This window comes from Rattus norvegicus, chromosome 3 (genome assembly GCF_021556685.1).
Source record: "Rattus norvegicus strain SHRSP/BbbUtx chromosome 3, alternate assembly SHRSP_T2T, whole genome shotgun sequence".
NCBI classification, from domain to species: domain Eukaryota; kingdom Metazoa; phylum Chordata; class Mammalia; order Rodentia; family Muridae; genus Rattus; species Rattus norvegicus.
This window is the reverse complement of record NC_141536.1, coordinates 57,150,525-57,376,081: the sequence shown is the minus strand read 5'-3', so window position 1 is coordinate 57,376,081 and position 225,557 is coordinate 57,150,525. Positions and strand designations below refer to the sequence as shown.

Below are 225,557 nucleotides of genomic sequence, written 5' to 3'. Positions count from 1 at the left end.
AGGAAGTAGCCAAAGGAGAATTCTCTAAATTCAATGAAACCAAACGAAATTCTGCAAATCCAGACATGAAATTTGTCATTCTTCTTACCCTTAATAGAGAAAATCTTTTAAATCTGGATACACGTCAACATTTTTCCCCTTGGTGTAGACCTGTCTGCAAAGGTACTGGACAAATTTTGAATTTTAGGGGCAATGCTCCAATTCTCCCTAGCCTCGTTTAACACAACACTGACGTAGTAATTCCTGCAGGAGGCGCTGTGGATTTACAAATGACCAGGAAAAAGCGGGCTGTTAGGTTGGGGTTTGTTTATCTGGATGTCTACATAGTAAATTAGTCATAATTTCCTTTAATAATTGCCCAAATGGGCAGAAGTTGCTGCGGGATAGCGGCAGGAAGTCTCACCTTGCAGTATGACATGGATCTGGCTTGAATCATACAGTTGCAATATGAAGAAGGCTTTTTATCTGAAAGGTTGTGGAGAGATCTTTCTTCCAGATTCTTCCATGAGGCCACTGGATCCAATCAAGTCCCGCTGTTGGAGCAGGCGGTTCTCGATTTCAATCACAAAATTTTGATCCGCACGGGCTATTTCATGCTTCTGACCTAATGACCAAGATGCTGCTGGAGGCCTCTCAGGAAGGCCGCATCTTCCAAACCCTGTGATTAAGACTAAGGAGAAAGCTAAAAAAAAAAAAAGTACTTTTATCTTATGTGGGTTTTCTGAGAAGATAAATTTTACAACAGTTACCATTTCTTGACAAGTGTTAACAGGCCTGCAATGGCGGCCTTTGCAGCAGGGTCAGATCTGAAAGTGCCCTGAGAACTAAGAGCTTTCCTGACTTGAAGTTTCTACCAAGCGGTTCCTAAGGCAGAAAAGGGAGCAGATAATTCTTATCCCCTCCCTCCCTCCCTCCTTCCCTTCCTCCCTCCCTCCCTCCCTCCCTCCCTCCCTCCCTCCCTCCCTTCCTTCCTTTCTTCCTTTCACCACACACTTAGTACCCTACAGTCCCACAGTGTACCTAATACCGTAGAGAGATGCAGACTGAGATGCGAAGGTCTGATTGCAATAGAAGATTTGGCCAAACTGCCCATGAGTCGCCTACTCGCGACTAATGACATGGAAAACCTCTCTGGCCCTTGCCCGGCTGTCAGCGGCTTTCGGGCAAGATCAGATCTCCACTTGGAAGGGACATCAAGGAAGCAGAAGGCTGAGGGAGCATGATAGGCTGAGTCCTGATCAGGTGTCACCAGGCCATCCTTAGATGGCACGGCACCCCGCGTTCTCTAGGACCTTTCCGGGATTCTCACCTGGCAACCAGGGACACAGCACACGGAGAGAAGCTCACAACCGCTCAGCTTTCTGTCCACAAGCGTTAGGAGAAAGGGTCAGCTTAGCTTTTTGCATGGGTCCCCCTGGCGCTGGACTGCGGTGGCCCAAATCCAGCCAAAAGACACTCCCAGGCCCCTTGGTGAGACTGCGGCCCAGAGCAGTTGTTTGGCGCCCCAGAGAGCCTGGCCCTTTGCGGCCCTATCCCTGCTAAAGCTTGCCCGGCCTCCCTCGTGTGTTCCCTGCGCGGGTCGCAGGGCGCACACGCCCGCCGTGGCTCGGAAGGCAAGATAATTTTTCTGCTTGCTAGGGCTCCACAGGTGAAGACCGCGCTTCGGGAAGCCAATACTAATCTCTAGCTCCTGGCGCAAAAGAAGAAAATAACCAACTCTCCTAGCAATCTACAAAAAGAAAGCGGGTTGAGGGAGTCACACCCTATCCCTGCATTTCTTTCATCAATGAATCACCCCCTAAGTGGCAAGGTGCCTGCGAAACAATGCAAAACCCCCAGGGAATTTCCAAAGAAAAAGAAGGCTACCGTCTGGGAAAACCTACAGCTCTAACATTAAGCTTTCCCGGATCCTGGCCAACTGACTCTGGAGGAATGTGTCCCCACGGACATTTTAGAAATCTTAACTCGAGTTCCAAACACCGTACATATTTATACCAATAATATATGGGGAGGCAAGTCTGTATGTATTTACCTCATACATATTTCTATAAACTCCAGCGTCTGGAAAGGGTGGGGGGTAAATAGCACTGAACGGTTAAAATTATGGAGAAGGGATAATAACTGATTACTAATTTGAAAGTAAATAAACAGGTGACTTTTTCAGATCAAATTCCTCCTTGGATCGTTACAATAAATATCTCTGAAGGAAGCGCTCTATTTATGTTGTCATTGATTAATTCTTCACTACCTCATTTGATTTCGATTTAGAACGATTTGATTCTAATTTAATTAGCATGTAATTTGGATGTACATAATTACTGTAATTATGACATTCAGGTAAGGCAGCTTTAGGCTGAAAGGCAATTTCAAATTTTCTAGCAACCTACTTTGTACTGGGAAATGGACAAGGACTTTGCGCCCTGCTATCCAAGTAGTAATTAGCACATCTTTGAAATAGGCAGTGCGGCGGGGTTTGTATTAAAACAGCAAATACAAACCCAGCCGAGTACCCGCTACAAAGGTGGCTGTTGCGTTCCCAGAAGCGCGCTGTATTTCCCTGACTTGAGTTTAGGGAGCTGGGCACCCCGGAGCCTCGTCTCCTTTCTTACAGCGTCGGGAGACTGCATTTCTTTCCTCCTCGGGCGGGCGCGGGGTTGGAAGGTGTCGCTTTTTAAATTAAAATACAATAACTGCTGAAGGGGGAGGGGAGAAAGTCGCTACAAGCCGTCTAAAGCTCGTGGATGGGGGAGGGGTAGTGGACTAGGAAGAGGAGGGAAGGGGGCGGCGGGAGGCAGGGCGATGCACAGAGAAGAGAAAATTGGCCAACGCCCCCAACTGTTATCTCATTTCAGATTTGGGTTTCGAAAAGGCGAGGACAAAAGGGGTGGGTCTGTTCTGGGAGAGGGTGCGCACCCGACGGGAGGGCCTGGAGCGAGGGCCCTGGGGGCTCCTGGTCGCCCTCTGGGGCCTCGCCGAGCTGCCCTACCTCGGCTGCCCAGATGCCCGCTGCGCCCCACTCCGGTAGCGGCCGCCTCCAAGAGCACGGAGGCCCTGCAGAGGTCTGTTGAGCTGCTCGCTGGGTCCAGGCTGGCCATAGCTGTGATACTCTGGCTTTCCCGTCTATCCTAAGGGTTCTGGGAACCTGAGGAGGTCTTGGTGACCTGGTGGCGTGAACTGCGTTCCCGCCCGTCCTGGATAATCCAGGCAGACCCCATGGCCCCGCAGCCCTGCATCCCAGGACGCTGGGTGAAGTGTGTGAGGCAAGCTGTGCAGACCGTGGGATCTCTATCCAGGGTGCACGTCGCTGCCGCTACCGACAACGCTCAGTTTTTTCCTCTGGAAGTGCTGTTAGACCCTGAAATCGCCTAGGAAAGAATGCTAAACGAGACAATGAAAGAAAGCTGGGTCCAGGGCCAAGCCGGGTGTTAGTCTGTTTTGCTTGGATTTTTCAGTAAGTGTGTTCCAGAAACAATCCTCTTCCCTTGGAACCATCGCTAGGCAATGTCCCCTCGAAACGGGGCTTGTCCCCAGCCAAAACACAAAACCTTGCTTTTCTTTGCCTGATTCCCTGGGCTGTCGGAGTTCGCGACAGAAGCAGGTCTCCAAGCGCTAAAAGCCAAGTGCTAGGCCGACAGCGCGGGCTCCTATGCAGGAGCTCTAGATGGCGCCAGAGAGCCGCATTCGCCGTACGCCTCTTGGGGGAATCAAGAGCTACTGTCAAACATAAAAGCAAATCAGAGTTTTCAGTTTTTTTAATGTGTTAAGAATGTTATTCCTTAAGAAAATTTGTAGCTAAATTATTCTCACTTAAAATAAACACTTAGTATACCAATTACACAAATGGGCGGGATTTATGTGAGATTTACTTCATCTGCATTTTTGTAGTGGAAGAGAGCCTTGGTGAATACAGATAATAGATGCAAATAAGATTAGAGTTAAAATAAATAAAGTTTCCATGTGAATAAAAAGAAATTCAATTTTATACGACTGGTGACGATTTGACGGAATGTCCAGACACGCGGTTCAGGTGCACAATCTAATCTCATCCAAATGTTTTCAAACGTCCTTGAGGAAAGGGGGGAAAACCCCATTTTTTTTCTACTCCTTTTTTCTCATCAGGTAGGACCCGGTGGGTCCTCCAAAGTGTGGGGGTAAATTATAACAAGAAAGAAAAATACTGGGGAGGGTGTGGATTGGGACCGACTAGACGCAAGGCCCAGCAAACTTGGTCTTGGTTCATCTACTGCGCGAGAGCTGGAAACAAGAAAGCCCTGGAAACTCGCTGAAACAAAATTGCATTTCCCCTCACCCCGGCGGGGGCGGGACTCCTGGACCCTGATCTCAGCCCTGGCTTCACAAAATCCACTTCCAGGCGGCAGCCCTCATTCCCAGCGTGCACTCTTCATCTACTCTATCCGGGACCCAGTTAGGCCCAAGCCGCGGGAAAGCGGAGGTGGCCCCGGGGAGGCACAGCCCCGCACCTCAACTGGGGACCCAGCTGGTATCCTAGCTCATGGACCTCGCCTCCGGTGCTCGCTCTCTTCCATTTTCGTCTTCAGTCGGTCACCACCTACTGAGGTCAAGGTCTCCCTGGGATGCCTAGAGCTGGGGGGGGGGGGGGGCAGGAGGGGTAGTGGGGCTGGGATGTTTCCCCTGGTGGGTTTCCAATCAGGGCACGGGACCCGGTCCCTCTTGGCTCAGCTTGGAGCCCAAGATGTCTGGCTGGACACTGGGGTCTGGGCTGCCGCCCGCGGTTCACCGGAGCCTCGGTGATGGACGTTGGCTGACCCGCGGGGCAGAGGCAGCGCGCAGAGGCCTTGATCACTGGCCTGCGGAGGGAGCCCCTCCGGGAGCGAGACCTGCACAGCCAGGCCCTTTGATCTGCCTTTATTATCAACAAGAAACAAAGCTGCCTGGGGCCGACGTCCCGGCGCCCTCATTCCTCAGGAACCCCCAGCATGCACTCACCTCCGCACCTCCAGCCTGCAGACCCTAGACGCACGGGACACCTCATGGGCCTCAGAGCCTCTGCCCCAAACCCCCAGAATAAGCATACTCTGCCAGTTTCTCCCCAAGACCAGACCCAAACCAGAAGGCGCCTTGCGGGTGGGGGTGCCGGGCGTCCCAGGCAGGAATGAATGAGCCGGGGAGGTAAAATGACCGAAGAGAAGGAAAACTAGAGTCAGAAGAGCCCGGAGAAAAGAAGAAGCCACTGAACCTCACGTTGCAGATTCCCCGCTGGGAACCTTTCGGCTGTTTCCCCCTCTGCCTTGCTATTTGGCCCTTCAGAGCAGTTTTTGTTGACTGTTAATACCAATAATTTATTCTTTCCAAAGAATCAAAATCTTCATTCAAGTTTTCAAGGCCAGTAATCAAAAAGAGAGGGGGAAATTTATTGATGCTGACTTCCCTTGCAGTTTCTATTGTGTGAGAAGTCTTTTAGAAATATTTTTATTCTGTAAATATGTCGTTTCTTTTCCAAACTAACATTTTTTTTCGAATTGCGAAATTGTCTCATTTACCAATTTTCCTTTCGTCATCCTCTCCCTTCTCCCTCTTTCAAACTGGGGCTGTTAAGTTGGTGGTCAGAAGACAAAGAGAGTGAAAATAATTTTCATTTCAATAATTGCCTTCTGGTCAATTTAACTGTGCCTTATTTTGAAAGAGACTGTCTAAATGAGATTCCTGTCCCAAATGTGTTCCCAGGCCTGATCCCGGCCTTTAATTATTCCTGAGGTTTTTTTCTCCAGAATAAGACGCCGCACTGAGTAATCACAAAGAAGGCAGAGAGCATCCTTGAACCTTTTCAGAAGCAGCCACTGATATTCAAATAACCTGCGAGGGCCATTTGACGGCAAGGGGGACCTAGGCATTTCCAATTCGCCATTTGCATAGATCAGCCGTCTTTGAAAAGGAAAGGAGCAGTTGTCTTCCATAACATTAAAAAGCCTAGTTATCAAATCAAGTGCTTAGTTTGGGGCTTTTAAAACGTTTACATTTTATCTCAGGTTGCCCTTTACCGTTTGACATGCAAATTTGGTGCAGTTAATTTAGACAATTAAAAAGATCTTCAAGGGAGCTTTGTCACAGAGAATATTTGGAGTTTTCCCTGTGGACCAGCTGAGATAAAGTTGGCCAGAACAAATGATGTCTAGGAGATTAATTAGATATTTGATAAGACATGAATCCCTAATAAGGGAATACAAGGCACAGGGGGCTGCTGTGTGCTCTAAGTCAAAATTAATAACATTTAACAAGATTTTCATTTAGGCATGAAATGTCTTTTCCGGGGTATTGACTCCAGCGATTTATTCCCCAGAGATGCCTCCCAACGTAGAGGGCCTTGGAAACTAAAAGATTTTTTTTCTAGAAATATCGCCCCCCCCCGTAGATTGTTTAAAAATCAGTTTTAAAAAAACAAACGCACCAATTTTTTTCTGAGCCCTCCGGGTGATGGGTAGGTACCTCTCCAGTTAAAACTGTCAAAAGACCTGGCTTTTTAAAAAGGCGATCCAAAGATTTAAAATGTCACCTTTTGCAAGCCCTCCCATTAAGTGATACAACTACACATTCTTATAACCCGATTTAATTTATGCTGTTGATATACAAATAAATAATTTTGACTTCTCAAAAATGTCTATGTGTTATGGCTTTTGCAACCCATATAAACTTCATTGCCTACAACTAACATTATGGGAATTTGTTTCCCAACGGAAAAAAAAGTTGATTCCACATTAAAGATTATTGAGGGGGAAACGGGATTTTTTTTTAAAGGAGGAATGTTGTTGAGAGTCCTTTAATAACACCAAAATGAAAATATGATGTCAAGATTCTCTTCATACAGATAAACGCATTTAATTTCTTTAGATGACCTTAACTTACGTGTTTGAGTGAAATGGTAACTCAACATTTTAAATATCTTTTACATATATACTGACTTTCACAAAGTGCATCAGAAAATTAAAAAGAAACTCCCTGAATTCCAGGAATTCACAAAAAAAAAACTATTCGAATGAACATTTACAAGAAAATAAAAGAGAACACAATCCTTTGAACCCTATTTATACAGATGTTATGAAATACAGAGAAACTGTTGCTAAACTTCCAGTTGAATATCTCACCTTGAGCCTTTTTTGATGCTTCCTTTTTTAGAAAAAAAAAGTCTCATTGTAAGTAGACATCAAGCAGGACTTGGAGATTTTATGTATAATATAATCCACACAAAGGGTCTGTTTTTATAGGTCTCGTTTGTTTTCATTCCAAAGTTCTGACAGTCCTTTGCTGAGTGGTAGCTAGTTTTTGTTTTTTGAGAAAAGGACAGAGAAGGATGGAGGGGGGAGTGGGCAGTGGGAAGGGAGGGACATTTCTGTGTATTGCTCTTCTCTGGAGAAGTTTGTTCGATTGGGTGCCTGTGAGTGCGCGCGCGGGAGTGTGCGTTCTTGCGGTTGTGGGTCTCCGGTGTGTGTGTGTGTGTGTGTGTGTGTGTGTGTGTGTGTGTGTGTGTGTGTGTGTGGTTTTGAACCTGTACTTATGTCGGAGGATGGCTCGCTTTTGTTTTTGGACCTCACGATCGATTCTCATCTGGGCGCAATGGGTGGAGGGCAACTCCGGCGCCGCCAGCAAGCCACCGCCCGGGGGTCCGCGCTGCTCCACCTCGCGCCCAGCTTGGGCTCGGGGGCGTCACTGGAGCCCCTGCCCTCCCGTGCGCCCACTCGCTCGCCCTCCGAACCTCTCGCTCGCTCTGGGTGTCTCTACTCGCTCGCTCGCACCTCTCCGCCAACCTCTAGGAGTCGTTGGGACCGGTCGCAGCTTCCTTGCCTCCCGCCGAAGCTGCCGCCGCCGCCGCCGCTGCAGCCGCCGCCGCGGCCGCCGCAGCCGCCCGGGCTGCACTGACGCCGGAATCGTGCAGGATGAGGTCCGGGGACTCGGAGCGGGGCGTCTCCAGGTTGCTGGCGTCCGTGTCACTGTCGCTGCCCTTTTTGCCCCCGCCGCCCCCGTTGTGCGTCTTAATGTGTTTGCTCAGGTGGTCGCTGCGCATGAAACGCTTGTTGCACACCGGGCAGGCGAAGCGCTTCTCGCCCGTGTGAGTCCGCAGGTGCCGCTGCAGCTCGTCCGAGCGCGTGAAGCGCTTGCCGCAGAAGAGCCAGTTGCACACGAAGGGCCGCTCGCCCGTGTGCCAGCGCAGGTGCGCCTTCAGGTGCGACGTCTTGCCGTACACCTTGCCGCAGCCCGGGATGTGACAGCTGTGCAGCCCCTTGCGTCGTAGGCTTGCCCCGGCCGGACCCAGCCGCTCGGCCTCCTGGCAGTTGGGGCAGTCGCAGGTGGCACGGCCGGAGTAGCGACGAGCGGAGCGCGCGGAGCTGCCCCCGGCGGCCGCCGCCGCGGCGCCTGAGATCATAGCGCTGGCGGCCGCCGCGGCCACCGCGGCGCTGGAGTCCGAGTAGGAGGGCAGCACTGGCTTGAAGCCGTCCTGGGCCAGGAGGTGCTGGCTGGTGGAGAGCAGGTGCGAGGCGGCGGCGGCCGAGGAGCCGAGGCCGGTGGAGCTAAAAGCCGAGTGGGTGAGCGAGCTGAAGTCGGGGTTGTAGGTGCCCAGCTGCGAGTGCAGCGAGGCCTGGGGGGCGCCCGAGTGCAGCGAGCTCTGCAGCCCCCCGGCGGGGTTCTGCACCTCCAGCCAGGACCCGGGGCTGCTGTGCACGTCCCACCACGACGACGCCGCGCCGTTGGTCACCTCGCCCGCCGCCAGCGTCGAGTGGAAGCCCGACTTGTACCACGACTCGTACGGGTGCGCCATGCCCACGCGCGGGTACAGGCCGTCGGCCGCCGTCGTATGCACCTTGGAGATGAAGGCCGACTGGCCGCCCGCCTCCTGCGGGGACACGCCGGCCGCCGCGGCCGCCGCCGCTGCCGAGTTGGAGAAAAGGCCGCCGTAGTCGCTGCTGAAGGCGGACGACGTGGGGGACGTGGAGGCTAGGCAGAAGGCGCTGTTGGCGGCTCCCGAGCCACCCGCCAGGCTGCCCGAGCCGCGGCCGCCCGTGGCCACAGCGAAGCCGGAGAGGCTGGAGCCGAGGTTGCAGCTGGACGAGGAGCGCTTCCAGGGGTGGAAGCCGCCTTTGGCAAAGGCGCTGGACTCGGGCAGTGTCGTCAGGGGGCTCGTGTTGCCGATCTTGTTGCAGGTCGCCGCCAGCATGGCCAACGGGGTCGTTCCGAAGCGTGGCTCTTCCTGGAGTGGGTGGGGTGAGGGAGGGAGCGAGGAGGAGGAGGAGGAGGAGGAGGGCAGGAAGAAGTGGGGGAAGACACAAAGTGCACCGGTGAGCAGCCTCGTTCCCTGCTCCAGTCCCGGAGGGCCCTGGCACCCTGGCTCGCGCCTCCTCCCCACGCGCTGACGGGGACGCGCCGCGCCTCGCGCAGGACAGAGGCGATCACAAGCGAGGAGGAAAGTTGTTCTTCGATGAGACTATAGATCAGAGATGCCTCGGTTTTCTCCACCTCGTTCACTGCCACCCTGTCTAGAATCAGACTTGGGTTGACGCCATAAGCCCGCTCTTCTCCCAGAAACCCCCAAGTCTCCCTTCCGGGGTTAGCACGAAGATAAACACAAGAAATAGCGGGCGAGGGCAAGGGAATGGCCAAAACAGCCACCCAGGGCCGAGAGAAACTTAGAACACTCCTTGAATGAGTGGCTACGACTTGTCTATTTTCTTTTATAGTTCAAAAACGTAGTTTTGATATTTACACACACACACACACACACACACACACACACACACACACGATTACAAAAATAATCCAAGTATAAGCGGCCTAGTGATGGCTTTCAAAGTCAAGGGCAAACTGGGAAACCACGCTAATGTAAATGTTTATTAATGTAACTGCATGGCTTTCAAAACAAGACTTTCCAGAAAATACTGTAGTGTAATGTAAAAATCCCCAAACCAAGTGGCAGGAGGTGGGGGGGGGGGCGATGTTAAAACCAAGAAGGGAGGAAAAGAAACATTCGGCTTTGCCTCAAAAACCAATTAAAAGGGAACTTGCTTAAGAAATTCTTTTCTGGTAAAGGCAAAGGTCCCAGGGTCCAATAACTTGAAAACATCAGTTCCGGAAATGTAGAAAATGCTAAAAGGAAACTGGAGCTGTAGTCTAACAGTTTCTTGAGAGCTTCTGACCCAGAGAAGCCATAAGAAAACAAAACCCAAAAACAAAACCCAACAACAACAACAAAAAACAAAACCACAAAAATGAGCAAAGGCTTTGCAGCCCTAGCCTTTTTACTTACCCCAAGTATAGACGTGGCCATAGCAGGTCTTTGGGCTGCGCGGCGAGGCCGGGAGCGGTGTTAAGCCTGGCGGCGGCTGGGAATCACAATTCGGGTCCCGCGCGGCTCCCGCGTCCCGCGCTCGCGCCGAGCGGACTCTGGGCTCCCGCCGGCAAAACTCAGCCTAAGTGCGAGGAGCACCCGCTTTGAAGTGCCGCTGGCTGCGCCTCTCGCCCAATGAGGGCGCAGGCAGAGCAGACGGGAGCTGCCCCGCAGCCAATCAGACGCTCCGAGGGGCCCGAGCTCGGGCTCCTGGCGCGTGCCAGTCAAGTCTGCGGGCGTGGGTGGGAGGGGGGCGGGCTAGGGACAGAAGAAATTACAGTGCAATTAAAAATTTACACACACTCACGTACCAAGCCAGGTTTAAGTACCGTTGAGACCAAGCCGCAAGCACCACCACCACCACCACCACCACCACCACCACCACCACCACCACCACCACCACCACCCCCCCCCCTGGCCACCTCAAGACGTCGCTACTTAGGGCTGACAGTCTTCACTCCCCACTTGTGGGAAAGAAGCAGGAGAGGTGGGGACACCCCGGCCTAGGGCACAAGTGGAAATGGTGTGCGTTCACTTTGTGTGTACACGTTGTTGCTGCGAAGAGCTTCAGCTTGTAGCCATCAGTCTTGCTATGGATTTTATCCTTGTCATGGTCGTTTTCCCGGTTTCCTGTTCCCACCGTGTTCCTTTTTATGCTCAGAGTCCTATTGAGCAGAGGGCGCAAAGGACAGCTGGGCCTCTCCAGGCAGGTCTACACCCACAGACTTGTTGGGAGAGCCCAGAGCATGCTGCACCCCGCCATTTCCCTCCAGCGGTCTAAGTGACTTCCTAATTGTTGCTCTGGCCTCTGACCCAGGGGGTAATACAAGTGCCTATCATGCCAGAAGCTTCTGGTGGTAATTGAGGGCACCCTTTGTAGGCTTCGCCAGCGCCTAGATACCAGGTTAACCCAGTTGTCAAATATCACTAAACAGTGGGACGTGCTGATTATCTGCCAGGTTTTGCTGGGGGCTGGCGTGGGGGTGGGAAGCATCAGCCCATACAACGCTCTGCACGAAGCCGCTTATTTTCACATTGTAACAACTTTGGAAAAGGAGACCCGTTCGAGCGGCGTCCGCCCCCCCACCGCCACCCCCGCTGAAGCTGCAGCTTGCACCGCTGTTTGTTTAACCCGGTGGAGATTTGCATGTCGGATTTCAGGTTGAAGTCGAGTTTTAGAGGATGTTTACAGAATCATTTTTCTTGCTTCAGATCCAAACTATCTCCACTGCAGACTACCAGGGCCTAGAAACTCCGTCTTCAGGGCCAAGGGACTCCAAAGGTAGGCTCATCCTGAGCGGGCACCCTGCTGTCACAGACTGCGGAGGACCTCTCCGGAACCTTCTCCGAAGACTGCGAAAGCCAGGCCACACGTGGGCGCCTCCACGTTCTGCAAGCTGGAAGCATCTTCAAAGCCTCTCTGGACCTTGGTGTAAAAGAGGTGTCCTCACGCATCGCAAGGCGCCTCCGCTGGAGCTTTTCCTGTTTCTGGACTTCGCTTTGTCTTTTCCAGGGTGGCCAGAGGCAGCTTTTGAACTAGAAATACCAGCTCCCTTAGGCAGGTCTGGGTACTAAAACGTGCAAGCACGTTCCCCCTCCAAACCACATCCTGCTCTCTAAAATAATAACTACCAACCGGGTGCAAAAGACAATTTGTCGGGGAAAGACAAGTCAGGAGGACGTGAAAGTGTGTTTCCAGGTTCCTAGATCTCTAGGCCCAAAAGTAAGTCCGCCGCAGCACTTCTCTCTCACCTTAAGGTGGAAGGAAGACCAGGCCTGCATGCACCCGCTCTTCGCGGATGGGGAGAGCTATGTAGCTCCCTTTCGTTGCCTTTCACTAGACTGTTTTTGCTCAGAATGCCTTTAAAAGAAAACTTTAAGGGGACAAAAGACAAGGAGGAAATGATTGCGGAAAAAGAGAAAAGAGAGGGATGACCTGAGCAGCTAAGAAGGAAGCTCTGTGTCCTAGAGCACTGAGATAAAATTCTGAGGGGGGTGGGGGTAAAGAAAGACTCTTAGACTCCGCAGTGGAAGATGGGGGGGGGGGGAGGCAGGCTGCAGGACCAAGCCAGAAAGCCCAGCAGGGGGGACCCGGGAGCTGTTTCCCAACAGGTGACTTCTGCCCTAGAAGGGGAGGCTGGCCCTCGGCTTCCCGTAGGGTCCTCGTGTCGATTTACTAATAGAGGGATTGTTAAGTGGCAGTCAGGCGTTTCCGATTCACCCTGGGCAGCCCCGGGAGGAGAAGTGCAAAGGGTTCCCCACGACTTCTCCTCCCTAACCCACCCTCTTCTTAAGGAAACCTGACCAAGTAATAAATAAGACAATCGGAAAAGCCACTTGGCACTGGTAACATTTTTAAGCCAACCGTTTAAACAGTTCTCACAGACATCTCGGGCTCAGGGCACCCGGATCCTCAATTCCTCCTCCTCCTCCTCCTCCTCCTCCTCCTCCTCCTCCTCCTCCTCCTCCTCCTCCTCCTCCTCCTCCTCCTCCTCCTCCTCCTCCCTCCTCACTCCCCTCTCCCCCTCCCTTTTCAGTCCCCTCCCCCTCCGCTGTTTTCCACGCAGTTCCAGCTGTCAGATTCTGGACGTGGGCTTTCGCATATTCCTAGACACGCATGTCCTCATCACAATAAAAGTTAGGGAAATCTTCCAAAGGAACACAGACAAACAATTCAACAATCCGGGCCCGTTTAACTCTAAGGTGGGGCTCAAAGGAAATCTTTCGGGGGGTGGGGGGGGTGAGTCCAGTTTTCCCCCCTTCCGTCTGACAGATTTTTTTCATCTTCTAAAAAAAATCTAGTTTTTAAACAAAGATCAATGTGTTATGCTAAAGTGTTGAGCTGACTGTTAAAACATTTGGGGAAATAATGACAATGTAACAAAGGCCTGGTTCGGAGTGAATCATCACCCTTTTAAAAGTTAAAGCAATTTTCAGGAGAATAGCTTTCAGCAAACGCTTTACATTATTCAAAAACGGCCAAATAATGCTCTATTATGGCGCCTGAATGCTGCCAGTCAGCCCCTAAGTGCAATTTGTGCAAAGGCCCCGGTGCCTTATCTCCACTTCTTTATAACGAGGTGAATATAAGACAATTTCTTCCAAACCCAGACAGAGAGCACGAAAATTGCTTCCCTTTCTGCAATCAGGGCAATTTAACTGGAGTGCAATTAGCACTATTAAATGTCGATTCTGCATAAACAAATCTGACTGAGCAGAGAAAGTGGGGTGAGAACCTCATATACACTGAAACTGATTTTTTTAAAATTATGTATCCGGGTCCTTTACAATTGATCCGTGACGTTCTCATCTTGGCATATATTTACATCGTAAATACACTATGGTTTAAATCAACATGATTTTTTTTTTTTGCAAAAAAAAAAATTCTATACGAAGCCCAAGAAAGAAGAATGGAGTAGTTAAAGGGAAGAGTTCACTTGCTTTGAACAAATATTGTTTCCTCCCATCTTGCCTTTCCGGAAGGGCTCTGATCTGAGCAACTGCTCAAGTTTGTAGTGTTTTAGAGGCAAAGCTCGGGAAACAATTTCATCTTGAGCACTCATCTCTGTTCCGGAGCGGCTATGCCCCAGATGAGATGCTTTCTGGCTGATGCATGTAGCTGGGTGGTGATCCTAAAAACCAGTTATTTTTCTGAACTCCTCCATACTGTAGTTGAGTAAACCCGAGGTAGCTACCCAGTCTCCTCTCTAGTTAGCCGCGGACCTACAACACTGAAGTGGGGTAAGGTGTAGTTGGAGACTCAAGATATGGTCGGGAAGGGAGGTGTTGGACTGGGAGGAACCGAACGGTTCTCAAAATTGGTGAGGCTGGTTGCAGAGGAAGCCTGGGCCACTAGAACTGGGATGCGGGGGGTGGAGTGCGGGGGGGGGGCGGGGGCGGGGGCGGGGGCGGGCGCCTATTAAAGCATTTGTCTGACCTGTCCTCCCACCTGCCTGTATTTATTTATTTATTTATTTGCTAAGCCACAGAGGCTCCGGTTTTGAATCATTTGTGCAATTAATTATGCTTTTCATTTGCATGATCTACACCAGAGCAGTGATTATCAGGTCAGCGCCGTGTGGGAGTTGGGGGAGAAACATAATAACTTCAGTTTTTAAAATAATGCTGCAAGAAGGCGGATTGCTGCCTGCCTTGAGCAGCGGGCAAGGAAGCCCAATGCAGCCTTTAGCGCCTGTTGAGTCCGGTGAATCCTTTCCGCAGTTGGAGTTTGTCAATGTGACTGAAAATGAAACCCAGCCTTTGATTAGAGGGGAATCTTTTGTAGTTAACATATATTTATGTCTTTAAGAGTCAATCTTGAGTTCAAATAGATCAAGAAAATTAATTGAAAATTGAGGGACTCTCCCATGATTTCTGTGGAGCTTTTATTTAATACTCAATTTTACAAACCCTTACAAATAAAAAAGTCAAGAGGAATCAATAGGCCAATGAGATTTTCATCTCTCCATTTTTTTTTTAAAAAAATGATTCCCTACCTCAAATGTGGCATTACTAATTGGAGGTGTGATGCATTCTAATATCTTGAAGGTCTCCAGGAGAAACTGAAAGTCCCTAGTCTGCCAAGAACAGTCCATACCTTTGCCATACAACCAATTGTCTGCTGCTGGATGTGACTGGACCTTGTAGTCTAAGGTTGCCCTGCTCTGTTTATCTGAGCCAAAAATGCATTAACAATTAAAGGAGACACTGGTATGTCAAAGGAAGGAAGGGAACTGGAGACTGTGATGATTTTAATGACTGCAATTATTGGCAGATTATTCCACAAGCATCATAGGTTTGTTTACTGCATCACTAGGAAACTGGGTTGGGGGTGTGTGTGCTGTTTGGCTTGGAGCTGTACTGTCCTCCCTCACCAGACACTTCGGAGGAGTCTCAGACCTAAGCAAGATGACCAGAGTCAGTATCAGTTTTCTCAGCTCATCAAGAGATGAGCTACCTAAATGATACATTGTCCCAGATAACTGTTGTAACAGTTTCTCAGAGGCATCTCTTAGCTAATAACAAGAAAGGCCAGAGGCCAGAAGGATTCTGGTCATGAACCCCCTTCTGTCCATCAGTTTCTTCAGTTTAACCTCTTCTTAGACAGCTTGAGAGGTTTCCAACTTCCAGCTCTTTCCTCCCTCATCCGAGGCTCAGAGAAGGGAAACACGCCCAACTTTAAGAAGCATAACTCAAAGTTGTCCTGGAAAAAGCTCTCCTGTTCCTTTCTGTAACAATCCCCTTCAAGAGACTCCTTATCAATATTGTTAAGAAAAGAAAAACGAGGAAAGAAAACAGATATGACCGAAAGCACATTGGTTCGTGACTAAATTCTTTTACTGTAAATATAAATGCAGAGTGGGTAAATCCAGAAGGTTTCTGAGATTGACAAAATGTGTTTTGGTTCACGATAATCAATAGATTGCAGGCTGAGCTTTGCTTATCACTGAAATGCTGATTTGGACGTTAACAACTCTCTCTCTCCCTCCGTGTGTGTGTGTGTGTGTGTGTGTGTGTGTGTGTGTGTGTGTGTGTGTGTGTGTGTGTGTGTAGCAATACTCCCTCTTCTGGGCACAGAGGTTGGAGTGACAGGGTGTTCCTTCTGGGTTTTGTACTGAACAGCCTGGGGCTTAAGGTGGACTGAGTTGGCATTGAGACCCTTGTGAGCCTGCGGGCTTCTGCAAATGACAATTAGGAACCTATTACGAGCCATTAGATTGATCAATGTACCTTAAACAATGCGAATGATTTATATGGCTGATTTATAATGGCGAAAAGAAAGAGCTGGGGGGAAGATGGCTCCTTGGCCTTTTTATCCATGGCCCTGCTGTGCAGAGTAGGGGGACCCAGATCTTGCTCATCTCAGCTCAGAGTCACCAGTGACTTAGACAACTTTTCAAGCAGAGATACGGGTTCCTCAGCTTGTCCAGTGGGTGGCGAGATGCATGTTCTTTGCCTGTGTGTCTTCTCCATTCTAAGGAAGAGTGAAGAAGGCCAGCGATGCAGAGGGTCATAGAGATGCCACTCCCCTAGCAGAGGACACCACCAGCAGGGGTCCCAGCTGCCTCCCCTCCTCAGTCTCTCTCCACAAGGATGACTTACATATTTGTTTAACGAGTGTTGGATTGCTGCATGGCCCCCTAATTACTGCAGGAACACACACCATTAGCCCTTGAAATTTCAGACTGGGGAGGAGCAGTGGCCTGGCTCTGGAAAGATGATGCCTTCGGAAGAGGAGGAGGAGGAAGGAGGGAGGGAAATCCTCGTTAGGGCCGACTCCTCCAGCTAATCTACACAGCAAAGACAAAATTACAGCAGAGCTGAAGTGATCAAGGCTGCCCTCCTCTGCCTAGTCCAAAGTCTGTTTGCAGCTAGGTGTCTACTTGCCACAGACACTAACTGGCTCCCTGTGACAAGGAAATTCCTGCTGGTTTCCCCACCAGAGCCTGTAAGGAGAGGACAGAAGATTTCCTTTGTTTAACCTCCTACTTCTGGTGGACCTTCAGCTGGAGAATAGAGGGGGCAGCCAGAGGCCGGAAAGACTCTAAGTTTGAACATCTCACACCTAGGTCTGACTTTGCCCCTGCTGGTTCCTCCCCTTCTCCACCTTCCCCTCCTCACTCTTCCTTTTCCCAGTCTCTCTGGCTCTCTGACTGCCCCCCCCATCCTCTTCCCTCCCCAGGTTCTGTCCCCAACACCCATCCCTAAAGCCAGGGCAGGACCTTAGTTTGGCAAGAAAGATCTTCATCTTGGTTTGTTCACCAGTGTCTAGAACAAATCCTTTCGCTTGTGTCTAAGGATGGACTCAGAGAAAGGGTAAAGAAACAGCATGCATGTGTCTATGTGTTATGGGAGCCTGGATTTGGAAGACCTAAATGGATCAAGTCCTTTTCCAACCCCTGAACTGTACACCACACACACACACACACACACACACACACACACACACACACTCTTCCGGTGGCTCTCTGACCTTATTTCTCCAGATGGCACCCTGCTGAGTTCTCTGAGTAGTTCTTTCAGTCCTCTCCTGCCTGGAATCTCTTCTCAAGGCCCTGCAACTCCAAGAGGCTGAGAAGAGGGAGGAGGGGGCTAACTGTGTGGGCCATGAGATTCCCCATAGTGGCTCAGGCACCCCTATGACATAGCCCAGACAAATCCATGCTTCTGGATTCCAGCCAGTCTGGAGTCCAATCCTGGTAGGCCGGCCTTCTGCTTCACCACCCATTAGTTAGTGTTATATCCTGTGCCCTTAGAGCCTGAGAGAACCTTGAGTCAGTCTCTCTCTCTCTCTCTCTCTCTCTCTCTCTCTCTCTCTCTCTCTCTCCCCACCCCCTCCTTGGAGTACTGAATGTCATGGGGGTAAAGGGAGGCTGCATATGCTTTAAGCACGGGCATCTTGCTTCTTCAGTCTTTTTCCAGGACCGCAGCAAACGATAGATACACTAACTGACTTGCTGACACACTCACCGAGTACATACCAGAGACGTCCATTCTAATCCAGCGGGACATCAGCCAAGCAGGATGGCCTTAAGGCAGGTGACAACATAGAGAGGCAGGCTCAGAGCTCCAGAAACACCCCTGAGATTTCGTTCCGGGACGTTTAGATCTCTCAAAGAAGTCTAGCAGGGTGGCTTGTTGCAGTAAGGGCTGGGCCCCTCCACCTCCTGGCACCCAGTTCAGCATCCTTCACCGGACGGTGTAGAGTATCTCCGTGGCTACAGCACCCCTGCTCCCGCCCAGCGCCCCCTTGCAGGAGCCTGCCACCCGTTGTGTACGCCCTCAATAGGCTGGGTTCCATCTGGGATGCATTGCCCCTTAATTGTCAACCCGTTATTGTGATCAAGTGAATGTTGCTAATTTTTACATTTATTGTTTAGGTAAACAGAGGCTGCATTTCATCTATATGCAGGGCCCCAGCCCTTACATCGTCAAGTAAGTTAAGCCAACGCTGAAAATTTCAAGGTGTGCGTAATTACAGAGCATGCGGAATTTTCGCTCGATCCTAATTCCACATCTTTTCTCCGACCCGAGGGCAGCAGGGGGGAGGGAACCCGAGAATCTCCACCCTCCAAGGAGTCCAGGGCCTGCTCCTTAAGAGCAAAGGGATTTCACTGGCGGCGACAACGCTCGTCTTGCCTTGGACCCACAACCTTGAATGAATCTGGGGACAATCCTCAACTTCCAAGCTGCAGAATCCAGCGCTCAACGTTCCCTTTGCAATGCTTCTGGACCCCTCCCCCAAAATCTGCCGCAGTGAGGAGGGGGTTCTCCACTCCGGGGGCCCTCGGGAGGTGGGGGAGGGGTCTTGGAGGCGGTTTGTTTCAAGCTCTCCACACGCCGCCGACGCACCTCGGTTCTCTTGTTCTGCTCGGGTGCTCAGACGTACCCAGTTCTTTGCCCCTGGTTTGGAGCTGAAGAGAGTATGCTATGCTTGGGCGCGAAGAACCGGGGTTATTCGCGCTTCTTAAGAAGCTATTGTTTTCTAGTTAAAAGGACCTAAACCCCGGGACTGCTAGACTAGGAGTTCGCCTCAAGAAATAGGCGGTCTCCTTCAGCCAAGGCAGGCAAAAGCTTTCTAACTGCCTTTGGGCTCTGGGAGTGGCTTTGGACTGGGTGGCCTCTGGGCTAGCTGGAAATCTTCCAGGAGGCTGAGGAATGGAACTTGAGAGGCTGAGCCTCAAGTCTGGGAAACTAACAAACATTTTCTTAGGCAACTCGCTTGCAGGAATTTTTTTTTTCCTGTCTCAGTTATAACCGGACACGCATTTTGCAGGAGATTGTCTGACTTTATTTAAGCAGAATTCTGAAGTCAACTCCCCACTTGCAAGGTTAGGGCTTAGTGCAACCACTGGATTATTTTACAAGGAGGCTTGAGTTATGGGGGTGGCAGCTAGCTGTTTTTCATTTGGGGAGCTGGACACTTCTCATATAAGGTACCTCTTTTTGCTTTCCTTACAAGTTGAATAGCGCTTGCAACAAGAGAGAAATTAAGCACAAATGCCAGTTCAATCCAGACAGCCTTTCTTTCTGTTACTGTATTCTGAACCTCCCATGTGCCGGCCCAAGCTACTTTCAAGTCTGTGGCTCCTACATCGTATATGTAAATCTTTCACCACACTGACGCCCACCCACGCACCCGCACTGCTTCTCGAAGGGCAGATGGATAGCGTTTTAGACTTGCAAACTTTAACCTAACCTTTTCCTGAGTTGTGGTTATTTTCAGCTAGGACAACGGGGTGGGGGAGTTAAGGTAGTCTGGGTGGACACAAACCCTTTGGAAGTCTCATGATGAGTATGCATTAAGGGCCACCACTTAAAGCTTTGATCATGGCCAGGTGTAGACGTTTGTCAGCTGTCTGTTCTCCGAAATGCCGCTAAGAATGTCAGTTCTGAAGGATTGCGGTAAAGGCTAAATTAAAACTGGCAGAGAAGGTCCGGACAATGCCTCAGTGTTCACCCAGAATTAAGCTAAAAACAAACAAACAAGCAAACAAACAATAAAACACCTTGCCCTGTTTGGAGGTTACCACCCACGGCTAAAACACTGAGATTAAACTGAGGCCAATGGCCACCCCACGACAGATTCCCAGTGAGTCTGAGCGGAGGGTGAACAATATAACTTAGCGGCCAGTGTTGCCTGTTTGGAAGGCATGAAGTCAGTTCTCCATGGGGTCTAGACATGGTTTGCTATTTGGTTTGGTTTGGTTTGGTGGACTTTGTTGTAGATTCTTAGTTTTTGTTTTTGTTTTTGTTTTTGTTTTTTTAAGATCTGCTCCCTCTGTGTATTCTGGTTGTCCTGGAGACCAAGCTGGCCTCTAACTCCACCTCTGAGATCCTCCTGCCTCTGCTTCCCAGAGTGCTGGGACTAAAAGGGGTGCGCCAACATGCCTGGCTTGTTTTAAGTTTTAAAGATTATTTTGGGGGCTGGGGATTTAGCTCAGTGGTAGAGCGCTTGCCTAGCAAGCGCAAGGCCCTGGGTTCAGTCCCCAGCTCCAAAAAAGAAAAAGAAAAAAGAAAAAAGAAAAAAAGAAAAAAGATTATTTTGATTTTATTCTTAATTACGTGTATGTCTGTGGGTAGGCATGTTCCGGAGGAGGCCAGAGAGAGCTATGTGTGGCTGGACCTCTAAGGTGAACCACACAGTGTGGGTGCTGGGAACTGAACCCAGGTCTTCGGCCAGGACAGTGACTGCTCTTAAGTATTGAGCCATCTTTCCAGTCCTTGTTTGTTTCATTTTATTTTGTTTTGAGCTAAGGCTTCACCATGTTTCTCACCCTGGGCTTGAACTCACTTATTTGGCCCAGGCTAGCTTTGTGGTCCTTTTGGAGTAACACACGTACCACGTAGATAGTTACCTTCCACGGTACTGCACGAGATTGGAGGGCTTGTTTCTGGGAACAGCAGTGAACGTTTATTGAGCACTTATCATATCCCACGCACTCTGGCACGTCCTTCACACACAGCGTCTCGTTTACCCCACACTAATCTTAACATTGAGTATTGCTGATCATTTTTTTTTCTTTTCTTTTTTTCGGAGCTGGGGACCGAACCCAGGGCCTTGAGCTTGCTAGGCAAGCGCTCTACCACTGAGCTAAATCCCCAGCCCCATTGCTGATCATTTTTAAAAGTTGACTCTTCTCATGTGTATTAGTGTGTGTACACATGGGTGCAGGTACCTGCATCGACCAGAGGTGCCAGATGTCCTGGAGATGGAATTATGGGTAGTTGTGAGCCACCCGACGTAGGTACTGGGACTAGAAGTGTGTTCTGCTGGAAGAGTCTATGTATTGCTTTTAACCGTTGTGAGCCCAATCTCTCTCTTTAAACCATTACTATATATAGCGTCAACTACATGTTGAAAAGGAGAGAAGATTCTGTCCAGTATCCAGCATCAACAGTTGTCATCTTGGGACCAGGCTGGTTTCTCTGCTATTTCTATCTCTACTTGCTTTGTTTAAAGTCAAATGGCAGATGCCTGTTAAGTATCTATATTACATGTGTATGTGAAAAGATACTTTAGAAACTTTGAATACTGTGCTGTGACATTTGAAGTTTAAACACGTTTGAAACCATCGCTTACAGTGTCAAATATCTGATCAATGTTCAAGTATCCCCTGGACTCATAAATGATGTTTTATAATTGTTTTTGTTAGGGCAAGATATTCTTACATAATAGCTAATTGACTCTTTGGAATTTTCTGGGGTTTTTTTGTTTGTTTATTTTTTGTTTATTTTTTGTTTGTTTTTATTTTTGTTTTGGAGACAGGGGCCCTCTATATAGCTCTAGTTATCTTGGAACTCTTTATGTAGACCAGGCTGGCCTACAGTAAGCAGAGATACAACTACCCCTGCTTTCTAAGTGCTAAGACTAAAAGAATATGCACCCAAGGCTTGCTTTAATTACCATTTAAGTCAATTTTAATCCATATGTCCCTAATCTCTTCCCTCCTTTTTTTTTAACATTGAGTTACTCTTTTTTCTTGTTAGTTTATTTGTTGACATGACTCATTGATCATGAAATTCATTTTTAAAATGAAGAAAACGAAGCTCAGAGAGGTTAGAGAAATTTAGAAATGAATGGAAAAAGAATTTGGTTTTAGCTCCTTCTAAGTATGGTGTCTATGCTGCATTTAAAATCAAGCATAAGATGCCATTGGCTTTCTTACACTCTATGTAAGTGAAACAGTGAAAAAGCAGGACACAGGGGTAACTAGCTCACCCCTCGGGATGCAGAGCATGTATGACTCCCCTCAGTAACCGGACTGACCAGATATCCACAGAATACCAGTCACTTCAAATCCAGCCAGGACTTGAAACCGGGGGAGAAAAACTGAGACCAGACTCCGCATGATTAAATAGTCCCTGCACAGCGCTCTAGCTGTGATGTGAGCAGAGTTTTATGTCCAACAAATATTTAATAAGATAAAAAGATCTCTCAGAGAAACCTACCAAATCCCATTTTCTTCCTCCTCTTCTTCATTCGCTCTGCGATCTCTACTTTCCTTTGCTCTACGAAGCAAGATAAGGAGAAAACACCCCTTTCCAGTAGTTATTTTAAAATACCAGTCAAATTAACAATTTGGTAGTTTGATTTGTGATATCTGCCTTTTGTTACTGTAGTTTTGAAACCACAGGTTACCCTAGCAACTGAATACATTTTTTTCTTTAAAAAATTTTTTTTTAGCTCTCTGGAGGAGAAAAAAAGAAAAAGAAAACTTCTTGCCAGAATTTTCCCCATAATAGCTTCCATTAACTGCAGTGACTTCTATTGGAGAGGCCAGCACTGCTGTCTCCTGCCGTCTCCGGTCACTCACTGATCTAGCAGATGTTTTGTTTGATAAGGCCAATTTGAGCTTTATAAAACATTTATTTTTTTCACCTCCAAGGAGCAAATACCAGAGAGGATGGGATTCGGCAGTGATCACTAGATATCACACAAGGGCCTCAGCCTGCCAGTGGTGATGCTGGCTAAGAAGAGAGACTAAAACAAATCTAAAGGCTTCATTTACTAAAAAGAAAGGGGACAAAAAGAAAAAAAAAAAAAACAGGAGGGATGGTTAAAGAGCATTAGCTCAGTCCCTTGGGACTGAACAAGGGGAAGAAAGCAAGTGGAAGAGACGAGTGTCTACTGTGGAATCAAGTGGGATCCCCGGTGGCTAAGCCAAGACATGGAGACTGAGAAAACAAGAAGGAATGAATGATACAGTATCCGTTTCATTTGTGCAGAGCTGGGTGTCGGCGCTTCAAGCAAAACAGAGAAGAATCAGATGAAAAACAAGCAAGTGTCAGGTGTTCTCACAGACTGAAAGAGTCACTTGTACCTGACCAAGATGCCCCTATGCCCCATTAATGTCACGCCTGCGTGCTCGAGGGTCCAGGTACTGCTCTTTACAAACACAGATCGCGCTGATAAAATGATGAGCGTATCAATCCTTTTCCTGGAGTAAAAGCAGAAAAGTGTTGAGGCCTGGCTCTGTGCTGCAGGCAGGAAAAGTTTCAAGGCCAGAAGCATGTGAATAAAAAGGCATGGAAAGTAGTCTTGGGTGGTTTGTGCCTTCGGGCCCCCTTTTAAGCTGGGTGAGAAGAGAGACTAAAAGAAATCTAAAGGCTTTGTTTACAAAAAAGAAAGGGATGGGAGTAAAGCAAGAGGAGGCGTGGTTAAAGATCGTTAGATCAGTTGGGGGAAGAGGCAAGAATCCACCAGAGTCCACTGGGAATGTCTGGTGGGGAAGACATTCCCAAAGACCACAGCACATCCCAATGAGAGATTCTCCCCGCATAGAAGAATGAGTCTCCAGAGGAAACTCGTAGGAAAGAGAACTGGCTATTGGGAAGGTACTCCCCTCCCCCTCCCTCCAAAAAACACAGCCACCTCAGAAAGCATGAAGAAACCCTGAATGCTATTGGTTGGTTTGAGAGAAGAGCTGAGGAAATCAGAATGAGAGATTCTTCTGAAATGTTTCAGAATTGATAACAAAAGACATCCATGCCTTCATGGCCAGAGCTGGACTCTCCCCCCCCTTCCTTTCATCCTCTGTCCCTCCCTTCCTTCCTTCTTCCTTCCTCTTCCTCCTTCTCCTTTTTGTTTGGTTTTTAGCTGTTCTGGTACTCACTATGCAGACCAGGCTGACCAGGAACTCAGAGGAATGCACCTGCCTCTGCCTCCTGAGTGCTGGGATTAAAGATTTGCAGGGCCACAGCCAGCAACTTATTAATTTTTAAGTAATTTCAAATGTGCAGGGGAGTTATAAGAATCATACAAAGAGGGGTTGGGGATTTAGCTCAGTGGTAGAGCGCTTGCCTAGCAAGCGCAAGGCCCTGGGTTCGGTCCCCAGCTCCGAAAAAAAAGAAAAGGAAAAAAAAATCATACAAAGACGCATTGTTTGTTTTTCTTCACCAGATTCACCAGGGTTGGTTATTTGTGTTTGTTGTTGTTGTTTGAGACAGGGTTTCTCTGTGTAGCACTGCATGCCCTGGTACTCACTTTGTAGAGCTGACCTTGATCTCAGAGATCCACTTACCTCTGTTGGGATTAGAGGCCTGTGCCACCAGCCCAGCTACTCGCTGTATTTTAATACCTTTCATTTGTTTTTCTGTTCCCTCAGAAGGTTCAGATTTACAAAGAGGACAGTGGGTTGGTTTTGAGAGCAACGAAGTTGGACACAGCGGTGGGGATCCAAATAGAAAGCTGGGCTACATCAGGATTCAAGAAAGACACTGCTCACAAACATTCACACTTGAAGTCAAAAACCCTCAACAGCCGAGGACAGGACTTCTGTGGTAAAGACTTCTGGAAGACAAAAAGCTAAGCCCAATGGGAAGACACGGTCTGCGAATGGCAATTCTTTGGTGCCTCTGTCCTTTTCAGTGGGCAAAATGATAGTCTGATCCATGCCAGGCAGGCACTCTGCTACGAAACTATCCCCCAGGCCTGTTGTTCTTAGTTCACGTTTGAGAGACACTGTTGAACGTGCTAGCTCCATGATGTCCATTAGGCCTGGGTGCTGTGACAAAACACCCTGAACAAGACAAATAAATCAAGGCCAGAGGCCACACTCATCAGCAGCCATGAAGAACAGGACAGCAAGTGTTAATGCTCAGCTCACTTCTTCTGGCAAGTCTGGGACCCCGGCCCCCAGAATGGCGTTGCCTACACTTAGGGTGGGCCCTCCCATCTCACGTAATGTAACCTGGATAACACCTCACAGGCATGCCTGGAGTCTTGTCTCCTAGGTGATCCTAGCCTTGTCTCTTAGGTGATGCTAGACTCTGTCAAGCTGACAATAGTAACCTCACATGGTTCTCTTCTAGTTAGTCTTGATATCCAACTTGACACAGCCTGAAAGAAAAGCCTGGATTGGGAAATTGCCTACACCCAATGGTCTGTGGGCGTGCCTGTAGGCGCTCATCTTGATTTATATTTGATGCAGGAGGAACCAGCCCACTTTGGGCAGCACTCTCCCTAGGCAGGAAGTTGTGTCCTTATGAACATATCTGCATACATGTTCCACAGATGACAGTGGCCATTATCTAGGGCATTACTAAGCTTACTAGCCCACTAGTAAGCTAATTTGGGCTTCCTCAGAGTATTCAACTCAGCTCCTATAGTGAGTGTCCCAAGAGACCAACTTTGTGGTCTAGCCTCTAACTTTACATAATCTCGTTTCCTTGAATGATGCTGGTTGATGCAGTCACAAATGTTTGCCCCAGTTTCTGGGGATGGCGTGGGGAGGACATAAACTCCACCTTCCCAGGGAAGTAATGTTAGGTTCAAATTGTAAAGAGAGCACTGGGAGAGTCCTTACTGCTTCATCCACTTTTGGAAGATACAGTCTGTAATGACTTATGTATATGCATTCAAAGGGAAAATTGACATCTGAATTATGCTTTAATGTTTCTGGTAGTTGTTGTCTTGTCTCAAAGTCTGAGATAAAAAAGTATTCTCCATGATTTCTTTACTAGGAATTGTTTTCCACTAATTTTGAGAAGTATATGACTTACCAACTTTATAGGCTTATCTTTTTCAAAACCTACTTTAATAAGGATTCTTTTTTTTTTTCTTTTTTCTTTTTTTCAGAGCTGGGGACCAAACCCAGGGCCTTGCGCTTGCTAGGCAAGTGCTCTACCACTGAGCTAAATCCCCAACCCTTAATAAGGATTCTTAAATACTTTAACCTCCCCTAAAGGCCAGTGACTAGAGGTAGGGAAGGAAGATGGCTAATAGGACAGGGGAGTATGGATCTGTTTAGAAGAAGTGTTTGGGGTGATCCAGTCTTCGCTATCAGCAGTCCAGACCATTAGCAAAACACCAAGCAGAAATCAGCAGCAATGGCTCAATTCAGAAGAAACCATGAGGCTCTGCCCATCAGAATGAGTCTGATGAAGAGGCAAGAGGCAGCTGGAACACCACCAGAAATCCTTTGGTGCGTTTCTCTCTACAAAGTCAAGACAAGTGAGGTCGAAGTCAGGACAAAGGAGAAAACAAGGTGAACCAATGCCAGAGCGTCCTCAGTGAACCCAACATCATCAGCCAAGCCCCATAGAGACCAGCAAGGTGAACACTGTCAGAGCGTTGTGTATTGTCTGTTGGATTTTACTTACGTTCTTTCCAAAGAATCTGAGTCCTCTCAAGCATCCGCTTCAGCAAGACGTCACATGCCTTTTCACCAGGCAGCCTCCAATAAACACCATGTGCCTGTTCTCAGCAAAGCATCCTCTCAGGAGACAGTTTCCAGAAAAATAACACAGGACACAACTGAGTCTCCATAAAACCAGAAATTCCCACCCCACAGCCTTCTTTTAATTCTATTTTATATGCTTTATTTAAATTTACTTATTATCTATGTGAAGGTGTTTGTCTGTATGTAGGTTCGTGTACCACGTGCATGTCTGATGCGTGAGATGGTCAGAAGGGAGCCTTAAATGAGAAGGTCAGAAGGGGGCCTTAAATGAGAAGGTCAGAAGGGGGCCTTAAATGAGAAGGTCAGAAGGGGGCCTTAAATGAGAAGGTCAGAAGGGGGCCTTAAATGAGAAGGTCAGAAGGGGGCCTTAAAACCCCTAGAACGGGACTCACAGCAGTTGTAGACCATGCCGGTGCCGGGCATCAAGCCTGGGTCCTCTGGAAGAGTAGCCAGTGCCATCTTCGCAGCCTCCTAATTTACAGTATTTTACGTAGGTATTATGCTCTCGTACATGTAATATAGCAACATGGCAAATTCTAAAACTTCTTACGGTCAAATACGGCAGCAAGCCTGGAATTCCTGAGGATCCTTCGCTGGGCGACAACACTGTGGTTAAGGGTGTTGTCTGTTGCGTCTCATTAAGGTGTGACGCCAGGGGATGTGGCTCCATGGGAGAACACTTGTGTGCACATGTAAGCCTCTACGTCAATCCTCAGCACTGAAAGAAAAGAGGTGGACTTGGTAGATGACTTCAGAAGATTTTTTTTTTAAATAGAGAGATATTGGGGGCTGGGGATTTAGCTCAGTGGTAGAGCGCTTACCTAGGAAGCGCAAGGCCCCGGGTTCGGTCCCCAGCTCCGGAAAAAAAAAAAAAAAAAAAAAAAAAGAACCAAAAAAAAAAAAAAAATAGAGAGATATTGTATGCTTGTCACCTGAGTGGCAGCTTTGTGTTCACTCTGGCAGAATCGGGATGATGCTAAGTTTGCTGTGACCACAATCTAAGGACGACATGCAAATCTGTGAGATGGTCCGTGGTAAGCAACAACAACAACAACAACAACAACAAACGCCAGGTCTAGCTGGGCCTCATTGTGCATTTTTATTGTTTTAATAATTTGCTTATTTTATGGGCACTGATGTTTGGTCTGCATGTGTGTCTGTGTGAGGGTGTCAGATCTCGGAGTTCCGGTCAGTCGTGAGTTGCCGAGTGGATGCTGGGAATTGAACCTGGGTCCTCTGGAAGAGTAGTCAGTGCTTTCAACCACTAAGCCGTCTCCCCAGCTCATATTGTGCATTTTAAAGGTGTTTTTCTCTCCCATACCTTACATGTTTGGAATATTAGATACTTGCTTGCATCTTTGAAAGAAACCTCAACCTCTTTCTTCGTTATGTTTTCTTTTCTTTTTCTGTTTTTGAAGAGATTGAGAAAATGTCGCAATGTTGATTTAACAAAGGAACATCTCATATTTAAGTTTTCTAATACCTCGGTCCCATTTCTCTGTGTCACCAGGGGTTGATTTCTCAGCTGTAAACTTACTTGAGAAACTGCTTACATTTGGAACTGTTGACAGCATTTAAACTTCTTTCCCTGTGTGATCTTAGACCAAGGACTGCATCCATCAATAACACTCACCCAGAGCTGTCTGAAATCAGTGATGTGGATTTAGGGATCTCAGGCAGTTCACTAGACGGCTTGTTCTAGTATCTTCCAGTATCTCAGGCTTCTTGCAACCTTTTCAAATCCTTTTTAGCAGACCAACAGCAAAATGTTTCTCTTATGACACAAGCAACTGCCAGGCGGTGGTGACGTACACCATTAATTCCAGACCTCAGGAGGCAGAGGCAGGTGAATCTCTGAGTTTGAGGCCAGCCTGGTCTACAGAGTGAGTGCTAGGACAGCCAGAGCTTCACAGAGAAACCCTTTTTCAAAATAAACAAAAACAAACACATAAATAAACAAATAAATAAGTAAACAAATAGACAGGTGACTGGTCTATTTGGATAGCCTATCAATTAAGATGGCAGATAAGATACTGATTACATAGCCAGGGCAGTTTCCAGGGAGAAGCATGCGGGCTCTGTCTCAGTTAATGTATTATTAGCATAAGTGAAGAGCGTTTATCAGAGCTAACCTGTTCTGTGTCTAGAGCCAGCCCAATGGAAGGACCATGCCGAGACACTTGCCAGTTATGATCACTCTAGCTGTGTGTGCTAAAATAGTCAGAAGCCAAGATAATCAGCATCGGTTTGAAATATGGAGAACAGAAGCTTTCTTCACAACTGACCAGGCACCCCCACCCTCTTATTCCCCGCTGCCCTGTGACCATCAAGGATCTAATGTCTCTTCTTGGACTTTACTCAGCAAAGAAAGCATGTTCTTCCTACTTACGGATCTCCAGAGGCTTAATTCAAAGATGGCAACTAATCCCTCCCACTCTAGACTCACTTCTCTAGCTGTATCAGGTGGCAGGAAAGCTTTCTTCTTTATGGCCCCATCACTGGTCAGACATTCTGTAACTGGGTGCTATGGTTAGAGGGTTTGTGTCCCCTCTAAATGCTCCTGTGAGAAGCCTCGTCCCTAGTGCAACAGGGTTGACAGGGTTTCTGGGGGTGTTTAGCTACCTCGGGTTTAGCACTGGTGAATGAATGGGTTGGACGTGCAGAACTGTTCTTCTGATACTTGAGAAAGAGCATCCTGCTGCTGGGCTCAGCCTTCAAGTCATCATCTTTGAAACAGAGACCGTGTCCTTGGATAGACAAGCCTGATGCCTTTGTCTTGGACCTCCCAGCCTGTAACGCTGTAAGCAAGAGCCTTTTTCTCTATCAACCAGCCAAGCTTAGCCATTCTGCTCCTGTAATGCAAACGAGCACCAAGGAACCGATGCCACTCCTTAGCACAAAATAAATGCTTTGGGAAAGGATGATCCAATGACCTCTTCTGGCCTCCACAGGCACTGCTGTCACATATGCACATACATACACACACAATAAGAAAATAAATACAGGAGCTGGAGAGATGGATGGTTCAGTGGTTAAGAGCACTGACTGCTCTTCCAGAGGTCCTGAGTTCAAATCCCAGCAACCACATGGTGGCTCACAACCATCTGTAATGAGATCTGATGCCCTCTTCTGGTGTGTCTGAAGACAGCTACAGTTTACTTATATATAATAAAGAAGTAAATCTTTAAAAAAGAAAAAAAAAAGGAAATACCGACAATGAGATGAAAATAATTTGTCCTAACTGGTAAACAGCCTTCCAGTGAAGCCCAAGGATAAAACGGCCCGTGAGGTGTTTGGAACCTATACGTGCTGGCATGATATCAGATATCTTCAATGATATACTTGCTGTCATTATTATCATCATCAATGTGAGTGCCAAGCCCATGTTTGCTATTGTATCTCCAAGGATGAGTGAAACGCTTGGCCCATGATAGACCAGAAATGCATGATTAGCGGTCAAAGCAAAATTAAGAGAAAAAAAAATCTGAACCTCACACAAGCTCATGAGGATAGAAAAGATCGAATAGTTCTCCAGCAACCTCGTGTTTCTCATGAGAAAGCAGTCCCAGCACAAATACATGACTAACCTACAATGTCAGAATGGCAGTTTTCAGTACAGTGGAAATGACAGAGGCATAGTCATCTTCAAAACCACGAGAGAAACACCAGCACCCCGGAGAGAATGTCATTCTCTTTTTAGTTACCTGGAGGAAAATATGTTGCAACATAATCACATCGCTTCTTGTTAGAATCCCAAGAACAGCACATTTTCTTGCAGTACTCAGATTTTGTTCTATTAACTACTGTTTCCAAATAGGAGGCTAACCAGTGGGGACTCAAATCCTTTTGTCATGCTAACATTTTGGTCCTAATGGTCTCAATTATGAAAACTGGTTCTGTAGATGGAACTACAATTACTTGCAATCATTTCTTTAAAAATTCTCATAATACTGTTACATAATTTTTTTGTGGCCAAGAGCTGTTTATTCTGTTTAAGTATTTCATGGGAAATCTACTTGAACATGTACCTGAGTCAATCAAGTTAACAATGTTCTGACACAAAAAGGGTTACATTTACATATGAATGTTACTTTGATGGCTGCGATGTGTATGATCAGCAGCCCTCAGGAAATTGTCACACAGGGCAGTCAGCCTGGGTTAGATGTAGCTCAGTGGTAGAGTGCTCGCCCAGGATTCACAAAGTCCTGGATTCAATCCCCAGCACCTCAAATAAAACAACATTAAGCAACCAAATTTCCATGTTAGAAATTATTAGACATTTCCCCTGCTTTTTTGGCATATGAAACATTTCTTTTCACTCATAAGTTCATGGGCCATCATTGTGGTTTAAATACGTTGAAATACAAAATGTTCTTATAGATCCATATGTTTGACTCTTGGTTCCCAGCTATTAGCAGTGTTTGGAAGGTCGTAATAGCTTTAGGGGGTAGGACATTACTGAAGGAAATAAATTGTCACAGTCTTTGAGGTTTTATAGTTTGACCCCACTTCTGTCTCCTCTCTGCATTCCTGACAGAAATGTGACCTCAGGTTCCTGCTGCCATGTTCCCCTATTCAATAGACTTACTCCTCTCAGAATAAGACCTTTGCCATTTAAGTTGCTTCTTACTGTGTATTTGGCCACAGGAACCAAACAAGTAACTAAACCAGAAAATTAGTACCAGGAGTGGGGACATCGCTGTGATAAACTTGATCATGTGGTTTGCAGGCCTTTGCACATGCTTTGCAGAAAGAATGTGGACTAGTTTGTAACTTTGAGCTAGAAAAGCCTGAGAATTCTCTAGGCCTGACTTAATGGTTTGTTTTGGGTGGGGGTTTGGAAAGCCAGGGTACTTAGAGAAACAAGGACAGCGTTATCTCAGCTATGTTTCAGAAGTCATGAGGACTCTGTTGGGGACTAGCCTAGGAGCCATGCACATTACATTGTCAAAGAATCTGGCTACATTTTGCCACTGTCTGGAAGACTTGAGTGAAGCAGAATTTAAAAAAAAATAATGAACCAATATGTTCAGGAAAAGAAATCTCACAACAGGATAGCATTTAAACTGTGTTAAAGTCGTTGCCCAATGCTCTTGGTCTAGGTCTACAGTGAGAAAGCCCAGCAAGGAAAACAAAGATATAGTAGAAATCTCCAGTTTGAAGAAGAAAGAAATGGATTTAAATTTTCAGACAAGTTGAGTGTGAAAGCAGCTGCATTTGTTAAAGGGATTATTAGCCTCACCCAAGAGAAACCAAGCCTGCCTGGAGAAGTCTTTCTTCAGGGCTTCCCTTGTTCCAGAGGGAGCTCAGGTTGTGTCTTGTCCTGGTAGCCAAACTTCGTAATGTGCAAGAGTCTCCCAAATGACACTGGTTTCGAAGGAACATGGAGAGCAGCTAGGGTGTGGCACCCTGAGAGGCTGGATGGAACACTTGGTGCCCGTACAGCCTCAGTTGACGTCAAAGCTCCAGAACTGAAGAGATTGTGGGTGGAAGTTAGGCTTGGTACCATTTGGTAGAGTCACAGTCCAGGAAGGGAAACCAAAAGAGGCCATTAGTGAAGGTGCAGCCTAGTTGCAACCGGAGTTCCCAGCGTTTTCCAGATGCCAGTATAATGGGATGACCACCAAGAGCAGCAGCAGGTGTGGAGGGGAGACAGCCTGAGTCCATGAAATGCTATGTGTCTTGCAGAGAAGCCCTGAGAAGCCTGTGAGTCGCAGAAGTCCTCTGACACTGCACTTTTTACACTGTTGCCTTTTGGTTTAGCTTAATGTGACTATGCCCTCTTAGAATAAGAGTACATAACATGTTTTGTTTTACAGAAACCAATAGTTAACAGACTTTTAATTTTAGAAGGGCAATTTTAGAGAGGCACTGAATATCAAAAGAGACTTTGGATTATTTTGTTCATTTGTTTTTATTTTCTTTCTTTTTTTAAAAAAAGATTTATTTATTTATTACATATAAGTACTCTTTAGCTGTCTTCAGACACACCAGAAGAGGGCATCAGATCTCATTACAGATGGTTATGAGCCACCATGTGGTTGCTGGGATTTGAACTCAGGACCTCTAGAAGAGCAGTCAGTGCTCTTAACCCCTGAGCCATCTCTCCAGCCTTGTTTTTGTTTTCAAGACAGAGTTTCTCTGTGTCACCCTGGCTTTCCTGAAACTTATTCTGTATACCAACGTTGACCCTGAACTCAAAGATTTGCTTGTCTCTGCCTCCCCAGTGTTGGGATTAAAGGTGTATGCTACCACCGCAGACTTTGGATTTTTAGAAGAGACTGAAGTGTTTGGATTTTTAAAGACAGAGACTTTTAAGATTTGGAATTTATTTTATATTGTGATATTGATATTAACATGATATCTTGGGTTCAACAAGAAAGAAAGGTTCTAATTGAGTAGTGATGTGTTTGTGTATCAAGCTAACAATAGGCCAATTACGCTGGCTGGTTTTCATGACACCTAGAGTCCTTTTTGAAGAATCTCAGATAAGAAAATGCCCCCATCAAGACTGGACTATGGGAAAGTCTACGGTGCATTCCTTAATTGATGATTGATCACTGTGGGCACTGCCACTCCTGGGCTGGTGGTCCTCGATGCTCTTAGAGAGCTGACTGAGTAAGCTATGAGGATCAGCCAGTCAGCAGCATTCCTCTGTGGCCTCTAGGTTCCTGCCTGAACTTCCCTTCATGATAGACTGTGATTCAGAAACATAAGCTAAAATAAACCCTTTCCTCACCAAATTGCCGTTGGTCTGTATTTTATCACAGCAATAGAAACCCTTACTTACTGAGGTAGTTTGAATATACTTGGCGTAGGGTGTGGCACCACTAGGAGGTGTGGCCTTGAAGTAGATATGTCACTGTGGGCAGGGGCATTAAGACCCTTGTCCTTGCTGCCTGGAAGTCAGTCTTCTGTCTGCCTTCAGATGAAGATGTAGAACTCTCAGCTCCTCCAGTTCCACATCTGCCTGGATTCTGCCATGCTCCTGCCTTGATGATAATGGACTGTAACTCTCTGAACTGTAAGCCAGCCCCAATTCAATGCTGTTCTTTATAAGAGTTGCCTTGGTCTGTTCATAGCCGTAAAACCCTAACTAAGACACTAAGCTAGTATCTAATGTGGTCGATCTCAGCTCAGTTTCCTTGCATCTGTAACTAACCTATAATCAATTTCCAATAGCCCTGTGTTATATGTACAGCCTCATATTGATACCTGCTTTTCTATTGACATTCTAGTTTACTTTAAAATTTCTCTTGGATTTCCCCACCATTTTTCAGAGAGCATTGTAGGATTCTGTATTGTATGGCTTCAAAGTCTTTCATACCCCTCCTACAAACCAGTCCCAAAAATCACCTGTCAGGTTTAGCCCCAGCAAAGGCTTTTTACTCTCGGTATCAGTTTTCTCTATTAGTTACTGTTACATTGTGTGACCAAAATGCCTGACCCAGACGACTTAAGGGAGGAGGGTTCATTAGTCACTTTCCTACTGGTGTGAAGAAACATCATGGCCAAGGTAGCTTACAGAAGGAAGGGTTCATTTGAACTCTCAGGTTCAGAAGGTGAGAGTCATCACTGTCTCAGTAGGGAAGCTAGGCAGCAGGCAGGCATCATGACTTGAACAGAAAGCAGAGAGCTCACATCTTAAAAACCAAGATCAGAAAGCAGAGAGCAAACTGGGAATGGTGAGAGTCTTTCTCTCAAAGCCCACCCGCCCTGGTGACACACTTCCTCCAGCCTTCACCTCCTAAATATTCCAAACAGTGTCACCAACCAAGTATTTAAACACCCACAACTATGAGGATGTTGCATCCAAACCACCACAGGAGGGTTTGTTTTGGTTTATGTTTTCTGAGGGCTTCAGTTTGGCAAGGAAGAAAGGACATGGAAAAGAGCTCAGTTCATGGTGTGGGAGCATGTGTCTGTGTCTGTTCACACCATGGCAGATTAGCAAGCACGGAGCACAATAGCAAACAGGGTTTGGGTGTAATTTCAAAATTCCAACTCTCTTGACCTACTTCTGCCAACTTGGCTGTTCCTTCCAAAGGTTCTACCACCTCTCCAAATGGTACCACAAAGCAGAAATCAATGCTGAAAACACAGACATCTCAGATTCAAACTATAAAAAGACACCAAAGGGGTGGAGAGATGGCTCAGTGGTTAAGAGCACTGATTGCTCTTCAAGGGGTCCTGAGTTCAAATCCCAGCAACCACATGGTGGCTCACAACCATCTGTAATGAGATCTGATGCCCTCTTCTGGTGTATCTGAAGACAGCTACAGTGTACTTATATAATAAATAAATAAATCTTAAAAAAAAAAGACACCAAAGACTGTATACCAATCATTATCACAGAGAATAACAGAACATTAAAAGAAGTTCAAAGAAGAGTCCAAACTGCTGAAGCAAACGGGTTGTGGAGGCTCATTTTTGTAATCCCTGTACTTGGGAGACCGAGACAGGAGGACTACTATCTGTTCAAGGCAAGACTGACCTGTATCGTGAGTTCCCAGTTAGCCCAAGCTACAGAATAAGACCTTGTCTCAAAATGAATGACTAAGCAATGAAACAAATGATAAAGCAAACAATGCTGAGTGAGACTGGACGTGGCGTGATTAGTGAGGGTTAGCATTGCTGTGATAAAAGCATGGCCCAGAGCATCCTGGGGTAAATGTCTTATTGGCTTATGCTTTCACATCACTGTTCATCCCCAAAGGAAGTCAGGACAGGAGCTCAAGCCAGGCAGAAACCTGGATGCAGGAGCTGATGGAGAGGCCGTGGAGGGATGCTGCTTAGTGGCTTGCTCTCTATGGCTTGCTCTCTATGGCTTGCTCTCTATGCCTTGCTCAGCCAGCTTTCTTATAGAATCCAGGACTACTGCCCGGGGTTGGCCCCACTCACCATGGGCTGGGCCCTCTTTGTCAATTACTAAGAAAAATGCCTTACATGCAGATCTTATGAAGACATTTTCTCAACTGAGGATCCTTCCTCTCTAGGTGTGTCAAGCTGACACAAAACCAGCCAGAATATGGTGGTATTCCTAGGTCCCAAAATTTGGGAGGCCAAGGCAAGACATTAGAGAGGTCAAGTTCATCCTAGGCTACATGTGGAGGTTAGGGACAGCCTACAATACATAGTAATACTCTCTCAAAACAAAAGAAAAAAACCCAAAGGATACTCTAGAAAGATTCTAAAGATGAAAACTGGTCGATATTTGACATTTTTGTCACAGAATGGTAGTTGTCACAGAATGGCATTATTGCCAACACATTTATTATAATGCTACTGAGAAGATTATATTATATTATATTATTTTATATTATATCTCTATGTAGCATTACCTAATCAAAAATGATGACCCATGTCTAGCTAGATAACCCCAAATGACTACACAAACCACCACTGAGAATGCACCCTGGAATTGTCACCAAGTCAAATTCTTCCTGGTAGGGGTTGGGGATTTAGCTCAGTGGTAGAGCGCTTGCCTAGGAAGCGCAAGGCCCTGGGTTCGGTCCCCAGCTCTGAAAAAAAGAACCAAAAAAAAAAAAAAATTCTTCCTGGTAATCAGCTGTAACATTTTTCAATTCTGTGTATGAATCTAAAGTTTCCCAAATTTGATATTATGGCTGGTAGTGCAGATTTCAGACAGTACGGGTGACCTTTGCTCTCAATCACTGTACTTCATCATATAGCAGAAACAAAACTAGGTCAAAAGTTTTTACTTCGCAGGTATTATTTTTTTTTTTTTTTTGGTTCTTTTTTTCGGAGCTGGGGATCGAACCCAGGGCCTTGCGCTTCCTAGGTAAGCGCTCTACCACTGAGCTAAATCCCCAGCCCCGCAGGTATTATTTTAATTCGTAACTACACGTATCACTGTTGAATTTCATGGCATGGTACGTAGAACATGATTCTATAATTTTGTAGGAAGGGAAAAAGTTATAAAAGGAAACAAGAATTGTGGCTAGGGAGATAGTAAAGTACCTGTGAACTCAGCTTAGTCTGTCAGTAAGCTTGTTAGTTTGCCAAACAAGCACCTGAAACCAAGAACCAAAGGCAAAAAGGCAGCCATGGTGCCGTGTGCTGTGATCCCAGTGCTGAGGAGAGGAAACCGGCAGAGAGATCTCTGGGCTGATCATCGAGCCAGACTAACCTGCCCTGTGAGAGACCCTGACTCAACAAAACAAAACAAAACAAAACAAAACAAAACAAAAACAACAAAAATAAACAAAAAACCACCAACAACAAGAAACAAACAAACAAACAAAACAGCAAAAAACCCCAAACCCAAGGTGGACAGTACCAGGAATGACAGGCGAGGCTCGCCTCTGTCTACACATATTAGCACATGTACACACACACACACACACAGAGAGAGAGAGAGAGAGAGAGAGAGAGAAGAATCAAGCAAACACTAGTCCTCCTACCAGTTATTACACTGGACGCTTGAAAAGCAAGTGAAAATATTTGGAATAAAAATTGTTTTAAGTGTAGAATTTTGTTCCATTCAGAATGTTCAATAAAGATGGGGAACAAAGCACAGTCATCTCCAGAAGTTCAATAACTCAGAAGGTTTAACACCCATAAATTCCAGACGAATTAAGATCTTTAATATAGCACACACTTGTTCTCAGCAGGGGTGGGATAAGCAAGACCAGATCCCCTCACGGCCCCTTTTGAAACAACTGAGAAAAGGTCACGAAATAGATTAAACAATTGTTCCTCCCCTTCTATGTGCATGTGTGCCTGTATGTGCATGTGTGTGAAGATTATGGGAGTGTGGGAGCCAGAAAAGGAAGTTGAGTGTCCTGCTCTATTTTTCTGTGTCTTATTTGCTTGAGACAGGATCTTTCATTGAACCCAGAATTTGTCACTTTTCTGCTGAGCTGGCTGCTGGCCTAGTGAGTCCCAGTGATCCTCCTGTCTCCACCCCACTGCCAGAAAGCTGGGTATACAGGCCTAGTGTAGCCACAGCTGGTTTTTGCCGGGGTTCTAAGGATCTGCACTCAGGTCCTCCGTCCTGCAGAGTACGTACTTTGGACCCGCCAAGCCATTCCTCTAGCTCTAAACAATGGTTCTTAAGACTCCGGACAGGAAACTATGAATGACAGCCATCTCTGAATGAAGAGAACTCAGACTGTTCAATGACTGTGCTGGCTTAGTGCTTGGAGGTTTCCAGGCTGGGGCTGCAGCACAGAGGGAATCCAAGAAGAGACCACCAAAAATTAGAGCTGGGAGGGATGAAAACTGCTGGAGTTTATAGAATAAAGTGTGTGTGTGTGTGTGTGTGTGTGTGTGTGTGTGTGTCCGGTCTCTAGGTGTCCAGGGCCTCTCTCAAGCATTCAGTGGTGTACTAGCAGCAGACGTGGGTGAAAACTACCCGTAGGATTCACCTAAGTACAAGGCATCCGCAGGGCTAGAAATAGTGCCAATTCCTGCTGGCTAGATTGGAAAAACCTTGTCATTCATGAGGCACTGGGTAGACTATGGAAGGTCTTGTCTTAGTGGTAGAATAAAATTAGCCCTAGATATAAGTCTTTGGCCCCCAACTAATGAGGTTAAAAGCAAGACCTGAAAAGATCAAACCTTTTCTCCAGGGACTTAGCTGTGTCTCAGAGCAGAGCTCAGGAATATTTATAGGAACATAAAAAATATCCAGCCTCCAAGAAGGTCAAGTTCACAGTACCTGGCATCTAATTAAAAAAAAAATTGTAGGAGCGCTTGAAGGGCTGGTCCTGCAGATCCAAAACCGATGTACACACACACACACACACACACACACACACACACACACACACACACACACACATCAACAACCTGATATCCCAGAGGAGTCCCAGTGAGGATCCAGTATGGATAGTGTAGCAGAAGCCAGAGGCCTTGAATCAGACCAATGACTCATTGCAATGAACATTTGCAAGTAAATTTGTTTGGACTAAAGGGTGTGCTGTGTGACACACTGCTGTTTCCACAAAGATTTTTTTTCTTAATTTTTTATTTTCTGTTTTGTTTTCTGTGAGGGGGGCAGGTTGCAAGGGTAGGGCAGACATGAAGGGACAGGGAGATGAGTGGGATTGGGGTGCATGATGTGAAATTCACAAAGAATCAATACTTTTTTTTCCTTAAAAAAGGATACTCTTTAAGTTGAGGTATGTCCCCAGGTGTGCAGTGTGCTCTGAGTGTCCAGTATTCATTAGCCGTACCATATGACGTTCTTGAGTTTCATGATAGCAACTGCTTTGAGTCCCTTGAGCTCCTTCTTAATATTTAGCAACTCCTCCTTAATATTCCTGTAAGTAACTCCAATAAAGTTCACTGGTTGAGCAGAGCAACAAAACAAACAAAAAATCTGTAAGGCATATGAGAAAGTATGAAGTTTATAAGGAGAAAAATCACCTGAAACTTAATAAGCTGGACATAAGCTAATAGGAACAGTTGACACTAGAGGATTAGTAATAACCAAGGAGCATTTGCAAGTGCCTGAAGACACTGTGGTACAACCTGAGGGTAGCCCCTAAACCATGTAGGTAGAATCTATGGACCAAGTAAACATTCCACAGTGAATGCAATAGCTTCCCTCAACAAAGTATTTTGTAGCATAAATTCTCAATAATGAGATAATAAACAATGATGATGATGATGATGACGACGACGACGACGATAGGCTCCGGACAGGAGCTCAAAATGAAATTTGAAAATAGAATCATGGGAGACATGAAACTGATACAAGAAGATAAAAGCTGAACTTCTGAGTGGGACAACGGGAGTGACTAGGATGCAGAAACGCACTGACTAGGACAGACCACAAGTTAGACACTTTGGGAACATCGCCCCACCATCAAAACAGCAGACACAATTAAACTGGGGTGAGGGGGGAGCAGGTTATGAGTGTGCCATAAGACGACTGCAAAAGGCTGAGTACACATGTCACTGGAGACCTGAGAAAAAGGCTGGTGGTGAGCCCAAACTGGTTACATTAAGCTAGATAAGAGCTACAATGTTTCCAAGTTTGATAAAGGGGATGGCAACAGATCTGAGAAACGACAGTGAAAGCTGGGAGCAAGGAACAGGAAGAAAACTGTTATCAAAGCAGCGCCACCATCAGATGGTTTCAAATGAGTGATAAAGAAAACTTTTTATGTAGTGCTGGAAATCAAACCCAGAGATTTACACAGGACAGTCCTGAGGTTGGTTAGTCAACAGGCTACATCCCCAGCCCAAGAGAGAGTGTCAAGAGCCACCTTACCTAATCAGTACAAAGGACCAAAGAGAACAGAATATTTCTTGTCCAAGCCAATGTGAGTGAAGCCAAACAAAACACCACAAGACAACAAGAAGACAAAATCAAAACAGGGTGAACCAATGTCTCTAAGGTGCTTAAAAGGAAACGTAAAGGTCAGCTTGGGGCTGAGGGCATTTCAGCTGTACCTGCTCAGAGTGCTTGTTTCACATCCATGGAGGCCGCCCTGGGTTTAATCCCCAACACCGGACAGAAGAGGAATGTAATACATTAGACATACAGGGCTGATGAGATGGCTGAGGTCCTGGAACCCTGACTAGGCCAACGAGGCAATGAACAGAGCTCAGACAGTGAAGAAATGACAGACCTCTGAGCACAGGAAAGCCGAGATTGGGTGTTCTGGGCTCTCTGACAGAGAAGCTGCAACCCCGCTGAAGCTCAGTGTGTTTATGCTATAGCGCTGCACCAGGGGGTGGGGTTATTGCACACAGCTGAACAAGGAGGCAGGGGGGAAAGCTACCACCAGCATTTTCTTCACACACTATTAACATTCTCACCCAGACCAGAGGGAGGCTTTTCAGAGTCCTAAGCCTCAAGTAGGAACGGCTTGGCTGTTCCCATGGGTCTGAGGCACAGGGGTCCTCGACATGGATGTGCTCATATTAACAACACATGCGCACACTCAGGGCTTCCTCTGCTGCCCACAATGGTGGATGACTGGCACCCCCGAATTCTAGAGGGAGAGGCAGGAGGACTGCTACAAGTTTGAGGCCAGTCTGGTTTCTATAATGGTCTGCATAGTCTTAGCCAGGGTTATGTAATGAGACCCTGTCTCAGATACACAAGCCCATAAATACCAGCACCCCCTGCCACACACACACACACACACACACACACACACACACACACACACACACACACACCACCAACACAGGAAAGCATATCCTCTGTAGTGATGTGGGTCGTTGTGTGGCTCTCTCTGACTCACACCTCTACTGAGTTCTGATGCCGTGATAAGGGGGAATTTGCAGGTAGTGCTGTGTATCAGATCTGAGACTGGAATAGGAATTTAGGAAGACAGGAAGCTGGCTTTCCTCCAGCTAAGAGGCATGATGACTAGAATAAGAAGGCAAAACTGAACCTTGCCCCTTCAGTACCTTTGGCAATAATCCCAGAGACAAGGTGTTGAAGCTAGAAAGGCAACTTGACATTTTTAATGACTCATTGGGAAAGAAAAGATTATTTTTCCAATAATCCAGCTTGCTGTGTGTGGTTTATGTACTTGTATGTGTGAGCACATGTGTATTCAACTGGATAGGTGTGGAGGCCAGAGGTCTCCACTGAGTGCCTTTCCTTAGTCAAAAAAAATTTTTTTTTGAGACAAAGTCTCTCCCTGAATCCTGCCATAGGTGTCAAGGGGTTAAGGGGTGCCTCTTTCCTTTGCCTGTGTCACTGCATGGCAGATAAATGTTGGGGTCAGCTCTCCCACACTCACACCCTCAGAGCAGCTCACCTGTGCCCCCTCCACCAGGGCCAGCTCTACTGTGCTGCTCAGGTAAGGTGCAGGGGACACTCTCCAGAGTGCTCCAGCTGGGAAGGAGCAGGGTCAGCTCTCCTGTTCTCGTGACCCCAAGGCCAGGTCCCCCACCTGCCATAGGTGGTGAGGGGCAAGGAGGAAAAGGGTATATTTGTAAAGACGTATATTTGTAGTGACGTATAATTTTAAACATCTTTATCTTGATAGATTTGATAAGTGTATACTGGTGAAGCCACCAACATAATTGATGACACAAACATAGCTGTGACTTATATAAGCTTTTCCCCACCTTGTTTATTTATTTAGAGACTAAGTAACACAGACTCTCCTGAGGTGCAGTACTGTTAACTATAGGCACTCTGCTATATTAGGTCCCCAGTATTGTCACACTTGCAAATAGTGTACTTTGGCAAACACCTTCACATCTCCTCTTTCTTCTTGTCCCTGTCACTCTACTCTTTGTTCTCATGAGTTTGCCACTCGGAGTTCTTCATAGACCCCTAATAATGAAGCACTTGACCTTCTCTGACTTATTTCACCAGCACAATGACATCTATGTTTGTCTCGCCATCACTGATGGCAGGATTTCTTCTTAGACAGCTGAGTGACATTCTGTTTCGTATAGTACACTTTCTTCTCTTGATTGACATTTAGATTGTTTCTGCATCTTGGCTTGTCCGGATAATGCTTGAGGCACACACACCATTTGGAGATATTTATTTTATTTCTTTTGACATTAATCCCCAACCACGTGGTTGTCTAGCTTTGGTTTTTGGAGCATCCATGCTGTTTTCAATAGTGGCTGCGAAAATTTACAATCCCCCTAACCTTTTGTGGGGGTTCCCTCCCTACACATGTTACCGACCTTTGCTACTTTGAAAATGTTTTTAAAATTGTTTATTGTATTTTATGCACATTGGTGCTTTGTGTGCATGTGTTATGTCTGTGTGAGGGTGTCAGGTCTTGGAGTTACAGACAGGTGTGACCTGACATGTGGTTGCTGGGAATTGAACCTGGGTCCTCTGGAAGAACAGTCAGTGCACTTAACTACTGAGCCATCTCTCCAGCCTTATTTTTAAAATTTTTATAATGGCCATTCTCATGGATGTGAAGCAGCATCTCATTGGTTTGCATAGCTCTGATAATTAACTATTAATCACTTTTCCATAAGCCTGTTGGCTGTATATCTATCTCTATCTATAGATATACATTTATATAGAAATAGATATAGGTATAGGAATAGGTATGATATCGAAATAAATATAGGGTGATGTCTCTTTGGCTAAGGTCCACTTTAAAATTTATCTTTTATTTAATTTTATATTTTTGCTATGGAGTTGCAAGAGTTTCTAATATTTTAGTATTAGTCTCTTGTCACATAGATGGCTTACAAATGGTATAGATTGTGTTTCCATTTTTTAGAAGACCTCCTCTGCTATTCCAAACCTTCTAGCTTGCCAAACCTTAGCCGTTCATGTTTGCTTTGGTTGTCTGTGCTTTGCGTGTCATAGTCAACATATTGCCTCCAAGACAAGTATCAAGAAGACTCCTCTGGAGATTGTTCCAGGAATGTTACGTGTTGAGAAGTCCATTTATTATTACTCACTATGATCACATGTATTCAATATAGCAACAGCCAGGGCAGCGAGGCAAGAGATTAATAAAAGGCATTCAAATCAGAAAGAAAGATTATCTCTGCAGATGCTACAATTTTATATAAAACGCAAAACCTCAAAGACTACACACACACACACACACGCACACCTATTAGAATAAATGAGTTCAGTAAAGTTGCAAGAGACAAACTCAATCAATCAAATGACTTGCACCTGTGTGTGCTAGTGCACAGCTGCGCTAACCCCAGCACAGAGACTGCTGAGGTAGGGCTGTGGGTTGAAGGCCAATCTTGGCTACATACCAAGTTTCATGCTATTCTGGGCTACGTAGCAAGACTTTACTTTCTAAGAAGCAGTTTCCTTTCTGCGGAACAACAAACAATTCAAAGGGAAGTTAAAGAAACACTCCCATTGACAGTACCAGTAGAAATAAAACACTTAGAAATGAACCAAGGGGGTGAAACTTAAACACCGAGAACTGTAGAACCCGCGTGAGGTAACTTAAGGAAGACACAAATGAATGGAAAGACAACTTTTGGGGGAAGACCTAATTTTGCTACAACGTCTATGTTACCTGAGGTAATTTACAAATTTAACGAAGCCCATCGAAACACTGATATTTCTAGAAATAGAAAAGAACCTCCAAGGTCATATCTATGCACCTCCAAGGTCATATCGATTCACCGACGACTCCTAACGACCCAAGTGTCCCAGGAAAGAGAAGTGAACATGGAGGCATCACACTCTAAAGATGCAGTAATCAAGGCAGTGTGACACTGGCATGGGGACAGACACAGAGTTACGGGACAGACCAGTGGCTTGGAAATACCCTCCTGCATAAATTCCTTGACCTTTAACGAGAAAGACAGGGTTCCCTTAGGAGGCAAAAAGGATGGTTATGTCAATAGTGTTTTTAAAGCTACATATTTGGGTGAAAAAAAAAAGCCAAAATTTTCATAACAAATATTGACTCAAACTTAAAGACTTAAATATTGAACTCCAAGAAACCAGAACCCATGAGTCAAGGTGATCCCAGCAGAACCATGAGACAAGGTGGCCCCAGCAGAACCATGAGACAAGGTGGCCCGCACCACAGCAGGACGGCGAACTCTCCTCCTGCGATGAGGGCTGGCAATGGCTTCTGGGTGAGATGAAGAACAGCTAGTTTTGGTCTTGCCTTGGCTGGTGACTGGGCCTTCACCATGTGTTTAACTCAGGTCTGCGTTGGGCAGAGCTGAAGTGGAGCTGGATGCTAGTGTTTTAGCTAAGGAATTATGGTCCGGGAATTCTGCGGAGGAGAGACATGTCTTGCCCCAAGAGGGTGGAGGATTTAAAGGCACTCATTAGAGCAGGGTGGCTATGATTAAAGACAGATTTTTCTCCTTCGTTCACACAGTGGCATGCTGCAAAGACGCATTTGTACAGAAAAAAAAAAACCCAAAATCAAATGAGCCAAGCCTGTCTCCTCAGGGATGACGGTGTCATCTTTCTGTGTGTTCGCTCTCCAAAATGATATGCTCTAGTCCTTAAGTTAAGTCCCTTGCAGGAAGAGGAGATTTTCTTGGTCTAGATAAAATTGCCTATCTTCATAACCAGTTGGGAAAAAATGTTTCCTGTATCCTAAACATCTCCAAGAAGAACAGTATACACCAGCTCCAACCTGTTTCCAATTGGGCTTCACTCTACTGGCTGGAGAGAACTAATCCCGTCTCCCATGGGCAACATCAAAGGAAAGATGGCAGGGTTTTCCGGGCTGGAGAATTCGGTCAGCGGTGGCGAGCCTGCGGGGTCTACAAATAGCAGAATTACATTTGTTAGGGTGTTTGATTGGGCTCAAAATAGGATAAGTAGCAGGCTGGGCAATGGACCTATGGTAAACATATTAGACCGTCCACACTCTACAGGTGTTTTACATATAGGATTCTTTTATGTGTAAAACTGGGGAGAAAACAGCTGTTGCACAGCCCTTCTTTTCCCAGCAGGCCTTTCCTTTAAAGAATAATGAATATATATTGCTCCCTCCACATTCTCTATTTCTGCTGTCACAAAGATTGTATCCAGGAGGCACGCGAGTCCAGGAGATCCATTTGATGATGGGTGAGTACCACGAATTAATTTGGCCGGATTTCTGGAAGTTGCACCCAACTATCCTGTCCTCTTTGAAGTGCCACATAAGATGGCAATTTGATGGCTGCTGGCTCTCTCCAGTCTCTTTTGTGGTAGATGAAAGGACCGACGTCATGTAAATCACTACGGTGTTCAGACTTCCTGCATACATTGTTCCCTCAAGGGACAAATTTGTGTTGGCGGGAAGGTGACCCGTGCACCTTCAGTGGAATGAAAAGTGTGGATGGCTCCGAGGACTGCCCCATCGAGCCGGCAAGCCTTCAGACTTGGTGGAACACAGCGAAGGAGAGTCTCTTGATGGGAAGCTAACTGCTCCGGGAGTCAGGTGTGAGTCCATGGGGATTCCGCCACCTTGTGACAAGAGGCATGGGCCCAGATGGTAGACCTAGAATTCAGCTGCTCACCAGAATTGACTTTGCTCACATGACGGCCATGTCTGCTGGAAGTAGGAAGAAAGGGATGCAACATTGAGTTGAGAGCGCTCGTGGACTTCAAAGGGTTGTGAACCGGGCACACTTGCTACTTCCTGGTTCCTTCCGCTTGGTTTATGACTCACCTTAGATCCAAGAGTTCTCAAGACCAAGCTGGAAGCTGCAAGCTTGGCTCATGTCTGATCAGAATTTAGTGGTCTCTTTTGAGTCAGGTACGGCATTTCTTTTGTTGTCATTTTTTTATTTGTTGTTATTAATTGTGTACGCGTGTGTAGATTGGAGTGCAGGCACACACACGCCACAGTGAGAGCATGTGAAGGTCAGAGAACAACTTTGTGATGTCAGCTCTCTCCTTTCACCTTCAAGGAAGTTCTGGGGATTGAGCTCATGTTTACAGAGCAAGCACTTGACCCACCAGGTCCTCTCCCAGTCCCAGATACAGTATTTCTTCTCCTGGGATTTCCTGCTTTGGCTGATAACTGGCTCTCAGTCAATACTGAGTTCCAGACCAGGCAGAGCTTCATAGTAAGACCCTATTGGGAAGGCTTTTAAAGTGTGTGTGTGTGTGTGTGTCTGTGTGTATATGTATACACTCAGATGAAATATCAGAGAATTTTTGCTATAAAGGGACAGTATAAATATACCTAAAATCTGAAGGTGCACTCCAGGTACAATTTTCTTGACTTTTCAGGTCTTTGGAATACTACGTTTCTATAGTTGCTGGTAGTCTATGTAAAGCATTTTCAAAGAACAAACTGCTTGAGCCCACTCTCAGTTGGTGGTTGGTATTTGGAACCAGAAGCAGATGTAATGGTTAACCAATGGTGAGCAGTAATTTTTATATGTCTTATTTTAGCATGAATTTAATTTTAATCTCTCTTCTTTTACAGCAATGATGGGACAGCCAGCATCTTCAATTCTACACACCCATTTTATTGGCTTATACTTTATTCAATTGTAGTCGTTAGTAAAAGCACTGGTTTATTGTCCATAATGCCTCCTTGCCTGCTTGTGACTAGAATTATGGGGTTGTTTTATTCAGAAGTGGTCAGTGAAGTTACTCATCCCGACAGACAAAAATAATTCAAATAAAAGCCGAGTGTGATGGCACAGGCTAGCCCCAGCACACAAAAAACAAAATCTGCATTTGAGGCTAGCCTGAACTATATAACAAGTTCCAGTACAGCCAGGGCTACATAGTAAGACCTTGTCTAAACAAAACAAAACAACAAAACAAAAACAACCTCCCACCAAATGAAAACAAAAAAGAAACAAACAACAAACAAACAATCCATAAAGTATGTCAAATGAGGGAAGTTTGGCCTTCTGCCTCACTTTTAAAAATGAATGCAACTTCCAATTCAGCACCCTTAGGCAAGAAAACTCTTGGCTACCTTTGAAAATGTTTCAGGAAAGAGAAAAAGCACATAGAACCTTGCCCTTCTGTTTCTCAAAGATGGTCAGACTGAAGCCAGTCTCCAACCTGCCACTGGGGAAGCGACATTCTAACAAGCGGAGGCTACGAACATGAATGTGAATTATTGATGAACCATAGCACGGACCCTGGCAGACCACAAAATCTATTTTAAACATTCTCTTCCATACACAGCAGATTCTGCCATGCCACTGTGTGCTCTCAAAGCCACAGATACATCAGGGAAACATGGGTGAAGCCGTTACTGCTCTGCCCGTCTGTTCACAGTATACATCGTTATTCAAGGAATTTACAAAACATAGTGATGGAAAATCACAGTAAGAAAAGAGAGGGAACGTGGGCTCTGTCAGAAACAAGGGTGACATTTTTATTCAAGAGCCCCTTAATGATGGAAAATCACGGTGAAAGGCAGAGACAAAAAACTGGGTTTCCATAAAGGACCAGACACACGCCAGTTGTACAAGTAGAACTACTGTAGCAAACGCATAAAAATAAAGAAAAACAAGATTAACGAGACAAGTTGTACTGGGGCTGTCGTACAAAGCAGCAACAAACCACAGCACATTCTGCAGATTAATTTCAATGAATCTTCTGGAAAAAAGCAGGGAGATTGACCGCATCCATATTGATGATGCCGGTATGGAACTCTCAAACAGCCGAGGCATAAAACGGCATGTGAAACGTTTTTGTCCTTAAACGGGTTGTAGATTGGATCACAGGACCGTCAGAAAAATGAAAGGGACATCTACAAGGACATCATAACAGGGCCACAGCTGTGTGATGAGCAATTACAACATCAGTGCTAAAACCCCCAGCTTGAAAGAGAAACATCAGTGTGGAAATAAAAGGAAATGTAACGGTCGGCAGATGAGGTAGGAGAAAGTGGAGAGTGGGTTTTTATTGAGACTCAGTCGCTTGTGCTGTGTGGGTACCGTCTATCTCTGATAAAATGGACCACGGACAGTTGAAGAAAAATGAGGATTTGTTTCATTCCTGTGTTGCACTCATTCCCCTTCGAACTATCAGCTGAGGCAGCCTGGGAGTCAGCCCTGCTTCCCGTTGCTGGGCGTAGACATTTCTGGAAGCTGTGTAAGTGTCATGGGTTCCTACAGATTTGTAGACATGTCCTTTATGTACCTGTGTATCTCGAAAGTTTCAAATAAATAGTTTAAATGTGTGATAACAGGGTCTGCTTAGTCCAATGTTACAGTGTAAAGTTTTACGACAGTCTTGCTATTAAGGCAAATGCTCCTTTATTTGTTGGTCTTATTGGAGTTCTGGCCGCTAGTTTTATAAGGCTGGGGAGCAACATATCATGTCAAGTTCTACAGTTCTATGTAACACAGAGGAAAAGGACACCCACCCTAAGCTCCTTCTCTCTTCCTACAGCTCTACATGCAGAATTGCAAGGGACTGAGCTATTCACAAGTTGCTGAGGCAAAGCAAAGTCTGCATGGAGGGGCAGAGGCACAGGGCGAGCGAGGGTTGTTTCTAGCCCACAGTTAGAAAGGCAAAGCAAACCTGAGATAAAGACAGCGGGAAGGTAAGGTATCTCTGGAGAAGTTAAACTAAGACAACTTTCAGTGTTGATAAGGTGGTTTGATTAAGAGTGCCTCCCCCTTCTCCCCTCCACCGAGCCATAGACTCCTATGTTTGACTACTCTGTGGGGGACCTGCTCAGCAAGGATTAGGCACTTCCTTGGAGGGTGTGTGTCACTGGGGCAGCTTTGAGGTTTCAGTGTCTGTCTCCAGCTTGTAGAGTCAGACGAGAGCTCTCGGCTGTTCCTTGGCCATGCCTTTTCTCCACCATTGTGGACACGGACCCTCTGAAACACTGAGTCCAATTAAATGTCTTCTTTTCTTAAGTTGCCTCGGTTATGGTGTTTTATCCCAGAAGTGGAAGAGCAACTGATACAGAGGGTTACATAGCAAGACTTTGCCTCAAAATGGGAAAGGAGAGAGAGAGGTGGGGACATTTGTATCGTCTTGGCTAGATTTAATGAGAATTAGATTATAACGAAGAAAATGATCAGTTATGAAAAATTCTAGGGTTTCTTCTTGAGCCATTCACTGGCAGGTGTCATTTCCCTAGGGACACAGGAGTTCTGTGGAGAAGCCAAAACCAGGCAAGGAAACAAAACCCCTATGAACAGCAACACAAGGAACTAAGGCCACCTTTTCTCCTTCTCCTTCTCCTTCTCCTTCTCCTTCTCCTTCTCCTTCTCTTTCTCCTTGTCCTTGTCCTTCTTCTCCTCCTTTCTTCTTCTTCTCCTCCTCTTTCTCTTCCCCTTCCTCCTCCTGCGTCCAAGCATCTTCTAGCACCTCGTGGTTGAAGGGTCTTTCAGCTGTAAGCAGCAGGTACAGTTAACGCCCAGTTAGAGCTTTGACAAAGTTCCTGCCTCCTCCAGTTACAGAAAGTCTCTTCCCAGAGAGCTCTCAACCCCAACAGGCGAGCAGTTCACGTCCGTAAAAGTTGCTAAGCATCTTCCTTCCAGAGTTGTAGGAAAACTGGACATACTTTCACTTATCTGAAAAACAGTCCTTAGCCTCAAAGTTGGACAACATACTAAGAGAAAAACATGGTTTATTACTAGGTAGGGAGGTAGAAAAGCGAGGACTGAGCTGTTTAGCCAGTTGGGTGAAGCTTTTTCTATTAAAACCATTTATTTATTTTTTTTAAAGATTTATTTATTTATTTTATGTGAGTACACTGTCACTGCCTTCAGACACACCAGAAGAGGGCATCGGATCCCATTACAGATGGTTATGAGCCACCATGTGGTTGCTGGGATTTGAACTCAGGACCTCTGGAAGAGCAGTCATTGCTCTTAACCGCTGAGCCATCTCTCCAGCCCCCTAAAACCATTTATTTACTCCTTATTATAAGATACAGAGTTTCTCTGTGTAGCCTGTCTTGGAACTCTGGTCTCTCAGACTCAGCTATCTGCCTGCCTCTGCCTCCTGAGTTCGAGGATTAAAGGTGTGCGCCACCATGCCCGCCTAGCGGACAGTAACTTAAAGCAGTAACCACAGGCAAAGAAATGGGGCCATTTCCCTTGACTGCTGTAGAAATGACCCTGGGTCTGTTTATTCTCCCACAGATTACTTCCTTTGGCCCCTCTTACTCCATAATCCTCTGCACCATTCTTGATTTTTACAGGTGATGCTTTTGTGGGTATTGTCTTCTACCTGTAAAATGTATGTCGTTCCTTACGTTCTACAGCTGAAGTCTGCCGAACTCTCGCTTCTTTAAAACATAAGAACTGAACCACAAGAGAGCTGACAGCCATCCAGTCACTCTACAAAGTGCTTGGAGCACGTCAGCCAGTGACACTAACCTCGAACTGTACCGCCAGTGCTCACCTCTCTCCAGCTTTCCTCAAGCTAGAACTTGCCCTCTCTAGTCTCTTCTGTGCTGTTGCCTCAAATGCACTTTCCAGCTGTAGGGAGCGCGGCTGCATACTTGGGTCACCTGTTCTTCTTATTCCTCTGACCTCACGCGGCACGCAGCAAGATTCTGTCTCCATTCTTACTGCAGAAACTGCTCTCTTAGAGGAAATGGCTTTGGGAAGCTCGGAATAACCCTAAGAGGCCTGGCAATGGTTGTGAATCTTTATGTTGGGATCTTTCTTTCAGCCCTTGGCATCGAGCCCACAACCTTGCACATACTACATGCTAAGCAACTATGTTAGCACAGAGTGATCGTGTTCTACTTCAGTCCTTGGAATATGAACATGTATTTCATATGATTATGTATTTGGAATGTAAATATGGAATATGAATATATATTAGTTTGTTTTTTGTTTGGTTGGTTTGGCTTGGTTTTTTGATACAGGGTTTCTCTGTGTAGCCCTGGCTGTCCTGGAACTCACTCTGTAAACCAGTCTGAACTGGAACTCACAGAGTTCCACCTGGCTCTGCCTCCCAAGTCCTGGGGTTAAAGGCATGCGTCGCACCACCACCATCCAGAGAAACATCTCTTCTAAAAAGCAGTGCTCTCCAGCTTGGCCCTTTGTGCGTATGGTCAGGTCCTTTTCCTCTTCTCTGACATCGTGGTAAAGACAAGGATCATCTCCATGGTGCCATGCTGTTTGGACCTTCTAGCCATCAGAATTGTGAGCCAAAGATGCCTCTTTTACTTTATACAATACCCGGCATTAAATATTGTGTCATAACAACACAAAGTGGACCGAGTCATTATAGGACCTCAATTTACCTTAATGATCTCTTTAAACGCTTCCTCTCTAAATACAGGCACATCCTCAGATACTAGGATTTTAAGACTTCAACATATGAATTTGGACGGAGACACCATTAAGTACATACTAAAGAGCATTGTCTGCAGGGGCATGAAGACATGAAAGGGCATGGTGAGATCACTGTTTATTGTAGCAAAAGTGTAATGTGATCTTTCTGAAACAAAGCAGAATTAGACTGAGCTAAGAGGTTTAAGGTTCTTACCTACCAAGCTAAGATTTTCTCCTAGGGGTTATAGGCCTTGGAAAAATTGAAGTCATGAAATGTCCTAATCGAAGGCATGTTTTTGAATATTCTGCAGTGCTGGGCCTAGAGCGTGTAGAGGGTAAGTGTTTGAGAACACAGGGACTACAATTAGCAAGTTAAAGGTAAATTCAGACTGTAAACAGGTCCATATTCCTAGAATGTTGAGGTAGAGATTGTGCGGAGAGAAGACAGAAGCTAGATGTGAAAAAGTTGATCAAAGACAGTGCTGGAGAAAGCAAAAGGACCACAGGAATGGAGAAAGGCAGCCATTAAGAAACGGAAAGTTCTGGTCATGTGTGATGGTTTGCACCTTTAATCCCAGCACTCCAGAGGCAGAGGCATGGAGATTTCTGTGAGTTCAAGGCTGGCCTGGAATACATAGCAAATTCTAGGCCCACCAGAGTGAAATAGTGAGTCTGGGTCTTAGTCAAAACCAAACAAAACTTATGAAGAAAAATATAGGTACATATACAAGCAGTAGAGAGTTAAAGGAATAACAACTCTCTCTCTCTCTCTCTCTCTCTCTCTCTCTCTCTCTCTCTCTCTCTCTCCTCCTTATTTCCTTCCTTCCTTCCTTCCTTCCTTCCTTCCTTCCTTCCCTTCTTTCTTTACTTCTACTTGAGGGACTAGTGTTGGACTGGAGAAGGGCAGCAAAGCTTTAAGGCAGCTGCTATGAATAGAAAGGAAAGGCGGAAAGAAACCAATTCCTGACCTACCTTGTAGCCCAAGAGGACATAAGGCTCAGGACAGGGTGGAGTAAGCGACAGGACAGTTGACTTTTGTTTGGACAGAGGCTGAGAGGTCAGAGTCCACGGCTGAGGCAGTAGAGGATGAAAGTGTGAACGGGTGTCCGGGCATTTGGAACCAGGCATAGGAAGAAGGAAAGAAGCCAGGAGGCTTCAGCCTAAAATCCTACAGCACTAGGGGTCTATCAAAAGGGGGGATGCACAGATGGCTCGGTGGCTAGAAAAATGAGGTTGCAGGTGACAGATGTCAGAGGAAGGGCTGTCTGAAGTAGTGACAAGTCTTAAAGTCACTGCTAAAGGAGAGGAGACATGTGCCGAGTTACACAGAAGAGATTTATTTGTGTTATGCCCAGAGGAAACATTTCCTAAAAGTTCTGTCAACATGGCTTTATTATTTGGTCCTTTTTAAGTGTGGGGGAATATTGAAAACCTCTGTTTGCTAAGGAAGATGAAAGTGAGAAGATGGGTCCAGGAAAGCAAGTACATCTGGGGACCATTAATTATGTGTAAAAACAAAAACACTCTTAGAACAAGAACAGGACGGGGAGGTGAGTATCTACCTCTCACCATGGTTATAACCAGCTAGGAAAGCGCTCTGTACACAGATCTTCACAATGAGGCGCTTTTATTTGGCTCATACATCCTATAAACCTTGAAATAGGAGAACTTGTATTTAAGTTTTCTTTTATAAATTCCCCTGCCCCTGAAAAAACAGCATGGGTTCTCTTTTATGTTCTGGTCCTCCTCCTGGGTTGTGAGTGTAATACAGTGGACCTGTGATTTCTAGCTCCACACCATCTGAGTATTTACCACTGCCCTCACTTCACACTGAGTATTCACCACTGCTCTCACTTCACACCATCTGAGTATTCACCATTGCCCTCACTTCACACTATCTGAGTATTCACCATTGCCCTCACTTCATACTATCTGAGTATTCACCATTGCCCTCACTTCACACCATCTGAGTATTCACCATTGCCCTCACTTCACACTACCTGAGAATTTACCATTGCCCTCACTTCACACCATCTGAGTATTCACCATTGCCCACACTTCACACCATCTGAGTATTCACCATTGCCCTCACTTCACACCATCTGAGTATTCACTATTGCTCTCACTTCACACCATCTGAGTATTCACCATTGCCCACACTTCACACCATCTGAGTATTCACCATTGCCCTCATTTCACACCATCTGAGTATTCACCATTGCCCACACTTCACACCATCTGAGTATTCACCACTGCCCTCATTTCACACCATCTGAGTATTCACCATTGCCCACACTTCACACCATCTGAGTATTCACCATTGCCCTCACTTCACACTATCTGAGTATTCACCACTGCCCTCACTTCATACTATCTGAGTATTCACCATTGCCCTCACTTCACACCATCTGAGTATTCACTATTGCCCTCACTTCACACCATCTGAGTATTCACCATTGCCCACACTTCACACCATCTGAGTATTCACTATTGCCCTCACTTCACACCATCTGAGTATTCACCATTGCCCTCACTTCACACCATCTGAGTATTCACTATTGCCCTCATTTCACACCATCTGAGTATTCACTATTGCCCTCACTTCACACCATCTGAGTATTCACCATTGCCCTCACTTCACACCATCTGAGTATTCACCATTGCCCACACTTCACACCATCTGAGTATTCACCATTGCCCTCATTTCACACCATCTGAGTATTCACCATTGCCCACACTTCACACCATCTGAGTATTCACCATTGCCCTCACTTCACACCATCTGAGTATTCACCATTGCCCTCACTTCACACTACCTGAGTATTCACCATTGCCCACACTTCACACTATGTGAGTATTCACAATTGCCCTCACTTCACACCATCTGAGCATTCCTCATTTGCTCCAATTTCCCCCTCCAGAAACCAGTTTCTGTCTAGCTGGTTTTCTTTGCTGAAATATGGATTCTCATCTTAAAACAAAGACTGAAAGAAGACAACACACAAACCATACCATACCAAGCACATACATTCACTTTATTGAAGACATCCCACAGAATCCTCAGTTTAAATTGAATAAAGCTGTAAATAAATGTCCATGGTATTACAATGACTCAAGGGGAAAAAACAATCCAGTTATCTGGCGATTGATGAATGGTTGAAAATGAACAGATGTGGAAGGTGCAGGAAAGACTCATTCTCTCTGCCAGGGCTCTTGGGCTGTGACATCAGCCTTCTGCCCCTACTGGGCTTATACCATCAGCACTTTAGGTCCTCAGGACTTTATCAGCAGCTTCCCTGACTCTCCAAATGACAGGAGTTAGACTATGAGACTTTTCAGTTTCCATAATCCTGAGGGCCAATTTTTTTATTGTAAATTTTCTTTATTTACATTTCAAAGGTTATCCCCTTTCTTGGTTTCCGCTCCAGAAACCCACTATCCCATCCCTTGTCCCTCTGCCTTCATGAGCGTGCTTCCCCACCCACCCACCCATTCCCTCCGACCTCTCCGCCCTGGCATTCCCCAACACTGGGACACTGGGCCTTCACAGGAGCAAGGGCCTCTCCTCCCACTGATGCCTGACCAGGCCCATCCTCTTCTACATATGTGGCTGGAGCCATGGGTCACTTCATGTGTACTCTTTGGTGGATGGTTTAGTCCCTGGGAGCTCTGGGGGGGTCTGCTTGGTTGATATTGTTGTTCTTCCAATGGGGTCGCAAATCCCATAGCCACCTCAGTCCTTTCTCTAACTCCTCTACTGGGGACCCCGTTCTCAGTCCAATGGTTGGCTGTAAGCATCCACCTCTGTATTTGTTAGGCTCTGGCAGAGCCTCTCAGGAGACAGTTATATCAAGCTCCTGTCAGCATGCACATCTTGGCATCCCAATTAGTGACTGGGTTTGGTGACTCCATGTGGGATGGATTCCCATGTGTGGCAGTCTTTGGATGGCCTTTTCTTCAGTCTTCAACCTACACTTTGTTTCCATATTTCCTCCTGTGGGTATTTATGTTCCCCTTTTTAAGAAGGACTGAGCATCCACACTCTGATCTTCCTTCTTCTTGAGCTTTTATCTGTGGTCTGTAAATTATACCTGGGGTATTATGAGCTTTTGAGCTAATATCCACTTATCAGGGAGTGCATACCATGTGTGTTCTTTTGTGATTGGGTTACCTCACTCAGGATGATATTTTCAAGTTCCATCCATTTGCCTAAGAATTTCATGAAGTCATTGTTTTTAATAGCTGAGCAGTACCACATTTTCTGTATCCATTCCTCTGTTGAAGGACATCTGAGTTTTTTTCCAGCTTCTGGCTATTATAAATAAGGCTGCTATAAACATAATGGAGCATGTGCCCTTGTTATACATTGGAGCATCTTTTGAGTATATGCCCAGGAGTGGTATAGCTGGGTCGTTAGATAGTACTATGCCCAATTTTCTGAGGAAATGCCAGTTTGAGTTCCAGAGTGGTTGTACCAGCTTGCAATCCCACCAACAATGGAGGAGTGTTCCTCTTTTTCCATATCCTCGCCACCATCTCTTGTCACCTGAGTTTCTGATCTTAGCAATTCTGACTGGTGTGAGGAGGAATCTCAGAGTTGTTTTGATTTGCATTTCCCTGATGGCTAAGATGTTGAGCATTTCTTTAGGTGTTTCTCAGCCATTTGATATTCCTCAGTTGAGAATTCTTTGTTTATCTTGTTACCCCATTTTTAATAGGGTTATTTGGTTCTCTGGAGTCTAACTTCTTGCGTTCTTTGTATATATTAGATATTAGCCTTCTATCAGATGTAGGATTGGTAAAGAACTTTTCCCAATCTATTTGTTGTTGTTTTGTCCTATTGACGGTGTCCTTTCCCTAACAGAAGTTTTGCAATTTTATGAGGTCCTATTTGTTGATTCTTGACCTTAGACCATAAGCCATTGGTGTTCTGTTCAGGGATTTTCCCCCTGTGCCTATGTGTTCAAGGCTCTTCTTCACTTTCTCTTTTATTAGTTTCAGTGTATCTGGTTTTGTTCGGAGGTTCATGATCCATTTGGACTTGAACTTTGTATAAGGTGGTAAGAATGGTTCAATCTCCATTCTTCTACAGGCTGAACTCCAGCTGAACCAGCACCATTTGTTGAAAATGCTGTCTTTTTTCCTTTGTATGGTTTTGGCTCCTTTGTCAAAGATCAAGTGACCATAGGTGTGTGGGTTCATTTCTGGGTCTTCAATTCTATTCCACTGATCTATCTGCTTGTCTCTGTACCAATACCAGGCAGTCTTTTTTTTTTTTTTTAAATCACTATTGCTCTGTAATACTGCTTGGGTTCAGGGATAGTGATTCCCCCGGAAGTCCTTTTATTGTTGAGGATAGTTTTCACTATCCTGGGTTTTTTGTTATTCCAAATGAATTTTCAAATTGCTCTTTCTAAGTCCATGAAGAATTGATTTGGACTTTTGATGGTGATTGCATTGAATCTGTAGATTGCTTTTGACAAGATGACCATTTTTACAATATTAATCCTGCCAATCCATGAGCATCGGAGATCTTTCCATCTTCTGAGATCTTCTTCAATTTCTTTCTTCAGAGACTTGAAGTTTTTGTCATACAGATCTTTCACTTGCTTGGTTGGAGTCACACCAAGGTATTTTATATTATTTGTGACTTGTGAACGGTGTCGTTTCCCTAATTTTTTTTCTCAGCCTGTTTATCCTTTGAGTAGAGGAAGGATACTGATTTGTTTGAGTTAATTTTATACTCAGCCCCTTTGCTGAAGTTGTTTATCAGATTTAGGAGCTCTCTGGTGGAATTTTTGGGGTCACTTAATTGTACTATCATATTATCTGTATATATGTATAGTGATATTTTGACTTTTCCTTTCCAATTTGTGTCCCTTTGACCTGCTTTCATTGTCTAATCGCTCTGGCTAGGATTTCAAGTACTATATTGAATAGGTAGGGAGAGAGTGGGAAACCTTGTCTAGTCCCTCATTTTAGTCGGATTGCTTCAAGTTTCTCTCCATTTAGCTTGATGTTGGCTACTGGTTTGCTGTATATTGCTTTTACTATGCTTGGGTATGGGCCTTGAATTCCTGATCTTTCCAAGGCTTTTATCAGGAAGGGACGTTGAAATGTGTTAAATGCTTTCTCGGCATCTAATGAGATGACCATGTGGCTTTTTCCTTTGAGTTTCTTTATATAGTGGATTATGCTGATGGATTTCTGTATATTGACCCACCCCTGCATCTCTGGGAAGAAGCCTACTTGATTATGATGATCATTTTGATGTGTTCTTGGAATTAGTTTTCAAAAATTTTATTGAGTATTTTTTGCATTGATATTCAAAAGAGAAATTGATCTGACGTTCTCTTTGTTGGGTTTTTGTGTGGTTTAGGTATAAACGTAATTGTGGCTTTGGAGAAAGAATTGGGTAGTGTGCCCCCTGTTTCTATTTTGTGGAATAGTTTGAAGAGTATTGATATTAGGTCTTTGCAGTTCTGATAGAATTCTGTACTAGATTCATCTGGTCCTGGATTTTTTTTTCACTGGGAGACTTTCAATGACTGCTTCTATTTCTTTAGGTTATGGGACTGTTTAGATGGTTTATCTGATCCTGATCTAACTTTGGTATCTGGTATCTGTCTAGAAAATTGTCCATTTCCTCCAGATTTTCCAGTTTTGTTGAGTATAGGCTTTTGTAGTAGGATCTGATAATTTTTTGAATTTCCTCTGATTCACTTGTTATGTCTCCCTTTTCATTTCTGATTTTGTTGATTTGGATACTGTTTCTCTGCCCTCTGGTTAGTCTGGCTAAGGATTTATCTATCTTGTTGATTTTCTCAAAGAACCAGCCCTTGGATTGTTGATTTTTTTTGTATAGTTCTTTTTGTTTCTACTTGGTTGATTTCAGTTCTGAGTTTATTTCCTGTAGTCTACTCCTCTTGGGTGAATTTGCTTCTTTTTGTTCTAGAACTTTCAGGCGTTCTGTCAAGCTGTTAGTGTATGTTCCTTCCAGTTTATTTTTGGAGGCACTCAGAGCTATGAGTTTTCCCTTTAGCACTGCTTTCATTGTATCCCATAAGTTTTGGTATGTTGTGCCTTCATTTTCATTAAATTCCAAAAAGTCATTAATTTCTTTATTTCTTCCTTGACCATGTTATCATTGAATAGAGCATCATTGTTCAGCCTCTATGCGTATATAAGCTTTCTGTTGTTTTGTTGTTATTGAAGACCAGCCTTAGTCCATGGTTATCTGATAGGATGCAAAGGAATATTTCAATCTTTTTGTATCTGTTGAGGCTTGTTTTGTGATTAATTATTTGTTCAATTTTGAAGAAGGTACCATGAAGTGTTGAGAAGAAGGTATATTGGGCTGGAGAGATGGCTCAGCCGTCAAAGGCTAGGCTCACAACCAAAAACATAAGAGAAGAAGGTATATTCTTTCGTTTTAGGATGAAATGTTCTATAAATATCTGTTAAATCCATTTGGTTCATAACTTCCATTAGTTTCACCGTCTCTGTTCACTCTCTATTTCCATGATCTGTCAATGGATGAAAGTGGGGTGTTGAAGTCTCCCACGATTATTGTGTGAGGTACAATGTGTGCTTTGAACTTTCGTTCCTTTTATGAATGTGGGTGCCCTTGCATTTAGAGCATCAATGTTAAGAGTTGAAAGTTCATCTTGGTAGACTTTTCCTTTGACAACTATAAAGTGTCCTTCCTTGTCTTTTTTGATAACTTTTCCTTAAAAGTACATTTTATTCGATATTAGAATGGCTACTCCAGCTTGTTTATTGGGACCATTTGCTTGGATAAATTTTCTTCAGCCTTTAACACTGAGATAATATTTGTTTTTGTCACCGAGGTGTGTTTCCTGTATGCAGTAAAATGCTGCATCCTGTTTACGAATCCAGTCAGTTAGTCTATTTTTTTTTTTTTTTTTTTTTTTTTGGAGCTGGGGACCGAACCCAGGGCCTTGCGCTTCCTAGGTAAGCGCTCTACCACTGAGCTAAATCCCCAGCCCCTAGTCTATGTTTTTTTATTGGGGAATTGAGTACATTGATGTTAAGAGATATTAAGGAAAAGTAATTGTTGCTTCTTTGTTAGTTTTGTTGTTAGAGGTGGAATTAGGTTTATGTGGCTATCTTTTTGGGGGGCTTGTTGAAAGAAGATTACTTTCTTGCTTTTTCTAGGGTGTAGTTTCCCTCCTTGTGTTGGAGTTTTCCATCTATTATCCTTTGTAGGACTGGATTTGTGGAAAGATACTGTGTAAATTTGGTTTTGTTATGGAATATCTTGGTTTCTCCTTCTATGTGAATTGAGAGTTTTGCTGAGTATAGTAGCCTGGGCTGGCATTTGTGTTCTATTAGTGACTGTATGACAACTGCCCATGACCTTCTCTGGCTTCCATAGTCTGTTGAGAAGTCTGGTGTAATTCTGATAGGTCTCCCTTTTTATGTTACTTGACATTTTCCCCTTACTGCTTTTAATATTCTTTCTTTGTTTTGTGGATTTGGTGTTTTGCCTATTATATGATAGGAAGAATTTCTTTTCTGGTCCAGTCTATTTGGAGCTCTGTAGGCTTCTTGTACATTCAAGGGTATCTCTTTCTTTAGGTTAGGGAAGTTTTTTTTTTTACAATTTTGTTGAAGGTATTTACTGAAGATATTTACTGGCCCTTTAAGTTGGGAGTCTTCATTCTCTTCTGTACCTATTATCCTTAGGTTTGATCTTCTCATTGTATTCTGGATCCCTGAATGTTTTGGGTTAGCAGTTTTTTGCATTTTGCCTTTTCTTTGACTATTGTGTCAACGCTTTCTATGGTATCTTCTGCACCTGAGATTCTCTCTTCTATCTCTTGTATTCTGTTGGTGATGCTTGCATCTATGACTCCTGATCTCTTTTGTAGGTTTTCTATCTCCAGGGTTGTCTACCTTTGTGATATCTTTATTGTTTCTATTTCCATTTTTAGATCCTGGATGGTTTTGTTCAATTCCTTTACCTGTTTGGTTGTGTTTTCCTGTAATTCTTTTTTTTTTTTTTTTGGTTCTTTTTTTCAGAGCTGGGGACCAAACCCAGGGCCTTGCGCTTCCTAGGCAAGCGCTCTACCACTGAGCTAAATCCCCAACCCTTCCTGTAATTCTTTAAGGGATGTTTGTGTTTCCTTTTTAAGGGCTTCTACCTGTTTACCAGTATTCTCTGGTATTTCTTTAAGGGAGTTATTTATGTCCTTCTTAAGTCCTCTATCATCATCATGAGATGTGATTTTAAATCCAAATCTTGCTTTTCCAGTGTGTTGGAGTATCCAGGGCTTGCTGTAGTGGCTTGGTGGGTTTTTCATTGAATTCTTAACTCCACAATTCAGCTAGCCTGGTTGACCTATTCAGATAGTCCTGGGACTCCTCCTGTCTGTCTCCTTCTCTCTAGGATTGTAGGTGAGCATGTCTTTTACATGGTTTCTGGCTATCTTACTCAGGTCCCTATGGTTGTACAGCAAGCACTTTCCTGACTGAAGCCCGGGTTAGAGCTTCTACAAAAGCTCTAATTCTACTCACAAGGTCTTTATCCTTCACAATGCTAAAACTTTCCAAAGGTCATACCTTACAATACGGACATGTTGAGGGGTAGGATTAATACCTTTGTATTTGGGCAGACACAAGCATTTAGTCCATAACATAACTCAGTTTCTATGACTGCAGCTACATAAGAGACCCCAAGCAAGAAGAACTACCCATTTAACCACCCCACCACAACAATCCATAGACTTAAGAGAAGTGATAAAGTTGCTATTGTTTTTATGTCTCTAAAAGTTTGGGCTTTTACATAGAGATAAATAATATCATGGAAACTAGATTCACTTCACAGGTCACTGTAATATTGTAACACTGTAACAGGGGTCAGTGTAACATTGTAAACTGTAACACTGTAACAGGGGGCAGTGTAACACTGTAAACTGTAAAAATGTAACAGGGGTCAATGTAACATTGTAAACTGTAACACTGTAACACTTATGTCCTGTGGCATTTGTTTGGGGACTATCAGGAGGTGAGAAAGGTGGTAGGAGACTCTTAACAGGACACAAGGACAGGGTCAGTGGATTAGAGTGCAGTATGCTTTATTATTCGTTCCCTTTTTAAAGTATGAGTTGTGGATATTTTGTTTCTATTCTATCTCTGTATTTATCTTTGCATGTGTAGCAGGTATTTAGACCTTTTAGATCACAGGTCTTGACGCCCTGGCTGCTGTACCACAGAACATGCTAGAAGAGGCTTGTCTGCTCCTGCTCTTATTTTGATAAATCTGGGACTTGAGTTGATGTCCTAGTTGTACTTTCTAGGGTTTGAGAAGGGATGAGTGTATTTTTTCACATGGAGATGTGCAAAGTTCTGTGCCTCTTCTAGCTAGTTTCTAAAGATTAATCAGCCTTTGCTTTCATCCCCAAATACTACTTCTAGTGGGCTATATTTCCTCCTGCTCCTATCAAGAGATCAAACTTACTTCCCTTCCTTGATTCTAGTTGGCTGACCAAAAGAATGTGGACAAAATTATAGTCTAGGTTTTCCAGACTGTGACCTAAGCGATCTGACAGCCTCTACTTTCTCTTGTTCTTGAAACGCTTTTAGTTGCCAGAGTGTGAGATACAGGAGTGGACAATTGGGTGCCTTAATTAATGACCCCAGATGGCAAACACCAAATGTTAGCCAAATAAGTGTAACAATTTTGCATGTATGTTTTAGAGTTCCCTGGGAGCACACTGTGTAGTAATGTAATGTAATGTAATGTAATGTAATGTAATGTAATTGGTGACACTAGAATTTAATCTGGGCCCAGTGCTTTTGTTCTTTCTAGTGCGACAGAACATTCACTAATACTTCAATGGAAAAACGGAAAGTTTAACACAATCTACAATTTTAAAGAATGCTATTCTAAAAATCTTGTATATTATTAAATAGAAATAAATCCTTATTTAACATATACTACTATATAATATATTTGTTAATATGCTTTATTTATATATGTATATATACATATATATGTACACATATATATACACATATATGTAGACATATATGTGTATATATGTGTGTGTATATATATGTGTATATATCTCTCCAAATCTTTACTTTCTCATCTCAAGACTTTCATTTGTCTTATTTTCTTCATTTAACGTGAATTATCCAATAATAGTGTATTGGCTTGTTTATATGTCAATTTGACAGAAACTAAGGTCATCTGTGAAGAAGAAATCTTCATCAATGCCTCCATGGGATTGGTCTGCAGGGCCTTCTCTTGATTGATGATTCATATGGGAGGGCCAAGCTGACTGTGGGCAGTGCCACCCCTTGACTACTGGTCATAGGTTATATAAAAAAGCCAGCTGAGCACGTCCTGAGGAGCAAGGCAGCCTCCACAGCCTCTGCATGAGTTTCTGCCTCCAGGTTCCTGCCTCGACTTCCTTCCACGATGTTTGTGATGTGGAAGTCTAAGCAAAATAAACCCTTTCCTTCCCAAGTTGCTTTAAGTTATGCATAACGTAAAACCCTAACTAAGACAAACAGGAAATTTTTTTCTCTTTTTTTCGGAGCTGGGGACTGAACCTAGGGCCTTGCGCATGCTAGGCAAGCGCTCTACCACTGAGCTAAATCCCCAACCCCAGGAAATATTTTTTGTTGCTTATTTCGGTATCAACTTTTTATTTTTAGTTCTCAGAGAAAATCCTGTTCCTACTGAGATTTTTTGACTGGCTTCAGGCTGTGGAATGAAGCGAAGAAACTATTCATCGCATTTGGCTTTCTTCGAGGTTTCTTCAAGTGCAGCAGGAGACAAATGCACGTGACAGGCACGCTTCTGAACAGTTGACTTTTAAGGAAAGACTATGAATCATGAACATAAAACACAAGCGGCATGAGACACCTCCAAAGCCTCCCACTGAAGAAGAAATCTTTGGTAAAGAATAGTGAATTCTATACTTTCTCAAGATGGCTCATTCCAGTTTTTTTTTTTTTTCTTTTCTTTTTTTCGGAGCTGGGGACCGAACCCAGGGCCTTGCGCCTGCTAGGCAAGCACTCTACCACTGAGCTAAATCCACAACCCCCAAGATGGCTCATTCCAGTTTATTCACAGATTGCTAGGGAGTTATACTTAGTTATCAATGCTATACAAAGATCTCATGGCCTGTCTTAGAAGGATGGTTTCATATAAATGTGAGCAATTGTTTGGAAGCAAATCAGTTCTTTTTATCCACCTTCTCAGAGCCATCCTACTTTGGTTTGCTTCATGGTTGTTTTTTCCAGTTGGTCAGGGCTTTGTTATGCCTTAATAAATTTGTTGGCAGGAGTGGTAGGGACAACAGCGGAGGGAGGATTCTGGTAGGCAAGTTCTTTTAGGACCTTGCTTCTGTCCATGGGCAGAGGACACCCCATACTCTGCCCTTGCTACATGTAGCTGTTTCTCTAAGACTCTCCCCAACCATCTCGGTGAATCCCATCTTCCCTTCATCCCCTACTTCAGGATGCAGTTCTTTTTAGTCCTGTACCACAAGGCCTACTATTTGTTGATACCATAAGACTCATTTACATACTGGTTCCTTTCTCTCTCTCCCCCAGTGAGGTTAAGGAACTATTGAGTAATGAATTGCATGTTATTCAACCTTATCTCTCTTGTCAGAGCAGAATATCTGGCATGGTTAAAGGGAAGATTTCCGATTTCAGAGGAGGCAAAAAATCAAATTAAAGAAGGGCACCTTCATGGGGTACAACAAGAAAACATGATTTTACTTCTTCTTTTAAGAAGCTTTACTGAGCGAGTGGTGTGATGCACACCTTTCATCCCAGCTATCAGGAAACAGAGGTAGGTGGATCCCTGTAAGTTCAAGGTCAGACTGGTGCTATGCAGTGAGTTCCAGAACAGTTAGAGCTATGTAGAGAGACCCTGTCTATCAACCAATCAATCAACCAATCAATTAATCAATCAAGCTTATTGAGTGACTTACAAAGACTTGGAGATATTTATGCTGTTATGATGAACTCTAGGAGGTAGTTAAAAATCTATATTCTTTCAAGTTATCATATACCACAAATGATTTATTTATTTATCATTATTTTTAGACAGGGTCTGTCTACCAATGTAGTCATACTTGCCTGGCCTAAAACTCACTATGCAGGTCAGGCAGGCTTTGAATGCACAGCAATCTGTCTGCCTCTGCCTCCCATGTGCTGGGAGCATTGTGTGCCCACACATTTAGTATGTATGTATTTTTTATTTTTAGAAATTAAATTTAATATTTTTTATTTATTTTATGTATATGTTTGTTTTATCTGTCTGCATGTCTATATTTGCCTTGTGCCCTACGAGGTCAGAAGAGGGCATAGGATCCCCTGGAACTGGAGCTATAAATGTGTGTAAGCCACCATGTGGGTGCTAGGAATCCAATTTTTTTTTTCCTGTGAGACAGTTTCTCTGTTATGTAGCTCTGACTGTCCTGGACCTCTCTATGTAGAGCAGACTGGCCTCAAACTCACAGAGATCCACCTGCATCTGCCTCCTGAGTGCTGGGACTGAAGGTGTGGACTATGCTCTTAGACTACGCTCTTAGTAGTCTTTGACCTTTGTTTCATTTGTGGGGGAGGTTGAACCTAGAGTTTTGCTCATGTTAGACAAGTGCTCTGCTCCTAGATTTATCCACAACTCAAGAAATGGTTTACATTGAGTTTCAAAAAAATATCAAAAGGTCTTAAAATTAAAATTCTTAGGAGCCCTGTATGTGAAATTGTTCCCCAACTATAGGGTTGTGTGTGTGCGCAGCACATGAGTGTGTGTGTGTGTGTGTGTGTGTGTGTGTCTGTGTGTCTGTGTGTCTGTGTGTCTGTGTCTGTGTCTGTGTACAGCATAGTATGGCCCGTTTGTGGAGATCAGAGGACAATTTTTAGCAGTTGGTTCAGACTTTTACGTGTAGGCTCCTGGGATCCAACTCATCTTTGATAGCAAGGGCCTTCACCTGCTGAGTCACCTGGCTGGTGCTCCCCAACCCCTCACCACTTTTTATGCCGTTGATATGTTGACAAAATCATGTTAATCATCTTGTTGGGTATGGATGATTGCTTTCTTGTAGAATCATTAACTTGTCCCTTTAATTCACTTTACTTCTTGTGAACTGGGAGTAAGAACTAATGGTTCATCTAGATTCAATTATAACTTCTTTAACAGGAATATCCCATTGGCACTACAGATTTACATTGCTGTCACAACAGGAGACATGTGGTTTGACTGATAACGCCCCTCAAAGGCTCAGATAGTTGCTGTTTGGTACCTAGTTGGTGGAACTGCTTGGGAAGGATTAGAAGGTGTGGCCTTGTTGGATGAGGTGTGTCACTGGAAGCAAACTTTGAGGTTTCAAAGTTTAAATCATTTTTTCTCTGTCTTGTAGTGGCGTCTCAGGACGTAAGCTCTGAGTTACTGCTCCAGCATCTCCTCCACCTGGCTGTTGCCAGGCTTCCCACCACGATAGTCATGGACTCTAACCCTATGAAACTGTAAACCCCAAATAAACTCTTGATTCTGTAAGCTGCCTTGATCGCGGTGTCTTATCACAGTGTGTTGGTTTGAGTGAGAATGACCCTCACAAGTTCATAGATTTGAATTCTTGGTCATCAGGGAGAGGCACTGTTTGAAAGGACTAACAGATATGGCCTTGTTGGGGGTGGGGGTGGCCTTGTTGGAAGAGGTATACCATTGGGGGTGGATATCTTTCAACATTTAATAATCACACTGACCTAACTGAAATGGCCATGATTAAAGAAAAGAAATCCTAGCCAGACATTCTCTTTGAAGTCGATGTTTATACATAAAATATTTAATTTTTGATTCTGTAGGAACACCCATACACATCTTTCTTTTTTCTTTCTTTTTGTTTGTTTTTTTGTTTTGTTTTGTTGTTTTTGAGACAGGATTTCTCTGAATAGCCCTGGCTGTCCTGGAACTCACTCTGCAGACAAGACTGGTCTCCAATTCAGAGATCCACCTGCCTCCCTTCCGAGTGCTGGGATTGAAGGTGTGCACCACTTCTGCACTACTCTTTGCTTCTTTTTCAATAGGCATTATTTTTTTAAAGAGTGGTTTTAGGTTGCTAGCAAAATGGGGAGGAAGGTACAGAGATTTTTCCATTCCGCACTTTTCCCTATAATACATGGACCCTCATTGCTACTCTCCTCGGTGGAATCGTATGTGTACTTACTACAGCTGATGAACTTGGTTGACACTTCCCTCCAAAGTCCATGCCTTAGAGTTTACTCTGGGGCTGTAAATCCTTGGCTTAGGATAGATGCATAGCAGCTACCTTATAGTGTTTTTCAAGATCGTCTCATTGCTCTAACGCCCTTTGTGCTGTCACCCCTCCCTCTCTCCATCTAACCCTTAGCAGCCACAGTTCCCTCCACCCTTCTTCCTCTGTGCCTTTCCACAATGTTATAGACTTGGACTTACAGAGTGCTTTTGGAATGGCTCTCCTGACTAGTTCCCTGAATGTCATTTCTTCTTGATGGCTCCTTTCTTCTCTTTCTCTCTCTTTCTGAGGCAGGGTCTCATTATTAATCCATGCCTGGCAAGGAACTGGCTGAATAGATCAAGTTGATCATAAATTCATAGGGATCCCTCTGCCTCTGTCTCTGCCTCTTGAGTGCTGGGATTAAAGCACACCTTGATGTTTATTATTCTTGTGTGTTGTGTCTACATATAAATGTGTGTGCACATGTGTGTAATGGGCACAGGACAACTTATGGTTCTCTCTTTTGACCATGTGGATCCTGAGGACCAGGCTCAGGTGGTCCAGCTTATTGGTGTCCTTACTTGCTGAGATATCTTGCCAGCTCTTGGGATTTAATAGGTGGTTTTTTTTTCTGGGGGGGGGGGTTCTGGTCAGCTGTCTCAGCAGTTAAGAGCATGCACTAGCTGCTCTTCCAATGGGCAGGAGTTAAATTTCCAGCACCCACATGCCAGCTCACAACCATCCATAAAACTCTAGCCCCAGGAGGATCTAACACTGTCTTCTGGTCAATGTGTGCAGCAGGCATACATGTGGGACGTAAACATACATACAGGCAAAACACTCAAATGCATACAATAAGTAAATTTTTAAAAGGAGGTGTTTTGGGCTGGAGAGATGGCTCAGCCGTTAAAGGCTAGGCTCACAACCAAATATATAAAAAGGAGGTGTTTTTATATCAACCTCAAAACAACAACAACAACAACAACAAAACCAATCGTTGTCTCCCAAAAAGATTATGTAGTGCTTCCTGAACTCATCTGATCCTGCATCCCTTATTCGACAGAGCTTCTTGGAGAATCACAGTTACACAGAACGTACTCTGTGGAACTGTCGTATAATTTAAGACTGCAGGTGAGAGGAACAGTGTGCCTCCAACATACGTTAGTTCTCAGGAGGCTATAAGTTCTTGTCTGCCTTGGCCACTACAAATATTGCTTGGCTATTAGAAATCCACTGTAAACCAATTTAAACAGAAAATGGAAGTTCTTGGTAGAAAGCGAGGTTATCAGAAAGCCTGGGGTTAAAAAGTAAACAGGCCACTCGATGGATTAGACATTTGGAATTGGACACTTAGAACTTGTGATTGCTTTCTCCTCTCTCTCTCTCAATTTCTCCAGGACCGTCTTATGATTACTTGCTCCTTTTCTGCCTTATTCTTTCTTTCTTTAGAATAGCCTTCTGTCAAAAAAAAAGTGCCTAACATAGTTCTTAGCCCTGGTTTTATGTTCTCCTCTAAGCAACCAATAGATTCTGATTTCCAGAAAGAAAAAGAATCTTGATTTCTTCAGCTTGGATTTGATATCCCAGGTCCAGTATGTTATGGCCAGAAGGTTCATGTGCTACAAACAGTAAGGTTTGAGAGCAATGAACCCTCTAAGGGACCTGGGATAAGTAGGTCTCATGGTAGCGTCAGTCACACTAGGTGACTCTGAGATGGCTCTTTGAAATTAGGGCAGCCTGTGTAAATATGGTGTTGCTTATCTGCAATCCCAACACTCAGGTAGCCCAGCCTGGTCTAAACAGTGAGACTGTATCTTTAAAAGAGAATGGCTGGGAGGTGACTTACTTTGTAAAGCACAAGCTGTGCAAGGATGAGGCTGAGTTTGATCCTGCTGAGGCCATGTGTTCATATCCCAGTGGTGGGAACGTGTAGTCAGGAAGACCAGGGCTTACAGTTAGCCAGCCTTGCCTAATGAGTGAGCCCCAGGTCCCAGTCATTCCAGTGAGATACTCTGTCAAAAAAAAAAATACACACACCTACCTAAACATACACATATATTTCTTTAAAAGGGAAGAGGTTTCCCCCATAAGTTTTGTTTTGTTTCTATATATGGGTCTTGTGTCCAGATGTGTCTGCACCATATGACTGTCTGATGCCCTCAGAGGCCAGAAGGCGGCACTGGATCCTATGGGACCAGAGTTACAGTTTTGAGCTCCCATGTGGGTTCTGGGAATAGAACCTGGGTCCTCTGGAAGAGCTTCCAGCGCTCTTAACCACTGAGCCATTACACCCCCCAAATGGGACATCTTGATTCCAGTACTATATAACCCCATTCCCCTACCCGTGGTTCTACTTTCCATGGCTTTACTATATCATGCCCAGTTGCAACGTTAGAGTACTAAATGGAAAATTCCAGAAGTAAGAACTAATTCCCAAGTTTTCAATCATGTTATTCTGAAGAAAATGATGCAGTTTTGTGCTGGTTCTTCTATTCTGCGTAACTAATTTATCTTGTTGCCTAGCACAGTCATACTCCAAATACCCCTCACCTGTCAGTCATGAAGGATCCACTTTTGACCAGTAAAATGGAATTTGTCTGCTAGAGGCTTCTGAGACAGGCTTCCTTTTTTCCCTAGAGGTCTACTAGATGACAAGCTTTCCTCTCTTCTACTCCCTATATTTAAGTGGCGCCTAGAACTGCAATAGGCTTTTGGTTGTTAGCCAGAGGATGAGGGCAGAGGAAGCCACAGCTACTTAAAGCCATGATGTGTGTGTGTGTGTGTGTGTGTGTGTGTGTATCAAAGTAATTGAAAAGAGTGTTATTTTTGAATCTGTCAGACCTTTGTGCTGTTCCTGTGAGTTAGATCGATGGTGGCTACACAATGTGTACTGGTTACCCCTGCCCTCTATTTTACAAATACATTGTTTGATGACAAGGATACTAGGTTGAGTGTATAGTGCATTAGTAACTGTATAAAGTAAGGACCTGACTACTCTGACAGTTACAATCTTTAAACAATAACAAAACTGAAGACAAAGACCCTCTCTTTAAAATTTATCAAAGGAGCTCCACCGCTTTCCTCAGATTATCTCATGGAGTGACAGAATACCCTTAATGCAACTTTATTATAAACAGTCACTCAACTGCCACTTATAAGTCACCATTCAAAAGGATTCTGACAGAAAGTGAACAGTTTTAGATCTGTGAGATGGCTCAGTGTGGAAAGGTGCTTGTTGCGAAGCCTCATGATTCGAGTTTCATCCCCAAAACCTGCAAAGTAGGAGAGAACTGACTCCAAGCAATTCTTTCAACTCACCAGAACTGTTGTATGCATGAGCTAATCCACACAAGATTTTGCAGTGAGATCAGGGTTTGAAATGTGTCTTCTGTCACTAGTTTAGTTGTGTGACTTCACCTGATACTTTTCTGATAATATTCTGTCATCTGCAAATTGGGGATTAGCAACCAATTCACACCCTTTCCTTTTATCTGCAACTGGTATGTTTGAAAAAAAATTATGTTTTGGACATTCACTGCAACAAATACTTGAAAGTCATTGGAGAAAACATAATAAAGAGGTTTTTTCCCAGTGGAGTTCCTAGTGTAGGTCACTTTATACATATTATTTGATTTAATCCTACCAATAACCTCGTGAGATGGACCGCACGAGTCTCATTTTATAACCTGGAAGAAATCATATTTCCTTTTCGTGGTTTTTTTTTTTTTCCCCCGGAGCTGGGGACCGAACCCAGGGCCTTGTGCTTGCTAGGCAAGCGCTCTACCACTGAGCTAAATCCCCAACCCCCTTTTCGTGGTTCTTAACCACGCAGAGGAAAGGGATGTACGTGTGGCGTCGGGGAGGAAGATGGTGACTCTTTAAATGCTTTATGTATTTCTGTTGCTGTTAGGTGCGTCTTGGATCCGAAGTTTTCCTTGGTCCTTTTTATCTTGAAGAAAGTTAAATGGCCTCTCACTGTTAGCCCAGCTGAAAGAAGTTACTGGAAAGAGGTGGAGGGCAGCGCCGTGCAGGTTCGGAGACAGATCTCGGCGGGATGAGTCTGGGACAAGAGGGTCCGAGATAAATTTGGGAGTCCGGAACCGGAGCAGTGGAGCGGAAGAGAACCTGGTGGCTCGGTTGAAGCCCACGTGTAGAGAGACGCAGAAGCCTGGTGCTGCTAAGCGCCCGCCCCCTTGCAGGCTCCACCCATCCGGGCCCTGGCATCCGGGCCAATGGGCGTGACCCAGGAGGGGCGTGGCCTGAGCACAGGTGCCGCCCCGGCCCGCCCGTTCCGTCGCCTCTGCCGTCGTACGTGCGGCTCGGCGGAGGGCCGGGCCTGCGCTCTCTCCGCCTTCTTCCCCACCTCCGGCTGCCGGCGACACCGGTCTTTGCAGTCTGGGACCCCGTGCGATCTTTAGCCCGGTGCACGGTGAGTCCCTGAAAGAGTCCATGGGCGCCGGGGCCGGTGGCTCCGAGGCTGGCGCGAGGCCGGAGGCCGGCCGCGGGGACAGGCTGAGGGCAGCAGACAGCTTGAGGCATGTGGATGAATGAGGCGCCCTTGGACTAGGCCGCGCGGCCACGAGATTAGCCCTGGCCGCAGTCTGGGGGAAAACCTTGCTTCGGGGCGGGACGCCAGTGCTAGGTCGGGAGGGGAAGGGTGGTGTGCGGGCATCGTGCTCGACTGGGCTACGGGGGCACCCGGTATAGGGCCACAGGACTGGACGGGCTCTCCCCATGCAGCTGTTCATTGGAGGCCCGGAACAGGTGTCAAGACCCTAAAAAGGGAGATCCTTGGCCTCCTGGACAGGGATTACAGGTTGGAATATCACTTCTGAGGCGGGCAGGCGGGGGAGGGGAGCAGCGTGGCTCTAGGAGGTACAACGCAGCCAGAAGGCAGGGACAGTTTTAGTTTCCAGCTTCTAAGACGCCAGGCTGCAGTTCTTCGTTGGTTCCTATTGCAGTGTTTAAAATGAGATCAATTTTGCACAGTGAACCTTGGAGCCAGGACAAGCAAGAAAAGACAAAAAGTTTGGACTTGTCAATCAAAAGGTTGGAAGTATTTGAAATGAGGCTGTATAGTCTACTGGTAGAGCACTTGCTTTTGGCATCATACATGAAAGCGCTAGGTTGGATCTTAAAAAAGGGTGAGACGAATGCCTTCGAAGTATCCAGTGTGGAGTGTGGGTTTCAAAAACTGTTTATAAGGACTGATTAGCCTTACCTATACAGTGTCAAAGCGGAAGAGGTCTGGTGGGTTCGAAGGACCTCTAGGCCTAGTAACCATTAGGGTGGTGAACACTGAGTTGTGGAGAAAGGCAGGTCCCAAGTGGTGGAGGAATGGTTGGTGAGAGGTGACTTGGTTGCTGGTGTTTCTGCAACGGGCTTTCTTTGACTTGTGTCTCTGCTTTCCTTCAACCTTTTGATTGCTTTCCAAATGCTTTCCTCCAAATAATATGACAGGTTAAGGTGGTTGTCAGCGGCCAACATGGAAGTTTGGGACGAAGTTTTATGTTTATCTTTGATTCCTGCTGCCACAGTGTTTCTGAAACTACTCAGAAATGACTAGTATACAAATTTTAGAATTACGCCCCCCCCCATCGCCTTCCCTAAAAAGTATAGGTTTTGCTTTCATTTTAGTTGTGGATTGATATAAACAGTAGGTTTTCTTTTCTCTTACCCAGTAATATACTCTGTAGACAGAAATGTGTTTTGTTTGCAGGGGTAGTTTTAAAAGTTCATTTTGATATTTTAGATGCCCCCGAAAAAGGGAGGAGATGGACTTAAACCGCCTCCGATCATTGGAAGGTTTGGAACCTCACTGAAAATTGGTATTGTTGGATTGCCAAATGTTGGGTAAGTAAAAATGGGGACTTTTCACATTTTTGTTTTATAAACTTTTGTGTCCTGTTGTAGAAATAAAAACTTACAAGGCAATAAGAATTCAAATTGAAGTACAGGGATTTGAATATTGTTAGAAAACTAGGCGTTAACTTACATGTGCGCTAATTACTCGATTTTAGGTTTTTTTGCACACATTGAAATGAGTTATTTACATTGTTTTGCTAAACTCAGAGGAAGAAGCAGTGAGAGTTAAAATATTAATGAGGCAAATGAGCTACATTTGCTTGAAATGTTGGGAGAAGCATAGTATTCGGTTTGCTTGGACTTGCACTTCCTACCCAGACTGTCACCAGAAACCTAGTAGAAGAACAATTTAAGGAAATAGTTTAAAAACCTTTTTATCAAGCTCTTGAGAGAAGAGAGTTGTCTGGCAGGTGAAATTTTATTGGAGAAAGAAGTAACTACTTTGAATAAGCTGTTAGAAGGTAGGTAAAAGGTTTCTGTTTCTGCATATTTAAAAGCCAAAACAGGGAATCCACAGAACAAGCTGGCTAGCCAGTCTAACCAAAGTGGTGAGTTCCACGTTCAGCAGCAGACCCTGCTTCAGGAACTACAGTGGCATGCAGCTGAGGAGGACACTTGACCCCAGCATCAGGCCGTCATAAGCACACACATGCACCTGTGTCTACACACATTTGAACAGGCAAATGGATGCTATGCATGTGTGTGCACAAAAGGTGTTTAAACTTGGGGATCATGAAAACAAAGTACTGAATTTTGTCATGTCTTTAAAATTAAAGTTAACTCTATATACCATATATTTGCACATAAGACAGTGATAGAAGATATATGTGGGATTAATCCTATAATTCTTTACACATATAACTTGAATGTTCAGTGTCTGTTCTTTTCATTTTTAAAACTATCTTAGCCAGCCATGGAGGTTCACAGCTTTATCCTAGCACTTCAGAGGCTAATGCAAGAGTAGTACTGTGAGATTGAGGCTCTAGAGAAGTCTTGTCTCAAAAAAAAAAGAATCTCAGTCAGTCTCTGTCTGTCTCTCTCAGTGATTAGGGTAGTAGACACAGCATGGGTTTATAAAGATCACTAGGGCATTTTGAGATGTACTTTTAGATGTTTGGGTTAGTGGGATATAAGACAACTGTGGTGTTTTGTGTGCTTTCTGGAACTCCTGGTACAAAAATCCTCAGCGAATAGAGCATGATGTATTCAAGTCCCCAGTTCTTGGATTCTTGTAATGTAAATCATGAGCAAATGTGATTGTCCGAGTTTCAGTCTCTTCTAGAGCAGGTTGTATTTTGAAGGGGTTTCTTTCTGTGTTAGAGTCTACTTGTAGAGTAATAAATAAAGGGTGGAAATATAAATATAGCAAAACAAGTAATCAGCCAAGTGCTATAGGGTACTGCCAGTAAAGTGAGGTGCGACCATAACGTCTGCAGGGAGTTTCCGAACCAGTGGAGGCTCTTAGATGTTAGTTAGCATCCATCTCTTTGGAATCACTGTGGTCACACCATCCTCATTCAAATGGAACTGACTGAAAAGGGGCATCTAAAATCCCAAGTATCTTTTTTTTTTTTTTTAATATTTATTTATTACATATAAGTACACTGTCAGTCTCTTCAGACACACCAGAAGAGGGCATCAGATCTCATTACAGATGGTTGTGAGCCACCATGTGGTTGCTGGGAATTGAACTCAGGACCTCTGGAAGAGCAGTCGGGGCTCTTACCGCTGAGCCGTCTCTCCAGCCCCCCCAAGTATCTTTTTTTAATGTAAGTTTTTTGTGGATACAGTATAGAATATAATAATAATTAATACTTTCAACTTCAAAATAGTCCTCTTCAGTTTTATTGAGGTATATTAAACACAATTTAATTTAAAATATTTTGAATTACATTTTTTATGTGCGTTGTCTTTTGTTGATTTTTTTTGTCTGCATTCATGTCTGTGTGAGGGGGTCAGATCCCAGACAGTTCTGAGCTATCATGTGGGTGCTGGGAATTGAACCCTGGTTCTCCAGGAAAGCAGCCAGTGCTCTCAATCACTGAGCTATCTCTCTAGTCTCTTGAATTACATTTTATTTCTTTTGTTTGTGGGTGATGAAACAAATACTGGAGATTAGAAGACAACTTGTAGAAGTTAGTTTTCCCACCATGTGGGTTAAGTTTAGGGGATTGAATTTGGGTCATCAGGCTTGGTGGAAGGTGTTTTATCTGCTTAGCCATCCTGCTTGCTTGCATTCTCTCATTTGACCTCCCTAATTCAGGGCTTCTGTGGAAATTCATTTATTTTAAAGCAATAGTTTACTCAATTTTGGCAGTTGTGTTTGGTTGTAAAATTCATCTTTATAGAATGATCTTTCTATTAAACCGTATCAGGTGGGGTTGACTGTATGAAACACAAATGTTTTAAGCAAGAAAAAAGAGACTTTCTAGAGGAGTTGAAGGAGTGGACAGCTAGCCATCAGCAGAGTGAGAGCCCAGCTCAGGCAGTGTGCATCAGTCCATGTGGACTCGACGACACCAGCTCTTGACCTGGATGATTCTTAGCTGGGTTTACAAGACATAGATCGGACGGAGGTTTGCGGTAGCCTTCTTAAGAATAGTCCACTGGTTGCAGGAAGGGCATTCAGTTTAGAAATTGTTCTAGTTAGGGTTCCTGCCATTCTGACGAACTGCCACAGCCACAAGCAACTTGTGGAGGGGTGGGTTTATTTGGGTTATGTATTCTGAGTTGCAGGCCATTGAAAGAAGCCAGCGTAGGGACTCAACCCAGCTGGGAACCTGGAGGCAGGAGCTGATGCAGAGGCCATGCAGGAGCGCTACTTATCGACTTGCTCAGCATGGCTAGTTCAGCTTGCTTTCTTAAAGAACCAAGAACTGCCTATCCAGGCGTGTCCCCACTCCCAGTGAGCTGGGCCCAACCCTGTCAAACACTAATGAAGAAAATACTCTGCAGTCTTGCATGCAGTTGATTTTTTTTTTTTAAATTTTTAATGACGAAAACAAAATACATCTAAAAGTGAAGCTTCTGGAAAAACCATTTGTTCTTCCCTGTCTTGTAGCACTCCTCAAACTTGACCTTGGCCTCCCACCTGACCTTGCATTTCAGTGCTGGGTCTCTGAACATATCCTCGTTGAGGACAGTTTTGTCCAACAGTCTGTCCACAGAGTACCTGTGGGCATGAGGTGGTTGTAATCATAAACTTTCACAGAGGACCTGATCTTGGATCACTTGGCGATCTTCTTCTTGCCCATGGTGGCTGTCACTTTTCAAGGATAGCGGTCAGTTCCAGCCACCAGGGCGTGTCTGTGAGGGCGGTCTGAGGTGCCATCATCAATGTTCTTCACAATGACAGCTTTGTGTCCAGAGTAGCATCCAGTCACCAGCATCACTTTCCCAGGTTCCATGAACTTGCCCATGTCTACAGCAAGCAGCCGGCACCCAGCAGAAAGGACAGAAGGACACTTCCACTAACCTTTCACCTCGCAGAGAGCCATTTGATCTAATAGAGGCGATTTTTCAATTGAAGTCCTCTCCTCTCTGGTGACTCCAGCTTGTGTCAAGTTGGCATAAAACTAACCAGGATGAAACCATCTGAAGAATCTCTTGATAGTAGAGAGTTAAGTAAGCTTGCTTTTTAGTATGTATTTGTAAAGCTAATTACTAGAAACTAAGCTTTTTTTTTTTTTTTTTTTTTTTAATTTTTGGTTTACTTATTCTCGAGGCAGTGTCTCAGTATGTAGCCCTGGCTATCCTAGACCTCACTCTGTAGCCAGGCTGGCCTCAAACCCACAGAGATTTCCTGTCTCTACCTCTTGAGTGCTGGGATTAAAGGCATGTGCCACATGTGTTATGTGACAGAGTCTCATTCTGTAGCCCATGACATTGTGGAGTTTACTAGGTAGCGCAAGCTGACCTTGAGTTCCCAGGAGTCTTCCTGCTTGGGCTGGGACTACAGGAATAAATCCCTTTGCCCAGAAAGCTAATCTGGTACTTATTGAACAGTCTCTCTCTGAGTGCTGTCCGTATCATCTAATTGCATGAGCTGTTTGGCAGCCCCGAATAGACTTTCAGTTCCAGAAAGGAGGCGATAGTGTTGCTCCTGTTTATTGACATACTCCTGGTGCCTAGACTGGTGTTAGTAAATAGTGAACACCCGATAATTATTTGTGGAAGGTAGTAATTATTTGTGAATAGAATAATCTCTCCTCTTTGATAGCTGTATGTAGGCTTAGTGATAAAGAGACGTGTTTAATGCAGAAGGGTAAGAGTATGGCGATTTGGTTTCTACTTCTCTGTTTCTTACCTCAGTTGATCTTTGTAAATTACCTTTTGTTAGAACAGTGTCTTACTGTGAATGTAAGACTTAGAAGCTCTTGCGGGAAACTACTTAGTGTTTTAGACCGGTCTCAAGGATAGATCTTCTTGTGTGGCATTAGACTGAGTTATGGAGGCTAGAATATTCCATATAACCTTGGTTTAAAGAATTTATTGTATGTTTTGCACACAATAAAATAAAAGTGTGTTTTACAGTCAGAAATGGGTTCTTTAGTTGTAGTGGACCTTCTGTATGATAGTCTTACAGAACTCAGATTCTTCTTGGCTTAGCAGTCCCTAGGATTGTGGCCTTTTCCTATGGCCTAGGCTGCTATGAATCCCAGACAGGTGGTTACCCAAAGTGTCATTTAGCAGCATTTTCCGTTAAACTGCAGTGGTTAGTAGAAAACACACACACACACACACACACACACACACACACACACACACACACACACACACACATATACACACACACACACACACACACGAAAGCCAGAAGTTAATGTAGGGAAAGTGTCTGCCATAGTTGATTTCTATCATTTTTTTTTTAAATGAGACAAAATTCTCCAAAATACCATTGGGTTTGTCTTGTGTTAGCCCTGTTAACTGTTTTTATACCTAGCAAGGCTCCATTGGAGAAAACTTTCTGAAAATTTGGCACTTGGAGATAGCTTTTGAGTGAGGGATGGGGGCTCATGTCTACTGGGACAGCATCTGGCTTGGAGCTGTACCTGTGCCTGCTGCCACAGTCTCTGAGTTCATGTATGTCGGTTCTGTTGTCTGGGAAGCACTGTATCCTTGGTGTCTTCCATTTCCTTGGCTCTTACAAGTTTTCCTCTTCCCTAGCCCTGAAGCGAGGGGAGGGCTTTGATGGAGACATCCCATTTAAGACTAAGGTCTGTCCCTTTGCTCATTGTCCAGCTGTGGTCTCTGCGTTTGTTCCCATCTACTGCAGGAGCAAGCTTCTCAGGTGATGGCTGAGAGAGACATTGATCTGAGTCAGGTCGGGAGTGTGTCTGCTGGGGAGCCTAGGTAGAAAGTGCTTGGATGTAGGTGATTGACAGGGGCACAGGATGGGCTAGAAGGGAGGGCTAGGAAGGTGTACAGGAATGGGCAAAACTGGCTCCACTGTAAGCCTTGGAGGAGTAGCCAAGGAATCAGGGTTGTTTGGGAGGATAGGCCCCTGCGAGCTATCTGCTACAGGGCTGGGGAGGAGGCTGGAAAAACTGTGGTAGAGGACAGGAAAGAGAGTCTCCACCTTAGTTTTTTTTTTTTTTTTCTTTTTTTTTTTTTTTCTGGAGCTGGGGACCGAACCCAGGGCTTTGCGCTTGCCAAGCGCTCTACCACTGAGCTAAATCCCTAACCCCTCCACCTTAGTTTTAAGACAGGGTCCTTCACTGAACCTGGAAACCATATGTAAGTAAGAGACCATTAAGTTAAATAAAAGTTCACATAAAGCATTATGAGATAAGATTCTCCAAAAATGCTATTGAGTTTGTTTTGTGTTCACTTCCCTTAACTGGGTTAAGGAAACTAGCTAGAATGCCTGGTCAGCTAGCTCCATGGATCAAACTGTTACTGCCTCTTCTGCACTGGGGTTGCAGACAAGGGGGAGCACCCACTTTTCTTTTTTATAAAGACTTATTTTATGTATGTGAGTACACTGTCGCTGTCTTCATGCACACCAGAAGAGGGCATCGGATCCCATTACAGATGGTTGGGAGCCACCATGTGGTTGCTGGGAATTGAACTCAGGACCTCTGGAAGAGCAGTCGGTGCTCTTAACCACTGAGTCATCTCTCCAGCCCCTAATACCCTGTTCTTTACATGGGTTCAAGGAGATCTAAACTCAGGTCCTAATGCTAGTATGGCAAGTACTTTAACAAGTGAACTTTGACCCAGCCCCTCACCTGTTTTTCAGAATAAAGAAAGACTTTTAGACGATTTTCTTTCCTGTCTTGGTCTTGTGTCCAGAAGACCCCTTACCCCTTTTCTTTAAAATTCAAGAATGGTATTAAGAGACTAATAATCTGACTTCTAGGTATGATTATTGTTTCTGGGTGTGTTACTGAATTTAGGTTCCTTTACTGAATAGTTACAAAATATATGTAGCTACACTGACCTATATGCACACATACATTGGCAATCATTTTTCTTTTTCTGCTGCATAGGTGCTTTTAACAATTAAGGATTGAAATTCAAAAAAGTAGGGCTGATGAGATAGCTTATCAGGTAAAGGCGCCTGAGTTCAGTACCTGGGACCCACATGGTGGGAGGCACTGTCCCTATCCTCCACACACGTGCAGTGGCTGATGTGTACCCTCACTTATAGGCACACAACGTAAATACATGAAAAATAGAGTTATGGAAAAAACAGTTTGAAAGGACGTTCTCCTTATGTGTGACGTGGGTGTGTGGTATAAATGGTTAATTCAGTGTGCTGTGGGAATTTATGTTAGTATTCATATTTTCTCTTGCCTACTGAAATTTTCATAAAGATTTTAGGTAAAACCTATTCAATTACATTTTTTTTGATGTACTAAGATGTTATTTCCAAAGTGAAATTCGTATGTCTTAAGAAGTCCAACTACCGTTTTCTACTTGTGCTTTTGTTCTAAGATAGTGTCTTCTTTCTAGCACAGGCTGGCCTTAAAATCACTGTGTAGCTCAGGCTAGTTAGTCAATCCCTCCTGAGTTGCAGGATTACAGGAATGTGCCATTAGGCAGCGTTTCTTCAAGTCTCATTATTCCCGAAAGAGTCCTTTGTACAAACCAATCTTTTGTTTAGGTGTATCTATTAGGTGTATGTGTATATGTATGTGTGTGCAGTACAGACACACTTACTGTGCTCATTGAGGACAGAAGACAGAGTGTACTGGCACTGGAGTCAAACAGTGTTGGATGCTGTGAGCTAGCATGTGAGTACTAGGGATCGAACCCAGGTCTTCTGTAACTGCAGCAGGAGCTGTTAACCCTAAGCCGATTCTCCAGGCCTTCAAACTCATTGTTGTTTGAATTTTCTACAATTTGGAGTCTTTCTCTTGTTTTAAGTCTTAATAATAACCTCATGGGATTTAAATGTGTATGTATATATAAAGTTTCATTTCTCAAAAACAAAAACAAAAAACAAACCATGGGTTTTTAACACATCAGTCTTAGGGCAAAACAAAATTCTTTGCTTCCACAAGGCATTGGTTGAATAGATTTAAAAAGATCAAAAATGTCTTAAGTTGCCACTGAAGTCCATAGTAATAATCTTAAACTATTTCCTAGTTCCTTCTTGTTTCCTTGCCCCTCTCCCTCTTTTTTGAAAGTAAATGGATTATACCTTTTTAAATATATGTACCTTTTAAAATTAAGTAGTATGACACCTGCCTTTATAAGATTGAAATTAAAGGACATTTCTATAAAAAAAGCCAGTGATTTCCTCTGATTCATTTTATTCCTAGAGCTTTGAAATTGTTCCTAGCACTGTGTCTCATGAGGCTTGGGTCCCGGAACTCTGACTAGGGGTGACAAGGGAATAAAGAAAAGGACAGGAACACTAAGAAACAGCATACATGTGGACAGGAGAAGCTGGGGTCAGAGGGGTGTGTGTTTTGAGGGAGTCACACCTACTACTTCAGAAACCTGGAACCTCAGCGCAGCGCAGGCAGGGGTCAAAGTCTGTAAGCATTCAACAAGAGGAAGCCGTAGTTGCTAGCTTTTGTCCACAGTGGTCATTCTGCACTTGGACCCCCAAGGAAAGCTTTACCACCCTACAGAGACTGGACAATGCTGGAACAGGCTAGTCAGTTTACCTGTGGACTCAAGGCCTTGATCTGTCTTACCGTGGCTGTGTGGGTGTCGTCAGCACACATTTGTTCAGGGCATCCTCTGCAAGGTTGTCACATGTTGCCACTATAGCCTACAGCAGTCATCATTAGTCCATGATTGTTTAGCTGAGCATGAATCTAGCCCCATGTCTCTAAACCCAACTTTATACCATATATCTGAATATATGTAAAACATGGGCTTCAGTTCTGGGAGATCTTGTGACAGGCCTGACAGCTCTCACGGCTGCCCTCTGCAATGCAATCTAGCAGGCCTTCGGAAGCTACTGATTTGACCAGCAGTGTTGCTAGCAGCAGTAATTTGTCTATTTTGGCACACGTTTCTCTTAGACTCTGAGATGTTTACTCTGAAGGAGACACAAGTTCAGTATTTAAAGACTTTGGTAGCTACTGTTCAGTATCTTGTTAAAACACAGGTCTTGCTGGTAACACTAAGACAAGCTTCGCTGTTACCTTCTTTTCACCCTGTTTCTGTAGGGCTCTAGGAATTCAATAAAAAAGGACTGGTTCCTTAGTTTAAAAGGTTAATCAGATGAGCTGTGGTTAAGATGGTTTTGTCCTTGATGAATATAAGATAATTAGCCCTCATTTGAAGAGACAGTTTTACCTTAAAATTTTGTGGGGCGTAGGGAAAAGTCATCATCTTTAATTCACATAGTAACTCAACTACTGTACTTTCTGAGTATTGTTTGTTATCAAATTTAGTCCACATGCAAACATTTTTACATAATCATGTCTAACCAGAGTTTGGAAGTGCTGGCTTTATAATTACCAACTAATCCTTAACCACTTCCTCAATTCTAAAAATTGTATGACCGTAATTCTCACTGTAAATTCCTTGTGCCCTCTCTCTGGAGCAGGGAAAGTTACTGCAGTGAGGTCTCTACAGTAGTCCAAAGCAAATCAGCAAAATCCTTACAAGTCCCATTTTGTTTCAGACTTAACTCCATGCTTTAAAAACTCTGCACATTTTAAAAACATGACTGGTGTTCTATGGGTTGGCATCATCTTGTAAGTACATAACACGATATGAATCAGATAATTGAAAAATTAATGACTAGTTTCCTCCATATGAATGGTACTTTATCTCGATTTAAATCATATAGCAAAAAACTCACATATTTACTTTTATAATTCATAGTTTGAGGCTTGCCAGTAATCCTTGTGTAGTAACGGTTAGAAGTTAGTATGAGCGCAGGCCTGTTTCTTCAGAGACAAGTAGCAGCTACTCCTCAATTTGGAATGCTTTGGGAACAGTCGTGCTAGCTCTCATAATGTCACCTTAGGGGAGTTATGGTAGGTATGGGTGACATGGTACCAGCATTATGGATAATACCGGCGTTACGGATAATGGTACACTGGGGGAAGAATATGTTTTGTGACATTATATGGAACTCTGGGTATCTTCTATTTCAAAGTTTCTTTGGGAACATTCAAATTCTACATAAACTGAAATAGGGAATATAACCTAATTATGAAATTAAATTATCAAATTTGATATTTTGTGTTAGTAATGTTTCTTCCGCCTTCCCAGATTTGTCCTTATAAATATGGAGCTCTGAAATAAGCATCAGATATGGTTTTGGTATTTTTTTTTTTAGCAATTTCAGAATTGACTGAAAGTGCTTTCCTTTATTTTAGGAAGTCTACCTTCTTCAATGTGTTAACCAATAGTCAGGCCTCAGCAGAAAACTTCCCTTTCTGCACTATTGACCCTAACGAGAGCAGAGTGCCTGTGCCAGACGAGAGGTTTGACTTCCTTTGCCAGTGTCACAAGCCAGCAAGGTAAGAAGTGCAGTCACCATTATTTACTTGCTCCTAGATGGGGAAATACGTGTATTTGATCAGAATCAAGTTCCTTCCAAACTTAATGTAGCATTACTTTGGTGATTATAAAAGCAATGTAGACTAGGAAAGGAAGAAGGATGGATCTTCTTTGTTGATGCGGTTATTTTTTTCTGAGATTGTGAAGTAGAGGGAGAAATTCGCTTGTTATATGATTTTATCATGTAATACTATAAGGCTGTATACATGCGTTCATAGGAAGAGGTATGTAAAGACGATCTCTAATGTATTGACAGTAATTTCTGGGTAGTGGACTTTTTAGATGGTATTTGCTTGAATTGTTTGTTTATTTAACGAAAGGTTTAACTATGTAGCCCAGTCTGACCTTGAACCTGTACTCCTCTTGCCTCAGCCTGGAATTTACAGGCGTGCATCACCACAGCTGTTGAAGGTGATTTTTTTTTTTTTTCTTTTTCTATTTTTTTCAGAGCTGGGGACCGAACCCAGGGCCTTGTGCTTGTTAGGCAAGCGCTCTACCACTGAGCTAAATCCCCAACCCCTGAAGGTGATTTTTACTAATCAGTTGTCCCTTGGTATCCATGAATGGGGAATTGGTTCTTACACTCTAGAGCTGTCCAGAGCTGCTCCCTAAAGTGCTGTAATTATTTCATGCATATTGCCTTTGCACCATCTCCTATATTTTCACATTCTCTAGTTTACTTATGCAGGTAACTTAACTGTTATATAAATAGGTACGCGCTATTGTTTAGGGAATAATGACAAGAAATCAACCTACATGCTCATTACAGGTGTGGCTTCTTTCTTATCATTTCCTTTTGCTCTGTGATTGGTTGAATGTGAGCCTTTATAATTCATAATACCTAATGCTGTTTTTGTTTGGTTTAGTTTTTGAGACAGGGTCTCACTATGCAGCCTTGGCTGGCCTAGAACTCAATGTGTAGATAGACCAGGGAAGTCTCACATTTACAGAGGTCAGCTTGGCTCTGCCTTCTAGAGTGCTAGGATTAAATGTATGCATCCCTCTACCTAGTTCTAACTGTATTCTTAGTTCTACTGTTGTATTTCCATACAAGTAGTATTTTGACCTTAGAAACTTCAGAAGATACACTTCCATTTAATTTCTTTATTTCCATGAGGGCCTTTTATTTTTCTGTAAAGGTAAGCAAGAATATTTTTGAGGAATTCATACTTTTAATTCCTAAAATTTCAACAGATTTGAAATTCAAAAAATTTATTGTCTCTCCATGTCTTTGAAATTTTCAGCAGCATCACATGGCCATACAATACAGTCTAGTGGTGACGAGGGTTTGTACTAGGAGGGAATTCAGTGGAGCCAGCTGGCAGCATGGTGGCTGCTGGACCCATAAGGACTGCCCATTGTCAGAAGCACAGTCTCACAATAGCCAGGGACAAACAAGAGGTCTGCAGATTAGACGGTAACCTGGTGGAATGAAGGGATGATTATAAAGAGGGATTCTGCACACAGTAGGATGGATATACTGAGGATTACAGGAACCAGGATTCTCAGTGTTGGAGAAGAGAAAGAAGGGCAAATACGATAAGGAGACAGCAGCATCGACTCTACAGTGATAGACAGGATTAGAGAGCTAGTGTCCTATGTATGCTCAGAAATAAATACAGGGAGTTAGTCACACTCTAGGAAAACACATATCCCATGCTTCTGTGTACATACTCAGCATACAGTACAGAAGAACACACCTCTCAATATAGATAGTCCTGTTTCATCATTGCATAGGGAGAAGAGGTAGCTTTCACTTCTCACTGTTATCTGCTTTCTCTTCCCATCCTACAATGCACTCTCTTATTTTCTCCCTAATAAGGTTTCATTTTTTCTAATTAAAGATAAAAGGCATACTTAAAACATAACTTTCTAGATAATGATACAAATCATTTTTATTACCTTGTTAGTACTATGTCATATACAATATATTTACTATTTATATATTACTATTTCTTTTTAACTTTTCATTCAGAATTGTATTCATTCACAAAACATTTTTATTCACTATTTGAGGTGCTGATAAATACCTGGTTTCTGTTTTTAACCCTAGCTTCTGCTGAATCCCAATCATAACTAGCTACCTTCTTGATTTTGGTACTTGATATATGCATGCGCCTTAGAACTTTTAGTAATATTCCTGATGGGAGCTTTAATTTCAGAAATAGAGCAGTAGTCTCCTCCCTCGTTTTCCTAGGTAAGGAAGTCTTACTGTGGCTGTGCAGATGGCTCAGTGGGTAAGATACCTGGCACGTAAGCGTGAACACCCAAGCTCAGTCTCCTGAGCCTACATTGAAAACAAGCTGGGCACAGCCGGGCCGTGGTGATGCACAGCTTTCACCCCAGCACAGGGGAGGCAGAAGCAGGTGGATCTCTGAGTTCGAGGCCAGCCTGGTCTACAGAGCAAGTTCCAGGACAGGCAGAGGTGCACAGTCAAATCCTGTGTTGAAAAACAAAACAAAACTGAAGCTGGGCACTATGGGGGTGCATTTGTAATCTCAGCAGTCGATGGCAGAGACATCCACAGAGACAGGTGAATTTCTGGGTCTGACTGGTCACTAGCCTAGCCTAGTTGGCAAGCCCCAGATCATACAAAAAAAAAAAAAAAAACAAAAACAAAAACAAGAAACTCAGTCTCAAGAAACAAGGTAGATGACAGCTGAGGAATAATGCTGGAATGTGACCTCTGGCTTTCAGGGGTTACATGTACATGAGGTATTTACAAACACATGCATACTCAGTTCACATATGTACAGAAAAGGGAGGGACACAGGAAATGGCTCAGTGAGTAAAGTGAGTCACCCAGGTATGAGGGCTGGAGTTTGGATCTCCAGCACTCATGCAAATGTAGAGGGCTGAAGGCAGGGCCTGAGAATCCCTGAGGGAAGCTGGCTGGACAGACTGACCATGTCTATGAGTTCTGTGTTTTTCTTTTGCTTTTTGCTTTTTTTTTTTTTTTAAAGATTTATTTTATTCATGTGAGTACACTGTAGCTGTCTTCAGACACAGCAGAAGAGGGCATCAGATCTCATTACAGATGGTTGTGGGCCACCATGTGGTTGCTGGGAATTGAACTCAGGACCTCTGGAAGAGCAGTCAGTGCTCTTAACCACTGAGCCATCTCTCAGCCCTTGTTTGTTTTTTGAGTCACCTTTCTGAATGAGTAAGGTAGACAATGATTGAGAAAGACTCCCCATATAAACTTTGGACCACTACATGCACTTGAAGACACCTGCAGATGTTCCTGTGCATGTGCACACACACACACACACACACACACACACACCCCCAATGAGATGGCTCAGTAGGTAAAGGGGGCTGCCTTCAAGCCTACTGACCTAAAATCCCAAGGACCCACATAGTGGAAGGAGAGGACTGATTTCTGAAATTTGTCCTCTGACCTCCAGAGTGAGCTATGGCACATGCATCCCCCCCCCCCCAACACAAATAATGAATAATAAAAAGTAAAAATAAAAAGTAAAAGAAAGAAGTCATAGCATATAGAAAGTTTGTTTATTTGGAGGGCTATTAATTTATCAAGTTATTATGCACATTCCAAACCTTGTTTCAAGAAGCAATGGTTAATCTATATGAAATGTTTGGAGAATTCAGTTGGTTGATAGGCAGAGTCTTTATAATAAAATCATCTTTTGTATTTCAGCAAGATTCCTGCTTTCCTTAATGTAGTGGATATTGCTGGCCTTGTGAAAGGAGCTCACAATGGGCAGGGTTTGGGGAATGCCTTTTTATCTCATATTAGTGCCTGTGATGGGATTTTTCATCTAACGCGTAAGTACAATTGTTTGTTTATTCATTAAGATAATAGTTTTTATATTGCACAAATAGAAATGAGTGGTTTCTAGAATATAGCTTTGTTTTGCAAGATGAATCATGAATTAGTTTACTGATTTCTAACTTTAATGTCCTTGTCGTTTCCTCACAAGGTTACTGAATAGCAACTGCATGATATAGTCTGGTTGAAGGGTATCTATCCCTTTTTAGATTAGAGACCTGAGGTGTGTTTCTGTGTGAACTGGCTTCGGGGTTATAAGGCATTTTGACTTTCTTGAAACTGTGCTGTGTTGAGCCCAGAACTGTATGTGCTTGAGTAAGAAGAGCTCTACACAAGGCTTTACATAACATTTCAGTTCAGTAGTGGCATGGGTTCTTACAAGGGATTTTCCTGTTCCTCTGAAGTCGAGACACCTGAATAACTCTTGATGCTTGTCTTCATTCAGGGCTGGGTCAGGCCATGGCACAAAAACCTGGGAGATTTGGGCTAAAATACAATGTTTGATGAATCTTTAAGTCCTGTTAGGTAACTTTTGTTTATGTCAGATGGGTTGCTGAATTAAGCATGTATGATTTAGTCTGGATCGATGGCTCAGAGGTTAAGTGTGCTTCTGTTCTTCCAGAGGACCTGAGATTGGTTCACAGCACTCCTATTAGGTGCCTAAGAACTTCCTGCTATTGAGAGCATCTGGAGCCTTCCTCTGGCTTCCACAGGCACCTTCACACATGTAGCATACATATAAACATGCCATGCACACATTTTAAAAAAAAAACCCATGAGATGGTTTTTATCAGGCAGAAAGTTAGTAAAAAGAATTTGATGGGTCTAGGGATACAGTGTGAATCTGTGTCCTGTGCTGGGGCCATGGGGACAGACAGAGTTTTTGGGTGGGCCAGCCACTGCAGCCAGTCAGTGAGTGAGCTTTAGGTTCAGTGAGAGACCTTGTTTCAAAAACTGCTCCATTGGGTTGGGGATTTAGCTCAGTGGTAGAGCGCTTGTCTAGGAAGCGCAAGGCCCTGGTTTCGGTCCCCAGCTCTGAAAAAAAGAACCAAAAACAAACAAACAAACAAACAAAAAAAACCCTGCTCCATTGAAGGAGCTACCCGATGTCAGCTTCTGCCTTTCACACACATGGCCTTTAGATAGCTCCCTCACATAATATTTACACTTAGCGCAAATGTGCGCACGTATCAGTATACACACAAAACTTACTCATTTAGACTGCCAGTGTAGTTTACCTGCGACCATTATGTTGGGGGTCTGGAGAGATGGTTCAGCAGTTCAGAGCATGCACTGATCTTCAGAGGACCCACATCAGGTTGCTTACAGCCACCTGCAACTCTCGTTCCAGGGGATCTGACACCTCTGATCTCCAGTGACTCCTTTGCACATGTTCAAACCCATACACAGATATGTACATATACACACATAATTTAAAATAAGGTAAATCTTTAAAAAAGACACACGCACAAAGACAAAACAAAATGACTCTTATTAGGGATAAGTGTATAGCTTGGTGGTAGAGAATTTGCTTAGAATGTCTAAAAACTGTGTTTTGTCCCCAGTAATGCCATATACCTCCAAAGGAAAGTGTTTGGTATTTATAAAAAATACTTGAAATTCTTATTCCAAAGAATTATTTAGTAGATTAAACTGCTTTTGAAAATAAAGTAAGTGTCTCTCTGATGCTTAGTGTATGTTACTTTTGTGGAAGATTTTATTGTTGGGAATATTTGTTTGTACAAGTTTGTTTATTTTTAAACCTTTTGAAGCTAATTATCCAAAATGCCTTTATAGATTAGTCATTTACATAAACTAAAGCAGCCTTTTAAAATAAAATAAATTGCCAAAGCCTTCATTTACTTTGAAGCAGAAATCCAAGTGATTCAGAGTAGTGTTTGAAGTAGTTCCGTGAGATAACTGTTTAGGGGCTCACTGAGGTCTGCTCCAGGCCGGAGAAAGTCATTTAAGTGATAGCCTGAAAAGAAGATAACGATCATGTTAGTTTAAATTTGAGGATAAAATAGTTTGAATGAATATAGTGTATGTGCGTGCGTGTGTGTGTGTAATTGTGGGATCTGATCTAGGCCACTGCATGCTGTTTCTATCACTGACTCATACCCTGATACTCTCAGCATAAGTATGTGTTTTAGAATCAATCTGCTTGTTACTATTGGCTCCCACTAATAGTTATAAAACTGTGAAAATATAATCTGCATTTCTGAGCCATGGTTTTCATGAACAATAAGAGCAGCAGTGCTGTACTGTCTATATAGTTACTTTGCAGTTGAAATATGAGATGCCTTATGTTAGCACATACAAACTGTTGTTTAGAATGCTGCTTTTTGTGTGAATATAGGTTTTATTTTATATATTTTTTGAGATACGATCTTACCATGTGTCTCTAACTGGTTTGGAACTTGCTATTATATAGACCAGGTTGGTCTTAAATGGAGATCTTAAATTCTGTGATTAAAAGCATATGCCACTATGCCCATGTGTAAATGTAGATTTTAAATGGCAATATATTGTTTTTTAATATTAAAATTGTGTTAATATATGCATATTTGCTATTTTTAATCACTATTGTGTATGAGCGAAGTTCAGTGTATTAAGTGTATTCCAATTGTTAGATAACCAGTATCACCATCCATTTATAGAGACTTTAAAAATATATTCATGCTAATTATGCTTTCTTCTAGATTTTTTAAAATGCATAATTTGCTTACATTGTATGCCTGTGAGTATGTGGATGCCTGGTTACTATAGAGGTCAGAAGGTAGCATTAGAACCCCTGGAACTCAAGTTATCCATGGTGATAAGCTGCCATGCCAGTGCCTCGAGTCAAACTCAGGTTCTCTGCAGGAGCAACGAGTGCTTTTTCTTGAGGAGCCATTTCTCTAACTCCCAAATTTTATTTTTTATGTATATAGGTGTTTGGCCTTCATATATGTATATGTACCATGTTTTGACCACAGGCATTGCCTGTTGACCACAGAGGTCACAAGAGGGAGGCAGATCTTCTAGACTTGGCGTACAGATGTTTTCGAACCTCCATATGGGTGTTAGGAACCAGCCTTGTCCTCTGCAAGAGCAGTAAATGCTCCTAACCAATGAGCCAGCCACCTCTCCAGCCCCTTTAAGGGACTTCTTAATCTTCCCAGAAGGAAGCTAAGCACCTTTTCCACAGCATTCCACAGTGCTACTTATTCGCTCCCACGACAGAACCACCGCTCTGCTGTCTCCGAATTTGATTACATTGTTTGAGGATTTTTTTTGTCTTTTTTTTTCTGAGATGGGATTTCTTTGTATAGTCCTGGCTGTCTTGGAAGTCAATCTGTAGGTCAGACTGGCCTCCAACTTAGAGATTCTCCTGTCTCTGCGGGACCAAAGGCAGGTACCACCACTGCCTGGCTGACTTTGACTTAAGTATCTCAAGTCAATGGATCATACAGTATTTCTTCCTTTTGAGATTGGCTTATTTCATGCTTCATTGTGGTTTAACTACTACATCATTGGTCATTGATTGCTGAATAGCTTCCTATTTATTTATTATGTATAACTTAAAAATTGCAGATGTTGTTGCTAAAGAATATTCTTATCATGACTGTCTTCTTTGTATATCTCTGGTATTTCTCAAAGTAATAGACTTAGCAGAAAGACTAGTAAGTGAGGGATATATAATACACATTTAGAATTCTGTTAGGTGTATCTAGGCTCCTTTTCTATTCCTATGAGAGTTTAAATTTTCTAATACTATTTTTTTGAAACAGATAAAACAGGTTTAAAATCTGTAATAGTAGGTTATGCAGATATACTTTGATTGTAAATTGAAAGTAAATATTGTTCATATTTACTTTATGATTTTTTTAAACTTTTATATCTAATGATTTTTACTAGCTTACTGGGTTTTTGTTTTTGTGTTTTTTAAAGATAGGCTCTCATGTAGCCCCAGGCTGGCTTTGAACTCACTGTATAACAGTCAAAGATGACCTTGAACTCTGATTCTTTTTTTTAACCTTCTGAATGCTGGAATTATAGACATTTACCACTACTCCTGATTTATTTTGTGCTGGGGATTAAATGTAGAACTTTGTGCATGCTAGGCAAGCAGTCTGGCAGTTGAGCCATCTGTAGGCTCTCCTGCTTCCTAATAGAGCATTTATTGGGAAACTTTAATGGCTAGTTAGTAAATACATTGCTCCATTATATATTGTGTTTATGTGTACTTTAGAGTGTGTGTATGTATGTTATGTGTGTTTGTAATGCTTGAAAGGTACAAATGTCATGCTAGCTTTAGGGTCATAATCTAAGACCTTAGTGTGCTGATCTCTGCTCTAGAGTTTCTTCATGCAATACAGGCTCAGACCACTGAGCCATCTCTCCAGCTCCCACTGCACAAAGCTTTATTTTCATGCAGTCTCATTTGTTTATAGTGTAGGCTGGTTCCCGGGCTCCATGTTCTGCTCAGGAAGTTCTTGCCTCCTCCAGTGTCTTAAAGAGAGTTCCCTATGGATTTCTAGAAGTTTCAGCATTTCAGGTTTTAAAACCAAGGTCTTTGATTCATTGTGAATTGATTGTACAAGTGAAAGAAATCAAGTTTTGCCAGTACTGAACAGGCTGTCTTTATCTCTTTTGTCAAAATTATGTGGGCATAAATTTTTTGTTGTTTCATTTTTGGGTCCTCTAGTGCGATCCATTTGCCTACTCATCCATTTTTTATAGCAGTACCAGGTTGGATTTGTCCTGTGACTGTGGTGTAATTCGAGGCTAGGTGCTGCATTGCCTAAGCAGTGCTTGTGCCTTTGGTTATTCATGGCCTTTTGTGGTTCCATATGAATTCCTGCGTTGTTGTTTTTTCTAAATCTGTGAAATGTGACATCAGAGTATTGATAGAGAAATTAATTTTGGTAGTATAGTCCCCCTTCCCAGGACCCCCAGTATTCTGTCAACCCAGGAACATGGGATGTCTTTCCATCTTCTTTGATTTCCTTTTTCAGTGTCTTCAGCAGATCCCTGAAGCTCATTTGCCTTCTGGCTAATCTAGAGGAGTCGGTGAACTTCAAGGTCCCTGACAGACTCTTTGTAAAAAGTAAAAGTTGAAAGTGATTGAGAAAAAATATCGAAATAAGTTACAAAGATATGATTATAGTTATGATTATTATTTAAGAAAGTGCATAGCCTCACAGGCATGTAAAGGAATGTAAAGACATTTGGTGGGGCTAGAGAGATGGCTCAGCGGTTAAGAGCACTGACTGCTCTTCCAGAGGTCATGAGTTCAATTCCCAGCAACCACATGGTGGCTCACAGCCATCTGTAACGGGATCCGATGCCCTCTTCTGGTGTGTCTGAAGACAGCTACAGTGTACTCACATACATACATTAAAAAAAAAAAGATATTTGGTGAAAGACTGAAAGTGGATGAACAGTTAACATCAGCAGTCAGGCTCAAGATAGGAAGGAAGGAAGGAAGGAAGGAAGGGAGGAAGGGAGGAAGGAAGGAAGGAACAAGTGATGAAGGGAGGAAGGGAGGGAGGGAGGGAGGGAGGGAGGGGTTCCACACACAACTCAGACTTGAGTAGAAAGTTGATGAGAAGTTCCCGGAGTTTGCCACAGAATTTGAGTTTTGAAACATTACTGTTGCCCTCATTTTTCAAAGCTCTAAAAGAGATTGTTTTTGAAATGGGAGAATGAAAGCCATGAGTGTCAAAGACATTTGCTGTGTAGTGTGTTGTAGCTAATTTGAGAGCTATGCGTTATACAAGTTTGAAAGCCAGCAAAGAAAATTCTGTTCCTTTTGTGGGAGAGGAAGATGGCCATGCAATAGAAGTGTAGGTTATTTTATAAGTAGACACTTCCTCTTTTACTGCTTTTGCCTTAGGTGTTGTAATTTGATGTTAGCGTTTAACTTTGTTGGCTTGTCTGTGCAGTTAGGGAGCTGATATGCTCACAGATGACCATTTGCTTCCTGTCCTTCCTTTCAGCAGCAAGCTCCTCCACTCTCTCCCAGTGGTAGGCACCTCAGAGGCTCTGCAGTTACCAGTATGATGCTGGATGTCCCTTGCAAATGTAAAGTTTGCCAGTTTTGGAACATAGAAATGCTTTTAATCTATCAGTAATTATAATACTAAGCTCAAGACTTCATTTTGGCCAGTAATTTATTCTTTTTAATTTTATTTTTAGTGCTTATTTTATAAAGTAAGAGTCTATTTTAGGAAATAGAGCATTTCAGATTTTAGAATAACTGCCAGTTGTACAATGAAACTTTAATTAATTAGTTAATTATTTAGTTAACTAATGACAGGATCTCTCTAATTTTTGTAGCTTTGGCTCCTCTGGAACTCCTTATATAGACCAAACTTCCATCAAACTCAGATACACCTGCTTCTGTCTCCCAAATGCGCCCAGATTAAAGGTGTGCACCACCACTACCTGCCTGTGCCTTGGCTTTGGTTGCTGTCTTTTTCTGAATATGCAGTCTTAGTCCTTAGAAAGCACTCCCTCTTTCCTCTCCATTAGGATTGTGAGTGTTTGCCAAGTACACTTCCCTCTTGGTCTTTCCTCTTAAGCTGGTCAGCCCCGTTCTTACGGACACAGCGAAGATCGGATTGTGTAAAGATGGTTTCTTGGTTTCTGTTCAGATGGTTAGAATTTTTGGCAATGAGAAATAAAGGCCCTTATCCTTTCTCCTGAATTATTAATGGCAGATGCGTCTTCTTCCTGTTTTATATTACTAGTCCCTATATCTGTTTGAATTTCATGTCACAATTGTTTAGTTAGAGCTTTAACAACACAGTTCCGAGAGCTTCTTTAGTTTCTGTGGGCGCTTGGCTAAACAGAGCTGACGGTGGGACTCCAGATTGGAGTTGCCTTTTAAGTTTATTTGGAGTCATAGCCCTCAAGGCACTACTGCTTTATTGAACTGCTAAATGAGAAGGTAAGAATGCCTTCATTCAGTTGCCCCACCCCCTCAGGTTAAGTTAGGTGTTTATATGTTAGTAAATCACCTTTAATTACCATGAACATAAATTTCTGTTTTCAAGAACCCACATTTCCCCCTTCATAAGCTTGTCATTTAGAAGTTTTAAATGAATTACACATTTTTGCCTAGACACAAATTGCCAATATAAAGTTGTCTTTGATTGTATTCTAAAATAATGGAGTTTTCCCCCTTGGGTTCTGTAATTATCTTTTTCAGCAGTATTTATTAAATTGATCTAGTATTAGACTTCAGCAAATAATTTGACCAAACCCCATATGCTTTCTTTGTTTCTGCAGAACAAATTCAATATAATCAATAATTCTGCAGTAGTTCTCTTCTACATATATAAGGAATTCTAATAACCAGCCTCTGTTTACTATGGAAAATTACCGTAGTAGAAACAATTTCTTCTACTTTAAATTGCAATGCTGTATGAAACTGTTTAGTCTACTAGTTATTTGCAGTTTAATTGTTTGGATATTTGAATATTTATTCTGACATAACTTTGAGGTCTCATTTCCTGTCCTCTGCCCAAAATAGCCAACTGTAGAGGTCGCTTTGTGACTCTTGTATTATTAATGAGTTTAAACTAATCAGGAATGTGAGAGCAACTTCTAACATCCAGGAGAATCTCTTGATCTTCAAGCACAAGTTTTGAACCACATTATTCTTAGTTGTCAGAACTCTGTCATTTGTTAAGTTAAAAATGTAAGTATCAGAATAGGTCTGGTTTTGGAAATCAGTGCAGGCTTTGTTACACTTGAGTGAATGGAGTCAACCTCCTGTAGCCTGTTCTGTAAACTTTCCCTGGATGCTTTTAGCTCTCCTTCGTGTGCTGAGTGCAGTTCTCCTACAGCAGTGGTGACACTAACAAGACCAACCACACTGCTTGGCATCACCATTCTGCAGATGTCTGTAATCGCAGATGTCTCTAGTAGCCAGTAATTATAGTGGTTCCTTGATTTAAGTAACTGGTGGAGGACAAATTACCAATGGTGAAATAGATTGAGATTTTAGTTAGTAAGATAAGGTATGAAAGGGAAATATGGTGGGTAAAATAACCTTTAAGTATTAGATTGACTCTAAAAAGAAAAAAATTCAGATGGGCAAAGTAGCTGGGAGGAGAAAGCTGGGATACTGTTAGGAAACATGGTTTAGAGGTTGCTAAAGGTGTGTAATGTTATAATTAAGTAAAAACAAGGAGTGAATAAAGATGAGAAAGAGGAAGACAAGAGGTGACTGAAAAGGCTTTCTAGTAAACAAGATGTGGAAACCATAAGCAACAGTCTTACAACCTAACTGAGCAGCATACAAACAGGAGCAAACCCACCATGAGATGTAAGAGTGGAAATGAAATACAGAAAACAACACTTAGAACTTACAGAGTGCATTGCTGGCATTCCTTCGCCACGTTGGAAAATGTGAAGTACTCAGATCCCTCTGTCTCTAACAGGCTGCAGGTGCTTTTGTTGGGGAAAGGGATCCTTATAGCCTCAATTTTCTTGGGGTTCTGGCATATGGGGGGCTTTGGGAGGAGTGAGGGTTGTAAATCCTTTCTTGATAGTTCCCTGGGCAGCCCTACCCTCTTCTGGCCCTGCTGGTCCCTAATGTGATGAGTAGCACCTCTTTCAAAGTCTGCTGCTCTACCCTGGGCAGCTTCATTAGGTGGTCTTCCAGCTGGGCAATGCTTACGATTGTCTTGTCTGTTTGTTAATTTGTCTTTGTGTGCACACACATATGCAAATGCATGGTCCTATATTTATGAGCCCATGGGTGTGTGCAGTAGGGCATGCATATATCCCCACATTTGTTTTGGGGCTACAGGATGACATTGGATATCTTCTTTGATCATTCTTTATCTTACATGTTGAGGCAGGGTCTCTTACTTGAACTCACAGCTTACCTATTCATGTAGTTTCACTAGTCAGTTTGCTCTGGGAATCCCATCTCTGCCTACAGAATGCTGGGATATAGCTGGGTCACCGTGCCCTCTTGGAATTTATGTGGTTCCTGAGAATCTGAACTCAGGTCCTTAAGATTGTACAAGTACTTTATACCTACTCCATCTCCCCAGTCCCTTTGTTTACTTTAATAGGAAGGTTTTGCCCAGAAACAGTACACAAATATTAGTTAATTAACCTTTTTGGTTTTATGAGATAGTCATCACCCCCAACCCCCACCCCCTTCTCTCTCTAGGGTTTTTCTGTATAATATCTCTGGCTGTTCTGAAACTTGCTATGTAGACTAGGCTGGCCTCAAACTCACTGAAATCCACCTGCCTCTGCTTCCTGACTGCTGGGATTAAAAGCACACTCTACCATACTTGGCTTGAGACAGTATCTTATGTAGCCCAATTTGGCTGTAAATTCATTACATAGTTGAAGCTGGCCTCGAACTTCTAATTCTTTTACTTCTGAGTGCCTTAATTAAGCTTCAGCTCTATGTGACCACGTTTCCTGTCTTGTAAGAATGTATTTTTTAGAAACTTGTATATAATATGCAGCTTGTATTATCATAGAGCATTTGGCAACATATTGATGAACTGGCAATAGGTCAGTACACTATCTCATACAAACAGTTTTATCCCAGAATTAACGCTGGTTTGTCTGATTAAGCCTTTATATTTTAGGTTGAGAATTCTGTATTTCTCTGTTCATGAAATTATTCATTGTTTAAATTACAGTAAATATTCGAAGAAATTATATTGTAAAAATGTTGATTATAAAGTGATAAAAGCTTCTCTTTTATGTTTTATTTTATAGCCACTTGTTGTGTTGTATGTGTGTGTGTGTGTACATTTGAGCAGACTGTTCACCCCTTGTGAACACAGTCGTCTGTGGCAGTACAGAAGTGACTTGTGCTTGTTTTGCAAGATGTTCTTTTGCTTTTGTGATATCAGCTTTGTTTTATACAAATTAAAGTATTACACACTAGAATAATATCAGTTGCAACCACTAAATAGAAAGACCCAAATTTGTTGGCTAAATATTTGTATGAGGCTGTTGACTGCTATTTAACATGATAGTTTCATTTTAAACATTCTCTGATTTTGGTAGCAAGTGAAAACATGGTTTATATTTATATATTATATATTTACATTTATTGTATTTATGTTTTTTAATTTCAAAGTTGGTCTTCACTCAGTATGTATTAGTAACAGATTCTAATGGCACATATGTGAAATATCTTCAGTTGTGCAGTTTGGTTTCTGATGAGTTCACTGCTTTACACAAACAGTCACTGGCACTTTAATGGTATTGATCTAAATCTCAAACTTCCGCTAAAATGTGCTGCAGTTGGGGTTGGGGATTTAGCTCAGTGGTAGAGCGCTTGCCTAGCAAGTGCAAGGCCCTGGGTTCGGTCCCCAACTCCGGAAAAAAAGAAGAAAAAAAATGTGCTGCAGTTATTTTTACTCATTTTTCCCCTGTTTGGAAGAACAGTATAGTATAACTATTCGATTACGATTTAAGATTGATGTTGGAATAATATTTAGACGTCTAGCTAACTTCTTTTATACTTGCACCAACATTACTCTGTACTGCAGTCACACTACGTGGGTAGAGGCTTTACCAATGTCTTTTTTGAATCTGAATTTCCCCCTTGATCTGTTAAATAATTCTGGTTTTAATTCACTTGCATTGTTAATAACCATAGAATATTAACATTATTTAAATTTACAAATATTTTCTTCAGATAATTATTTCAATGAACAGGTTTTAGAAATAATTGAAAATTGCTTAGTTAATTTTGTACTAATTAATTGCTTATACTTTGTAAAAAAAAACCTTAAGAATGTCAGTATTTAGCTTTTATTGTAATGAATTGTGAAAGGTTAATTCAGAATAAGGGCATTTGTTAGTAATAGCTAGCATCGTGTCCCTATGGTGTATTAGACTTTGTAAATTGCAGCACTGGTCCCTATATAGGAACTACACGCCTTCAATGATTGAAAGGAAAAAGTACTTGCAAGTAAGACTGCTTATCCTTTTTAGAAGCAAGCTAAATTCAAATGGAAGCTTTATTATTTACATGAGCAAAATGTAAGATTTGTTTTTGGCTCCTCGGCTGCTATGATGTGAGTGGTCTAATATAGTGGACATTGGTGCAGAATGACTAAGTGAGTCATAGGAACAACATCTGCTCAGAAGGCCCCAGATACAGCTGAGTTATGCTGCGAGATCTCCAATCAGTGCATCTGTCCCTGAGACTTGAGTGGCTACAAGGATAGTTCTCTATTTTGGCGCACTCACTGTATGAAAATAGCATATTAATTTTTTTCCATGGAACTGGAATATTTGTGCTGGTAATATCTAAATAGTAGAGTTACAGTAATGACTGACACTTTCAAGACTGGAAATACAGGGAAATGGTGATATGTAAGTTCACTTCAACTGTTTGTTGTCTAAAACTGGTTGTTTGTGGTAAGAGTTTTACATTGCAGACACATAGGTGTTAATGTCTTACAAAGTACAGGCTTTAGAACAGGGAAATGTAGGTGGAAGCCTGGGTGCAGATGTCTAGGAAGAGCAACAGAGCCAGGTGCCTCCTGAACCTAAATGGAGTAGAGTGAGGGGAGCAGGGACAGAGAAAGTTGTGTTACATTATGTATGTGAACTCATTAGCATGCATTTTGTTTTAAAATTAATTAATTAATTTCACTGCTCAACAACTCATTAAATGGGCAGTGTCCACATGGGATTACTTGAGGAGATGTTACCTTATTGGAAGATCTGAATCTTATTTCATTTTTTTTTTTTTCTTTTTCCTGGAACTTGCTCTATAGACCAGGCTGTCCTTGAACTCAGTCAGATCCACCTGCCTCTGCCTCCTGAGTGCTGGGATTAAAGGTGTGCACCACCTACATCACCTGACTGAAGTCTGAATTTTATAGTTTTCATTATTTCAATATTCTCTAGGCTGCAGTTCTTTGTAATTATTACCAAACTTAGAATATTTTATTCTTTAAAAAATATTTACTTAAGGTTCTTTTGTTGTTGTTAAGATTTGTTTATTTTATATATGAGTAAACTGAAACTGTCTCACCAGAAGAGGGCATCAGATCCCATTACAGATGGTTGTGAGCCACCATGTGGTTGCTGGGAATTGAACTCAGGACTTGTAGAACAGCAGTCAGTGCTCTTAACCACTAAGCCATCTCTCCAGCCCTATATTTTATTCTTTAAAAAGTAATTTTGGTTATTTGATTATTTACTTATTGTTAGAAGTATGTTAAAATAATCAGTTTTTTTTTCTGGAGCCCAGGACCTTGTGCTTGCTAGGCAAGCACTCTACCATTGAGCTAAATCCCCAACCCCTAATAATCAATATTTTTAACTTATGGGAATATTATTCTGAATTTCCTACTATGTGTTATAATTCTAAAATGTATCATTGTTGTTGAACAAATATACTTTGCTGTATACAAAACAATAACCTTTTAAAAAGTTATAAGGACTTTGAGTTTATAACCTGGGATGTAGACAGCCAGAAGGAGATCATTCCTTATAGTGAAAAGGCGTGACTGACTTAATGTGAGGTCATGAACACGGTGCAGAAAGTGGAGGCGCTCTCCTGGGTGGAAATAGCTGGGTAAGGTAAGAGGGCCTCCCCTGTGCTTCTGACGGAGCAGTAAAGCTGGGAGAGGCTGGCCCCAGTGAAGTCCATGAAAACTGCAGCATAGGGTGTTCTGTGTCGCCCTTCTTCTTCAACTCCAGTGGGTAGGGAAGACTCCATAGAAGTGAAGGATGGGAACATCTCTCAAGTGTGTTGTTCACCAAAGAGAAAATGGTACAGTCAGAATCCTTCTGCCTTGTTAAAAAAATACCCAAGGCTTTAGGACATTGATAAAATTCATTGCAGCTGCTGACAGTTGGGGTGGATGGAATATACTCTCTTAGGAATTTGTTTGGTTCACAGCTGTCCAGAGTGATATGAAGAGAGTTGAAAAAGCTACATTCTCAGCCCAGAGTTACCTGGCTAGGGTTGAAACTAGGTCAGAACAATAGTGTAGTTCATCCTCCAACTACTGTTTACGATCAAAGTAGCATGTTCCTAATGAGTTAGGTAGAGGGAAAAGGAGTAGTCACCGTGCAAAGGAAAGATGTCAGTGCACAATTGAGTGGACAGAACTAATAAACCAAATTGCATCCTAAACAAGTCCTCTTTGTGGGAATGTGAAGTTAACAACTGTGCTAATCTCAAATCTAGCCCTTTTACTCCTCTCATTTCCAGTACAGAGGCTCTTCTGAATACTAGCCACTCAGTGCTCTGCCACTGAGTCACATACACACTCTCCAGGTCAGCATCTAACTCAATGAATTCAACCCCTACTAAGCTCCCAGGAACATAAACGACTCAGGGCTTGGAAGTTGGCTCAGTGGGTAAAGTCACTTGCTACCAAAGCCTGATGACCTGAGTCAATCTGCAGAGCCCACCTAAAGTTGCATGGAGTGATCCGGTTTCTACAGGCTGTCCTCTGACTACATTTGTGCAGTGGTGCACATACATGTGCACACACACACACAGCATAAAAAAGAATAAAAATTATAAAAAAGATTTACTCTGTTTAAGGCATATGAAGAGTGTTTCAGTTTGCTCTGTTCCCTACAGGCTGGTTTTTCCAGTAGAAAATTATGAGCCATAAAAGACCAGGGGAAACATATTAAAAATCAACAATTGAAACTATGCTCAAGTACTGTATATATGTTACTATTTCACAAGGGATTTTGAAATAGCTGAGTTTTAAAGAAGTAGATAATGTGCATGACTGGATGGGTAATTTCAGTAGAGATGAAAGACAAAAGGACAGAGCAACTGGAAGGAACACTGGAGCTAGAAACTACAGTGACTGTCCTGGCTGTGGCATCTTGATACAAGATATAGTCAGCAGAGATGAGGGAGCCTCAATTGAGGAAATACCTCCAAAAGATTGAGTATAGGCAAGCCTGTGGGGCATTTTTTCTTAGTTATTGATGGGGGTGGACCCAGCCCATTGTGGTAGTGCCATTCCTGGGCCGGTATTCTTATAGCTGGGTGCTACAAGAAAGCTAAGCATGGGGAACAAGCCAGTAAGCAGCACTCCTCCATGGCCTCTGCATCAGCTCCTGCCTCCAGGTTCCTGACCTGCCTGAGTTCCTGTCCTGACTTCCTTCAGTGATGAACAGTGAGTGATGTAGAAGCAAAAGCCAAATTCTCCCCAGCTTGCTTTTAGTCATGGTGTTTTATAGCAGCAATAGAAACCCTTTAAGGCAGAGTCAATAGCAGATGCTTCAGACTCATTACGTAAGAAACATTGTCTGAGGGGCTGCAGAGATGGCTACGTGGTTAAGAGCACTGACTACTCTTCCAGAGGTCCCGAGTTCAATTCCCAACAACCACATGGTGGCTCACAACCATCTGTAATGAGATCTGATGCCCTCTTCTGGTGTGTCTGAAGACAGCGACAGTATACTTATATAGAATAAATAAATCTTTAAAAAAAAAAAGAAACTGTCTGAAACGAAACATGAAGAGACTGTCAAGAGCAATCAGAAGGTCTAACAACTGACATGTAAAGGAAGGAGCATGCTACGTGTCACTTTATAGTGGGGATGTGTTAGGTGACACCATTGTTGTATAAACAGTATAGTGTGCATACAGAAAACTAGGGGGATAGCCTACTACATAATTAGACTGAATAGTGTAGGAAATTACAACACAGTGTTAAGTTTTGTGTATCCAAACAGTGTTCTATTGCTGTGAACAGACACCATGGCCAAGGCAACTCTTATAAAGGACAACATTTCATTAGGGCTGGCTTACAGTTTCAGAGGTTCAGTCCATTATCAGCAAGGCAGGAGCATGGCAGTTGTCCAGGCAGGCATGGTATAGGAGGGACTGAGAATTCTACATCTTGATCTAAAGGCCACTGTTTCTAGGTAGCTTGGAGGAAGGTCTCCAAGTCTACCCCCATAATGATACACTTCCTCCAACAAGGCCATACCTTCTCATAGTGCCACTCCTTGAGCCAAGCATATTTAAACCACCAAGCACAGACAAATTGTAGTAAAAGTACTAGTTAAAAGGATTGGTCGGCACACACCTATGAACCTAGCTCTTGGGTAACAGGAAGATTATTAGTTCAAGCCAGCCTAGGCTACACAGATTGTGTCTCAAAAACAAGCAGACAGCAAACACTTTATTTTTTTTTTAATTTTTTATTAGATATATTTCTTTACTTACATTTCAAACGTTATTCCCCTTTCTGGTTTTCTGTCCATAAGTCCCCATTCCCTCCCCTCCCCTTCCTCCAGCAAACACTTTATAGTCTGGAAAATTTTAAAGTATAATCTCCTGAGACTTTTATTGTATATAGTCTGTTGTTGACCAAAACATTATTGTGTGACTCAGATCCCCCATGTATGTATGTATGTATGTATGTATGTATGTATGCATATATGTGTGCATGTATGTATGTATGCATGTATATGTATACATTTTTTCCCAGTTGCACCTACGAGCCTTATATATACCAGGCTAGTGGCTAGTGCTGTACCACAGAGTTAATGTCTCTAATGCTTACACTGTATTTTAAATAATGACTAAGGATTTTCCAGAATGAATGAGACACATTCCAAGAAGCTTAGATAATCAAAACAGTATGAATAACATACACAGTAACTCATATACACATGTAGAGTTGAATTGTTGAAAACAAAGTAGAAGGAATTTGGTCTGGGGAGGTAGCTTAGTGATGGGACACATGGCTTGACATGTGTGAGGGCTTGGGTTCAGTAACTGATGCTGGTGGAAAACCAAACAAGAAACAGAGAGAAGGGAGTCTCAAAGGCACCCACAGAAATATTACTTAAGAGAGAATAAAGGTACAAATTTTGCAGGGTGTGACTTCTGTTGTCCCAGAAACTTTGTCAGAAACTGTGAAGGCTAGGAAACAGTGGAGTGACTTCTTTTTTCTGAGAATTTTGTGTCATAATAAAATGTGCTCTGATCTAGACCTGGAGAACTGGCTCAGTAGTTACGAGCACTGGATGATCTTTCAGAGGACTGGGGTTCAGTTTCCATCACCCATGTGTCAGCTAACAGTCGCTTGTAACTCCAAGTCCAGCGGATCTGATGCCCTTTACTTGTTTCCATAGGCGCAGCGCACATGGTGCACGTAGATAAATAAAGGCAAATCACCCATCCACATAAAACACTGTTTTGTTTTGAGATGGTCTTATGAAGAATTGGCTGGCGTGGAACTCACTCTGTGGACCAGGCTGGCTTTGAGCTCGTAGAGATCCACCTGCCTCTGTCTTCTGAGTACTGGGGTTAAAGGCATGTGCTACCAAGTCCCGCAATAATTTTTCATTTGTTTGTTTTTTGCAGTTTTACTAGGTAGTTTTGATTGGCTCGGAGTTTGTCACGTAGACCAGGTTGGTCTCGAACTCACAGAAATCCTGCTTGCCTTTGCTTCCTGGGTACTGGGATTAAAGATGTGTGCTATTCTGCCTGTCCAATTTTTTCTTAAAGTTTTAAATTTAATTAAAAATTCTTTAAAATTAAGTCCAACTTCTATTTATTCCAGTTCCTTCTTGATCCCTCCCAAGTTTATGTGTTCATTTGTGTTCTGTCTGTCTCTGTGATTCTCTCTGTCTGTCTCCCCCCATCCTCCCATCCCCACCATGAAAAAAACTAACTCCCTGTCTCCTAGCTGTCATCAGTTGCCAATAGCTTCTTATCTAGGTGTTGGACTTATGACCAACTTCTCCTCTTCCTCCAATGCTGGGACTTTACCTGGCTTGATTTTGCACAGATCTTGTGCATAATATTCACAATCACTGTGAGTTCATATGTGCAGTTGCTCCGTTGGGTCCTGGAAACACAATTTCATTATAGTCACCTACCCTTTCTGGTTCTTAAAATCTTCCTGCTCACTTTCTACATTGATCTCTGTGCCTTGAGAGGAGGTGATTTGATATTATTTAGGGCTGAGCTCTCCTGCAGTCTTTTGTTCTCATGTTACCAGTGTGTGTCAGTGTATTACATGCTAGCTACTGCTAAAAAAAAAAAAGCTTCACAAATGAGGTTCACTAATCTTTGAGTGTAATGACAAGTCATTAAGAATTGGTTTAATACTATGTCCATTTAGCAGAATAACAGTAATAGGTTCTCTCCAAGGTGTCTGTCTAGCCAGAGCTTTTTGCCCCTGGTTATGATGCCTGACTATGTCTTATGAAATGGGCTTTAAATCATGTCACAAAGTTGTTTGATTACTCTTATAACGTTTGTGCCACTCTTACACAGTGGGCTTATCCTGCCAGATCAGCGGTTATTGTAGCTCACAGGATTCACAGCTGCGCAAGATTTATTATTGATTTTTCTTCTCTGCTAGCATGGACAGCATCTTCTAGCACTGTGAAAGTTGGCCAGTAGGGGTGAAACTTCTGGTCATTATCAGCTTGATTTCTTCAGTGTCTATGACTCGAGTATGTGGTGTCTTCTGCAATAGGCTCTTATCTCACTCTCTCTTCCCATCTCTCCTTCTCTATCTCCATCATTATATGTGTATGTATATGATGCATATGTGTATGATATATGTATATGATGCATATGTGTATGATATATATGTATATGATGTATATGTATGTGTATGATGTATATGATGTATATGTATGTCTTAAGGTTTCTATTGCTGTGAAGAGACACCATGACCAAGGCAGCTCTTACAAAAACAGCATTTAATTGGGGATGGCTTACAGTTTCAGAGGTTCAGTCCATTTTTATTATGTCAGGAAGCATGGCAGTGTCCAGGCAGTCATGGTGCTGGAAAAGAAACTCATCTTGATCTGAAGGCAGCCAGGAGAGAGTATCTCCCACAGGAGGTGGAGCTTGAGCACCAGAAGCCTTCAGAGCCCACATGCACATTGATGCACTTCCTCCAACAAGACCACACCTCCCAATAGTAGTAGCACTTTCTATGGGCCAAGCATATCTAAACCACCACGATGTATATGTTTTATATACATTTATATTTAGACCCCTGTTTGACAAGTAACTAAGCAAAATCTATATACACATATGCATGCTTCTGCAGTTGTAGGTTTCTGACATGACTTTCTCAAAGGTTTGATCATGTCAGTTGTCCCTTTCCATTCCTATGTCCCACCAAGCTTTAGATTTCTGTCATAGTCTGGCCATGTACTGTGGTATATATTGATATATATATATATATATATATATATATATATATATATATATATTAAAGAAATGCAGCATAAGCACATGTACATACAGCAACTTGTACTCTGGTTCTATGGCTGGATTTCTGATTTATATTTAAATCTGAGATGTCTGATGTTTCCAGCAACTGCATGGTCAAATGTAGATACTGTTAATAAAATTAAAAATGAATGTATTTTTAAAAGTTGGACTAGTGTTGTTACATCAAATGTAAAATGGGTTTTTATAACTTAAATATATTCATAACAAACTATTTTATTATGGATTTTAAAAATCTTCATTGAGGGAAATGTTTCCACTAATGTTAATTAGCTAGTAAATGCTATTTTCAGTGTGCTTCAATTATAGTATGTTGCTTGATTATATGTTACAAAGTAAATTTAAGGTTACTCTAGGCAGTTAGATAAAGTACTTTGTGGGTTAACTCACTATTAGGGGCAGATTTCCTACATATTTTTTGAGGGAGGGGAACATATAAGTAAAAAATGAAGATAATACTAAAACATTGTCTATTATCTCTTATTAAATTAGTCTGTTTGTATTTCTGATTCTTATTGTGTAACTAGAAATTAACTGTAAATTTAATTGCCTGTGCAGGATGTTTCAGAAGCATGATGTAGCTAGTATTGTCTAGTAATTGAGAGCAGCCTTTGTTGAGTAACTGATGTCATTTGGAAGCTCCATAGATGCAGGTTAGTAAAATTAATAATACTTCCCCTTAAAAGGTTCAAAAAGAGGAGACTAAGACACATTATAATAAAAGTCATTATAACTCAGAATTAGTAAGTAGATCTTGCAGTAGCTAAGGTGTATGTTGTTGTATAGTGGTTATTGAATATTGCTACCGTCAATAGAGAATCTATATCATGTTTATTCCATTTAGGCCCCTGACTGGCAAATGACTAAGCAAAATATTGATAGGTTCCATGATTGATAAAGAAATGTTTTAGAGTATTCCAAAGTTAATATAGAGTTTCCATCAGTGAGCCTTTAGGGCAGTGAAGATACATTTTTGAATATTCAGTGAATGGACATTGTTTGGAATATTTAATAAACTAGACTCAAAAAAGAACACTATGTCTAACCATTTTAAGAAGTTTCTGTTTATTTAAACTTTGATTTATAATAGTAATAAAATTATTCACACTGACATAATCATAAAATGGGAATTAGAATTTCACAAGTAAGCTATTTTTTAATTTTTTCAATTTTTGTTTCCTTAGTTGTATTATATCCCTAAACATAAAGTAAAACACATATTGTTAAAAGTATACACATGCACGTGTGTATACAAGTTTTTTGCTTTTTATTTTAATGTAAGCATTATCCTTGGTTTAAATTTCTACTTAACATTACTTTGTTCTTTATATATAAATTGATTTTAATGTAAGTTGCATAGCTCAAATCGTCAGCCAGTTTGAAGTAAAACATGCTATGATTGACTCTTCTCCTCTCTCCTGCCACCTCCTGTCCCTTTTCTTCCCTGTTTCTCCCTTTGTCCCCATTGTCTCTTCCTATGTAACCCAGGGTGGTCTTGAACTCAGCAGTCCTCCTGCATCAGCTGCCACAGAATTGTGGTACAGGCTTGCCTCACCTCCCCCAGCCTATTTTTATTGCTGTATTGTTCTTCTGGTAGGAGTTAGCTTTTAAAAACAAAAAGTAGTATGAAGCAAATTTAAGGTTGAAATCATTGTCAGTTTTGTTGTCATTCAGAGTTTTTACTTTTCAGAAGTCAGTAGTTTCTAGATTTTGTGTTTTGGTTATTGTTGTTCTCAGTTTTATAGCATTAGACAGTTTTGCTATTGTCTTGTTTTGTGATCCTTTAAGCCAAGTGCAAAGCTCGTGTGGAAGATAGTGATCAGAATTCACTTACACATTTTACTCTGGAGACTTAGGTTCAATTACAGGTTGACGTTAGTGGCACACTTTGCTTGGAAAATAAATTTCATGATTTGATTGTGTGAGGTGTGTGTATGCATTTGCTTAAGGGAGTAGAATGTTTTATTTTTGTTCATGTTGTGTTTAAGTTTAGATCTCATTGAAACTTAAATCATTGGAACTTGAGAGTGGTGCTAGGTTATTGTGTATCTGTATGAAAGAAGTAGAGTAATACATTTACACGGTCTTGTTTATGAGTTCTTACATCCTTAAAGTTGCTCATTTCTTCAGCAGGAACTGTGGTTCAGCTTGACTGTTAACTAGAGAATAAGCTCTTTCTGCAGAGATAGACTTCTAAGACCCACTGAACATCTGTAATAAATACACCACCGGGCGTGGTGCTGTGTGCCTAATCCCAGCATTTGAGAGACTGTTTTGGGGCCCCTAAGGAGACCGTGTCTCATAAAACAAAACAAAATGAAAAAAAAAAAACCAAATCAAAATTTGGAAATAAATACCTATAATTGGTACTTATAAATGCTGAAAATTAATTAATGAACTTATTACTTTATAGTTGAATTTACAACTTCTAAAGGGTTTAGATAAATAATTAAATACAGCTTATTAGCAAGTGGTTGAATCCAGTATTTTAAAAACAGGAAAGTTAGTATATTTTGGAATTATTTGAGCATTAATGTAACTGGGGAAAGGTAACAAGGTTACTAACATTCCATAAATTATGATTATTTTAGGATATATCTTTTTATAAATCAAAATTAGTTTCCTAGGAGTTGATATTAATTTTTTATTGTTTGTGATGAAGTGTACTTAAAAGACAAATAATTCAAATATTCTTGATTTTACTTGACTGACTGACCATTTCTAAGGTGCACGACCAATTTGTATATGGTTTCTGGCAGAGAATAATAGTGCTCCTCTATTGGACTTAGGCTAACTGTTAAAGAATGCACTTGTTCTAAGTAGTCTAAGAAGTGCTGAGATCCATGTCAATACTCAGAATTCATATTTTTCTTGAACAGAAGGTTGTGATAAAATGGTACATGGTGTGTTTTCATTGCCTGTTGAAAGACTTTCATGCAGTTAAAATAAGCATTTTGATGGTGGTTGAATTAAGAGTTTTTGTCAGTCTCTTCTCATCATGGATGATTAGACTAAAACGTCTGCTTGTCTTGACTTGAGATCACCACAGCTTCAGATAACATGCTTTGTGATTGAAGGTCGAAATATTTTGAATTCTAATAGGCTGCCAGATGAATTGCTTGAAATAGACTGTAAAATTTCAAGGCATCCTTTTCCATCTGCTGTGAAAAGAACCATTGGGAATGGTTGAGCTTGATGATCATAGAATTACTGGATGGTGATTCTAAAACCCTCAAAGGGAAGTTGCTATGGAGATCTTGTTCCAAACTGTGAAATGATTCACCTTTGAAAGGCTGCAGGGTCTGAGAAGCTGAACACATCATTGTTCAGGTGGTCATTGGTTAGGAAATTGCTGGTGCCTGTGTAATCAGCACTCCTGTGGTAGTTAGCGATCTAAAAAGGTTTGTTCTGAGTGATGTGGGACAACAGCAAGTGCATAAGGCGCCTCTCTCAGTCCGGTTTGTTCAGTCTGGTGCTTGTAATACAGTGAACTACGCAGCTCAGAACAAACTGCTTTGTTGAGGAAACCTTTTGAAAACAAGATTTTTGCACCAGTGAGTTTAATGTCAAAATAAAATGGTCTCTTTTGGAAATAAAAATTTTATAGAAATAATGATTCCTTCGTTTGTTTTTTTAATCCCCTGTACATGTTGGTGGTAGGATGCTCTGTATCTCTTAGGGTCCAAGGTTTTACACCATGGTGAGGGTTACCTCTTACCATGCTGTACACTGTGTCAAGAGCCTTCTCAGAGCTGGAGGAGCACCTGAGGAGTGTAGAAAAGGCTACACACCATGGAGAATAAGTACACTAGGACACTGTCCAGTGGATAGGAATAGAATATGATTGCTTTTCCCTAGCAGGTGAGTACAGTAGAATACGATTGCTTTTCCCTAGCAGATGGTTTCTCATATGTATTTGTAACAGTGCTTCAGATTGATTTTTTTTTCTGGTTTTATTAACTTAAATATTCAGAATCAACTTTTACTTCTAGAAACTTCATGAAACAGTTTTTCAAATTTATATGATCACACCGTAAATTGCTATACTCCTGTAAAATTTTCAAAATAAATTAAATTGACTTTGTTTGATAAGTGTCAGAAATGTTAAGCTTAAGTAAACATATATGAAGCTTTCTGAAAGACATTTGTATATCAAGTTTCTCTGTGTGGTGTTTTCTCCAAACACCATTAAAGTGGGATGTCTACAGTGTGCAGTTCTCCATGTCCACTGTCATGGATCAGGATAAACAGGTTTTCCTGTTGCCCAGTGCTTTTCGTATTTTGCTGCTGTTGATCCTTCTACTGTCTCTCATTGCTGTTTATTGTTCTAGAATTTCATGTGAGTCCCATGGCATACAGTGTTTGTGTCTGTGAGTGTCTCACTTCACCAGCAAGCATGCTTGTGAGTTTGTCTGCAGTTTCCCTGTTGATATTCTATTGCAGACAGCCTTTAACACTATTGAGTATCACATCCGTTTGTATGTTAATGACTTGTGATTTTTTCCTAGGCTTTACCATTATAAAAATCTGTGCATAGGCGTTTATGTGAACATGCATTTGTGGTTTTTTTGGTGGGGTTAAGTACATAGAAATAAGGTTGCTAGAAGCGTGTGGGAAATGTGTATTTATCTCCAAAACACTACCTCACTGGTTTTCAAAGTGGCTTTGACAGATTTTCACAGGGCTTGTGAGTTCTAGTCCCTCCATATCTTGTTTAACACTTGCTAATGAACTATACAGACAAGTTTGGGTGAGAAATCATCTGTGTTTCTAATGTAAATTCACTGTCATATTGATCTTCTTTACATAATTTTGAACTTGCCAAGTTTTTTGTTTGTTTATATATAAGTTATAAATTTGCTGGCTCAAGTTATTTTTAATTTTTATAAAACTGATATTTTCATTGGCCATTATTTCATGAAATTTAAACATATACCATTAGAATTTCTGGTAGTCATGGGTAATGAGCAGTCATTATATTTTGGGGTTAATATACAGAGTAGTTAAATTTTTACTTTCATTTTTTGTTGCAAATGTTCCTAATTATAATATAGTATACAGAATAATGAGTTTCATCGTGACAGTATCATACCACCTTTAGATCATTGCACTTTGGTTTGCTAAAATGTTAAAGATTTTATTTTTCATGAGTGTTCTTGAAGGCCTGTCAGTTGTTTGGTTTCCTTGTGGTCTTCATCTGATTTCACACTAGGAGAATATAAGTGCTGTGAATTAATAGGTGATCTTCTGATGGTTTTGCTGGAAGTTGTTCATTCTCTCCTAAATGATAGAAAGATTTTACCAGTGGAGCCATTTTAAAGCCTAGGTTTGTTTGTTTATTTCTTTATGTTTGTTTATTTGTGGCAAAGTTTCTATTTTAAAATCAATTTGAATTGATACAAGATACTTTATATTTTTTTGTTCATTGTTGTTCATTTGTTTCTAGAATATTTATTGTTTCAGCTAGATTGTTGAATTTATTAGTATAAAGTTATTAATTTATCATTTGGTATATTATGACTTACGGTGATGCCCCATTTATTCCTGATATTGGAGCAAGACATACATTTTACCTTTTGTCCTTTCTTGATTAATGTATCTGTGGTCTAATTAATTTATATTTTCGTTTTGATTTTTCAAGGCAGGTTTTCCCTGTGTAGCCCTGGCTGTTCTAGAACTCACTCTGTAGATCAGGTTGGCCTTGAACTCCGAGGTCTGCCTTCTTCTGCCTGCAGAGTGCTGGACTAAGTTCACCAGCACTCCCCGGCTTCACTGCTCTTTTTAAAAGACCCTGTCAACTAGTTTACTTGCTGTGCCTCTTGTCTGATTGCTGACTTTATTTAGCTCTTGTTTACAGAAAGCTCTTGGCGTAAATGTATGTTAGGGCTAAACCACAGCACAACAGGTTTTTCCAGTTCACAATCTTGGGATTCACAATACAATCAAATATCCTACAACAAATGTCATGTTTTGAAGGTGTTCTTAGTACCTATACAGACATGTTATGCCTTTATGTGTATATTCCCAGTCAGTTTACTTTTGCCCCTTCCTCCCCTCCCCAAGTAAACCACTGTCCATTGAACCTGACTGTGCATCTCTGCCAGCAGCTGGGATGCCTCCACTCACGCATTTCTGGTGTAAATTACTTGAACTCTGCTCAGAAACCAGTTTAGTGACTCCTTTACTGAGGAATTCCTGAAGAGCGAGGCTGGCCAGGGGCAGCATGTCTTCAGTCTCCGAGAAGAGACCGTTGCAAATGTCGGCTCTGAGAGCTCAGCAGTGTCCGCATCCACCTCATGGAACAGCACATGGTGGTGGAGCTGCCCTGCAGTCTGCCGCGGGCCACTGCTCTTCCGCTTTGCTTGCAGACTGTTTGTTGGTCTTTGACGTTCTCGGCCTGTTGTTTTCTAGCATTTCTTCTTGCTGTTCTTAAGCAGTTGCTTTGACAAAACCTCAGGGAGCAGCGGCAGCCCCTCCTGCTGATGCTCAGTAGCAGCCGTTATCTCCTAGGAATATTTTCCAGAGCCCATCAGACTGTATTTATCATGCTTATTCTGACAGTATTTATTTTTATTTTGAAATAAAAATGATTTTTTATCTGATTAACAGAGCCGTAGTAGTAGTCTCATGTTTACTGTCTTCTATCTGCTGACCCCAGTCTATGCATGTCTTTTATGCTTAGATTGTATCTTTTAAACAAATTATCTATTTTTTTTTAATGTAGGAGTCAATATACATGCCAGAAGAAGGCATCAGATCCTTTTATAATTGTGAGCCACCATGTGGTTGCTGGGAATTGAACTCAGGACCTCTGGAAGAGCAGTGTCCTTAACCACTGAGCCATCTCTCCCACCCCCAGATTTTGTCTTGTAATAGAATATATCTACTCTCAGTTCTGTCAGGTGATACTTGCCCCCCTCTCCAATCCTGAAGATGAAGCCCCTGGCCTAATGTTGCATGAATGCTTGCAGCCTCAACTCTGGCCTATTGTTCAGTGGACTTATTTACAGGTTTGCTTTGTGAGTGCTTTGCCTTGTTATCTTGCTTTTTCCTTGAGGCTTTCCCCTGTCTGTCTGTCTGTCTGTCTGTCTGTCTGTCTGTCTGTCTGTCTGTCTGTCTGTCTCTGGGACTTTTCTGTTAAATATCTTAACATTAATTTTGCTAATTGGCTGTATTTGTACATCCCATTTTTAGAGGTTCCGCCAGTGATTTCAGTCTGTATCCCTAACTTCTTAGTTTGTGACAGGTGTACTTAATTTCTTTTATAGTTCACATTGTATCACTTCATATAAAATGTAGAACACTTGAATGTTTTCTTAAGGCCATTTTCTGTCTGTATTTTGCAATGTAGCTGTGATAAGTATATGTACCCCAACCCCTACAATGTAAAGCATTGAGCTAAAGCTCACATTACATAAGGCCATTCATACTTCAAAAGGGCGCTTGTTTAGTGGTACTTAATGCATCCATAAGCAACTGTCCGAAATAGAGCATACTGTTTGTGTATTACACGTCTGATGCTTTACCTGGTCTACCACCATTCTCCTAACCCTGAGGACCTTTAGCAGAAGGCTGTTGGCAGTGAATTCTCTGCTGTCATCTGAAAATGTATTCATTTCAGATCATTCATAATCATATTTTAAGGAATAAAATATTTTTGGTTAATGGGTTCTATTTTTCTTTCTGCACTTAAAAATTTACTGTTTTTGTCACCTTAGTCTCTGATGAGATGTCAGCCCTGAATTGATATTTTTGTATTACTGTTTTCATTCTTTTTATTTGTAACATTGTTTTTTTTGGTAGTTGTTACACTTCATTACATAAATTCCTTTCTTGGAATAAATTGGGCCAATTTTTTTCCAGTTTTATTCATCTGTATCAGACAGTATTGCTTCTGCTAACTTGAGTGAACACAGTCGCTCTGTAGTCATCACTGTCTGTTAATGTCAATAGTTTCCTTAAGATACTTTACCCATGATTCCTTTCTCTCTCCTCTGCCTCTCTCTCTCTTATTGTCTAATGGGGATGTGAATATTTTTGCTAATTTTCTACATAATTTATTGAAGATAAATGGAAATTGAAGGGACATTTAAAAAATATGTAAGCTACCAGTATTCAGGTGATCTCCAAATGCAATCTCTTTCATTTTCTTTCCTCTTAATAACAGGCCTGGCCTCCCATAGGCAGTTTTGGACTGTATCTGACCTTTTGAATATTAAGATTCCCGATTTGTTTTTCTCCAGTATGTAATGTTTTCTTGTAGAGGTTAGAAACTAGTCTCAGATCGTCAGTTTCTCACCCTAGGAGGTGGCTTCAGCCTCACTTCAGACATTTACCACTGGTCTGCATTGAGCTGCCTTCCATATCCCTGGTTCTAACAGGAGTCGGAGGTGCTAACCTTAGGGGTTTCCTTCCATATCCCTGCTTCTAACAGCAGTCGGAGGCGCTAACCTTAGGGGTTTCCTTCCATATCCCTGCTTCTGTTTTTGGTTCTTTTTTTTTTTTTTTTTTTTTTCTCGGAGCTGGGGACCGAACCCAGGGCCTTGCGCTTCCTAGGCAAGCGCTCTACCACTGAGCTAAATCCCCAACCCCAATATCCCTGCTTCTAACAGCAGTCGGAGGCACTAACCTTAGGGGATTCCTTCCATACCCCTGGTTCTAACAGCAGTCAGAGGCGCTAACCTTAGGGGATTCCTTCTTTTTTTTTCTGGCTCTTCCCTTTCCCCTTAACTTTTCATTGGCTAAATTTCCTGGCTTTGTTTTGTTCCTTCCCAAGACAGGACTAGTTGGTTGGCTTCCTTGTTGAACAGTACTGCCAACATTGGCCCTGCTCAACGTCATGAAAAGGAGTCTATCATAGACCAGACTCTGAGTGCACACTCAACAAATGAAAAATGGCTTCTCGTTACCACAGAGCTTTTAGTTTACGTCTCTCTAGGATGAAAGAACGACATTGTCTCATCCTTCCTAGTGAACTTAATCCACTATAAATAGTTAAGCCACACGCCTGGTCCTTGAGTAGCCACTGTAGGAAGCTGGGATAATAGAATCTGAACCCGCTTCACTTTCTAAGAAGGGCTGGAGTGACCAGAAGAGGTGTGCTGCGGAGGTAACAGCAAATCAGTACATGTCATTGTCAGAAGCAAACTATGCCTTTACAGTTTGATTTAAAACTTAAGAATTAAAGCCAGGTGTAGTATGACACTCTTTTAATTCTAGCACTCAGGAGGCAAAGTTAGGTAGATCTCTGTGAGTTCAAGGCCAACCTGGTCTACAGTGTGAGTTCCAGAACAATCAGGACTATGAAGAAAGACCTTTCTCAAAAACCCAATAAGAATGAATGAATGAATGAATGAATGAATGAACAAATGAACGGAAAATATCTTTCTTGTCATGGTAGTACCTCATAATACTGGCTTAAAAGACATTATTATAAGAGTTGAAGCAGTATAATTTTGATGAAATTTCATTGTTAGAATTGTAATAAAAATATTTCCTCTTCATTAACTATGTAGTAAAGTTCATTGTTCATGAAAATGGCTGTGAGACATTCTTTTGTGGGACAACCAAACATAAAATAGAGTGGTATTCAAGGCTCCCTGGTCTCAGAATCAGTTGGTTCTGGTTCTGAGCTGTCTGTACCATTAAAGGATGACACAGTGTGAATCTAATTTTTAGTCTTTATTTGGTTAAGTGAAGTAGTTCTGTACTCCAGATAACCTTTCACACACGGCTTCCTGTTTTCATACAGCTATAACACTGATGTGTGTGGTTGCTGTCGTTGGTCATTTAGTTCAGTCAGTCTTTTTATTATTGTATTTCTACCACCACTTAATTGATTTTAGGGATAAAATGTTATTGAGTTCTGTCTCTTTAAATCAGAGTGATCCAGAACCGTCTGTCTCACAGACAGTTTTCTAACACAGAATCTCAAGTGACAGCCTAGCAGTCCTAAAACAAGAAGAGGGCTGGCTGATGGGAGGGCTCTAGGAGCCACGAGCAAGGGCTCTCAGTTATTCTTTTTACACTTCATGTTTTCATTTTTGTTCTGTTATTTTGTGTGTATGTGTGTTTTACAAGCATGCATGTCTGTGCACCATGTGTGCAGTACCCTTGTAGGCCAAAAAAGAGTTTGGATTAAATCCTTGGGACTTGAGTTACAGATGACCGTGAGCACCTCTGGCTATTAGGAATTGAACCTGGGACCTCAGAAAGAGCAGTCGGTGGTGTTTTGTTTATTTGCTTTATTAATTATTTAGAGAGTCTCACATCATGCAATCTGATTGTGCTCACCTCCCAGTCTGCCCATGTCTGCTCCCCCAACCCCTGAGATCTCACACACACCCTCCCCCCCAAAAAGGCAGGCAGGCAGGCCCATTTTATGTTGTTCATGTGCTCACTGGAGCATGGTCACATTCCTAGTGGCTAGCCCCCCAGGGAGGATGACGTTCCACCTGCATCCACTCCAGAAGCCATCAGCTGAGGAGGCTGTGCAGTGGCTGGAGAGGGACTGGGCCAGCTCTCCCTTGTCCATTGAGGGGCAGGGACAGCTCCCATCCCCCTCCCACAGACTCTAACATGGCTTCAGGCACAGCCAGTACTCTCAACCACCAAGCCATCTCAACATTTCTCAACAATTTTTATATCACATCATAATGAATTCTGTCCAGGAAGTTTGGTCCCACACCCTGGTGGGGTTGCAGAGAAGCCTGTTTTTCAGAAAATAAATTATGTGTTTCTAATAATCTTTAGAAGGATATATTGTTGTATGCTTTGAAATATACACAAATGAAAATCTAGCTGTAGCTGACTATTATTATAATGGCTGTTGAGTTTTTTCTGTGCTGACTGTAAGACAAAGATAATGAGTGCATGAGCATACATTTATTAAATAGAAAGCGGTAATTTCATACTTGGTATGAGGCACAGAAAAGGAAAGACCTCATCTGGGAATATAGCTAATATTCCAAGAGAGCAGATTTCTTGTGTTAATCCTCTTTAATTGCTATAGAACTGGTGAGAAATTAGAGAGATCACCATTTGAAGTCATTTTACTTGGTCATGCTACTGCCTCACCTTCCTGGAGTCCCTCTTTCTCCCTAATTTTTAAGACTCTTTTTTTTTTTTTTTTTTTGGTTCTTTTTTTCGGAGCTGGGACCGAACCCAGGGCCTTGCGCTTCCTAGGCAAGCGCTCTACCACTGAGCTAAATCCCCAGCCCCTAAGACTCTTTATTCTTAAGAACTAATGTGTTTTCTAGTGTACTCTTTCTGCTCTGCATTTCCTCAGACAGAACCTTTGTGTCTTGAATGTACCTCGTCCATTCCACCCTTGTCTTTGCTTAGCTGTAGCACCATTTTCTCCTGCAGGGGCCATGTGTTCTGTGAACTGCTTTTCTCTATCCCGCTTTTGCCCTCTCCTTCCTATCTGGGATTTCAGAATCCCCCTTCAGGCAGGTTCATTCATGGAGCTGTGACTTCGTTCCATGTGTACCTATTCTTAACCTCACTGACTAGACTGCTGGCTTCTTGGAAGTGTGCATCGTACTGTTTGCTTTAGTCTCTCCGATGCCTACAGCATGCTTTTTACTGAGCTTCAGTGTCAGACGATGCTTATCAATTGTGTCGCTCATATTTGTTTCTGCTCTAAAGTAAGCTGGTGTGAGTCGTGACATGGTAGAGGCGTTGTACTGCTTTACTTTGCTGCCTAAGAGAACATTGCAAGTCAATTTTAAATAAGTGAAAACGTAATTTTTATACTTTAACCTCTTACATGCATTGTTGGGCTTCCACAGGCAGGGCTTTGTGCTAGTTGCATGCAGATTTATATTTGGCATCTGTACAAACAGGATACAGATACATTTGTACTTACATTGTTAATTTGCATTTGTCATTTGGACTTTGATGTTATTGTTATTTTATTATTATTGTCTCCAGTATTAATACTTTTGTCTAGGGCTGATTCTGAGCTGACAATAATATGGTATCATATTTGGTATAATTAAGCATATTTTATAGGCACAGATTTATATAAAGGAAAGGAAGCCTTATTTGAAAGATGAACTGTGCTATTTAAAATAGGAATCTGAGATCTTTTTCACATTGCAGCTGAGTTAAACAAATAATCTTTCCACCATTATAAGTAGTGCATGTAGTTAAAAATACATTTATACATATTATTTTTAAAAACCTAGTTAACTTTAAAATATGTAAGTTTTCTTGTCGTTTAGGGTTCTGTGAAGCTGATCATCAAGAGGCTTGCAAATCATTGGTGGTTTCTATTTTCAGATTTCCACATCCCGGAGTAATTTGCTTTAATTTCACCCAATTTAACCTATACTTCACACCATCACCATTCAGCTTTAATAGCTATGTTCTATGCATAAGAAAAGCAGATAAATGTCCACAATTAGGCTGCAAATGATTACAACTAGTTAGGGCTTTATGAAGACAAAACTTAAAGGGCTCTGGCGCCCAACAAAGCACAAAGGACTCTGGACATGCGGCCCGAGAAGTCAGGGCTGCTGTGCGTTTGATTTACACTTGGTACTTTACTTGATTTACTGTTCTTCATGTATTGGCAGGTGTACCCTTCTGAGAGTTGTGCATCGTTAAAGAATATTAGTGCTTCGTTGTTAATTTACTCTGCCTTTAAATTTATTTGCTCCCTTGAATTTCAACATAATCAGGTTTAATTAAAAATATATTAAAATTCTAACATTTTAATACATTTATATAATATAATATGTTTATAAATATATAAATAGTTCATTTGAAATGTGCTGGTACTTATATACCTTATCAGCACATTTATGAAATGAAGTCTTTTCTGAAGTCTTTATATATGAGTTAGCTGGCCCTATAGTACATGTGCTAGAATTATGGCTTCTGTAATTCTATATGGAATTGATTTCTAGCCAGGACTTTGTATGTGATGATTTTACATTTGTACACTCAGAGAAGACTCAGAACTTGCTTTGATTCTGTCAGTATCCTGCTTTCCCTCCCTTTCTCTGGCTTATGTTCTAGTTGATGATTAGTGTAAGTATTGTTTTAATGTATTGAGAATTTGTTTGCTGTTGAGATTTTTAAAAAATAAACTAATTCTTTTTAAGTAACAGCATTTTAGAAAATATAATTATTTTGTAATTAAAATGTGTAAAATAGCAAAATGACAAAGTAAAATTTGTAATTTTGGTTAATGTATCTCATTACATCTCATAAAATCTAATATTTCTCTCAGTCTGAGGTGTAAAAATACTTTTCTGAAAATCACTTACAATGAGTATAATAAACATAATATAAAACTAAGATTTTTATATTAAAGTTCAGCTTTAATCATCTTGTTGGATAGATACTCTCTCAAAAATCTTACACTGGTAAGTGTAGCAGCATTAACGTATGTCTTTTTATAACTTGTGCATCTAGAGTTTCAATAAAGTATTCTTCATTTTATAAATGCTGTGTTCACTATTATGTGAGATAGCATAGTTACTTAATATATACTTATTTTAGATACCTTATTTTTTAAGTAATAACCAAATAATGTCATCTTAGTTTGTCTAAAGTAAAATACATGTAATTGGATATTCCTTGTGCTTGTGTTTTTTATACACTGTAACAAACATGTTTTTAAAAGTAGACAGTTGCTAACTTTAGAATAATGCTCAGGAGTTAATCCTTCAGGCACCTTTATTTTTAAAAGCAGTCTATGTGGGAGAGTGCACTGAAATCTAACTTAAATATCCTTATTTTAAAGACACTAGGTAATCTTCCCTCCAGAGTAGATCAGTATGGTCATGGCAAGACCATATAGCCACACAGCATCGGTTGTGTTAAACTAGTTTCAGATGCTATATCATAAAACTTTCAGTCCAATCAGCAACTAAATTTAAATACTGCAAATTGTAGCAGCAAAACAATAATTCTGCTGATTAGCCCCTTTCCATTTCTTGTAAGTGAACTGTTTATGCTGTTGAGTACCTTTTGAAAAAAGAAAAAGCCAAAACAGCCTTGATTAGTCAAGGAGTAATTGGATGACTTGATTTTAGCAAGAGAATGAATTGGTTGATGATAGCCTGTAACTAAGTGTAGTGGTTCTGTTCAGATGAATACATAACATGCAGTCGTCAGATCTTGACAGGTATGACTTAGAGACAGTGCTAGAAATCCAGCAGTGGGGGGATAGGATACACATGGAGGTCAGCTTGTTTGCCATCAAGTCTTGTTGGAAATTTTGAGCTAACTTTTGAAGGAATTCAGAGGAACATTTGTATTCCCCCACTTTGGGGGCAAGTGGAAAAATCTTTTATCTCATTGCTAGAACCCTGTTTTGTGCTGTAAAGATGGACGAGCTAATGTGGGTATTTAACCCTTTCAACAGGGTCAGCAGTGTTACACCCTCTCACTTTTGTTGAAGACCCTGGAGTGAATGAAGATCATGGTTTTTAGTGCAGCCATTGGATAAAGCTTAAAGTCTTTGCTGTATTCATATCTAACTGCTTGAAGTCTTGGTTTTTCCAGAATGTTTGTACCCACTTTTCTTATTTATAGTTCTCTAATTATGTTAAAGGCTGCATATGAAGTAGAATAGAGTACAGTTGTTTTCATTTATAACTCCTCTTCAGTAAACCCAGTTGTACTATTATCCTCCAAAAGTATAATATACTAATTGCCCCTTCTGTGCTTTAATGTGCTGTATGGGCCCGCAAGTGTCAGTTGCATAAAATATGGAGTCATTTTCTTGCTGTGTGAATGAATGAACTAGCAGAGGTAGACCTGTGTAACTAGCTTGAGGGTGATGAATGTCACAAGGTACAGGCCCTTCTAAGTCGCTCTGGTACTGGCTTTGATTTGGCACCACCTGGTGGTGAGTACTTGCTTTGACTTAACTATCAGTGGTAATGACTGGATTTCTGTGAGAGGATCTCACAGAGTAGGCTTCTAGAAATCTCTCAAGTAGTTGGGTACCTATTTGTTGGGCCAATTTGAGTGGGTTGTTTTGGAAGACTATTGGGAATGTAAGCGCCTACTTACACAGTCGGCTTCCAAAGGACATACTTGTGGTTCTTAGTCTCTCTAGTCTTTACTCTCCCTTCCGTGCTTCATTCACCAGTTTATAACTGTGAGTCCTGTATCCAAGACTACAGTTATTTTTGATATATGTTGCCTGGTTTGGGGTATCTACTACGTTCATAGTGCTCTTGTGTTTGGACCTAAGTAAGGTAGATATGGTCATCAGCCTCCAATTCCAGTACCAAGTAAATGGTGTGTTTTTTTCCCCTATTCCCCCTGCTGTATATTAGAAAACTGAATTTAAAGTCAGAATCCATTGATATTTTGAATAAAATACCTGTTTTAAAATTAATGGGGAGCCAATTTTATTACATGTTTGCATTTTCAAGCATTTAAACACCAGCTTCAAATTTCAATGAAAACAATACTTTCTCTCTTCTCACAGCATCAATACATTTAAATATGGCACTAAAAATAATTTGTACTCCCATCAAAACCCGTTGAAGACGCTGAATCTAAATTTTACATTGCATCTGTATAACACTTGTTCTCTAGTTTGAAACCTTGAGGTTGTTTTTCTCTGTCAACTTGTAGTGGATACTGAGTCTTCCTTGCTATTCTTGATTCTAAATTTACTCTTACATGTATGTGCTGATCTGTCTTTCCTACTTGATTGTAAATATCTTGAAGAGTAGGAATTAATTGTTTTCCATTTCCCCCCTTCTATAAAGGTTTTGTTATGCCCAGGAGAAGAGAGGGGGCTGGGCTCTTCTTGGCAGCTGTTGCCCTCATGGCAGCTCTGACGCCGCTCAGCTTCTTTCCCATTGTGCATCCCTGCCTTTGTTTCGGTGAACTTGAGGGTCCATTCATTCTTAAACACTTGGGTAGTTTAGTTTCATGGTTGGAGTGGTTCGGATTGGATCATTTCTCGTGGAAGGTTGTCATGATTGGTTAGACTTCTGTCCGGGACCTGTGCCTCATCTTACCTTGAGCTCTTGGTCACCTTGTGTGCTTTGCTGAGGTCTACAGGTGTGGATGAATGGCTCAGAGTCATGGAAGCTGCCTGGCAGTGGCTGCTCCAGTTTTCTTATCTTGGAGAAGTGCCTTTGAGCTTCTGGTACTCCAGTATCCAATAGGCAATTGTAGAAAAAATGTCTTTTAAGATGTGTATTTTTATGCTGGTACACATACACCATCCCAGGACACAGGAGGTAGACATGAGAATCAAAACAAAACAACAAAACAAAAAAAGTCACCTTCATCCTTAAAACGGATAGCTTGATCTTCCTTATCAACAAGGCCAGCCCTGGAGGAATTCAGACCCAGGAGTTCTCTGGCTCATAAAGGAATCACGGAGATTTCTTTGGAATAAAATACAATAAAATGGTTATTCAGTAAACTGTCCTAAGCATGACTCCAGGGACAAATAGATTATTCTAAATATGGCTTCTGAGAAAATCAGTTTTGTATACTTCCGAAGAGTAATTTTCTAAGTTGAAGATAAAAACAGAGGAAGTAGAAATGGGTTTTTACCACCACCTCTGTGTACAGTGACTAAGGAGGACACAGGAACTGCCTGCCACTGTGAATAGACTGAGCGGCAAATCTGAGTGTTCCATTTTCTAGCGTTGGTGCCATAGTAGCCCACTTTGAAACTCAGCCCTCCCATCCTTCATTTTCTACACTCGAATTCATGTTTCTGATACCACACAGTATCTTTTATAGCCTTAGTCTCACTGAAATGTAACCTCCATGACAGTATTCTCTCTGGCCCTACCCTTTATTTTAATCACTACAATAATATGCCCATTCTATTCCTCTGGCTTGTGACACGCACATTGAATATTGAAGCCCATGGTTCTGTTCCTAGCTGCCTGAGTTTGAAGATTGCATGTTAACTGTCTTTCCATTTTCTACCTGTGCCTTGGGCAGAGCTGATAAATATACAGTTTAGTATAAGGTAAAACAATGAATAAGAGAATTAAAGAATGAACGAATTCTTTGTGCAATTATTCATATTGAGAATAAATAAATAACCCCAAAGAAAAGCTGTGAATGTTAGAAGCTAAAATAGCAAAAGATAAATTTCATGGCATACATTAAAATATTTAACAAATATTGTGAGAAAACCAGTGCTAAGCATACCAAACATAAATTCGTAGATTCAGCGTAGTCTTTGTAATTTCTCTTCACCTCCCAATTACTTACTGGTAGTGCTGGGTTCTAATCTTTTAGATGATAAAGCACCATATATACTTCCACAGCAGTGGTCTTGTGATCTTTCTCTCTTACTCACTTACACTCTGAATGATCCATGCCAGCTTGTATCAAAAGACTGTTTGCTTAGTGGGTAAGAAAGAGGCTATCAAATCCAGGGGGAAATGTGGCCAGTTATCCAGGGGGAAATGTGTAACAGTTAAAATGTCTGATGTTTAGCAGGATGTAACTTAGAAAGAAGACAAGAAGCTGCTCAGAGGTTGGGTGGAGGGAGATACAGGGACAAACCAGCGGGACTCTCAGAACTAAGGAATCTGATCCAAGAGTTTGGGTCAGCTGAGGATTTGTAGATGGTGAAGATTAAGTTACAGAAAGGTGTTTTCTGCAGACAGAAGACAGACAGATAGCTTCAGGAGTTAGGAAGCTAGTGGGTTGGTTATCCCTGAGGTAAGTAGAGCACAGGGGCTCAGCATTGGAAGTAACGCTCAACAAAACACCAAGTTTACTTTGTGTATGTAAATAACTATTAATGTGCTGTAGAACAAGCAGGGAAGCTGGAGAAGCCAATCCTGTTCCCATTAAGGAACTTCTTTTTCTACTTTTTTTGGAAAGAGTTTATGTGTTACAGCAACTAAAAATGTACAACCCTTGAGCAGTTGAATATAATTAAGTACAGGTGTTGACTCTGAATTATAATTCATAAATTTTAAGTGACTTTAAGGATTTCTTAAATAGTATGATTGTATAATTATCTACAGTGTAAGTATAGTACTAGTAACTGTTAGGCAGAATTTTCCGGTGTTCTGTACATCTGAAAAACTGTGTTGTGGATTCTAATGTCTTCCTTTGTGTCAGTTAAGTGGTGTCACTCAAAATCAAAGGCACTCTTTGCTTATGGCTATTCCAGTAGAAGGTTCCATTTTAAACAGTATATATATTCTTATATCTGTTTCTTTTCATCTCATCTTTCTTACCCAATATTTTGATTAATTGATGAAAAGTATATTATTTTTAATTTTAATGAATTCTTAAAGTTAGGAGAAAATAATAAAGATTTTTTAAAGCTTTCTCAGAACTCAACAGACCTGTTTAATTATTCTGTCTTATATTAAATACTTACTTTTCTTAAGATCTGAATTATTTTTAATTACAGCATTCTTGATTGCTTCCTTATAATTAACTGTTTGGTGCAAAAGCTCTATGTGAATCAGTTAATTTGTTAGTGTTAGATTAAACAACTGACTCTCAAAGTCATTGACATGTTCGTTTTGTTTTACTAACAATTAAAATATTTACTTTATTTTATGTGTTTGAATGTTTTGCCTGCATGTGTGTATGTGTGTATGTGTGTGTATGTGTGTATGTGTGTGTATGTGTGTGTGTGTATGTGTGTATGTGTGTGTGTGTGTGTGTGTGTGTGTGTGTGTGTGTGTGTGTGTGTGTGTGTGTGTTGTTTGAGTGCCTGGTACCTTCAGAGGTCAGAGGAGGGCATCAAATCCCCTGGAACTGGCGTTACAGTCAGTCATAAGCCACGTGGGTGCTGGGAACCAATCAAGTCATTTGCAGGAGCAGCCAATGCTCTTAAACACTGAGCCATCTCTCCAGCTCCATTACAAAGATTCTGAGAACTCCTATCAATTCCTGAATATGTAAGTGGAGCGATAATTTTCTTTCTCCTTGCCAACATTTGGTTTTAGATCCTTTCCCTATGCTGGAAGAGAAACAAGGGAAAGAAGAAAGAACTAAGGCAAATACAACTTACTCTGGTTACCCCTAGTTTGAATTCCTGTTCCGTCATAGAAGTTAACCTGAAGTATAGATGGTAGGCATTCATGCAGATGTGTTTTATGCGCACACACTTTCTGCAGAATCTCAAATAATAGGCTTTCTCCTGGAAAATGAAAGAGTTGCGAGATGCTGAGGCTCAAACCCAGGGCTTTTTTTCCAGAGTAGGCAGGCCCTGTCCTGGCCCAGTCATATCTTCAGCCTTAGTTGGTTATTTTTGCCTAAGGACAACCCATCCAACCCAGTTATGCTGCTCCATTCATGCTTTTGTGTTGAGTGATTAGCAGTTTGTTACTTGACTTTATATTTCTGATACAAAATATTTTCCTTTTCAGAGATTATAAATATAGCCAACCAAAGTAATTATAATTTGAGTGACACACTTCTCATTTACTTTAGACTTTGAAGGCTTAAGACTTAAAATTGCATTTAAAAGAGAATTTGTTAATCTTCCTTATTTCTTTGTTTTCTAAAATGAGTTTTGTTCCCTTTTTTTAATAAGAAAAATGGACTACTTATTTATTAATGCGTATGTGTATATATTCACATTTAAGTGTGTACGTGTCTCCAGTGTAGAGGTTAAAGGTTGCTGTCAGGTGACCTTCCTGATCATTCTCCACCTTAGTTTTTGAGGTGCGACCCCTCACTGAACTTGGTGTGTGGTTTTTGGTTAGATTAGTTAGCCAGCAAGACACTGGGTCCATCTCCTCCCATCCCTCCCTGGCTTGCATGTAGCCACAGGCTGGTGCAGCCATGCCCAGCTTCCACCTCAGGTCAGGACTCTGAGCTCAAGCAACAAACACTTGATGTGCTGCGCTCTTTCCAGCCCTGTAAACGAACTCTTTAAACAAATACATTAAAGTGCTTTTATCTCTTTTTGTAACTTAAAGTAGTTGCTTACTTTAATCTATAGTTATGAATTACAAATTTTGAGGCCCAGCTGTGAATTAGATTCTGTTTTCTTGTCAAGGTGGGTCATTTTCATAGATTAAGACTAGAATTTCAGTGGACCTCAAAGCTGGGGTTTAAACTACACTTCTAAAATCAGGACGTTTAGAATAAGCACTAAATAGCTCACCACTCCTATCCCCAACTATCTCTCCTCTTCTATTTAACGAAGCATTTTTGTTGTGTTATTTATGAAAGGGAAATGGTACCCTGCATTTCCCAGTGTTTGTGAATACTTGCCCTCCTGGAATGCATGAGTTTCTGGCTTTGGTCCTAGTACCATCAAACAGGAACAAAAGCTGCTGCTCAGAGGGCTAAGGAGAAAGGATTTCAGGAATGCAAGAGTTTGAGTCCAACTGAGGCAATGGTGAGTGGCAGGACAGAAAGAATGAAGAGTGCAAAGAAGTTGTGAATGGAGGTTCGACATACATGGAAGTTTGAAGACTTGATTAGAAACTTGAAAAGATAAATTTTAAAAATTATATTCTTGTCTTGATTTCCAACGTTGTATTTAGTGAGAAATCTGCTTTAAAAAGCTGAGGCTATAGCTCAATGGTAGATGCTTGCCTGGTATGCTTAAGACTTAAGATGAAAGTTACACTGACAGGCTAGTAATACAGGAGTAGAGCTCTTGCCCAGCATGCAGAGGCCCTGGACTTGATTCCCAGAACTGACCAAAACAGTAGTAAAGCTGTGGCCAGTGAGCTGACTCAGAGGGTAGCATCACTTATTCTTAAGTCTGATAGCGTGAGTTTAATCTCCATAACCCATGTGTGGTAAATGAGAAATGTTCCCTGTATGCTCTGGCATTTGAGTACTTGTTCCAAGGGTAATGCAGTTTGGGGAAGATTAAGAGGCGTACCCTTGTTGAAGGAAGTGTGTCACTAAAGCAAGGCTTTGAGAGCTAAAAGGCCAGATGCCATTTCTGGGTCATTCTCTGCTTTGTGATTGTGGTTTAAGGTGTGAGCTCTGAGCTTGCTGCTCTAGTCATCATGCCTGCCTATTGCCATGCTTCCCCGCTAGGAAGATAATGGACTCTCTCATCTTTCTGGAACAGTAAGCAAATAGCCCCTTCCTTCTGTGGGTTGTCGTGGTCATGGTGCTTCCTCACAGCTATAGGAAATTAACTAATATAGCATGTGATGGTGGAAAGAGAGGACCTGCTTCAGAGATTTATCCCTTACTGCCACATGTGTAGTGTGGCATCTGTGTGCCCTCAGTCATATACAAAGTAACAATAAATGAAAGCATAAAAAACTGGAAGCAGACAGGGACCACAGTACCCTAATGAGCTCATCACTTTATATGCTGACTTAAAAATAAAAGCAGATATGTACTTATGTCTTCTTCTGCTTTTAAGGTGTGGCTTCCTAACTTTCTAGTGGTTTTATTAGGAATGAATCAGAATGTAGACTTTTCAGGACAGTTGCTCATTACCTTGAAGGAACCTGGAATGTGAAGTGAGACAGGACAATGTACAGATGTCTCGAGGCTGATTTAATAGGACTCTATGTTGTGTGGTATTTCTTATCTCTTTTCCCAGAGCAGTGACTCTCAACTTTCCTAGTGCCACAAACCTTTAATACAGTTCCTATGTTATAGTGACCCCAACCATAAAATTATTTTCATTGCTACTCCATAACTGTAATTTTGCTACTGTCATGAATTGTAATGTAAATAGTTTTGGAGGTAGAGGTTTGCCAAAGGGGTTTGACCCACAGGTTGAGAACTGCTGTCCTTGCAAGTGTGCGTTTTGGTTATATACTACCTTTTGGCTTTGTACCTGGTTTAGGCATTTAAATTTATATGTATTGGCGTTACAGTAACATGTATTAAAATTCTTTGGCTTGAAACTTCATGGTGATCTCTCTCCTTTTCTTACTGCCTCCCATATACTCCATTACTGGTTTTGCCCAGCTGAAGTTGTTTTCTGTATCTGTTGCTGTATGTCCTATCTTTATATGTCCCTTAATACCCCGTGGGAGTCTTACAGTGTTTAGAGTGCAGTTCATCTTCCTGGTTAGTCTTTTAACCTGTTCTTCACACATCATTCACTGGCAGAAGAGCCATTGCTGACTTCCTGCTGACTGAGAGTGAAGTTCATGCTTGACCCTGATATCTGTACCTTCCCATCACTACCCCATCATCTGAGAAGCAATGCTTATCTCCAGCATGACTGCTTGTCACTAACCATTGTTCATGTCAACTCTCATTTTTGAAAGTAATTTAGTTTTATTTCATGTGCATTGGTGTTTTGCTTGCACGTATGTCTGTGTGCGGGTGTCAGAGCTCTGGAACTGGAGTTACAGATACGTGTGAGCTGCCATGTGGATGCTGGAAATTGAACCAGGGTCTGTTGGAAGAGCAGTCCGAACCTTAGACTCATATCATTTCTAAAAATATTAGGAACCCATGAGTAGCCATTGTACCTGGCCAGTGCACATCGTTTGAATGACAAAGAGGTTATGGGGGCTTGACTGTCACAGACAGTGCTTTCAGAAAGTTTGGCTCTGAACTGGAGGAAGGAAAGCAGTAACTAGAATGAACTAAATGTCTTGGAATGAGTGACATATTTGATCTATAGAGAATTTTAAATTTACTGAAATGTTTGAGGGAAAGAGTTCTTGAAATGGTAGAAGTTCTAATACAGGAGAGAGACCTAATTGCTTAAGGTCTCGGTAAGTCAGAGGAAGTCTGTGGGAGCAAACATTTAAAGGAAGGGAGGGAGGGAGGGAGGGAGGGAGGGACTAAGAGAAGAAATCACTTCTGTGACACTCAGTGACAAAATATCTTATACAATTGTCTATTTATATAGAAGCCAGTAACTATAGTGATTATTTAACAACATCCCTCCAGTAAATGCATTAGGAAATTTTAAATGGTAGTTTCTTAATTACAACCCTCAATTTTATCCAAGCAGATAATGGAGAGGAACCTGGTATTTGAAATTCTGTTAGAAGCATAGGAACAATGTTAATTTAAGCTTCTTTATCAGTTTTGTCTTACTTAAACTTTCCACAAAGAACAGTTTTTATAAAAACAAGCCACTCTTTTTCTAAAACACAATAAGCAGATTTAATTTTCAAAACAGTATCTTAAGTTTAGTTACAACTTTGATCTTACAGTAATTAGCCAGAACAAGAAAATCATAATGTCTGTATGTTGCGCCCAACTATGTGTATGTGTGTGTGTTGAGAAAGAGAGAGTCTGAAAATATTAAATATAACAAACCTCCATTTTTCAAACCAGGTCTTAATTGGATTCCACCACAAAGATTTCTTACCCAGAAATCCTATTATGTTTCCTTTAATAACATTTTCATTTCAAGCCTCTCTGTTTCCCCCACTTGCTTGCCTTCCATCCCACCCCCATTCTGGTAAATTACCTAGCCATAGATCTCAGGAACCACACTAGGCATTTGTGAAGGTCCGGCTACTGCTTTAGCTTTCATCCAACTTTTCATTCCCTTTTCCTTGAGTAAAGTAGGAAATGCTCTCCTATGCTGAGTGCAGCCCTGTGCTGTCTACACTAGGTGCTCAGATTTTCAGAGGTTGTTGAATCACTGTAGTCATTAGCCTCTGTAGAAAGACAGCTGTACCGGGTACTTTCACTCTTTGTAAAAGGTACCGTTAGTTCTTCTTTTTCTTCCCTACCTCCCTTCTTTTGGACAAGATTTCATGTAATCTAAGTTGACCTTGAGTTTACTGTGTCATTAGACATGACCTTGAACCTCTGATGTTATTGTGTCTATCCCATGAGGACTAAGGTCGCAGGTGTCTCCTGCTATACCTAGTTTCAGAACTCTTAGAGATCAAACCAGGGCTTCCTGTGTGCCAGGAAAAACACTACCAACTCAGGGGCACCTGAGAGGGCTGACTCAGCCTTCTCTGTAGCTGGCTGTGCTGCTTATGTCGATTTCTTGGTTTTTTGTAAAGTAAATCATAGCAAGAAATAGTACTGTGCCTATGGGATGGGGCTTATATGTTTGTTGCTTATTTTGTTCATATGAATCTGACATCATCTAATACACCAACCAGTTCTATGCTTAAAGCACTTAAATATTTAAATACCTATATTTTATGGCTTATTACTGACCAATCCACATTAGGATTAAAAATGACTTTTAAAAATACTAGGCAGTTGCAATTTAGGATTCTTTATAACTTAAAACAAGAATATTCTTGTCTATGTTGTATAAAAATTAACTATATTTGCTGCTTTATCCAATTCAAGCTAACTCAGGATTCCTATACCTCCATTTAGAATAATTGACATTCTATGTTAGAAAATACCTCTTAGGTAGTATAACCAAAAGGATGACTTTTATGAAATTATTTTGTTTATAAGTGTTTATTGTTTTGTACCTGAATCACTGCTTTCTGTGTGTAATATTTTGTAGCATTTATTCATTTTTTGTGATACTGTTCTTTATCTGGTAATTTGAGTAAATCCCAATAGAATTATGTTGCCACATTATGTCTTCAGAAGGGCATGAAGTCAGTACACAAGCCTCAGTAATATCTGGTTGTTTTACCCTTATGTTTCTAGTTGGCAATTTGAAATTATGGCTTCAACTGCACTTTAAATATGTGATAATAGCATGTGTTTCTAATAAGGGCCAGCACCATTTTGTTCAGATAGTGTGAATGGTTGTCACTCATATATGACAAATGCACCTTCATCTGCTTCTTTGATAGCCCCCTAAAAACCATACCCTCAAATCAGGCCGGTGAAATTAGCTGCTGTGTAAATTGTGTGTCTGAGTGGTTCATTATCTAATCACCGTCAGAACCACAGTGATAAAGTAGATTGAAGCAGAGAAGAGGTCTGCCAGATGATTTGAGCCCCTCACCCCCCCCAAATCTGGTTTCCCTTGGAAACCCTAATAGTGCAGTTTAAAACTTCAGGCTTTCGTGCCTGGCATTCAATATCTCTTACATACCAAACTTGAAAGCAACCAGTAGTTCTGAAATAAAATTTTGTTTTTGTATTTTACTTTGTCTGTGTCAGTTTTTTAAATGTTGATGCTCTTGAACTGCTCTGCCTGTGGCTAGCATGTTAAATGTTACCATTGGAGGGAAGTGCTGTGGTCTACTTGAAAAGAGTTAAGAGCAGTTGATTGGCTGTGGCCATTTGCTCACCGTCTAAATGTCCTCCGCTCTCTGTGCACGGTGATTACAGTCACCTTCTGTATCATCTGTTTATTCAATTCGGTTTTAATTCATTTTAGGTGCTTTTGAAGATGATGATATCACACACGTTGAAGGAAGTGTAGATCCCATTCGAGATATAGAAATCATTCATGAAGAGCTTCAGCTGAAAGATGAGGAAATGATTGGGCCCATTATAGATAAACTAGAGAAGGTGGCCGTGAGAGGCGGTGATAAGAAACTAAAGCCCGAATATGTAAGTAGACATTTACAACTTTTAAAGAGATGCTTAAGTGTGGTTTTCTTGGTTTAAAAATAAAGCACAGAAATTATTTATATTACTGAATTTTAGAATAAACATTTATTTCTGAAGTGTTTTTTGTTTTGTTTGTTTTTTGGAGAAGTTTATTGGAGCACACAACCAAGAGTCATGGTTATTAGCAAACTATAGTTAGTAATATTGAGAATTTAGTGGTTAGGAGGTAGATTTTTGAGTTATGGTACTTAAAGAAACATAGTTTTGCAATGAAAAACTTAACTGGGTTTAGAAAAATGATGAATATATGAACTTCTTATGTTTGAATTAATAATTTACACAAAAGCGTAGACTTTCTTAGGGATGGGCAGGATGAGTGTGTGTGTGCATGTACACACACACACAAACATAAACACATTTCTGAGTAGAATACAGATGCACTTATAGTACAGTGAACATGTGGAGGTCAGGGGACAACTTCAAGGGTCATCCTTTCTTTCCATTTTCTTTGAAGCCAGGTCTTTAGCTGTTTGTCACTTTATGTGGCAAGCTAGCTGGCCCATAGACTTCAGGGGCCTCTCTCGCTCTCGCTCTAGCTCTAGCTCTCGCTCTCCCCGCCTTTAAGATTTATTTTATTTATATGAGTACACTGTATCTGTCTTCAGACACACCAGAAGAGGGCATAGAATTCCATTACAGATGGTTGTGAGCCACCATGTGGTTGCTGGGAATTGAACTCAGGACCTCTGGAAGAGCAGTCAGTGCTCTTAACCACTGAGCCATCTCTCTAGCCACAAATGAATACACTCTTAAGTAGAGAGAAATTTTATGTTTTATGGAGAGGAAATAGCCACCATTATCCCCTGCTCAGATGTATTTTAAGTACATTAGTGAGTTACTATTTGTAGCATTGTGATAGATGCTTAAATGCCAGTTTTGAAGTTTTATATGGTTGAGTTGTACTTTTCATTTAAAAAAGAAATGCATGATAACATCTTCTAGTAACTGTTCTTGCTTTATATGTAACTTTGTTATATAAATATTTTTCTATTTTTATGTTAATTTTTATTGGAAATATTGGTTTAGTTTTCAGAAACTGATTATGCCATTTCCCCCTCCCGCACTTATTTTTAGTGTTTATAAAACTGCACTACTTAGAAAGGAACCACAGTAGCCACAGAGCTACAGCCGTGCCACTTTCTGAGTCTGCCTGCTTTCCTGAGTTTCTCAGAAAAGCATATTTCTTCTTGTAAGCAGGCCTTTCCTGATACTCTGGGCTTTTTACTTTCTCTGAACCTCACCTCTTTTTTGCTGTGCAGCTGGCCTCTGTGTTGACTTAACTAAAAGGCATGTCCTCTTTGTTTCTCTTCCATGTTCTCCTCCTCCAGGCAGCTGCTGAGATTTACAGCTGCCTACCTTGGAGTATTCTTTTAAACTCTAGTACAATTGTCCTTGTTAAATGAATTTTGGCTTTTCTTGAGAAGGATGGAAAGAAAGAACTTAGACTTGTCTTCTGAATGTAGGGACACTGTCAACAATTGATAATGAAAATGGTTTGACTTGGGGTGGGAAGGTGTGTGTACTTTTGTACTGTGCTTTGTGTGTTTCACTTCTCTTAATGTTGTGCTTACGTCCTAGTTATACACAATAGAGAATGGAGAGGTGTCTAATGAAGTTACATGAGGGTTAGGATAGAGAAGAAAATGCAAAGTGGGTATAAAAATATTCCTTGGGTTGGGAGGGAGAACTGGTGTGAAGCAATGTCTTCTGGACATGACAAGACAGCTCACAGCAGCTGTGGCAAAAGACCTGCATATGATGAAGCCAGTCAGTGTTCCAGTATGAGGGGCTTGCAAGCCCCCATCCCTAGCTGAAGTGATGTTGACATTTAACAGCTTCCGGGGAAGGAAGAGTCAGGTTTTATTTAATGATCTGTCTCTTCTTATTGCATTGACTGTGATCTGGTGGATGGCCCACACTGATGATACAGATTGGATTTGGTGGGTTATTTTTTTAAAAAGACACAAAATTGCCCACCCCCACAATGACACACCTACTCCAACAAGGCCACACCTCCAAATAGTGCCCCTCCCTGGGCCAAGACAATACAAACCATCACAAGGAGCAACAGTGGGGATCCCCTTTATCATAGCCTTTACATAGTTGTTTCCTCGGTCCCCTCTGTCCTAACAGCACTCTAGCTAAAGTGGTGCCAGTCATTCTAAAGATCCTCTCCACTCTGCTATGGCCTCATGTTAACTAATTCTCAAGGGGAAAAAATAGGAGGCTTGGAAGGATGCATTAGAGACAGTTTGAAATGTGTAGCCCAGGCTGGCTTTGAACTATATGATCCTCTTGCCCTTGGGCTTCCAAGTGCTGGGATTTTTGGTATGACAAAAATATACCTGGCTTAAGCTAGGAGTCATCTTAAATGACTTAAATATAGCTTCTTGATCTTGTCATTGAGTCAGATTGGCACGTAGCCTAGGCTGGCCTCAAACTCTTGAGTAACCAAGGCTGCACTTGAATTCTTGATCCTCCAGTTCCCAAATTTGGGGGTCTCGGGTGTGGCACTGCATCTGGCTTTATGTTCTGCTTGTCATAGAACCAGAGTTCTGCTCATGCTAGGCCATCATGCTGCCATCTGACTTACCTCTTCAGCTCCTGAAGACCTCATTTCTAAGGGAAAGGTGTGAGGAGAAGCAGTTATTGATGCTGAGGAGCCTTCTTTCATCTTTTGTACAGTCTCCAGCCAACAAGGCAGCTCTTTAAAATGAAACCGCTGTCTGCTCCTGTAGCCCAGGCTGGCTTGGAACTCATTACATATCTGGTTTCACACTCATGGTAATTTTCCCACCTGAGCCTTCTGGGTGCTAAAGTTGCAAACGTAAGCCATCATACTTCATTTTTCTTGTTCTTCTCCCCCTCTGTTCTGTGCTAGATAGGCTGCCCTTGAACTCAATGACTTCCTGCCTCCATCTCCCGAGTGCTGGAATTGCCGTATTGCCTTGTCCTACAGTCAGTGTCTTGGTTATCTAGTAAGATAAGTGCTAAAGCAGAAGGTAGGCCCTGCTCTGAGAGTGATATTTACCATGGCAGATTATACCACTAGAGCATCGACCATTAACCAGTCTCAGGCATCTAAGTCAGTGGTGTCGAATAGTTACCACTTGAGTTTTTCATAAACTCAGAGTGAAAGAACTTCTGTGGCCTTTAAACAAGGACTTTCCACAGGGCAGCAGTGGCAGAGCAAGCCTTTATTCCCAGGATTGGGGAGGCAGAGGAAGAAGATGCATGTGAGTTGGAGGCTAGCATGGTCTGCCGAGTGAGCTCCAGGACAGACTGGGCTACATAGAGAAGCCCTGTCTTCAAACAAACAAACAAATGACAATGATTTTCCACTTTCTTACCCAACTCCTGGTAACTTTTGTTTTCCTTTCTGTTTCCAAAGATTTGCCTATGCTAGATGTCTTATAAAATAGAATTATATGGTTTTTTTTTATTCTTTTCTGCTTGGCTTATTACATTAAAAATAATACATTAAGAATGTCAAATACTTAGGTAAACTACTCTTTTACCACTTTTACTTATGTATTCTTTATGTATATGCGTGAGTGTCTGCTTACATGCATAAGTGTTACCTGAGCGCCTGGTATCTATGAAGGCCTGAAGAAAGTCTCAGAACTGCCTGTAACTAGATGTGAGCAGCATAGAGTGGGAACTGAACTCAAGTTCTCTGTCAGAATAGCAGCCACTGCTCTAGACTCTTTATAGCTTTTATAAAGTAAATTTATAGAAAGCAAACCCTAAAGTTAAATAAACATTAGGTACATCAATCAGTTGAAAACTTCACAGCGCATAGGCTGGAGAAGATATAGTTCAGTTGGTAAAATGCTTGTAAGAGGTCCTGAGTTTGATCCCCAGAAGCCACGTGAAAAGCAAGGTGCTCTGGCACACTTATATCCCTGTACCAGAGAGAGCAGCACCCCTCCCACCTTTTGGCCAACCAGCTCAGCTCCAGGCTGAGAGAGACGCCTGAGGAATGACACTGAGTCCATCCTCTGGCCACTGTATGAACACTCATGCAAGCACATACATATGTACCTTCATATATGGGAACATAAACACACAGAGAGAAGAGCGATGAGGACTGGAGAGATGACCCACTTAGTAAGAATGTTTACTGCTCTTTCAGAAGACCTAAGTTCAGTTCTCAACATTCATGTCCAACAGCTCACAACTTATAATGCCACTTGTGGGGACCCAGTGCCCTCTTCCAACTTCTGCGGTACTTATATACCTGGATGTACAGACAGACACACACACCTTTTTTGAAAAAAGGTGTATTAATCAAGAATGTAGACATATTATTATGGTTTATTATTTGAATGTACACAATATATCTAATGTGTACATTGAAATAATATATAAATTCAAAAATATATAATATATATTCAAAAGGTTTTAGAAAATATTTAAAGTGAGAATCATAAAATTCTTAATTTGATGTGATAATATCAATGTGGGACTCAAACTTTGTGTCTTCCTTACTTTTCTATTGTCCTGAGGAGACACCATGGCTAAGGCAACTTGTAAAAGAAAACATTTAATTGGAGACTGGCTTTCAATTTCAGAAAGTCAATCCATGATCATCATGGCAGAATATGGTTGTAGGCAAGCCTGATACAGGAGCTGCAGCTGATAGCTTACATCCGATCCACAACTTCAAGGCAGAGAGACTAATTGGAAATGGTGTGGGTTTTTGAAAGCCCACAAGACCAAACCTAATCCTTCCCAAGATCAATCCACCAACTGGGAACCAAGCATTCAAATACATGAGCTTATGGTGGCCATTCCCATCTACACATTGTGGTAGGTTGAACTACTTCATAGGTCCAGAAGTGATTATTCTAAATACCGATGAGGGCTTTGAACAGCGATGCTTTGAAGCAGCAATGGAAAAAGGCTGAGGGTTGAGCGAGTCTTTCCTTTTTGCTTTTTGCCTGAGAACCTCTTCATAACTGACTACAATTAACCAAATAATCTTCTTAACACTATATTTTGCTTCATTTACAGTCATTGTTAGCAAAGAACTATTGTTAGGTTTTAGAGAATAAAATGACTTCATATTTGGTCGTATAGTATGTGAGCATACAGCTAAAAATTGCTAAAGCTGAAAAACTTCTATGTCATTTACTCCCAGAAATTTTCTTTTACTTTTGAATTGAAGCTTTTATTCGTAAGGAACAGGTTCAGTTTAATACTATTTTAAGAAATGGGGTTTTATTCTTACAATACAAGGCAATAAATGCAATGAAATAAAATATTCAAGAAAGGTTTGTTGTATTGTCACATGCCTTTTCTAGCTGAATTGTAAGCCATTCCAGAACAGCTCCCTTAACCTCTCTTAACCAGAGCAGTCTTAACCTCTCTCTGACACTCTGACACTCGTATACTGCTTGTCACCACAAAGAAGCCTACTTTCCTTCTATTGCTGCAAGGATTTATATCTTGCCTTATATATTATTTTTATTTCTGACTTTTGCTTTCTTACAATTTATGCCTACTTAAAAGTGGCTTGTTTAACTTCAGGTAGTTTGTTGTGTGCTTTCTGTATTTTTTCACAGGGTTTCTGTGTTTACTCTGTATATTTTCTGATCCAGATTTGTGTGAGCACCACTTTGCCTTCACGCCCATCGTGACGGAGCTCTTGCAGGACACCAATGCATAGGGTCAGATGCCCGTTAGAGACTGTCTTGGGAAGGATTACCCTCAACAGAAGTTGGGGACTGAGCACATTACTTTAGAAAAGGACTAAGAGTCAAGTGCTGTGGTAGATAGTGTGTGTGTTCAGTGTGTTGCATAAATGGTATGAGTCTTAGTGCACCCTGTTCTCAGTTTGAGGATAAAAGTTGTGAAGTGCAAAGATGTTTGAGTCCTCCCAAGATAAAGCAGAGATTAGACTGATTTAGGATCAGCGCATTAGACAAAAGTAAATTCATCTAAGAGCTGATACAAAGGTAGATAGATGTGTCACTGGCATACACCAGTCTGGGTAGAGCACTTTAGCACTTTCCTAGGATGTATAGGCATTAAACACAGTGGCTACAGAGCTGGGCTTGGTGGTATATGCAGTTCCAAGAGTTCAAGGCCGTGTAAGAGAACATAGTGCGACCCTGTCTCAAAAATAGCAGGGAAATTAAAAATAAAAACCAGAGGCATGGGTTGGGGATTTGGCTCAGTGGCAGAGCGCTTGCCTAGGAAGCGCAAGGCCCTGGGTTCGGTCCCCAGCTCCGGAAAAGAGAAAAGAACCAAAAAACAAAACAAACAAAACCAGAGGCATGATAGCTTACACCTGTGTTCCCAGTGCATGGGCAACAGGGGCAGAGCAATCACAAGCTGAGGCTAACCTGGTCTACAGCATGGGAACTTGTTATACATAAATGAATGAATGAATGATAGCTGAGAGTTAGATCATGGCTGGGAGATTACTTGGCTTGTAGAATGCCTACTGGGCAAACTTGAGGACTTGAGTTTGGTTCCCCAGCACCAATATAAAAAACTGTGTTGGGGTTGGGGATTTAGCTCAGTGGTAGAGCGCTTGCCTAGGAAGCGCAAGGCCCTGGGTTCGGTCCCCAGCTCCGAAAAAAAGAACCAAAAAAAAAAAAAAAAACAAAAAAACAAAAAACAAAAAAAACTGTGTTTGGTGGCCAAGAGCAATCAAGGAAGATACCCATCATTGATTTCTGACCTCCACACATAGATGTTCACACACACACACACGCGCGCGCGCGCGCACACACACACACACACACACACACACACACACACACACACACACACTCCTGTGAATATGGTCTCCATGGACCCTTAGCAGGACCTAGCTTCTCTATTCATTCTGCTCTGCTGCAGCTGTTTCCCTATGCTCCCCAAACCTGTCACTTGTGCTCACTCTGTAATTCCATGCATTCCTTACCTCTACCAGATGACCTTGCTCCCAACTCCAAAGACCAAGGTAAAAGCCTGCAGGCAAAAATTCTTTCAATTTTCCATCAACCAAACTTGAAGCTGACTTACTCTTCTTATCCGTAGGAAAGTGTACACTTTTTCTGTTGCTTTTAAGTGGCTTTTTAGACAATTCATAAACTAAAATATTCACACTTTAAAAGTATACATTTCAATGGACTTTTAGTATACTCATAAAATTATATTTTGTCCATCAATCCCCCTTCCTTCCCTCTGTCTGTCCCTCCCTCCCTCCCTCTTCCTCCTTCCCTCCCTCCCTCCCTCTTTGTTTCCCTGTACAGATTGTTTAAATTGTATCTAAAATTATTTGGAGCAGAAATGTTTCTGATGTGGATTTTTTTTCATATTCTTCATTATTTGCACAGACCTTCTGCTATATCTTGAGCACAGGATCCAAATTCTAAACACAAACCCATCTGTGTTTCATATACACTGCATACTACCTGAAGACAGTTTAATGCAATTTTGGTATTCCTTCATTTTGACTGCCACTAGTCCCATGAGATTGGATGTGGGATTTTTCACTTGTGGACTCATGTCATTCTGAAAAGCTGGAGATTGTGGAAGTCACCTGGGTTTTGGAGTTGGTTCTTAATGGTTTTGTTTGTTTTGTGCCCCACCCCCACCCCCACCCCCACCCCCATCCCCACACAGGCTTTCTCTGTACAGCTCTTGCTGTCTTGGAATGTTCTCTGTGGACCAGGCTAGCCTGGAATTCAGAGATCTTCTTGCCTTTCTGGGATTAAAGTGTGTGCCACTATGCCTAGTCCAAAGTGTTCTCAGTTTTATGTAATACTTGTCTCTATAGATTCTTTCCAAGTTTTTCATAGAAAATAAAACATTTGCTGCCACAATTTTCTAAATACCCCCTTCAATTACATGTATATTTTAACTTTGTACTTATTGTTACTGTATTGGTGAGGATGTTGGCACCATAGAGTTGCATGTGAAGTCAGGTCTCTCTCCATCCACCTCTAAGTGGTTCTGGAGGTGGACTCCAGCTCTCTAGGCTTCAAACCATCTCCAAGACACAAGTGCCTTTTCTTTACTATCACCAGATCCTTCTGAGGAAGTTACTGGGGCTTACAGTCTTTACTCTTTAACAGTCATAAGTGCCTGTCTGCACCCTACTTCTTAGGAACTTTATGCTTGTGGTCTTCCTCGCCCGGCATGAAACTGGGGCAGTTTTTAAAATATGTGTATTTCTGTTCTATTTGTTACCTTCTTTTCTGTAAACCTGAATAAAAGCAGTGAACGGGAACTATGCCACAGCCTGCAAAGTTGGTTACTGTCTGTGACTTGAATTCAGTCTGACTCAAGTTTTTAAGAGCCTGGAGGAAGGTCTTAAGAGTCTGTCAGCGCTGACCTTTAGCCAGTGAAGTCTAGTTTCCAGGAGCTTTTGGTTCCCTTGGCCAACCTGATTAGCACAGTCTTTGTAGCTCACCTTTATCTACCTTGTTCTTTACCACGCCAGAATGACCCATTAAGGTCTGTTTATGGGTCCTAGGGTTAAGTCACTCACGATGATGACAGTGATCGTGATAATGAGGATGGTGATTTTTTGTTTTTTGGGGGTTTTTTGAGATGAGGATTCTATATAGCCTTTGCTATTCTGTAACTTGCTCTGTAGACTGGGCTGCCCTCGAACTCAAAAAAGTCCCTCAGCCTCTGCCTCCCTAGTGCAGGGAATAAAGTCATGCACCACCGTGCCTGACCGATCTGTGAATCACAACCCTCATAACTGAACATAAGAGAATTGTGAAAAATGTGGGAATATTAGAAAGGTTTCTAAGTCTGTGGCAACCAAAAATTAATTCATGACTAAACATGTAATGAATACAAGGTGTTTCTGACAGATTCATCCATTTGATTTTAAATTGTTCAGCTTGCTGACTGAAGGGTTTTTTGTTTTTGTTTTGTTTTTATTAAATGAAAAGTTTGGTCTTGGAATTAAGACAGAATTTTTAACAATTTCTGAAATGGCCCTAAAGATACTCCTGCTGTCTTATACTTGTATTTTTGTGAAGGGCCTGCTCAGCATTAACAATGGCTCTGAAAACCGCTGAAGTGCTGTCCAGTCAGCAGCATCGGACCCTCAGCCAGGGTCTAATTCCTTATGTAACCACCCGCTCATAGGATGCAAATCGTTCTAGTTTCTAGTAAATGGTAATATATGCATGCAAAAATGGTTTTTAAATAAAAGTTTTATAATTTATTATCAGTAAATATTTGGTTCATTTGCATATTTTGTATACTGTCGGCGCCAGCACCAACACGGTACCGAGAATCGGGAGAAAGCCTGCGGGATGAAAGAAGCACACACACACAGGTTATTCGAAGCACACACACACACACTGGTTATCCGTGTCAAGCCAGAAGAGGAAGAGAGCTTCTGGTTTATTTATTGACCAAACTATATATCCAAAGAACACCACTTAGCAGGTATCTGTCAAGCACAGTGGGGAACCCTGGCTGAGACTTCGGTAACAAAGGACCGACTATGTGGCCTGAATAAATTAGGGAAATAACCAGGAAGGCCAGCCTAATTCTGACTCAGGTGAGAAGTACCTGGCCAGACTGTTCCCAGTTGGGGACAAAAGGCTTCCACATGTAAGGGCAGGGCTCAGCAAGGGTCAAACCTTGTTGGAGACCCAGAAGAGTCTTGTTCAGGCTGACAACATTCTGTGAATGTAAACTTCTTGTGCCACACAGTGACAAAGCAACCAGGCCCAAATCCAGTATGGCTCCCACAGTATACCTCTATGCACAGGGCCATTAAAATTTGCTCAGGTATAAAGAGATTATTAATGGGAGAAGTCTTAGGAACCCTGTTCTGAACGCTTCCTTATTTCTTCTGTAAACTGGGTCCAAATACTTATGAATCACATAGGCAGTTTTGTTGCTGCCTTAGCCAAACCCTGAGAAGAAACCACTTTAAGAATTTATGTTAGTTCTATTGTAATGGAGCAGTGTGGCAGCACGAGCAGCTCCAGACCACATTGGCAGGAGTGGAGGCTACTTACTTATAGCTCTGTGCAGCAGGAAGGAAATAGAGGCCAGGAAGTACATCTGGGCTATAAAACCGTAAGGCCTTCTCCTGATGATCTTTCCTCCAGCTCGGCCCACCTTCTAATAGTTACTCAGTCTCTCAAATAGCAACCGGTAGGCTGGGCACCAGGTGTTTAAGCCGTGAACCTGTGGGAGATGCTTCACATTTAAATCATAGCAGCTCTTCTGATATGAAGACTTGCTCTATGTGGTCACATCCCTATCTCTGGCTAGAATTAATTGTCTAAAGATGGGTGAATTCTAAGTTTGTATCCCTAGCCTTAATCTAGCCTTTGAGCTCCAAATGAATATATTTAATTTCTGGCTGATTCCCCTTTGGTTTTTCAAACATATCACGGTAGTGTATCGAAATTCCAGTGCAAGAGCACTGCTTCAACCCAACCTCCTCCATTGTTCCTTAGTAAAATGTGCCAGCTTAAACCCAGGGTCCTGTGTACCCTAACCAGTCATTGCCACCGAGTTCCTCCTCTGCTTCCCCTGGTCATTCTGGACCCTTTTTTCCATCATAAACAGTACACTTAGGATTTGTTTCCATACTTAAACATCGTATTATTAGATCTAAGCTTAGTGTACTCATAAAACATAAGCTAATACGAAATTCAGATAGGTTTATTCTTTATAACATAGAGAATATGGGGTTTTTTTTCATTTTTTTTTTTTACAGTCCAGCCATTGTCTCCCTCCCAGTCCACCCTCCCACAGTTCCTCAGCCCATTCCTCCTCTACCCTACCCCACACTGTCTCCAAGAGGATGTCCCCCCCACCCCCCGCCCCACGCCGAACCAGGCCTCCCTAATCCCTGAGGCCTCAAGTCTCTGGAGGATTAGGTGCATCTTCTCCCACTGAGGCCAGGCCAGGCATCCTCTGCTGTATATGTGTTGGGGCTTCGGACCAGCTTGTATATGCTGACTGGTTGGTGGCTCTGTGTCTGAGAGATCTTGGGGGGTTGGGTTAATAATGTAGGTGGTCATATATGCAGTCCAGGTCCATGTTCCAAAATTTGTATTTCTTTATAATGTATGAGATTTTGAGTGGGAGAGATGGCTCGGTGGTTGAGAGCAGAGAGCACTGGTTGCTCTTAGAAAGGACTGAGTTCAGTTCTTGACACCTACCGTGGTGACTGAAAACCATCTGTAATTCTGGTTCCAAAGGATCTGATGTCCTCTTCTGACCTCCATAGGCACTATACACACACATAGCATACAGACATACATGCAGGCAAAACACTCATATAAATAAGAAATGTGAAGTGTCAGGGAATAGAGAGATGGTTCAGTGGTTAAGAATGTTTGCTGCTGGGGCTGGGGATTTAGCTCAGTGGTAGAGCGCTTACCTAGGAAGCGCAAGGCCCTGGGTTCGGTCCCCAGCTCCGAAAAAAAGAACCAAAAAAAAAAAAAAAAAAGAATGTTTGCTGCTCTCCCAGAGCACTTGAATTCAGTCGCAGCACAAACATCAGGAGTCTCACAATGGCTGGATCCAGGAGATCGATGCCTTCTTCTGGCCTCTGTGAGCACCTGAACACATATGGCAAACAAACATGAATTAAAATCTTAAAAAGAAATATGAAATCTCAAAATGACTAAAATGCATTAAAGATTAATACAAAGGAATTAGTAATGTTTTTACTATGTGCTTTATTGGTAAAGTACATATTTTTCAGTTAACTAAATTTATTTAAGTGGAAATTTTATTGCTCATTTTTGTATTAGAAAATATATTGTTATCTATTAACATATATGCTTATATATGTAACCATAAAGGAAACATTTACTTAGCCTATTATGCATTTTATCTAACCCACTTTTGCTCCAATTAGAAGTTTTTCAGATAGGCTTTAGGACTTTAATTTCTTACTAACACTAATTTTTCTTTTATATAAGAAAAGAACACACGAAAACATAGCACCTACTGATTGTTTACATGAGATTATCTTCTCTGACTGCAGTCTACTTCTGGTTTATCTTAGCTCCAACTGGCATCTTTTAGGACTCTAACACGTAACTGAAGCTTTTCAGGAAACACTGTTGGTGGACTTCATGTCTGCCGTGGTCCTCTTTAGGTGAAACTGCAGTGCTCCCAGTTTATAGTATGAACGGAAACTTGAAAACGAGCGCCAAAATGCCTGTGTCGGAAGCAAGGATCTACTGACTCTTAAACGAAGAGAAAGCCTGACATTCCTTCACCACTGGTCAGCACTCGCTGAGGCCCTTTGCTTTGTGAAAATGCTTATTGTCACAAAAGTATTTTATACTTTTATATGAGTAAAATTTAATTCCCTTTCTTACTTTGGATTGGCTGTCTTTTGTCTCTTTCCTTTTTAATTGACAAGGAACAGAAGGCAGTGTATGCTGGCCCTCTGTCTTCCTCCTGTCTCCTCCTCCTGTGTAGTCTGTCGCATGTCTCTACATACGCTGTTCCGGCCACTCATCCAGTAACCAGCTGGGCCATTTCACCTGCTGGAGCCATTAAAGAGGACTCTCTCCCCCTAGATTAATCCCCTCCGACATTAGTTTTTTGCACTGACAACTGCAGCAGGCATTCAGGATTTGCAGGTGGCCAGTGTGACGCACATAATTGCCTACAATTTTAGGCAATGAATAAAAATGGTCTACATTACTTGTCAAAGGTTGTATATGCAGTGCCAAGTGAGATCTATGGGAAGCCTTTTAGGGTTTAAAGAACAGTTAATAGCAAGGCTGCACAGGGCTTTTTTAATCATAATGCATTTGTAATATAGCACTTTGATCTTCTCCTTGTAGGAAATGGTATTACATTAGCCACTTTTAAACATTTATGAGTGAAATTCAGTTATAGAAGAGTAAAAGTGATTATTCTTAAGCAGAACATGTTCAATTTCATTAAAAGTTTTCGTCTTGCCCCTTCCTTGTTAAAATCCATGGGAAGCCCTTTCCCTGGGGGGCTTCAAATCAGGATCTAAGGATATGGGGCCTTTTTTTTTTTTAATTTTTCTTGTTGGTAACAGTAATATTTGCAAGGAAGGTATACTAAATATAGAGATAATTTATACAAATGGGCATTTACAAGAGAATAACTGGTCATAGTAATGAAAAAATACTCTCAGGAAATCTTACTACTAATAACTGTAGCAACAAATTTTAAGAAATGAATATTTAAAACAGGTCCATAAATTATCTTTACAAAAACAAAACCAAAAAATGTCCCCAAAACAGAAGGCCCGGATGATTCTCAAATATGCCTCTTGTGGAAGAGCTCAGTTTGACCTTTCAGCCCTGAGAGCCTTTTATTAACACCTGCCTGTAAGGAGACCCTTGCCACACGCAGCTTTTAGATTCAGACCCACAGAACTGATGAGGAAAGGCTTGAAGGGTTCAGTTTGTGTCACTTGCTGTTTGGCGTTTCCATTTCACAGATGATTAATCTTTCTGTGAAGAAAGGCCAGAGAAACAAAGCCGGGCGGCCTCTTCCCGCAGTCCCTCCTTCTGAATGCACACTAGCTTGCTAACTAAAAGGCCTTTAGATTTCCAGCAGAGAGAGATGTTCTGAAAGTGAATGCAGCTGGTTGGAGGTCACCAGTGCAGGGCTCTTGCCGTTGTGTGATGGAGGCTTTGGCAGGTTGGGGTGTTGGGGGGGGGGGCAGTGGCGAAGTGACAGGGAGAAGGGGTTGGCAAAAAAAATTAATTCAGAAGAGAAAAGGTTTGGGTCAGTTCATTTAATATTTTGTAGAGTAAATAATCAGTCATAGGTTTAAATTAGTTGTTTGTATTTCTTTTTAAGGAAAAACCATATTTTAGTCTCTTTTCAGTATACTCCCCATTTCATAATAGCATGTGACATCACTAGATAATGTTGACTCTGAAATTCTATCTTTGATGTGATTGAGTTGTCTTGCAGTTTTTCATATTGTTATGTTAACTGATTTTGCTGACTTTGTGTGCTAAAAATCTAATGCTTCATCAATATTTCATCAGTTTTCATTTGAGATACAAAAGTTGTATTTCTGTTCATTGCAAGAGTTATCTTTATTTCGAGGACTTGAAACTTGTAGCACTTAGTGTCCAGTGCTTACTGCTCATCTTGTATTTACTTCTTCCTTGATTGTGTACAGGACATAATGTGCAAAGTCAAGTCTTGGGTTATAGATCAAAAGAAACCTGTTCGCTTCTATCATGACTGGAATGACAAGGAGGTACGTGTGGACACTGCATCTGTTTCTGCCTTCATTTCTCAGAGAACAAACCGAGCTGCTGTTGTCCTATAGTTAGTGTTACATAGTTACTTTTATTTCTGTCAGCCACTGTAAATTCCTAAGCTTATTTTCCCCCTTTCCCAGCCTCTCACTTTAAATATTTCATAACATCTAATCCTTTATAAACAAAAGATTATAAAAATTAAAATGTTTACGCAAAGAATGTTTATGTTCAAATTATTCAATGTTTTACTGCATCTTTACTAAGCTTTTTAAGGGCTTCTTTCTCTGTCTCCTCTCTAGATTGAAGTGTTGAATAAACACTTACTTTTGACTTCCAAACCAATGGTCTACTTGGTGAACCTTTCAGAAAAAGACTACATAAGAAAGAAAAACAAGTGGTAAGTGTTTCTTCTCGGATATGCCCACATGCAGCATGTAGGTACGTGCATATGTGTGTGTAATGTGTTTGATTTTAATATCTTTTCCTTATAAAATGTTAAGAATTAGAAAGTTTTGTGTCATGTTACATTTAAAAGGTAAGTTTCCTAAATGAATTGCACTAATAGAACATTACAAACTGAATTATATTAGAAAATTTTGAGTTGTATAAATTTGCTTATTAAATTTAAGTTTTTAAGATGTTTTGTTACAAAGTGAGGGTAAATTTATTTGGAACAATGAAGTGTTTTAAACTGAGAGTTTGTAGCCACATTGATACTTCAGATGACCTTAAAACCTTTACTAGGGATTGCAGCTGACATAATTTTTTTTTTTCTAAATTTTAAAACCAAGATTGAATAGTTTGGGGGGGGGGGGGACAAGAAGGGAGGGAGGGAGGGAGGAGAAGAAAGAGAGAAGCAAAACCTAGGTGTGGAAAAGGTCCAAATACTGGCTTGAAACTTCTGAAGTATATCAAGGTAAAAGCTGCATTTGTGTGTTGCCATTCTAATATGTAACATAAACGTGAGAGGACCCGTGTGTCCGTGTGGGCATGGAGACATTTGGCATAGTGTTCACTTTGACTTGCCTCACTAGACCCTCATGTTTTATACCATTGAGTCATAGAAACAAATCAAAACTATACAAAGACAAAGATCTGAGTTCTCCTAAAATATATTGTCGGCTTCTCCCTGAACTTCATTAAGTACTTAGATGCACATGGTTTCAATTTTCCATTAAAAATTCTCATTTCCATATGATATCAAAGAGTGAGAAGGCTTTAAACTGAAAAATAAACATTCATAGACTGGAAGCCAAAACAATAATTAATGTCAGATGGTTAACTCCAATAAATCATTAGAATAAATTCTGTGAAATTACTGCAACTAAAAATGCCCTGTTGATATTACTGTAAGACATTTTGTGTCCCTGATAGGAAGCTGAGTTTAACCTCTTTATTGGCAATGTTCTAGAAAGAATAATTTAGCATAAAAATGTAGTTCAGACTGGTCATTGTCCCCCAAAAGTAATTAACTTTAAAATATAATCAGTTCCATCCTGTTTCAAACTCTAATAAATTTAATGATTAATGTGTCAAAAATTGTTTGCTTTAAGAAAGAATTTTAAAATTTATTATTTGACTTCAGTTAATAAATCTTCTCATGGCAGTATGAGTGGTAGCTTTCCCTGAGGCCGGTAAGACAATACAGACATCAAAGCTTACACGGAAGGGATGAGTCCGCTTCCCTGCCCAAAGGGGCTTCTCACACCTGTATTTCAGTGATTACAGGTAGAACTCCCTGGCTCTAATTGTATAGTAAATACGGTTTCCCAGACCCTAATGGTACACAGACTGCTTAGGAGACGCCAGTCTGTGATTTAGCTGTCGCCAGACACCCCATGTTTTTTGTGAGACCAGTTGTGATGATGATATGGTTATAGCCCATTGAAACTACTCTTGTCTAAATAGCAAATTTTAATTTGTAACAACATAGATGTATGAATGGTTCTATTTATAAAACCAAATTTTTGTAGGTTTTATGTACAGCTAATGATCTGGTCTGACATTGGGATATGTGTGTTGGGGGGAGGTGTCCAGATCTTGTGGAAGTTAGTGTAATTGTAGCTGAAAGATCAAAGACTGGGTAAGTGAGTGATGTTCCAGAAGAGAATTTACCACATAGCCATTTTCTGTACAGTTTCTGCCGCCTGCTGTTCCTATTTTCCCTCGAGCTAGCCATTGACTACCCCCTGTGCATCCCTGCTCGTAAAACAGAATTGAGGAAGTGTTTGTCATGTATTTATGAGTGGGAAACACTGTGTGATAGGGAATGGCATCTACTGGAGCCGGAAAGATTGCCACTTTGCTCCCATTCAGCCACTCTGCTGCAGCTTTAAATCTCTGTTTATGTAACATAGCCTTCATATTAAAGCCCTGAATGAGTTTTTATTATGAAAGAGACACACTAGGTTTTCATCATGTCTAACACTGCAAGCAAATGTAAATAGTTAAAATTCATTTTAATTCCTACATCCACTTGCTTTGTTAGCATCTTGGTTTTTGGTAATATTTGTATCTAAGCCCCATTTGCATCAGTTGCTCCTTTACCTGTCCTGCAAAAACAATTGTTTTAGGGTTAGCATGTAATATTACTGTAGCAAATAGGACTGATGTGGGAAGTGGTAGTAAGTGCGCTCACAAGAGCTGGGCCTGATAGGGAGTAGAGCACTTGCCTAACTTGTACAAGGTCCTGGGTTGTCTCCAGCACCAAGAAGAAGTAATACATACATAGTGCGCACACGCGCGTGTACACACACACACACACACACACACTATTTTCGGTGGTTAGAAAAGATCAAGGAAGGTTTGTGGCTCTGACCCCAAGAGGAAGACTATATTTCAGGTCATATTTCTAGAGTGATAAACATTTTTGGTTTCTGGCTAAAATTCACTTTAAATGGTAGTGTGTTATTTTTTAATTCTAAGTTGTTGGGTTTTTTTTAATAGTATTTTGGTAGATAAGGCTATTGTACATGAACTAGAGGCATACTTACTGTTTTGAAAGGTAAAAGCTAGACTGAGTCTGACCCTCCACTGTGTTAGCAGTGCTGAATTCATTAGTTCATTGATGGATGACTAAGACCTAGGCCCTGAGGAGAAGCTGGTGTGGCAGCTAGGTTGGCTATAGTTGTGTTGTGATTAGATGACAGTAATCAAGATACTGTGTAAGAATCTAGAGAAGCCATTAATGTTATGACAAATGAATGAATAAACTATGTGGGAATTTTTATTGATTTTGGTGGATGCTAATGATTTTTGAACACTTCATTTTCTAAACATGATCAGTTGTTACAAGCAAGATTATACCCAGTGTTAATTTTCATTTTAGATTGCCTAGTGAGTCATGGTGTCAAGCAGGTATGGGACATTCAAACTGTCAAACCACTGCTTAATTGGAGGTTTAAATTTCAATCTTTGTACCTTTGCTGCTCTGTTAGTAATATATGCTGTCCAATTATGGAATCAGTAGAACAAACTAATTTTAGATATTTTTACACCTAACGGCTACCAATTATGTTTCAGTCATGTGTTCCCTTGCCCTTACCATTCTTTAAACTATTGATAAGGACAGTTAGGTCTTGTCTACTTGTGCCACATAGATGTTCATCTAGAAATACAAATAAAATTTAAAACATGCACACTTCTTACATATGTCTTGGTTAATAAATGAGTCATTTTAAATGATGAATTTTTTCAAGATTCATAGACAAATATTTGGGAATCTTTTCAAGTTTTAGAACAATAGACTATGTCAAGGACACAAAATTTTAAATTCACAGAAGCTTTATTAAACCATATACATATGATGTATGATTCATGTTTTGATTTTTAGCTTGTCATGACAATGTTTCTCTGTATAATCCTGGCTGTTTTGGAACTTGCTTATAGACCAAGCTGGCCTCAAACTCAGACATCATCTGCCTCTGCCTCCCTAGTGCTGGGATTGTAAGTATGGCCACCACACCAGTCATTGATTCAGTTTTTGTCTGCCCACCTTCCTGCTTTTGTTAGTTTTTGATGTTTCTTACAAAACCAAAAATAACTCTAGAATGATATATATTGTGTAACTGGTATACGGGAAAATCATGGAATAGTTTAATCTTGTCTTACTTTACCAGATTATTTTAACATAAATTTAGTTGACTCATTTGCAAACGTTAGTGTATGGCGCGTGCCAGGGCATGCTTGTGGTCACCAGAGGACAGCGCAGGTTCCTTCCTTCCACCGTTCGAATCCTGGAATGGAGTTTCGGATATCAAGGCTGGTCGGTGGCAGATGTCTTTCCCCAATGAGCGACCTCACCAGCCTCTGAATCATTTTTTTCACATATGTGCATTTTCATGTAATGATATTTGTGAATTTCTGGTTTTGTTTTATTTGTGGTTATTTTTCTTTGATGAAGCCAAGATTGTCCTTGAACTTGAAGCAATCCTCTTGCCTCCACCTTTCAAGCCGGACTTGTGTTTGGTTTTCCTTAAATGTTTTTTGGTTACTCTTTCAACAATTTCAGCTTCTTATCAAGTGGCAATAGTATACGTGCACACATCATGAGGATGATAATTATTGAAGCGTAACTCTCTGTAGAAAGGCTATTGCTCCACCATAAATGCATATATGAAAGCCTGTTTGCATTTTGTTCAATGTGATTTATTATTTCTATTTGTGGGGTAGCTCACTCATAAAAAAATACCATGGTAGGAGTCAATTGTAATTTCCATGAGCATCATCTCCTCAGGGTGATATCTGAGTGATAGAATTCATCAAATGTATAGGATTAAGGTTTTTCTCTATGAAAAACAAACATTTCATAATTTTTTCTAGCTTCAAGAGAATAAACAGTTTAGGCCCTTTTTAAAAATAGCAAGTATTTTATAGAATTCTCTCAAATAGTTTATTTATGAATTTCCTCGTATACCAGTGGTTTTCAACCTTCCTAGTGCTGTGACCTTTAAATACAGTCCCTCATGTTGTTGTGAGCCCCAACCATGATTTTCATTGCTATTTCATAACTGTAATTTTGCTACTGTTATGAACCATGATGTAAAAATATCTGTGTATTCTGATGGTCTTAGGTGACCCCTGTGAAAGGGTCATTCGACTCCCAAGGGATCGTGATCCACAGGTTGAGAACTACTGTCATACACATACATACAAATGTGATCTAGAACATGAAAGAAATTTGTTTATAATTCAAATTACCAGTGATTCATTTGTAAGTACAGTCCCAGGGGATCCAGCACTCTTCTGGCTTCTGTTGGCATCAGGCATGCACCTGGTACACAGACAGGCATGCCGGCAAAGCCCAATGACATTAAAAAATAGTAACAATAATAAAAAATGGAATCTGATTAGTGGTTGGTAGAAGTGGAGGAGAGTTTTGAAATGCAGAGAATTTAAGACTGTTGGAATTGAGGCACAGCCTGGTGCCTCTAAGAATGGCATCTTAGACAGTGTGCATGTCTTTCTGGGACAACACAAAGGAGAACGCTAATTTGAACTATTTCAGTGTTTTGTCCTTTATGCCCTGTATTTTCAGAATAAGAGAAAATATTACTTTCTCTGACCTTTGCCCTCATGCTACATATTCTCTAGGTATAGAACTCACATTTAGAGTCGTAGTTAAGCAAATTTTGAAGGCTAGCCAAAAATGCTATATACCATTAATAACATATCTAGTAAGAAAAATGGACTCTCAAAAAGTCTGAGAATATGCTTGAGTTCTAAATGAAAGAATAGCTTTTATCAAGAAGTTTGATCTATTAAGAAAAATACTGCTTTGCCGGTGTGGTAGAAGCCTTTAATCCTAGACTAGAGAGGCAGAGGTGGGTCTCTGCATTACAGGCCAGCGGGGGAAGCGAGAGGGAGGCTGTCCAGGGAGAAGTGACAGTTGGAAGTGCTAATATGCTGGGCTCTGCTGCTCAGCATGTTGTCGTTGTTTTGGTTGGTTTTCTCCTTAGGCAAATTATGTAAACCGTCCTATAGAGAGCAGTTCATCTATTGTTCATATAAAGTGTATTCCATATAAACAAAATTCCCCAGACTGAATTGTCGTAGCTCAGGAGTAACCTAGTAACAGGGAAAGGGATTTGTTGTCTGAATTATCTTCTGGGTACTGGAAATGTCCCTTAGTTTTTCTTCTGTTGCCTGAGTAAAGAAGCAGGATGCATCCCATGTCTTCACAGCTCACTCGCTCGGTGGGGCTCCCAAGAATCACAGTCACAGTCACGTGTGTGGTCCTGCAGCTTTGCTGTGTGTGACTTAGATGATTTTATTGTTGCTGCTTAGCTCCCATCAGCATAATTTTAAAAATTGTCATTGCATTAAAATTTATTTATTAAAATAAATTAGGAAGTTGCTCTTTTAAAAGCCCTTAAAAAAATTCTCCCTCCCTCCATCCCTCTTCCCCCCACCCCCTCTCTCTCAGTTTCTCTGCATCTGCATGTGTGTGGTGTGTGCTTACAGTGACAGGACGAAGGATGCCAGCCCTAGGGTGCTGAATGGAGGAGAGGCCCTGAAGGGCCACCTCTTCCCATGCCAGGGTTTGCTGTTTCCTTTCACTTTCGCTTAGCATGTGCAAAGCATGTGCGATAGTACTAAGCTTTATTTATAGTCTCTAAATTTTATGGTGTTTTTAAAATGAAATACTGTAAATTTACAAAAAAGAAAAGTATGCAGATATCCAATGGTTCCTAAATCTTCACATTCTGGTTTGTAGAAATTTCCCCAACTGGAATTCCGTGGAATGTAATACAGGCTCAGCACCCAGCTTAGGAGCCTTTTCTTGCAAGGCTGGAAATAAGACTTGACTTTTCCCCAAGTCCTGTTCTTTCTCTCCTTCTCAGTTCTTCAAAGTAAGGCATTTCTCCTGAGTCTCCATATGCTTTCGCATCTTCCTCTTAAGGTGGGCAGTGGTTGGTTTGGCTGGAATTGGAGAATGTATGTGAAAATAAAATACACATGTAGAATTGGCATATCTTTAGTCAAGACTAGTACTACTACCTAAACTAGTGTGTTCTTTTTTTAAGTTTCCGAGAATGCATCTTTCCATCAGAAACATTAATCTTGTGATATGCACCATAAAAGCTTATTTAGCTTACATTGTAGCAGGCATTTCAGTTTAGGTGAGACAGGCTTTGGTGCCTGTTTTTTTTGTTTTGTTTTTGTTTTTGTTTTTTTTTTTTATTAACTTGAGTATTTCTTATATACATTTCGAGTGTTATTCCCTTTCCCGGTTTCCGGGCAAACATCCTCCTCCCCCCTCCCCTTCCTTATGGGTATTCCCCTCCCAGCTCTCCCCCCATTGCCACCCTCCCCCCAACAGTCTAGTTCACTGGGGGTTCAGTCTTAGCAGGACCCAGGGCTTCCCCTTCCACTGGTGCTCTTACTAGGATATTCATTGCTACCTATGAGGTCAGAGTCCAGGGTCAGTCCATGTATAGTCTTTAGGTAGTGGCTTAGTCCCTGGAAGCTCTGTGGTATCTGTTTTTATTACCAGTTTTTCTACTCAAAAATGTATTCTGAGATAATTGTCATAAAAACTTAGAGCTTACCCTTATTTATAAGGTTGGCATATAAGGTTTGTATAAGTATCCATTCTGTCTTTTAGAAAAATGCTTTATTATAGCAATGAGAAGACTAACTTCGTAAAAAGTGTCATTAAGAATATTTACTGAAGTGGAAAGATGACTCAGTGGTTAAGAGTGCTTAGTACTCTTCCAGAAGGTCAGAGTTGAGTCTCTGATGCAGAAGGCTCAGAACTACCTGTAACTCCCACCCACTCCTTTTCTAAGCAAGTAATTATTGATGCCTTCTGTGTATCTCTCTTTTTTTTAGATAAACTCATTTATTTGACATTAAGTTATACAAAGAAAGATATATGCAACTGCTTAAAAAGAACCACATTTTCATGTTACTAAAACAGCAGTGGCCAAAAATGACGAATTGTAGAATGGACCCCAGGATTTAATGCAAAAAAACACCCTGTACAGAAAAATGTCAGACTTCTAACTTTACAGAATCCAGCACTACACGGGCTTCTTATACTCCTCTGCTTCTTCCAAGTCTTTTTCACTCTCTAATATCTGCTGAAGAGCAGTATATGCAGCCTCAAACTGGCGCTGGCAATCTGGGATCATCGTCTGGGAGGATCTTTGCATGCTTCTTAATGGCATAGTTTTCACCGTCTTCAGCCTTCAGTTTTAAAATCTTGTCTTCTTGCTGCTTTGCTTCTTTTTCATACATCACTTTTTCTTTGACCAATCACTTCACCACTCCAGTCTTGATCTTGATCTGCCTCACACGAGGTTCCGCCATGGTCTCTAAGGAGCCGCAGGAAGGAGAGGTCTTCTGTGATCTTATACCTGTGTAGGTTATAAATAGAAAAGGCCTTGTTTCCATAAGGCTGTTCTCTCATGGAAATAGACATTCAATGAGACATTAGACATGTCAGGAAATTATTACAACATTAAATAAAAGCAAAGCAGACAAGTGACACCATCTTAGCTAACATAGGTAGGAAGGCCTCAGGAAGAAGGGGCACATCAAGGATCTGAGCTAGGACAGAAAATATGTGGGGCAGCATGGGGCAAGTTAATCAGGAGACTGAATAGGAGACAGTAGTCAGTGCAGTCATGGTGAGACTGGATTTTATTACCTTACAGAGCCTCTAGAAACTACTTTAAAAAGAACTTAGGAGTTCTTATTTAAAGATACTGCAATTCAATAAACTTAAATATATGGATTCTAAAATTTAATTCTTTATTTTTTTCCTACATTTAATGTCATTGGTTAGCTTTTCCTATGCCAAACCAAAAGACAAACAGTAGATGATCATTTGTTTAACTTCCTGCTGTGTGACAGGCACTTGAAGTTCAGAAATTGCTAAGATATTAATAAAAAAAACCTGAAGCTTATATAAATAATAATATCATGCACACTTTATAGATATGGCAGTTGGAAAGATAACAGGATATGCCCATATACTCGAGTGTGGGTGTGTGTGTGTGTGTTGTGTGCATGTGTTGTGGTAAAAGAGGTCCAGCTGACTTGAATATTTATGCCTGTTCCATGTGTGATAACTGGAAGCCAGGTGGCTAGTACAGGATGTGTTACGAATTCCCACAAACCTGAGAACTATGTGCTGCTCCTAGGATATGTTTCTGTTGCTGCTGGGTTTGCCTCACCTTGTAGTTTTACTAATTATAGAATACCTCACTGCTAAGGAGCAAGAGGAGTATATTTTAGCATACTTAGGCACGTGCTAGAAAGAAAATTCTGTGGACACTACCAAAAACTAAAAATTGTATAAAATTGCCAAATCTAAAATAATTGGTGTTGTCACAGTACAGACTTCCCCAAACTGTAACAGGCTAGTTTTTATACATTGAGATGAGCATGTTTTCCAACACAGGGAGGAACTAGTGACAGTAATGGGCACAGATAAGAAAGTATGTCTGCACTAGCTGTATTACTTCTACTGCATTGCAGGTTCAATACGCTTCCGTGGTTATTCTTGCAGACTAATGTTTTTGATAAGGAAATGTTTCCTAAATCACTTAAAAACAAATACTTGACCCTTTTTTAAAAAAGCAAATCATTGTCTGTTAAAAACAATTCTTGGGGGCTGGAGAGATGGCTCAGAGGTTAAGAGCACTGTCTGCTCTTCCAGAGGTCCTGAGTTCAATTCCCAGCAACCACATGGTGGCTCACAACCACTTATAATCAGGTCTGGTGCCCTCTTCTGGCCTGCAGGAATACACGCAGGCAGAAAGCTGTATGATGTATACATAATAAATAAATAAATTAAAAAAAAAAAAAAACAATTCTTGGGTCTGGAGAGATAGCTCGGTGGTTAAAAGAGCACTGACTGCTCTTGCAGAGGTCCTGAGTTCAATTCCCAGCAACCACATGGTGACTCACAACCATCTGTAATGGGATCTGATGCCCTCTTCTGGTGTTTCTGAAGACAGCTACAGTGTACTTGTATATAATAAATAAATAAATCTTTAAAAACAATTCTTTACTGCCAGATTGAGCCAAGTTGCAGGACAGGAGAAAACACTACCAACTAGAGTTAAGGCAAATAATTCGTATGACTAATGTTGGACTAGGAGTGGACATCATGCCAGTGTACACTTAGTTACATACCGCTTATGTTTGAGTCCCAATAACTTTATAAAGTAGATACTGTTATCACCCACATTGAAAACCATGTATAGGAAATTACGGAAGATGATCAGAATTACTAGCTACTGGGCAGCATTAGGATTGAAACCTAAGAGGTTTGTCTGCAGAGCCCACTCATGTTCTTCACAGCTGTGTCATCCAGTGTCAGCATCAGGTCATGGTAATGCTGCTAAGGTAAAAAGGGCCAGAAAATATGTCACATGCCAGGCACATTCCTATACTATACATTTTATATCAATAAAGCTTTATTATTGTTAAATAATTTACGTTATACATATATTCAGAGAAGTGGCTTACCAGTTACAAGTACCGCTCTTCTCCAGAGGACCCAAGTGCAGTTCCTAACTCCCATGTCTCGTGGCTTCCAACAACTTATACTCCAGATCCAAGAATTCCAATACCTTCCTCTGGCTCCTGGGGGTCAAGATGCACACACAGAGATACATACACACATAAAGTTTAGGCATAAAAAAAATTTGAGATTAAAAAATTTACCATAACATAATTAGGAAATGCCAACTGAAAATAACATAAAAATATATTTATTTATGGACTTACCTCTAAAACTTTTCCAATTTAACAGCCTTTACAGGGACAATCATGAAGATAGCTTATCTGTTTCTATGTGGAAAACATAGAGGTCCCAGCACCTAACTGACATTGCAGCTCACAAACCATCCCAGTCCCAGGGGATCCAGCTCTCTCTCCTCTGATCTCTGTGGACACCAGACATGACCATGGTGCACAGACATACAAGCAAGCACACTTACACTTAATATAATAAAATAAATAAATCTGAAAAATCAGAACCTCAAATACTGCTTTTTCCAAGCCCTGGGTTGTTTGCTTTCTAGTGCTGAAGTCAAACCCAGGCCTCATGGCTGCTAACAAGTTCTCTACCATCAAACCGCATGCACACGCACACCCCACCTGTGTTTGTAATTACATGGTAATTTACTATATTCAGTACATTTTCAGTAGCAAGGATTTGTTCTTCTATTGTATTTTTTAATTATTTTACTTTTGAGATTATAATTACATCATTTTCCCCTTCTTTTTCCTTCAAACATTCCCGTACATTCTTCCTTGCTCTCTTTCAAATCATGGCATCATCTTCTCATTTCCCATTAATTATCGATACATGCATGCATGTGTGTATGTATATATTCCTAAATACATAAATACAGACCGTTCAGTTTGCATAATGTAACTTCTGTGTGTGTTTTCTGGGCTGAGTTTTTGGTATTGGATAACCAACCATTGCTGTACTACTACTGCCTGGCAAAAACCATTTTTCCCATTCTCGGCCTTAATAAGAGTTTGCTTTTGGGGGCTAGAGAGATGGCTCAGTGGTTAAGAGCACCGACCTGCTCTTCCAGAGGTCCTGAGTTCAATTCCCAGCAACCACATGGTGGCTCACAACCATCCCTCTTCTGGTGTGTCTGAAGACAGCTACAGTGTATTCATATAAATAAAATAAATCTTTTTTTAAAAAAAGAGTTTGCTTTTGAAAACTACTTTAAAAATAGAGATGCAGGCCTCTCTGTCTTTGTGTGTCTCTTTTACAAAATACAAGTGGGTGATTTGTGTATTGCTCTGGGTAAATTACTATTTTAGTTCATAGCAGTATACTGGAAAGAGCATTGTGTGTGTGTGTATATGTACACACTTATATATTACACACACACACACACACACACACACACACACACACACACACACACATGAATGAGGCTTGGGAGAAATAACTACCACTAGTTAGAAGCTTATGTGCCTGACTTAGGGACTTTTCAATATGTCCTTTGCTGTGTTTCATCTTTTTAACAGGCTCATGAGACAAAATACAGCCTGTTAGGGAGAACAACTCAAGGCTTAGAGAGGTAAAGTAAGAAACCTAGTTAAATATTTGAAACATTTCTTTTAGTTTGAACTCAGGAGATAAAGTATAAAATAGTTTTGCATTATAGTACATTTTAATGCAAAAAACATGCAAAGAATTTTCTATGTTGCTTAAATCCTAGTGAAAAATTATACAAAAACTCCTATCTGCCAGAGAACACACGTAATTTTGAAATTTACAAAGAATGACAACGCAGTTTGATTAGCTTCCTTACAGCCCTAGGTGTCTTCACCTGCCAGAGTGCTTCTCTTAAAGATCTGTCGGAATTAAATGAAATACTATGTACAACCTACTGAGGTGAACTATGATAGAATAGGTTCATTTTCAGATTGATTTTATACAGTTCTTGTAATTCTGTGAGAAAAGCACACATGTGTATGAACATGAGTAGATTAGTTACTTAGTACCCGAAACTTGTCATCATGTAGTAAAAATCTCTTAATCCAGGCCTTGCTAACACAGAATACCAAGCTGTACCTTACTGCCCTGTAGATGTTCAGGACTTACACCGAATGGCAGCTTATAGAAAATCTTGCTCTGTCTCGTCTTCGCTGATTAAGATTTGTCTCTATACAGTTCTAACCAAGTGGAGTTTTGAGTCTCCGTAGTGTGTATTTTCTTTTCTAGTCAATAGCTATGTTGTAGTACCATATGACTTTAAGAAAATCACCTAGTACATTAAACAACTAAGTCATGCCGCAAGACACTTCTTAAATAGAGACTGCAAAAGAGAAAGCTGTAAGAATACTTTATTATTTGGGAATGGGTATGTGTGCCCCCCACCCTACAAAATTATATTTTAAGGAGTTATATGGAATAGTTTGTATAACAGTTTCTTATATCATAGAGCTTTAAGCTAATTCAGGCCAGATCTATAACAGAGACAAAAGAACAAACAAGAGAATCCAGTGATAGCAACCATTTGTTTTCTTTTCTATATTCAGAGATAACATGTGGTTGTCCGCATCAAGCTTTTAAAGGCTGTTATAATACAGCTGCAAAACCATATCTGAGTAAATACATACAGCTTTTGAACTAAATATGGTTTAGGAATTAATGTGTTTTTTTAATTATACCAAGCATGATTATTGTATTGCTACGATATTTTATTTCAAATGTTATTAATTAAAATATGTATGGACTGTCAAATATTTGTATTTCCCTGTGACTTATTACTTGGACATTTAGAATATATAGCTTCAAGACCACCCAATTAGATTGGAAGGTTCTGTAAGCTTCATAAGCTTGGGAAAGTGAGACAAAAGGAAAAGCAGGGCAAGTCAGCATTCTCAGCCCTACGCTGAGGTGCTGCGTGTGGCTCGGCTGGGAACACCTGCTTCTTACAGGGTATCACTTAGGGACTTTCTCCCTATGAAATATTTAATAGTTGTGGTTTGCAGTTTTATAGTTTATTTTAGTGACCTATTGACATCAAGGGTTACTGATTGTTGTATTAGTAGTTCCTGACAAACAGAAATTATTTTATATTCTAACCCATTTCTGACAGAAGATATAAAGTTTTGACAAATACGTATGGCACAGCAAGTGTCCAATTCTAAAGAGCAAAATAAATGCAAACCACCATTATGGTGAACACAAACAGCCTGAAAGCAAGTTATCAGCAAGCAAATAATTGTTGAACTGTTATGAATGGAGGAGGATGTGGAAATGGGGCATGATTGGCTGATGTTACATGTGTCCTTGATTACCTTCCTTGTGCTTTTATCCTAATAAGTGACATTCTTTGTATTCCCTAGGATGGCTAGACAGTCTGACACTGAAGAAGAATAAATATTGCATGTGGTACACATTAAGCTGTCATCCAAGACAGCATTTATAAAAAGTAACTGGAGACATTCATAAGAAATTCTGCAGTGCTACAGTTTCCTGGCTCCAGTCATAATTGTCAAAGTTCCTGACACATTCAGGTCTTGAGGAATGATTTAGGTTTACAGTGGCTTGGCGCATGAATAATTATTGTGGATTTGTGTTCTCACAGTGCCTTAGGATGTTAACGTTTCTTCCCAGAATGTTACATTTTCTGACCATTTTTACTTTAGGAAATGTCTCTGTCCTGGTGATAGAGTCCTGTATTCCAGCTTTAGTGAGAGGGCTTTTTGGAAATTTGTGTATTTAAAGACAGAATGAGAGTTTTTGAATGTTTGTGTTTGTTTTTAATCTTAGAAAATATTGCTTGCTTGGGTTTAATTCGAGCAAATGACCTTGAAAATAGTATTTTTATTTTTTTCTCTAGCAACATTGGAAAGCCTTCAAACAATCCAAATAAATACCATTTTTAAACTAACCCCCCAAAGCCTCAAGTCACTACTTGATGTTTCATTTTAAAAAATGTATGCTTTTATTCACATACTCTTGTTGTTTTAATGTAGTTCCTTGAGGCTGGCAATATTTTATTTATACCAGTCACTGTTTTCTCTCACAATAGCCTTTCAGAAGCAGACGTAGCAGTGCCTTAGAGTAACCATACCTAGCAGTAAGTAAGTTAGGACTCTAGTGAGAATATATTTTCATCAAGCAATATATATCTTCGTTTCACCTCTCTGCATGCATAGTTCTCTGAAGGATGCCAATAGAACAAACTTTTAAACATGGATTCCTATAATTTGACACAATTATTCTAAACCATTTAAAATTAAGTAATTAGCATTCTTATTTCATAATCTAATCAAGACTTTAACATTCTATGAGCTGATTACTGTGAAAATATGATTAAGTATAGAATGATTTAGAACCCATTGCAAACAGGGAAATAGCATTACACTTAGTTTTAAGTTTTCACCCCTTGTTTTAGGTAGTGAAAAAGAAGTGAGGCTCACTGTATGTAACAGTTGTGTTCTGTGGTACTTTTTAAATTTATACTATTAATTCGGGGATTTTTGGGCTATTCTTGCTACTTTGAAATCTAAAGCATCTATTCGTGTTGAGGAAACTTTTCTCCAAGTATAACACTTCTTGGCGTTACCTATGGCTTTTAACTCTCTAGGCCACTACAGAGCACAAAATATTTGCCCAACTGGTAAATTGAACTGTAAGTCCCACTGTGGGAAATTGCTTTGCTGTGCGCCAAACAGCAGTTATCTTAGTAATTGTACCCGAATTCTTTGTGGCTAATAGAGTGTGGATTTCTCTTTTAAAAGCAGAAAATTATTTGTCTTAAATGCTTTTAATTGGGAAACACCTAAGTAAAATGAAAGCCAGCAGACTATAATGAGGCATTAAACTGCTTTATTTTTAATTGTTTGTGCAAAAAAATGAAATTCTTTTTCCCTTTTAGTGTAAAACTGTGTATATCCGGCATTTCACATTCTAAACGGGAGCTCCCAACAAGGAGCTTATCAGAGCAAATTGTCTAGTCCACCCCCTTCCTCACTCAAAACCTAATGACCCTTTATCATCATGGTTTAGATTGCTGGACACAGATGTGAGAAAATACAAGTAATCTACAGGTAACTACAGTAGCTGCACTGATGTTCTCGGAGAACTGACTGCTGGGAAGATAAAGAGCTTCCCACAGAGCCTGCGACTTTGCAGCAGCAGAGCACATCATGAGCTCATACATGAAGTTTTATTTGCTGAAGGCTCACAATAAGATGCATTAGAACGTTCAGCAGGGACTCTTCTTAGATGAGCAGAGACATTCTGGAGGGTGATTAGTTGATGCACCAGTGCATAGCATCACTCTAAAAAAGTTCAGCGATATTAATGCTTTCTGTGGACAAGAAGGATTAGGACACAATGCAGCACTCAAGTTGAATTCTTTTCTCGATATTTATATAATCTACTCAGACTTTAATCACTTTCTGTGCACAGAAGCCTGAGCATCTTACTGAAGAGTAGTTTCTTACTGGTTTTTAGTATGAAAGTAGAACGGCAGTTTCAGACGTTAGCATAAATTACCTTCAGAGGACTTGGGTCCGGCCAGGTGCTCTGCTTTTGTGCTTAGATTGTGATCAGTGAGGTAAACTCATTTTCCTATTTGCATGCCATGAAAAGGACGATCGGTCTTTGATAAGGTACTGCACCAGGGCTGAAGTTTTATAGCAGCTGCTTTGTTATTGGATATGATCATAGTTTCATATTGCTTTAAGAAGCCACAATGCAAAGTGTATCTAAGCTTTTGTGCATGAGATGTTTGTTTTTAGTTTAATGAATTTGGTGTGAGTTTACTAGATAGAGGTGAGTCAACAGAATTAGACTGTTTGTACTCTGAGCATGAGTTTCTTTTCAAAAACCATTTTCTCATCTTAGTCTTCTAAGAGCTAAATCTATTTCAGTAAAAATCGTAACTCTTAGGTTAAAGCTGCTCATATTGCATTCATATGTCAAGATGAGTTATATTCTCCAGACCATTTGTCGAAATTACCATGTTAGTAATTGAAAGGTAATCTTACACAACCAGTATTAGTTAAATGGTTTACAGCAACAGAAAAGGTAGAGAGTATTCGGTGCAGCCTTGTGTAATTGTTGTTATGTACCTAGCTACAGGTTACTTCTTAGAGAGAATACTCAAGTGCTTGGAAAGTTATTTGGGCTTGGCTCCTACTTGTTCTTCTTGGGAATATTATGATGTGCTGTCACATCATAGCATTGTCCTTCTGTAAATAGAGTCCCAAAGTTGCTCCATATGCCCGTGAACTTTAAGATTAATTTAGTATTTGGCTTCTAGTATAGAATGACCAGTAAGCAAAGTAAATTTTGTACAGAAAATAGGAGAGACAAATTATCTGTACATGCTGTTGGTCGTTAGAATCCCTGTTGTTCCACTGATGGCAATTAGTGTCACTCCTTCTGCAGGTTTGTGTCACTGGCTTTTAGTTTATCTTTATCTATCCGAAATATTCATGACGTATGGAATAGATTAAAATAGAATACAGAACATGAAGAATTGTCTGAGGCGGTATTATGCATTAATTCTGTTTTTAGTTTGCTATAAGATCTAAAGAAAAAATGATATTTGTTTCCATTTAGCAGCAAATAGGAAACACAGAACTCAAAATTCTACAAAGTGCATTTCTTACCCACTCCGTGTTTAAAAGGAAAGAGACCAGAGGAGCATGTGCGGCATGAGATTGTTTTGCATTTTTGTTTTTACATCACCAGATTAAGTATAATGAAATCCATCTGCAGACTGGAGAGCTGCTCATTGGTTTCCTTTCTTCAAGGACTGTGTGTTCTATGGGGTTTTTTTCCCTCTTCTTCTACAGGTTTTTTTTTTTTTTAATTTCAACAAGATATACATAAAATTAAAAACCTTGTCTGTTATAAAGTTTTGTTTGAGCTTTTTAAACTGAGTGATTAGCAGAAATAATGACCCTGTCAGCCTTAATCACATTAAAATGTGGTTAACATCATTTAATTTTTTCCACTTAATATGCAAAAATTTCCAGTAGATTTGCAGTGAAGGCCATTGAAATTCCATTAGAACAAGAATAAAAATTTCAGGCATCATTTATTCAGAGAAGAAATAAAGGTCTCGATTGAGAACTGCTGAATCTTTCTATTAGAGACACTATGAATCATTACATTGAACTGTACCTTACATTTTGATAGACCTGTATCTGGCTTTTCAATGGAATGGAAACCATGTTTTCTTGCATTTCATAAGGAAAAATCAACTAGAATTGCCTGATTATTTAAAAGGTGTCTAAGAGGTTACCAAACAGTTGATTTTCATGTTACTTCAACTTGCTTAAATTTTAAATAGAAAGTTCTTTGTACTCTAAAATTATTTTTAGGCATAAAACAGACTGCAGAGGCAACTTGGAAAAATGTATGCATTCTATTTTCAAGTTATGTTGGAATATGGCCCCATGACAGCAGCTTGTGGTCCAGAATTTATAGCTGGTCATTTTCAGGCTTCCACTGGTACAGTAAGCTGCATGAGCTGCATGTGTGTTCAGGCTGCACTGAACACAAGGAAAGAAGGCCCTACTGTTTCTAGAATTATTTACCTTTTACTTAATTGTTGTGTTGTGTTTACAGACTAAAAGAAGGAAAGCCTAATTTTACTTTAAGCAACGCTTTCTACTTAAATTTCATTGACATGTTTGGTTTGTCAGGATCCTACATTTTATATTGTGTAGAATGTTTTTACCACTGTTGGAAAAAAAAGTAACTGTTGCCACATATGCACAGTAAGTGGAAATGGCACTCTGGAGCCACGCCTGTTGCCCAGTAAGTAATTAAGTGATGATACAATTGTTTTTATTTTGTTTTGGAACCATTTCCTATCACATAATTACACTCGTGTGTACTTCGTAGTCGGAAACACCACTGAAAAACTCAGGGGAGGTAGTCTCAACCCTGCTCCTTATGGTGTCACTTCATTTGACCTGCCTCTGTGTCTGTGGAAGTCTAAGAATATTGAGTTGTCAGCTTAAGCAATGCCATATCCTCCCACCAAGGCTGCTTCCCAGTGCTTCCTCAGAAGAGGTATTTAGAGTTGCCCCTAAGCCCCCTGACTATCATGGTATCCTGTGTGCTTTCTTTGGAACCGTTATCACAGCAATATGATCTTAGTTGTCTTGTGTCTGTCTCTGAATTGGAGGAGATTGCTTGTTTGTTTTATATTTCCTGTGCTTGTCAGTGAACTCAGTAAGGAATGAATGAATGAAAAATGACTGAAAAACCCATTGTTGTTGTTGTTGTCAGACAAGGTCTTGCTATGTAATCTTGGGTAGCCTAGAATTTACTATGTATATCCCCCGCCCCCGCCCCAAGTACTAGAATTAAAGGCATGTGCCGCCATACTCAGCCAAACGCCCATTGTTTCTTACCTCCTTTATTTTAGCACTTTTTAAAGAGGAATTTTCCTTGCTATTTGAGAATTCCATACAGTGAATTTTGGTCATATTCCTGTCCTTTCCCCAATTCCTCCCCGATCCTCCTTCATCTTCTTGACCACCCAACGCCATATTCTCCACTGACGAAAACTCTCCTTGCCCTCTCCCAGGCGGTAGTCAGATGCCAATAGCTCCTCGGCTAGGGGTGAGCCTCCTGCCCACCTGCCTCCTCCATGCTGGACTTGGTCTGTCTTGAGCGTGTGTAGGTGTTGAGCATGCTGTCACAGTCTCTGCGCTCACATGTGCATCTGCCCTGCATCCTTGAAGTCAGCCCCACCTCTGGCTCTTTATGCCCCATCTTTTGCATAGAGCCTTGAGCCTCGAGGGGAGGAACGTGATGTAGACATATCATCAATGCTCACTTTCAGTCTTCATTAATAAAACATCTAGATGACTTGGAGTTAGTCTGTTCTGTTCAGATATACCTAACGCTTAAAACACAAGTAAAATTCTTTCTCTACAGTAAGTCAGAGAATAAACCTTTTCAGCTTTGAGGACCATGAGGTGTCCATTGTAAAGTTAAAGCAGTAATAGACAACACGTAACCAAGCAGGAATACCATTGTTCCAATAAAATTACATTTATAGATCCTGAAGTTTGAGTGAAGATCATGTAATTACTGGCATAAATTATTGTTTTCTTTAAGAAGTCATTTAATAATGTGTTCAAAACAAAACAAAACATTGCAGTGATTTGCTAGTTCCAAGTTGTACGTAGCCATAGCTTCTCTGTTGTACATGGATGCTATAACCCCGTTCATCTACTGAAATCCCTTTCTGAATCCTCAGTTCCTTCCTTAGATGTTTTCATGAAGCATGTAACCATGATCTTACTTTGCCAGTTTTTTGGAACTTGTTTTAACCTCACCTGCCTTTTACACTATAGTTCCTTTCTTTGTCCTCTTTGAAAATATTATGAATACAGTTGGCCTTCCATGTCTGTATTTTGTACTTATGAATTAGATAAAATCGATTTTTTTTTTCTTTTTTCTTTTTTTTTTTTTTTTTCGGAGCTGGGGACCGAACCCAGGGCCTTGCGCTTGCTAGGCAAGCGCTCTACCACTGAGCTAAATCCCCAACCCCGATAAAATCGATTTTTAAAAATCTATTTTTCAAGCTAGGCAGTGGTAGTGCATTAGTCCCAGCATCAGGAGGAAGGCAGAGCAGGTCGGTGTGTCTCTGTGAGCTGCAGGCTGGAGTGATCTACAGAGCTCGCTCTAGAGTAGCCAAGAGAAGCAAAAACAAAACAAAACAAAAAAAGTTTTTGGAGGGGAGGTGCAGATGTTAAGAGAGAATTTAGGTAGCTCAAACAAATAAATAACTTGAGATTTCATTTATTTACTTTATTTTATTGAGTGTACAGTGGAAGAGGGAAAATGGTCAAGAGGGAGAGAGGGAAGGAAGGGAGGAAGGAAGAAGGGCCATCTTCCCGTGCGGGAGGATCCTCTGCTTGGGAAGGACGGCAGTCAGTCTGTCCAAATAGGCTGCTGTGTAGTCCCAGTGCTTTATCGAAAAGACTTTGGCTCTGGCCTCCTCTCTGATTCCCCCAAGGTAGTCTGGAGCCCTACACGGATAGAAAGGGAAGTGAGCAAGAGAGCAAACTGGAAAAACAAAGCAAAACAAAACAAAACAAAACAAAAAAATCTGGCAAGTTTGGCCCAACAAAGCAAAGCCACAAATCTAATTTTTAAATTGCATCTCTAGTAAACCTATTCCCCAATCATTATTCTCTGAACAGTATAGCAATTAGTAATAGAATGTTTATATTAAATTACAAAGATAAGAAGCTATAGTTCTTCTCTTTCTAGTCAGTGTCATCACATCACTGTATTTGTATTAGTGCTAGTGTGCAAAGCACATCGTGGTTCAGCCTTCTCATGTGACTCTTCCATAGTGGGCGAAGGCGCATCCTGGTACTTGTCTCTTTCTCAAGTAAATCAAACTCAAACTTCATGGCATTTGTTCCATTTGGCTGTGTGGGCAGTGAGAAGAGTCATGAATTGTTGGGAATAAATAAGAGCACAGGCACCTTAGAAAGTGTGCAGTTCCTTTCAGGTTAAGCATAGGCCTACACTGTGAGCCAGTAATTCCAGCTTGGCACTTTCAGTATTACTTAAACAAAACGGAAGTTTTTATTATCCAAGACCGTAAACAACAACTCAATGTAGTATCTTCAGACTGAAAAAAGCATGTGTACCCATCAGTAGTAAAATGGGTAAATAAAGTATGGAATTTTAGCCAGGCAGTGATGGCCACACCTTTAATCTCAGCACTCCGGAGGCAGGTGAATCTCTGTAAGTTCAAGGCCAGCCTGGTCTGCAGAGTGAGTTCCAGGACAGCCAAGGCTATACAGAGAAACCCTGTCTAGGAGGAAAAATAGATTATGGGATTTTCTCATATTAAAAACAAAAACATGTATATCTATATTTACTTACCTACTTATTTGTGATCTGTGGAACAGGCAGTATGTTTGCGGGTCAGAAGACAGCTTGCAGGAAATGATTTTCTTCTTACACAGTGTGGTTCTGAGAGCATAGAGAGTGGTAGCAACTGCAGGTGGGGCTTAAGAAAACATACTAGAGAGAGAAAATGGTCTGTATAATTTTTTATGGGACAAGTTATGTGTATGTATATACATAATTAATCAAACTGAAGATCTAGGATATTTGCATTTTAAATCTTTGTTAATTCTGCCTCAAATTAAAATAGTTTTAAAAAAAGAAATGTTTCTGTCACATCTGTGTAAATACACAGTCATGCATGGCATAGCAATGGAGATATTCTGAGGAAAGCGTAGCTAGGCAGTTTCATTGCGTGCAAACATAGAGTGTCATTCTGCAAACTGAAGTATGTATGATATTAATAAGCTATGTAATCCTATGGGTGGGTGGGTAACCTTCATGAAGAAAAGATGCTGTCTTTGGTTAGCATAATATCTGATATATAGTATTAACAATAAATGATAATGTGCTGAATATTCTCAGTAGATCCTGAATAGCTTCTAGTACTGTTTATGACTGATGTGTGGTAGTATATTAAGGTACTATATTTATCCAAGTCTTCCAGTGCTTTCTTTTTTACTTTCTGCCTTTTAAAAACAAAGTGTACTAAATAATGTCATGCAGCTATTCAAGAAAATGCATTGGCCTCAACCCCATGTAGAACTGTGAATTGTTGGCATCTTCATCTCTACCAAGTAGACATGCAGTGGTGTGTTACTTTGTTATTGTTTATTGGATCACAAACTGGAGATGGTTCATTTAATGACTAATATGAATTATTAAAAGATGGAGACCTGTTTTCTGCCTCTCCTGGGGAAAAAATAATCTTAAATGAATTTAAGTTAACTGTATAGCATTTCTCATTTGTTATTATTTTGTTATCATTTTAAGTGGAAAAAATCACTTAAGAGTATTTATTTCGGGCTGGAGAGATGGCTCAGCAGTTAAGAGCACCCGACTACTCTTCCAGAGGTCCTGAGTTCAATTCCCAGCAACCACATGATGGCTCACAACCATCTGTAAAGAGATCCAATGCCCTCTTCTGTTGTGTCTGAAGACAGCTACAGTGTACTTATATATAATAAATGAATAAATCTTTAAAACAAAAAGAGTATTTATTTCATATATACATCTCAATACAACTTTTTTTGGCAGTTGCTTTTCAAATGAATTAGTGTGACAATGTGACAGGAAAGTTTTGTGTCAGTTTGCCATAAGCTGGAGTCATTTGGGAAGAGTGCCTCACTTGAGAAAGTGTTTCCACTAGATTGGCCTGTGTCGAGCTTCTGGTGCATTTTCTTGGATTGCTGTACCTGGAACCTGCTCACTGCAGGTGGTGTCACTGCGGGTGGTCCTGGGTGCTGGGTGAAAGCAGTTTGAACAAACCATAGGGAGCCAATCGGGAAGCAGCATTCCTTCATGGCCTCTTTGAGTTCCTGCTCTGACTTTCCTCAGTGATGGAGCTGTGATGTGGAGCTTTTAAGGTAAAATAAACCCAAGTTGCTTTTAGGTTGTAGTGTTTTTATCACCGTAACAGAAACCCCAGGACTGTGTAGAATGAAATCTTTGCACTGGGAATGGAAACAGAATAGGGTGAATGAAACCACTCTTGGTGCACACAATCAAGTAGCAGATAGTACTGAGTGATGTTGTATTGGGACATGGAACAAAATCAAATGTATACTTCCTATGTACTTGTCCCAACTCTTTCTTGTATGATATTTGTAACTCCAGGCTGTTTCTTAAAGCTTCTTTTTAGAAGCTTCAAGGGTATTTTTAACAATATTTTTATTTTATTTTAATTATTTTCTATGCTCACATATAAAGTGAAGTTTTCACGACATTGTGGTACGTGTGCTATTGTACTTTTTGTTCATCCCTTTCCCCACTGTGATGGTTCAAATGAAAATGACTCATGTATTAGTCCACAGGAGATGAACTCTTTAGAAAGGATTAAGAAGTGTGGCCCTATTGGGAGAGGTATGACACTGGGGATGAGCTTTGTGCTTTCAAAACCCCACACCAGGCCCAGTGTCTCTCTGCAGCCTGTGGATCAGAAGGGAAAGCTCTCAGCTACTGCTGCAGTATCTTGCCTGTCTGCTTCCTGCCATGATGGTAATGGACAAACCCTTCTGAAACTATAAGCAAACCTCCAGTTACACGCTTTCTTTTATGAGAACTGTAGGTGTCCCTTCACAGTAATAGGTAGGTGTCCCTTCACAGTAATAGAACATTAACTAGAGCAAGTTACACCCATGCTTCCACTTCCCCCATCTCCCTTCCGCTTCCGTGTCACCTGGATTCCAGTGTCGTCTTCTCTCCTTCCCAACTCTTAAGATGTCCTCTTCCCCCTCATAGTACCCTTTCCCCTTCCACACACATACCCACTTCTAGATACATATACATTTGAATCTAGATCACACATGATTCTCAAGTGCCTGCACACTTGAGAGCTGGGGCTGGGGGGTAGGAGTTGATGTGGAGAAAGAGAGGGAGAGAGCGGGGCAGGGGGAAGAGGAGAAGACAAGAGAAGAGAGAGGGGAGATATGGCCTCACTATATAGCCCTCGCTGAACTCATCATCTAAAACCAGGCTGTTCTCAGACTCACAGGTATGCTTCTGCCTCCCAAATTACAGACCTGCACTACAACTCTTTGCCTAGTTTGAGTTCTCTATAGATTCTAGGTATTAAAGCCCTGTCAGCTGGGTAGTTTGGTGTTTTGTTTCTTTGTTTATTTTGTTTTCCTATTCTGTAGACTGTCTCTTCAGGTTTAAGATTGTTTCCTTTGCTATGCAGAAGCCTTTTAATTTTAAGCATTCCCACTTGCCTGTTGAGGTTAAGCATTATTAAGTATTTTATTATTAGAGTTCTTTAAAGAAAGTCCTTGCCTAGATCATGAAGTATTTTATGTGTTTTTTTTTCCTAGCACCATCAAAGTTTCAAGTCGTATCCTGAGGCCTTCCTTCATTTTTTAAGTGATGTATTTTGGTGTATTGGTTGTTTGCCTGCCTGCACGTGTGTGTATCACCATGAGCATGCCTGCTATCCACACAGTCAGGAGAGGGTGCTGAACCCCCTGGGTGGGAATAGTACAGACAGTGACTGAGTTGCCTCTTGAGTCCCACACTAGAAAAACAAGTATTCTTAATGCCCGAGTCCGCTCCCTGCTGTGGTTCTTGATGTGCTTGGGTGAGTAGGATTGTGTAGAAACCAGAAGTCAGCCTCGTTGGTCATCTCTCAGTAGGCTAGGCTAATTGGCCAGTAAACCCTGGGATTGTAAGACTGTACCATCTCAGAACCTGGCTTTTTAACAGGTACCCAGGCATTTTGTTTCCTTTGTTCTGAAACTATTGTGAGTGGACTTTTTTTCCTGATTTCCTTTTTCTTTCTTATTTTTTATTTAGTATCTCCAGTAAAACAGATAAGCTATAAACTAAAACCTTTGGTAACTGGGATTCTTCTATGTATTTCCCAATATTTTTTCTTTTGTCAGAGTTTTTCCTTACGCTCCAGTTGGTGCTGTGTGCATGAATCACATCCTAAATTAAGGCAAATGTTCTATTTGAGACTAAGTCACCTTTCAGAAGCAACTGAGTGTCGCATCACAAGCTGCACACTGTTGGTAGGAAACGGCTAGGAGGTGGGCTGGGTGGGTTTTTGCTTTCATCACCTCATTTCCCATCCACCATGGCTTCGATTACCATCATGGAAGTTAATTGCTCTGTGATGAGAAGGATCTTGTGTTCCTTTCAGAGTACAGAAATTTGAGTGAGAGCCACTACTCATTCTTCAGTGTTCCTTGTCTTTTACCCCAAAGATACAGAAACAGTAACTTAACGTCTTCTATGATGACGGCTGCTTGCTTTTACCTTTGGGGGTTCACCTTTATGGAGCTCATAGATGACCCACTGTCATTGGAGGATGCGAAATGTGGGTCATAAGGTGGACTCGTGTTAGAATAAGGAATCATCTTAAGTGGTTGACTTATGACCAACCTCAGGGAAAGGGTAGAACAACCCCCCACCCCACCCCACCCCCAGCATTCCTTACTTTATTCCTGGCCCCATAAAATTCTAGTTTATTGTTTTTGTATTATTATTATTATTATTATTATTATTATTATTATTATTATTGCTTTTCTTATCTAACCTCAGTGTTTTAAGTGTGTAACTGAGAAGGTCTGTACATTTGTGGGTTCAATCCACTGTGTGCTGTCGTTTCCCCTCTCTGCCTCAGGTACCTCACTTCCCTCGCCCTAAACTTGCCACGCTCTTTTGCAGGTTCTTGCTTACTTTTGTCCCTGCTCCCACATTCGTGTCTCAAAGTTGTGTTCACCAAGATATGGCATAATGTTTATTATGATATATAGTTGTTCAACATATATTTCTGTAGTCAGCTAGCCACCTTCCTTTTTATACAGATTCATTAGGTGAGCTCTCTTAGAAATGTAGACCTGATTTAAAACAGTTCCCCCTCTTTACCTTTGGGCAGTCTTACAGTATTTTTAACTCTCCAGTACCTAGAGTGACCCACTCCCCTGGTATTGGAGGCTACTTTTGAAAGAACATTTTATTGCAAATTTGGTCTACAAAGGTAGGTGTTGTAGTAGTGATTAAACTGAGGTTCAAAAACCTTAAATGATGTTCCCAGGATCCCATAGTTACTATGTAGTTGAACTATAATTTGAATTGGCATTTGCCTTACTTCAATCTGTGGTGTTCTTACTGGACTGTACAATTTCCATAGGAAGTCCAACATAGAATCATAATGTAGCACTATAACTTTTTTAAGTTTTAGATCAATTTTGCTTACTTTTAGGGTTTTTTAAACCTATCTAGATGTATATATGTGTACATGTGAATTACATGCATATAATTCACAAACTCATAATTCTCTCTTTTAAGGCACACTATTGGTTTTTGGTTTCTCACAATGTGTCATCATCCAGTTTGCTAACACTGTAAAGAAGCCTATGCTCGTTAACAAGCAACTCCCATTGCCTTTCCCACTGGCCCCTACGGCTGCTCACCTACTGTCTGCCTGTTTCATGTTACTGGAATCCTACAGTAGGTGGCTCTTTTACTTAGTGTATTGTTTCAGTCAGCAGTCATCTGTATTGTGGCATGCACTAAAACAATTCATTGCTCTTTTTGGCTAAATCATCCTGTTTTTCATTGATCTGCCCCTTGTCGTTCATGCTTTCCTTCATAGTCTCCTCCTAGCTGTGAGGTCGTTCGTGTCTCAGGAAAGTTTTAGTCTGTGTTCTTCCAATAACTGGTGTTGGTCACCTTTGCCCTGCTGGTTGGTGTTTATCTCTCCTCCTTGGATACATGTCTATTCCGTCTTTTGCCTGTGTTTGTTCAGGTTCTGTTTTTTATTGTTGAATTATAACAATGAAAATTATTTGTATATCCTAGCACTGTATTTCTTTGAACAAAAAGTTTGGAGGGGGGTTTAATCTGGGGTAACAGAGCTGAAAATAATTTTATCCTATATAAGGTCATACCATAGTTGGAAATTCTCTTATAGCTAACAGGGTTTTTTTAGTCTCAGTGTATAAATATGGACTTCACAACTCATGACAACTGTAATTGTAAAACTGATCTATAGATAATATTTAAAATTAGAGTATAAAATTGCAAATACCATACAGACTCAGTAGTGACTTTCACATACCAGAGAACAAAGTTTTAAAAATTGTTACTTCAATAGATGATAACTTCAGATAATTTTTAAAACCCTCGATTTCATAGTTTGTGAACAAACTATTTTGAGAAACACTTCTAAGTCTCAAAATGTGCTTTTCTGGAGGCCACTAATGGTCAACACAGATCTTAACTAAGTAAGTATGGAGTGGAGGAAGCCCTGAGTAACTAAAGTCCTGAGTAAGTGTGTGCTGTTGAGGTGAGCATAGCCATCAAGGACCACAGGGAAGATGGCTAAGCATCACCATGCCCCACACGGCTTAGCAAAATGGCAGTTTGTGCCAAAAATATCCACCTCAGCTTTCTCCCTCTGAGTGTTGACAGAGACTGCTCCTACCAAGATGAGCTAATTCTAGCTACTTGATCCAGCTTTATATCATAAACCTTCCTCCTTATTGATCTGTGTGTAATAACGCCACCTCTTTCTTCAGCTGTGTGCAGTAACCCCACTTCTGTTATATACATCATTGACAGTATATAATAATCATGTTAAGCCTCTAGGGTGCTGTGGTTTCTCAATCCAGTAGCCCAGTCCACCTGACCTCAGCTTTTCTGTACGTGTTTCTGTCTTTTCATCATTTCCTCAGTGTCCCAGTCACCCCCATCACTGAAGTCCATGCAGAGCACACAGCAGGTAGCCATGAGGAAGGTTAAAAAGCATCCTGGCTTTGAACTGTTCGTTCTGGTACATGCGCAGTGAAACAATATGGTTGGCAACTTGATGATTCCAACCGCAGATGTAAACTGGGGATGAATCTGACCCTACTGTTCTAGCTTTGTTGTTGTTGTTGGTTGGGGGTTTGGGTGTGTTTGGGTGTTTTGTTTCGGTTTGTTTGAGAAAGGGTTTCTCTGTATAGCTCCGGCTGTCCTGGAGCTTGCTTTGTAGACCAGGCTGGCCTCGAACTCAGAAATCTGCCTGTCTCTTCCTACTGAGTGCTGAGATTAAAGATGTGCACTGCCACTGCCTGGTCTATTCTACTATTTTAAAAAATAAAGTGCCAGGGCTGGGGATTTAGCTCAGTGGTAGAGCGCTTACCTAGGAAGCGCAAGGCCCTGGGTTCGGTCCCCAGCTCCGAAAAAAAGAACCAAAAAATAAATAAATAAATAAATAAATAAAGTGCCAACATCTTTTTTTATTGTTAAGTCATAAGGAGGCAAAAATTACAGGGCAAGACTTAACAAAACTACTAAGGAAATGAAAAGAAGTAAAAAGGAATCAGGTGCAGGACACTTATAAATCATTGATCACAAGGAGTGACATGGAGCAAGGTACAGAAATAGTGACCTAAGCTTTCTGAAGCCCAAGCTTGAGAGGCACATCGCCATTGGCCCTGTGTCTTCACCCTTGCCTTGCTCGCCTCCTCCTTATCCTTGACAACGCCAGCTAGATGCTCTTCTGTCTCCATCACCATCCTTCCGTCCACCTTGTCCTCACAGAGGTGCCACTTGGCTCTCTCAGATGTTTTTGTAGAGATGAGGATGACTCGTCTTACTGGTTTCTCTACATTGCTTTTCACTTCTCCAGGCTTTCCAATAAAGTCTACTTTTTGTTTGGTCTGGACCAGCTCAGTCTTAGTGCCCTTAAGGTTATTGCTTTCAACCTTCCAGACTTGAGAGAAGACCCTCATTGCCCACTTTTAAATGGAAGCGCCCTGGCTCTTCATGAGGTTTCCTGATGCACTGTGGCATTGGGAGGGCATACGGTCTGAGCAATAGGAACAGGAAGAGGGGACCTGTACCGGGTAACTATACAGCTTGCACAGTCAACTCATTAAAAGGCACAGACGGATCTAATAGCAATTGCTGTCTCTGCTGTGCATCTTGTCACGGGTGCTCTTCTTGGTTCATGTCTGTCTCTGCAGCTAGACCAGTATCTAAGATACAGTTCTCCCTGTTTCACCAGCCTGGCATTTCTCACAAATGTCCTCACTAAGGGCTAAGGCCCTTATGAGCAAAGAAGCCTATAGTTGAGCATTCTTCTACAAGATTGCCACCTCAGAGGCGTTGGGATTCCTAGTACATACGTAGGAATTCACGAGTGAGTGCCTATCCTATCGATAGTATTGTTTCGGTCACCTTAGATAAGAGGAGAGAGAGAAGAAAAGAGATTCTGTTCCTAACTCTCCTACTTAAAGACTCTGTGTGGACAAACTTCGGGAGGTCAGCAACACATTCAACTATTTAGTTCTCATCTCTTCACAAAATGGTCCTAAGGATCTATTTTTTTTGATAGAGCCTACAGCAATCAGTTAAACCTACCCTGTTCTGCTGTGGTTTTTCACTTATCATTCAATCTGGAAAACAAGCCTACCTCCAGTTATAACTTAACATTTTCTAAACATTAATTTTGCAAAAGACAGGTAAACAAAATCTGTAGGAATTACATATCCTTCATGTGTGTGCACATGTATGTATATGCAGTTGAATATAACAATGTATCACTATGAATGTCAGAGGAAGATATATCCTGTGCCACCTCTCTCCTGCCTTATCCTGGAGAAAGGGTCTCTTGTTGAACCTGGAACTCACTGTATTTGGCTTGCCTGGCTGGCCAGCAGCACATGTGATCTTCTGTGTACCCCGCCCCCACCACCTGGGCTACTGTTAGAAGTGCATGGGTGCTGGGGATCCAAACTCAGGTCCCCATTCTTGAACAGAGAGTACTTCCTTTACAGAGCTGTCTCCTCAGCTCTTAATTTTTTTATTTTTTTTTTAAGAAAAACAGTTGAATTTAATTTATTTCTCTTGATTGGTTTACCCAGCACTTCTTGACGATCTTGTGATAGGCACTTTTCTAGGTGGAGTTGGAGGTGACTGATACAGTAGTCAAATTAATCCTGGCTTTAATAATCAAGGACACATCATAAATGCAGTACAAAGAACTAAGACAAGGTGTGGAGGGAGTAGAGGGCAGCAGAAGGGGGAGGAGACTATTTAAAAAGATGCTGAAAAGTGCACTTGAGCAGAATGGAAAGACCTCGGTGCTGGCTCTTCCACATTCCAGGCACACGCCTGGTTCCACAGAGGTTTCCATCTGAAGAAGGTCATTCATCAGAGAGCTTAGAATGGTTGAAAACAGCAGAGTTCTGTCTTCAAGTGAAGTCTTAGTGAGAAGTCCAACGTAAAAAGTCAAGCAGCTCTGATTGTGCAGGAGTGGGGGTGGTCGGGAGGTCCCAGACCTCAGAGTCCCTTCCGCTATCTCTGTCTCCCTTTATCCTCCTAGCACCTTTTCCCAAGAAACTCAGAACAGATTAATAGTTGCTAATCTTGACCACTTATGAGTGGTTCACATGAGTGAACTAAGATGTTAAATATTAAACAGCCACCTGGAGTCACTCAACTATTTAGAAGGTGAGTAGCCCTTAATCAAAATGTTTGAGACTCAAAGTCTCAAAGTGCTTTTAGATTTCAGAGTTTTTCAGAGTTGTTATATTTGCACAAACTAATCAAACATCCCTAATTTGAGTAGTGCTCATCATCATCACATCAGCAGAGCCTGATATGGCTCACACAGCCTGCACTGTCCATGAGTATTTGAGTATCCGTTGTGCGACAAGTAACTGTGCTTAGGAGTGCTCTGTGGAGGTTGCAGGCAGGACACAGAGACTCGAGTCTGATCTTGAGTGTTTTCTAGCCTTGCCTTATGGTACATGTCTGATCTCAGCTACGCAGAAAGCCAAGGCAGGAAAATCATTAAGTTCACGGACTGCCTGGGAAACTTAATAGGACTATATCTCAAAAAAAGAAGGGCTAATAATATAATAACTCAGTGGTAAATTGTGTGTTTATTTAGTGCAATGAGACCTTTCATTTAATTCCTTTAGATGTGGGGCATCTAAAGCCAAGTTTGATGGCATACACCTGTAGTCGCAGCACTTGGGAGGGGAGGATCACAAGTTTGATGCCAACCTGGGCTGCATAACAAGACCTTGACCCGCCCCTCAATTGTTTTTCTATAATGGGAGACAAGAAAAGGGGCAAAATGAGCAGTTTATAATATAGGTAGAATGGTGTGCTCTTATTCACATGGAAACTTGTTGAAAGGAGAAATATGTCTTTCTTTTTTTTTTTTTTTTTTCCCAGAGCTGAGAACTAAATCCAGGGCCTTCCGCTTGCTAGGCAAGCATTCTACCACTGAGCTAAATCCCCAACCCCGAGAAATATGTCCTAAAGAATACATTAAAGTTACTCTACTTCAGAGTACTAGAGTCACTTAAATGAGGGTAGTTCCTCAGGAAGCAGCAATATCAGGGTGCTGCCTGGCGCACAAGCACTGTCCTGATACATAAGACCAGAGAGTGTTTGTATACTGAGAGGGTTGCTTGAGTGGTCTTGTGCTGTCAAGACCAAGCATCAAGCTGTCCCCCTTCACATGATAGCTTCTACTGTACCTAAGCGGTGAGATCCCAAATGGTGACCCCAGAGAACCACTTTTCTGTTTTCAAGAGCCTCGTGAATGTTTTGAAACCTTGTCCTGAAGCTCCCTGGTAGGCCTCCTCCTGTCCACCTTCTGTGTGTGTGTGTGTGTGTATGTGTGTGTGTGTGTGTGTACACTCAAATCAGCTTTGACTGGCTGGAGTTGACTTGAACTTACCCTGATATTTTCTGTCTGCTTACTGATTGCTGGGAACTTTGTAAAATGATGGGTAGGTGTGTGTGCCCACGTGTGCTTGTGTGCTGGTGTGTGCAGTGTCCTTGGAAGAGTGGCTTTGGATCCCCTGGAGCTGATGTTACAGAGTTGTGAGCCGTGTGGTGTGGATACCAGGAGCCAAACTCCAGTTGTCCGGAAGAACAGCAAGTCTCTAAACCACACAACCATCTCGTCAGCCCCAACAACTTTTTTTAATGGAGCCTTTTTGCTAAACAAACTATTTTCAAACATTGGTTGTGAGGCCATGGCAGACTTTTCAAGTCTATTGAGGGACAGCTGAACCCTGGAGTCACAATGAAGTCAGAGGGTTAGGGTAAGTGTATTCCAGTTTTTCTGCTGTGTTTTTATGGTTACCTGCTGATCCTGGCACTTTTCATTTATCTGACTGTTGTGATAGCCCTCCAGTTGTTAGTAGAGTCAAAAGGCCTATTCTTGAAAAAGGAATCAAAGTAGACTTTTATTTGCTGCAAAATTAACACCCATTTCTCTAGACTTTGTTGATTTTCATTAATATGCATAACAAGCATGCACACATGAGGTCTTGGGAAACAGTTTGTAGCAATATTCCTTTTGTTTCACCAAATGAAATCACTTTGACTGAAGTCTCTCGTAATAGAATCTGAACCCAAAAGCTAATGTACTACAGATGTTGTTCCAGGTATTGAGGCTCAGAGGAGACGAAAGGCACATAACTGAGTCTTAACAGAGGACAGACTGTTAGCCATCCCTGTGTCTGAACGAGGTCATCATTTTCATTGTGAATCTGAAACTTGACATGCCATGGGACTCAGACAGAACATTTTTCTTAGACTTCTTGAAGAGCCAGTGACTCTTTCTGTTTTGGTTTTGAGCCCAGGAGATGTCAGCAGGAATTCACCTGTCAATTTCTGTGCCGTGTTGGGATGGCTCAAAGGTCTGGCTGCCTCGTCTGCTGCTCTGTGTCGTCTCATGCATTGGATTAAGTGCACTTATTTTCAAATCCTACTGAAAATGTAGTTTGACGTGGATGTCATATTAGAAAGCAGATTCTGCCTTCCCAACATGCCACTTAGGTGATAGAGTCACAAGTGCCATTGTTCCCCTTGCAGCCCCATAGAGTCAGGCTACAACATGGAAACTTCTGTGACAATGTAAGAACCTCTTTAAGAAGAGGATTTGAGTTTTCAGGCACTGTGTAGACTTATATACTAGTCAAAACCAGAATTTACTTTCTTACTATTTCTTCTTTCTTTCTCCCTACCATTTTTTAAAGACTTCCATTATTATTGTTATTATTATTGTTGTTATTATAATTTGTTTTTTCAATGCTAAGACTCAAACCCAAAGAGTTACGCATGCTAGACAAGCATTCTACCTCAAACTTACATACTTTCCTTTGGAGAGAGCTAGGCATTCACTCTGTTGCCCGGGTTGGCCCTGAACTCCTGCTTTAGCCTCCTGAGTACATTGAGTTACAGACCTGTGTCACCAGGCTCAGTTACAGACTTCCTTGGCAGTGTTCTTCAGAGATGCTTATCAAATAAAGTCATACTGTAGTAATTCTACTTAAGGTAGAAATTTTGGAGAAGCTGATGTCTGAAGCTCTGCAGCTAAGTCTTTAACTGTAAAAATCACGTGTAATAAATACATGGCGTATTCCAAGTTTATACAGTGCTGGTACAAATCAGATTGCAGACCCAGTAATGGTTGCCATTGCTTTAAAAAATATTCCTTAGGAAACTAACTTTACCTTTCAATAATGGGCCTTATCTTTCTCTGGTTTTAGAACACCTGTAAAAGGCCTCTTTGCAGTGTTCTATCTGAGAAATGGGAAGGACAGTCTTGTCTTGAAGGCCAAAGCCACAGGGAGGAGCTCAGAAATGGCCTCAGCATTTGCCAGGTCAGCAGCTGCACAAAGCTGGCCAGGGCCCTGAGGGCACTGGCTGATGGGTGCTGAGTCACTGTGCTTTCCTGCCTAACAGCAGCATCTTCTGAGTATTGGCTGCCTGTGGTTCTTACCACAGTTACCTTATGTATAATAGGTCAGTTTTAAAATTAAATAAACTTTGATGTTGCCAAGTATAATAAGAAATTTGAGAAAGTTCCGGTGTCCACAAAGATGTCATAATTGGCAACCTAATTTAGCTGGGCTGAGCTCAAGTGTTTTTCAGAAAATACAATCTGAATTTGAAATGGACTGGAGGTGGTTGAAAAGTTACAGGGATCTGAGTTCTAGAAAAGAACATAAAATCCGTCCTAAAATATGCTAGAGAAGAATGTCTCCAGAATGTTTTAAGTTGCAAGAATTTGGCTCTATGGAAAATATCAAGTAATATGATTGAGATCATCCCGTTCCCTTTGTTTTAAGGAAAGTATTGTTTGTGAGTCCTTCCTTTGGACATATAAAAGAGTATATCTAAGTATTCCATTTTTGAATTGAATTTTTTTTTTCTGGAGCTGGGGACCGAACCCAGGGCCTTGCACTTGCTAGGCAAGCCCTCTACCACTGAACTAAATCCCCAACCCCTTGAATTGAAATTTAAACCTCAAAAGTCTCTTAATTTTGACTTTAAGGATAGCTTGAGCCAGGTACAGTGGTACATGCCTCTAATCCCAGCCTGGGAGTCAAAGACGTCTTGTGACCAAGGCCAGCCTAGTCTAGGTAACAAGTTCCAGGACAGCCAAGACTATGGCGGTTAGAGCACTGTGAAGTGAGTGTGTAGTGTAGAGTTCTCAGTTAGGAGTCTGAGCCCCACAGAGTGACACATGCTTACAACTCCAATACTCAGGAAGTTGAAGAGGGAGAATCTCAGGTTTAAGGCCAGCCTGAACTAACTCTATCTACTTTCATCCTGTGTAAAATAAGGGGGGAATAGTGGTGTTTTGTTGGTTTTAGAGTGTGCAGAAGGACTTGAAGATGAAAACCGGGACTCTCTGGGAACAAACACCAGAAAAGAAGCTCAGTGACAGTGGGCAGGCCTCACTGGAGCATCAGGCAGCTTATGTACAAAGCCAGAAGATGGGGGTGCCCTTTTATAGCCAGATGCTAGGAGGTAACCTCACCTTTTCCAGACAAGAGCTCAGTAACTTGTCACTTGGCCTGCCCCCAGAGACTTTGCCCATAACCAAGTGCAGAAACACTAAGCTTTAAAATGAAAAAGCAGAGGGCTAGGGAGATAGTTGAGTGGTTAAAAGTAGTTGTTGTTGCAGAGGACCTGTGTTTAGTTCCCAGCACCCACATAATGGTTCACAACCATCAATAACTCCACACTTCTAGAGGATCTAACACCTTCTGACTTCCACAGGCACCAAGCACACGCATGGTTACATACATACATACATACATACATACATACATACATACATACAAACATACATATGGCAAAACACTCGTATACCTAATAAAATGAAATAAACCTTTAAAAAAAAAAAACCCTGATTCGAGCCTGGGACTTCTAGAGGTCTTTTCTTTTAAAGATTTATTTATTTACATTATGTATATGAGTGCTCTGTCTTCATGCACACTAGAAAAGGGCATCAGATCCGTTACAGATGGGTGTGAGCCACCGTGTGGTTGCTGGGAATTGAACTCTGGAAGATCAGCCAGTGCTTTTAAACCTGAGCTGTCTCTCCAGCCAGAGGGATCTTCTCTTAAAAGAATCAAAACGGGGCTGGGGATTTAGCTCAGTGGTAGAGCGCTTACCTAGGAAGCGCAAGGCCCTGGGTTCGGTCCCCAGCTCCGAAAAAAAGAACCAAAAAAAAAAAAAAAAAAAAAAAGAATCAAAACTACTATACTGTAGATGTCTCTCACCCCAGAGACCAACCACCAGATTCCCTTAGAACATGACTACAAGAAGTAAATAAGATTTTGAAGAATTTTTTATGGTGAAAGGAACAATTAATTTAGTGAACAACATTTCCCCCACCCCCAAATTCAAACTGATAATGTAGCTCAGTGCATATCTGCTTAACTGCACAAGGATCCTAGGTTCAGTGCCCAGCACCACCAACTATTAAAAAGAGTAAAACTAATATCTAGGAAAAGATGTTCAAACAGTGTAAAGTAAGTAACCAAGGGAGAAAATTCAAATTTTGGAATCTGGAGTTTCAGCATGGAAATAAGATTAAAATTAAGGGAGGTGAATTTTAGACACTTTTAGGACGTAGTGCTAATTTAGTTCTGGAAAGTTTACTCTGCTTAGACTCTGACGAGTGGCAAGGCCTGTCCCTGTCCACTTACTATGTGGTGGCGCCAGGGGCACAGTGCCTGTAACTGCAGCATTTCCCTTCTCTGTCGAGACATTGAAGAAGTCCAGCCATCGGGCCCTGTATCAGGGAGCCTGGACCCCTTGCGACAGTCTGCACATGTAGACTGATGCACAAGTGCTAGGACAGCTTTTGCAGGTGACCTCTAAGAGCCTTCGCTTCTCTCCCACCATCACACCATTTGACTCTCTGACAGTCTCAAGATCACAGCTTAGGCCACCAGCAACTGGACGCCTTTCTTGAGACACCTTAGTGTTTAGGCACGGGGGAAATGGGCTTGAGTGCCGACAACTGAACTCAACTTTGAATTTCCTGGGTCCATCAGGTGCCAATAGCATGCATTTTCTAGACGGCTGGCTATAGTTTGGGGCATAGATTATAGCAAGAGAATAGACATTTCTTTCTGCAGAAGATCCCTACGGGGTTCAAACTTGTGATCTTCGTCTCATTATGACACCTTTGAAACCATCAGGCCTAATAGGCATGTTATATGTATTTCATCTATAATCTTAAATTAAGTTTAATTTTTTAATTACCCAAGGCTTATTTCAAATATGCAATTAAAAATCACTTTGGGACATTTCTCACTTTTGTTTGACAGTGAAAGTCACAAAAGTAAAGCAGGCAGCCAAAGAACCGAAGTCACTTTTCATCTTCCCTGTGTTGTCTGTGACAGTGAAAGTCACAAAAGTGAAGCTGGCAGGACAAGAGCGAACTCACTTTACGGAGAGTGTGACGGTAGCTTTTTCTTCAGTGAGGCTGTAGCAGGTCTGATGTCAGTCACTTTAGAGACCTTTAGACCTCAGTGCTCATTTACTGCTAAAACGTGCCCGCTCTGCTTCTGCATTATGAAGATCATCTGTCAACACTTTGAGATCCCCTTTGTTATTAAGCGTGTGATGCTCGACACTGTCAGGATTTTTGCCAATTATAGTTAAGGTACAATGGTGTATTCACCAGATCAAAGTCTTACATTGGCGGTAGAGGAACGGTTTGTAAGTCTTTATTCATCTGAATTGTACAATAGAACACCTGAGGAATGCAAATAATCCCTTGGAGGGCTCTGCCGGAAAGGCTGTGGAAATGACAGGTAAAGCCATTGTTATTCTGAACGGATGTTCTAGCCAGAGTAATTATTTCCTCTCCTGTTTCCTAACAGCTTTAGCTTCATTGGTTATGTTGACCACACTTAGGAGGCAGATGCATGGCCCTGTTCATTATCCTAGCACATGGGTTTGTTCCAGTCCCTTTCAGTGGAACTGTATTTGCTGTGCTTTTTAAAATGACATATTTGACTCTAACTTGTATAATAAAATAAAAGCCATTAATGATAATATTTTAACATAGAGATTTGAATATTTTGTCTATAAAGTAACTTAAAGTGCGATGATATTGTTATAGGCAAAATCCCTATTTAAGCCCCGTTTTGCTTTACTATATCCTTCATAATTTCCATAAGAAAATACCACGTTTTATTCATAATTTAAAGCCGTACACTTTATTCCAAAATAAACCTTAGGGGTTAGTATACTTTTAGGATATAAATAAAAAGATCCAAATATTATGATTTAAGTCACTAATAACGTATTGAATATGTGACTGCCTTTGCATGATAAGCATGTACAAATGTGGGCATATCTGTTTCTTTTTCTATCTTGAATCCTGTACAGCTGGTCATGGTCTTTTCTTTTTCTTTCTTTCTTTGTTTTTTTTTTTTTAAATGTTTTTTCAGGTCAGGTTCTCTCTGTGTAGCCCTGGCTGTCCAGGAACTCACTCTGTAGACCAAGCTGGCCTCAACCACAGTGATCTGCCTGCCTCTGCTCCCAAGTGTGCTGGGATCAAGATGTGTGGCGCCATCATTGGGCTATGTTCTTGACTTTCTGATAGCTGTTTGAATTCCTGCCATTTTGTTTGATATTTGAGTTTTGATGAATTTGGTTCTAATTTTTCCTTTTACCTTTAAACATAGCTTGTAACATTGATGATTTAACAGATTTCTCCTGCAGTATTTTGCTATAATGCCTATTAAACTTTAGTCAAAATACCAGTGAGCTGACCCAGTAGGTAAAAGTGATTATTGACAAGCCTGACGACCTGAGTTCAGTTCTTGGAGCCCACATGGTGGAGGGAGAGTCCTGACTCCTTGAGGTTGTCCTCTGACCTCCATGGCACATGGGTGCACAAATAAAGTAAATGTAAAACCTGGCATTCTGATCGGATGATGTAAGACCCCGGTTATGTATGTTACTGTCCAGATCTGTAACCAGACCTAGATAAAACCATACGAGTCCCAGAAGGATATGCTGTGTTGTCTGACATGATGCAGATGCTGCCTGTGTGTTGTCTGCATCATTTCCCTAGTTTCTTCACAGTATAATGTGTACTATTATTACTTCCAGTTCTATAATGAGGAAACAGGCTTAGAAATGGGTACCTACCCTGGAATAAGGGACTCTGAGTAGAGCCTTTTAATTATATTTGCTACATTTCTTTCACTTAAATTCTAACTACTGCTTTTCCAGAATCCTCACTTTAGAAGAGGGGAACGATGCAGAGCCTTTCTAGGCAACATCTAGTATGTTCCCTAGTGGATTTACCTTTCCGTAACTTTTGTGATTAACGGAACTTATTTCCTCTGCATTTCTATTCATGATCCTATAATAATTTGAATTTATAAGAACAGCATGTACCCAATTGACTGTATTTATAAATCTGGAAGAATTGCATTTGCGTTGTTGTTGTTGTTGTTGTTGTTGTTGTTGTTGTTACTGCTAATGTGAGTAGAAGCCTCCCTTGAAACCTATGGCAACTGTTGGTTCTGTTCTTTCAGGAAGGAGCTAACCCAGTCAGTAGATGACTAGATGGGACATAGTATGTGTGTTTGAGAGATGCTTCAGAAATTAGTTGACATGTCTAAGTGTGATTCCTGTATAAGCAACCTTGTGAGTTCTCTTTTCTAAAACTTACTTGTAAAGGACATGAACATTATAAAATAGTATTACTCAGAGGTGACACAGTTCCTATAGGTAATATGCTAAAATAAAACTAGACTGTGATAGAACATTCCATCGTGTACCTGAAGAAACTGCTGCCTGCTAACGCCTTGACCTTGTAAAGCTATACACACAAAGATGGTGTCCTAAAGCCGTGCGGTTCTCATGAATATGTATGTGCTGCGTGATGGTAATGAATGTGGCACAGTCATGCATGCACTACAAGATAATGCTGTGCCCTTTTTTGTCTACAGGTTGATAAAAATTAAAGAGTGGGTGGACAAGTCTGACCCAGGCGCCTTGGTCATTCCTTTTAGTGGGGCCTTGGAACTCAAGTTGCAAGAATTGAGTGCTGAGGAGAGACAGAAGTATCTGGAAGCGAACATGACACAAAGGTTAATTAGCATTCATTTTCCCTACACTTTATTATCAACTATTTCCTTGCAGTAATTTAATTGCTTGCGCTGATAGAATAATAAATGACAGAGTAATTACCATTATAAAGAGGGAATCTTCTCCTTTCTTTACCATGAGACAGAGTGAAAGATTTATTTTAAATTAAGTTTTTAACTGTCATCTGTCATCTCCGTACAGTGTTTTAATTATAACATAGGTATTAGTTATGTATATTTTTGAGGAGGGATGATCGCCAAAACTCTTTCGTCATGTTGAGTGGGGGAGGGGAAAGGGTGAATCACTTGCCATAATTTTTTTCTGAGTAACAATAATATATTGTTAGAAGATTGGGTTTCAATCAAATAATTTTGCTTTCATCGCTCAAGTTCTGGAAATAATTAATATTGGATGAAAATAGTCATAGGCTAGGAAGATATGAATTTTTTTTTTTTTTAGTAGTAAACAGTTCAAATGCTTCAGGCTAATACAATTAAAACCAATTGTAGAAGGGGTATTTTAAGAAATAGCCCCTGCGTCTGACCTCTTCAAGCTGCTGTGAGAGATGAATGGTCATTTACTAATGTCTTTACCATTATCTGCTTGAGATGAATAATTTTAGTTCTGGATGGATCCCGGGCAGAGTCAACTTAAATGTTGAGTGAATTTGTTTCATTTTATTTCAGTGCTCTGCCAAAGATCATTAAGGCTGGATTTGCAGCACTCCAACTAGAATACTTTTTCACTGCAGGCCCAGATGAAGTGCGTGCGTGGACCATCAGGGTAAGAGTCATACTTATTCATCAGCTACACCCGTTCCACACTATTGAATTCAGATTGATATCACTGACTTTGAAGTTTGTCATGGTGGCGGTTAGCTAGTCATTACAGATGAGGTTTTGTCCAGGATAACTTTAATTATTTGTGAGCTGCTGAACAGTGAAAGTGGAGCGGCATTGATTGAGGTAGGTAACAATTGATTCTGCCTATTACATAGTCTGAATTTCTTCATCCTGTAGAACCTGCCTACCCCCCTCCTGTGGTCAGAGATAAGACACACCAGTATTGTGCTTGCTTAATCTGTGTGACTGGGTCTGTCTGCGGGGAAATTGATGTTGCTTTTCATTCTGTGTTCACGAAGTTTGTTTGGGTTGCGGGTGGCTCTTTCCTCCCTTGCTTTGCTCGGATTACATTTTCAGCAATAAAAGCGATGTGACATCATTATGCTCTTCATAGACACACACTTGGGTTCAAAAAGCTCAACTCGACATGTAATACTTCTTTCTTTCTATTGAATTCATAGAAGTGATGTTTATTTTTACTGTTACATGGTCAACCTCAAGGCTGTGACATATTTTAAACATTAAGTGTATACTGAATGTGATTAGGGAGAATCACTAGTTTATTCCTAGAAGACAATAGGCTGAAATATAATGGTTTGCTTTTTAATGTAAATATATTATGGTAATATAGTAGTTCCTATTGAAAAATACTTTGAAATAGATGTAGTCCTAAATTGTGATTACAGAATATTAAAGGTCAGAACGCTTAGACTCAGTGTCACCGTGAGTCTGGTCCTGTGCTGTTTGAAATGCATGTTTGTGCTGACGCAGTGCTGTCCGTCCTGACTTGTGTTTTCAGTGCTGTGTTACGTTTATTTTTATTTAGTGTCAATAGAAGGAACATGGAGGTGGTCAGCACAATTACATACGCCTTGTGAACCCGAGACTCACTTCCCGTTTATCTGCCCCTTTTGTAAGAAGAGAAATGTCTCATTGTCTTCTAACACGGGCCTTTTATGTAAACTTTAAAAATGATGTTAAAGCAAATCCCAGTCAGTAAACAAATTGCCAGTGTTTATTGTTACTGTATATTTTAAAGATGTATCTGAAAGTCTTTAAAACTTCAGACTGATGTGTGTGAGGCAGGAATGAGCACCCGCTGGGTTGCAGTGTGAAGGCTGGTTTGTCTTAAGACTGATTGTTAGCGCCAGACTCCGTGTGTAAGACACTCAGTCAGGTGAGCATCAGGGAGTAGCCACACTGACCCGATACATCTTTTATTGTAAAAACTGTGCTGTGTGCTGTCAGGGCCCTTATCACTTTGACATGCTTTATTAAGCAGCCTGTAGGTCGGTCACCATTATTTCTCAGAATTCTTTCTGTGCTGGTGTGTATCTGCAATGTATGTCCCTCTGATTTTACATATGGGGTCATTACAAGACAGTTCTCTGTCCATCTTGACTTGATTTCCTTCAGGATTGTTAGAGGCGAGCTGTAGTATGCAAAATGGTTTTTTAAAATGTTAACATTTATTGATTATTTCAAAATTATTTGCTTACTATAGCTTTTCTGATTTGCTAGAAATGTCTTAAAATGTCCTTTATATATCTTTTTTTTATGTTTAGATGAGCTGAATTTTTGAGGGCTTTTTATCTTTTTTAAGCCTTTGATAATTCAACTTGAAAGTAACTTTAAAGTCTATTTTTTTTCCACTGTGAAGAATAGAAAATCGAAGTGAAACCCACACCAAACTAGACCACTGCGTCTAAATCAATAAAACCGTAGATGACTGTTAGGAAAAACAAAGCTGTGAGCTGTGCCTCTTTAACACCTGCTGCTCTGCCTGTGCCCTGTCCGCTCGCTGCACAGGCTGTGCTCTCTGGTGAACATGCGTAGGGGACTTCCTAACTCCCATTAAACCAAGTTTGTGAGCCAACTGCAGGTCAGAGAACTGAAGCTTGGTGCTTACAGTCAGTCATTTTAAATGCAATTCATTTTCTCTGGTCCTTTCCAAAGAAAGGAACGAAGGCTCCTCAGGCTGCAGGAAAGATTCACACCGATTTTGAAAAGGGATTCATTATGGCAGAAGTAATGAAGTACGACGACTTTAAAGACGAGGGCTCTGAGAATGCAGTCAAGGTAAGGAATGATTTTTTTTTACTTGCAAATTTTATAATTTTAGCACTCACCTGAGGATGCGAACGGCAGACAATAGCTTTCTTTAATCTGCACTCCGTTAGACTGTTAGGACCTACGTTGTTCGCTGATTAGAGCTGTCCGTGTCGTGTGCTCTCAGGTCAGGTTTAAATAGCTGTATGGAGGGTTTTTGATTTGGGTTTTTTTTCTCTACCTAGAAATAAAAATAAAACCTTTGGTCACATAAATACAAAGAATTCGTTGACTAGTAGCTAATGAGAAAGTGATAGTAATCCATTTGCATATCTGAATTAGAGATCACAGTGTGGTTAAGTCCAAGAACAGGCAATGGTGTCTACTTAGACAGACCTGCTGATGCCCAAACTTTATGGCTTTCCTTGTTTTAAGATCTTTAGAAATTTGATTTGCTTTTTCAACACTAGAGGGCAGGTCCAAAATTGTGCTTTCTTTTAGCTAATAACTGTAACTTGATTTGCATTGTTAAATATGAGTACCAAATGATTTTTAATGTACATTCTATTACAAAATTCATTTTTCTCGCTTGTTTGAGTCTTCACAGAGAAACTTGTTAATATCCAATAAGTAGATAGTTCACCTTACTCAAAGTTGACCTGGTAGGAAGCTTCTTTGATTTAATTTGAAGACTGTCATAGAAAATGCCAAGAGATTCAAACAGAACTCTTGTCTTAACCACTTCATAATTTGAAAGGAATGTAAAAGGTATTTCAAGTTTGGTTTATCCTTACCAATATTATTAGAACAGCAGGGCTTTGATGGGACTGTTGGAACCTTAGAACCAGGAAGGGAAAAATCTCCATATAATTGTTTAGATATTGGTTGAGAGCCATTTGATTTACCTCCTCCCTCCAAAAAAAGTTACAGTGTACGACTAAACAAATCATTTATTTCACTGGTGTCATCTGTATTGATATAGATAGGTATGCAAATACTGAGAATGAACTCCATCAGGAATGCTAATTAGACTTGGGGAATATCTGATTTCTTTCGTCAACATGTTGTATCATGTTAGCATATATTTCTTTTCATATAAAAATTAAACTGAGGACATCTTCTGTCTCAAGTCTCCAGAGATGGAACTTGTATACTTATATATGCTGTCAGTACTTACCAAACCTTAGTTTACTATGTTGTAATAAACCTAGGAGAAAATGAATTGTGAATACTTTCTTAACAATTCAGAAACTGTAATGTATAATACAATGACATTTCCTCCTTATACTAATATGTAAGGCTGAGCACTTTCTATCATAAATTGACAAAGTTCAGCTTCTGGCTTCCACCTAGAGTACCACTAAATATCTCATGTATTTTTAACTTCAAAACTAACATTTAAATTTTGAGCTCTATAAATGAAGAACTTATGAGCTGCTTTTTTTATGCTCTTTAATCTAACAGTGTTACTTGTACGTGATAAGGAAGTTTGAGGTTGCAAACAGGACTGTGTATGCGTGTATGTGTGTGTGCGCGCGTGTGTGTGTGTGTGCACGTGTGTGTGTGCACGTGTGTGTGCACGCGTGTGTGTGTGTGTGTGTGTGTGTGTGTGTGTGTGTGTGTGTGTGTTTCTACCACCAGTGCAGCATAGCTAATTCAGTGCAGGGCTGTGAACATACACTGAATAGCTCTTTGGGCTTTGTAGTCTACCGGGATATCACACTATTAGCAATCATATCTGCTTAGGCAAAGCTGCCTTCTACAGATGGCTGCTTTCAAGTGCAAATGAACTGCTTAGACGTGTCTTGTTTAATACATACTCAAGATTCACAAATGGGTATTGATTTTTTTTTTCAACCAGTGTTTCTGATAGCAGTGGAAATGGATTAAATGGTCTCTAGAGAAATTTAAAGAAACACTGTCACTATTAATAGTAAACTTGAGTATAATAAAGTATATAAACTTATACTAATGTGTCATGTCAATGTGCGTTTCCTTTAACTTGTACATGCAGTTTTATAACAGTAGGCTTAGATCCTAGAAGTAAGTACCACATAGCTTTCAGTGCATCACGTCTTTACAGAAGTCCTGTGATTGTTTATGTAGTATGTCTTCTAGAATGATACGGTGCATTGTCTCTTTAAAGGTAAACTTCCTATTAATAGCATATTGCTATTAGGCAATATCCTTTGTATAGCATACTATCAAAAATATGCTTATAAGGGCTCTTCAGTCTGGCTTGTTGATTTAAACCTCAGATGTATGGTCTTCATTATGTTTTATTGTGATAAATATAATTTTGCTTGACTTTGAACTTTCAATATTGTCAAAGGGAAGTAGTCATCTTACATTAGACACAGTTTTCATGTTGTCAAGCAAAACACTTTTGAGGATTTGGATGCCCATTGTTGAGTGGTTGGAGCCAGGGTCACAAGAGTCTGGTAATTGCTGAGTGTTAAGTGTGGGTGCTCAGGAGCCTGAAATGTGTGCTGTGCCATGGGGTGAGCCTGGTTTGTTCGTGTGTAATTGCCAAGAGCAGGTTTAGATCTGCACACCAGTAGGTGGAATCATTTCTTTGCTCACTGATTTACAAGTGGGAAAATGTCTGACTGCAGTTCCAACCTGTAAGAGTCTGCCGGGAAGCAGCTCTTGTCAGAAAACTTCCAAGATAACATCAGGACGCACACATGTCAGTGCCGTTGCCATGAGGGAACAGGGCCACAAGAAATTCAAATGCGTGTGGCACAGTTGAGCAGTTTTTCTCAGAGCAAATGTCTTTAAGACATCACTAAAAGAATTTCTTTAACACACAAACGAAGTGTGTGGCTCTTTCTGCCTCATTTGATCAGTTTCTCACAGTGATTTGCTGGATGTTTGTAGACACATTGAGCAGAATGTAATGAAACTTACGGACATTGGTATAATTTACATTTACATGTGAACAGTTAGTGAGACTGCATTATGGTCGGTACACACGTGTGGAAGCTCAGTCCTGTCCAAACCGGAAGTTTTTGCTTACCCTGTTTTCCTCTAGGACCCATGTGCCTCCCCACAGTTCCCCTCCTTTCCACTGTCTTTAACATGGCCGGGGAGTGTTTGCTTCATTGGTTTCTCCTCGCCTTCCTGGGAGTCTGTACATGAGTTACAGGGCATTTCTCCTGTCTGTCCTGTGTATTTGGTTATAAGTAACAAGCCATTTCCTGTTTTTCCTATTTGCAGGCTGCTGGAAAATACAGACAGCAAGGGAGGAATTATATTGTTGAAGATGGAGATATTATCTTCTTCAAATTTAATACACCTCAGCAATCAAAAAAGAAATAAATCTAGTTATCACCCAGATCGACATACAGCTTCTAAAATGCATATATTGGGTTTGGGGGGAAGGGGTTGTTTTTTAAATTAAAGTTTCTGAAATCTAAAGAGACAGTTAGGAGTGGAAATCTTCTACAAACAAATTATTTTTTATTTGTTTTAAAATTATAAGCTACTCTGTACCTTCAATGAAATGCAAGTTACTAAGCGTGAACGGCTTTGCTTTTTCACGTGATTAAGACCCTACTTCAAACTGTAGAAGCTTTTCAAGAGCCATATTACTCTCCTGATACTTCATTAATCTCCATCATGTATGCCAAGCCTGACACATGTGACAGAGAAGACAATGTGGCTTGCTCCTTTTTGAATCTAAAGATAATGCATGTTTTACAGTACTCCAGATGTCTACACTCAATAAAACATTTGACAAAACCAGCCTTGGTGTGTTTGGGATGTCTGTACTGACTGACTGTGGTGTGCTGAACGCGATATGGCATCTGCTGGCTGCTGATTACAGAATGTTAAGGCGTGCGTGTGACGCAGGGACTGGCAGTGTGGGGCAGCTGCAATTGTGTCCTAAAAGTGAGTCTTTCATGGGAATTAGAAGAAGAATATGCCAGGGATTGTCTCAGATAAAGTTAATTAATTTGTAGGTGGACATTTATTGAATGATGACAGCAGTGATTCTGCAGGGGTTGTAGGACAGGTGACTCTGGCCAGAAAGAAAACCATTTTCTCCAACGTCAGTGAATCCTGGTTGTTGTTACTGCCCTAACCAAATGGAAGCCATCTTTATTCTCACTTTTCTTTAAAATTACTCAATTGTAAAAACTGACCATTTTGTTTCTGAAAGTCGCATTTTTATTTCAATTCCACTTCATATACTGGTACTAAAATTTCCAAAACGAATTCAACTACTTTTAAAAAATAGTTCATTTTTAAACTTCTTTTATGCTTGCCGTCGAGGTATTTGCAGCCAGTTGAAAACTGGGCATGCGTTTAAGTCAGGAACCTTTAGATTCATAGCGAGTGAGCAAATGCTGACAACTTAGTGACCTCTGGATCATCTGCCATGCCACTTGCCCCTTCAGAGAGTCATCCTCAACTCCTTCCTTCCTGAATGCCCCTTTTGCCTCCATGTAAACATTCTTGTGAGCCGTTCTGGGCTCCACAGCGCAAGTGCAGCCATTTGCATGAAATGGAGGGTCATACCCAGACCAGCCATCACTCTGCTGTACTACTGTGTCCTATTAAAGATGCAGAATGTGTAACACCAAAGGGGAGGAAAGGTATTTCTTGTGGAGATTGAGCTGCTCTGAGGAGAGATTTTAAAGCAGACTCCATTACCTGGCCCGGTGGTACAAGCCTGTAATCCCAGCACTCAGGGTCTGAGGCAGGAGGATGGTGAACTCAAGGCCCTCCTGAGCAACAAAGTGCAACCCTGCCTCAAAACACAGAGTGAAGCGAAACATGGCGGCTCACCACCTACAATCTCAGCATGTGAGAGTCGACCAAGACTGCACAGTGATGTTCCAGGCTAGAGAATTATAAATAAGCAATAGATGGGGTACCATGGGGTAGTGGATGTATGGTGACTGCAGTGAAACAAAGCCACACGTGCTGTTGGCCACACTTGCTCTGAGAAGCCCTTACTGTGTCTGCATTTGGACCACATGTAGCTTAGCAACTTTTCGGGCATTTGGGTACCACAAGGAGAAAACAAATACCTTGCTTCTGCACTGGTGTACAAAAAGCTTGAAGATGCTCAAACGCAGTTCTCCAGCTTCTCATGTGATGGCTGCACACTATGGGAGTGAACCACTGGCAGGGGAAAGAAAGACCATCTGAGGTGAGACTGAAACTGGATGTTAAAAATGTGCAGCATACAAAATTGCATGCTCTACACAAGTTGAGGATTCTGGGAACTGTTGCCTGTCGATAAGAAGGTGTCTGAAATGCTTTCAACAATGTACATGTATACACTATAGTTTATATATTTTTAGAATTTTAAGGAAATGTTTTTGCACCTCTCCAAGTTCAGCCCGAATTTGTACTCTGGGGATCTGACTTGTGCCAAAAGCTTGGGGAAATGTTTTGATAGTCTCTGGTTGAGTTTTCTCATGTTGCCTTTATGACTTTTGCATTGCACTGAGCATGGCTTGGATCAGAACCAGGGCTAATGAGGAAGCCAAGTCTTCTTCGTGGTTCATGACTCATCTGGTTCTGAATAAAGGTTTTGTTCACATATAATTTGCCAGCATCATGCTGGAGCGAGTGTTCCTCCGAGTGATTTATCAGCATGTCACAATGCTGACCATTCCTAGCTGTCCCTGTGATGTTCCCAGCTTTCTGATTGTGATTCTGCCTCAGACACCCTGTGTCAAGGGCAGAATCTCTTACTCTGTCATTTTTTCTTACCAATCTACTTTATTTAACATTTTGTCTGACCCTTCAGACAGGTTGGATCTTATGACTGATTCCTTATACTGGAAAAGTGGATCTTGACATATTTTTAAGCTTCTAGTAACACAACATCTTAAAAGAAGGCTTTGACTTCTGAGTGATTGGGGGGGGGGGTCCTTATAAAAAAACTGGCAGTTCTGGGTTGGCAAGATGGCTGAGGGTAAGGTTACTTGCTGCCAAATCTGGTGAAACATGTACAGTCCTTGAAACCCATATGATGGAAAGAAAGAACCAGCTGCTTACTCTAAGTTGTCCTCTGGCCCCTACACGCATGTTCACAAGTACACACATGCATGTGCACACACATGAAAAATGAATTAATTCTTTTAAAGTTTTATTGGCAATTCTGTCTGGGTTGGGTGGTGCTGTCTTCTGTGCAATGGTGCAAGTAAAGTTGGAAGAGATAAGTGGGCGTCCTCTATTGAGGATACATTTGTCTTGATCAGTAAATCAGTTTATTATTAGCCTTGCCACTAGAAGGTCACAGTGAAGTGATGTACACAGATTTTTTTTTAAAAGGCACAGAAGACAGCTCCAGGACAAGGCAGATTTCCTAATGAAGCAGAAGGAACTCCAGGCCGTCATGGAGTTGGGTCCTCAGATCCGGCTTTCTCACTCTTGAGTTTATGTCCCAAGCTAAGAAGGTCTTACTCCAGAGCCATCTCCTGTGCACATCTTTGCTTTCGTATTGTCAGAGATCAAGTCCTTCACACTCTGGCAAGTAGCTAAGGAAGAAGCCTTTAGGTTGGGGACAGCTTACATGACCTGCACTTGAAGGTCCAAAGGCCAGCCAGGAAAGTCTTACATCCTGTTGCCACTAAATATGGAAGAAAAAGGCAATGTGGGGTCACCACATCCTTTGACTCTTCTGCTCTCTGTATATTTTTTTTTCTTTGTAGAAGTGGGGGTAAGTCTGGTGAAGTACCATCTTGGTTGCCTCAGTGTCAACAGTGTGTCACATCTATAAGTTATGTTCTATTCATATTTTCCTAGTCTTCTGTACAGTTCTATTATAAAGCTATGCTGGGTCAAAGCTGCCTGCTGCTGATTGAAGGAGGTTCTTTGCAACTTGATTGTGTGTTCCTTCCCTGTTTTCCCTTTGAGGGGACTCATTAATCTCACACACACACAAGGTCAACACCCTAAGGCAGCAATTCTCAACCTCTGGGCCGTGACCCCTGTGAGGATTGAATGGCCCTTTCACAGGGATTGCCTAGAACCATCAGAAAACACATATTAACATTACAATTTGTAACAGCAAAATTACAGCTATGAAGTAGCAATGAAATAATTTTATGTTTGGGAGTCACCACACCATGAGGAACTGGATTCAAGAGTCACAGGATTAGGGAGGTTGAAAAGCACTGCCCTAAGGAATAGTGGAGCAGCAGTATGGCAGTAACCTGCATCTAGGGCGGGGGTGTCCAGTACCCTGGCCGCTTACCATGAAAAGAAAAGTGAGTGTAAGCTACTGTGTCTGAGCTAGCATTTGTGTAGTAACAGGCATGGTTGTCTCCACAGCCCTTCGGTGCAATGTCACTCCTGCTCTACTGTGAGTGCAGTGCATAGAGCAAAGTAGGCTTTTGATCAGATCTGGATTCCACTTAGATGTCAGCCAGTGCCAATTACTCTTATAGCCTCAGGGTCTTTGTAGGTGTGACAGAATAACACTGGTACATTAATAGGTTAAATAGCCTATGGAAGGGCTAGGGGAAGAGCCAATAACAGACCTCTAGGTAGTGCACACAGGAGAGAATTACGGAACATGTTTTTCTATGATTCTGTAAAAAGCTGGCCTCTAGAAGCTACCCAGAATGGCATCGTGAACTGATAAATTTAAGGTAAAAAGTTATACCTTAGTATTTGAAATTTAAAGTTAAATTTATGCCTCACCTAAAATTGAGACAGCACTTCCAGGGTACCTCCAAATTTTTATTCAGCATTAATGCTACTGTGGTAATGAAGGAACCCCTTGGCAGCAAAAGAAAAGAAACAGGCTCTCAAACTCTCAGCTCAGTGATGGAGGCCATCGGTTATCATCTTGTCTGTGACTCTTTCTTGTACAGACAGAAATTAGATTCCCTAGCCAAAACTGCATACACAGCTCACTATTTTCTATTTCTAAAATTTTAAAGCCAGTACAGAACAGTAACTGTTGGCACTGAATGGCCCTTCCAAGAGCAATATCACATTGGAGAGGCTAAAATGAGAATCCCATTGACTATGGTCAGATAAACTTGAAAGGCTTCAATGACACAGTGTTTCCCATTCAGCTGCCCACCAGCAGCCCTTTAAAAAAGTTACGTAGACATGAGAAATTCCAAACATCCTTGTGGGTCCCTTGCTTCCCAGACTCTCCAAACAGTTGGCACCATAAAATCATAAAGGAGGACTCATCCCAAGAAGTGTGAACTGGAAATTTAAAGGAAGAAAACTTAAAAGGCTCCTACTTAAAATGTGCTGCCCCGTCTCATCTCGGCATGGCATTGTCTCAACACACTGAAGGCTAGAGCATAGGGATGCAAGGTCAGCCTGGACACCAGGGATCCTGCCTTCCAAAAAAGAAAAACCAAAAAAACTGTTCCTTAAATAATATAGGAAATGTTAGATGTTTTTATCTGAAAACTGTTACTCTGGTATGTGTGTGTTTGTATTAAACATGTATATTACATATGTGTATACCCAAACATACTATTTCTTTACAGCACACATTCTGGAAAGATGGCTCTGAGATCAGAGGAGACCCAAGTTCAAAGCACCCACACCAGGCCACTCATTGCAGCCTGTACTCTAGCTCCTGGCAGTCTCACACCCTCTTCTCATCTCCGTGGGCACCCACACTCAGACGCACACACATTATCAGTCAACATTTGTGCGCCTTATATGTTATACCTCAGTTTTAAAAAGGAAACTGCATTTTCCAAGCAGTTGGTAGGGCTACTGTACACACATTACTATAAATTTCGGGTCTTCATGAAATACTCATGCTTTAATACCGTAAAGATGTTAGTTAAGGTAAAAATCACATCAGCGTACAAGCTGCATACGAAAGCTTGCTAATACTTAAGCCAGCCACATTTCACAACTGAACTAACTGTATGTGTCATTTCAGAAGCTATGATAAAGCGCTGCTCCCCATAGAAGGTAAATTATTTTCTGTGATCCAAAGAATTGAAATCTGGTCAGCTGTAATAAGATTCAATTGTAACAGCAAAAACAATTGGAAACAATTTCAAATATCTATCAATTTAGGAAAATGGCAAAATGAATTATAATGCACCCATACAAAAGAGTACCTTAAGCCATTAAAAAGAATAAAAGTACATCTATATGAGCTGGCATGGAGAAATTGCTTATTCATACTGCTTTGTGAGAGAAGGCACAGAACAGTGTGTGGCACAGGATCCCAGAGGAAAGTTCAGTTAACTGGTATGTGTCCTGCTGAATGGTTAGCCGTGAGTTTACATGTACGAATAATTCTATATATATTCTTGCCTAAATGAGACCATCTCATACTTATATTTTTCACTGAAGGGGTCCATTTGAAAGCAACATAAAACTGTCCAGAATTACATTATGTCTGAGGACTTACCTTTATGTGTGTAAGCCAAGACTTGAGAGAAAGGATGTAGCTGTCAGTGCAAATATGTAGGTGCTTTACTGAAAAAGATATTAAAACCATAGGTTGTAATGTTAAAATAAAATATGGCAGGAGCAATCGGGCAGACACAACAGCAAATGCAGAGGCTCTGGCAAGAGGGAGCCTGGTGCCCTGTGGAACAGCTGCGGTGGCTGGCCAGGGTGTACGCGGATGGCCTCCCTGTGATTCAGGACTTTGGATCTCACTCTGGCTTAAGTGGAAAGCCCTTAGTTTTCAAACAAGCCGTGCATTGTGATGTAGATTTTAAAAGGTCAGCTGGCACACTGCCCCATCTGCCATGTGCTCCCAGTCCAGAGCTGGCTGTGAGGAAGAAGCAGGAGCTGGTGGCAATGCAGAAGAGAGATGGGGGAGGAGGGAGCAGGAAGCCGGCTGCCAGAGGCCAGAACTGCAGCTGACTACCCAAAAGAAGTGTTCTGGGGGGTGGTGTCTGTTTCTAACAGCCACTTTGGTTCTGTTTATTTCGGGTTCTGAGACATGATCTCACTATGTAGCCCAGCCTGGCTGGTCCACTAAAAGGACCAGGCTAGCTTCAAACTTGGGAATCCTCCTGCCTTTGACAGCCCCACGTGCAGGAATTACAGGTGTATGCCACCACACCTGGCTACTAGCCATGTCTTTAAAGAAACAAAATTCATGTTTATAATGTATCTTATTTAACCCAGTATGCCCACGCTGTTATTTCAGTGTGTGACCAACCTTAAAATTACAAATATGTTTTAAAAGTTAAAAAGCTTTCCTTTCACACAACTTAAGCACCCCTAATCCAAAATGTTTTGAGCACTGATGTGAAAGACATTTGGATTTGAACCATCTGGGATTTAGGGGTTAGAAATGTTCAGTCAAGCGAGGTCTATGCAAATATTCCTAACTCTGAAAACCTCTGTCATCTGAAACACCTGTGGTCCTAAGTGCCTCAGATAAGGGCTACTGTCCTAAGCCCTTCAAATCCCACCGCCACACTGTACGCCATGTTGAGCACATTCCCAGTGCTCAAGAGCTCCATGTCGTCTGTGACTGTAAGACTTTACCTTCCCTCCAGAGGGCTTTAACCTGCCCTCTCAACCACACCTGATCTCCACACCTCATCAGAAACACATTCCCCAGACTGACTGTTTCTTTCTAAGGCTTACAGTGAGGCTTATGATTCATGCCAGTGTGGTACTGGTGAAGGAAAGACTTAAAATCAAACCCAGACACAGACACACCTGACCGTTACTTTTTCTGGTTGCCTTGACAGCTTAACGGAAGGGTTTAGGGCTGAAGAGATGGCTCAGGGGTTAAGAGCACAGGCTGTTCTTCCAGAGGACCCCTGTTCAATTTCCAGCACCTCACAACCATCTTTTACTCCTGGCTGTCCTAGATCTCACTCTATAGACCAGGCTGGCCTCAAACTCAGAGATCTGCCTGCCTCTGCCTCACGAGTGCTGGGATTAAAGGCGTGCACCACCGCTGCCTTCCAGCAGAGATAATTTGTTTTGAAGATTTGCTCTCTCTTGCTGTGAGGATTGGATGCAGTCTGTCTGTCCTGTGGTAGGGAAGACGTGACTGTGAGAGCTTGAGGTGCCAGCCATACATGTTCCATTTGTAGTCCAGGTCAGGACGTAGAGTACTGGTGCTCACTCACCTCCTGTATTCAGGCTGGGACCTCGGCCCATTGACGCAGCCTACCACAGTTAAGATGTCTTCTATCCCAGTAGCTCAACTCCTTCCCCCGTCTGGAAACTCCCTCACTGACATGCCCAGATATTTCTCTCCTGGATTCTAGATCCTGTCGAGTTGAGAACCAATAACTTAGTCAACTGATTTTTTTAATTTGTTATTTATTTTTTTTATGTCTACCACAGGACAGTCAGGTGTGGTAGCTTATGCCTTTAATACCAACCTGTAAGAGGAGGCAGAGGCAGGTGGATCTCTGTGAGTCTGAAGCCAGCCTAGTCTACATAGTGAGTTCCAGGACAGCCAGAGCTACCTTATCTCAAACAACTACAAAAAAATTTTTTTTTCATTGGTACTGGAACAACTGGGCAGGAAAAATAAGAGATCTAAACGCAGACCCTTACACCCTTCCCAAAAATTTACCTAAAATAAATCTCAAACTGCATTATAGACATAAATATAAAGCACAAAACGACAGAGCTGGAGGGTAAGGCAAAGCCTAGGCGATAACATTTCTGATCAAAGGCTAAAGCATGGTCCTTGAGAGAGAGGATAGCTGACACTGTAGTAAAATCAGGGTAGGGTACCATCAAGAACATGAGAAGACAATGGATGGGAAGGAAATGTTTGCAGAGGATGTGTCTTGTAAAGATCGCGTTTGAACTACTCCCCAAAACATACAAAGACTCTTAAAAGTTGATAAAGAAACAAACTGTCCCCCCATTTTTAAAAGCTTTGAATGTGGGTTCGGAGTGGCCACTAAACACTCTGTGTAGGTAGCAAGTTGTCCATTAGATACAGCATCAGAGATTCACAAGTCTGATGCAGGGATACACTCCCAGAATCAGTACTCAAGGGATAATATTCGAAGCCTGAGGGCAGAGTAGATGGTCTAGACCAGGGCAGGGTTGAGAACAGTGGCGTCTAAGGCTTTGACCCTTTAAAACAGTTCCTCATGTTGTGGTGACCTCCCAACCATAAGCTTGTTTTTGTTGTTATTCCACAACTGTAATCTTGCTACTGCTTTGAATTGTAAAGCAATTCAATGTTTTCCAATGGTCTTAGGTGACCCCTGTGAAAGGGTTGTTCAATTCCCCAACCCTTGAAAGGGATTGAGGCCCACAAGTTGAGAACCTCTGGTCTAGAGAAAGAGGAAAGATGCCAAGAAGTAGCTTGGTACACAGGCATCTAAAAGGCAGCCTGTGAGCAGGCTGCTGGAGAGACATGGATGAAACAGGAAGGAGGCTGTGCTAAGCAGCCATTGGAAGACCACACTTCGCAAGTTGGTACACCAAGGAGAAGGTTCCGAATACCCTTAGGAAGACCTAACACATACAGATAGGGTTGACTGGGAGAAGCTGCCAGGAACTGTGCAAGCAAAGGGGGTTTTGTTGTTTTGTTGAGTTAGTTCATGGACTGGAAAGTGCCTACACACATTTGGGTGTTGATAAAGCTTGCTTCTAAGAGAAGAGCTCAGGGCCAACATATGACAGAGCAGAGAGCAGCATTGTCCCCGGAGAGCTGCAGGGGCAGAGGCCATGCAGCCTTGGCCCTTTGCAAGTGCTTCCTCCACTGTTGAAGGGCAGGCATGGGGAGGGGTGGGCAGGGGGAGGGGTGGTGGTAAGAAGGTAGCTGCTGTTTCTAGGTGAAGTTTCAGCCAAAGCCCTTGGCAACAAGAGTCTGAAAAGGCAGTGGAAGCATGATGAGGCCCTCTTCAGCTAGCTCCAGTTTGTCTGTTTGACTGAGGTCCGACAGCTGGCCCAGAGCTCCAAGCACCTTCCTTCACTAATCCTGGATGGTGGGAGATGCAGGGTGGCATTCATTATCCTAGACAATGAGCAGCCCAGAGAAGAGCTCTGACCGCCCAGCATAGGTCAGCCTCTCTCAGTGACTCAGATCCTCAGGGTCAAGGGACCTCTCAGTAGGTTCCCCTTTGTGTCTTTCTAATTTTGTCTTCTTGTTCTCAAGAGCTCTTCATATCTGAGCAGTTTTTAGGGTAACTGTCTTAGAGTTTCCGTTACTGTAAAGAGACACCATGACCAAGGCAACGCTTATAAAGGACAATATCTAACTGGGGCTGGCTTACAGGTTCAGAGGTTTTGTCCAGTATCATCAAGGCAGGAGCATGGCAGCATCCAGGCAGGCCTGGGGCTAGAGTTGTACATCTTGTTCTGAAGGCAAACAGGAGAAGTCTGGCTCGTGAACAGCCAGGAGGAGAGTCTCAAAGCCCATCCCCATGGTAACACACTTCCTCCAACACGGACACATCTACTCTAACAAAGACACACTTCCTAATAGTGCCACTGCCTGGGCCAGGCATATTCAAATCAGCACAGTCGCTATTCAAATATACTTACTGTCGCTTAATACAATGTAAGCAGTTTAGCCAGCGCCATCAAGGATAGAGATTGTGCGTGTGAGCCTTCGAAATCCCAAGAAAGTGCAGATGAGAACTCTTGGACTATGGAGTCTCTTGCCCAAGTGGATTAACTAAACCCTATTTAGTAATATCTCCCTTCCAGCTCTAAGGACCCTTGCTTTAGAATTCAGTGTTTTGGGGTTGGGGATTTAGCTCAGTGGTAGAGCACTTGCCTAGCAAGCGCAAGGCCCTGGGTTCGATCCCCAGCTCCGATAAAAAGGAAAAAAAAAAAAAGAATTCAGTGTTTTCATGGCTTCAAACAAAGCCTCCCTTCTCCTACACAGGGTGAGAGCAAGCTTATTTACTTTGGTCAAAAGTTGTGGTTAATGATTTCAACCATTTGGCTTATTGTATCATAATTGGAGAGTATAGTTCAGGGACTGTGGAACCTTATTCTCTCTCTCTCTCTCTCTCTCTCTCTCTCTCTCTCTCTCTCTCTCACTTAAAAATAGGTTGAATGAAGAATCCTATTTCTAAGGAATGGAGCTTGCACAGTGGATTTCCAAGGAAAGAGTCTAACTTTTTTTCTTAACTCCCCTAAAACCATATGCTACTGTTAATCCCAATGGGTGAGAATAAGACCATCACCATAATTTTTGAGCCAAATTTGAAGCAAGTTTTATGAAATACTGTCCAGGGCAATGGGCCCTGTGGGTCCATACCTGGGATTTCCAGAGAATGGCTGGATTACATTAGTCCTGTGCTTATAAAGGCAAAACCCACGACACTACTTACTTGCCCCCTTCACCCAATCTGCTGCAAAAATACATCTTGATGTACTTCCTGCCTACATATGAGCAGTTGAGGCAACCAAACTCGTTTACAGAAGTGAACACGTGGCTTGTTATCTTACGTGAACAGCCCTCAGTGTTCCAGGAAGTCACCTGTCCTGGGCAAGCGGAGCTTACAGATCAAAGGCATTTTGTTTTACAGATCTCTCAAGCACAGTAATTTAAACTTAAAACATAAACTTAGCCTTCTCTGTGACTGTACATTTTGGCTACTTTATTGGGTTCTTATATCTACTACCTTTCACCACTACTGTCCCTTCCAACCCAGCACTAGATTGTCGAGAAAGAAGGTTAGAGGGACGGAGGGGCATAGATCTCTTTAGACTACTTCCTGCTCATCAGGGGCATCAAGTTCCTAGGAGCAAGCCCAATCTTGGCATCCAACCGACAACAGCAAACAGCAAAAGCAGCAAAGTAGCAGAAACACCAGCAGCAGCAGGGGCAGCAGCAGCAGGGGCAGCAGCAAGGCAGGCAGCAGCCGCCGCCTCTCTCGGAGCTCTGGTCTTCTATAAACCTTCTCAAAAGTCCCCAAAGTTCCAAACAGAACTATCTTCACCTGACAGAATCATGCCCCTGCCAGAGCATGAGACAAATCATAGTTTAGCTGCTGTGGACCTAAACCAGTCCCATATCCCTCGGCTGGGATTAAAACTAAAACCTGTTCATATAATATAACTGGGTTCTTTTTCTTGAACCAACATTCTCACTACACTTCACAGGCTATGTGCTAGGACTGAGGTCTTTAGCTACCTTAAACAATACAATAAATGAAAGGTCTTGCCCTATTCTATGTCTTTGAATAGTAATGAGCAGCTCCAGCTTTGGGACCAGTGTCTCACTTTTCATGTCTCTAAATGTTACCAACGGTTTGCCCAGAACCATCTCACTTACATACTACCCCTTTCTTTGCACCCACGACCTCAGTCTGTGAGTGAGCACACCCAGCTCCTGATAACTTTATCCGGTTCTTGCCAGTGGCAGGCAAGGCTGATGAGCCAGCTCCTGCCTGAGACGGGAGACCTGGAGAGGGGTCTGGAAAGGACTTTGGAGAAAACTTTCCCTCCCTGATGAGAGATATACTCTCTCTTCTCTGTCTGTGAAGACTTGAATTCTGGAGCTATCTGGACATCCCATCTTTTCTTTTGTTTGAAAATAGATGGCTGGAGGTAGGGATGTAATGTAGATCAGCACTAGGGAGGCTTGTGAAAGAGAACTGGGTTGGGGAGAGGATGGGTAGGCAGGTTTAGGACAGAGGCAGCCCCAGACTGTGGGTATGTAGCTCGCAGTGTGAAGTGGTCTCCAGATGGACTTCTTGTTTTGTGTGTATTAAGCATCCTCATTACTGAAGCCACTTTTAGTTACATCCACTGTCATTTGCAGTTGAAACCTTCCTTGTACACCTGACCGCACAGAACTGGCAGGGCACTGAGTATTCCCTGTGACCACTCGCCTCCTGCCTCCCCCAGAACAATCCCCTTGGGTTATCAAGTCCTGGTTCCTTAAATTTGTTAAATACATTGAATAGCCAAGAGTGCTGTTGAAGGGAGAGATGTTTTCATCCTTCCGATTTGCTCGCACACGTAGACTAAACAGAATATCATAAACAGATGGTGTCCCTTAAGAGACAGTTCAGAGCTCTCACCTTTACAGCCTTTTGGGTTTTTGTTTAGGGGGATTTGTTTGTTTGTTTCTTTTGTTTTGTTTTTTAACTTTCTAATCTGGAATTTTGAGTTCTTAATTGAGTGAGCCATTGGGAAATATTAGAAAGCCATTAGTGGTAACCCCTACTGGTGCCCAAGTCAGGCATTTTCTTAACCGTTGAATGACCACATCTGTACTGTCAAAACCAGAGCACCACTGATCTTTAAGACATGGTGTTTGTTATGTTCTTCTTGTCTATAGCTTTAGTACTTTGGGCACTTCATACCTAGAGTGTGTTCTATATTACTCTATTTTTAGTTTTTCGGTAACACGGAAAAACTACTTTCCGCTGTAGCGTTCTCATATACACATAATTATTCTGTTACTCGCTTCTCCCCCACTCCTTCTCACCCTTCTTTCCTCAATGCCCCCTTCTCCTCTCAAACAACCCCTCCTTCTGTTTGGATACACATTTATTCCCTGTCCTGTTCCCCTCTCTCTCTCCTTCTAGATCTCCTATTCCCTGCTTATAGTCCCATTCCTGCTTTCCTGTGCACACACATGCATGCACATGTGCATGTGCTCAGGATGTGTGTGTGCTTAACTAAAGAAGCTGGGTTAGGGAGGCAAAGGGCAAATGGAACTCTGGCCAAGTTATGACAAAATGATGTGCTCTGTGTGTGTGTTTAAATCTAGCTTCAGCATAAGAGAAAAAACATGGTAGTTTGTCTTTCTGAGTGTGGCTTGTTTCGCTTAACATAGTTCCATCTCTTTTCCTACCTAGGTCATAATTTCATTTCTTTACAACTAAATAAAATTCTATTATGTGTACTGTTGCGTTTTTATTTATGGATTTATTTGTTGCCCATTCACCTGCTGATGAACAGATCACCTGCTGATAAACTTCTAGGCAGGCCCTCTATCTTAGCTATTGTGAACATGCAGCAGTAAATGCAACATGCATGTGCATCTATGGCATGCTGCCCTACGACCCTTAGGATGTATGGGTCAGGACCGTATTTAATACTTTTTTGTTAGCTGTTTCTTTTTAGCCCATTTGTGTTCCAGTAAATGCGGGAACACAGCCAAACTTAGTGACTACTAGGTCAGTTTAACAGACGACAACACTGTGAACATTTATCGAATCAACTACCAAATGGATGTCCTCAGCCTGCTGGGTTTTCAGTTTTCGTCTCTGCCTGCACGAACAATCAAGGTAGTTGGGAAGAAAGCAGCTTCGGGGAGCCCTGATGTTTTCAAATGAGCACAGCAATCACAATTCAACATTTGCCCAGACCGGAATAAACGTCAGCAAGCCTGCAGGGCAGCAAGCCCACGGGGCACATGCTTTCCCTTCCTGTGGAGGTTCTAGGTCTTAAGGTATTCAAGATGGATTTAGTCTGTGGTGTAGGTGTGTCCTACTTGCTTAATTAAATGGACCAGGGGTAAGGAGGGAAGGGACAGAGGTCCACTTCACCCCACCCCCACCCCAAGGATTTTTGGTCAATTTAGTCAGAACATAATTCTGGGCTGACAAGCATTCTGTAAGCGGTCTGTATTGAACTTATTTTCAAATTCTATATAGAGCACAGACTACAACAAGTGGGATGAACAATGTTGCCTCCTGTATCACCAGAATGCTAACTAGAAGTACTAAACTTATTCCTTAAATTTAGGGTTTCCTAAACATGCCTGAGCCTGGACCCAGCAGACAAGACCACTGCTCACTTCAGTCAGAAAATTCTCTCTTCTCCTCTTCTTCTTCCTCCTCCTCTTCCTCCCCCTCTTCTTCCTCCTCCTCCTCTTCCCCCTCCCTCTCTTTCTCTCTCTCTCTCTCTCCACTCTCTCTCCTTTTTCTCTCCTTTTTGAGATAGGGTCTCAGACACTGTGGTACGCATCTCTTCTGATTTTTATCCTTATCTTCTCCCCATAAGAAGGATGAGTGTGTACTACTAGCTTTTGATGACTTCCGTGTGTGTCTTTATTGATTCATCCAATGTGTGGTGGTTTGAATGAAAACGGCCTCATAGGCTCCTAAGGAATGGCACTATTGTGAGATGTGGGCTTTATGGAGTGGGTGTGGCCTTGTTGGAGGAAGTGTGTCACTGGGGGTGGGCTTTGAGGTTTCAGATGCTCAGGCCAGGCCCAGTGTCACTCTCTCTTCCGCTGCCTGCAGATCTGGATGTGGAGCTCTCAGCTCCCTCTCCAGCACACGTCTGCCCAGATGTGGCCACGCTTCCGCCATGATAGTAGACTAAAACTCTGAAACTATAAGCCCACCCTCTTAAATGCTTTTCTTTATAGGAGTTGCTATGGTCATGGTATCTGTCCACAGCAATAGACTGCAGCTAGCTCCCACAGTCTTCTTTTTTTTCTTTATTAAAGATTTGTTTTGTATATGTGAGTACACTGCCACAATCTTCAGACACACCAGAAGAGGGCATTGGATTCCATTACAGATGATTGTGAGCCACCCTGTGGTTGCTGGGCATTGAACCCACGTACTCTGGAAGAGCAGTCAGTGCTCTTAACCACTGAGCTCGCTCTCTCTCTCTCTCTCTCTCTCTCTCTCTCTCTCTCTCCCTCCCTCCCTCCCTCCTTCCCTCCCTCCCTCCCTCCCCTTTATGGATTGTATATGAACCATCCTCACAGGCTTATGTGTTGAACACTTGGTCCCCCCTATTTTACAAGGTTCTGGAAACTTTAAAGAATGGGATCCAACTGTTGTTAGGACAAAACAGCAACCAACAGATTGGGAAAAGATCTTTACTAATCCTACAACTGATAGAGGGCTTATATCCAAAATATACAAAGAACTCACGAAGTTAGGGAAGCAGGGAGAAAAATAACCCTATTAAAAAATGGGGTTCAGAGCTAAACAAAGAATTCACAGCTGAGGAATGCCGAATGGCTGAGAAACACCTAAAGAAATATTCAACATCCTAAGTCATAAGGGAAATGCAAATCAAAACAACCCTGAGATTTTACCTCACACCAGTGAGAATGGCTAAGATCAAAAACTCAGGTGACAGCAGATGCTGGCGAGGATGCGGAGAAAGAGGAACACTCCTCCATTGTTGGTGGGACTGCAGACTAGTACAACCATTCTGGAAATCAGTCTGGATGTTCCTCAGAAAATTGAACATTGAACTGCCTGAGGACCCAGCTATACCTCTCTTGGGCATATACCCAAAAGATGCTCCAACATATAAAAAAAGACACATGCTCCACTATGTTCATAGCAGCCTTATTTATAATAGCCAGAAGCTGGAAAGAACCCAGATGCCCTTCAACAGAGGAATGGATACAGAAAATGTGGTACATCTACACAATGGAATACTACTCAGCTATCAAAAGCAATGACTTTATGAAATTCATAGGCAAATGGATGGATCTGGAAAATATCATCCTGAGTGAGTTAACCCAATCACAGAAAAACACTCATGATATGCACTCATTGATAAGTGGCTATTAGCCCAAATGCTTGAATTATCCTAGCTGCACAGAACACATGAAACCCAAGAAGGATGACCAAAATGCAGGTGCTTCACTCCTTCTTTAAATGGGGAACAAGAATACCCTTGGGAGGGGATAGGGAGGCAAAGTTTAGAACAGAGGTAGAAGGAACACCCATTCAGAGCCTGCCGCACATACATATACAGCCACCAAACTAGATAAGATGGATGAAGCAAAGAAGTGCAGGCTGACAGGAACCGGATGTAGATCTCTCCTGAGAGACACAGCCAGAATCCGGCAAATACAGAGGCGAATGCCAGCAGCAAACCACTGAACTGAGAATGGGACCCCCGTTGAAGGAATCAGAGAAGGACTGAAAGAGCTTGAAGGGGCTCGAGACCCCATATGAACAACAATGCCAATCAACCAGAGCTTCCAGGGACTAAGCCACTACCCAAAGACTATACATGGACTGACCCTGGACTCCAACTGCATAGGTAGCAATGAATAGCCTAGTAAGAGCACCAGTGGAAGGGGAAGCCCTTGGTCCTGCTAAGGCTGGACCCCAGTGAATGGGATTGTTGTGGGAGGGCGGTAATGGGGGGAGGATGGGGAGGGGAACACCCATTTAGAAGTTGGGGGATGTTGGCCTGGAAACCGAGAAAGGGAATAACAATTGAAATGTAAATAAGAAATATCCACTTTAATAAAGATTGGGGGGGAAAAAGAATGGGGTCCAGCTAAAAAAAAGAGGTCCCTTATTGGTGGGACATGGCTGAAAATTGTCCCTGTTCAGTGGTGAAGAAGGCTCCTTTTTATAGACTCCTGTTGACATGATACACTGAGCTGCCCAGGCACCTGGGCCAAGCAACCATGAGCCTCTGAACCATGAGCTGAAATAAGGTTTTCTTCCCATAAGTTATTTGTGTCAGGTATTTGGTTATAGCACTGAAAGGTCCAACTAAAACACGGTAGGCACGTGATTAGTGTAGGAAGAGAGCAGGCTTGAGGACTCTGACTTCAGCCTTTGCAGATGGGCTAACTCTGAGCATTGTTAAAGACTAAATAAATATTAAACAGTTCTAGTTCATCTGCATAGCAAATATTTTCTGCCTAGATATAAATGGATATGCATGCATATTGTTATGGGAAACTACTTTGACCATAAATAAGATGGTGCTCCCAGGCTTGTCTGAAACTCCCCTACATTATGAGTGGTCTTTCTATGCTCCCATGCAGACCTACCTCTGAGCTTTTGCTGGCCGAGTGGTATTTCTCTTTTTCCCTGCTCCATCATAAGGCAAGAATGAATCACTTTTAAGGGATACTGGGAGAGTGCACAATTTCATAAATATATAGAAAATAAGTGAACACTACATGTATTTGTTGCCATTTTTTTAGCTGGCCTCACGTTGACATGTCTAACTTTCATATGATTTCCCAAAAGGCTGAAGAAAATGTCCTTAAACTTGCACTTCCTTATACAGTCATGGCAAGGAGAAAATATAAGGAACAAAATTGATAGAACAAGGGACTCACAGGTGACATCATGCTGAGGGTTCTTAGATATCTGAAACGGTTCTGCCAACTCATATCGCAGCGGCCTGTGACTTGCCCGTGTCCCCTGCCTCCCACTAATGAGGACTAACATCTTTCAGACTTTGCCCATCTGGAAAGTTTTTAGAAACTCGAACTCTTTGCACTTTCCCCTGTGCTTCTGTAACTACTGATGAGACTGGCCCTGCTTTTTACGTAGTATTAATCCATTTACTTTTTACTACACACTGCTTTTTCTTCAGGCTGCCTATCCGTGCCCTTTCATTTTCTATTTGATTCAGACAAGCTTCCCCAAGTTACTGAGAGAGTATCAAGAGAAATGAAGGTTTGGGGGAAGGGAGTGGAGAGATGGCTCAGTGGTTAAGAGCACTGGCTGCTCTTCCAGAGGTCATGAGTTCAATTCCCAGCAACTACATGGTGGCTCACAACCATCTGTAATGGGGTCTGATGCCCTCTTCAGGCAGGCAAATATTTATGCTGCAGAGCACTCGTACATTAAATAAATAAAATAAGTTTTTGTGGGAGCACCGCTGTGGAAGCACTGCTGCGGGAGGACTGTTGCAACCAGCGTCTCCACACCGCTATGACTTCTACCATGAGTCTAAACCTCCTTGATGAAGCAAAGTGAAACGAGAGAGGCTGTGGAGAGACACGAATTCCCTCTGGTTGACCGAGGGGCTTTGGTTTGTCTGTTCGTTCCTTTCAGCTAAACAGAAAGCATCTATTTCTCCAGCGTGGAAACCAACTCCCCAAGAACTGAATCTTCTGATTCTATGATTTAATCCAACCTAATAATTATCCTGGCTTCCCCCTGCCCAGCATCAATGGTGATAGATTACAGACTGGTAAACCGCTTTTTAATTTTAGATAATTTTTAAGTCTGGATGACTTAATTAAAAAAAAAAAAGTTGACTCTTTGTCTATTGTTCCAAAGATCTGGATCTGTTCTGTGTGTGCGTGCGTGCGTGTGTGTGTGTGTGCGAGCGCGCGTGTGTGCACGGGGGTGGGGGTGGCATCAGGGGGGTGGGGCAGACAGGTGGAGACAGAGGAACAGAGAGACAGACACTCTCCTGAGGCTCACTTGTGGAGCTAGAAAAACAATCCCTAGTGCAGTCTTCCACGCAGTTCTGTTGTCTGCACAGAGCGTGAAAGACTACCTGGGTTTCTTCTTACATTCTCCTCCCATCTCACCACCAGTGGCCTAGAATTCTGGTGCCCAACTTTACACTGGTCCTGGACACTCACACTCAGGTCCTCATGCTCGCCTGACTGTCATCTCCCGGCCACTTGTTTTATTTACATTTTGTTTTGTGACACGGGATCACATAGTGTTGTACCGGCTGCTTCCAAACTTCGGAGTGCGTGTTCTGCCTAGCTTGTGGGGAATCCTGACTGGGCAGTTTGGAAATGAAGAAATGACAGACTCGTGTGCAGGAAAGCCAGGACCAGCCAGGCTGTTCTAGTTCTCAAGGGGACACCAGATATACACTCACACAGAGTGGTCGAGGTTATTGTGCACAGCACCAGGAGGGGGCTCGCTAGCCTTGGTGGGAGGTCTCTAGGGAGCGGTCATCTGGGCATCCAGGAGGAAGCTGAACTGCCCGTTCTTGCTCCCATTGGTCCGTCTTTGTAAACCCTGTACTTGACTGAGGAAGACTTCGCTGTCCCTCTGAGCCACACCTGGGGTTCACCTATTCCCATGGGTCTGAGGCATTAGGGTCCTTGACATGGCTGTGCTCACCTCAACAGCATACAGTGACTTGAGTCTCCATCCACTCCCACACCTGAGCTCATGTGATCCTCCTCTCCTGCTTCCCACATTGTGAAACTACAGGGTTACGCCACCATGCCAGACTTCAAGACAGACTCTTGATTTCCAAGTGAGTTTACATTTTTGCAAAGACCATTTGGATGAACTCTTCAAGATGTGGTTGGTTTGTCCTCAAAGGAGAGAGCCCCATGGTGTGGTCTTGCCTTTCTTCAAGCTCCCTCTCCTTCTAAATTAACCTCTGGAAATCTTCCTAAATAAGCCTCTCGTTTCCCCAGTGTACAGCCCCCACCCCCTCCCCTCCCCCACCCCATTTCTCAGAACTCCCGTAACAATCAGTTCGTAATTATCCACACACTGCTTGGCTTCACATATTTCTCCTTATACAGTTTCATCTTTTCTTCCCTTTTAAGTTAAAACGTTCCTACAGATTGGGTTCTGCATTAATTATATCATGTGGCGTAACAAATTACCCCCCAAATTTAGCATCTTAAAACAACATTATCTAGCAGTTTCTCTGGGCCCGAAGCTCCAGCATGGTATTGCCGCAGCCCTGGATGGGCTCGACTGAGCCCCAGGCTCTGCTTCTGGGGTGGGGGTGGGGTCATCTGCACAAAGACAAATTGAGCTTCCTAGTTAGTTTCTTGCCACCTTGGCTCCAGAGGTCTATTCCAGGAGCTACTTAAGTGTGACAGTCATCCAGACCAGCCTTGAGAGAGCCCAAGAAAGAGCAAGGGTCTCAAAGTCACACACCCTCTTCTAATACCTTGTTGGATGCATGGTCCTCGGCAGAGGCATGAACACCAACACACAGGAACTATGCGGGGTCCTCAGACAGCATGGCCAACTGGCTCAGGAGCCCAGCCTTCTCTGAACTCTTTTGTTTTGTTGTGTTTTGCTTTGCTTTGGTTGTTTCTGTTTCTGTTTCTGTTTTGGTTTTTGGTTTTTTTTTTTTTTTGTTTTTTTGTTTTTTTTTGTTTTTTTGTTTTTTTGTTTTGTTTTGTTTTGTTTTTGAGACAGAGTTTCCCTGTGTAGCTCTGGCTGTCTTGGAACTCTGTAGACCAGGCTGGCCTTGAACTCAGAGATTCACCTGCCTCTGCCTCCCAGTGTCTAAGATTAAAGGTGTGTGTTATCACCATCCGGCTTTTCCTCATTCTTGATATCATTCATGTTGGCGTGAATATGGTCACTCAGAAGAACCTAACTACTTGGGGATCTATGCCTGTGACTCCATCACTCCAGAGGCTGTGACCATAGGCGTTCAAGACCAGTGTTGTCAATGCAGTGAAAGTGTTTCTCAAAAAACAAACACTTCTGTGGAAATACTGCAATGAGCCAAGTCACTGATGGCGTGGTGTGTGTGAGCAAGGGTCTTGGGGCCACGTTCCTGGCAGGCATCTCCAAGGTAGGGTTGGCAGGTGAGTTCGTTGACTCTGTCCTGGAGAGGAGCCTTCTGGATCATCCCTGCTTGTTAGGATGTCAGCATGAGACTGGCATCACAGACTGACAGGATAGCAAAGTGCTCTGCAGCCCCGAGGGGCACTCTGCAACTGGCATGATTTCTGGGATTACAATATGGAAGTTGCAACATATAAATCAAGGCTCTAAAGCCTTGATTTAATTCTCAAGTTGGTTATTAATCATTTGCCGGCAGTGATCTACTGAATGCCTTTCTTGAAGATCCAGAATGGAATATTTTCAAATATTAAATTTCTGAGAAACCTTACAATAAAGAACTTTCTGTGACTTTCTAAAATAAGCATTTCTCAAACAAATGACATGAGTGCAAATCCTTGCCCAGAGATAGAAATCTACAAGAAACTAATATTTGATTTGAAGTGCCTTTCGCTAGACTGATGGGGGAAAGACCATAAAGTCCTTGTTTAATAGAATTCTCTCCCCCACCCCAAGGCTATGCCCAACTTCTGGGACCCCTGTCTATTCTCCCTCTCGGCACACATAGACACTGCTCAGATGCCCCCAAACCCCTGCCCATGACTCTGCCAGGCCCGGGGCCCTGGCCTGCCTCTTGAAATCTATCCAAGTCAAAGGGGTCTTCTGGCTTTGGGTGGAATAGCTCGCTCCCCAGACCCAGGCCTTACTGCTTGCTCCCCCTCAGGCCTCCATCACCCATCCTGCCTGACCTTACACTGCAACCCTGGTCTAGGTGGCCTTGATGCCTGTTTTCCCATCTCCCTGGCATTTGCCTTAAAGGTCAGCCCCTTTAAGAGACAGACACCTCCATTCCTGCCCCCCACCCCGCTCCCACTTCCTGACCCTCCCTCCACTTCCCTCCTTCCCTTCTCTTCTTTCATTTTTCCTCTCCTTTTCCTTCTCCTCAAACTCTTTTTCCTGAACCTCCACCCCCACCCTACGGAGGATAGGGGTTTGGGTGACAGAAGCCAGAAGCAGGGGGATGTTCTGTTTCCTGTGCTTCCCCTGTTTACGTGGAAGAAAGGTAAGACATTGAGAGAGAGGTTGAGCGGTCACAGCTGAAAATACCAGTCACCCATTCCTACCAATGTAGCCATTTTGTGGGCCATAGTCTGGAAGTTCTGCAAAAGTTCCCCACAGCCTTTTAAGAAGCCAGGCACATGTGAGAGGATGGCCTTGCAGCCTATCATCTGGTGACAAAAAGGAGGACAGTGGGAGGCCCTTTCATCTGCACACTCCTGTCTGCCCAGAGGGAGGATGGGCACAGAAGGCCTGAGCACAAAAGGCCTGGGCACAGCTGCTGGAAACCTCTGGGCCTGAGGACTTGTGGGAGGAGATGTTGCTATTCTTGGTGACGTTTTTTTTGAACACATTTTAAATGAGATTGCGGGCTCTCCACCCATCTCACTTGTTTTCTACCAGGCACCACTTTCTTCAGGGCTCTTTTGAAAAACATTCAGCTCCCTACTGTGAGAGCGTGAGGCTCTGAAAGCATCTTAAAACCCATCAAAAACTTAATGCGTTGACTTTGAAGTGGGACCCAAACGCAAGGACTCCACCAGAGTGAAATATCTCCCAAACCAGTTAAATAGGCTCGGCTTAATAGCCAGCCATTTCTAAATTGTTTCTTTTATATAGTGTAGCATGTACATTGGTGGTAACCATGGTAACAGATTTTAAGGACCTCCATAAGATCGGAGCATTACCAGGTGCTAATTGTAAATAAGGAGACAAATAAATAGCTTATAATTTAAATGGCTGTGCCAAAGAGTCCCTAGATTCTTAGGCTGGTCTGTACCCTGTGACAAAATTTTGTCCTCTCATCCATATGTAGCCATTTTGGCTTCTGAACGAGACTCATTAGTGAATGTGTTCTCCTTCTACTGGAGAATGTAGAGGAGTAGAAAGAAGTAAGGCTGATAACCAGAATGTCCATGACAGTCACTGAAATATCTACGTCTGATGGGGATGGGTTCCGAGGAGCCACATGGATACCAAGACCCATGTGTGTTCAGACCCCTCTATAAAACGACAGGGATCTGCATATATATATATGTGTGTGTGTGTGTGTGTGTGTGTGTGTGTGTGTGTGTGTGTGTATATATATATATATATATATATATATATATATATATATACCTTGCACTTATTCTCACAAGTACTTGGAATCATCTCTAGATTCTTAGTGCCTCATATCACGCAAACACTGCAGTGTAGGGTCCACACGAGGGAGCGGCCATCTGTGTGCAGTGCAGTGTGAGTTTCTTCCCAGTAACAACTGCAGCCTTGGATGCAGACTGCACACTCTCGAGGATGGCTGCACAGACAGCAGTGTTCAGACCTCACTTGATCATCTTTTTTACTTTTCCCGTAAGGGTCTACTTCCCTGACACTGAGAGGTAGCAGTTGGCATATCTGGACTGTGAGGCCCTGGCCAGGCACAGTTCCTCCCCGCTCTTCCCTTGATGCTGCTGGCACTTCTACATCACATAGACCACGTGTTCATTCTACCCCAGTTAGCATGTCTTAGCGTCGTCAGTCCCAAGTGCAGACCGTACGTGTGGAATATGGCTACCACATTATTCTACCAGAGATGCAGGCATAGAATGCAAAGCAGTGTGAAGGGTTATTTTTAAGTTCCCTTTTTTGTTTGGTCTCTGAACATCTGGTTGGAGAAGTATTATCTGGAAAGTGTTAGTTTTCACTCTCCTTCAGTCACGGCGTGTCAAATGTGTTAGAAATGTCTAAGGACAAAAATGTGTCTATTCCTTGTTAGTTTCTGTCCATCCATCCACCCATCCATCAATCCATCCATCAATTCGTCCAACCACTCATCCATTTATCCATCCTTCCACCCTCCCTCCCATCCATCCATCCATCTATCCATCCATCCATCCATCCATCTATCCACCCATCTATCATCTATCCAATCATTTATTTTCCTCATGCTTATCAAGTTCTCTTGGTTTAGCCCATGTGCAGAATGCTAGATGAAAGAGCATAAGTTAGTAATGTATTTCCGCTGAGCTCAAAAAAAAAAAAAAAAAAAAAAAAAAAAAAGAGGCACAAACTGTAATTCCCTATCAGAGTTTAAAACAGCACAGGTAAGCCTCAGCTGGCTTAGGCCAGCCAGGAGAATTTCAGTGCAGACATGAACAGGGAGGTAGAGAACAGCCTCTTATAGGCCACCTGGCTGAGGTAACCACAGAGTAGATCAGTCAGCTCCTGTACCCAGGCTTGGCACTCTGAAGATGCCTTGCCCGACCATCTTGACCTGGAAACCCTGGGATGTTCACATGGTGTTCAGCTCTTGCAGTGGACAGTAAGAGGGAAGGATGAGGGTGGGGGGGGATCCCGGCTATCCCTGTCTACTGCAGCCTGGGGAAGGAAACTTCTGCCCCTGAGCCTCATTCCTTGATCCTAAGAAGGGGAATCTCAACACTTCCTGTCAGCACTGCTGTGAGGATTAGAATAGTGAATGGAGTGGCGACTGCTACTTGCTCCACCAAGTAAGCTTTGGGAGCTTAATCAGGGGACAACCAAACCCAAATCATGGGACCTTACAGCCGATCACATAGACTTGCTGGAGAGGATGGATCTGAGGAGAGATTGGAAGAAACCCTGGAGTACCAGGAAGAGAGAGGAAGCCTTTCGAGGAAATAGAAGAACATAATGTGTAAGGACCCCAGGCAGGAGCAAGCGTTAATGTGCTAGGGGTGGAAGGCCTGGCTTGAGTGAGGGTGAAGGTCTTTCTCCCAGAGAAATATCAACTGGGTTCCATGTTCTCCTTCTAGGGCTCTAAAGAACAGGGAAAGGAAAGCAGGAGAAACTTTAAAAAAAAAAAAAAAAAGTCATGCTTACTGTTTTTTCCTTCATTGGCTTGTTCTTTTTACTTAAATGTATTCTTACAAGAAACTTTCTATTCCAGCCACGGGTGGGAAGCTCAGAGTGCCAGATGTGGTGTGGAATCCAGACTTTTTCTTATTTAGGCGGATGATAAAGTACCACGTACTCCCTACATCAGAGAGCACCCCTGCAGGGCATGAGGATGGATGGATGCTCTCAGAGGCCGATGTGAATATCGATGCCAACAGGATAAAGAGTACATGTGGTTTGCCCAAACTACACAAACCCTTTCTTTTGTTCTTTTCTTTTCTTTGTGTGTTTGCGCGCGCGCGTGCGTGCGTGCGTGTGTGTGTACGTGTGTGCGTGCGTGTGTGCGTGTGTGTGCGTGCGTGCGTGTGTGCGTGCGTGTGTGTGTGCGTGTGTGTGTGCGTGCGTGTGTGCGTGTGCGTGTGTGCGTGCGTGCGTGTGTGTGTGTGTGTGTTCCATCTGCATCTAGTGTCACTTACAGGGACTGGAAGGTAACAGAAAACGAGAACACCCTCTCACGGTGTCCTCAGAGCCCCTCCTCTCCTTGCCGTGGTCATTCTGCAGAAGTATTCTCTGTGCTGCCAAAGTATCACACAGGCCTTCCTCGAGGGCACAGAGTCTCAACTAGCAATGCAAATAGAGGAGAAAATGGTCGTAGGGTGTACAGGAAGTCTGTGGGATGTTCTTGCAACTTTTCCGTAAGTCTAACCCTTTTCTAAAATTAAAATCAACCACAGCGAAGTCGAGCCAGACTTTCCATCTGATATTGGACCTTCTACTCAGTAACTCCGCCGTTAGTCCCCCTCTTCACCTCTCAAATCATTCCTGGGGCCCCCACCACGGGCGCCCAGGCATTGGGGACACACCCTCCACTCACCCCCCACCCGCTGGATGGGATGTGGCATCTGAATATCAGGCTAAGGGACTTTCTGTGTCCCTGAGTTTCCACTAAAGGTACTTAAATGGGCTTGAGGCTGCCTTGCAAAATAAAATAGTTCAGGGGGAGCTGGCGAGATGGCTTGGCACCCACAATGCTTGCTGCTCTTGCAGAGGGCAGGGGTACAATTCCCAGCATCCACATTGCCTGTATCTCCGCTCCAAGGGGATCAGGGCCCCACCCCAGCACTCATGTTCCCATACCCCAACCCTATATACTTACAGTTAAAGGCAATACACACAAATCTTACAAAAATAGTTTTAGGGGAGGAAGACGAGCATTTCAGTAAGAGGTTAGAAACAGGAGGGTCGGGCTGGTCACCTGATGTAGGTAACACCCACTGAAGTGTGGGTGTGAGGAGGGCAAAGGATCTTTCCACACCGAAAGCCTTCCAAGACTTTTTCCCAAGATGGGGAGGGGGCAGACCAGGAGGCGAGTGGTGGGAGGAGGAGCCTGGCTGCCATAAAGAGAGAAGATTGAGAAATAGGCCAGGGCCCCCCTCTGACCTCATTCTGCAAAGGTAGCTTGGCTCCTGGTTGTCAAATACGAAGAGAGTAGAACTGGGATCTCCCTTACAGGACTGAATGAGCAGGGCAGAGAAAACAATGCAAAAAAAAAAAAAAAAAAAAAAGTGAGTCGCATGCATACAGCCGCATCCTGAAGGAGGCAAAACAATTCACAGACCTGGTGGCACCGGGGAGAGGATCATACGGTGGGGTCACACATCCTGCCCACGCTCCCATTTCTGTCCAACTCTTCCCTGCCTACCAAGTCCCTGCCAGAGTCACTAACCTGGAGCTCCTGTGCCAAGACAGTGTCATTCTGGGCCTTATCTCAGCTGATAGAAGAGCGGGAGAAAGTGGGGTTCCCGGGAGGTTGCTGAACTCGGATCCGGACCCAGCGAGTTCAGCGCGCAGGCTCGCGGGTGGCTCTGAGGAGCCCCAGGGCTCCGAGTGGCAGCCGGCTGCGGGCCTGCCTCCCAAGCCCGCCAGCCCGTGGTCCCCAGCAGATGTCAGTCTGGGAACAGGAAGCAAGCCTGTTTGGGGTTTCTAAAAATAAATAATAACCCCAACCACAAGAACGATCTTTTATCCCAAAAATTTAAAAAAAAAATGCTTTAATGACTGCAGCATTTAGCACATCGGGGGTTTGCATTGTTTTCAATTATGTGCAATTCTGAAAGGAGAGTACAGATTCTGAGCCTGAATGGGGAATTGTGGGGCTGCGAGTTTTGCTGTTTTAAACATTCGCTTTGCTACTTTAAGGGAAGAGCTGTAAAATAGAAATAATGATATATTATTACGGCACTGCGGAGTAGCGTTAATATTGTCGTTGAAACCTAGAATTTGAAATAAAGATGGAAATACTTATTTGTCCATACTTTTGTTCTTAGAAAAATGATTTGGAATGAGGCAGCAGGCCTCCTTATGCATGTGTGCAGTGGGTGAGGCTGAGACTCTCTGGTCCCTGAGGCCAGGTCCCTGGGGACAGGGAGCACTGACCTCTCAGCCCAGGGCTGACATGGGTCTGGTGTCCTAGTGGCCTGCTCAAAGCCACCAGGATGCTGTCTTCTCTTCCTTGTTTTCTAGAAACAGAGCGAGGACATGGAAAACCATAGCGGGTCGTGACAGCAGAAAAGAGATCATAGGAAGATACACTTACTTTGGATGGAAAGTGGATACTTGGAGTTCTCACTCCTTTGCCTTTAAAAAGGAAAATGTAACCATCAGGGGCTGGGGAGATGGATCAAGAGTCCCAACTGTTCTTCCAGAAGACCTGAGTTCTATTCCTAGCACCCACATGGGGTTCCTCACAACCACCTGTAACTCCAGCTACACACACACACACACACACACACACACACACACACACACACACACTTTAAAATAATGGAAATACTCTTTTTTTAAAGAATCAAATCAGGGGGCTGGAGAGATGGCTCAGAGGTTAAGAGCACTGACTGCTCTTTCAGAGGTCCTGAGTTCAATTCCCAGCAACCACATGGTGGCTCGCAACCGTCTGTAATGGGATCCGATGTCCTCTTCTGGCACGCAGGCGTACATGCAGATAGAGTGCTCAGACATAAAATAAATGTATCCTTTTTAAAAAAATCAAATTGAATATCATGTATACATGTGGTAAAAACATACTGGAAATGTGTGATCAGAATTTCTTTCATACGGTGTAGGGGCAGGACAGGAGGAGGTTGGGTAATCTCACCAGAGATACGAATTGGATTCTAGTGTTTTTCTATGACTCGAAGGGGTGCTGAGGATGTAGGCTGGTGTCGAGTGCCGATCTGCCATGCTCGAGGCCCTGGTGCCATCCCAAGCACCTCAAAAAACAAACACACAACAAATCAACACACACACACACACACACACACACACACACACGCACAGGCGCACACACCGGGTATATGATTATCACACTATACTTCATAAAACTATATGTTAAAAAAAAAAGTAACTTCAAAATACATGGGGTAGGTGCCATGGGGAATGGACCGGATGAAATGGTAGCAAGGTAGCTACAAGCTTCACTCTGCACCTCCTAGGGTCAGGCCTGGTTCCCACCCTGGCTTTCTCTTCCCCTTCCAGGAATAAGGCTGGGAAAAGATCAAGACCCAGCATTTCCTTCTAGTTATTAATTAATGCCCCCCACAACTCCCGCTCCTCTGTCAATATAGCGTAACCAAGTTCCACCACTGACTGCTTTCTAAATTCAAGGCTTACCATATCGGGGACACATGGCCTTTGGAAATGTTCCTTTAAAGCCCGGTGCTGCTTGCCTGTGACCCATTTCCTTACCACGGCCCTGCCCATAGGTCAAGCTATTTTTCCAAGGAGATCTAGCCGCGTGCTGGACTCTTAAAGTACCGAATACATTGCCCTGGAGTGTCTGTCCCTGCAGGAGCGCACTCTTTTCTCAACAGCACAGACCATCAAACTCACCACTGCAGAGAGTGCAACTCCAAGGCCTTGCAGGAACCCTGTGAAGTTCTCACCTCAGAACATCCCAGCACTACCGTTTTAGCACTGACCTCATGGATTCTCTCTCCCATTTGACTTGACTCACATGGGTGTGCTTTCCCAGGCACTCCCAGCGAGTGTTTGATGAGTGCATGTATCCAAAGTATGGGATGTGGCCTAAGAAAAAGTATCTCCTTAGGACATTACCACAGCCACGCAGAGTGGGCACGGTCAACTCCCCCTTGAATAAATGACAAAACCGAGGGTCAGAGAAGTTTCGAAATCTTCCCAAAGCTGCACAACCAGGAAGCAGCAGTGAAAGAATTGGAGTCCAGGTCTGATTCTGCAAACCACCCGCCTATGGTCTGGTAATTGATGTGTTTTCCCAGACAAGGTGTCACTATGTAATGCAAGCTGACCTGGAACTCTAAGTAGCCCAAACTGGTCTCAAACCTGCTTAGTGCCAGGATTCCAGGTGGGCACCACCATGCCCTGCCAGGTTGAATGTCTGTCTCCTCTAAAACCAATGGTGAAATCTGGTTGCAGCAACTCCCCTGTAGATGACAGTGATCTTATAACCCTACCTCTCCTCTTGCTCTCCTCCTGCCCTCGGCCGATGCTGGCATCTTGAGCTTTGTCTTTACAGACCCCAGAGTCAACAGATGTCTGTTCTTCATACACTGCTCGGTGTCGGAAATTGTGCTGTAGCAGTGAAAATGCTCTAAGACCACACATTCTAAACCGTACCTGGTGAGGAGAGGGATGTCTCAGGCCATCGCCAACACGGACACTGGCTGGGAACTACTAGTAGACTGTATGTCCCCTAGAATCTCGAGGGTAGCCCAGCCAGACCCAGGCTCGTCACATGGATGAATTCCTGACCGTCACCCACACTTCTGCCTCTACCTTTTAGTTGGAAAAACTAATTAGTTTTTTGCTGTAATTAGGGTTTTTTTTTTTTTTTCAAGACAGGGTTTCTCTGAGTAGCCTTAGCTGTCCTGGAACTTGCTCTGTAGACCAGGCTGGCCTCAAACTCAGAGATCCTCCTGCCTCCCGAGTGTTGGGATTCAAGGTGTGCATCACCCCTGGCTAGTGGGAACATGTTAAAGGGTAGGGGAGAGTCGAAACAGTAACACACTGAATGTCTAAGATACTCACACCTATCTGTAATGATAGGCTAAGTTGTATTTTTTTCTATTGAAAAGTAACTTAGCAGCACCAAAACCTTGGAATTTGCATTTCTATGGCTCCTAACACTTTGGTTTAGTTTAGTTTAGTTTAGTTTAGTTTGAGTCAGGGTCTCTCTATATAATCCTGGATGTTCTGGGACTCACTGTGTAGACTAGACAGGCCTTGAACTCAGAGATCCACCTGCCTCTGCCTCCCAAGTGCTGGGATGAAAGGCGTGTGTCACCAAGCCCAGAGGTTCCTATCATTTGACTCCTATTCTTTTCCCTTGAAGAAAAGGGATTCTCCTCCATGGCCACTGCCTCACTGCCACAGCCAATGAACTTGACACTACATTAAGAGCTTGGTAAGTACTGAACTGAGAATAGAACCCCCGTTGAAGGAATCAGAGAAAGAACTGGAAGAGCTTGAAGGAGCTCGAGACCCCATATGTACAACAATGCCAAGCAACCAGAGCTTCCAGGGACTAAGCCACTACCTAAAGACTATACATGGACTAACCCTGGACTCTGACCTCATAGGTAGCAATGCATATCCTAGTAAGAGCACCAGTGGAAGGGGAAGTCCTGGGTCCTGCTAAGACTGAACCCCCAGTGAACTAGACTATGGGGGGAGGGTGGCAATGGGGGGAGAGCTGGGAGGGGAATACCCATAAGGAAGGGGAGGGGGGAGGGGGATGTTTGCCCGGAAACGGGAAAGGGAATAACACTCGAAATGTATATAAGAAATACTCAAGTTAATAATAATAAAAAAAAAAAAGAGCTTGGTAAGTGCTCTGTGTTCCAGGTACTTGGTGGTTGTAGTGTGCCTTTTGCCTCCCTGAGCAAATCAGAAATTTAATTTTACATAGCCTGGAAGAGCTTGACTTCTTTTCCAGGATGCTGACATTTTCAGAGTCCGGGCTAGGTTTCTTATAGAGCATTGGAACTCAACCTTCCTAAGGCTGTGACCCTTTAATACAGTCCCTCGTGTTGTGGTGACCCCCAACCATAAAGTCATTCCATTACTTCTTCATAACTGTGATTTTGCTCTTACATTACATAATCCTAATGTAAGTATCCAATATGCAGATATCTAATATGTGACCCCAAAGGGGTTGAAACTAAATGTTGAGAACCACCATTGTAGAGTGTTCACATTCTACCTCTGTTTGTTTCTTCTGTCTTCCTCTCACCCCGAACAATACTACAGTGTAACTTGAATTTTTTTCAAAACCTATTTTTAATGATGGTTCTTAAATGCTTTAACCTCCCTTTTAGCCCACCACCCACCAGAGTTAGTGGGAAAGAAAGGATACAGGAAGTGAACCTGTTTAGAAAGGTCCCTTGAAGTAACTCCTGTCTGTGTTGTCGGCAGTTCAGTTCACAGGTCGGCAGCGGCAGCTCGATCCACTTGCAAACACCTCTCGGATACACCAGAAGTCCAGTTCGGTAGAGTCGGGATAAAACATGAATCGGCAGCCATGGCACTACCTAGCAGAGGCAGCCAAGCCTCAGCACAAGTCTGCAGGAGGAACCCGGAGGAACCCCAGGAGAAGTTCTCGGCTGTGCCTCTCTCAAGAAAGCAAAGATCAGTGAAGATGCGTGACCCACAAACATTGCTAGCTCTATAAGCAAGCCCAGCTCAGCCCACTGTCCACCCAGTCCTGTTTATACTTCCTCCAACGTCACTTCCCCCCCAGCGGTCTCGCCTCAGCACGTGCACCTGTCTCAGCTGACGTCACTCGGCCAATCAGCCCGAGTCCTCAGAAGCCCCAAGAAACTGCAGCACACCACCAGAAGCTTTTTGGTGCATTTCTCTCTATGGAGTCCCAAAAATGCAACTCAACTACACAATGTAAGGAGGGCCAGCACGTGCATGTCATTAGCAAAGGATCCTTCATCACAGGTTCTTTCACGTGCTTGCTTTAGCAGAACATCCTCTCTCCTGTGTCCACTTCAGGAAGACACTCCTTCCCGTGTTTGCCTCAGCAAAACCCCATCCAACCGACCTTCCAAAGAACCGTTAAAGTTCCCACTTGGCTGCAGAGCTGACGATGTATATTTTCTAGTGCCATTGTATCTGGAGGTACCCACTGCCAGCCTGTTCCATGGTGGAATTTACACCTTTTGTGTCCTCCTTCCTTGAATGTGAGTTGGACTTGCTCCGGAGAGTAGAATAACTCGAACGTTATGAACATCGTGTGTAGCTGCTCTCCTCACAGTAACTAGGAAACCATATCAAGTTGCATGTCCATCAGCTGATTCGTGACCATGAAAACGTGGCACATGTAAACAAATGAGTTTTGCTTGGTTTAAATAAAAACAAAATCTGCAAGAAAATGGGCGGAACTTGGACATTTTATACCGAGTAAAAAATATAAAATATAAATTAAGATGAAGGTAAATATGCATTCTCTCTTCTTTGAAGATCCTTGCTTCAGAGTTTTAAATCTGTGTGTTTGACTGGAGTGCCTGTGGAGTCCAGGAAGCTAGAAAGGGACCCATGGGGCAGGAGAAGGAGGCCTTAAGGGAAAATGGCTCATACAATACATGCCACATGAAACTGGAGGGAGGACCCTAGGTTAACCGAAACAAAGGATCAATGAGGAAAAAGTCATCAGGAGACCTACTATTTTGAAGATTTATTTATTTATTTTATATATCTGAGTACACTGTAGCTGTCTTCAGACACACCAGAAGAGGGCATCAGATATCATTACAGATGATTGTGAACCACTATGTGGTTGCTGGAAATTGAACTCAGGACCTCTAGGAAGAGCAATCAGTGCTCCTAACCACGGAGCCATCTCTCCAGCCCAAGAGACTTACTATTTTGAAGATAATTTAAAATGTGCAAATAAATTAAAAACACACGGAGGAGGAAGAGGAGGAGGAGGAGGATTCTACCTGGGTACAGGATGCTGCTCCCGGAAGCTATTAGCAATTAAATGAAGATCCATTGTTAGCTGTAGAATCCTCCTTGTTCATTGGAAGGCTCCTGAGATCCCCCAAATAGCACAAGCACAGGCCATTCCTACTGTTTCTGCTTACCCACCGTTTAGATGGTAAGAACCTATTGCAAGACAACCATGGGTGTAGGGCAGAAAAGAAATTGAACTGGAAGTGAGCTAGAAAACTCCTCTCGGCTGGCTAAGCAGGATGCCTGTGCTGCTGTTGCACAGTGGGCAAACCCTGGCTGGCAGGGTCATGTTGCAGCCCTCTGCAGTCACACTGGGTAAGACTATTGGTGACTTTCTCACCCCACCCCCACCCCCAGCAGCCTGCATGCACTTCCGGCTATGCTGGCCAGCTGAGGGGAGGTTCCGGCTCAGTTCCAGCGCAACAACTGCTTTCCTGCTCTTCATTACCATTGTCGGTGTTGTTTGCGATGCTGGGGATAGAACCAGGATCTACACCACGCGAGGCACGTATTCTATCGCTAAGCAGCGCCTCCCTACCGACATCACTTTATTGCTTCTTATCCTGATTGCCCCACGGTGAGTGGTTAGTGGAGGCTCCTCCAACTTGATGTCTGTCTGTAGGTGTTCTATTTTCTGACTCACGTGGTATTTTCCCTGTGCCAGAGCTGCAACCAGCCATTTCTCCAAGGCTTCTTTTAGCAGGAGACTCACGGAGGTTTGCTCAACGCCACTTGGATGTCATAGCTTACTGTGATGGTTTGCATATGCTTGGCCCAGGGAGTGGCACTATTAGAAGGTGTGGCCTTGTTGGAGGAAGTGTGTCACGGTGGGAGCAGGCTTGGAGACCCCCCTCCTAGCTCCTCCTAAGATGCTGAGTCTGTTCCTGGCTTCCTTCTGGTGAAGATGTTGAAGTTTCAGCTCCTCCTCCTGCACCATGCCTGCCTGGATGCTGCCATGCTCCTGCCTTGGTGATAAGGGACTGAACCTCTGAACCTGTAAGTCAGACCCAATGAAATGTTGTCCTTTATAAAACTTACATTGGTCATGGTGTCTGTTCACAGCAATAAGACACTGATTAAGACAGCTTACAGACCCTTTTAGCGTATAGATTGAGGAGATGCACTTCGTAAAAGTAAATAAAAATAAATAAGTAAATGGGTAAATATGAAGGCGCTTTTTTGTAAAGAGACTTCTTCCAGTCGAATCCCATTTACGGTGTCCTCTCTCACCTTCCCCTTCTCTATTTGACATCTTCCCTCCACAGTGACAACCTTGCTTTCTAATAAATCTAACTTTTCACTCTAACCTGTAATTGGCGTAAACATTTTCAGAATTAGGACTCCAATTTATTCCCCAGTCAACATCTTCTAAGAACATTCAATCTGGGCATGGTGGTGCAGGCCTTTAATCCCGGATGCTGGGAGGCAGAGGCAGGTAAATCTCTGAGTTCCAGGCCAGCCTGGTCTACAGAGCGAGTTCCAGGTTAGCCAGGGCCACATAGAGAAACCCTGTCTTTAAAACAAAACTTAACACCCCAAACCACAAACATTCAGAATGCCACATTTCTATTCGTTTTGGGCACCTATCTCACAATGGGCATGACGTCAGAATACTGTATCCTCAAGTCACATGGTTCTGCTTTACTCCTATGTGGTTTCAGAATCGATTTCATAGACAATCCTATTCCTTATTTTTCTATTTTCACTTAGTTGTATGGGTTTTTTTTTCCATTTTTTTCTTTTACGTTTTTTACACTTTAAGTAACTTAGAATATGGGGGATGAAGTCATGACTCAGCAATTAATAGCTCTTATTGAGGATGCGAGTTCAAGTCCTAGCACCCATGTGGAGTGGCTCACAACGGCCTGTAACTGTGGATCCCAGGGTTGGGGAAGCCTATGCATCTGGCCTCCATGGACATGGGCTATCACATGCTAATATCTGCACACAGACCTACACATGTATACTGAATTTTAAAAAATAGTAAGATAATTTTTTTGTTAAGTCCATAAGAGAATAATTTCAAATGCGGAAAACTTTTATATTTTATGTAATTTAAAGGTGTCCTTGAAAGCCTTCCTTACAGCCTCAGTCCTTCCTCCCAACTGGGTCCCTACCAATTCCTATATGCAACCAACTTCATTAGTTTTTTTGTTTATTCCTTTAAGATTTTTTTTTACTAGTTTATGTTTATTGTACAAAGAATTTGGTTTTATAGACATTTGGAGTTTTAGTTTATTGTTCCTGTATATCTTTATTTATATAAAGATAATGTGCTACATCTGCCTTTATTGCTTCTACTCTTCTCCACTCACTGTATCACACAAGCCCTATCTCCTCAATTAGACTGAGCATTGAAGCTGCTTGCAACATTTTGTTGTGACAAATGTCCAGCCATGAATAACCTTGAAAGTCTCATACTTTGTGGACACACACTTGCAGGGTAAGTCCCTTGGGTTAGGACTGCTGGGTTCAAAGGTAAACACATAGTGGTTTTACCAAATATTTCCAAATTCCTTCCATGGAGATTGTACCATTTTCCTTTCCCACTCTTTCTCTACAGTGCACATTGTCAAACCTCAGACGTGGGCTTCAGTTGATAGACTAGCGTGCTTCTTACAGGCCACACATTTCCATATGTTCCAGGTCTACTTAGCAACAATTTTTATGTGCACGTAAACTGTCTATGCCTTTTGCCTGATTTTCCATCAAGTAGTGACATTTTCTTCAATATTTAAATGTTCCCCATGCTCCTAATATCACAGATATACCTATGCCCAACATACATTTTATAAGGGTTTTCTCACAACCTTCTAATTTCCTTGAATCATTTTTGAATATGGTTATTTAATTTATTAATGTTTTTCTTTTACTGTCTTTCAATGTTTTATTTCTCATACAAAAACATTTATTTGGGATTTAAGAAGAACAACAATATCCATTAACTAGACCCCCCAGAGCTCCTAGGGACTAAACTACCATCTCAAGAGAACACAGGGATGGACCTGTGGCTCCAGTCACACATGAGGCAGAGGACGGTCTTGTTGGGCATCAATGGGAGGAGAGACCCTTGGTCCTGTCAAGGCTCGATGCCCCATTGTAGAGGAATGTCAGGGAGGGGAGGTGGGAGGGAGTGGGTGGGTAGAAGCAGGGGAGGGGGGATTCGATAGGGGGTTTCTGGAGAGGAAACTGGGAAAGGGAATAACATTTAAAATGTAAATTTAAAAAATATCCAATAAAAGAAAAAAGAAATAACAAGATACATTAAACGGA

General features: G+C 42.0%; 2 protein-coding genes, 4 long non-coding RNA genes, 1 other non-coding gene and 1 pseudogene across 14 annotated transcripts in view; 3 read left to right on the top strand and 5 right to left on the bottom strand.

Annotated features, from left to right (window-relative positions):
• Positions 1-7,757: 7,757 nt before the first annotated feature.
• On the bottom strand, positions 7,758-10,294 carry Sp9 (Sp9 transcription factor). The gene is given in 2 exon segments (NM_001191902.1): positions 7,758-9,220; positions 10,274-10,294. Coding segments are annotated over 2 exon segments (1,458 nt in total). The 3' UTR covers positions 7,758-7,783.
• A 60,483-nt stretch (positions 10,295-70,777) lies between these two features.
• Ola1 (Obg-like ATPase 1) lies at positions 70,778-190,002 on the top strand. The gene is given in 11 exon segments (NM_001033927.1): positions 70,778-70,845; positions 72,169-72,269; positions 82,076-82,219; positions 85,921-86,048; positions 129,486-129,661; positions 143,844-143,924; positions 144,228-144,325; positions 183,226-183,366; positions 184,051-184,147; positions 186,163-186,285; positions 189,475-190,002. Coding segments are annotated over 10 exon segments (1,191 nt in total). The 5' UTR covers positions 70,778-70,845; the 3' UTR covers positions 189,577-190,002.
• Positions 75,294-75,700, bottom strand: LOC103691821 (60S ribosomal protein L27 pseudogene; annotated as a pseudogene).
• On the bottom strand, positions 82,702-82,783 carry Trnav-aac24 (transfer RNA valine (anticodon AAC) 24). Its single transcript has one exon. It is a non-coding gene; the product is annotated as a tRNA-Val (tRNA).
• On the top strand, positions 89,681-99,096 carry LOC147995518 (uncharacterized). Its single transcript, XR_015684400.1, has 2 exons — positions 89,681-91,293; positions 98,169-99,096. It is a non-coding gene; the product is annotated as an uncharacterized LOC147995518 (long non-coding RNA).
• Positions 151,533-216,178, bottom strand: LOC102546819 (uncharacterized). Of its 8 annotated transcripts, XR_015684392.1 has the most exons (6): positions 216,016-216,178; positions 195,623-195,690; positions 191,295-191,388; positions 186,336-186,496; positions 154,411-154,527; positions 151,752-152,288 (listed from the first exon to the last, which is right to left on the bottom strand). It is a non-coding gene; the product is annotated as an uncharacterized LOC102546819 (long non-coding RNA). The 8 variants fall into 8 exon arrangements; XR_015684396.1 differs by lacking the exon at positions 191,295-191,388 and having other exon boundaries at positions 151,533-152,288; XR_015684394.1 differs by lacking the exons at positions 151,752-152,288; positions 154,411-154,527; positions 195,623-195,690 and adding exons at positions 164,204-164,439; positions 165,311-165,400.
• On the top strand, positions 158,262-166,485 carry LOC147995517 (uncharacterized). The gene is made up of 2 exons (XR_015684399.1): positions 158,262-164,046; positions 164,137-166,485. It is a non-coding gene; the product is annotated as an uncharacterized LOC147995517 (long non-coding RNA).
• A 5,830-nt stretch (positions 216,179-222,008) lies between the features above and the next one.
• LOC147995516 (uncharacterized) overlaps positions 222,009-225,557 on the bottom strand; it is a 4,872-nt gene continuing 1,323 nt past the window's right edge. The window contains exon 2 of the long non-coding RNA XR_015684390.1: positions 222,009-223,278. This is a non-coding gene — a long non-coding RNA (uncharacterized LOC147995516). The remainder of the gene's footprint in view (positions 223,279-225,557) is intronic.